This window comes from Ahaetulla prasina, chromosome 1 (genome assembly GCF_028640845.1).
Source record: "Ahaetulla prasina isolate Xishuangbanna chromosome 1, ASM2864084v1, whole genome shotgun sequence".
NCBI classification, from domain to species: Eukaryota; Metazoa; Chordata; class Lepidosauria; order Squamata; family Colubridae; genus Ahaetulla; species Ahaetulla prasina.
This window is the reverse complement of record NC_080539.1, coordinates 119,747,351-120,035,708: the sequence shown is the minus strand read 5'-3', so window position 1 is coordinate 120,035,708 and position 288,358 is coordinate 119,747,351. Positions and strand designations below refer to the sequence as shown.

Genomic DNA, 288,358 nt, shown 5'->3' with positions numbered 1-288,358 from the left:
TTTTCGAGAGGTCCTCTTGGAAGGCTGCCTTGGAAAGGGAAAGTGGGAGGGGCAGAGATTTCTCCTCAAAGGTCCCCTTGGAAGGCTGGGTTGGAAAGGGAAAGTGGGAGGGGCAGAGATTTCTTCCTCTCGGGTCCCCTTGGAAGGCTGGGTTGGAAAGGGAAAGTGGGAGGGGCAGAGATTTCTTCCTCGGGTCCTTCTAGAGTCCTTGAGAAACTGATATCATACAAGGTTAATAAATTATACCTCCTCCTCATTGATGAGTTTTTCATCCTGAAATTGATTGAAACATTGTACCATCATATGCTGCCATAGTATAGTGTTAACAACATCTGTAAAGATGATATATGAGCATGACACTAAGTTTTTCTATATTTCCCTTTATTGAAAAACTTCCATCATGCTTCTTTCTGAAAACAAAGGTCATTATAATATACCTCATTATATATTTGATTTGATGATATTTCAGTTAATAAATACCATTTAAGGTGTTAAGCTTCTTTTCTTTTCAGCAGCAAAGTGAATTACAACTTTAAAGAACTTTATTACTTTATATTCATTTATTTTAAGTATAGATTTTAGATTTTTAAACAAATATGTTTAGAGCTTTTATATCTTTCAAGTTATTCAAATTATCCCCTCAGCAGGTATATAATGGCATCCAATTCCAATATCATGTTGGGGCTTTTGAGCAAGGGAGGAGGAACGCGAGCACCGCCTTTCGCGCTGGCATTCCGGGATTTCCCTTTGTTTAGAGCTGGGAATCCTCCTTCCCCCTTTTGCACTTTTATTGTTTTTCGTTCAAATAAATATTCATGTTATTTTACTTGGCTCTATCTTTATTTTTTACATTGACCAGTAGCTGCCTCATTTCCCACCCTCGGCTTATACTCGAGTCAATAGTTTTTCCCAGTTTTTTGTGGTAAAATTAGGTGCCTCGGCTTATATTCGGGTCGGCTTATACTCGAGTATATTCGGTAATGTTTTTATATTCATGTACATTGCCTTAAGTCATCATGGCAAGTAAGTGGCAATATATATTTTCTTAAACAAACAAACAAACAAACAAACAAATATTATAAATAAGCCAGTATGCTCAAAGTTCATAAACCAGGTAGTTCTGTAATTATGACAAATCCTTCATATGACACCATTAAGAAGTTGTGTGTGCCAGTAAAGGGACAACCTTAGCTGTGCACAGCTGAAATGAATAGAATGAATAGGATTTCACTTGATCAGCAATATTTTTATCAATTGTCATTGCACATCTCTTTTGGCTAAAGGTAACATCCTTCTAATATCAGGTTATGATGAAGAAACAGAACAGGAAGAATACTGATGTTTTTGAACTTTGATGTTGAGGAAAACTATGGGCAGCCAAAAAAATGAACAAATCAATCACGAACAAATCAACTCAGAATCCTCACTCAAGGCACAAATGAGCAGGCTCAAACTATTCTATTTCAGACATTTTATGCAAAGACCTAGCTCTCTGGAGAAGGGCCTCACAGTGAAAAGAAACAAAGAAGACAACCAGCAGCAAAGTGGATGGACATGGTTGCGGTGGTGATCAGTTCACCATTAGAAGCCTGAAGAACCATGTTAGAACTACATTGTCATGAGGGAAATCTACCTATGTGATCACTAAAATAGCCACTGATTTAATGCCACATAATCAACCCATCTTAAAGAGGCAGATATATATAGGAAGAAGAAAAGAAAAACAATAGGACAGGAACGGTAGGCACGTTTGTGCGCTTATGCACGCCCCTTATGGTCCTCTTAGGAATGGGGTGAGGTCAATGGTAGAAAGTTTTTGGATAAAGCTTTTAGGATTATGGGAAGAGACCACAGAGTCAGGTAAAGTATTCCAAGCACTGATGATTCTGTTACAGAAGTCATATTTTCTGCAATCTAGATTAAAGCGGTTGATATTAAGTTTAAATCTATTGGTTGCTCTTTTTGCAATTAAAGCTGAAGTAGTCTTTAACAGGAAGGACATTACAATAGATGATTCTATGAGTTAAACTTAGAAACGTTTGGCCTTCCAGATGTTCCCTTGTCAATATAGGGATGTTGGTTGAGAGTGATGGAAGTTGGGGTCAAATGTATCTGGAAGACCACAAATTCTCCAAACCTATTAACTTTGATGGTCCATTAAATGGACCTTTGTTCAGATCTTCCTGTTCCCTCAGAAGCCCTCCACTTGATGATATGTACTCAATCAATGAATGACTAGTTCCTATAGACTATGATTTACATCCAGCAACCATCAATTTAGATATGGTAACAGCCAGCCTTCATAAATAGAAACTGGCTTTCTAGCCTGAAATAAAGTATGTTGATGAACTGACAGACATGTTGCCAAACATGATTCAGGGTGATGTAATGATCAATCTTATTATTCTTTGATGCAAGGTGTTCCTGCCAATTTTCAAGGACATGACAATTGCAAGAAAAACACTTTCATTCACTCCAGTGAATAAAGCTGCAGTCAGTTGCCAAACCCATTCTGAGGGAAGATAATTAGCATGAGGCAGATTGTTTTCATCCTTAATAATACATTTGTATGCAGGTAAGGAAGGGTGTGGATATTTACAACAGCCGCTGTTGTGCTAGAGTAATCACCTCATGGGTTTCACTATAAGTGCAGGTAATTTCCAGAATGTCTATTATTAGGTTCACAATGACCTAGTCATGAGTCTAATTACACAATCTCAGAAGGCAGGCCGGCTATGACAAAGGTCCTGAGCATGCTGTAAACAAAGAAAGCCTGGGCCCTCTTGTCCCAACAAGAGACAAGGCAGGCACAGTCTTCTGTGAACTTCTTTGTTGATGTTGCTTCTGTCTGGAGCAACTTTCCCTAACCTGCTGTGTTCCAGGTGTGTTGAAGGCATCTTTCAGAATTCTCAGCTAACTTGGCCATTGAAAACTAAAAATTTTGCCTTGAGGAATCATCATAAGAGTAAGGATTATAGCAGATGGAAATGAGGCTAACTTTTCTAAATGAGTCTATGTGATTCATAAATGAAGGCAAATATACTTGTTCCAGGATAATGTTGCAGGATCCAATCAGGGTCGTTCACCGGCACCAGAGGTTTAGTCTCCAGACTAGTGCTGGAGCCCATCCTCAGGAAACTTCTCTCACCAGAATGTGATTCCTATGTGATCCCTATAATTATCTGATCCTTTTCATTGTTAAACTGGAGACAAAAGCTTTCAAAGTAGTTAGAAAGTTTGGAGGGGGGGGAACAGTTTTTCATCAGAAGCCCCAAAGGGGAAAACGTAATCTCCCCAGTAGCTGTAATCCTAATTGGACGATAACTATTTTTCTTTCAAAAAAACAACAACAATGAAACACAATGTTGCACAATGTTTTTAATGTTAGTTGTTGGATCTTGTGCAATTCACAGACCTTTAAAAGTGGACCAGATGGAGAATTTGTCATGTATATATTAAACAAATAGCAATAGCACTTAGACTTATATACCGCTTCGTAGTGCTTTTACAGCCCTCTCTAAGTGGTTTACAGAGTCAGCATATTGCCCCCAACAATCTGGGTCCTCATTTTACCGAACGATGGAAGGCTGAGTCAGCCTTGAGCCTGGTGAGATTCGATCTGCCAAACTGCTGGCAGCTGGTGAGCAGCAGAAGTAGCCTGCAGTACTACACTCTAACCCCTGTGACACCGCGGCTCAAGGTACAAAGAGATATTAAACCAAAGGTATTTATTTGCTTTGCTTTGTTTCAGGTATCATTATCTTTCACCTAGTTACCACATGGAAAATGTTCCAAAACTAATAGACAAGGTCAAAGCTACATCATCCCTTCCATTTTACACCTATACAAATATGCCCATATACACACACACACAATATGGGTTTTATACAATTTCATCAGTACTAAAACCATAACCTCTTGCATAATTGTTTGGTTTAAAATGCAACAACATAATGGCATTTTATTTTATTATTATTTATAAAATGTATTGGCTTTCCATCTTACCGTAGATGGGTGGCTTACAGTGGGCCTCTGTGGCTCAGACTAGTAAGACAGTCTGTTATTAACATAGCTGCCTGCAATTACTGCAGGTTCTAGTCCCACCAGGCCCAAGGTTGACTCAGCCTTCCATCCTTTATAAGGTAGGTAAAATGAGGACCCAGATTGTTGGGGACAATAAGTTGACTTTGTATATAAATATACAAATAGGATGAAGACTATTGCTGACATAGTGTAAGCCGCCCTGAGTCTTCAGAGAAGGGCGGGATATAAATGCAAATAAAATAAAATAAAATAATAATAAAAAAACAGTCATAAAAATATGTCTATACATATACTATTAAAAAATAAATAATTAAAATGAAACATTAAACCCTAAGGACACATGGATGAGCAGGGGCAGAGTCGGGGGGAGGTGGGAACTGTTGTTGCTCAATCAACCACCTCCATTGGGCTGTTCCCACACTGAGGCCCCAAGCCAACTGGCAGAGCCACCTCTTTAGGCCCTTACGAAAGGGTTGGGGCCAACCTTCCAATTCTTTATTGTTAAAAAAATGGAGCTACTTGATTTCTTTCTCTACTTCACATCCCACGCTGTGATGGTCAGGTTGCAGTGACCTTACTGGAAGGGAAAGGACGCAATTTTGACCTACTTTTTCATTTGGGGGAGGGGTAGTTTGTTTAACTAAGGAGATATATGAAATCTAGGCTTAAAACACTATTTTTATATAACTATTTCTCCAGAAATGTAAAAAGTCCTACAACCATAATTTAAAAGTTTGCTCCCAATTTTAACCATAAGGTTTGAGGTGGACGGGGATCTAGGAAGAGCCCAAAGAGGGCTAAGAGCTGTGGAGGTAGAGATCCATTTTTAGCTGCCATAAAGCCAACTGGACGAAACGTGCATTGTGACTTCATAATGCAAGCTTCACCCTTTCATATTTGTGTTCCAAAATTGAACATAAGTGAGGTAGGGGGTTGTGTAGAGATATTGTGATCACATCTTGTCACTCTCCTCTCTCAGAAATCCTACAGTGGCCCATAAGATGGTTGTATTTTTCTGCTGACACTACCGATACATTTTTGGTCTTTCTTTTTCTGCTTGTATTGCTATAGTGAAGAATAAAAAGCTGAGTTTTGCACACTCTGGCCTTGATGAATTCCTGAGGTAAGCAGTTTTTTTCTCTTTTGGCATCTCTCTTTTGTGACCCAAGTCCTACTCCCAGTTGAAGCATATTCTGGGCTTAATAATCTCACTGCTTCTTAGTCAGACCTGAAAATAAGTTGCTGAAGTAGATCAATCCTCCACAAACGTTGTGTAACAGACAGTTCAATCACCAGATGAGGTTTTACTATATGCAAATGTATAACTTACACTAGAATGAGCAAGACTGCTGGCAATCTCCAATGTCGTTCCTTAAATTGTTGTGCTGCCATTTCAACATGGTGGAATGAATGCTATCTGTCAATACTTAAAACCAAATTTTCCTCCATTCTGTTATCAAGGCGTGTCGAGAATTGGTGTATCTCTTGATAAAAAAAAAAAAAGAGGAGGGGGAAGCCTTTTGCAATCTTGTGCAAATGGGATTGGGAAAACTAAAAGTGGAATAACAAAATCCTCAGAGAAAGATTGTAAAGAAATATCCCTCAGCTTCCTTCATTCCTATCCACTGGATTCATGGAACTGAAGAGGAACATTTTGTTGTTATGATGAAGACTGGAACACCGTACATGAAACACATTTTACTAAAAGTTGTTCACATCCGCATTCAACTACTTTGTTCATTGGTTACACTGAAGACTCGGGGAATGACTAATGAAACTGCAAGAGTCAAGAATATCTCTCCTGCACCCTGTACATACTTCCTGCTAAACTAATGATTTAAAAAAACCATATTAGCTTGGCAATTCCCATCTCCCTCAAATTTCCTGTGCTGGGGTATCCAATCAGATACTGCCAAAGTCCAGATGATCGCTAGATAGTAGCAAAGATATAACAACCATCTTAACTCTTTTCAGTCATCTAGCAATTGTCTGGATTTTTATAACCCCACTCACTCATTTCCAATTTGCTGAAATCATATGCAGGATAAATATAAGTTCAAGAATCTCATTAAACATTGAAAAAAAAAATTAGGGAAGAGATGGGTGTGCAGACTCAGTGGATCTTCGAAGCTACAAAAGCAAAAAGAATGCTTCAAAGACTTAATTTCCCTGTTTAAAAACAACAACAGATGAATGGAAACTGGAGCAGCCCATGTGCTCTGCCTGACCAGTCTGTGCCATCCCCTGAATCCCTTCCCAGCAGCTAGTTGACAGGTTTTTCAGACTCTTTGCTGCATGCAATTGAGATATCCGGGCTGCAAACATTCAGAGAACCACTAGAAAGCAGCAGACAGATACAGAAACTTGGAATAGCTTTCTCCAGCCCATATCTGATACCTGTAGTTAAGCTCCTTTCACACTTCCCACTTGTTACAACCCATCCTATATTCAAACAGTTAAGAATTAGATTTGAAAAACAGTTTCCTGTGAGCACCAGTAGCTTTTTTCAAGCCTGCTAACTGAAAAGGGTCATTGTTGTGTAGGGGTATGTATGAAAATGTGTGACAGTGTGGAAGCTTACTTCCTAATGAAATGAAGCAGCCTACAGAGTGGGAATTTCCCCCTAGCCAGGGTTTTAGCTGGTGTTTTTGCATCACAAATCTAATAGCTCTACTTTACCAGAATCCTTCTCAGTCCCGAGCATCACTGCCCAGCTCAAACCCTGCCCTCATTTCTGTTGTTGTTGTTGTTGTTGTTATTATTATTATTATTATTTATTCACATTTTTATACCGCCCCTCTCCGAAGACTCAGGGCGGTGTATTGAGCAGAAAATGGTGTAAGTCAATGTAAGAACCCTGGTGATACAGTGGTTAGAATGCAGTATTGTAGGCTAATTCTGCTGATTGTCAGGGGTTCAATCCTCACTGGCTCAGCCTTCCATCCAGAGGTGGGTTTCAGCAGGTTCTGATCAGTTCTGGAGAACTGGTAGCAGAAATTTTGAGTAGTTCGGAGAACCAGTAGTAAAAATTCTGACTGGCCCCTCCCATATCTATTCTCTACCTCCCAAGTCCCAGCTGATTGGGACGAAAAGGGGATTTTGCAGTAATTTTCTTCTGGAGTGGGGAGGGAATGGAGATTTTACAGTATCCTTCCCCTGCCATGCCCAGCAAGCCACACCCACAGAACTGGTGGTAAAAAAATTTGAAACCCACCACTGCTTCTATCCTTCTGAGGTGGGTAAAATGAGGAACCAGTTTGTTGTGGGCAATATGCTGACTCTGGAAACTGCTTAGAGAGGGCTGTAAAGCTCTATGGAGCAATATATATACAGGTAAATCTAAGTGCTAGTGCTATTGGTGATGAAAGAGCTAATTATGGATAACTCAGAATTTGGAATTTTCTGCTTTCTGAAGTCTGCCCTTTTATTAATGGTTTTCTATTGCCAATTGAATACCTCTTTGTTGAAGGGAACATTTAGCTTACTCTTGGCTTCCCTCTTGCTTTTAGCTTTAGAGTGTGCCTAATTTCTGCAATTCAAACTGATTTTATTCTAGTACTCTCCCAAGAAACTGAAACAGCTTCTCCTGTACGATTCTCCCCTGCTGTCATTTCATCATTGTAGCAATCCTGTAAAGTTAATTAAAAGATGATGCTGTTTCATATATTGAATCAAGCCACCAATAATGTTTTGATAGTGGGTGGAGGGTAAGTCCTACCATCTACTCCAATCTTCATATATGCAGCTGGGACATCTGAAGGAAAACTATGCTTACATTATCCTGCATAATCCTCCATATAATATGGATCACGATTCACACTTTTCACAGCCCAAATAGTATATAGAGAGCTGTACTCACATTTAAACAAAGATAACCCCAGCTCCTTTTCAGACTTCCTGGTTGAATAGCTTGAGGTCAGACAGAATAGGCGCAAGGCTATTAGTATGGCATGTTCTACCCACTTTCAAATCTTTACATGTCAAGTAAACATGGTATGTGTACATAAAATCGTATAAGAACATCTTGATGGCATAATAATATGCTGTCCTGCCTCTCATTCCTGACTGTTAGCAAATAGACCAGAGATGGGTTTCAGCAGGTTCTGACCAGTTCTGGAGAAATTTTGAGTAGTTCGGAGAACCAGTAAATACCACCTCTGACTGGCCTCGCCTTCACCTATTCTCTGCCTCCCAAGTCCCAGCTGATCGGGAGGAAATGGGGATTTTGCAGTAACCTTCCCCTGGAGTGGGGAGGGAATGGAGATTTTACGGTATCCTTTCCCTGCCACGCCCACCAAGCCATGCCCACCAAGCCATCCACGCCCACAGAACCAGTAGTAAAAAAATTTGAAACCTACCACTGAAATGGACGTGGTCCAAATGAGATAAGTAGGGATGAATATTTAAGAGTGCTGATTGGTCATCAAGTATCTATTTGCAGGAACCTTCCATACTCAATATTACCAAAATTTGGTTGGTTTTGCAAATACAACTCCCTGAAATGAACAGGAAAGCAGAATGAAGTTCACACAACATGGCTTCATGGGAAGTTAAGGCGGAACGACAGTAGCGCTTGGATGGAAAAGAGCATAAAATTGGAATTGTCAAGTGTTTGGCTGCTGCTGAAAATCATAAGAAAGGAAATGCTACTCTTTAATACCACTAAGTAGACCAGACAATGAAATCAAATTCACAGGGAGACTAAAACTATTTTTACTTAGATTGTCTGAATAACAGAAACATAGAAATAGGTGTTGATCTCCTCCTTATAGCGCATTATAGGAATTAGAGCTTTGCCTGAACTGCTTCTGAATTTTATCTGAACCTTCTGAGCTACACAAAATGCTTCCTCCCCCTTTGCTTAGGTAATGTTTCCTGCAAATTTCTATCAAGATATTCTTCCTTACTTCCTACGCTCTGAGATTGGAGAGATGCAATAATTTTTCTTGCTTACATATGTTGCCGGATTGGCCCTAGAAAAGAATCCTTACATTTGAAGCAATGGGAGCTTGATTCATTTGGCTTTGTTTGGATTGAAAGTGTTGTGGGAACCCAGTTATCAAGATTTGTAGGTTCTAAATTTTTTTTACTACCGGCTCTGTGAGCGTGGCTTATTTTGTGGGCATGGCTTGATGGTCATGTGTTTAGATAGGAGTGGCCAACTCAATGTCACTCATGTCAAAGGGTGCCTTGCCTGGCCCCTCCCGCTCCCAGCCATTCCTTGTCACACCCAGCCTCAACATATCTATAGTTCTGCAAAAATGTTGTTCACCTTTTTTTGACTTTATAATCTACATACTATAGATGCACTTTCATGGATCACTGATAGGAGGACATGGCTAACATGCTTTGCCCAAGAGTGTGATAGGCAACAGGTTTTTAAGGGGCTGCCAGAAAGAAGGGGGGGCAATGTATTTTTATTTTTTATTTTATTTTCCAAAGCACCAGAAGGCAAAACAAGAAGCAATGGATGGAAACTCAACAAAGAGAGAAGCAACCTAAATCTAAGGAGAAACTTCTTGACAGTATGAACCAATATAGGTTTCCGTCATAATTTCACATATAAAATAGCCATTCGTGTAATACAACCTGCATATTGTTCAAAACAGCCATTAGTATTATGGCTGATGCTTGACAGCTAGCCTAAAATCCCCATTCCCTCCCCACTCCAGGGGAAGGTTACTTCAAAATCCCCATTCCCTCCCCACCCCACTAATCTGCTCTGGGAAGGAATCAAACTCCTCCCTCTTATTTCCCAAGTAAAATATTACTCATAAGAAAAGGCTCCCACATAAGCAAGGAAAAATCAAGCTGCTAACAATGAACCTGCCTGGAATTCCACATTCCTGCAGCTGCATAAAGGAAACTTTGTAAGCAGAAAACAGCTACCGGTGCTTACAGATAATATAAAATGGAAGCCGGAAGTTCGGCTCCATTTACAAGCAGGCAGAAAACTCATTCAAGACAGGATACTTCACAATGGAAATCGCCCAAACCTTTTTAGAAAGACAAAGCCCATGTTGCACAAACCCCAAAACTTCAAAAACATAGAACCATATAAGAATCCCTCTTCTTATTCAGTTTGTTGTTCAGCTGACTCAGAAACGAACTGCTTCTGCAAGTAAAAACCTCCTTCTAGCTGCTGCGTCAATTTAAAGCGACAGCGTCTCCCCCCCCCTTTCTTCTTTGCCAAGTGATCTCCTGGCTGAGAAGCGAGTCCTGATTTTTTTCATTCTAGCTGATCAGTTGGGAGGCTTCTTGGCTTCTCAATTTAAAGTGACTTGTTTTTTTTCTGTTCTTTGTCAAGTGAGTGCTGATTTTTTCCTTCTAGCCGATTGGTTGGGAGGCAGCAATAGATTGGGGGTGGGGCCAGGCAGAGGTGGCATTTATTGGTTCTCCAAACTACTCAAAATGTTTACTACCGATTCACAAGAACCGGGGAGAACCGGTAGCAAACCACCACTGATGTTTACACTTAGCAAGCATGGCTGAGCAGGAAATGTAAATGCAGGTATTATGACTGCTCAGAATTGAAACCAAAAGCTTTCAGGAATTTGGATCAGGAAAAGAATAATTTCGTGGGGCATTTTTTAAGAGGAACCATTTTTTTAAATAAAAAAATAAAAAATCCTTTACATCAAAAGGATCAAAATATTTCATAAATGATGCAAAAGGATCAAAATATTTCATAAATGATGCATGATGCATAAATGACCAGAAAATACTACCTTATCACCACACCTCTGTCTTGCCGAAGGAGGCTTTGGCAAGCCTCAGAAAAATCATTTAACCTGAACAAAAAAGTATCTGCAAAAGTGAAACCAACAGACAATCACCCTGTTTACTCATGCTGGATCTTTCCCCTTGACTAATTTCTCTGATAGTGGGAGTAATTAGGTTTATTAGTAATAGTGAGTGGATTGTTATTACCTTTGGGCAAATACTACAGGAGGAGCCACTTACTGTCAGCTGTTGTGCACAGTTACTTTTTGTTCTACTGTTAAAAGTCTAACAAAATATTGTCTGGTTCTTCTTTTCATTTTATTGCCACCGTGATTGTTGCTGTATAACATTGTCCTCTGTGTTTGACCACACGAACCTGGTCCACTTTTTGATCTTCACAATTCTGTATGCAATTGCTAGGACAAGGCTGCATGGAAGAAGGGATTTTAATGGGGTTGGCTGCCAATACATTTAAATAAATAAATAAAAGCGAGGCAACTTGATGATATTCTGTGGTGTGTGTGTACATGTATTAGAGCAATGTTTCTTAAACTTGGCAGCTTTAGGGCATGTGGAGTTTTAATGAAGTTGGCCACCAATACATTTAAATAAATAAATAATAGTGAGCCAATTGGATGATATTCTGTGGGATATGAGTCAGTAGTGGGTTTCAAATCCCAGTGCTACCGGTTCGCTATTGGGAGCGTGTGGTGTTTCTGTGCATGCGCAGAAGATTCTGCGCATGCACAGAGCATTTTTGATGATGTCTGGGTGGGTGGGCAGAGCCCCCCGCCACTGCTGCTATCGGTTCATGTGAACTGGGGAGAACCAATTGCAACCCACCACAGGTGTGTATGTGTGTGTGTGCCTACATGTATTAGAGCAATGTTTCTTAAACTTGTGTTATGTCCTCCTCGCCTCCGTCCAAACGATGGCTTAATTAGCCGGCTCTTATCAGCTCTGGCAGCAAAAGAGCCAGCGTCTCCCAAGAGCCCCCGTTAGCTGCCAAGACGCTGGTGAGTCACAACCTTCAGCTCTAGTCAATCCATGGATTTGCCTGATACAAAGAGACACACCAGCTCTTGCTGCCTTTTATATCCTGTGGGGTGTGGCATCATGACTCAGCACTTCTTAGGCCTGCCCCTCCCCTGCTTCTGTTGTTCCCTTCTCTCCTGCCTACGAAACCTAGGATTCAGTCAAGCCTGATTGCTGTCAGCTGGGTCTGCAGGCGTGGCCTGGGGGGGGGGAAGGAGTCAGGGGAAGGAGGCCTCGTTATCTCTTTCACCTGGCCTGCTTCTGGCTCCTGGAGCTGAACCAGGGAGGCCGGTGCTTCCGTGGTAAGTCCTGACAGCCCTTCCCACTCACTGTCCAAGGTTCTTTCTGGCAGCAGGCCCGGCTCCAAGGCACTTTCGGGCATGGGGCCAGGTTCGGGGGCGGGAGCCACAACAACTTGGCAGCTCTAAGGCATGTGGACTTCAACTCCCAGAACTGAAACATGCTGGCTGGAGAATCCTGGGATTTGAAGATCACAGGTCTTAAAGTTGCCAAGTTAGAGAAACACAATATTAGAGCTAGGTATTATAATTGGCAACAAAAATCCAGACAACTGCTAGATGGCAGCAAAAAATAGAGAAAACTGACCCCTATAGCTGCCTTTTGATTTCAAGGTATCCAAGAGAAGTGATTAAGGCTAAACCTGTTGCTGCAATCAGGCTAGTGAGTGGAACTTAAATGATGTACAAATCAGAATGCACAATAGAAGATGAAACCTGAATCGGTGAAACTTTGGGTGTTGCTAGTTTTCTCCAGAATTCCTCTTGCATTAACTTTAGAGTGCATTTGCACAACATGTGACCTGATAACCAAATTAACCCATTTTCTGGTTTTATCAAATGCACTAAACCACAAACTACTGGTAACCAATATGTTAGGGGAGACATGCCAACCTTCTAGTTTAAAAATAATCCAAAGAATTCACAAGTTCTTGAACTGAACTGGTTAAGTGTTAATGTGAAGAGGGCAGGACTGTGTCACATCATTATAATTAGGATTTTCATGAAAGCAGGGATTTGAGAAATGGTGAAAATTGTGATACTGGTTCGAAGAGCTCATTTTGTATTTATATAAAATTACCATCTTTGGTTCATTAATTTTGAAGCATAGAAGTACTTGGAAGCAGAATTGAAATTCAGCAGGTTCTGGAGAACCGGTAGCGGAAATTTTGAGTAGTTCAGAGAACCGGCAAATACCACCTCTGGCTGGCCCCAGAGTGGGGTGGGAATGGAGCTTTTGCAATATCCTTCCCCCAGGAATGGGGTGGGAATGGAGATTTTGCAGGATTTTTCCCCTGCCACACCCACCAAGCCACGCCTACCAAGCCACACCACACCTACCAAGCCATGCCCGCCAAGCCACAACCGCCAAGCCACACCACGACCACAGAACCGGTAGTAAAAAATTTGAATTTCACCACTGCTTGGAAGGTATTGTTTAAAGATCTGGCTTACAATTATTTGGTAGGGAGAAGAGAGAGGAGACAATTATAACATTGGTCTAGTAAATGCCTTTTAGGGGTTTGGAGTGTTTGCAAGACATTCAACCTTCCTTAGGGTTTTTGAATGTTTACAACTCCTTTCTCTCTTTTATTGCATCCTGCTGCTTCAAGATCAGGATCAGGACTGCTTACAGTATGGTTTTGCTTCCTGTATTGGAAGATGGGAAGTTTTAGCAGAACATAATTACTGATTTTATTTTCACAATAATTAACAACAGCCATATATTGGCATTTAAATAAATAAGCAGCTCTCTTCCTGAACAAAGGAAGGTGAAACTGAGAATCAGCAGATCTATTTGAGATTCAATCCCTAGGCATTGGGGCCAGTATAGGGAAGGAGAATAATGTCCATATGATACCGTGATGGAAACAGAGTGGTTCATTGCTGCAGAGTTGTTGAAGTTTTGGGGTTCCACCTGCCTTTCCTCAAAGGTCTACAGGCAGTGGTGGGATTCAAATTTTTTTTAATACCAGTTCTGTGGGTGTGGCTTGGTGGGTATGGCAGGGGAAAGATACTGTAAAATCTCCATTCCTCCCCACTCCAAAGGAAGGTTACTGCAAAATCCCCATTTCCTCCCAACCAGCTGGGACTCGGGAGTCAGAGAACAGATGGGGATGGGGCCAGTCACAGGTGGCATTTACCAGTTCTCTGAACTACTCAAAATGTCTGCTACCGGTTCTCCGGAACTGGTCAGAACCTGCTGAATACCATCTTCGTCTACAAGCTGTCCTATTTAAGGTCCCCTTTGAAATATTGGCTTGGTAGTTATTCTCTTCCAGAGCATGCCTTTACCTGGAAATGAACCAAGGCATGTGAAAAGTATACCACCTGTGTACTTTCCTGGTGATGGAAAAAAGATAAAAATGAAATAATGACTATCTATTTATAGCCCACTTTTATCATTTAAAAAAAAAAACTCAAGGCAGCGAACGTATCCAACACAACTTCTTCTTCCTATTTTCCCCACAACAACCACCCTATGAGATGGGTTAGGCCGAGAGAGTGTGTGACCGGCTCAAAGTCACCCAGCAGGTTTTCATGACTAAGGTTGGACTTGAACTCAGTCCAATATTAAGAATCACTAAATCTCACTAAAAAAATCTTCCAGTTCACACATGGAAGTCACAGAAGTGTGACATGAGAGATCTGATTGGCTACATGAATTAGTTGTTGGAACCTTTGCACTAGATCAGGGGTCTCAAACTTGAATATAAGGGGCCAGCTTATTTAAAATGCACCAATTGGTGGGATGCATTCGTGTTAGCATGTGACAGACTCAGGCAAATGATAACATCACTTGGAGGCAAGGTCCCCCTCAGCTGCATACCTGAATAGATGTGTAATAACCATCCCATACCAGCACAGCAGCTGTCACACCTGTGCGCGAGATTCAGCCTCCTGGCAAAGCTCCACAAACATGAACAGACAACAGGAGAAGAGACGAGTCAATTAAGGAAGAGACTAGGTAAAAATGAAGGTGGGGACTTTTCACATTTTCACATGTATAGAAGACAACATCACTGGGATTCTTCTTGATTAGTAAATCCCATCAAAGAAGAATTACCTAGCTAACATGATTTCCTTACCATGTACTATAAAATCAATCGCCATCTCTTTATGTTACAAAGCCAACAGAATGTGATAATGTTCCCATTCTCATTTTGAAATAGTAACCATTTTTTGTTTTCCTTGGGCTATTTTCTAAAAATTGTTGTCATGTGACCAGGGTTACCCTGCGGGCATCCAATAAATTTTATAAATAAACATTACCTGTTTTGGGAAGGTCCTTCGCTCTATAGTACATATAATTTACTCAGACAATCCAAGAAAGCTATGACTTTGTAAATTCTATCAGAGGTAAATCGCCAGGATTTGAGCTATTCTTTTTTCTTATGTTCATTAGGTTCTTTTTCTCTGCTTTCATTTCAAACTCAAAACATTAACCTGGTTTTTGTTATGTCAAGAGGTGATGATGTTTTGTCAAGATTACATTCCCCCATTACTATGGCACAGAATCCAGGAGCTGGATCTTTTCAGGGTGATGAAATATGCTTCAGGAATAAGGCCACATACCTATTTGCGATTTCCAGTTACAGCTAGTCCATGCAGTTATTTCCTTTAAATTTTATCAGGAAGACAAATTCAAATTCAAAATTATCAAATTTAATTTAATAATTTAAATGAGGCTTATAGGAAGAACCTGGATATGAAGCAAAACTGAAAAAAAAAGCCTTGGTGAAGGTAGTGAAATAAGGGAAAGCAACAAGGAAGGTTACTGCAAAATCCCCATTTCCTCCCAACCAGCTGGGACTCGGGAGTCAGAGAACAGATGGGGATGGGGCCAGTCACAGGTGGCATTTACCAGCTCTCTGAACTACTCAAAATGTCTGCTACCAGTTCTCCAGAACTGGTCAGAACCTGCTGAATACCATCTTCGTCTACAAGCTGTCCTATTTAAGGTCCCCTTTGAAATATTGGCTTGGTAGTTATTCTCTTCCAGAGCATGCCTTTACCTGGAAATGAACCAAGGCATGTGAAAAGTATACCACCTGTGTACTTTCCTGGTAATGGAAAAAAGGTAAAAATGAAATAATGACTATCTATTTATAGCCCACTTTTATCATTTTTTTAAAAAAACTCAAGGCAGCGAACGTATCCAACACAACTTCTTCTTCCTATTTTCCCCACAACAACCACCCTATGAGATGGGTTAGGCCGAGAGAGTGTGTGACCAGCTCAAAGTCACCCAGCAGGTTTTCATGACTAAGGTTGGACTTGAACTCAGTCCAATATTAAGAATCACTAAATCTCACTAAAAAAATCTTCCAGTTCACACATGGAAGTCACAGAAGTGTGACATGAGAGATCTGATTGGCTACATGAATTAGTTGTTGGAACCTTTGCACTAGATCAGGGGTCTCAAACTTGAATATAAGGGGCCAGCTTATTTAAAATGCACCAATTGGTGGGATGCATTCGTGTTAGCATGTGACAGACTCAGGCAAATGATAACATCACTTGGAGGCAAGGTCCCCCTCAGCTGCATACCTGAATAGATGTGTAATAACCATCCCATACCAGCACAGCAGCTGTCACACCTGTGCGCGAGATTCAGCCTCCTGGCAAAGCTCCACAAACATGAACAGACAACAGGAGAAGAGACGAGTCAATTAAGGAAGAGACTAGGTAAAAATGAAGGTGGGGACTTTTCACATTTTCACATGTATAGAAGACAACATCACTGGGATTCTTCTTGATTAGTAAATCCCATCAAAGAAGAATTACCTAGCTAACATGATTTCCTTACCATGTACTATAAAATCAATCGCCATCTCTTTATGTTACAAAGCCAACAGAATGTGATAATGTTCCCATTCTCATTTTGAAATAGTAACCATTTTTTGTTTTCCTTGGGCTATTTTCTAAAAATTGTTGTCATGTGACCAGGGTTACCCTGCGGGCATCCAATAAATTTTATAAATAAACATTACCTGTTTTGGGAAGGTCCTTTGCTCTATAGTACATATAATTTACTCAGACAATCCAAGAAAGCTATGACTTTGTAAATTCTATCAGAGGTAAATCGCCAGGATTTGAGCTATTCTTTTTTCTTATGTTCATTAGGTTCTTTTTCTCTGCTTTCATTTCAAACTCAAAACATTAACCTGGTTTTTGTTATGTCAAGAGGTGATGATGTTTTGTCAAGATTACATTCCCCCATTACTATGGCACAGAATCCAGGAGCTGGATCTTTTCAGGGTGATGAAATATGCTTCAGGAATAAGGCCACATACCTATTTGCGATTTCCAGTTACAGCCTAGTCCATGCAGTTATTTCCTTTAAATTTTATCAGGAAGACAAATTCAAATTCAAAATTATCAAATTTAATTTAATAATTTAAATGAGGCTTATAGGAAGAACCTGGATATGAAGTAAAACTGAAAAAAAAAGCCTTGGTGAAGGTAGTGAAATAAGGGAAAGCAACAAGGGAAGGGGATGGTACAGCATTTGCTACTGTGCATCATCCAAGAGTCATTGCACAGTTCCATTGTATGCTTTATTTGTCTCAACAAGACTCACCTAAAGCTAGCAGTGAAGAAAACAACAAAGAAAACAACATCCCTGTTTAAACAGGCTGGTTTCCAAAGGCAACAACTGAGTAGAGCAATGCTACCTTCACTTTACCCAAACCCAGCTACACCATGATCCTAGATATGGGACAGGTATATTTTACAGGGTAGCCCAGAGTGATGTCTTGTTCAAGTGAACCTCAGCAAATCCAAAGGGACAATTCTTTTTAAAATGTCCTGCACAATTCCTATAATTTGAACAATGCCATGAATTTTAATGGGATATATATATATACAAACACCCACGAAAACCTCAGAACACACACACACACACACACACACACACATATATATGTAGGTCTTTGGTTGTTCGGGTTTTCTCTCGTGTAAAATTGGAAGTGTCTTGGCGACGTTTCAACGAAGTCTCATTCGTCATCTTCAGGCTTCAGCTTCGTGCTTCTGGGAGCAATGTGTGATCGCAGCTGTTTCTTCCTTTTAACTGCTAGTGGGGGTTTGAACTGATTGGGTGGGAGCTTGGCTGTGCTCTGATTGGATGGGGGTGTGTCCTGTTTGGGTGGGGGCTTGGTTGTGCTCAGATTAGTCTGAGTTGCAGGGGGATTTGAGCTGGTGAGCTGCAATATATATATATTCATAGAAAGCTTCTGATAATAAGGTAGAATAACAGAAGCCTCTTTCCCAAGGAGACAATTTTTGAGATGTTGCAAGGAATATTGGCACAGCATTGGGTAAGGAGAGAATCTACGCAGTATGGAACATATTCATTGAGCTTAAGAGTCTCTAGTTTAGATACCACCCATGAAGTTATTGCATAAATAACTGGCTGTCACAGGGCAGGATTGAACAGTGGATTTCCCCTGTAAAAAAATAAGACCTTCTCTCCCTCCCTCTCTCTCCTTCCCTCCCTCCCTCCCTCCCTTCTCCCCCTGCCTCCCTCCCCCCCTCAACTTTAAGGAGTATATACACCTCCAATCCTGTGATCAAAGGAAGACTGCAACTTGAACACATGAATTTAACTACCAACTCTATTTTTTTCTCAATCATAAGAAAGGATTCCTATCTGTATTAGCTAATCTCCTGGCACACCACTTCTACAAATACACAATCTGCTTTCTCAAACCCCTGTGATTCAGATGTGATTACAAGCAGTTCTTGTGTTTGTAAGAAGTAGACCTAGGGTATAATCCTTTTGAAACCACTAACATATTTATTACCTATTTTGTTGTCCAAAAAAAGAGACTTGCATCCTGGAACCTTAGGGTTCTCTTCTGTAGTTCCAAAAGTTGCTCTTACCACTGTTGATATCATTCCAAGTAATTTTTTGTATTTATAGAATATACCAGAAATCTTTACCAGTAGTAAACACAGTTTATCTAGATGTGCAAAGGAAATCTCACCTTTGGTTTTCAGACTAAAATAGGAATTCTGTTTGGTTTAAAACACTTGATCATTAATATATTGCTAGCCCATCTGTACAACTCTGGTTTCTTTTTTCTGGCTCCTGTTTCTCTCTTCTCACATAAATCGACCTAGTCATTTCATGAGCAGGAGGAACCTTATTCCTACTTGTTTATCCAATCTGTCTATGTAATAGGACCTTTGGTAGAATAAGATGAATTAAAAGGGATAGCATGAAGCAAATATATACAGGTAGTCCTCGACTTACAACCACAATTGAGCCCACAATTTATTTTACTAAGTGAGAAATTTGTTAAATGAGTTTTGCCCCATTGTACGACTTTTCTTGCCACATTCTTAAGTGAATCACTGCAGTTGTTAAATTAGTAACACGGTAGTTAATTGAATCTGGCTTCCCTGCTGATTTTGCTCATCAAAAGTTCGCAAAAGATGATCACATGACACCAGGACACTGCAACCGTCATAAATACGAACTAATTGTCAAGCATCTGAATGTAAATCACGTGATCATGAGGATACTGCAATGGTCGTAAGTATGAAAAATGGTCATAAGTCACTTTTTTCACTGCTGTTGTAACTTTGAATGGTCACTAAATGAACTGTTGTAGGTCCAGGACTACCTGTACATAAAAAATAATGTTTCTCCAAAAACATTCCAAAAAAGTGCACATTTATTTACATTTTCAAGATAATAAAATAACTGTTTCAGTGTAGCTGGAAATCATATTGCAATTCATGGAATCATGTCATGGAACAGGGAGACTTAACTCAAGAGTTAACAGTTGCAAGACTTGTTGGCTTGATGATGATCTGAGAACAATACGACCTTTGAAGGCATACCTGTTGTTCTAAAATGGTCTCTTCTTTTGCCTGCACTAATGGCATCAGTGTGGCAGAGGGAGAAAAGTCAGATGAAAGCTACAGTGGGATGCCAGATCTGATATACTAATGCCTTGAAGAATCAGCCAGAGAATGTTGGGGTATTGCCCCTTCTGGACACACCCACAAAGCTGGGGTTAATTAATGTATGAACATCTGAAGCAATGTACTTTCTGCTCTGGATCAAGATATAGTTTGCTTGACAATCAAAACACTAATCTGCTTAATGAGCTTGTTTATCTTTCAAAAGCACTCTTCATATACATTTTCAGTACAAGCCTCCATAATTTGTGACATTCATGGTAATCCATTTGGAATTCATGAAAGATATTTTGGCTTCCCCTGCCTTTCTAGTAGATTGCATTAAGGAAGTGAAATCATTGTAGTCTATATCTTTATATGCATTCCAGCTTCCTACACTTTTAAGATAAACTCTGCTGCAGGCATGTGGAGTCACATGGAAACCTGCAAAAACCAGTTCAGTTACCATTCCTCATTCATCTGACAAGGCACTTGGGGTGGCAAAAACATGGTTTGCTTTTCCTCTGGCAGAATCCGTGCCTTGTGGAATGACTTCAGCTTTGGTGCCTCACCAGTTTTAGAATGAGCTATTCCGCCATTAACTTGTCACCTAAGAGATGTTTAATATAAGAGTTTTCCTTAAGGATTCGCCAGATTCCATCTTGGCAGAAAAAAACACCTCTCATGGTATCACCTCTACTATAACTCTACTGGGGCCTTCTGGTTTTCTTTTTGGTTTGCCATTTGTCTTAATTTTTCTTTCGTTATAGTTTGTGTTTTATTCTGCGTGCCGTCTTAGGAAAATGCTGCTGGTAAAAGATATCTAAAGAAACGATGGATAGGTTCTTGCTTAATTAAAAATAAAAATTCAATTTTCTAAAACTGAATTCAGAGAAACAAATTGGAGAGCTGTCACTTCACCTTCTCTTTTTCTGCATAGGTGCTATCTAAATGAGGCAACGACCAGTTTCTGATAGCAACAACCAGTTCCACCCGAAATGCTCCTCCTCCTGTTTGGCCATCCTGTATCTCACCCAGAAGGGAACCAGACTAGCCTCATTCTTGAAATGCAACAGGGTGCACACCTACCACTGGAGGCCATGGCTGCAGAGTGGGCAGCCAGTGTAGGAGATTGGCAGTGGGCGATTGGCAGTGGGTGTGGACAGGAACAAGCATCAAGCATACAGGAGTGAATAGGGAGAATGTGGCAAGAAGGATGGAATTGGTCCTGGGGGTGTAAAGTCTACCCTTAATCTGAGCCTGTTGGGCTATTGCAGGAAGATGGAGAATTTAATACTCAGTTTGTAAGCACAGGACTCAGCCAATTAGGTAGCAATCTACTTTCTCTTGCTTTTTCTTACTATCTCTCACTTTCTCAAATTTACACTAGGAATTCTTTGTTCTTTTCTCTGGCTTTTTATTTTCATACTATAACATTGACATCAGAGGTGGCCAATGTAATGGATCTTGGATACCCGGATACCTGCAACACTGATAAATGGGTCTCTGCAACCTCAAAGTATATTGAGATATCTGACATCTTTCAAAATCACCAAATTTCATGAGAGTATAGTATTCTTGTGAACCGCTGAGAGCTCATAATACTTTTTGCTGATCTTCAAATATTTGGGCCCTTTTATTTATTTATTTATTTATTTTATTTTATTAATTTAATTTATATACCGCCCTTCTCCCGAAGGACTCAGGGTGGTTTACAGCCAAATAAAACAGATTACACAAAAAATTAAAAGCATTTTAAAAATCTAATTCAATTAAGCTGAAACAAAAATTTAAAACTATAATAAAACCATAATAAAACCCATGTTAAAATTACATTAAGCCAGCCTTGCACGATAAAGCAAAAAGGTCTTTAGTTCGCGTCGGAAGGTCCGGAGGTCAGGGAGTTGACATAACCCCGGAGGCAGCTCATTCCAGAGGGCAGGCGCCCCGACAGAGAAGGCCCTCCCCCTGGGGGTCACCAGTCGACATTGTTTGACTGACGGCACCCTGAGGAGACCCTCCCTATGGGAGCACACAGGTCGATGGGAGGCAATTGGTGGAAACAGGCGGTCCCATAAATAACCCGGTCCCTTTTTAAAGTTCATCTGTTCTAGATGAAGTGGCAACACCTAACTCACCTTGGTTGACCTTAGAATGCTAAGCAGTTTTGGACTTGATAGTACTTGAAATGGAGACTACCAGGAAACCCTAGGATTGTAATAAGAATGGGACATTCACCCCATCCCAACCTCCCCCAAAAAGCATTCCAGATAAAAACATTGCCTGGGCAAACCATCTCTGTATTATTGCCAAGGAAATTACCTGGATATACCTTGTTGCTACAAACCTGACTTGAGTTGATTTTACTTTTTATTACCATATACAAAAGCACACACCCATCTTAATGTGCAGGTGTATATGAAACTGCATGTATATGACATTCATTAATTTATGGAATCCCTTAAAAAGATAGAAACATATATAGTAAGGCAAACCCTTCACTTAAAAACTACTTTCAACCTGAGTGTTTTCCTAAAGTTTGATTGCAGATCTTTCTTCTAATTCATTTTTTTCTATAGTCACTGTATTTCCTTAAATGCAAAATTTAAAAACAAATCAGTAAAACGTTGATTGATGTTCCTCATGAGCCTAATAAGAGAACAGTGGCATTGTGCAAGTTCAGAAATATGATTCCCCCAATCTAGTTTTGCTGTACAGCAGACTTAGAGGGAGAAGGAAATTATGGAGATAAAAATCATATTGCCTCATTATTCTTAAACTGCTCAACTTAAATAACCCCACACTCCTTGTGCTAATAAATTCTGAAATGTTGCTTTGCAGCCTATATAATAGTAAATCCTCCTTCCTATTTAGTTCTCCTTGTATAACCTTGATTTTAGAAACTGCCTAGGAATCTGTAGCAACACAAGGGGAAAAAAAACAGGCTTCAGTTTTTTTGTACAAATTGTGCAAGTTTCTTTTGAAGAACAAGTCTTCTTTCTTAGAACTGAAGGGATGTTCATTTAAAAAACAATAATTTCAAAAGTTGGCTCCATGGTGGCTCAGTGGTTAGAATGCAATATTGCAGGCTGTTTCTGTCCACTGCCAGGAGTTTGACCCTGATGGGCTCAGGGTTGACTTAGCCTTCCATTCTCCTGAAGTCAGTAAAATGAAGATCCAGATTGTTGCGGGTAGTCAGGACTCCAATGTTGGGGGCAATACCTTGTTGATGGCAAATGCACAAATAACGGCAACTGAGAAAAGTAATAAATCTATTGTAATACAAACCTTGTGGCTATCTTAAATAATTTTGTGGCTTTCTTAAATAAGACTTCTGTGGTATAGCACAGTGATGGCTAACCTTTTTGCCGTCACATGCCAAAAGAGGGGGAAGTGCAGGGGAGTCACGCACGTGCATGTCCACACCCATGGGTAGGGCAAAAATGGCCTTCCCCACCCCCCGGAAGCCCCCCGGAGGCCAGAAACAACCCATTTCCCGACTTCCGGTGGGCCTGGAAGGCCTGAAAATCAGCTGGAGCTGAGCTAGAGCAACACTCGCATGCCCACTGTGGCACACGTTGTATAGGTTCACCATCACGGGTATAGTATATGCCTTTGCGAACTAGAATATACTTCATCAAATTAAGGTGGTTCTCAGATTCTCAGATGGTTGGAGGTAGGTTGTAAACAGTGGAGTCATGGGAAACTGAAAGAATAATTATTAAGAAAACTCATAGTTATTTGTGTAACTGTAGAATGATCCCGCTAGTCTAGTAGTTTAGAATCTCTTTCTTTATAGCTTGTGTTCTGATTTCTCAAATTCCCAAACTAGTATTGAGGTAGTCAGTGGTTTCACCAGAATAGGCTTACAATCCATGTAGCTAATCTATAATGGAGTAACTGCCACTGGTCTCCTCCACTATCAACATATCTCTTTTTGCCTTACTGCATGATATCATGGAAAGGCAGAAAATAACTGTGGTGCTCAGAATACACAGCACTTCCTCAGCTGAGCAAAGGAGAGAGTCAAATGGGAAACTCTCTGGAATTCAACATCTTAACATCACAAAGTATGATGTTTTGAGATGCTGGCAACTGGAGCCAGCAGAAAGTTAGCTCCATCACCCAAGTAGGGCAGCGTGATGCAAACATGATTATGCTAGTCAGGGAGCAGCACCTATATCCAGATAGAAGGTCTCCTGACAGACTTGGACATTAGAAATTCTGCATATCATGTGGTGGAAAGAGAACTGGAAAAAGCAGAACGCTTTAAAGAACTTTGAGTTCCAATTCCTCCACAAGTTTTTTTAAAAAAATAGGTAGATTCCTCAGAGACAACGCCACTGTTTTTCTGGCCTAGATTTTTAAAAATAAGTCATTATTAATTATTTCTCAGTATTTTCCTAGTAAAATATATACACTTCCTAGTTAACAAGATTTGAGCAATCAGTCCGTACATGAAAAATCACTTTGAAATTTAGGACTCGGCAATATGTTTTGTTCCTTTCCCTGTTAGATACACTATAAAAAAATTTCTAGAACAGATTGCATCTGAATGTATGTGCAGGTTTAAGCTCTCACAACTTATATTTGGCAAGACTTTCTTTGAATTTTATTTCTTTTTCTTTGACTTTATTTCTTCCTCTGTCTCATGTTTGATCAGCCTGCACCTCTGAGTTTGTTAATGCCTTTCTTCCAAAACAGATCCCAATAGGTTATATTACTGCAGTTCTTGAATTTCAAACTGACATGTACCCATATTGTTATTAAGCTGAAATTACCTTCCTTGTGATAAGGCTTAAAAGTTCCTTTTGTTTCCCTTTACTCAGTGTTTCTTTTTTCAGCCCATGCAATATTTTAGGACAGTGGCAATCTGTAGACATCACCCAGTTGGTCTTTACAGAAGCCACATTAAAGCAAATAGACAATCGCTTGGGGAATTGTCAAATGTTATAAGATTTTGATCCTTTTATCCAAAATCTTGTGAGAGTAGGAAAGTAACACCAAAATCTTATGATAAATTTTGGGCAGTCTATTTTAAAAAAAAAAAATTAATTGAGCTCCTCTGGAAATCCTACGGTGAAATCACAAATACTTTGGTGTCTGAAGGTGCTCCATTGATGATCACAAAAGATTTAGAGGGCAACATGGTTAGATATTGTCATTGCTATTACAGTCATCACAAGAATTCCAAGATATAGTTTTCCAGCAAATGGTCCAATGGGATTGTTATTCATTAGGTCGTGAAAGAAAAATCAGGAAGTATTACTTGAGTATAATAGATATACATTGCCCTCCCTTAGTCATTGTACCAAACATTGTACCAAGCCTATCATATCACAAATAGTTGGGAACAGGTCTCTCTTTTGAGTGGCCCTGGCCAGTTTACTCTTCTAGTACATCATTTTAATCTGTGGATTTGAGACATAGATGACAGAGAATCAGTTTCACAATATAAAGATCACCTTCCCCAAAGAAAACAATGGGTGGGAGCACACGTGAATACACATTCCGCTTGTAAGGAAAATTCCCATCTTTTGGAGGGATTAAAAACTGAATTTTCAATTCCTTACATTGATCTGCCACTAAATTTCCTATTTAGGGCTGCGGGGGAGAGGAGACTACTTAAACTGCTTCCAAGTTCAGATGGCTAGTTTTTTCTAGGAATTATCATATTCCCATAACAAAGCTTATACAACCAAGAGAAAGCTATCAGAAAAAACATTTTATGTTAATAACCCAATACATTTTTAATGTACCTACCTCTCTGATCGGACGCAGACGGTGTTGACAGGGGGGCAGAGATCGACTCCAAGGTGCCTCATGTGTGGGGTGCCGCAGGGGTCGACTCTCTCACCCCTCCTGTTCAACATCTATATGAAGCCGCTGGGTGAGATCATCAGTGGCTTTGGGGTGAGATACCAACTGTACGCTGATGAGACTATTGCCCTATACATTGTAAGCCGCCCTGAGTCTTCGGAGAAGGGCGGGGTATAAATGTAAACAAAAAAAAATAAATGATACCCAGCTGTACTTTTCCACCCCGGGCCACCCCAGTGAAGCTGTCGAAGTGCTGTCCCGGTGTCTGGAGGCCGTACGGGTCTGGATGGGGAGGAACAGGCTCAAACTTAATCCCTCCAAGACGGAGTGGCTGTGGATGCCGGCACCTCGGTACAGTCAGGTGCAGATGCGGCTGTCTGTCGGGGGTGAATCATTGGCCCTGATGGAGAAGGTACGCAACTTGGGCGTGCTCCTGGATGGTCGGTTGTCCTTTGAAGACCATTTGGCGACCGTCTCCAGGAGAGCATTTTACCAGGTTCGCCTGATCCGCCAGTTGCGTCCCTTCCTGGACCGGGATGCCTTATGCACAGTCACTCATGCTCGTTACCTCTCGCCTGGACTACTGCAATGCTCTACATGGGGCTCCTTGAAGAGCACCCGGAGACTTCAGCTAGTTCAGAACGCGGCTGCGCAGGTTATTGAGGGAGCGTCTCAGAGCTCCCATATAACACCTATCCTGCGCAGACTGCACTGGCTACCTGTTGTTTTCCGGATGCGCTTCAAGGTATTGGTTACCACCTTTAAAGCGCTCCATGGCTTAGGACCGGGCTATCTACGGGACCGCCTACTGCCGGCTTCTATCTCCCATCGTCCGCACGCTCCCACAGAGAGGGACTCCTCAGGGTGCCGTCAGCCAAACAGTGTCGACTGGCGGCCCCAGGGGAGGGCCTTCTGTGGGGCTCCGACCCTGTGGAACGAACTTCCCCTCGGACTTCGACAATTACCTGACCTTAGGACCTTTCGCCGCGAACTTAAAACTTATTTATTCCGTATGGCTGGACTAGCCTGATTCTTATTTTTATTGGATGGGTTTTTAAAATTCTGTGATTTTACGGGGAAGTACGTTTTTTAATATTTTGGGCATTTAAATTAGTTTTTTAAGGGATGTTTTTTAATTATTGTGTGTATGTATATTTTATCTGCCTGTTCACCGCCCTGAGTCCTTCGGGAGAAGGGCGGTATACAAATTAAAATATTATTATTATTATTATTATTAATGTATAAAATGAATATAGAAAATATCCACTCGGCAAGATAATTGTTCTATGAAATTCTTCATTAAGAAGGCCATGGAAGGACTTCAAATTGAGCAAAAGATACTGGTCCCAACTGGACCTCCTCCTCAAAAGCATCCTAACCAGATGTTCACTAGTTGTGATAGGAGGCGGCAAATTTTGGCAAACTGCCACCCAGCTTGCCATATGAGGCAGATCTGAATGTTTGATGGTGTTACAGATATCATCGCAGGATGAAAGCAGTTCCAAGTAAAACCTCCTTCTGCAATTGACTGATGACAAATTTGTCAATGCCGATGGAGTTCAATTGGTGCTCCAGTTGTTTTAGGACTGCACCCAAGGCACCTATTACTATTGGTACTACCCTTACTTGCTTTTGCCATAGTCGTTCTATTTCTATTCGTAGGTAGTTGTATTTTGTTACCTTATCCAGTTCTTTCTCTTCTCTTCTTCTGTCTCCAGGCTCTGCCACATCTTCTATAGAGACTTTTTTGTCTTTCTTATTGACAACTGTTAAGTCCGACAACAATAATAATTATTATTAAACTCATTTTAGATACCACTGATTTTCACAATTATGATCAGAAGATAGAGAAACGAAAATTGGGAGTGTAAGTAAAGTTGAGTTGTCACCTCTGATACTATGCCTCTATTGACTCTGCAAGGATGGAGACTAGACCGTGCCAGATGGATTCCTACATTGACTGTATGTTACGTTTCAAGTAGTTTAATTGTAAGAAAGACGCCCAATAAGGCATCATTACAGGCATATATCTACATATGACAGGAACCAGAAATACCTCAGAAGAGCAGCTAAAGGCAGCTCCTTAAGAGGCAGGGAATGTATCTCAGACTAATCCTGCCAAGACTGCAGACATAACCACTGTAACATCTTCCCTTTTTCATTAATATAACTATCACATATTAAAACATTATAAAACCTTCTTAACCTTATAAGCATTATATATAAGCATTAAAATGATATAAAACATTGTATTATTAAAACATTAATAATAATAATAATAACAACAACAACAACAACAACAGAGTTGGAAGGGACCTTGGAGGTCTTGTAGTCCAGCCCCCTGCCCAGGCAGGAAACCCTACACCATTTCAGACAAATGGTTATTCAACATTTTCTTAAAAATTTCCAGTGTTGGAGCATTTACAACTTCTGCAGGCAAGTTGTTCCACTGATTAATTGTTCTAACTGTCAGGAAATTTCTCCTTAGTTTTAAGTTGCATCTCTCCTTGATTAGTTTCCACCCATTGCTTCTTGTTCTACCCTCAGGTGCTTTGGAGAATAGTTTGACTCCCTCTTCTTCGTGGCAACCCCTGAGATATTGGAACACTGCTATCATGTTTCCCCTAGTCCTTCTTTTCATTAAACTAGGCATACCAAGTTCTTGCAACCGTTCTTAATATGTTTTAGCCTCCAGTCCCCTAATCATCTTTGTTGCTCTTCTCTGCACTCTTTCTAGAGTCTCAACATCTTTTTTACATCGTGGCGACCAAAACTGAATGCAATATTACAAGTGTGGCCTTACCAAGTGGCACTAACATTTCACGTGATCTTGATTCTATCCCTCTGTTTATGCAGTCCAGAACTGTGTTGGCTTTTTTGGAAGCTGCTGCACACTGCTGACTCATATCTAAATGGTTGTCCACTAGGACTCCAAGATCCCTCTCACAGTTACTACTATTGTAGTAACACAGTTACTTTTTTATTGTAGTAACACAGTTACTACTATAAGGGGCGTGCATAAGCGCACAAACGTGCCTACCGTTCCTGTCCTATTGTTTTTCTTTTCTTCTTCCTATATATATATATATGCTCATACCTCCTAATATTTACTCATATATATGTTTATATGCTATATAATCTTTTTGTATGATGTTGTGACAAAATAAAAATAAATAAAAAATAAATAAAAAGGTACCACATATCCGGTACCTATGCATTTTGTTTTTTTGGCCTAAGTGTAGAACCTTACTTTTTTCACTGTTGAATTTCATTTTGTTAGATAGCGCCCAATGGTCAAGTCTGTCAAGATCTTTCTGTAACTTGAGCCTATCTTCTGGAGTGTTGGCTATTCCTGCCAGCTTGGTGTCATTTGCAAATTTGATGAGTTCCCCATCTATCCCCTTGTTCAAGTCATTGATGAAGATGTTGAAGAGTACTGGGCCTAAAACAGAGCCTTGGGGTACTCCACTGCATACTTCCCTCCATGTGGATGTAATTCCATTGAGGACTACACGTTGAGTGCGGTTGGTCAGCCAGTTACGAATCCATCTGGTGGTGGTGCTGTCTAACCCACATTTTTCTACTTTATCTAGTAGTAGGTTATGGTCTACTTTTTACTATTATAAAACTACTATTATAAAACATTGTGAAACATGCCAAGTTCTGATGCAAGCAACTGTATCATGTTACACTAAAACCTAGCAGTGCTTGCATATGCAGCCCATGCAAATATAAATCTCCTATCAATGGGAGCCTAAAAAGCATAGGAACCCCAATGGTTGAACAACGCCAGCTTTTTATAAGACCTAGTGAAATCAATAATTTTCCCAGCCCTATTTTAAATACTTTGCCCCCAAAAGGTGCAAGCACCTCTAAGCAATCACAATTCCAAGCTGCAATTTAAGACTGAAAATGAAGATCGGTTAGTAAGAAAAACTGAAAGACAATATGAATGGAATTTGATTTTCTGTTTGCCTTCTGTTTTCCAGGCAAAAAAAAATCCTGAAAACTGAGTTTTGAGCAAAAGATACACTTTACACATCCTGGCAACTTTATACTATGTCTGTTTATTTGTTTGTCTGCTGCCTGCCTGCCTGCCTATCTATTTTTATCCCACCTTTATTACTTTTATAAATATTCATTCCTCCTCCTATTTTCCCAATAACAACAACCCTATGAGAGTTGAGTTGGGCTAAGAGAGAGAGTGACTGACCCAAAGTCACTCAGCCAGTTTTCATGCCTAAGGCGGGAGTAGAACTCACAATCTCCTGGTTTCTAGGCCAGCATCTTAACTACTGCACCAAACTGACTCTCCTATATTACCCAAGAATTTGTGCCGATAGTGGCCATACAGAAAACACAAGTTATTAAAACTGAAACCACATTTCTTAAATTTCTGGAACATCACTCACCAAGGTTGATTAGCAGGAACCAGAAAGAGGAAATTTTCAGAGCTGGCACAGCAAATACAAGGGCTGTTGAGTTATGTGCAGGGCTGGGTATTGTTATGAAGTCATGGCCATAAGTGTATTCTAATTGGCACCCACTGTGCAATGTTTTCAGGATTCTACATGTGTGGCATCAGTATTTTTAGGTGAGCAATGATTTCTGCATGTCTTGTAATGAAGCTGATTCTGATTCTGAATGTAAGACTGCATTAACTCTGTAACAATAGCCGCTTAGCCTATTGGGACCATGGAGTTGCCCTGCCCATGAATTTACTAGTCTTTGTAAACTCCTATCCTATCCTGTTTGGTTCAGTTCTTTCTAGGAGAATTATGTAAACCATAAATGTTTGTATGTGATAAATGTTTGTATGTTTGTACAGCACCTAGCACAGCCATCTTCTATTCAATGATAACCTAGTAATCTTACATATTTATATGAACCACTGGTATAGTAATTATAGGGTGTCATAAGTTTCACTTTAATTAATGTTTGGGATCATTTGGGGACAAAACATAACAACAGAAAGTCCTAGAGACCAAAATGCAAGGAAAAATGTGCTAGAAGAGGGAGGAATTGCTGATATACCATATATGCAACCCTCTTCTTGTTCTTCTACAGATTCGTGAGAAGTGTAGGCAGAGGTGATTCTGATTTCTCCTAGGGAAGGAAATGCTCACTCATTGGACAAGGTTTCTGCAACAGGGGCAGAGATGGGGCCAGGGCCATCTGGGAGCAATGTGCGGACTCTGGACCCTCCAGAGGCGGACAGCAGAGAGGCAGAGGAACAAGAGGAAGCTGTTCCTAGTGCATGCATGAGAAGAGCTGCCAGAAGGCAAGAGCAGCTGAAGCAAAAAGGATGACTCAAGAGTGGCCAGAAGATGATTGGCCACTCCCATAAGGCTTAAAAGAGCAGCAACGACCTGTTGGGTTCTTTGTAGAAAAGCAACGTTGATTCCAGTGCTTCTTGTCAGCGTCTCTTGAACTTTGTGGGGCTTTTGCCAAGAAAAGCCTTTGGCAGGTTGCCAAAGACAACAAAGTTTGGTGATAAGGCTGAAGGACTGTTTAATGAAGAATTTGTTTTGGACTAAGCTGAGAATTAATTCATTCTCAGCTGTTTTAATAAAATAAGTTTGTTCAGGACTAATTGTGTTTGATAATCACTACTTGTGCCTTGGTCACAACATGGTATTTCATAAGCTGTTGAACTTCAATTCCCATCAGCCCTACAAAGGTTGGTCCATTCCAGATAGAGACCCCCATTTCACTGGCTTGAGTCTCTATATTGGGTGAAAAAGCTCCAAAATGGCTAATAAAGTTCAGTATAAGCAAACTCCACAGATACATGCATATGATCTGAGCTGTCAATGATTGATCAGAAAAGAATCTGAATTGCTCAATAAAATTATCAAATTATCTGCTGTAAAAAGAAAATGGCAAATTTCATGTTTGACCCAAATAAAAGACAGAGCAATGGCTTTGCATAAGTGTCTGATGGGGCCCCATTTGGAGTACACTGTACAATTCTGATTATCATATCTGGAAAAGAAAATGATAAGGAGTTGGAAAATGTACCAAAAAATGGAAAGAACCAAATGATTAGGAGTTAGAGCAGATCCCTACGGAAGAAAGTTTGATGGTAAAAGGAAATATGAAAAAAGGTGTATAAAATATTGGCCTTAGGGGTGGGAGAAGGCAGAGGATGCATAAGGAAAGACAAGAAACAAAAATGGGCTGAAGCAAACCTCCCTGTATATACTTGCATATCTTTCCCGCAGTGTCAAAATTTGAAGTTTTCTGTTAAAGCTACACACAGGGAAATTCAGGATAAATAAAATGCAATGCATAGCTAGACTGTGGCATTTACTGCTATCACATGAAGGAATGGCATAGCTTAGGTTTTAAGATCAACCTGCACAAATTCATGAAGGGTGATCCTATGGCTACCACTGTTGATGGTTGTCCAATGCCTCCAGAATCCCAGGCAGCTGGCTATCACATTCTCATCTCTGGTTATGCAATTCCTTGTATATTTTTGGGCCACAAAATATGAGACTAGATAGGCCTGGCAGAGAAGTCATCTGTTGTTCTTCTGTTAAAAAAATATGGTTGGCTCTTATTTCAAAAATGTTTATTCAAGGTTATACAGCTTGGAGATATCTTTTTCTTTTTTTATTTCTTTTCCTGTTGTTTTTCTTGATTGTGCTTTCAAACAACCATTAAACTAAAACTTTTTTAAAAAAGAGATGTGGTTGGTTGTTTTTTGATTCATGCAAATGCTTATGGTTCAAAAACTCAGCAATTTTAATAAGATCCTTCCTGGAGGCAAAGCATACAACATGGTGGTTTCACAAGCTATTGAACTTCAATTCTCATCAGCCCTAGAGAACTTGGCCCATAGTCAAGCAGATATTTCCAGCACTGCATGTCAGGGATGGTTGCATAGGTGTTCGATTTATATTCCTGCAAATGTAATGTTTTGTCTAGGAGGCACTCAATAGCAAAGCACCAAACAGGAAGTTGGATCAACCAATCAGCATGGAGGATGAGCAACCTAAATTAGTTACAGAGTTGTTCAGTAAATCTGGCTTCCCCATTGACTTTGCTTGTCAGAAGGTCACAAAAGGTGAGCACACGACCTCGGGACATGCAACTGTCATAAATATAAGTCAGTTGCCAAATGTTTGAATTTTGATCATGTGACTGTAGGGATGCTGCAACGGTCATAAGTGTGAAGTCATAACTCACTTTTTTAGTGCTGTTGTAACTTTGAACGGTCACTAAATGAACTGTTGGTAGTCAAGGACTATCTGTGCTTCTCTAGCAATTGTCAGAAAGCTGACATAATCTAGCACTTTTGCCATGCCCTTATCCTTAAGAGATACTTCAGGGATAGAAAGATTAAAGCTCTTCTTTTTTGCATCCTATAATCCTGATAATTATCCCCATGATTGCTGTGTCTCTTATCAAACATGCAAGTTAAATTCTATTATTTATTTAACAGCACATCTGATTGGTCTTATTCCTTTGAATTAGACACATTTACATATAAAAGTTGTTATAGTTTTTTCATTCTATCATCCTTTTGCTAGGCATCTTTAGTGAAATGGAGAAGGAGAAAGAAAGAAAAAAGTGTCCATGCCCTAATATGATATGGCCTGCTTATGAAATGGAGTATACAAAGATAAATCCTTTTACATCAAGGATGGTCTCAGCAGATGACAATACTTGATTGATATCTATGCTTGGAAGCTATGCAGGGTGAAGCCTGATTAATATTTGGATGGATATTATAAGGAAACCTGAGAACTATTGGTTAGACTGAGAAATCAAAGAAAAGAGATGTCAGGGGAGAAAACTATAATAATGAGACTCTGTAATCACTAAGAGTTGATCTGGACTTAATGGAAATATTTAACTTTTACTCAAAACACTGCATCCAATAGTATTCAATTGTAATATACTCTGAAACACTTAACAATTTGGTCACACTTTTTTGCATTTAAGGAGGGAAGCAGTAATGAGCTGGTAAAAACCATATTACATTTTGGATTCAAGTATTGCTCTTTCTGTCAATTCATAGTCAAAAATTACACTGACGTGTTTTGGAAAAATGGTCATTATATAATACTTTCAACCAACTTACAATGGATCATTATATAATACTTTCAACAAACTTACATAAGATATTGAAACAATTTTTACCAAGTGTTCGCTGAGTCCTCTAAAATGATAACTTGTTTTATTTTAAAACTTTTTATTTCTAACTTTGTGCTGGACAGGTAAGATATACTTAGGTTTCATCTACCTTGACTGCAGACTGTTCTGCTACATTGCTTTCACATGGTGTACTATGGCTACAAAAATAGAAAATATTTTTCTTACACAGATTGCTTTCACAATCTTGCTCATGTTTCAACAGCATTACACACTTACGTAATTGCAGGTTTTAATCTAAGAAAAAATATGATGGTGTGCAGTACAGTCCTGCACAAGAGGTTCACCAAGGAAATTTTTTTCTAGGATTCACCAAGCTTGCCGGAATATAAAAATACATCAGGTCTAGAATGATTATCGCTGTCAGGAAATGATGATGGAGATGGAGGAGAAAACTATAATAATGAGACTCTGTAATCACTAAGAGTTGATCTGGACTTAATGGAAATATTTAACTTTACTCAAAACACTGCATCCAATAGTATTCAATTGTAATATACTCTGAAACACTTAACAATTTGGTCACACTTTTTGCATTTAAGGAGGAAGCAGTAATGAGCTGGTAAAAACCATATTACATTTTGGATTCAAGTATTGCTCTTTCTGTCAATTCATAGTCAAAATTACACTGACGTGTTTTGGAAAATGGTCATTATATAATACTTTCAACCAACTTACAATGGATCATTATATAATACTTTCAACAAACTTACATAAGATATTGAAACAATTTTTACCAAGTGTTCGCTGAGTCCTCTAAAATGATAACTTGTTTTATTTTAAAACTTTTATTTCTTTTCCTGTTGTTTTTCTTGATTGTGCTTTCAAACAACCATTAAACTAAAACTTTTTTTAAAAAGAGATGTGGTTGGTTGTTTTTTGATTCATGCAAATGCTTATGGTTCAAAAACTCAGCAATTTTAATAAGATCCTTCCTGGAGGCAAAGCATACAACATGGTGGTTTCACAAGCTGTTGAACTTCAATTCTCATCAGCCCTAGAGAACTTGGCCCATAGTCAAGCAGATATTTCCAGCACTGCATGTCAGGGATGGTTGCATAGGTGTTCGATTTATATTCCTGCAAATGTAATGTTTTGTCTAGGAGGCACTCAATAGCAAAGCACCAAACAGGAAGTTGGATCAACCAATCAGCATGGAGGATGAGCATCCTAAGATTACAGAGTTGTTCAGTAAATCTGGCTTTCCCATTGACTTTGCTTGTCAGAAGGTCACAAAAGGTGAGCACACGACCTCGGGACATGCAACTGTCATAAATATAAGTCAGTTGCCAAATGTTTGAATTTTGATCATGTGACTGTAGGGATGCTGCAACGGTCATAAGTGTGAAGTCATAACTCACTTTTTTAGTGCTGTTGTAACTTTGAACGGTCACTAAATGAACTGTTGGTAGTCAAGGACTATCTGTGCTTCTCTAGCAATTGTCAGAAAGCTGACATAATCTAGCACTTTTGCCATGCCCTTATCCTTAAGAGATACTTCAGGGATAGAAAGATTAAAGCTCTTCTTTTTTGCATCCTATAATCCTGATAATTATCCCCATGATTGCTGTGTCTCTTATCAAATATGCAAGTTAAATTCTATTATTTATTTAACAGCACATCTGATTGGTCTTATTCCTTTGAATTAGACACATTTACATATAAAAGTTGTTATAGTTTTTTCATTCTATCATCCTTTTGCTAGGCATCTTTAGTGAAATGGAGAAGGAGAAAGAAAGAAAAAAGTGTCCATGCCCTAATATGATATGGCCTGCTTATGAAATGGAGTATACAAAGATAAATCCTTTTACATCAAGGATGGTCTCAGCAGATGACAATACTTGATTGATATCTATGCTTGGAAGCTATGCAGGGTGAAGCCTGATTAATATTTGGATGGATATTATAAGGAAACCTGAGAACTATTGGTTAGACTGAGAAATCAAAGAAAAGAGATGTCAGGGGAGAAAACTATAATAATGAGACTCTGTAATCACTAAGAGTTGATCTGGACTTAATGGAAATATTTAACTTTTACTCAAAACACTGCATCCAATAGTATTCAATTGTAATATACTCTGAAACACTTAACAATTTGGTTACACTTTTTTGCATTTAAGGAGGGAAGCAGTAATGAGCTGGTAAAAACCATATTATGGGCAGAAGTTACATTTTGGATTCAAGTATTGCTCTGTCTGTCAATTCATAGTCAAAAATTACACTGACGTGTTTTGGAAAAATGGTCATTATATAATACTTTCAACCAACTTACAATGGATCATTATATAATACTTTCAACAAACTTACATAAGATATTGAAACAATTTTTACCAAGTGTTCGCTGAGTCCTCTAAAATGATAACTTGTTTTATTTTAAAACTTTTTATTTCTAACTTTGTGCTGGACAGGTAAGATATACTTAGGTTTCATCTACCTTGACTGCAGACTGTTCTGCTACATTGCTTTCACATGGTGTACTATGGTTACAGAAATAGAAAATATTTTTCTTACACAGATTGCTTTCACAATCTTGCTCATGTTTCAACAGCATTACACACTTACGTAATTGCAGGTTTTAATCTAAGAAAAAATATGATGGTGTGCAGTACAGTCCTGCACAAGAGGTTCACCAAGGAAATTTTTTTCTAGGATTCACCAAGCTTGCCGGAATATAAAAATACATCAGGTCTAGAATGATTATCGCTGTCAGGAAATGATGATGGAGATGGAGGAGAAACTATGAAACAGGTAGGTAAAGATGTCCTTGCGGTTTTTCTGCAGCTAGTTGCAGCCAGCTTTAGGGGGCGTTGCTCATTTCTGTTTCAGGTGGTGAAACAGTAGAATAAAAAGTTTTATCAGACCTTAGAAAGGAGTCCATTTATAATGACATAGCTCTAATCAACTCCTTCAAATGAAAGGTTTAGTTCAAAGATAGGCACTATTTAAAAATACTCCAAAATTCTTTGTGGTTTTTGCCAAAACAGACTGGCAAAGTTACTCTTTGTGATGCATACCATTTTCCAGTGACTAGACTAGAGAGACATATCAATTAATAAATTACACCCAAGATCCACTCAGGTTTTCACTGACACCACTCCCTGTTTGCCAGATTCTCCTTCCTGTCCCACAAGCAGGTCTATTTTACACCTCCCATTCAGTAAGCAGTGTTGAAGTTAAGGCATCAAAGGAAAGCCTTGACAGTTTAAAAAAAAAATCAGGCCACAGAACTGACCTAATTCTTCAGATGATGCTTATTTATTTGTGGGTGAAAAGAAACCATTTACAAGGACATTAGAATAACATATATTCTTCTAACCATATTTTGATTTTCATCCAATAATTTCTCACTTCTGAGCATGTCCACCACATATGATAATATGATCCTGATATCTGATGACATTTCCAACATTTTGCAGATACAACAACATATAGATTTAAAACCTGAACTGTTCCAATTGGGTATCTTACCAGAGAAATTTAATAAGGAAAATATATATTTGATTGTACATGTTATAACCGTAGCGAGGATAGTATTTGCTCAAAGATGAAAAGTAGACAAAATCCCTGTGGAGGGAGAAATAATTAAGAAAATATGAGACTGTGCAGAAATAAATAGATTGACTTTGACAGTTAAAGAAAGAGAGGAATCGGAATATTTTAAAATATGGGGGCAATTTTATTATTGGTTGGAGAAGATATATATATATATAGGGTAATGTTATAATGAAGAAAGAGGAGAAAGAACATAGATAAATGTATTAATAGAAAAGCAAGAAATGTAGGAGAAATATCATAATAAATGAAATGACATTAAGAAAAAATAAATATTGGAGGAACAAGAAGAAGACACAAAAGATGTACTCAGATGACACACTGAATGATTGATTATGTATATTTGTTTGTCTATAAAATAAAAAAACTTTTGACAAAAAATAGAACAGCATGCTTGATTAAAATAAGGTTTACCTAGCATATCAGTTCACCAATGTACTCATATTTAATGCACTGTGCAATAGTTTATTGAACTCTAAGCACACAAGCCACAAACTGGGCAAATTTTAGTCTAGTTTTTTATAGGCAGTCAACCTATATCTAATCCTGGAATCTGTTCAAAGGCATGCCACGCGGGTATCTGTCCTTTCAGCACATTAATGTGAAATCAAAATCATGCCTCTGACCCACCACGATGCCACTAATGTAATATTTATTTATAATAATTTAAATTTATATTATTTTTGAGGGATGTGGTGGCATGGTGGCTCAGTGGCTAAGGGGCTGAGCTTGTTGATCGAAAGCTCGGCAGTCCAGCGGTTTGAATCCCTAGTGCCGCATGATGGAGTGAGCTCCCGTTACTTGTCCCACCTTCTGTCAACCTAGCAGTTTAAAAGTGCATAAAAATGCAAATAGAAAAATAGGGATCATTTTTGGTGGGAAGGTAACAATGTTCCATGCATCTTTGGCATTTAGTCATGCCGGTCACATGACCACGGAGACATCTTCAGACAGCGCTGGCTCTTCGGCTTTGAAACGGAGATGAGCACTGCCCCCTAGAGTCGGGAACAATAGCACGTATATGAGAGGGGAATCTTTACCTTTACCTTATATTATTTTTATTATTACTTTACGAAGTATGTATGCTGCCTGGTTTCCAGCAACTGATGTTGAGGAAGTTGTCAGGAGCTGAGCTGCTTAGATTATTTTCTGGTTTACCTGCTTTTCCAGAGGAAATGCATGAAAATAATTTTTCAGGGTGTTCTTGAAGCTACAAGGAATTACTGCCTGCTCCTTCTGACGCTCAAGATTTCCTTCTTCATTCTTGAAGCCATAAAACCTCCATTCTTTGGAAAAGTGGTTTTTCCATTTCCTTGATTAAGCTTTTTTTTCGTTCTTCCAGGGGTTGGAAGTGCACAGAAAGAAGTGGGGGGATGAATCTGCTCTCTTTCCTCTATAAGATAACAGAATAAGAGTTGGAAGGATCCTTGGAGGTCTCCTAGTCAAACCCCCTGCTTGAACAGGATACCCTAAACCATTTCAGACAGGCGGCTGTCCAGTTTCTTCTTGAAAGCCTTCAGTGATGGAGAACCCACAACTTCTGATGGCAAGATATTCAGGATGAATGCAGTAAACAGATAATTTGTAATGTTCAGCTACCAATGCACACTGTGAACGTAAGAATTTAGCTCTTCCCCATTCTCCTTAACTCTACTATAGGGTGGGGACTTACTTATAGTAGCTCTCCCCCTCCCCCACTCAGATCATTTTATTGTATTCATTTTGATACAGTAGGTTTCAGTGTCCTGTGTTGCTTTAACTTTTAGGCCATGCATGCTAGACCTGCAAAATTTTTAATTTCCTGCACAGCTATTCAAGGTGCAAAAGTTCTCCTGATCCTCTTCGTCCTCCTTCATCATCATGAGGTGGGTTAAAAGTTGTTTGTAGCTTTTCATTAAAACTGTCTTCTTTTGACCTGCACTACTGATGAAGAAAACATAATTCTTGATCATTTACAAATGTTTTGTTCTATAGGAGAAATGATCCAGAGAAAATTATGAAAAAAAGAAGCGAGTTCTGAGCCACTATATAAAAAAAAGGCAAATAGATGTGAAAACTTTTTCTAAAGCCACGAATGATCAAGTTTTAATTCTTTCTACTTTCTACTAGAGCTAGAAAAATCCGATAATGTACCATATGACATGAATCCTTGTTATATGTTCCTTACAAATCAGCTCTAAAATGTTTTTATAAATTTCAATTAGCAATGAAGGCAGAATATAAATTAGTTTTAGTTTGAAGGCAATATGAGGAAAGCCCAAACATATTCAAACTATTGTGTTTTCTGCTTCCATTTGAAACATATTTTAGAATAAACATGAATTGAAGTCATAAATACCCAAGGTGTTGTCCCTAGAGGACTTTGGTAATTATGTTGTTGTATTTAACCTGTACAGGTTTTCAGTTAAGTATAAAAAGGTTAACCCTCTTAAGGGAAGTGAAGTAATAAACATCAGACTCAATTATGCAGGATGAGGACTATCTGTGATCAAGGACTCCTATGTTTTGTTTAATAATGTAATAATTATTTCAGCATATTATGATGAAGAAGGATTTAATTCTATCTCTCCATGCTGCTTTCTTAATTAAAATCAGGAAACACCCTGATTCTTATTTGCCTTTGATCAGGGATTTCCTCAACTGGTCAAAAAAGACAAAATGGCAGCCACAATAACTATTTTCTTTTTTTTAACTCCACTTCCGCCAACAATGTCAAACACCCCCACCCCCACCCCCACCACCTGGCTTTGATGAAAAATGAAGGAGGGGAAATGGAATTAATCCTTTTTTTTTAAAGATATACATAATTGTTGGGAGATATAAAAAGAAAAGAATTTTACTAGCCAATGAAGGAGAAGATATCCTGGGTCTAGAAAACTTGGAACTTCATCGCCTTCAACAGGACCTGGGTTTAGCTCATAGAATCATCCGTTATAATGTCCTTCCTGCCAATGACTATTTCAGTTTCAACTACAATAACACAAGAGCTACCAACAGATTTAAACTTAATGTCAACCACTCCAGTTTAGATTGCAGAAAACACGATTTCTGTAACAGAATTGTCTGTGCTTGGAATGCATTACCTGACTTTGTGGTCTCTTCTCATAACCCCAAAAGCTTTATTCAAAATCTATCCACTGTTGACCTCACCACATTCCTAAGAGGACTCTAAGGGGCATGCATAAGGACACAAATGTGCCTACCCTTCCTGTCCTATTGTTTCTTCCCCTATATATATATATATATATATATATATATATATATATATATATATATATATATATATATATATATATATATATATATATATATATATATATATATATATATATAATTTGTTTTCTGAGGTTTATATATATATATATGCTTCTACTACCTTGTTTCTCCTCATATATATGTTTATATATTATATAATCTTTTGTGTTATGCTTGTGTATATTGTTATGACAAAATTAAATAAATAAAAGAAATAAAAAAAAGAAAGAACTAATATCAGGTAGATAATCTGGGAATTTATGCAACTTAACCCTTTATATACATATACATGTACATGTACATGTACATGTACACACACACGTGTGTGTGTGTTGCATCTATTTCTCCAATCCAGCAGGAAGTATTTCAGCAATGAAACAAGCATGTACATGTACAAGCAAGTACATGTGAACACCCATAAATATCCAGCACCTGCACATGAAGACAGAGTCAGAGAGTATGCCCATTGCTTTCCTACGCAGCCTTGTTATTTTCAATGACCTTGAGAGTCAGGTGGCATATAATTTTAATTTTATTATTACTAACTTCAAGAACTGCAACAGGGAAACAGATACTGGAAAGCACTACATAAGTGAAATGTAACCCCAGTCAACTTTCCTGAATACGTGCAACCAAGCCAAGCAAGCATCGCCAGAGGCAATTCCACTGTTCAATGCCAGGGCTTTTTTTTTTTTTTAATTAAACAGCTTCAAGGCTGGATTAGCATGTTAATTACACCATTTGAGTGACAATGCATTTTTAAAAAAAGAAACACAAGTGCCTTCTGTTCTGTTATGTGGCATCCTGTGAAAGGGTGAAATGGCTTCACACGTGAGTGCATAAATTCCCAGATTATCTATCCAAATACCCCTCTCCACTATCCAGGTTTGGAAAAGTTTCTATTGGTGCCCCTGGGAGGCATTTTCAAGCCTAACTAAAATGTGAGCATTTTAGGAGGAATCGCATCAAGCAGGAAAATAGGAGAGGAAAGGGGCTTAAAGGGTGGTAGCACTTCCAGGCTGCCAAAATCCACACCAGTACTAGAGGGCAACAAAGCATTAGAATTGTCTGGATCTCTTTGCTGATGATTTAGTAACTGTCTGGATTTTTGCAGCCGGATAGTAGACCGAGTACCTTCTAGCTGTGATCCAATATAATCAGCCACCATTCTTCAAGTTAGCTTGAAAAGACACAAATGGGGGAAAAAAAGTTTCTTTTCAAACCAAACTATTACCAAAGGACCAAGGTAATTGCATAAACTGGTCAGGGAGCACACACGGGTTGCAACTGAGAACCAGTTTGGTGTAGTGGTTAAGGTGCTGGCCTAGAAACCAGGAGATTATGAGTACTAATCCTGCCTGAGTCATGAAAGCCAGCTGGGTGACCTTGGACCGGCCACTCTCTCAGCCTAACCCACTTCACGGGGTTGTTGTTGTGGGAAAAATAGGAGAGGAGAGGGGCTTAAAGGGTGGTAGCACTTCCAGGCTGCCAAAATCCACACCAGTATTAGAGGGCAACAAAGCATTAGAATTGTCTGGATCTCTTTGCTGATGATTTAGTAACCGTCTGGATTTTTGCGGCCAGATAGTAGACCGAGTACCTTCTAGCTGTGATCCAATACAATCAGCCACCATTCTTCAAGTTAGCTTGAAAAGACACAAATGGGGGGAAAAAAGTTTCTTTTCAAACCAAACTATTACCAAAGGACCAAGGTAATTGCATAAACTGGTCAGGGAGCACACACGGGTTGCAACTGAGAACCAGTTTGGTGTAGTGGTTAAGGTGCTGGCCTAGAAACCAGGAGATTATGAGTACTAATCCTGCCTGAGTCATGAAAGCCAGCTGGGTGACCTTGGGCCGGTCACTCTCTCAGCCTAACCCACTTCACAGGGTTGTTGTTGTGGGAAAAATAGGAGGAGGAAGGTGTATTATTGTATGTTTGCTGCTTTATTTATTTTATTATTACTAACTTCAAGAACTGCAACAGGGAAACAGATACTGGAAAGCACTACATAAGTGAAATGTAACCCCAGTCAACTTTCCTGAATACGTGCAACCAAGCCAAGCAAGCATCGCCAGAGGCAATTCCACTGTTCAATGCCAGGGCTTTTTTTTTTTTTAATTAAACAGCTTCAAGGCTGGATTAGCATGTTAATTACACCATTTGAGTGACAATGCATTTTTAAAAAAAGAAACACAAGTGCCTTCTGTTCTGTTATGTGGCATCCTGTGAAAGGGTGAAATGGCTTCACACGTGAGTGCATAAATTCCCAGATTATCTATCCAAATACCCCTCTCCACTATCCAGGCTTGGAAAAGTTTCTATTGGTGCCCCTGGGAGGCATTTTCAAGCCTAACTAAAATGTGAGCATTTTAGGAGGAGTTGCATCAAGCAGGAAAATAGGAGAGGAGAGGGGCTTAAAGGGTGGTAGCACTTCCAGGCTGCCAAAATCCACACCAGTATTAGAGGGCAACAAAGCATTAGAATTGTCTGGATCTCTTTGCTGATGATTTAGTAACCGTCTGGATTTTTGCGGCCAGATAGTAGACCGAGTACCTTCTAGCTGTGATCCAATACAATCAGCCACCATTCTTCAAGTTAGCTTGAAAAGACACAAATGGGGGGAAAAAAGTTTCTTTTCAAACCAAACTATTACCAAAGGACCAAGGTAATTGCATAAACTGGTCAGGGAGCACACACGGGTTGCAACTGAGAACCAGTTTGGTGTAGTGGTTAAGGTGCTGGCCTAGAAACCAGGAGATTATGAGTACTAATCCTGCCTGAGTCATGAAAGCCAGTTGGGTGACCTTGGACCGGCCACTCACTCAGCCTAACCCACTTCACGGGGTTGTTGTTGTGGGAAAAATAGGAGAGGAAAGGGGCTTAAAGGGTGGTAGCACTTCCAGGCTGCCAAAATCCACACCAGTACTAGAGGGCAACAAAGCATTAGAATTGTCTGGATCTCTTTGCTGATGATTTAGTAACTGTCTGGATTTTTGCAGCCGGATAGTAGACCGAGTACCTTCTAGCTGTGATCCAATATAATCAGCCACCATTCTTCAAGTTAGCTTGAAAAGACACAAATGGGGGAAAAAAAGTTTCTTTTCAAACCAAACTATTACCAAAGGACCAAGGTAATTGCATAAACTGGTCAGGGAGCACACACGGGTTGCAACTGAGAACCAGTTTGGTGTAGTGGTTAAGGTGCTGGCCTAGAAACCAGGAGATTATGAGTACTAATCCTGCCTGAGTCATGAAAGCCAGTTGGGTGACCTTGGACCGGTCACTCTCTCAGCCTAACCCACTTCACGGGGTTGTTGTTGTGGGAAAAATAGGAGGAGGAAGGAGTATTATTGTATGTTTGCTGCTTTATTTATTTAAAAACAAGAAATTCCAGGGATGGATCCATAGGTGCAGAGAGGGCATGTCGGATGCCTTCCTCTGCCAGGTACTCTTCAAACTGGGCTGCCGTGAATTGGGGCCCATTGTCGGACACCAGAGTGTCCGCAACCCGTGAGTTGCGAATAGGTGGCGCAGGGTTGCGATTACTGTTTCGGCTGTGGTGGACTTCATAAGTATGATCTCTAACCATTTGGAAAATGCGTCCACCACCACTAGGAATGTTTGGCCGTGGAAGGGGCCAGCAAAGTCAATGTGGATTCTTGACCAAGGCCCTTGGGGCTTTTCCCAGTGGCTGTGCTTGGGGTTCTATGCTGGACGGCTAGGAAAGTCTATTTTTGTTTGCCAGTCACCTGGCTTGAGCCTGGACACGCCTCCTTAGCGCCCGGACGGAACGCCTGCAAGGCCATTCGACGAGGGTGGAAAGGTGCAGAGAGGGCATGTCGGATGCCTTCCTCTGCCACGTTCTCTTCAAACTGGGATGCCCTGTATTGGGGCCCATTCTCCGACACCAGAGTGTCCCGCAACCCGTGAGTTGCGAATAGGTGGCGCAGGGTTGCGATTACTGTTTCGGCTGTGGTGGACTTCATAAGTATGATCTCTAACCATTTGGAAAATGCGTCCACCACCACTAGGAATGTTTGGCCGTGAAAGGGGCCAGCAAAGTCAATGTGGATTCTTGACCAAGGCCCTTGGGGCTTTTCCCATTCTCTGACTGGGGCTGTTGGGGGTAGCGGTCTGGACTCTTGGCAAGCTTGGCATTTCGCTACCCTCTCAGCAATCTTTGCGTCCATGAGTGGCGACCATACATAGCACCTAGCTAACCCTTCATCCTCACGATGCCTGGGTGACCTCGTGGAGGAGGTCCAATACCTTTCCCCTTAACCATGAAGGCGCCATCAAGTCTGCACATCCATCTCTTCCTTTAAGTTTTTGCAACACTTAATGAGGTTGCTGAACTCACAAATGATATGTATCTGTTATGCAAATGGAGGGCCAATTGGTTCAGCGTCAAATTATCTCCATGTGAGCTCTTGAGAGAAAGATTGTAAACACTGAGCATCAACTCACAGGAGGCAGAGTTGTTCAATGTATTTGCCATATACTACCGAGTAGCCTTAGACATGAGAAAATAGCAATAGCACAATAACTGTATATACCGCTTCACAGTGCTTCACAGCCCTCTCTAAGCGGTTTACAGAGTCAGCATGTTGTCCCCAACAATCTGGGTCCTCATTTTACTGACCTCGGAAGGATGGAAGGCTGAGTCAACCTTGAGCCGGTCAGGCTCGAACTCCTGGCAGTGAGCAGTGAGTTAACCTGCAAGACTGCATTCTGACCACCGCACCACCATGGCTCCTCTGTGTCATCAAAACCTTTACCCAGGATCCTCTGAGACACACTTTTGTATCCCACAATTTTCATCCCATCACTGTGGAATTTCTGTGATTACTTAGCTTTGCTAAATGTGCCATATATAATAAGTGTGGGAAGACAAAACTCCTGACATCTTGATGCAAAAACCATGCCTTTCTTCCTATGCCTGTCTTTGGATGGATGCATTGGGAGTTTAGAGGGCATATTATCAATGCTCACCACCAGGCAGAATAATTCTATGTATATCCACAAAGTCGCCCACCGCAGCTTTTTCGGTTTTTGTTTTCCTACACACTTTTAAATGCAGCTTTGCCTAAAGGTGTAGCACTTTCTTAGAAGTAAAAGCCAGGCTGGAGGCCAAGACTTCATTCTGCAGCACTGCAACCTCCTAAATTGACTGAAATGCAGTGACACATCAGGAAGACTGAGAATGGAGCAGGTATCAAGGAACGGTAATTGTGTGGACAATGATTCTGAAAGATACCTTATGGGGCCTTGTATAAAGATTATATGGATAGTCGACTTACACGTATCCAAGTTAATAGGAATTAAAATCCCAAACCTTAGAAGGCACCATCTTGCCTATCCCTTTCTGACTTGTTTCTTTCAACCGGTGAACTGTCATTGTTGCTGAATTACAATGTTTGGTAGTTCACCTCTTGTAGACAAGCTCAGGTCCCTGCAGCTGATTTCACTGAACTGCAAAGCAATGGAGGAAGGTGGAGGCAAAAGAGAGGAGGAAGAAAATGTCATTGGTTTAGCTTTGCTTTTGAGAGTGAGTTCTCTGACTTACCTGCATATCAGCACAGTAGAAATTAAAGGAAGTGGGAATGCCTTAGAAATCTAAATATATCGTTCCTCCCATTATTCTCTTCCTCTAGGTTCATGAAACTGTATTCCCTCAAAGAGGCTGCTTGGCTATTCTCTGAGAAATCCCTGAATAAAGCAGTGCTATAGGTGGAGCACTAATTACAGAAAGTTAATATACCAGCAAGCATGAGTGTGGCCACAACATCGATAAATATCCACTAATTACCTCTAATTTCCTTATTAACAACAGTTAAGCAATGTTGAGTTAAACAGCTGTATGTGCTTTTTTTCTAAGGCTGAAATCATCAAGCATATTTTTCTTAGCAGAATTTATTTCAAGTCTCCTGAGCTATCCTTCTACACTATGTATGTTTTGGGGTTATTATGCATCTAGTATTTCCAGGAAAACACCTTTTTAAATGAGGCATGCCTCAGCTGTTAGAAATTTCCAGCAGATAAAGCAAATATTCTTAACCTGAAGTCCATGAACTACCAGGAGCGGGGCAGGGGAGGCAGTGTTTGTGGGCAGATTTCAAGGAATCCATGAACTTGGATGGGAAAAAAATCTCTCTTTTTGGATAATTTACAAATAATTTCTCTCATTCTAATATTTGCACAGCAGAAAAATTAAGTATTTGGTTCATAGGTATATTGCACATTGCATTGCATTAGCAGGCAACGTGGTGCCATCCAGATTTTTAGGATCACAACATTAACATTCCACAGCCATTGCCTGTTTTGGCTCAAGTTAATAGGAATTAAAATCCCAAACCTTAGAAGGCACCATCTTGCCTATCCCTTTCTGACTTGTTTCTTTCAACCGGTGAACTGTCAGTGTTGCTGAATTACAATGTTTGGTAGTTCACCTCTTGTAGACAAGCTCAGGTCCCTGCAGCTGATTTCACTGAACTGCAAAGCAATGGAGGAAGGTGGAGGCAAAAGAGAGGAGGAAGAAAATGTCATTGGTTTAGCTTTGCTTTTGAGAGTGAGTTCTCTGACTTACCTGCATATCAGCACAGTAGAAATTAAAGGAAGTGGGAATGCCTTAGAAATCTAAATATATCGTTCCTCCCATCATTCTCTTCCTCTAGGTTCATGAAACTGTATTCCCTCAAAGAGGCAGCTTGGCTATTCTCTGAGAAATCCCTGAATAAAGCAGTGCTATAGGTGGAGCACTAATTACAGAAAGTTAATATACCAGCAAGCATGAGTGTGGCCACAACATCGATAAATATCCACTAATTACCTCTAATTTCCTTATTAACAACAGTTAAGCAATGTTGAGTTAAACAGCTGTATGTGCTTTTTTTCTAAGGCTGAAATCGTCAAGCATATTTTTCTTAGCAGAATTTATTTCAAGTCCCCTGAGCTATCCTTCTACACTATGTATGTTTTGGGGTTATTATGCATCTAGTATTTCCAGGAAAACACCTTTTTAAATGAGGCATGCCTAAGCTGTTAGAAATTTCCAGCAGATAAAGCAAATATTCTTAACCTGAAGTCCATGAACTACCAGGAGCGGGGCAGGGGAGGCAGTGTTTGTGGGCAGATTTCAAGGAATCCATGAACTTGGATGGGAAAAAATACAGTTTTCTTTCACTATTTTATTACATCAATTGAAATTATGTAGGTTGACCTGATTCGTAAAGGGATTCATGACAGAAAAAAAGTTAAGAATCCCTGAACTGAAGTGTCCAGGGCCATTTTGTTTTTACAGAGGCAGGAACAGATAAGTAATACTTTCTTCTCCTTCCATTTTCTAATCCATCCAATTGTGCTTCCCCATCATATCTCCAGCCTTCTCCTATTTTTCTTTGGACCTCCTTTGAGCCTTCTCTTCTCTGCTCCTAACCATTTTATTTTCCCAGCCATTGTACATTGTACATTCCCAGGCCATTGCTAGCCTCTATAGTTGAAGATCCCAACATCCCATTTCTGTCTCTTCAGGTTGAGATTTAAGCTCTTCTCCCCTTCCTCCTTGTCCTTCAATTTCTTCCCCTTCCCATTGTCCCACTGTCTGATTAACTCTCCTCTTCTTAGGTAGAGGAAGGCAGCATATGATAAAATATCCTTGATTCCATTATTGCCCACTTCTTGTTTTTCAACTGATAGCTTGAGACAGTAGAAAATGAATTGATAAAGTACTTTGGGCGAGCTTGGAAGCGCCATGGTGGTGCAGTGGTTAGAATGCAGTTCAGTTCTCGCTAGCTCAAGATTGACTCTGCCTTCCATCCTTCTGAGGTTAGTAAAATGAGGACCCAGATTGTTGAGGGTAATATGCTGACTCTGTAAACCGCTTAGAGAGGGCTGTAAAGCACTATGGAGCAGTACATAAGTTTAAGTGCTATTGTTATTCAAACACTAAGCACTCAGTAGCTTGGAGAGTGGAGCATCAACTGGAGAAGAGAAGAATCCACATATGACTTTTGGATCAGATAATTCATAACTGCTCTAGAATTAACAGATATATTGCATCAAGCATGCCTTGGAACGCAATATATTTGTTGCACAAACATGAAATCTGGTGGCTAAATTTCTCATTTTGTGTTTCTTCTGCCCACCCTCATACTTTTTCAACTCTGTTGATTGTATCTCAGCTATAAACAGACACTGAGCCTCCATTTGTTTTGAGAGGCAGATATGTGGAAATAGCCAAAGGCTGTTGTTTTGGCAATAAAACCCCTTCAAGTACCTTCCAAACTGAAGAGTGTTGTGAAAGTTAAGAAACAAAATAAATATAATCGGGAAAGGAAAGTGTGAGCAAGAACAGATTTCACTAGAACAACAAAGAGACAATAGAAGGGTGTGTTCTTCAGGCTTCAAAAATCCTTCAAAGGATGTTAACTCTTCAGATGTTAGTGTCTCCCTTTAACACACTTTAAATAAATCCTGTTTGTCAAGTTAACACCTAAGTCATAATCTGAAAATATTGCCTCAAATATTTGAAATGAACCATTTCAAGAAATCTTTGCATTCATAATCTAGATGATTCCCAAGAGCATTGTATAGATTGAAATGCCTTATATCATCAAGATTATCTTTCAGATTAGCTATAGAAATTAAAATCAAGGAACCCTTTTTATTGCCAAGAATCTTGAACTGAAAAGGCTGCAGCAGCAAAAAAAAAAAAAGAATTACCTCATTTAAAAGAAAGACCACACAACTACAGATACGCAGTCAGACTGCAGTATCAACAATTTCAGATTCCCAATTAAACAAAAGAATTGCTGTAATTTTGGACTGTTAAAAAGACAAAAGTTAAAAATCCCTGACAACCCCATCTTTTAATTCTAGATGCACTTATTTTATGTCAATTTAAAAATATTTTTTAAGATGTTCAGATAAAAACAGACCTCCTATACCATCATGATGGATATACAATATAACCACATTAACTAGGACTGGAATTTCCATTGCTAAGTGATGCAGTCATAAACCATGATATCATGTGACCTTTCACTTAGCAACAGCAATCCCAGCATTCCCCACTGCAATTGCTAAGCAAGGATAGTAGGCCATTAAACAAGAGCTTCCTTGCAACTTCCTGCCAGCTTTCAGCAACCAAGATCATTGGAAGTTGCAAGGCTGGCAGGCAAGTAAAGTACCACTGCTGGATTGAGGGGGGGGGGATTTCCGGTGTTTGCAGTGGTGTGCCAAGAACATTTTCAGGCCCAGGGGTGGCTGTTGCCAAATGGCAGATATTTACTTGAGTGACTTGCAAGTTTCCCTGCCAGGTTCCCCATTGACTTTGCTTGTAGGAAAGCAGCAGGAAGGTCAGGAATAGTAATCATGTGGCAGCAAGTCACTACAATTGACATTAGTTGCCAAACACCCGGCTTGCAGTCATATAACCGAGGAGGCAGTGCAACAGTGACAACTTTGAGGCCGGTCATAAGTGAAAAAATGAGAAATTCGCAGCAAATGCAGTAAGTAGGGTAATATCCAAAAAGGCAGATTCAAAGAAAAAGCAAACCATTTGCTAAAGATAAGCAGCCAAGCCACTTCTTCAAAAGAAGTGTAGTACTCAGGAAGAATTTAACAAAGAAAGTTAAAACGACAATAGCTAACTTGGAAATCTCTAGCATAAAAGGTTTAATAAAGCTAGTGATATGGCTCACAGTAAAAATATTTTTAAAAACATACAGATTTAAAATGACGCTCTTTTCTATTGTGTCAGCTCTTTCATAATGCAGTTCTGAACTGAATTACCATTAAGTCCACTGGATATTTTGGCTAATCTCAGTGGGGATAATGTTTCAAAAAAAATTGACCTAATAAATTATTTATTTACAGATGGAATTTGAGGACAGTGCTGGAGCGTTTCTCACTCTGAATAAGTGTCTGCCTTGCTGCATTGCTAGAAGGCTGTCCAGTGTTATTTAGGTAACATCATTATCACCAGAGGAAATAATGAACTGCATATGTTTGGTCTGGCTGTTAAGGCAGTAGGTAGTAAGCGGGAGACAGTGAGTTCAAGTTGCACTATAGCCATGAAATCCAGATGGGTCACCTTGGACCAATCACTCTCTCTCAGCCCAATCCACCTCACAGAATTATTGTAGGGAAAATGTGTGTTGGATATGTTCACCACCTTGATTTATTTGTAAAAATAATAAAAGCGGTATACAAATAAATAAATAAAATATATAAAATGTCAAATCTTTGTTACACAGGTCAGCAGACTGTAGTCTCTGAGCACAGTGCAACTCATCCGAATTCTTTAAACCTAGCATTTCATTATGGCGCGCTACAAAAATGTACAAAGTTCAAGTCGTCATGAATGCCCTGGACCATGGTATATATCATAAATTATAGATTATAGATCACAGCTTCATCTTCATTTTTATAAAAAGCTTCTTGCCAGATTTAATCATCATGCTCTACTTCCTGAACACTTTATTACAAGTGGAAAGAAGATGGCAGTGGACCAAATTGCAAATGAGCTTTCACAAAAGCAAAGAAAATAGCAATATGCACTGATGATGTTATCTAGCTGGGTAATCAAACGTCTGCAAGAAAACAACCAAGTACCAAGGAATCCACACTCAGAAACATACTACTACCCACACTTACCAATGAAATTGATTTCTGATGCTTCACCATATAGAATCGGCACAGTTTTGTTACAAATTATGAAAGATGGCAGTGAATAGCCAGTAGCTTTCAGATCATACTCACTCATAGCTACAGAGAAAGGTAGAACACTGAACTGGGGAAATCTAATGTTTCAACCAGTGTCTTTCACTGGTTATCACATAGATACAAATGGATTGACTAAAAGGTTTGATTATAATGCCAAGCATCCTTTGCAACAATTTCTGAATAAAACATCCTACTGAATTAAAAGATTGCAAATATTTTATTTGCACATGATAATGCAGTACATGCAACAACAGATCAGACATCAGCAAATATTTTTAGATCCTATCTTATAAGATCAGTATTGTGGCAGGGATGGTTGCAGCATATTGCTATTGGTTGTTTAAACATGCCTGTGATTTTCTATTGTTACTTGAATACCTTAGACTGCCTGTATATATTTAATTCTTGCACATTCAAGGGAATTAGGCTTCTGGAAGTTTCAGTAAACAAACAACTGAAAAACTTACTTAAGACTCCATTGTATTTATTCAATAGGAAGGAAACAACATTCCATGCCCACAGTTTACATGAAATGGCAATGTTAATTATGGGAGTAGAGTTTGACTAATGAAACTAAACAAAGCCTTTTCAGTTTATATAGCTCAGAATGTAAGATCCTGATCCTAAGTTTCAAGTTGTGAAGCATAAATAGAGATTGGAATGATCTTGTATTGGCTTGCTTTAAGTCATTTTTTTTAAAAAAACCTACAGAATAGTATATACTTTCAAAAATTGTTCTATCAGTAACAAGTAATATGCAAAATTCATAGTTCTGAAGCTGAAACAATCTAGAAACAGCTGAATGACCAGTTTTTGTTCCAGAATGTACCAAACAACCCACTTAGAGGTGATCCACTGATTGTCCAGAATAAATCTTCCAGATAGAATAGGAATTCTATCTTTCATAATGAATACACACCTTAAGCAGTAATCATTTTAGATTTCAGGTGGGTTGAGTCCCTAGCTCCATTGTTGTGACTCGTCCTCCCTCCTCTCCTCAGCCAGGCCCCTTCCGTCTCCAACTGGGCCTGTTATCAGACTCTGAGTCTGATAATGAAGATGAACGGCCTGTCATGCCTCCAGCCCCCGGCCCTGGCCCCATGCCCGGAGAGGATTCCAGGAATGAACAAATAAACCCGATAAACCTCACTCATACGGCGTGTGTTCCTTTGGCTCAGCCATCAGAGGAAATCAGCCAGGGATTGGAATTGCTTGGCCCTACTCCTTCTGACCCCTTCCTTTCCCAAAGAGCAGAAGACAATTCAAAGTGGGAGGATCCTCGCTTCCGGAGATCTGAGAGGCGACGCCAGCAGAAGGAAGGGAGGGGCAGGCCTGGATAAATGCTGAGTCATGGAGCCACACCTCACAGCCTATATAAAGGACCTGCTTTTGGCATTCCAGCCTTGAGTCAAGCAAAGTCTCATCTGGTTTGCTGATATCGGACTCTAGCACTGAAGTCACAACTTGGACTTCTGCCTGCCCTGATAAACCTCGAAGGAATTTGGCAATTTGGAAGTCCATTTGATACGGACTTCCTTGACCTGGCCGTCAGAGGGGGAGGGGGACACGACATCCATACTCAGGCATCTGTTATGTTGAATTCTAACATTCTATAGGTAGTCCTTGAATTACAACCACAACTGACCCCAAAATTTCTGTGGTTAAGTGAGACATTTGTTAAATGAATTTTGCCCCATTTTACAACCTTTCTTGCCATAGTTGTTAAATGAATCACTGCAGTTCTTAAATTAGTAATACAGTTGTTAAATGAATCTGGTTTCCCCATTGACTTTGCTTGTCAGAAGATCGCAAAAGATGATCACATGACCCTGGGACTCTGCAAGGGTCATAAATATGAGATCAGACGCCAAGCATCTGACTTTTGTTCATGTGACCATGGAGATGCTACGACATTTGTAAGTGTGAAAAATGGTCATAGGTCACATTTTTCAGTGCTATTGTAACTTTAAGTGGTCACTAAATGAATTGTTCTAAATCGAGGACTACCTGTACTTAGTTTTTTATTTTTGAACTGTATTAGATAACCAACAATAAAGACGTTAAACTTTACCCAGAGACACAACATACTATTTTTGGCAAGGGCACTTGCATTTGGTGAAAAACCGATATTACTCTTTGGTTTCTGCCTAAACCTAAAGAGATAAATATGCAGGAAGAGAAGTTTCCTGTTAAACTTCTATCTGTCTGAGCTACACATATCAAAGGAACTATGGCAGGTAAAATGCTACTTAGAATTGAATTGCTGGGTTGGCTTCCACTGGTCACTTTCTATATATTTCAATTTTCCATTCTAAACTAAAAATAATCTTGTTCATTTTGCAAGGCAGAAAATTTATCACAGCCATAGACTCAACGTACAAAGAGATGGTTCTGTTCAGTAGAAGCTACAAGACTTCTTCTGAAATTCAACATGTTTATGAAAATATCTTTTCCGGCAGAATGTGGTCAGTTTTAATCTTTTCCCTTTACTTAATGACAAAATATGTAAATCTGTTTCGACATACAGCATGCTCTCTTGTCACCGTAAAACTTGGATTAATATAGAGCTTTATGAAACCTCGCAATTTACATAGGCAATCTATTGACCAGATCATCCGACCATAATAGCTTACTCTGTGCAAATAGGTCTGAAATATGTTTGGATCATGATTTCAGATGGATCATAAGATTCCATGAATTCTACTCACATATTTCTCAAATATCATAGCCTTTGTCCAGCAAATTTCACGCTCATTGCTATAATTATCCAATAGCTAACACTAATGAATAAAATTTTGCGAGCAAATCTATAATAATTTACCTGAAGCAATCTAAAATGTTACGGGGTAGGGGAAAGTATAACTATAAAAGCGTAAGCTGATAGTGTTTTGAAGGGCTTTAGACTCTTTCTTCTATTCTGTTTCCCTCTGATTTGTTTATTTTGTCATTGTTGTTCTTTTGTTTTGTGCTCTTTTTATGTGTTTTTCCTATAGGTCAATTCTTTTTAATGCTGTAACGAATTGTAAACTGTCCAGGAGTTGCTGGGAGTTGAGTGACATGTAAATGAGGGGTGGGTTCTACTTATCTTTACTATCAGTCTGCATCATGCCCGTGTGCATGTGCTAACTCCACTCTCTCACACTCTCTTTTGCGCATGCGCAGAAGCTTCTGTGCATGCGCAGATCACTTTTAATGACATTCAGGTCAATGGCTGAAGCCTCCTGCCAGTTTTACTACCGGTTCTATAGAACCGGTCCAAACCGGGGGCAACCCACCACTGATGTAAATGTCATAAAATATTAGTTATTAGTTACTATTATTATGGTTCATCACACAGTCAACCAGATGTTTAGTTTGGATTTGGCATTTTTATCAATCTATCTCAGGGGTGTCAAACTCGCATTGTCATGTGACATATTGCGACTTTCCCCCTTCACTAAATCGGGCATGGGTGTGGCCAGCGCATGACGCATCCGGCCTACGGACTGAGAGTTTGACACCCCTCATCTATATAGTCTGTCCAAAGGGCCTGTGACAGGCAAATGTGGATGTTTGATGACTTAAAGATATTGTCACAGGATGTGAGAGGCTCCAAGTAAAACTGCCTTTTACAATTGGCTGATGGTGATTTTTGTCGGTTTCTGTGGTATTCAAGAGGTGCTTCAGTGGGTTTGGGATTGCACTCAAGACCCCTTTTACTATTTATACTATCTCTGCTTTCTTCTTCCACAGGACTTCTATTTCAATTTGCAGGTCTTTGTATTTTGTGATTTTATCCAGTTTCTTCTCTTTTCTGCTCTCTCCAGGTATTGCCAAAAAAAGCCTTAGAGACAATCAGGAAGAGGAAAAGAGGAGCAAACAGAAAAAGTAAGACATGAAAAGGAAGTGTAACGTTGAAAGGTTGCAAAAGGTTAGCAAAGCCACAAAGGAGGAGAAGTAGAAGAAGAGCTTTAGAGAGAAAGCTATTAGCGGTTTGAAGCCACAGGCAGAAAAACAAGCAGAGGTAAGTAACAAAGGATTTTGAGAAAGGAAGAATTTGCAGAGGGGCAAATAGAGGATTAGCTTGAAACAACAAGTGAAGAAAACAAGCAACAAGTCATTCCTCATTACTAAATTACATTGCAGTCCACCCATCTTAAGTTGGCACAAAACAATGCTGGCATAAAACACCTTGCCTTCATTTCCTCTAATGCCCATACTGAGTCAATGTCAAGGGGTGTTTTTCTGATGTGTAAATGCATCACTCATTGCAGGCAAGGTGATAGGTTTTGTCTTTTGACTTTGCTGCTACTCTCCTCTGGCACCCAGGGAGGAAAACACCCAGAGAGGAAAACACTCATCAGTGAGGCAACAAACAAAGGGGTAGATCTACATTTAGGGTTTTATCATCTTTGAATTGGCAGAAAACTGTAGCAGCATCAAAACTTATCCCCCAACAGTTGGGATGTCAAACTCGATTTCATTGAGGGCCGCATCTGGGTTGTGTTTAACTTTGGGGGGGGGCGGTATGTGTGGTGGGGCATGGCCAGGGTGGACATGGCCAGAGTGGGCATGGCCAGTTCGATATCACTCATGTCAGAGGCCTCCCGAGCTCCATTTTCATACAGTGGGCCGGTCCTATGCTGTTTCCAGGGCGGCTCCGTTGGCCAGATCTAAGCACCCCGTAAGCCAGATCTAGCCCGCGGGCCTTGAGTTTGACACCCCTGCCCTACAGTATTCTGCCACCATGCCTGAGAGTCAAGACACCTCAATCATCTGACTTTCTTCCAAGGTGATGGATGATTAAGTCTAACAGATTTGGAAGGTTTTAAAGTTGTCTTTGGATGATTTTGGAATGGAGGTGGATGATTAAGGATGATTTTCTATCTTCCCAGGACCTCCTTATGTTATGGTTAACTGGAGTTAAGGAAAGTTCCATTATCTACATTTATGTGATACCCATGGTTTGTCGATTGCAATATGGCTGGGCATATTGAGCCATCAACTAATACAGAGGCTGACTTCAGATAACATGCGGGCTAAAATATGCTTAGTCTGTGGTTCAGTGAGCTGGGCAAACAGAGTCATTGGAAATATGAAACAAGACTAACACAATTCAAAGAGAATTTTAAATTTTCATTTAAGATTCATTTGAGCAGCAAACTATGGTGCCCAAACAAGACATTGTTTCTCTCCTCCCATTTTCCTCTTTTAAAAAAACTTCTAAACTATTACAATTGTCAGTTTTTTTAAAGCTAACTACATAAAACTAAGTATAAAAACTAAGTAGCAATATAATAAAATATTGCTTTTGTTTAATAAAATGCATAGTTGGTAATGCATATTTAATCTACTACAGCTAATAGCAGAAACAAAAGCATACTTTGCAAGGCCCATATATACATAGCAGAAATTTCAGAGCAGGATATCAGATTGATAATCTTTGCAATTATGCTGGGTGATGATTTACTCTGCATTTATTGTGATAAGGAGAGGGTACCTTCCTTCCCTCTCCCTCATTCCCCCCCTTTCTCTCTCTGTCTCTCTCGTCTCTTCATACATGGGAGTCTAAAAGCAAGAATAATCAAGTTTGTATAGATATTGTAGTTTCATTCTACCCATAATTTCTCGAATGTTCCATGTTGATTACACAGAGTCTTTTCAGGTCACACTGGAGAATGTAATGGCTGATTCATGTTTTCATTTATCTTCAGGACAGCAGGAAGAAGGAAGTGCAATTCTGAGGAAAGAGAAGGAACAAATGAAATGTTCTTGCTGAGTGATCATGGCCTTACTTGCTCATGTGTTTTCATAACGAACAGCAGCACATTTGAAACAGGACTGAGTGACTGGGTAACCATCAACTGTAGAGGCATAGAAAATGGCCTTGAGGGATAGGAAGAAGAGCTGCTATAAAGGCAAGGGTCAGGTAAATGGGATTAGAAACTCCAAGCTAAGAAACTAATTTCAGAAAACATCTCAGACAAGCCCCTCCCTAGTTCACATGAAGATAGAGAGAGCTAAAGGGGAAGCATATTGAGACATGCAAGATTCTTGACCTAGAGTTGTTACAATAAAGATAGTCTAACCTCAATGGCATTGGTTTCTTAGTCTAGTCTACTGTGTAGGATGTACATTATGCAAGATCCCTGTGGTTGGAACAGGGTCTGTAAGACAGGCCTTTTGAAAAGGGGAAGGAAGCAATAGATGGCCCCTTTATTTATTTATAATACATACACATATAACACACACATTCAAACATAAATAAATTAAAAGCCAAGGATATGTGGGGAAGGCAAGGGCAGAATGGGGGAGGAGGATCAACCACCTCCATTGTGCTGTTCTCTCATTGAGGTCCCAGGCCAATGGGCAGAGCCAGTCTTTAGGCACTCGATTTCATTGAGGCTGCATCAGGGTTGTGTTTGACCTTGGGGGGGGTGTTACATGTGGCCAGGATGGATAGGAGGGTTGGGGGCAACCTCACATAAAGGGGCAAGATGTTCTAAAGGGGCAGGAGCAATAGCAGAAAAGGCCCTTCCTCTGGACCCTGTCAGTCACAATAATCAGGCTGACAGAACCCACAGCATGTGTCCTTTGCCGAGATGAGTGGGTGGATCAATCCCAGTTGGATGAGATAGTCCCCCAGTGGGGTGAGACAGTTCCCCACTTTCTATTGTAGGAGGCTGAAAAGTCATTTTCTCCTCATATTTTTCTTGCCCAGATTTGTTAGCAACCAAGGAAACTAGATTTACCAACAGGGTTCTTAGTCACTGAGCCTTCTTTTAGAATATAAAAAGACCTTTTTAATAGACTGCTAAGGAAGAGCAATCTATATAACTACTAAAGAAATTACAATTGAAAACATTTTACACTTAGTTTGCCACTGTTTTAGTCACTGGATTCCTTAAAATTAATGCGGCATCTGTAACTCTTCTCAAATTTTTAAAATTGATTTGGACCTTACCTACATATTTTTAAGTTGACAAAAGGATGGTTTAAACATTATGTCTTGTCTACACAAACAACCCCAATTATAGATCAGTGTAAATAGCATGGACTGTACTTCTTGTGTTACGTCAGAGTAATTTTTCAGAGATCTGTTTTGCACACAGTTCCTCCCCAGGCCTCGGTGTCCCCAGCAATGTCCCTCACTTGCTGTGCCTGCTGTCTGTTGGTTGTAACAAACAAACAAAAAAAGTACAGAGTTTTAATCTGCCTCATTTGATGAGAGCTCCATTGACTCTGCCATGACAGAAAATCTTGTGTCTCATCTCCAGGGTAACCCCATCCTTCCTTTCCAGGAATACCCATATTAAAGACATATTGTTCAGAACAGACTTTCTTATGCAAGCAACTTAATCAGGGCATTACCTGAGAAAAAGCAAGTTGCAAAATTGCAAAGAAATTTAGGTGTGGCAGAATCAGGAAGTGCTGAAAAGTACTGTGCCCCCATGAATCTCCTGGTAAATTGCTCAAGATCTTCTTATCGTGTATTGTTTTCCTTCAGCGATCTCTCTCTCTCTCTCTGACACAGCTCTAAGCATGGTAAATTTAAAATTTTCCATAACTAATCTTGTTTTCCAGTCCTTCACAAAAGAGGAAGAAGTAATTGGAAGATGAAACAGGTATTCTACATTGCATGATTGAAGAAGTATAGGTAGCCCTCAACTTACCATCACAATTGAGACCAAACTTTCTGTTGCTAAGTGAGACATTTGTTAAGTGAGCTTTGCCCCATTTTAGAATCTTTCTTGCCACAGCTCTTAATTACTACAGCTATTAAGTTAGTAACATGGCTGTTAATTGAATCTGGCTTCCCCACTGACTGATTATCAGAAGGACACAAAAGGGAGTCACATGACTCCGGGACATGCAACCGCCATAAATATGAGTCAGTTGCCAAGCATCTGAATTTTGATTTTAGGACCATTGGGATGCTGCAATGGTCATAAGTACGAAAAATGGTCACAAGTCACTTTTTTCCGTGCTGTTGTAACTTTGAACAGTCACTAAATGGAACTGTTGTAAGTTGAGGACTACCTGTACTTTACAAATCTGAAGATGACCTGGCTCTGGCTGGCATATTCTAAAAGACCAAACAGAATTCAAAAATACCTTGCAGATACATGATCTAAAAATAACCAAATAAAATATAATAGAAATAAATGGAAGAGCTTTCCTTATGGAAAAAAACAACAACGACCTTGAATGTACAGGTAATGGAAGACATGAAAATACTGAAATTATCGTTGATTGTATCTGAGCTATGTAATGTAACGACTACTTCAGCTTCAACTGCAATAATACACAGGCAAACAATAGATACAAACTCAAGGTAAACTGCTCCAAACTTGATTGCAGAAAATACGACTTCAGCAATAGAGTGGTCAACGCCTGGAATGCTCTGCCTGACTCCATTGTTACAGCCTCAAACCCCCATAGCTTCAACCTTAAACTGTCTACCGTGGACCTCACACCATTCCTAAGAGGTCTGTAAGGGGATGTGGATAAGCGCACCAGTGTGCCTACCGTCTCTGTCCTACCGTCCCCATTTAACATATAACAACAACAGAGTTGGAAGGGACCTTGGAGGCCTTCTAGTCCAACCCCCTGCCCAGGCAGGAAACCCTACACCATCTCAGACAGATGGTTATCTAACATTTTCTTAAAAATTTCCAGTGTTGGAGCATTCACAACTTCTGCACATTTATTTGTACTCATTTCCTGTGTTCATGTCTATGTTTATACTTATACCTGTTATTTCGTACATATTTGACAAATCAAATAAATAAATAAATTTCACATGCCCAGGTGCAGGACAAACAAAATTTTAGACTGCATTAAAAAAAGCAAAATCAGATGTATTTTTAAAATTAATTTAAAAATTCACATGTGATTGGATCTGATTTACATGCACTTCTCTATTTTTCATCCATTGCATGCATGCATATAGTAAAATGTCAAATGTGAAATCTGTGAAAAAATTACAAAGGCTTGTGGCTTCTCCAGGGGAATATACAGTATTGTATAAATATTGGATATACCATATTTCTGTATTTCTGTAATTCTTTCTGTGTAGATGGCAACCTACAATCATTTGGCCGTAAAATATAAAATAAAAGGGGTGTTTTTTCCAACTATTTTGAAATGGTATATTTAAGTGTAGAGAAAAAATCATATTCCACAAAGTGGATATTATTTCCTCTGGTGGCTCAACAGACTAATGCAGTCTGTTATTAACAGCAGCTGCTTGCAATTACTGCAGGTTCAAGTCCCACCAGGCCCAAGGTTGACACAGCCTTCCATCCTTTATAAGGTAGGTAAAATGAGGACCCAGATTGTTGGGGACAATAAGTTGACGTTGTATATAATATACAAATGGATGAAGACTATTGCTTGACATAGTGTAAGCCGCCCTGAGTCTTCAGAGAAGGGCAGGATATAAATGCAAATAAAATAAAAATAAAATAAATAAAATAAATAAAATCAGTTCAAAGAACAAACATCTCACCAGTTCACACAATAGCTAGGAGTAACGGGTGGAGAGAGTTCTCATCTTAGAAACCTGTAAGATAAAATTCAGTGTTTTGAGATTTTTGTAAAGTTAGCTTACTTTCAACAAATGTTTGTAAGATACTTTTGGAGGAATCTTACTTTCTGTGAAGGGATGGCAGTCAAAAGTTTAAACTTGTGCAACAGTCAACAGATTCAAGCATTTAGTTTTTTGGGCACAATGCTTTTCATATAGGATAAATTAATTTAGAGCATGTTCATACACAGAAATTTTAAAATAACACCTGCCTGTCATTCTGTAGAAGAAACAAATAAACAGAAATATAGCAATGTGACACTAACAATTATCACTTAAATAGCTTGTCATGTTTAAATAATCATATTACATTTTAACTTTTACTATAATGATTGTTGCTTCTGCCTTTTATATTTGCTATTGGAAATATTTCAAGGAGAATAAGGCTCACAAACATGTGAATGTAATTGTAATAATGATGTTTAAGTATCATTTGAAAAAGCAATATTTTACTGCCACTTACCCATAAAAACCTGCCACAGAATTTTCCTAAATGTATGCAATAGCATAGCAGTAACACTTATATATAGGGGACGCGGTGGCTCAGGGGCTAGGACATTGAGCTTGTCGATCGAAAGGTTGGCAGCTCAGCGGTTCGAATCCTTAGTGCTGCCGTGTAATGGGGTGAGCTCCCGTTACTTTTCCCAGCTTCTGCCAACCTAGCAGTTTCGAAAGCACGTAAAAATGCAAGTAGAAAAAATAGGGACCACCTTTGGTGGGAAGGTAACAGCGTTCCGTGCGCCTTTGGCGTTGAGTCAAGCCAGCCACATGACCATGGAGACGTCTTCGGACAGTGCTGGCTCTTCGGCTTTGAAACGGAGATGAGCACCGCCCCCCAGAGTCGGCAACGACTAGCATGTATGTGCGAGGGGAACCTTTATCTTTACCTAGCACTTATATACCCCTTCATAGTGCTTTTACAGCTCTCTCTAATTGATTTACAGGGTCAACATATTGCCCCCAACAATCTGGGTCCTCATTTTGTCCACCTGGCTGAGTCAACCTTGAGCCAGCGAGATTTGAACTGCCGAACTGCAGCTAGCAGTCAGCTGAAGTAGCCTGCAGTACTGCACTCTAATCACTGTGCCACCTCGGCTCTTGCAATGTAGGTTTGTGCTTCTCTGACAATTGCACAGTATATTTGCTCATTTTCAGTCACTTCCAGTTTTTCCCAAAAAGATTGATGTTTCACATATCAGAAACAGAATACATCATTTTGCTGTTTTTCATTTTAACAGGCATATGTGACTTCTAGTTTTGGAAACGCAAAACAGAATGAAAGCTGACAATTGAATGAATGAATATGGCCTATGTCTTTGAACTTGCTTTGATTAATTTGCAGATCATTTGCAGAGATCCATTCTCCACCCTCTACTCCTTACCACCAACCCCTGGTGATCAGAGTTCCAGCAAATGAACATTTTTGTCCAACTTTTTTGTACGGTGATGTAGCATCACTTTCTCAACATTACGTCTTCCTGATCATTTTAATTATAATATTATAATCCACAACTAGTACTGGGAGTAACCGTTGCAGATCCATATGTCTGGAAAGCATCGCGTTGGAAGAGACTGGTATAGTGCTTAAAATGTCTCATCAAGATTGAGAAAAAGGCTTTCGTTTTTATCCATGAAGTTTTCTGAGTCATCTTCATGGCTGAATATTCTAATCGTTCTTTCTCGGTCTAATTTAGGCTAACAGACTGTTGTGAAGCGAAAAGTGTTTGCAACATTCTGAGCTTCTTGGACAAAAGATGGGATACTGTAATTGCAACAGTAAAAATGGGTGACTCTGTAAGGAAACATATTCTGATAGATAAGTATTAGGCATTCCAAGCATAAGCCAATATTAAGCATTATTTAGTCTTGTTGTGTCTGGTAGATATTTAATTTTTATCCTTAAAGTAAAGGGTTTTGGAGTTGTTTAGGTAAAGGTTCCCCTTGCACATATTAGAACACAAATTAGAACTGCAGAAAAAATAATTGCTACCAACCTGCCTTCCATTAAGGACCTGTATACTGCACGAATCAAGAAGTGGGCCGTGAAAATATTTACAGACCCCTCGCATCCTGGACATAAACTGTTTCAACTCCTACCCTCAAAACGACGCTATAGAGCACTGCACACCAGAACAACTAGACACAAGAACAGTTTTTTCCCGAAGGCCATTACTCTGCTAAACAAATAATTCCCTCAACACTGTCAAACTATTTACTAAATCTGCACTACTATTAATCTTCTCATAGTTCCCATCACCAATCTCTTTCCACTTATGACTGTATGACTGTAACTTTGTTGCTGGCAATCCTTATGATTTATATTGATATATTGACCATCAATTGTGTTGTAAATGTTGTACCTTGATGAATGTATCTTTTCTTTTTTTTTTTTTTTTTTTTAATTCAAAAAGTTTTACAAAAATTTTTTTCCCCTTTCCCCTCCTTCCCCTCCTTCGCAACCCCTCCCCGACTTCCCGGAACGAGCACAAGGTATAGTTAAAAGTAAAACAAACATATGCTAAAAGTTTTCGTCCCAACTTAATTATACCCCTACAATCATCAATTCCTAACTTCCCCAAAAGCAATCAAAATAATACATCATAATCATTCAAAACAGTCTGATAACTCTTAGTCTGATATCTCGTTGAATATAGTCAATCCATTTTTCCATTCCTTTAAGTATCTTTCTTGCGTATTGTCTTTCAAAAGGCTGATATCTTCGCCATCTCAGCCAAATTGGCAACTTTCAATATCCATTCTTGTATTGTTGGTACTTCTTTTTCTTCCAATATTGTCCTATTAGTAATCTTGCTGCAGTTATTAGATTTAAAATCAATTTAGTCTCAATTACTGTACAATCCGTAATAATTCCCAACAAGAAAAATTGCAGGAACTTTATCTTCTTTTCAGAACATTTTGTAAAATCCACCAAATTTTTATCCAAAAGGCCTTTATGTCCTTACAAGTCCACCAAATGTGAAAATATGTAGCGTCATCACAATTACATCTCCAACATTTTGCTTGCATTTCTGGATACATACGATAATTTTTAGGATCTAGATGCCATCTATAAAACATTTTATAAAAATTTTCCTCAGATTCTGTGCCTGCGTGAATTTAACATTTCTAACCCAAATTTTTCCCACGTTTCCAATAATATTGGCTCCTGAAAATTTTGTGCCCACTTTATCATACAGTCCTTTACCAAGTCCCTTTCAGAATCTATTTCAAGTAACACATTATACAATCTCTTTATATGCTCCTGAGACTGATTTCTAATTTGCTTTACCAAATTTCCCTCGTTCTGCTCTATACCAATTTTTTGATCTCCCTTCCATCTAGCATGTAATTGCTCATATTGAAACCAAGTATAATTTTTCCCTTCCTCTCTTAATACTTGCAGAGATTTTAACTGCAAATTACCTCTTTCAGTATACAAAAGATCTTTATATGTAATCATTTCCTGCTTCTGTTCTATGTTTATATTTTCTACTGTATGTCTAGGACATGCCCATATAGGAACCTTATAATTTAGTTTATAAGAGTATTTTTCCAAACACGCAGAAGGGCATTTCTTAGCACATGATTTTTAAAGGCCTTATCCACTTTTTTGTCATAAATTAAATATGCATGCCATCCATATAACAAATCATAACCTTCTATATTCAAAATTCTGTCCTCTGTTAAATTAAACCAATCACTTATTGCAGAGAGAGCAGCTGCTTCATAATATAATTTAAAATTAGGCATTTTAAACCTCCCTTTCCGAGAATCTTGAATTATTTTCATTTTAACCCTAGCTTTTTTACCTTCCCATATAAATTTGTTAATTCCCTTCTGCCATTCCTCAAGATTCTTATCTTTCTTAATTATTGGTATCATCTGAAAGAGGAATAAAAATCTAGGTAAAACATTCATTTTAATAGCAGCAATTCTCCCCAGCAAAGATAATTGCAATTTTTTCCAAACAATCAACTCCTTCTGAACTTTTTGCCATAAAACCTCATAGTTATTCTTATACAATTTCACATTTGATGACGTAATATAAACCCCTAAATACTTAACCTTCTTTACAATTTCAAATCCTGTTACTTCCTCTAGTTTTTCTTTCTGTTGTCTGGCCATATTTTTTATTATCACTTTTGTCTTTTCTGATTTACCTTAAACCTTGAGACATTCCCATATTGATCAATTATTTCCAACAAAGATTTACTAGAATTTATAGGGTTTGTTAAAGTAATCACCAAATCATCTGCAAAAGCTCTTAACTTATATTCATACTGTCTAACTCTAATTCCTCTATCTCCTTTACTTCTCGTATTTTATCCAATAATGGTTCTAGAGTTAAAATAAACAATAATGGTGATAAAGGACATCCCTGTCTTGTTCCTTTCGCAATCTTAAAAGGTTCTGTTAAGCTACCATTGATTATAATCTGTGCTGTTTGCTCTCCATAAATTGCCCTAATTATTCTTAAAAAACCATCTCCAAATTGCATCTTTTCTATTAATTTAAATAAAAAATCCCAATGCAATCGATCAAAAGCTTTCTCTGCATCGAGAAAAATAAATGCTGCTGGAATAAAATTTTTCTTTTCTAAGTACTCCAGTAAATTAACAATCTGCCTAACATTATTCCTCATCTGTCTCCCTTTTATAAATCCAGATTGATCATTATGAATTCTTCGCTGCAGAATCAACATTAATCTATTAGCTATTATTTTAACAAAAATCTTATAATCATTATTTAAAAGTGAGATTGGCCTATAATTCCCAGGTTTAGAACAATCCTGTTCCTCTTTCGGTATCAATGAAATAAAAGAGGTTCTCCATGAGGGGGGAATTCCCCCTCCTAGTTGTATCTGATTAAATAATTCCTTAAGTGGACCTAACATCTCATCCTGTAAATTCCTATAATAACTAACTGTAAGCCCATCCGTACCAGGAGTTTTCCCCATTTTTAATTGTTTAATTACCAAAATAATTTCTTCCGAGGTTATAGGCCGATTCAATTCATCCGTTTGTTCTAAAGTTAAATTTTTAACCTTATATTCCTTCAAATACTTATCAATATCCCTATTCGATATATTATCTTTAAGATATAAATTTGTATAATATTCTAAAAAAGCTTTTTTAATTTTATCCTGTTGATATCTCTTTACCTTTGTATTCTATTTTTTCTATAGTACGTTGTTTTTGTCTTTTCCTTAAAGTGTATGCTAACCACCTACCAGGTCTATTTGCGTTACAAAAAGTATTATGTTTGGCATATTGTATATTTGTTGCCACCTGATCAGCCATTATCATATTAAATTGATTCTGTAGTAACTTTATTGCATCTTTAAGTTTTTGATCATGTGGGTTATGTATTAATAATTGTTGTTTCTTATAAATTTCCTCTTCTAAATACCTACGCTGTCTTTGTTGCTTATTTCTCTGTCTATTATTAAGATATATTAATACACCTCTCATAAAAGCTTTACTGCAGTCCCAAACCATTTCTATCGATGTTTCATTATTCAAATTATAATCAAAAAATTCTTTCATCTGCTTTTTACATTGATTTACATTATCCTGATATCTAAACAAATTTTCATTTAATCTCCAAGTTCTTCTACCCTCTTTTCCATATTGCAATTCCATCCAAACAGGACTATGATCAGACAAACATCTTGGAAATATCTTAGTTTTCTTCACCCTAAAAAGCAAATCATTAGAAATTAAAATAAAATCAATACGTGAGAAGGATTGATGCCTATCAGAGAAAAAAGTATAGTCTCTTTCCTCCAAATTCCGCAGTCTCCATACATCTCTTAACTCAAAATCTTCTATCATATCAAAAAAGGATTTAGGCAGCTTTGCATGTGCAGGTATCTTCTTGGAAGAAGTTCTCTTGTCCTTTCGTGTATCTATTACTCCATTCCAATCTCCCAATATAATACACGATTTATAATCCCATAGAGTCAACTTATCATATAACATTCTATAAAATTTTTCTTGTTGCTGGTTGGGTGCATATATACCAAGCAAGAGAGTCCTTTTTGTTTCTATTGTAAGTTCAATAGCAATATATCTTCCATAAATATCTGCCTCTATTAACTTGGCTGGTATATCTTTTCTCAAATAAACCACTATGCCATGTTTTTTCTCCAAAGCTGAAGCAACAAAATGTTTACCTAACTTTGAGTTTATTAGGTACTTTTGATCTGATAATTTAATATGCGTTTCTTGTAAGCAAATAACATCATTTTTAAATTGTTTCAAATAATGAAATATTTTTCTTCTCTTCTGAGCTGAGTTCAAACCATTGACATTCCAAGTCAAGATTTTATTTGCCATTACTGGGCTGCTGAAGCCTTTGGGCAATCAACTGAAGATCGTCCTCCCGTATCTTCGGCCGTGCTCCTCCACCGCTTCTGTAGCAGAATCCTGAACTTTACTTTGAGTTTGTTGCTCCTTTTCTTTACGCTTAAGGGCTCCCCTCGTCAGTCTTTGTTCTTGTGGTTGTTCCTCTGATGGTAACATCACTGGAATCACCTCAGCTTCCACACCCATTTGAGTCTCTTGAATTCTTTTTTCTATTATTTCTATTTCAAATTTCAGCACTGTAGAAAGAAAATCTTTGGCCTTAAGCACTGTGTCAATACGATATCTTCTTCCCTGATAATACACTGTCAAGCCAACTGGAACCTCCCATCTAAATTGAATCTGGTATTTCTTAAGTTCTTGTGTAAAAAATGTAAAGTCTTTTCTATCCCTTAACATCTTGGGAGGGATCTCTTTCAAAACCTTCAACTCCTGTTCCCCTATTTTCAAGTTTTTCTGAAAAGCAACTTGCAAAATTTGATTCCTCACTGTTCTTTTCAAAAAATAAACCACAATGTCTCTAGGAAGTTTCTTTTGCCTAGCAATCCAAGAATTAACTCTATAAATTTTGTCAATTTGATAAGCAACCTCTTGTGGATCAAGTTCAATAAATTCAGCCAGAGCTTCTGATAAAATTTTTTTTAAATCTTCCCCTTTGTCTTCATTCAAACCTCTAATTCTCAGAGCTCCTTCCATCATTCTATACTGCATCACCACCACTTGATCTTCATTTTTATCCAATTTGATTTGCATTCCCCCCATTCTATTTTCTATTTGTTGATTTGACTGAACAATTTCTTGCACCTCCTCCTCCACCACCTCCAGTCTTTTTGCCAAACCTTGAAAAGCCATTAAGATATCTTCTCTTATTTTTTATTATTCTCTTTATTTCTTCTCTTATTTTCTCATTATTATCCATAATCTCCTTAAACCTTTCTTCAGACACTTTCCTTGCTCTTTAATCAGATCTTCTAAAGCTGGTTCAGAACCCTTCTGCCCCCAGTCTTAGGTGGTTTAGTAGCCATTTCAGTTTTAAAATTCACAAAATATAAGTCTAGAAACTTCTCTTCTCCCTTTAAGTATAGGAGAGCTCAGTTCACTTCATTAAAATCCACACATAACATTTCTTATCTTCTTAGTTGCACAGACTGTTTAAAATTCCATTCGTCATTTTCACTCCCGTTCAGGCGCCATCTTAGAGTCAATTAGAACAAAGAAAAAAAAATTCTCTTTTTAGAAAGTAGAAGTCAGGAAATCAAAAATACTTGCAATCCAATAATCGTCCGCTTGCACTCATTCCGTCTGCTTAAAGAGATCCATAAAGATAAGACAATTAGCAGAGATGGACACCTTCTTCTTTTCCTGCTTTTGCAGACACGCACTGAAGTCGGAGATGGCAGAAATATTTATGGGACCCATCGACCCTTCGAAGCTCTGCTTAATTAAAACAAAGCCTCTGGGGAGGTCTACCAACATTCCTGCGCTCTTATCTTTCCTCTTTCATCCAGAGAAAAAGATTAAAGCCGGCTTTTCCTGGCTTTTACGATGTTCAGTGCGGAGCCCCTTTAATTAGGGCTCAGCGAAGAGGTGGAGCCACCCGGAAGCCCCGAATGTATCTTTTCTTTTACGTACACTGAGAGCATATGCACCAAGACAAATTCCTTGTGTGTCCAATCACACTTGGCCAATAAAAATTCTATTCTATTCTATTCTATTCTATATGTGCTAGTCATTCCCAACTTTGGGGGATGGTGCTCATCTCCATTTCAAAGCCAAAGAGCCAGCACTGTCCGAAGACACCACCATGGTCATGTGGCTGGCATGACTAAATGCCAAAGGTGCACGGAACACTGTTACCTTCCCACCAAATGTGGTCCCTATTTTTCTACTTGCATTTTTTATGTGCTTTCGAACTGCTAGGATGGCAGAAGCTGGGACAAGAAACGGGAGCTCACCCCATTAGGCGGCACTAGGGATTCGAACCGCTGAACTGCCGACCTTTTGATCGATAAGCTCAGCGTCTTACCCACTGAGCCACTGCGTCCCTTTGTTTGGAGTTGTTTAAATAATAGTAAATATTATTATTTTCCTTGTACAGAATAGAAATTATACCTCAACTTTCTTTATTTGTAACTTCTCGTATTCAGCTTTGCTTTTACTTTTTTAATCCTGCCAATGTCTGTTACTTCTTTCCTCTTTTTTTATATGCATAACAACAAGAAAACAAATCAAAACCACTGGTGAAGAAAATAAAAACAAAAACACTGGTAAAATCAAGTTTGTGTTAAAAATTATACTAAGTGCTCACTTCAATCATGTGTCTGGTTTAATCAGGTATATTTTGAAAAAAAAACTACACTAGATAAAGATAATAAATAATAAAATTATTCTTAAACTGAACTAGGCACAGCTAAAATCAACAGTGATTTATTTAATGGCAGAAACTACATACAAAGTAAAGTAGCTCTTAAAAGAGATTGTAAAGCACAAGATAAAATTAATGAAGGCAAATGATTTACTCCTAACATACTAATTTCCTAATCAAAAGGGACAGAGTGATCTTGAGACTGAGTATGCAATAAAAAAAACATATAAGGGAAAATGTTATTGTAAATGGGAATTTTATTGCTGACAACATGCAATATTTCTAGAGACTTCAATTATTGTGTCTTGGAATGGTTGATTGTGGTATATACAGAGAGAAAGATATTCTAGACATACCTTAATCCAGTGGTGAAATCCAAATTTTTTTAGTACCTGTTCTTTGGGCATGGCTTGGTGGGCGTGATGTGGCTTGGTGGGCATGGCAGGGGAAGGATATTGCAAAATTTCCATTCTCACCCCACTCCAGGGGAAGGATATTGCAAAATCCCCACTCCCTCCCCACTCCTGGGGGAAAGATATTGCAAAATCTCCATTCCCACCCCACTCTGAGGCCAGCCAGAGGTGGTATTTGTCAGTTCTCCAAACTGCTCAAAATTTCCACTACCAGTTCTCCAGAACATGTCAGAACCCGCTGGATTTCACCCCGCCTTAATCCTAAATCATGTTTGGAATCTAGCACAAATTATCACTGTTTTCAGTTAGCAAGTGGCTAGTATTGTTGAACCAACAACAAACAGTGTGATTTACATAGCCAGCAATTTTAATTTATATATGTTAAAAATTTCCAAGAAAGTCTGACACAATCACGTTTGCCTTCAAAAGAGGAAATCTGGGACGGAAAAATAATAATAATTATTATAACCAGAATGGAAAAGAGGAAGTTGAAAGGGGCAGTTAAGAGTGTCCAGAATCTCTGAATTGCATGTGGCCTTTTCAAAACCACAATGATATAAGCTTACAGAAAGAATAACTGACATTCACAAAAGGCACCAAATACAAGGAAGACAAGAAGATAACTAGGGATTTAAAAATATATTTTAATAATATTAGATGCAACAACATAAAAATCTCAGAAAGAAAAAAACAGGCTAAGGAGGTAATTAAACTACTGAATGTGAAAAGTGAAAAAAGACCTGATATATAACAAGGCAACTGTGGGCCATAATTCATTGCATCTTTCTTCACTGGTGATATCAGAAATTAAGCTATCTGATGAATGGAGGCAAGCTATAATGAGAAGTGATGAAGAACTAGATTCCATTGACATGAAAACATGCAAAATGACAGATCTAGGTGGTATCCATCTGAGGGTTCTTGAAGAACTCAAAAAATGTGAAATTGCTTTTGTGAAATGTGATATACTGAGGGACCAGGAAAGGGATCTTTGGAATGTGGTAGATGTATATTTGTTGGTGTACAATGTATAGTCTGTCCAAAAATTTTATCCACTTACATGATATAAATACAACCATTAAAGTAAAAAAAAACAATAACAACCTCAGATCAGTTAAAAGTAAATTTAAGAAATTAATATGAAGAGCATAAAACCAAAATAATTGAAATGAAAATTACCAGCAGCCTAGCAAAAACACTGAAAACAGACAGATTCTGTTTATAGAAGATGGCCCTGTGGCTTACCAAGACCCAAACCACAAAAGGGCATTAGCCAATTCAGGGCCCACATCACAGAAGACTATTCAAGAAGATGAGGATGTGATTGTCTACTGTCACCAGAGGTTCCTACTCTAAATAAATCCACTAATCTATGCTGAATAAAGGCTGCCCTGGACAGAGCTTGATCAAGCTGAAGTCATGAGATCACAAAGAACCGTCAATTCACAGACCTTGAGAGACCTCATCCATAGTACATAGGAAGTAGTGCCAAGGCCAATAGTTTCTAGATATATATAATTTTAGGATTTCACCTAAGTTGTTTCATCTTAGTTGTGACCCGTACAGGGAGGGACTCCTCAGGGTGCCGTCCGCCAGGCAGTGCCGACTGGCGACACCCAGGGGAAGGGCCTTCTCTGTGGGGGCTCCCACCCTCTGGAACGAGCTCCCCCCAGGATTACGTCAACTTCCCGACCTCCGAACCTTCTGCCGCGAGCTTAAGACACATCTATTTATCCGTGCAGGGCTGGCCTAGGGTTTGATTTTTTTTATAAATTTAATTTTAATGGGGTTTTGTATTAAGTTTTAAATTTGGCCTAATGGAATAAGTTTTTTAAATGTTGTTTTAACATGTATTTATATTATATTTTATGTTTTATAAGGCTGTAAACCGCCCTGAGTCCTTCGGGAGATAGGGCGGTATAAAAGTTTGAATAATAATAATAATAAATAATAATCTTATCCAGTACCATAGAGCAAACAATATCTGACATTTCCAAACACCTTTTCCCGGTGGTGTTATATGGCTGTTGAACTGATGGCGGGGGGAAGAGCAGAGACTGGTATCATTCTGGAGCGGTCAAGGGCTTAACTGTTCATCCTCCACCAATATTATCTGGAATTGTCCAATTAGAAAGGAAGGAAAACACTCTAAAACTGTTCCAGCCACTCCCAACACTTATAGTCAGGGAGGTAAGATTCCATGGTTGATGGTATTGGAAACCTCCGAAAGGCCCCAAACAACCAGAAAAGCAACTTATTTATTTATCTCTTTCAAAAGGCAACATATTTATTTATCAATCCATTGTGCCCAATTCTTACATTCTAGAGAGAATAGGAATCAGGGCCGTGGTGGCTCAGGCTGTAAGATAGCCTGTTATTAAAACACAGCAGCCTGCAATTACTGCAGGCTCGAATCCCACCAGGCCCAAGGTTGACTCAGCCTTCCATCCTTTATAAGGTAGGTAAAATGAGGACCCAGATTGTTGGGGGGGCAATAAGTTGACTTTGTAAATATACAAATAGAATGAGACTATTGCCTTACACACTGTAAGCCGCCCTGAGTCTTCGGAGAAGGGCGGGATATAAATGTAAATAAAAAAAAAATCAGAGAGATTATTTGATTTGTGTTACTTTTTAAAAAAAATGTTTTTTGTACTTTTGAATTCACTACTGAAGGAAAAAAGAGAAGGAGAGAATAACTTGGGATAATTCCTCTGTTGATTTGTTGGTAGGGGAAGATCTCTATCTATATATCTGTATATTTCCAAGCCTGTGGTTGAATAGCAATTCGGAGAGAAAACTCACAAATACCGAGAAGGATGCACTTCTATCCACTAGTAGCAGGTTCCAATCCAGATTGCAATTTCCTAAAATTATGAGGGTGGGCACAGGGGGAGGGGGGGGGAGAAAATCAAGGGTAGGTTATCTCATGCAGCTGGTTGCTTGCTATTCACTCTTTTATTTATTTGATTTGCTATAGCTCTGACTTTCCAATAGTACAGTTTACTAGTTGTTTAAGAGTTGCTTTGGAAAAAAGAACTTGATGCCTTTCTGAATTCACAAGGGCCTCTGTGGAAGGAATCTTATAATTTGTGAGACTCTCATTATATGATATTACAGCCAGATGGACTTGTGGTGACATAATGTGACTGGGAGAACTTGCTCCTCTTACAATGGGCCATGTCACTTCTCTGTCCATGTGATTTGAAAATCTCAACCTGGGCCTTGAAGTGACATGATTACCCTAGCAAATATCAAGCTTGGGTCAAGCTGGTATCATTGTGCTTTTGAGGGGAAACTCTGATTGCCATCTTCCATATTGTACACCTTAAGCAGAAACAAGATATACTTGCTTAAATTGCACACTATGTTCATTACTGGAAAGATTAAGATACTTAGATTCAATCCTATTAACAATCCAAAATGCACTGAAGGGGTCTCCTTGAATGGGGATGAAACATTTGTAACCAAATCGCCAAACTCGGAGCTCAAACCAACAACAAAGAGAAGGAGGGAGGGAGGGAGAGGGACATAACAGCACGATCAATTGTAAGTTATCTTCTAATTAGAATAGAATAGAATTTTATTGGCCAAGTGTGATTGGACACACAAGGAATTTGTCTTGGTGCATATGCTCTCAGTGTACATAAAAGAAAGAAAAGGCCTTCTTTGCTGAGGCACATTACAAATATCATTGGTTATGAAAGTTTACTTGTCAAAATTCCTCTTGGGCGTCATCTATGAGGGTGAGAACATTTTAGTCCTCAGGCTTTATAATGTTAATTCTTGTCTCCATAGTTTTATATTTAATTGTTGCAGTCTGTTCTTGGCTTCTTTGTATGAAATTTGTGGCTTTTACCACGTTTACTATGTTTTAATATATCACTTGGATGAAGGGGTCAAGTGTCTCTCTGAGTTTATTTTATAAAGAAATAGAGCTTATTTTCATCAAAGAATCTTAGATCTGGAAGTGGGTCATTTTGCTCATCAAGTCCAATTTCCATGTCCAGTGCAGGAACCAAAATTAAAGCATCTTTGACAGATGTCTATCTAGTTTTCACTTGAACCCATTCAGTGAAAGAAGTCTCCTATTTCTTTGAAAAATTTCTCTGATGAATTACTCTTAGCGTTAGGAAGTTTTGCATAACATTAAAGAGAATCTACCTTCCTGTAAAAAACATTTTATTTTGCATCCTCTACTATGGAATGGTCTTCTATTGCATGGCATCAAATACTTGAAAAATCTATTGGACCTCCTTTGGGTTGTCTGTTCTCAGAGCGAAACGTTTTCTTTCCAAAGAATTGTGTTTCCAGTTTCTTCCAAGTTGTCCTGCTCCATGCCTGTTCCTTTCTAAATGATGCAAAGTTGGAACCTTCTGCCTTCCACGAGCAAAAGGATTCCCTTGGTCCTTTAGACACAAAGGAAGAAGGCCATTGCCCTTCACACCAGAAGGATGGGTCTCCTGAATGAAATTCCTCTGCAGAAAAACAGAGTCAGTCCACTCTATTACTACTTTTTTTCATCACACAAATGTGAATGTAAAGTTTCCTTCTATATTGCAGTGTTCCATATGTGGCCTATCCTCAGCCACATACTCGGTACTGAGTATGGAAATTACCAATTTGGTCTTTGGTGTTCTTGAATGTGCTGCTTGCTATTCATGGATTCAGGATGATTAACTTGTTTGTGTAACTTGCATTTGGCTGTCTGCACATCACATGAGCCACAGGAGAGGAAAGAAAGCATCTGCTTCTATTTTAGAGGCAAATGAGACAAAATCACAAGGCACTGGGGAATGGGGAGTGGGTGAAAAATAGTCAGCCTTCCTTCAAGAATGTAAAACAAACCACAATTACCTTGGTGCTTTCATTGGAAAGCAGCAGGTGAACACAAAATGATATTAACACCTGCCATCTCTTTCCAACCACATGGACATTGTCTGGATGAAATAGACTGGGTTTCTCAGAGATGCCTATGACTAAGGTGGTACAATGACATTTTTAGTTTCTTTCATGCCCTCACGCTAAGACATTTCATAACTAAGCAACTCTATTGTTTTAAATGGTCTTCAAAATACAGACACCCACAACTTTGCAGAAGGCTATACTGTACCTACTGAACTGTCCAAATCTTGTGAATTATCAGCACAAATTAACATACATTTTTGTTTTGTGTTTCCTTGACATATTTCATTTCCTATACCAGTGCTATATGCTCTTGCAAGAATGTTGGATGAAAGTGTTGGAGAGACAAATCTGGTTAGCTTTTCAAAAGTATAACTTGGCCTAGGCAGTCCATATATGATGAACACAATTCTGCATTTTCACCAGAGTTTCCATAATTGGCTTCAGTTGGGAAATGCAAGGCCAGACCTCCTTGTCACCAATGTTTAAAATTTTGAAGGCAAAGCCTTTTGAAAAGCAGACAGAGGTTGCTCATGACAAAGAAACAAAGATGTCTAATTATCCTCAAAAACTGTGCCAAGGACCAACTGATTGTGGAAATAATAGCGGCAACATTTCCAAACCATGATGTGAATTACTAAATGCATTGGCTATTGCTGAGGACAAACTGCAACCAGCATTCCTTTGCTTGCTGGGAAATTGGGAAACTGGGAAATTACAATCTAACACATCTGGATTTGCTAGACTGAGGAACTTTAGTCTAAGAAGATTGTTTTTGTAGTAACCGTGCTCTAGTTGCTTTGAACAGAGTTGCAGAAAATTGCCAGGTGATATTTTTACTGGTGTTTGCACAAGTCAAGAAAGACAATGTTGTAGGAGATTGAAAATGAACATTCAGCCTGGCAGCAGAATAAAAGCATTAGCCGGCCCCTTCTTAAAATAATCAAAACATTTCCATCATCATAAGTCACCAGACTTATTTGCCAATGGAAAGAATGTGTTCCTACACAAATGAGAAAGAAATAGAGGAAGCTAAATGTAGGAAGAGACAGGGATTTCTGTCAAAAAAGTAATAAATCCAGGCTGCATCTGCATCTAACAATTGCCTGAAAATAAAAGAACTTCCAAGTCACTCTACTGGCCTCTGCCAAAAGAAATGGCATGACATCCAGATGTGAACCTTTCAAATTATGTCTTCACTTTTCTGCTTTTCATTGCTTCCAGAACTGCAATATATTGTCCACACAATTTGTTCTTTGAAAGTGCACATTGAAAAGAAACCTGATATTTCCAGTCCATACCAGAAGGTATATATCTGGTAATATATTTCGACTTCTATAAATTTATTTTGACCACAGCAGTTGCCCTATTCTACCTTTGCCTCTTCCTTCCTCCTGAGGTAGTCATTTTTAACCACTTACAATAAACCAGATGCTGGAATTTCAAAATACTGCAAATACTGATTATTACCAAAAACTTGCTGAGACCGCCTAATATCTGAAGTTTGTTAACAAAGAAATGCTATTTAATGCACAAGAATTTTAATAATGACATGAGCTAATACAGATAAAGGAACTGTCCTTAGAGATTATACTTTGAGTTGTTACCTACTAGAAAATTGGTAATTGCTTTATGCGTCTTTTTTTCTCCTCAGAATTGTTGTCTGGGCAGTGTTCTTCATTTCAGTGTGGCAGGCAAAATCGTGTCCCTTCCTTCTCTGATGACAACTTCTTAGTGTCAGAAGTAAGGCTCATACTACCTAACTGTTTCATAACATTAGCAATTTCCAGATGTTTGAGCTTCAACTTGCAGAATTCTCAGCAGTCACCTCTTCACTGGGGAATTCTGGGAACTGAAGTCCACACATCTAAAGCATGACATGTTTATGGTCTAATCAATGCTACTAATGTGCTAGGAATAGGACAAAAAAATAAAAATAAAATTCACTCAGACATGGGCAACATGAGGTCCAAGCTAGCTGTCCAACTGCTTTTTTAGGGGGGAAGCCTCAAGAGCCCAGTCCAAATTTAATTACTATTAACAGGCCTTTTGAAGTAGGATACATACAAAATAGGTTTAACATAGCTTCCTAAAAATATCTTTATCCTAGCCCCACTGCACTCATCCACATAAGTGATGGTTCCATCTATCATAACATAGTTTAGCCCCAATTTAGCTAAAAGTTGAGTATCAATCATTTGTGCGCTTTATTCTCCTGTGATTTTTTTTATTAAAGGAAAGGATATGTACCACTCATTCATTCACAACTATACAGGCAGTTCTTTTAATTCCCAATGGAGAAGTATAGGATGGGATTAGTAAAGGAAAGCTGTGGAATAAGTGGCAAATGAGCAGATCTCAAAATACTTGAAATGTCAGTCATTTGAAAATCTGTTAAAAGGAGAGGTGTGTGCTTAGTGTACTTAGTTTGTACCCATGCTATAAAAATATGGTGTGTTACATGCATAGAAATGGCAAATCATTACAGTATCAGGATGCATCACTGTGTATTCAGATCAAGAAGCAAGGAATGGAAACTAATCAAGGAGAGAAGCAACCTGGAACTAAGGAGAAATTTCCTGACAGTGAGAACAATTAATCAGTGGAATGACTTGCCTCCAGACATTGTGAATGTTTCAACACTGGAGGATTTTAAGAAGAGATTGGGCAACAATTTGTCTGAAATGGTATAGAGCCTTGATAGTGAACCTATGGCATCAGTGGGCATGCGAGCTCAGCTCTGGCGGCATGCGTGCACTGGCCAGCTGATTTTCGGGCCTTCTGGGCCCACCAGTAGAGAAACAGGCTGTTTCCTGCCTCCGGAGGGCCTGGGCTGGGTAGGGAAGAGCCGTTTTTCTCTCTTAACTGTCTCCAGGGCCTCTCTAGGAGTCTCTGGAGGCTGGGGACAGCAAAAAATGTCACTTCCTGTCCAACCGGAAATTAGCAAATGGGCTGTTTCTGGCCTCCAGAGGGCCTGGGGAGGAAGGCTGTTTTCGCCCTCCCTAGACTCATAGAGAGGGTCTGGAGCCAGGTGAGAGAGAGAAAAACGGGCCTACTGGGCCATTGTGTGCCAGGAGCGAGAGGGGAGGGGGGGTCACGCATGCATGCTTGGGGGTGGGGTGCATAGAATTATGGGTGTGGGCACGTGTACATGCGTACACATGTACACGCGTACACACGACCCCCCTGAACCGCTGCCTCCTGGCACACGATGGCAAAAAGGTTAGCCATCATTGGTATAGAGTCTCCTGCTTGGGCTGGGGGTTAGATTAGAAGTTCTCCAAGGTCCCTTCCAACTTTGTTATTCTGTTATTCCATTTGAGATGCTACCTCCTTCATCTCAACAGTACAGGCAAGTGTGTATATACATTCCCTTACTGCAGAATTCCCCAAAGTGATCAGTATTAATCCCTACAGGTTGATATAGAGATTGATTATTACTGCTGTTGTTTCTGTTATTTATAATATTGTTAACTTAGCATTTATTACATTATTTTCATATAGTAAATGTTGTGTCAATCAACAATCTGAAATATCATGAAGGGGTCAATAAACTGAAGAATTGGGGGACCCTGCCCCATTGGGAATAATAACACAGGTTCTTGTTCACAAACCAGCAAAATACAAGGAAAATTTGCTTATTTTTTATTTGCTTGACGTTTCATGTCACACCAGAACAACTAGACACAAGAACAGTTTTTTCCCGAAGGCCATCACTCTGCTAAACAAATAATTCCATCAACACTGTCAGACTATTTACTGAATCTGCACTACTATTAATCTTCTTATAGTTCCCATCACCAATCTCTTTCCACTTATGACTGTATGACTATAACTTGTTGCTGGCAATCCTTATGATTTATATTGATATATTGACCATCAATTGTGTTGTAAATGTTGTACCTTGATGAACGTATCTTTTCTTTTATGTACACTGAGAGCATATGCACCAAGACAAATTCCTTGTGTGTCCAATCACACTTGCCCAATAAAATTCTATTCTATTCTATTCTATTCTAAATCAGAAAGTAATAATTTCCAGTAGATGGAGAAATTATTTGATGAGGTTGTCTATCAAGGGATTTTTTTTTCCTGAAACCAATATTTCTTGGATCTCTTTAAATAGCTTTTGGTTGCTATCTTGTATTGAGCTTGAAACTGTGAGAAACAATTTGAATGATCTTCACAGACATAATTAATAAGGAACTTAATGAGTCAGTGTCTCAAACTGCTTACTTGCATGCAAGCTTTTGTTTTTTTGAACTTCCTTTTTTTTTTCCAAAATACACTTTTCTTAGAGTCCTTTCTCATGATCAAAGCAGTGCTGCCCACCAGTCTCTGAGCCAGAAAAAAATTGGCTGTCTGTGTCCTGCCCCAAACACAAGGCCAACAAACGGTGCTGTTTCTGGTGTAAGGGGCACATTAAGAATATGGGTTGATGTCTTTTGACTTCATCTCCTTTCTCTCCCATCATTAGTTAGTAGGAAAACATCTACTGATCTTGTCAATTGAGGATGGGGCTGGAAGAAAAGGAAAATCTGATAGATAATTAGATTAGCACACATAGGCATCTACATAGATGGCTTAGGAAATGGCCTTGAAGGATAGGAGGTAGAATGTATTGATTGTATGAAAAAGCAACCCACTCTTCGCCCATAGTGAAGGATAAGATTGTCTTTCTTGCAACAGTTCTAAAAAATAATTTATCTGAAAATCCATCCTTCCCTAGGACTCCATGTATAACTCTGCAATTTTATAACTAAAACTGACAACTGAATGAGCCACTATTATATTGTAGCTTTTCATTTTTTTCTTTTATTTTCATAGTTTACTAAAATATATTCTGAAAGAGATGAATAAGTGATTGAAATATTTCTACCTACTTTTGAAAAAATGACTTAGAAGGTTTCAAACAGATAGCAATATTACTTTCAAGCCTATAACATTTTAGACTAAAACACACAGTTCTGCTATGTTCATGATATCCAGAACAATTACCATAAAATGCAGGGTACCTTTCCTAGTCTCAATTATTCTATCTGAGATAACTGTTAGAAAGAGAGTACATGGGATGCTATGTGATCATAAGCAATTTTAAGCATCTATGTTACAAATCAAAGAAATAAATAAGAATGTTACAAAACTCTGCACTACCAAGATATTTCATAGAAAAAGGAAACTATTAATCTGGGTTCAGACAATACCGTAAACTTAAATCTGGTTGGCTTGATACATTATATAAGCCCATCCAAAATAATTTATTATATTCTAAATAGCCAAGTAATATGGTTAATTTGGTAAGCTGTGAATTCGCCAAGGCAGCCTTAATGTGTTGTCTAGTATATATGCATATAAATAAAATATATAACCTCCCTTAAACCTGAAGATTTCTGGGTGTCATATAACACATTAAAAAATTAAATGGAGTATTAGAACAGAACAACATCTCAAACAAAATACGAGGAGTGTCTGCAATTAAATCAACTGGGACCACAAGCAAAAAACAGTTTTAGCTATTTAGGAAATTTGAAGAGGGAACAGGTTATATTATAATCCCATCAAGGAGATAGTGTTCCATAAAGCAGCAGCTATATGCTATCTTAACTGCTCCCAATGTACTCTTTGAGGAGAAGGAAATTCTCAGCAGATTCTCCCTAGATACCAGGTAACTTCAAATCTGACAAGACATTGTTCTATCCCTCAAAGAAGTATGGATTATCTCCTGAATCTAACTGTTCATGCCCGACCAGGAATGACATGTATCAAGCCTATGAAGGATAGTGTTCAAACCAGAGAAAACCTCATCCACTTTCTTGGGTTCCATCAGCTCAAATTAATCTGAGATGACCATACAAGATACCACCTTACTCATGGGCCCTAATGGAACTATAATAATTGTCAATGGTATAATTCCTGGGCCAGAATCTTTGTAAATGCTCTTGAAAGCAGCAATGTCTGACTTGCTCTTAGTAACTTATAGTTTTCTATTAGAAAGACTTTAATAATAAGATGGCTTTGTCTCCTATAATTCAGTAGGATGATTGATTTAGCCCACAGAGTGGCTCTAGAACTATGTTGCTTCTAAATACTTGCCTGGATAAAAACTACCGTAATTTTGCATCACCCAGCTTCCCTCTTCAATCTTGCATATCTGTTTTGTTTTTATCTCTGCTTCTGCCCAGTAAACTTCCATTCTTTATAAAATCATCCCTCTCTCAGCCCAGCTTGCCAGATGGAACCAAGGTTCTTTTTTTCAGGCATGCAGGGAACAATAAGGTACTCGTCAACCCATTCCTATCCATGTAAAAATCCTTTATCCTGCTGAAGCTGAGGTAAAATCTGCAAGACACTTAGACCAAGTGGAAGTGCCGGAGTCAATTGAAAGGAAAATTGGAGACTCATATCTCTTTAGCCCCAGATTAAACATGGGAATTTCCTGTAAACCAATAAGCAAGTACAGGGTAAACTGAATCAACATGGAATTTCTGAGGATTGTTACTTGGCTACACAAAAATAAGTGTCTAGTGTTTTACGTGTTTAAGTCTGCTTTATTTACAGCCTCTATGTACGTTCAGCCTATTTCATTAATCTGGGACCTCAGTATAAAAGAGTTCTTGGCTTCTTATAGCTTCATACCATCTTGGGATCTACCCAGGATCTTATATTATCTGGAGTGGTATGGTATTAGGTGTATAGTATTTAAAGTTAAACCACTTGACCCTACTACAATTTCAGATCACACTTCTGTTGAGTTTCTAGTCTCACTTGACTATAATTTAAAAACATATTTGAAATGGACCCTCTTGAACAATAAAGATTTCATTGAGCAGATGGAACAGGAGATGATAGAATTCTTTTGTATGAAAACGGTTAGTTACATCACCATCTGTGGTATGGGATGTTGTAAAAGCCTCATTTCAAGGTTGCATTCTTGCACATGCTTCTTATAAAAAAAGCAACACTTACTTAAAGTTAAATCCCAGGGGTAGAATGTTGAAGAATTGTTAACTTTTTATGCATTCCATCCATCTTTGGAATGAGCTGCTAAATATAAACTCAACAAGCTTTACACTTCCAAAACAGAATTTCTGTACCAGGCAATGATAATGTAACAGGAAGTGGGGTAAATCTCGTGAGATACTGGCTTTTAGGCAAGCAGAAGCAAACATTGGACTCTCCAATGGAGTCAAGGATGTACTGAATGTTATTCTCCCCAAGTCTCTTACGCATTCAGAGCAGGGTTTGAAAACAAAAACTCAGCAGTCCAAACAAGGATTCAAAATAAAATGCCTAATCAGGGAGCCAACAGCCTCAGCTGTGGATATGTAAGTGACTTCTTACTTCTATGGGCTCTGGATTCCATTCTTCTCTCTGAGGAAGACTTTTCCATCTTGAGGTAGCAGCATTCCTGTCTGCCTAGGCAATGAGTCAAAACATAAAAGAATGGAGGAGCTTATTTGTACAGGTTTGATTTGTGTGCTTTCTTTATAGGTTTCTAATTGTTATCTTATGGCATCTACTGATCCTTCATACCTGCTCCATCCCTCATGCCAGCTTCTTCATCAGAGCAGCTGATACAAATTGGAAGAAACCACATTGTTGTGGCTTATTCACAAAGAAGCTTTTCCTTTTACATGAATACTGTTTTATGACTAAGATTTTCGTTGGGTAATGTACAATTCTCTTGGGGAAATTTAATGGAATTCTTAACAATTTTCAGGCTAACTGACTCTATTGAAATCCAGATAAGTATAGTGAGGCTTGTATGTTTGGGAAAAATTTCAGATTGGCAATCAGTTTCACTTTGATACATTCCAACTGGAAGGACCAGACTATTGCCCCCGTATTGTCAGCTGGTGTAAAAGTGTATCATAATCAAGCTGCTGAGAGATCCAGTGGAGTCCAACAAACTTCTGACATGGTTTCAACTAAGGTGCCCCAAAGCAGTCTCAATAACCTATTCTAGTTGAAATCCTGATGAAAAAAATCCAGTATATTTGCTCTTGCAATATTGTGCAATAACAGACATTACTATACTATTATAATAATACTGTAATAATATTCTTTAAGTATTTTGTAATAATTTTTTAAAAAAACACCTATAAAAACTTTTTCAAAATTTAAAACTGAGTTTGATTTATCTAAATTATTATTTATTATTTTATTTAGCACATGGCATATCATACATGGTCTAGCAATATATATTAACATTTCACCTAGATGAGTAAAACACAATAAATATAGATGTTAGAAAAATCTCTATTCAAAAACCAGTGTCTAGACCATCTAACCATTGAAGCGCAGCATCATTTGTATTTTAAAAAAAATCAGATACTGAATTGGTATCTTCCTTCAGCAATCACAATGTGATCTACAGTTTGACAAGAGATCCTGCAGTCACGTTAATGGGAGGATATGATGCCCCATTTATAAATAGAGTCCCAGCACATGTTGTGTGAGGTGCGAATCCTATTCACGATTGTTCATGGCTGATGTGGTAGTTCAAAGCCTGGCACCTTTTTTGTGGGGTCATTTAAATGTTTTCCTATAATTGGGTATTCAGCCACCCATTTGGCTTTCCATTGGGAATTGATGTTAAAGTTGTTGGGCAGACATCTGCCCAACGGCTGTCTTTAAAAGACCATTTGACGGCCGTCGCCAGGGGAGCTTTTTATCAGGTCCGCCTGATTCGCCAATTGCGCCCTTTCCTGGACCGGGACTCATTATGCACGGTCACTCATGCCCTCGTCACTTCCCATCTGGATTACTGCAATGCTCTCTACATGGGGCTCCCCTTGAGGAGCACCCAGAGGCTCCAACTGGTACAGAATGAGGCCGCGCGGGGGATTGAGGGAGCTCCCCATAGCTCCCATGTAACACCTCTCCTGCGCAGGCTGCACTGGTTGCCGGTGGTCTTCTGGGTGCGCTTCAAGGTGTTGGTTATCACCTTCAAAGTGCTCCATGGCATTGGACCGGGATATTTAGGGGACCGCCTGCTGCCGCCAGTTACCCCCCATTGTCTGGTACGTCCAGTGCGCTCTCACAGGGAGGGCCTTCTTAGGGTGCCATCGGCTAGCCAATGTCGGCTGGTGGCCCCCAGGGGAAGAGCATTCTCTGTGGGGGCCCCAGCTCTATGGAACAAGCTGCCGGTGGGACTCCGTCTCCTCCCTGATCTCCGGACCTTTAAACGCGAGCTCAAGACTTTCTTTTTTCACCAAGCGGGGCTGGCCTGATTGATTTTAATATGGGGGGTTTTAGCGGGTTTTTAACAGGGTTTTAGCTTTTGAAAAATTTTAGCTAATATTTTAAGTATACAGCAGTCGAATTAGATTTTTAAACTTGTTATAGTATTTTAATTTGTTTTGGATTTTTGTTGTTTTATTTGCTGTACACTGCCCTGAGTCTTCGGAGAAGGGCGGTATAAAAATATGAATAAATAAATAAATAAATAAGTGCCAGTGGGGGGCTTTCTAGATTTGAGTCTTCCGACTGGTAAATGAGGATAGTTGGCATGCACTGGTAGGAGTGAGTTGTTCATAATTTTTCTGTATTCTCTCATTAGTATATTTTGCCTTTATGAAACTGGTGGTGCTATGTGGCTCAGAACAGGAAGCCAGGAAGTCAGAATGGTTTTATTACATCCACTTATAATCCTCATGGTGTCATTGATTCTGGCATCTAACTTAGTACTATGGCAGCTGTTAAGCCTTGCAGGGGCACAGTATTTTGCTGCAGAGTAGACCAACTGTAGCGCTGCTGACCTGAGGGTGGTAGCTGAAGCTCCCCACTTAGTTCCACATAATTTCTGGAGTATGTTGCTCATATACTGTAGTATTGATTTTTGCAGCTGTGTTCTCTAGGTGTATCTTATAGGAGAGTTAGATTTATTTAAAAGTCCTTTTTGATACTTCATGCAGCTTAGGCTTTTATTAAGTGGAATATTGGGTGCCTGTGCCATTGCTGTTACTAAAGCATTTACATTTGCTAGAAAGTTTGAAGGGTCCCTAAAATCTTTTAGAAGAAGCTGGAAGTAGCTGATGAATCTGAAATTAGTTATTTAGGCAATTTTTGGAACCATGTGCTTGAATGTCCCATTCTTGTAAACCACTGGAAGATACTTTAAAGAAGTGAAAATGGTTTGTTTTCACTTTATGACGCAGAATTTATTATTTCAAGGATATAAGACATTTCAAAAATGTTTGATAAGCATTGTTTGGAAATACCATATGACTGGAGATGCAATTCAGAAGCTGAAATATCAACTCGCAATTGGGTCGTCCTACTACTTCTATGAGTCTTAGTTTTAATTAATTTACTTTGGTTTTAGTATAGTTCTGAGTTAAAAATTACAGCCCAATTAACATTATTCTAGAGCAATCACTATAGCATATCTATATATATAAAAGTGAAAACCACTCACGCATTAATCATGAAATTTCCAGAACCATAAAGTCTACAAATTTGAAATTTGCCACCTATGTTCCTCTTGGCTTCTAGGTGCTAAGAAAGGATTTTTCGAAATGACCATCAGAGCATTAGTATTTCCTATATTATTATTAACACACATTGATGCTAAGAAGTTCTACTCTCCCTCCCCACCTGAAAAGAAATCTGTTCCAAATGTAAAACACAAGCAGAGGAGAGGAGTTTCACTTTCAGTTTTATTTTCACAGCAGGAAGCAGCTTTAATACAGAACACTTGAGCTAAGCCACGGCCAGGCTCCTTCCTGTCTCCTTCCTGCTCACACAGCAAATACTATTTCACTTTCCAAACAGCCCTCTAATGCTAAGGAGTTCTACTCCCCCTCCCCACCTGAAAAGAAATCTGTTCTACACTCTGATGCTAAGGAATTCTACTCCCCCTCCCCACCTCAAAAGAAATCTGTTCCAAATGCAAAACCCAAGCAGAGGACAGAAGTTTCACTTTCAGTTTTACTTTCACAGCAGCAAGCAGCTTTACTACAGAACAGTTGAGCTAAGCCATGCCCCGCCTCCTTCCTGTCTCCTTGCTCACAAAGCAAATACTGTTTAAGTTTCCAAATACCCCTCAACTCTCTCACATATTGACAGGATGCTAGCCAGATGAATACCGATGGATGCTGCAGGCTGGGACATTCTGCTCCCACTCCCCCTCTGTTCCAACTGCCAGTTGCATTCTATTAACACACTCTGATGCTATGGAGTTACACATTCTATATTAAGTTTCAGGCTGTAAGTGTCAATTTATCAAGCCTGAGCACATAGTTTCATAGGGAAGCATGGGCGTCCAGTTAGTATGCATATAATCTGCTTGACTATATATCAGAACTGATAAAATACCAAGAATGGGATCAGAGAAATTAGTACATGGCACTGAAAAGGGAATCTGTACCTGATTTCCAGCAATTAATATGTTTCATATAATAATTTTATTTAAAGTAACCAGGAGATAAAACCCCAAGGTAGAAACCCAGGACCCTAAGAAGCCAGGAAAAATCCTTATAAATTGTCTCCTACAAAACTGTAAGTTTAGAAGTTTTTTTTCTCTCTCTCTCTCATCTTTTTCATACCCTTCTTTGATACTTTTTCTTGTGGGTTTCTTAGAAGAAAACATGCCCATGCATGATCACCCACATGCAGACTCTTAAGTGGCCTGTGGTTAGATAGGCCTTAAATCCACACATGAATTTGATGAGACCACTTGCCAAGAAAAGAGAAGGTTTGGTTTCCTATCTTCTGAAAGCAGTGTCCTCTGGTATTTTAAGGAACAATAATATTTGCCTTTGGCTAGAAGGGATGGAACAATTTTCTCAGGCAAATTCTGGCACTTCTTCAAATGTTTACGACATCCCAACCATAATCATAATAGCAAGAAAGAAATATGCCATTTTCTGTTCTGGCTGATATTTTCTTGCAACTGAATGGAGAAAAATGATTACTGTATGACAATCCTGGGGCACAATCCAATTGGCTGAAGGTTGCAATTAGTCAGTGTAAATAGAGAGGGATGGAAAGGACCTTGGAGGCCTTCAGGTCCAAACCCCTGAACTGGCAGGAAGCTTTACACCAGAGGTCTTCAAACTTGGCAGCTTTAAGACTTATTGACTTGAACTCCCAGGCTGGCTGGAGAATTCTGGGAGTTGAAGTCCACAAGTCCTAAAGCTGCCAAGTTTGGGGACCTCTGCTTTATATTCTCCCAGGAAAATGACTGTCCATCTTTCTTGGAGAATTTTCATTGATGGAGCGTTCAAACTTTCAAAAGACAGGCTGTTCCACTGCTTAATAGCTCTCACAGTTGTGGGGGGGGTGTGTAGGGGGAATTCTTCTTCCCTATGACACCATTCAAGTATTGAAGAGAATTGTCCCTCTTTTTTTAGAGTAAATGTATCCATTTCCTTTCACTATGTGTCATAGGATTGAGTCTCCAAGTATTTTTGGCACTCTTCTCTTCACTGTTTCCAGTTCCTCAATGAATGTTATGTATTAAACCAGAAATAGACACAGTAGTCTAGGTGTGGTTGAACAAGAGCACCAGAGAGTGAAAATATCATTTCCCATGATCTCAGCATTAGACCTTTGTTGATGCCCAAGGCCATTTTAGAGCATTGTTTTTTTGGCAGCTGTAGCACGCTGCTGGTTCATGTTAATCAGTGATCTATCAGGATACCTAGATCCTTCTCACAAATACTACAGCTGAGCTAGGAACCACCTTTCTTCTGTTTAGGTGTCTTCCCCCCCTCCCCCAAGTGCAGAAACCAACATTTCTGCATTTTCAATGTTCAAATTTATCAAGATCCTACCCTACAATGCTGCCAGTTACTCCCGCACACAAGGAGCTTCTGAAAATGAACTTGAGATATTTATTGCAATTGTAACTCTTTCACCAAAGTAATACAAAGCATGCTGCAAACTCAAAAGTTTTTATATAGCAACAAGATTTTGCTTTTGCCAAAGATTGTGGAGAGACAAACCTCAAGTTCCAAAAGATCCAAGAACAGTCCCTTTCCAATCCAAGGATCCCATTAATCCAACATCAGCATACAGATAGAATCACAGGTAGGAAATTAGAATTTGATTTACTACAAAGATTCATTGGTGACTAGGAACAGAGACAATAGAGGCAAGATAAGAATCTGCTATGCAGACAACAAACCTCACAGAGGTAGTTTTCTGCTAACACAAGGATGTATGGACAATAGGGAGAAAAGGTGCTTAATTTACTAGGAATTTAACCCTTTCTCCTGCAATTCCCATACATAAAATGATGCCGAAATGTAAGCGTTTAAAGCGTTTAAAATTAAAAACTTTTAAGAGAAATCTTGGTTCATCTTAAACTTTTTATTAGAAAGCTTCTTGATTGTTGGTACTTGAAGACTCAATGGTAACATTTTGCATTAATTGGAATGTGGGTATAAACTTCCCTAATGCAGATAGGGATTGTGTGAAATACTGGGACCCTATGCCTATTCTTTAGCAATGATTTTTTATTCCCATGGACCTTTTAAAATATATTTTTATTAAACATGTAAACAAGAACATAAAAACTAATTCAGACTAGTATAAAGTAAAGAAGAAAAAAGAAAGCAAAGAAAAAAGTACAAAGAAAAGGTTAAAGAAAAGAAAGCAAAAGATATAAAGAAGTGGTTTCTGATATTCTTCACAGTGGTTATAAATCAACTATATTTCAATCTCTTTAAAATTACATCATATTATTCTTCTTTCTGTCATATTCTTTGGGAATGGCTTACTGATTCTTTCAGTCTGAATTCTTTAATGTTTCCAATCTTTTGAAGGCAGTATCATAGAATAATTAATAGTGTGGAATACAATCACCAAAGCATGGAATTTACCTAAAGCTGTGTAGTAACTTTCATTAGTGCACTGGATTTTATGCTATCTTCAGAAATGCAGTTATGAATCATTGATATGAAAAGCTAACCATCTCAAACTCAATATTAATCTTCAGCCAGTTTAAAATCCTCCATAGGATTTAGTCTCTTTCCATTTTGATTAAGTGTTTTGATTTTTGCCGCCAAGTTTCATCGACCTAATCTACAAGCCTTTAGGCTCATTTCCAGCACCACCACCACCCCACCCCCCAAAGATACTCCAATTCAGTATAATCCAAAGTAGACAATTTGGTAATAGTGGTAGTGATAGAGCTATTTTTTTATCATCTGTCCTCCCTATAGCCAGGCGTGGTGATCATGCTGGCCTCCAAATGTTCAACTCTGAGGAGTTTTAAAATCAACTTGGCTAATAATTAGAGATGTTGGAAAGAGAATGTTCTTATCCTTATTTATGGCATCAGCAAGCCACATTTGAATACTGATGAAGATGCTTGGCAAACAGAACAGATGGTATCAGCAGCTTCACAACTTTCCCCTCCCTTACACAGGAACTAACATAGCCTAAGTTCCTTCTATGAAAACCTGTGAAGGCTAAATAGCTCTCACTCATCACTTATCTTTCTCTGTATTTGCAGATGCCTAATCTGTGCACTTTAGCCTCTTTCTGAAATTCCACCAAGGACTTAAGTGGTACAATTAAAATGCAAAGGGCCAGAGTCTACCTCAACTTCAAATGTTAAAGTTTAAAGGAGCACTGCCAGATAGTATGAGTCTTAGGTTTTATTTATTCTATTTAAGAAAAAAACATAACTTCACCTTCTGACATTGTATAAAAAGGCAATATTTTTCATGGTCTACATCCCATGTGCACCTTGTTGAGAAAGATATTTAAATATGTTTGTATTGTTTTCTGTGGACTGGCAGATTTGTTTAACCAATTAGCCAAGATTAGGCAATGGGTAACTTCCATTATCACTTACTCAGATGCTCAATAAGATTCTCCAGACATGAGAAATTCTGTATAGCTTTCATGGAAGGGAACAGAAATACAAAATTGGCTGAATTGAGATAAAAAAAGAACTTTGTAAAGTTCTTTTAGTTCTTTAGAGCAACATTATTTGCGTTTTGAGTTGGAAAAGTAAGTATATTTTCCAGTAAGGTAGACTATGGTGTTTGATTCTAAACCAAAGAATGTCTAAAAGTGTTCATAGGCAATATTGTTACAACCAACAGTGACCACAGGCACTGAATGATGTGGAGGTTATCACAGAGGTGAAAGCAGCATTGTGGCATCATGAGATAACCTCTGGCTCTTTTCTATGGCCATTGTGAAGTTACATGCAGATGCAAGAGGGGTATTGCTTTGGTGCAACACCACAGCATTATTTTCACGATTCTGATTAAGGCAGCAAGACCCTGTAGCAAGACTTTTGGATGGTGAGGGCCCATCAAGACCCTTTTGGATCTCCCACTTTGATTCCCAATCGATGTCAAAATAGTTGAAATCCCCCATTATCATGTGGCATGTTTCCTGGATACCTCAGCCATGTGGTTCGTGAATATTTCATCTATATTTTCTGCTTAGTTGGGTGGCCTGTATCACACACCTACAACAATGTCATTTTTGTTTCTTCTTCTCTGAATGTAACATTACATCTTCCCATCCCACCAGATCTACTGCAGAGAGTGTACTGCGGATTCCATCATTTAGGGAGCTACATTTGGTGGGCCTTATTTATTTATTTTTATTTATTTTATTTGATTTTTATACCGCCCTTCTCCCGAAGGACTCAGGGCGGTGTACAGGCAAGATAAAACCAGCAATACAAATATACAGGTTAAAATACCATTTAAAAAACTTATTTAAAATTAGCCTGAAATTAAAATTACCGTAAACTAAAACCCGTTTAAAATTAATAAAATTTCATTAAAATCCAATTTAAGCCAGCCCCGCGAATAAAGAGATGTGTCTTCAGTTCATGACGGAATGTCCGAAGGTCAGGTATTTGACGAGACCCGGGGAAGCTCGTTCCAGAGTGTGGAGCCCCACAGAGAAGGCCCTTCCTGGGGCCGCCAGCCGACATTGTTTGGCAGACGGCACCCTGAGAAGTCCCTCTCTATGGGAGCGTACGGGTCGGTGGGAGGCATGTGGTAACAGCAGGCGGTCCCGTAAGTACCCAGGTCCTAAGCCATGGAGCGCTTCAAAGGTCGTAACCAACACCTTAAAGTGCACTCGGAAGGCCACAGGCAGCCAGTGCAGTCTGCGCAGGAGCGGTGTTACATGGGAGCTACACGTAGCTCCCTCTATCACCCGCGCAGCTGCATTCTGGACTAACTGAAGCCTTCTGCACTTCAAGGGGAGCCCCATGTAGAGAGCATTACAGTAATCCAAGCGAGAGGTAATGAGCGCATGAGTGACTGTGCATAAGGCATCCCGATCAAGGAAGGGGCGCAACTGCCGAACCAGGCGAACCTGGTGGAAGGCCCTCCTGGAGACCGCCGTCAGATGATCTTCAAACGACAGCCGATCATCCAGGAGGACACCTAAGTTGCGCACCCTATCCTTTGGGGCCAATAACTCGCCTCCAACAGCCAGCTGCGGCTGCAGCTGACTCAATCCGGATGCCGGCATCCACACCCACTCCCTCTTCGACCGACTAAGCTTGACCCTGTTTCTCTGCATCGAGACCCGTCGGCTTCCAAACACCGGGACAGCACTTCAACAACTTCATTGGGGTGGCCGGGGTGGAAAAATACAGCTGGGTGTCATCAGCGTACTGCTGGTATCTCACCCGAAACCACTGATGATCTCCCCCAGCGGCTTCATGTAGATGTTGAACAGCACGGGCGAGAGAATCGACCCCTTAGGGACCCCACGAGTGAGGCCCCTCGTGGTCGACCTCTGCCCCCCTGTCAACACCGTCTGCGACCGGTCGGAGAGATAGGAGGAGAAGCACCGATATACGGTGCCTCCACTCCCAATCCCCCAACCGGTGCAGCAAGATACCATGGTCGATGGTATCGAACGCCGCTGAGAGGTCTAATAGGACCAGGGCAGAGGAATAACCCCTGTCCCTAGCCCTCCAGAGATCATCCACCAATGCGACCAAAGCTGTCTCCGTGCTGTATCCGGGTCGGAAGCCGGACTGGAACGGGTCTAGATAGACGTCTTCATCCAGGTATTGGGGTAGCTGTCGCGCCACGGCACTCTCTACAACCTTCGCAACAAAGCGAAGGTTCGAGACTGGACGATAATTACCCAAAATAGCTGGGTCCAGGGAGGGCTTCTTAAGGAGGGGTCTCACCACCGCCTCTTTCAAGGCGGCAGGGAAAACCCCTTCCAACAAAGAAGCGTTGATAATCCTCTGGAGCCAGCCTCGTGTCACCGCCTGAGTGGCCAGTACCAGCCAGGAAGGGCACGGGTCCAGTAAACATGTCATGCCGTGCAGCCCCCCCAACAACCTGTCGACGTCCTCATGAGCCACAGGGTCAAACTCATCCCAAATGGGCTCAACAAGACGTGCCTCCTCTCCCTCGCTTGGATCATCCCAAATTCGGTCCAGACCGTCCCTCAGCTGAGCGATTTTTTTTTTTATATTTATATTTATATACCGCCCTATCTCCCTAAGGACTCAGGGCGGTTCACAGGCAGTTAAAACACATATAAATACAGATTAAAAACAACAATTAAAAAACTTATTCTATAGCCAAATTTTTTAAAACAATATAAATAATAAAAACCCCTTAAAACCAATTTCTTTAAAATCTAATCCAGTCCCGCGCAGATGAATAGGTGTGTTTTAAGCTCGCGACGAAAGGTTCGGAGGTCCGGAAGTTGACGAAGTCCTGGAGGGAGTTCGTTCCAGAGGGTGGGAGCCCCCACAGAGAAGGCCCTTCCCCTGGGTGTCGCCAGACGGCACTGCCTAGCTGACGGCACCCTGAGGAGTCCCTCCCTGTGAGAGCGCACGGGTCGGTGAGAGGTATTTGGTAGCAGTAGGCGGTCCCGTAAATAGCCCGGCCCTATGCCATGGAGCGCTTTAAAGATTGTCACCTTGAAGCGCACCCGGAAGGCCATTTTATCGTGTAGATAACCACTAAACTCCTCGGCTCGTCCCTGCAAAGGGTCATCCCGCACCTCCTGATGTAGGAGAGAGCGGGTCACCCGAAACAGGGCGGCCGGGCGGTTATCTGCCGACGCAATGAGGGTGGAGGCGTAAGAACGCCTCGCTTCCCTCATTGCCACTAGGTAGGTCCTAGAATAGGACCTAACTAGTGTCCGATCAGCTTCGGAGCGACTGGACCTCCAGGTGCTCTCCAGGCGTCTTCTCCGGCGTTTCATCTCCCTCAGCCCCTCGGAGAACCAAGGGGCCGGACGAGACCTCCGCCGGGTCAGAGGCCGCAAAGGCGCGACACGGTCCAAGGCCCCGGCCGCGGCCTGTTCCCAGGCCACGACCAGTTCCTCAGCCGTGCCGTGGGCCAGTTCCTCAGGGAATGGCCCAAGCTCCGTCAGGAACCTCTCGGGGTCCATCAGGCGCCTGGGACGGAACCACCGTATAGGTTCCGTCTCCCTGCGGTGGTGAATGGCGGTTCGGAAGTCTAGGCGAAGGAGAAAATGATCCGACCATGACATTGGTTCTGTTACTAAATCATCTAACACCAGATCATTTAACCACTGCCCAGAGATATAAATCAGATCCAGCGTGCCTCCCCCCGTGTGCGTAGGGCCATCATTTACTCGAATCAGGTCCAAGGCCGTCATGGAAGCCAGGAACTCCCGAGCTGCCGTCGATGACAAGCCGACTGATGGCAGGTTAAAATCCCCCATGACTATGAGTCTGGGGGTCTCAACCGCCACAGCAGCGAGTACCTCCAACAGCTCAGGCAGGGCTGTGGTCACGCAGCAAGGAGCCAGGTACGCGATCACCAAGCCCAACTGATTCCTATAGCCCCACCGCACATAGAGGGATTCACAGCCGGCAATCTGAGGAACAGTGGTCTCCCTCGGCTCTAGATCCTCCTTAATAACAACCGCCACCCCCCCACCCCTACCTTGGGCCCTCGGCTGATGAAATGCTCGGAAACCTGGAGGGCACATCTCAACAAGGGGGACCCCCCCCTCTGGGCCCAACCAGGTTTCCGTAATGCCCATAAGGTCCGCGGACTCCCCCTGAATAAGATCGCAGATCAGGGGAGCCTTATTAACCACGGACCGAGCATTACATAACATCAGCCGAAGATCCAAGCTCTGAGGATCATGGCCACCCGAGGAACGGGTAGGGACTGAGGGGCCGGAGCACGCGATCGCTCTCAAACATCGAACGCGTGCTCCCTCAACTCGGTACGGCCCCTCCCCCCGCCATATCTGCCTCTCCCACTTACCGTACAGATCGAACAACCCTCTAAACCTGGAACGTCCTCCCCCCCTGCCTTCAGACAAGATGGAATAGTGTCGCGAACTAGCACAGGGGCTGGATCCCTCCCCGACGGGTTCTCGCCCCCACCCGTCAAATCCCACCCCCCCCTTAAAAAACCCTTATTTAAAAAACTATTTAAAAAACCCCACAACTTCTTCTTGGCCGCATACCACCTCTCTGGGTCCCAAGACCCTTCGTTAAGGTAAGCCCTCGATAATTTGGAGGGCCATTCCTGCGAGGCGGGGGAACCTCGCAGTCGTAGTAGTTCGGCAAACGAGTATCTCATGGGAAATAGTCAATATACAGCGAAAGGATGTCCATCCCTGACCGGCGGAGATGTTCCGGTCGTACCGATAGTTCGTCAGACCCGATATTAGTCATATTACTGGCCACTCGGGAGGTGATATTAGTCATAGTCCGTAGAAAATCCAAAGGGTCCAGAAACAACCAAGGGGCCGAAAATCCGGTCCCGATCTAATGACCTCCCCCTCGGAGGTTGGCATAATAGCCTTCCCTTGGTTGTTTCCTCGGCTACGGAGATGGAAAAAGTCAATAGCCAGGATAAAAAGTCTCCCTCGGGTTCCCGGCAACGTACCATCACGGGACAAAAACCCGTGTGGTACGATAATCGGGACGACATTATGCCGCCAGTGCCGTCAGTGCCGTCAGTGCTGTCCATACCGCCGTCCATACCACCGCCAACCAGCCGCCAGATTTTACCGCTGGGCCCAATATGGCTCCAGCGCGCCGCTGTGCCGCTGTTGTGAGTGTCCAGGCCAAGCCACCTCTCAGTCTCCGATGGAAAAACAACCCAGAAAGATGTAAGCCGTTGGTGAAATTACGGCATTTTTGGCAGGCCTTGGCAAAAAGTCAGCAGTGGGGGGGAAGAACGATGTTCCGGGCCATGAAGGGAGGAAGGAAGGAAGGGGGAGGGGCAATAATCATGCCCGTGCAGGCCCCACTCCAGCCACCGATGTTACCTGCGGTCCAACACGCAGAACCCAGCATACCGCCGTCAATGTCGATGTCCTCCATCCTTCATCGATGTTTGGCACGCTCCCCAGCCGTTGATGACATCCGCGGCCGAAACCGGCCTCCAAACAGCTGAGTCAGGCCGGGCGTCTCCTCGCGCCCCCCCCCCAACATGGCCGCCGCCATCTGCTGCTGTTTAAGGACTTCGGCTCCGTACTCAGCAGCCGAGAGCTCAATGAGGTCCAAAGACCTCGCTCTCGGCTGCCGGGAGGATCACATAACCGGAGCCGGGGACCAAGCAGCCAGGCGGCCGGCAGAACGGCATTGCGGCCTGAAGGACTCTCAGCCGCCGTCTCCACGAAGCTCAGAACGCCGCCATAACGCGCATGCGCAGAAGAAGCCTTCTTGGCTATGGGACCCCCACTGTGGAATATCTGAAGTTATGCTGGCACCATCACTCCTAACTTTCTGAAAGTCATTCAAGACCTGGTTGTACCATCAGACCTGGGAATTTTCAGACTAGTTAAATCTCTTTGTTATTATTAATATCCCTTCACCCATTATTTATTTTTTGCTGAATTTTATATTTTAAATCTTTAACCACCATCATAATAATCGTTGTTTGTGAACTATTGCCATTTAACGTCTTTGTATGCCTTCCAGAGTCACTTGTTTTGTGAGATGGGCAACTATATAAATTTGAAAAATAAATAACTATTCACCCACACACTTTTAGCAAGCTTTTCATTTCTTGGGTCATGGATTCATTTGTAGTCATTCTTCACATAGAATTCAGTTCCAGCTCCCTTTTGTTGCATCTGTTTGTTTTGAATAATTTTCAGTATCATATTCTCATAGGATTTAGGCCAAAGGTTTAATGTGCCAAACTTTATATTAAATTTAGAAATCTAATGTATGAATTATTAGGAACAAAAGGAACCAAAACTGGTAGGAAGAAGAAAAATCCATGAGCTTCTTTAATGTAACACTTATTGTCAAGTAACCATCAAACCTGATAATGATTTTGATTATATTTTATGACAAGCCTAGGCGTGTTTTTTTAATCTAATTTAATAAACCCAGAGAAAAGAAAAACAAACTTTTAAGAATAATCCACATTACATTTATTCCTGAAAAATATCTGATGGTTACACCTGTCTTGTAAAGCCAATTATGGAACTAGGCAAAAATGTCATGGGAATGGAAGTTTGGCTGGAACTATATTACAAAATCTTTTAGACTTCCCGAAAGCATTCTGCTCTACCTAATTCATAACAGATTTTAAGATTTACAGGAAACATACTTCTAAAACACATCAGATTGCAATATTTTCCATGTCAACGATTCAGCGTATTCTCAAAGGAACATTTTCTTTGCCCAGTGCCTCTTCTTTCAACCTTCTTCTCCCACTTGCTCATGGGATTCCATTATAATTGGAGCTAGTCTGTCTTTTCCTTCAAACCATTTTGCCTCTAGCACTGTAGAAGCCTCATATGAAAGGTTTCTGTGAGCTGACCAAATGGAATCTGATCTGCTATGATATGCCTGAATTTTCCTAATTCTAGTAAAGTAAGTGAGTCCGTCATTACAAACCTGTAGTCAATTCAAAGAGATTTTCTCAGATCTACTTTACATGTTGAGACTTCCTGAAAAAGCACAGGGCAAGTTCATGTACAGTACAGGCCACCATATCCCTAAAAGTCTTATTCCTTTCATAATTTCAGAATAGAATTAAAAACAGTTGGCTAAACAGGCAGCTGTTGACAATTAGAGAAAGCATGATATTCAGTCTCTTAGCTGCCCAATCTGACAAATATACAACATGTAGAATCAAGCATTATTTCTCATAGTATGTTCTATATTCTTAAAAGTACAGGTAGTCCTCAACTTAGGACCACTATTGAGCCCAAAATTTCTTTTGCTAAGGGAGAAATTTGTTAAATGAGTGAGCGAGTGAATAAAATTGGCCCCATTTTATGACTTTTCTTGTCACACTTGTTAAATGAATCACTGCATTTGTTAAATTAGTAATATGGTTGTTAAGTGAATCTGGTTTCCCCATTGACTTTGCTTGTCAGAAGGTTGCAAAAGCTGATCATATGACCCTGGGACACTGCAACTGTCATAAATGTGAGTCAGTTGTTAAGCAACCAAATGTAAATCACATGACCATGGGGATGCGCCAATGGTCATAAGTGTGAAAAATGGTCATAAGTCACTTTTTTCAGTGCTGTTGTAACTTCAAACAGTCACTAAGTCAGCTGTTGTAAATCGAGGACTACCTGTATAGATTACACAACCTTCCAATTTTCAGAGGAATTGCTGCATTACTGGGGTAATTCTATTATTACATCAACAAGAATAGCCAACCATAATGTCTTCTCTTCATGGTAGAAAATCAGCCTTGTATTTTCTCTATTAATCTTGCAAATGTTGCGTAATTAGTCTTCATGCTAGAATAACACTGTTTAAGAGCTTATCTTTAGGCTTGGTAGCTTTAAGTTGGGAGAAACATAAACTAGAAGGCAGTGAATGTGGTGGAATCTGACTGATCTGAAAATAATAACCACAGAGACCAAGGACTGCATTCTGCAGAGTGAAAGAAAAGGGGGATGAAAAATCCTTATTGTTACGGGTGTCCAACTAGTCTAATGTTTAATATGTTACAACAGGGTAAATGCTAGCCAACATTACTTGAACTTACAAAATTAAGCAGAGTTGGAGCTGGTCAATAACTGAATGAAAGATTACTGGAAAATACCAGATATGTGATATTTGAGAAGTAACAAAGCATTTTGGATATTATTATTCATCAGGGGCATCTGTGGTGGTTGATGAGGTGGCTCAATAAAGTTGAAGTGGCAAATGTGACTCAAAGCGGAGTCCTTTTTAGTATGCATTGTATATCTTGTATCCATGTAAAAAGGGGCAAAGATCTGATCACCTGGCCATACCCAACATGTTGATGCACAATGATTGTGAGAAGGCTGTTGCTCATATAGGTTTGCTTTGCAAGTTAGAGTGATCACTAGGACTTAAGCTCTTAAGATTTTATATCTACTGTTTTCCACTTTCATATTCATAAGTGATAAGTGTCAAACTGCAGAGGAAGGTTACTCCAGGGGTGAAATACTCCAGGGGTGAAATGCTCCCGGTTCGGACTGGCTCGCGCGATCCAGTAGCGATGGCGGCTGTTGGTTCGGAGGACCAGTAGCAAAAATCTCTGGCCCCGCCCCTTGCCTCTGCTGAGCCGCACCATCAGCAGAGGGGTTTTTTTTTACTTTTAAAAGCAGGTTTTTCTTCAGACGAAACATGCCTTTAAAAGTAAAAAAAAGCCTTTGAGGATCCCGCCCCTCAGCTGAGATCGGCAGAGCCTTTAAACTTAATTTTTTTTTTAAAGGCTCCTCTGGCGATCTCACCTGAGTTCCTCATCAGCAGAACCTTAAAAAACATGTTTTCTGTAGAAAACATGTAGAAAACCTCCTTTTAAGAGATTCTAAGGCACTTACCTGATTACTGATCGAACGCATGGCTTTTTTCCCAGCCCGAAAGCCCCAGTTTCACTTTCAGCACCAGACAGAATCAGTTGCTTAGCTAATCTATTTCATCACTGAGCAACTAATGCTGGCTGGCTTTGCTGGCTGAGGAACTCTGGGAATTGAAGTCCACAAACCTTAAAGTTACTAAGGTTGGAGAGCCCTGATCTAAAAAATATAAATAAATTAAAATAAAATAATAAAATAAAATATTTGTGCTGTTTTCTGAGATTTGGTGTGTTTCTGTAGTGTTTCACTCTAACTACACAAACACACAAAATCTCAGAAAGCTGTATGTGGTATTTTGTGTATGTGTGTGTATGTCAGTTGTGTTGTGTTGTGTGTGTGTAAAGTGTGAAAGTTGGTTTTTGGTATCTCTTATTGTTTTTTATACTTTGTTTATTATTTTTATTATTTATCGTTATTGGTCACGCCCACCCAGTCATCTGACCACCAAGCCACACCCACCAATTAAGCTACGGCCACAGAACTGGTAGGGAAAATTTTTAGATTTCACCCCTGGGTTACTCCCTGCATGTGGTAACCTAATGTCCCTCAGAAAGCTGTACTTAGTTCCCATAATCCTTCAGACAGTAGGGATTCTGGGAACAGAATTTCAAATAGCAGGAAGATACCAAATTGTATAAGAAATAAATGCTATGTCACTAATTCATACATTCAGATGAAAACAATTCATTTGTGCAGCCCCAAATACCATATTATTGACCTTAGGGGAGAATCCTAAGCAGTGGTGATTCTTAGAAATACGTAGAAATTTATAAGTTCATGAATCATTTAGACCACATAGGAATCCTGTTATCAAGTAACTAGTTTATGAATTGGTAGCTATGGTTTTCATAAAGTCTATGTAGTAGCTAGCTTCTGTGAAATAAGGAGGCATTCCTTCATTTCAAAATTTAAGTATGAGAGTAACAAATCATGGTTTAGAGCTAATTCTACTGTAAAAGAATGATAATAGATTTGGACTTCTACTGAATAATTTAACTCCTGGGACATGGTGTTAAAGGAATAATGCAGTGGTGAAATCCAATTTTTTTACTATCAGTTCTGTGGGCATGGCTTGGTAGGTGTGGTGTGGCTTGGTGGGCATAGCTTGGTGGGCACGGCAGGGGAAAGATAATGCAAAATCTCCATTCCCACCCCACTCTGGGGCCATCCAGAGGTGGTATCTGCCGGTTCTGCAAACTGCTCAAAATTTCAGCTACCGGTTCTCCAGAACCTGTCACAACCTGCTGGATTTCACCCCTGGATCAATGGCATAGCATCATATTTGAAGAGAAAGGGTTAATTTTCTGAAATGGTATATAGAGTTTCCTGCCTGAGCCGGGAGTTGATTAGAACAGGGGTCTTCAACCTTGGTCCCTTTAAGATTTGTGGACTTCAACTCCCAGAGTCTGGAAGTTGAAGTCCACAAGTCTTAAAGGGACCAAGGTTGGAGACCCCTGGATTAGAAGACCTCTGAGTCCAAGGTCCCTTCCAAATCTCTTATTCTGTTACTCTGTTAAGGGTTAATTAAACTTCAGTAGCTTTTAGATATATGAGATTATCCAGAATATTATATACTACCTAGCAACCAGCTGGAGAGCAGAACTGACTCAACATGTTGCATATTCAACAAACCAATGGTGTTTCTCTCCTCTAATCAGCTTTAGCAGAGAAACCTCTTTTTAAAAACTGCTCCCAATTGCTTTATTTCAGAAATATTTTTTTTTTAAAAATGTGTGGCTTCTTTGTTGTTATTTATTATAGTATTTGATTGCCATCTTATATTTCTGTTCATTTGGGTACTCAAAGTGGCTTAAGAAAAATTAGAAGGCAAAATGTATACTACCGTACTAAAGAAATTATGATTTAAAAGCCTGATGCAAGATACATCTTGCCGTTCTGAAAACAGAAAGATTGAGGACACAGCCACATAGTTTTAAAGAGGCCATTTCATAGGCTGAGCCTGCAAAGGAGAAGGCTCTGTCTCAGTGCCAGAACCTAGACAAATCCTTGGTCAAATAAGTATCTGACTGTGGAGATAGAGCCAGGAGGGCCCTCTTTTGCAGATCTTAATGGCCAGACAGTTTCATACAAGGGACGTTTGTACTTCTTCAGTTCAGTCTGCTAAGCAAAACTTTACTTGCTTACACAAAACACACCAGGCAACAGTTGGAACTGCAAATTTATTGTCCTCGTGTCATATTAGTCACTACACAGTCATTACTCTACCTATAGAAGTTCTGGAACTTGCCTGGATTACAGCCCTTTGCTCAGGTGCTGAGGTGCATAACCAAAGTTGTCCCTCCTGCATCTGCTTATCTTTGCCTAACCTTATTTACTGGGATATTTTAATTTCAAATGTCTTATTCATTTTGGCACTCCATGAGCTTTCAAAAATATTAAATGTACCTACTATAATGTTATTTATTTATGTATTTATTTAGGCTTCTATGTCACACCAATTTTTAAAAAACCCAATGGCTTACAATACCCGCAAACAACCATGGTGTTAAAATATAAATCAATAAAATCAAATGCGCGCATAGCCTTTCTAAAAAGATATCTGTCTGGCAAAACAAACCTCATCACAGAATATTGTCAATGCTCAAGTTGTCTTTTTCATCTTCAATACTACAAAATGTTTCCTAGGCAAAGCCCTTTTCAGTTAATATCGCTTTCACCTTCCACTGTTGTTGGTTTTTTTAAGAAAGTGCTGATTGCCTAAGTTTCATTTCACACAGTGAAAAACCACTTTCCTTTAAGGGTGGAGTGGAGTATGAAGAAAAATTCAAAGGGATTTGTCAGACACCAGTAAAAATCTGGGCTTGTTGCAGCCTTGGTACACTTAAGCTGTACACTTCCCTAATTCAAACAAAACCACAAGATGCTATCAGCAAAGTCATATTGCAAGCAACTGCTCAACTGTTCAAAACTCATCATTGAGTCAAAAGTGCAAACTGCAATGCCACTCCTAAGGTTTGTCTTCTCTTTTCTTTGTTCTAAACTTTGCATGCTCACGTACAGAATTATGATGTATACTGTGTTCATTATGGGATACATTTTGTTGGGCATAGTTGTCAGGGGCATGAATTGTTGATGTTGGCAGACATCAGAATTGTTGATGTTGGAAGAACTGTAAACACCATAAAATGCCAGTTTTGTCTATGACGTTTTGGGGCAAATTGCATGAGATGAATTCAGTGATCTCTAGAATTAAAAGTTATCACTGGAAATGCAGCCTTCTAGAAATTAATCTCCAGCCCAGGAGACTCATGTGCTCTTCTTGAGTTCACCCACAGTCTTGCCACCTGGCACATATTATTTGTTGCATTTATCACTCTATTGTGATATTGATCACACTATTGATTATTGGGCCTCAATTCAATCCCATGGGGATTGAGTTTATTAGAAAGAGCAGCAGCTGTCGCAGCCATCACTGTAATGGAGGTCATTGGGTAGAATAACTGATCTAGGTTATTCTGGGTCCACCAAGACATAAAGGCTTCGGGCCTAGGATGGGCTAGCTCAGGGGTTGGCAATCTTAAACACTCAAAGAGCCATTTGGACCCATTTCCCATAGAAAATAAAACACTGGGAACCACAAAATCCTTTTGACATCTAGAATGAAGCTAACACTGCATATATTGTTTTTTACCTTTATGCTATGTATAAAAAAAACTATAGTGTGTTGCATTTATGAAATCAATGACCTGCTACAGAGAAAACTGATTTTGAACTCCAAAAAAATAATAATGATGGGTTGAAAAGCTCAATAAATCACGTGCCGGTGGGTGTCGCACATTGGCAGTTTTGAGTGACAGGGAGCTGCAGCAGAGGGATGAAAGAGCCACATGCGGCTCCAGAGCCGTGGGTTGCAGACTCCTGGACTAGCTAAAGGAGTAGAAGAAGAGAAAGAAGTAGAGGTATTTCTTCAATTAATGCACATGAGCAGGGCATGCCATGCCTATCCCAGTCTGTTGGCTAGTGCTTTCTCTCTTTTAGATGTTTTCCCACTATATTGCATGAACATTTGGTTGGTTTGTTTTTAACAAAAACTAGGAGTGCACAAAACATTTCTTGCATTAATCATTCCATGCATAGAGCTGGAAGTTAGTTAGAGCTGGAATGTGTACAAATCAAAAATATGCAGTTTGGTACAGACTCAAACTAAAACTCTGATGTTCCAGACAGAGATATTTACAGGAAGGCAAGAGCAGTAAAGCCAATAATAGCACCAATGGATATATCCCCTACCCCAGCACAATTTACCAAGCACCTTCCTTACCCAGCTTCTTCATAGCTGCAGTTCCAGGGTCCTTAGCTTCAGGAGTGGTATATCCAACTGGCCATGTCCTACCCACCCCCATGAATGTACCTTAAAGGAAGAGGATCATTGGGTCAGGAGGCATGTACAGTCAGTGACAGGCCATGTTTGAAGCCAAAAACATTGACAACGAAAGGTTGGCAATGCTCATGTGTTATAGGAAAAATAGAAGTATGAAGCATAACAACTTTGCTCTACTATCCTGATGAGATCTCTTTGGATTTTGTCATGACTAGAACCTGGAACAATTAATGTTCTGAGTTCTAACTCTGGCACAACAGCAGTGCACACTAGTAGCTTGGCAGAATTTCGGAGTAAATGTGCTTGTGTGTATGTGTCGTGTCCCACTCCTCCGCTGACGGCCAGGTCAGGGAAATCCGAATCAGGCATGCCTCGGCAGCTCTGCCAAAGTCCTAGCAAAGTTCTCAAGGCAGGCAGGAGACCAGAAAGTGACTTCAGCAAGATAAGGTAGACTTTGCCTGACTCAGAGAATGCCAGAAAGCAGATCCTTTATATAGGCCATGGGGTGTGGCTCCATGACTCAGCACTTATCCAGGCCTGCCCTCCCTTCCTTCTGTTGCCGCCGCCTATCAATTCTCCTGAAGCGAGGGTCACTCCAGTCTGCAGCTGTTGGTAATTGACCTTCCTCAGGCTCACATGCTGTGGGGGAGGGGGAAGGGTCTAGTTGCTCCATTTGCCTGGGCATGGAGCCAGAGCTGGGGGCTGGAGGCACTTCTTCCTCCTCGGCCTGTCTGGGCCTGGAGCCAGGGCTGGGGCCGGAAGGCATGCTTGGACATTCCTCAGCGTTCGGAAGCAAATAAGATGGGCCCGGCTGCGGGGAAAGGAGACGAGGCACAACACTATGAAACAAAACATGTTTCCTGTTTCATGCATAATTTTAAAAAAAACTACACACACACACACACACACACACACACACACACACACACACACACACACACACACACACACACATATAGTTTGTTCTGTTAATTGAATACTTTGAATATATGCATTGACTGCAATGTTACTAAGTTTCTTGTCAGGGAAAAAAAATACCCTTTATTTCTTAGTCACGCAACTTTTTTTCTGTATTTGTATAGGTTCTTACTAAAAAGATCAAAACAAGTCAATATTATATTTATCAGGTTAGATTCTGTTTCGCCATGATAAACAAAAGTATGTTTATCAGGATACTTTTTTCTGCCCCTTGTGTCAGTAAAATTACTACTTCGAGTCACCCAATTGGGAGCATGTGACACAGAGAGATTTATAGCCTTTTCAAGAAAAGAGAAGCACAAATAGCTTATTCAAAAGTTAGTCTAACTAACTGTGGTGTTAGACCAATCCCTAAAAAAAACCATCTGGAAAATATCCTAATTCCCTTACCTGTTCTTTGTATCCATCTATCTTTTACATTTCTGCCATACCCATTAACTAGCTCTCCTGCTTTTTAACAGTTTAACCCACACTAGGCCACACAATCTCAGAAGGATTTACTCTCAAGCATACATTATAGTTTACAACCCTTATCTCTTAAGGCACAAAACCTAGACTTTATATGACAAATCCAGGAATGAATTCCAGCAGGTTCTGACAGGTTCAAGAGAACCGGTAGAGGAAATTTTGAGCAGTTTGGAGAACCAGTAGTGAAAATTTTGACTAGTTCAGAAAACCGGCAAATATCGCCTCTGGCTGGCCCCAGAGTGGGGTGGGAATAGAAATTTTGCAGTATTCTTCCCCTGCCATGCCCACCAAGCCACACCATGCCCATCAAGCTACACCCACAGAACTGGTAGTAAAAAAAATTGGATTTCACCACTGGACAAATCTATAACCATCTCTTCACCAGCAAGTTACAACATAATATTTCCAGATCATTGCTGGGATTATAAAAGGCCTGCGTTATTGACATACCATTTTAACTATCAGAGTGGTGTCTATGAGATGCAATGGGATTAAAATGGGCAAGATGGCAATGCAGCATCATGGATCAAGCTGTGCCAGTTTTGTGTGTACACTGATGTCACATGAACATGCAAGAGAGTGGAATTTAGAGTGTGATGCAGTGATAACCATCTTGCCCGCTTCGATAACTTTGCCACCACTTTTCTACAAATGCTTTTCAATGGGGCCATAACAGCCTATGCCAGTGATGGCTAAGCTTTTTGTCATCGTGTGCAAAAAGCACATGCGCCCACACCCATAATGCAATGCACGCGTGACTCCCCACCCACTGCCCCAACTGCGCAGTGCGCGTGTGTCCCCGTGTCCCAAGCATGCGCACATGACCACCCCATGCTCCCCCACCCCCGCGCATGCATGTGTGACCCCTGTGCTACCCTGACTCCCTTGCACATGCACACATGACCCCTCTGCATTTCCCACACATGCACATGTGACCCCCTGCATTCCCGCACCCCCATGCATGACCTGCACACGTGCCCCACTCTCATGCATGCACGGCAGAGACCCGAAAATCAGCTGGCCGTCGGGAGATGAGCACGCTTGCGCGGTGGAGCTGAGCTGGGGTGATGGCTCATATGCCATCAGAGAGTGTGCCACCTCTGGTACGCTTGCCATAAGTTCACCATCATGGCCCTATACTCTTTTCTTTGCAATATTTCTCTTTACCTTTCTATTCTTATAAATCACCCTTAGTCCTAAAATATTCACAGACCACCTATACTTTTTGACTTTCTCATCTCTCTCTCTCTCTTTGAGAATTTAATCAACTCAATCCAACCGCATTTTTTTTTAAAATCCTTTCAACCCATTTCCTCTTCCTTCACAAAGCTGCTGTGTAACTGGTTACACATCCTTTTTTGGGGGGGAGGGGTACAGTTTATGCACTTTTGCATTCAATTCAAATTCATGAAACAGCTAAAACATAATGAAACCAGTGTTGCATCTTATGATTCTTGATGAATATATTTTTATGTACCATTTGTCTTATGCACCAAAAACAAATTACTTGTGTGTCCTATCACACTTTTTTTTATTTATTTATTCACATTTATATCCCGCCCTTTTCCGAAAACTCAGGGCGGCTTACAGTGTGTGTAAGGCAATAGTCTCATTCTATTTGTATATTTACAAAGTCAACTTATTGCCCCCCCAACAATCTGGGTCCTCATTTTACCTACCTTATAAAGGATGGAAGGCTGAGTCAACCTTGGGCCTGGTGGGATTCGAGCCTGCAGTAATTGCAGGCTGCTGTTTTAATAACAGGCTATCTTACAGCCTGAGCCACCACAGCCCACTTGGCCAATAAAGAATTCTATTCTATTCTATTCTATTCTTACCATTTTGGACATACATTGTGAAAGCTTTGGATAGATAGAACATAGATAGATAGATAGATAGATAGATAGATAGATAGATAGATAGATAGATAGATAGATAGATAGATAGATAATAGTTTATTTATTTATTTATCTAGTTATCTGTAGATTTATTTAAATATTTCTAGATTTATAAGGCCACCCAACTCAAACAATGTGTGACTGGGCAGTGTATTACAACAACAAAAATAAACCCAAACACCACATTAAGACATATACAATATATAAATATAACATACAAAATATTAAATGGTGACCAAACACCATAACAAAACTATCAATAATGGCTCCTAATACCTTAGTTTGGGGCAAACTAAGTCTTGGCAGCTTTTCTAAAGAAGAGAAGAGAAGAGAAGAGTTGCTGATGCTTAAAAAAATGAAAGGCAATAGGAAAAGAGGCCAATAGAAAACCAATCTTGTGGATAATCTGTTATCCACAAGATAATTGTTGACAGTTTTAAGGGCCTATTTACTCTCTTTCTTTGTAAAAATGTACTTTATCTTTAAATAGACTTAAACTTGACAATCTTTAAACAGAAAATATCAGTAATGGTAAAATAAAAATTGCTGGAGAAGATGAATATGAAAATGCTGTTATTCTTATCTTATCTCCATCTGGGACAGCATATTCCAAATATTCATATGGCTCCCATCATAATAATGCTTAACAAGACCTTGAAAACTTGGCTGTTTCCAATGCTTTGGCTGATGTGCATTTCAAGCCCTTACAAATAGCTGTTATTCAAAGGTCCAACACCATTATCTTCCCCAATTTTTAAAAAATATATATAATTGTTGGTATTACTGAAAGAGTGAGTACAGTTGTCTTTTTCCAGGATTTGACACTGGGATACGGTTGGTTAATGGAAAAATTTAAGATATTAGAAGATATTTTATAACTGGGGACAGAAAATAAAGCATTTTCTGAAAGCTCATTATACACTGGATTCTCTGGTACATGACAAAATGAATAGTATTTTACTACAGTTTTTATTTGGTATCATTAGAGAAAATCTTATTTTTTTGTAAGAAAATATCAATGCAGTCCTGATCAAGAACTTGGTTTGATCCTCAAGCAAGTCATTTCATTCACTTTCACAAATAAGACACTCTTTTTGAACCAGAATAGCTAGTGAGTCTTATAACCATCCTCCCATGGAAAGTCAGCAAAAACAAATGAGATCCTTGTTATATTAGAGGAGAGGCCTATAATAAGTATACACACTGTGACAGAAAAAAAGAAACTAACAACCATCTGCTTTTTCTTTCTCACTCCTAAAAATGCTTTTTTGGGGCCTAATGAAAGTTATTTAGGAATGTACATAAATCAAATTCTTAGTCCCTGCCAAATCTCTTGAAGTTCACTTTTCCCAGCAAAATATGACTCATTGTTTGCTTTTCATTTGACAATAAGTGTTCAGTATACAACTGGGTTTCTCTTCAGGAATGTGTTCCAACAAAATGTTACATGTTTGGTCAAGAATTTTGAAGAGCAAATGTACTATCTAAAATGTGTAGAAAAGTTAAAAAACAAATGAGTCAAGAAAACATTTAGCTTTGACAATAAGCTCATCTATTATACTAAGCCATGAAGCTCTCAGCTATGAAAGTGCCCATGATCAACTATAGCTTAAAAGCAATCTCTAGACTGGTACAATGAGCTGAATTTGGTGGAAATCTGAATTAAACCACCTCAAGGACATCAGAAAATAAAACTCTGGGTTGCTTTCAGGTTGTTGATGGATTGACCTTTGTTTCTTTATAACAAAATGATGGATAATTTGTTAGTTGCACTTGTTTATGCACAGACCTAGATAGTGCACCTGGACATATTTACTGCTGTAGGAAGTTAGCACCTACCCCCCTCCTAGAAGAATGAAATATTTTAGAAAATATTTAAAAGGCAGAATATATTTCCCTGGATGAGAAATGGAGAAACATGTTTTAAAGACAAAGCAGCTTCCTGACTCCCCCCCACCTTTGTCAATGGACCATCATTTGCAACACAATAGGACTCATCTAGCAACAGAAACTCACCACATGGCAAGGCTCAAGCAAGCTTGAGAGACAACCTACAATGTTAGCTAAGACCCCTAGACCACCTGGGAGTTTGACAACCAATCAGGATACTCTTCCTGTGCCCCAGAAAGTTCAAAGCTCAGAAAAAGCATAAAGCCAGGGAGCGCACAGGATCTCATCCCCTTTTCTGTTCAGGAACTCAAGCCATGTGATCCTGACCACCATTAAACCATCTTTCCAAGCAGTCTCCATGTTTCCAGTGTCTTTGTCCCCACTTGGAACTGAACCCAGTTGGATATTTCTTCCAACACTGCTAAACCATCTGGCAGCTTAATACAAAATATGAACTGAGACCATGTGATTGGGTCACTGTAACTCTTGCTACATGGCCCTGCCCTTGAAGCTAGTCAAAATGCAGAGGCTCAAGTAGTTACAGCGATCCCTTAATTTAACTGAGTACCACCATTACTGCAAGAGCTGAGTACCACCATTACTGCCACTTGACCTACTGATGCCAATCAAGGTGCTAGCTATAATCTTTAAAACCCTACATCACTCAAGACCTTACGTTGTGATGTAGGATATACCAACCCCATCTTCTTAACTGTTGACATTTTTTTTCATACAGAACTGTAGAGGAGGGACCATCTGCTATCTTATTTTCCATCTCTATTTGGCTATTGTTATGTACTTAAAAGTGTTAAAGCTGGAATAACCAAAGACCACCCACTCTGGGCCTATCCAAGCTAATTACCCTCAACATTGTTTCCTGTGGCTCTGGAAAGTTCTGTGCCTCTTCAGTAACAGATGAAGATAGATTTTTTCCCCATGTTTTGCTGAGCATCAAGCCATAGTTTAATTAACTGACCCTGTGCATCTGATCTGGATACAGGGATTGAGTAGCAATGTGCTAAGTGCAAATTCAGCTAAGAGTTACCCACAGTATTTTCCAGCACGCAAGACTATCTTCTCTAATGGGATCTCCCCATCCAGCAAGATACAGTACAGTATGGAATGCAATATTTAAGTCCCATTTTTGAGAGATTGCCATCATCAGACATCTAAAGAGTGTAGTTTTTCTTCAGGTACCTCTCTCCTTGGAATAATGCTGTAGCTTGTTATTCTTCTTTGTACCATATTTTATATGTTGTATGCTGCCCAAAGTCACTACAGTAAAATGGATGCCCATAATCCATCAACCAATCAATTTGGTCTAGTGGTTAAGGCACCAGGTTAGAAAGTGGAAGACCTTGAGTTCTAGTCCCACTGGAGGCATGAAAGCCAGTTGATGACCTGGTCCAGTCACTCTTTCTCTCTTAGCCCAACTCACAGGGTTGTTGTTGTTGTGGGAAAAATGGGAGGAAGAAAGTGTGTTGGATATATTCGCTGCCTGACTTATTTATAAAAATAATACAAGGTGATAAATAAATAAATAAATATCATTAAATAAGTAAGGTCATAAGCCATATTTCTTTTTCAGATAGAATGACAAATACAATAGTGGGTATCCTATAGCTACATTACAGGACAGATTTGCTATTTTGTTGAGATTTTAGGGTGCGGGATTTACTAGAGACTTGATGGATTCTTCACCCTTGGAAGCAGAAGGAAAACCAATATGCTTAATTTGATTACAGTATTCAGCAGGATCCAACTCTGAAATGCATGTAATAAACTTCCAGCTTCATTCCATTTGTAAAGTTAGAGTTTGTGAAAAAATTATAGTTTCGGTATAAAACAGGATGATGAACTTGTCCTTCTCCATCAAGGTTTTCTTCCCTTCTCTGTAAAATTTGGTTTTCACTGAGTTTGGGAGGGGGTTGGTTATTTCTGTTCTTTTAATTGTCTTTCTTTTAATTTTGCATTATTGTAAGGCACTTTTTAAAATGTATTTAAAAATAGTTTTTAAATCCCAAAGTATAATTCAGAATTAAAATTAAATTTGCCTGAGAATTAATGGAAGCATTTATGTCTGGCTTGGCCCAGCCATTTTTAATTTTTTTTTCCTGTTTCCTATTTGCATATTTGTCCTTTATGAAATACCTTGTTCAAATTATGTTATATGTTGTCATGCATTTATTCTTATATGTGGGATATGAGATGTGGGATCAGCTAAAACCATGGGGTAAACCATGTAAAATAAATCCATTGATGGTCTGAATTATATTAGATTATGCTAGTTTAATCAAGAATCTGTATTCAATAGGTCTTTCCCACCCAAGAAAACATTAATCAATGCAAACTCTGTGAATGATTTTACCATATATCTCTTTAATTCTATTTTAATGGCTCAGTGACCACTGAGCACTTATTTAGATGTTTTAATAGAATCACCCATTTAAGTATTACTATTTTAAAATATAGAGAAGTCCTAATATCATAATCTTGCTGATGAAGGAGCTATCTCACCCAAGATACCTTTTCTGGACATCCAGTAATTTTCTCAAAACATTTTAAAGCCAGTATTCTTGAGGCCCATCGCAAATGGTCAAATGCTATGATGACATATCAATAACATTTGAAGTACTATTATTTTGACAGATACAATGTCAAAATTTGTTTTCTAATGTATTCTGAAATAATATACACAATAATTGAAATCTAGTTGGTTAGGGACTGGCTATTAACCAGAACTATTTCTGATGCCTTAATAAAGGCCTTACTCCACTGCTTCTTCCATAAACTAGGGAACAAATTCTGAACAGCTTTAATGGCACCAGAAAGTTTGCTGATACAGGTAGTAAAAATCATGTATTGTTTACGCAACTTGACATCAATGTTTAAAAACTGAATTTGTAAAAAAAGAACTTAGACATGTCAAGAGTTTAACATGTCAAATTGCAAGTGACCTGGGAACCTGCTTATTAATTTGTCACCTTGGAAAACAAAGCCAAGCACTTTGGGGTGAAAAGGCCTGATCAATGTTTGCCTTAAGGGAGACCCTTCTTTGCAGCAAGATCACTTCCAGGGCCTTCTGGGGAAGCTATCTTTATCTCTTGACAGTGCAAAACACTTTACCTGCAAATTGACTCCTGTACAAAAGGAACCCATCATTCATGCTAATGGACCCCCATCCGCTTTGCTTTCACTATACCCTGATACCACACAACAGAAACCTGACACCTTTTAAGCCCAGGGCTTAATACAAGGTTTTAACATCTCTAAAATGCTTACCTTCCTTTGTATAAAGCAGATTTTTCCAAGCTCCTATGGAATTCACTCACTGCCTTATCCATTGGCTTGTGCAAACTACTTTTAAAATACATTTTACCAACCGCAACTATGAACCAATTTAAAAAAAAGAAAATTCTAGCTTGTTTTTTGTTTTTTTCCAAAAATTAAAAGGTGTTTTCAGTGTCCATTGTTCTTCTGGATTAAAGAAGTAAGTAATTTCAATGCCCTCCCCTTCTAAATCTCCCATTCATCCTATTGCTTCCAAAAGAAACAAAGAAACTACACAAACATAACCCTGGTCTTATACTTATTTTTGAATAATTCTGCAAGAAATACATATTTTTCATTTTTTTTCTTATGAAATCATATTCATAAATGCTAAGTTATATTTGCACATCTGTCCTGCTGGATGCCAAAATGAGTTATTTTCTGTTATGTATCTTTAAATATTTAGGCGGGAAACAAGCACGTTGCTGATTGGTTGAAGCCGCCGGTTAAACAGTATATAAAGGGTTGTTTTTCCCCAGCCAGGTTGCTGGGTTCACCATATATTAAAGAGCTGTTGTCACTACCCTGGTCTCCAGCCTCGTTACTTCCGAACTTAACACTGGCGGCGAGGTGGGATCTCGAGGCTAAGGAGCACCAGAACCGAGCTGAAGCACGAAGAACCGAACCCAGCAAACACAGGGCAGAAAAGCGGAGATGGCCAGTTACACTCCGCCCGCACCGTTTGACCCGGCTAAGAGAAATGGGAACGATATGACCCGCTTCAAAGCTTTCTAGAAGCCAACGAACTGCAAGGAGTTCCAGACAACCGCAAAAGGGCATACTTCTTGAGCCACTGCGGTCCCGAGGTCATCGACATCGCGAAGCCCTGGCAGAGCCAACGCCGATACAATCGGTATCGTGGCAAACTCTGCAAACCCTGCTAAAACCATTTCGCGCCAACGCCGTCCAAATCGTGCGGCGTTTGAATTTGGAGAGCGCCGACAGAGAGGCGAATCCATCGGCGACTACATGGCCGCCCTGCGGAAAGCCTCCAAAGACTGTGGGTACCGAGACCTGACGAGGTGCTGCTGGAGCAACTCATCAGGGGTCGAGACATGCGTTTGCGGCGGCTGCTATCGAAAAGCAATCTGACGCTGGCAAACGCCTGGACGAAGCCAGAGCGCATGAAATGTCCACCCAAGCGGCGGAGACACTGCAAAGCCTCTCACACCAAAGGCGAGCACAAAGTCAACCCCGTGCACCAAGAAGAGATCCAGACCGAATCCGGCGGTGAGGATGAGGAAGGGTCTGCCGAACCGAGAAACGCGCAAAGAGGACCGGGACGAATGCGGAAGCTGGGGAGGTCAACACCAGCGCCAACGCTGCAAGTTTAAGGACGCAACATGTCGGCGGTGCGAGAAGAAAGGGCACCTAGCTCAAGTCTGTCGAGCTCCCCAACCTTCCCGCCGAAAATTCAAATCGGCCAATCAGAGCGCGGGATCGGCAAGGCGCCCCGCGATTGGCTCAAACAAAAAGGCGGATTCAACCAAACGACTGTGGTCATAGGCGCGCCTCAACCCAGTGGAGAAGAAGATCTTCACCAAACCCAAAATAGAAGGAGTACGGTGCCGACTCGAAGTGGACACCGGGTCAGCGATCACCATCATGTCCTGGGACACTTTGGCGAAGTCACTGCCATCAGTCGCGAAGCGCCACCTGCAAACACAACGGCTACGAGTCCACGACTACCAAGGGAATCGCATCCCTGTTCGAGGGACCACCTCTGTCCGAGTCGAGTACGGACCACACAAGAAGACCCTGCCCATCACGATCGTCGAGGGGACCCTGCCTAGTTTGTTGGGACTAGACTGGTTTCGTGCACTGGGCATGGGAGTGACTGGCATCTACAGAAGTGACTGTAACCTGAAAGACATACTCATGAACGAGTTCGAAGATGTCTTCAAGGACTGCCTGGGCAAGTACAAGGGGACCCCTATTTCCTTCAACTTAGACCCCCAGGTAGCTCCCATTAGGTTAAAGGCAAGGAGAGTCCCTTTTGCCCTTAAACCTAAAATTGACAAGGAGCTAGATAAGCTCATAAATCAGGGGATTTTGGTGCCAGTCGACCACGCAAAGTGGGAGACGCCAATCGTCACCCCAGTAAAACCAGATGGGTCAATTAGAATCTGCGCTGACTACAAGGCGACGCTAAACAAAGCCTTACAGAAAAGCGCTTACCCAGTTCCCGTGGTGCAACACTTGCTGCACTCTTTGGGGCAAGGGCAAGTCTTTGCAAAGTTAGACTTGGCTCAAGCCTACCAACAACTGCCCGTGAGCGCCAACACAGCCAAGCCCAAACGATTGTAACTCACAGGGGGCCTTCAAGTGTACCCGATTACAATTTGGGGTGAGTGTGGCACCAGGGCTGTTCCAAAATTTGATGGAACGACTTCTGCAAGGGCTCCCAGGGGTAGTTCCCTACTTCGATGATGTATTGATATCAGCGAAAACGTAGAGGAATTGGGGAGCGTTGAGAAAAGTTCTGGGCATTTTCCGTCAGCCGGACTAAAGGTTAAAGTGAACAAATGCCAGATAGGGGTAGAATCTGTCGAATTCTTGGGCTACCGAATAGACAAGAAAAGGAATTCACCCCACTGAGAGCAAGGTCAAGGCAATCAGAAAGGCTCCAGCGCCCAAAAACAAAACAGAGCTACAGGCATTCCTGGGGCTAGTGAATTTTCGGTCTTTTTAAAAACAAAGCGACCGTTGCTGAACCGCTGCATAAGCTTCTAGGAAAAATACTGTTTGGTCTTGGGGAAGTCGGAAAGTAGGGCTTTGAGCAGTAAAAAACCTGCTCTCGAGCGACAGCCTGCTCATCCAGTACCATAGCTCATTGCCACTAGTGCTGGTTTGCGATGCCTCCCCTTACGGGGTGGGAGCTGTACTCAGCCACAGACTGCCAAACGGCACAGAAGCCCCTATAGCCTTCTACTCCAGAACGATGTCCTCCCCAGAGAGGAACTACAGCCAATTAGATAAGGAAGCGCTAGCAATTGTGTCAGGGATGAAAAAATTTCACGAATATGTTTTCGGGCGGGATTTTGAAATTGTGACTGACCACAGACCGCTGTTAGGAATACTGGCTGGCGACCGCCCAACGCCTGTGGCACTTTCGCCACGATTGACTCGATGGACTATTTTCTTAGCCGCTTATTCTTACAAGCTGCAGCATCGACCAGGAAAAGAAGTGGGGCATGCGGACGCGTTAAGCAGATGCCCACTACCAGGGCGATCAAGACCCCACTCGGGGCGCCCATCCTGCTTATTGACTCTTTGGACTCTGGCCCAGTCACATCTAAGGAAGTGGCTCGGGCATCATACCGACATTATGTTAAGGACTGTACCGGTTGGGTACAGAGGGTGGCCCGCTGCGAGGCGACGGTTTAAGGAATTTGTGAAAAAACGTGATGAGCTCTCGGCTCAAGGGGGGTGCCTGTTATGGGGTGATTGTGTGGTAATCCCGGATAAATTAAGGGGAAAGGTATTGGACCTCCTCCACGAGGGTCACCCAGGGATCGTAAGGATGAAGGGGCTAGCAAGAAGCTATGTGTGGTGGCCACTCATGGACTCAGAGATTGCTGAGAGGGTAGGAAATGCCAGGCTTGCCAAGAGTCCAGACCTCTACCCCAACGGCCCCAGTCAGGAATGGGAAAACCCCAAGGGCCCTGGTCAAGAATCCACATTGATTTTGCTGGCCCTTTCCACGGCCAAACCTTCCTAGTGGTTGTCGGCATTCTCTAAATGGTTGGAGATCATACTCATGAAATCCACTACGGCCGAGGCAGTAATCGCAGCGCTGCGCCACCTATTCGCAACCCACGGGTTGCCTGACACTCTGGTGTCCGACAACGCCCGCAATTCACGGCAGCCCAGTTTGAGGAATACTTGGCAGAGGAGGGCATCCGACATGCCCTCTCTGCGCCTTTCCACCCTGCAATAATTCTTGGTATATGGTTCTGGATTATTACAACAAACCAAGGTTCCTAGTGAAGTCTTACTGGCATTGAGTCCCTGATGGAGGTTTCAATAGTGTCTCCCAATTGCAGGAAGAATCAAACAAGCTTGGTTGTGCAAGGTGCGCACACTTAACTTGCTCTCAATTAAGTCAGGACACATTACAGTTCTGATTTACATCTCTGTGTGAACCATATCGAGGTGAAATAATTTTAAAAATTTTGAATTATCATTATAGCCTTTATGATTCTGAAATAATGAAGGTGAAATATTTGTTCATTGGAAAACTGAAGCTTATTTGCTGGACATTATTAATAGTCCAACAAACAAATATTTTTATGAATCTGATAAATGAATTCTAATTTGTATTTCTTTTATTTTTGCCTAATTCCATAGACATGATCTGCAATTAGAGGATAAGATTTATAATATTTCCAATTTGTTGTTTCACATAACTGTTGAGAGGTGAAAAAATGATACATGAGTCATAGTCAGTACCAAACACTTGAGAAAGCAAGGAAAAATTGTGTACACAATGGATAATTGCCTCCTTAGCCACACCCATCTGGCAGAAGCAAATAGATATGGAAACTTTAGACCTGACCTTTGAAAATCAGACTACAAAGTTCAGTATTTAAATAAATATGATGATCTCTTTTAAGGAAATCATCACAGATACTTCTCTTGAAGCCCAAATTATTTCTTTAGCTTTGGTGTGTATGTATTTCTCTTTCAGACATGAGCTTAGTCTTTTTAAATGACATTCATAAACATGAAATGTATTATAGAATTGTCCCTTTGGTGCAGGGGGTGTCAAGCTCGCGGCCCACGGGCTGGATGCGTCACACGCTGGCCATGCCTACGCCCAGTTTAGCGAAGGGAAAAAAGTTCTGATAGGTCTCATGATGCCTCAAGTTTGACACCCCTGCTTTTCAGTTTTTAGAAAAATAAATGAGAATGTTTCAGATAAGTAAAAAGGACATTTGTAAGTATGTTGGAAGAAATATCCATCTGGGTTCAGTTCCAAGTGGGGACAAAGACACTGGAAACATGGAGGCTGCTTGGAAAGATGGTTTAATGGTGGTCAGGATCACATGGCTTGAGTTCCTGAACAGAAAAGGGCCCGAGATCCTGTGTGCTCCCTGGTTTTATGCTTTTTCTGAGCTCTGACCTTTCTGGGGCACAGGAAGAGTATCCTGATTGGTTGTCAGACTCCCAGGGGGTGGGAGTCTTAGCTAGCCTTGCTGGCTGTCTCTCAAGCTTGCTTGAGCCTTGCCATGTGGTGAGTTTCAGTTGTATTGTGTTGCAAATCATGGGGGGATTGAGTGAGCTTGGTTGAAGCCTTAATTGCCCATTGACAAAGGTGGGGAGAATGAGTGAGCTTAGCTGAGGCTTTTAATGGCCCATTGACAAAGGTGGGGGAGTCAGGAAGTTGCAGGAGCTCCTTTGTCTTTAAAATATGTTTCTTCATTTGTCATCCAGGAAGTTATAATATTCTTCTTTTTAAAATTTTTTCTAGAATATTTCATTCTTCTAGGAGGGGGGTGGGTGCTAAATTCCTACAATCCCTACTTTTTTTTTTTTTTCAAAACGTGAGTTTTGAAACATGCTCTTGGCAAAAATTAAAATTGATCAAATCAGTGGGTGCTTTTAATTTTTCCTGATGCAAAGGAAGCCATTGATAGAGAGAACAGAAAAAGATTCCTTCAGTGGCTCCCAAAAGCTTTCAACCATGAAGGTCTAGCAGCCAGGGGAAAAGTTCTGGTAAGAATTTTACAGTATCCAATTTTCTATGCCAATTAATTTCAGCTGTTAGATATCACTTTCTGAGAGCTTCCAGTCAGGTCAAGCAAGCACACATCCCAAAATTTTCACAGCCATGGTTTTCCTTTAAATTACAGGCTGCCCATTTCCAAGGGTTGGTTACTGAACCTGCCCTAGCTCTTACTTTAGTCTATCCAAGATTTTTTTCAGTCCAAATTGAGATTAATCGGTGTGCAATCCAGGCTTTTTCCTTTCTTTTTTTTTTTTAAATGAGCCCTGGGACTTCTACTCATGAGGCCACCAGTGTAACATACCTTGCTTTACTGGGCAACTGGGCAGCATCATTTGTGAGTCATAGTCAGGGCTTGGGTTTTGGATATCACTTTCTGCTATCTCTTCAAGAGAGGAATTGCCTGAGGGGATGCCTCCCCATGGAATTAGCAGGAGATCTGACTCCTTGGGCTTTTAGTGCCACAGAGCAAAATCAACCTAAAAGTCTTGTGTGGAGGTAAGTGAAGGGAATAGTTTCAGTCTAATTCTGAATGGTGTGTCTCTCTGTGTGTGCCTGTGTATGCAGCTACCTTTACAATTCAGGCAATACAAACAATACAAACATGCTGGACAAATTTCCCTACCATTAGACAGAAATCTAAGGTGTTCAGAACTTGCTGTGGTAGCCACTCAAATACAATCCTTACATGGGTACTTTAGACTGATTACAATGTAAATGAGACAAGACAGAAAACCTTACAATGGATTTCCACCTCCCCATAGTCTTTCCAGCTGTCTTCTGGGGATTGAAAAGAGTCTTTTGGTCTTTACTTGTACATCTCAGGGTCCTTTCTTTCATATCTTTTGGGTGGCATGCTTGTTGGTCAGTCAGGTTTGGAAAGGTCTGCTCCACTCTGGTTGCTGTGATGACTTTCAGTGGGGGCTGGATTCAAACTCAATTCCTGGCTCCAACAAATGGAAGGTCTCCCCTGGAGGCAGCATCTGGAACCATGTGCTCTGCTTCCACAGTTGCAGAGTCATCTTTTCAGGGCTGAAAGACATTAGAACAGGATCTCCTCCCCACTTTTGTGGGTAATCTTCTCAGGATTATCATTGTAACAGGATTAGTGATGGGGGGGGGGGTAGATATCTTGCAGGCAGAGTTTGAAAAGAAACAACACATCAATATTGCAGTTACTAAAAGGTAATGCAGTTTCAACAAAATGGAGACACAACTGTTGAGAAAGAAAAAACTTCACATACTTCAGGAAGAGGATGAACAGGTAAAATCATTTAAACACACAGTAAATGCAAGACTGAATTTTTTTTCTCTTGTAAGTGAACTTAAAACGTTTCCTCATAAACTTATCTTGTAAGTGAACTTAATATGTTTCCTTATAAACTTGAGTTGTTACTTTAAGATAGAGAGGAGAAAAAAAACTTCACATACTTCAGGAAGAGGATGAACAGGTAAAATCATTTAAACACACAGTAAATGCAAGACTGAATTTTTTTTTTCTTGTAAGTGAACTTAAAACGTTTCCTCATAAACTTATCTTGTAAGTGAACTTAAAATGTTTCCTTATAAACTTGAGTTGTTACTTTAAGATAGAGAGGAGAAAAAAAAACAGAAATAGGATGAAAAGTCCTTTTTACTATTTTGTTGGCCGGACAAAGACAGGAAAAAGGCTCTTTCCTTTTTTTCTCTCTCTCTCTTCCCCATTTTCATTGTTTCAACCTTTTGTTTTTCTTTTTCCCTAACAATTTAAAATTCTTGTCTCTAGAGATCAGATACATTTTACAGTTACAATTACCTCAAGGGCCCACAAAGACAGACATACACACATAAAAAACAAGGAGGACAAAGAGAGGAAAACAAAACTCTGAGATTTACACACACACTGATCATTCCCGCCATAAATCTCAGTTAAATTAGGGAAGGCACAAATCTTAACAGACAGACCACGTGGTTCAATAGAAGACAGAGAAAGAGACAGACAAACAAACAAAACAAACAAAAACCCAAACATTCCTATTTATATATTTCCCTTTTCTTTTAAGTACCTTTATCTAGCCAAATTTGTCTTCCTGGTGTTATCTCTTAGCAAAGCCCATTTTTTTACATAATTTCTTCAATTTATATTCTCGCATGCCAGTCAACACTGGCACCTGCCTGGCGTCCCAGGCCCCAAGCATGTCTCTCAGGGGATTTCCCTCTACCCTCGAGCTTACGCTTCCCATGATCCTCGGAATGTGAGGCTCACTTTGTCATAGCCGGGCACTCCCGCAGTTTCGGAAAAAAGGTATCCATGAAGGACTCCGACTCCCTTCTGTCAAGTATGGGCCCTTCCTTAAGGGAACTCTTATTTGAAGATCACCAATAAAAAAAATAGTGATCCCGGAGGACCTTGCTGCCCCTACAGCAGGTACGAGCACCTCCTCTCACTCTACATGCACCACTTTAGGCTTTGCTTTCTTTTTTAGATACACCAATAGTTCCTATATATTTCTTTTTCCCCCTTCACACTTCTTTTCCTTTCACTCAGCTTCCATTCCTTGAAAACACAAAGTTCCACATTTGGCTTCCCCCCCTTGCTTTCTCTAGCCTACCGGTCACGGCTTGGTGGAGCTAGCAGTAGGCAGAGGTGCGGCTAGAGGTTGCTCAAAGAGGTGGAATCAGATTGTTTCCTCAGGTGGAATCCCACACACACACTTCCTCCTTCCCTAACAGAAGGTCTTGTGCTCTGGCAAAACCCCCATGCTCTCCAGACTTTTGGTCTTTCTGCGGTTAGGAAATGCACAGAGGAAGCAAGATCCAGCTATGATTGGGAGAAGGGCTCTCTCATTCACACACATGCAGGCATACACATATTTCCCATACTTTTCCATGCTTTAAAATTAAAATTTAGAGGTACTCACCTTCTTTCCAAGCAGTCTTTGAGCTCAACACTCAAAACCCCTTTAAAACCTAGTTCCAAATGGCCAAGGTCCAGGAAAACTTACCCACAGACTCAATGGGTCTGCTGCTAGCAAGGGAGGCTTACCTGGGCCAGGTCCATTGGTTAGGTTAGCTTGGAGTCCCATCTGGGGTGCCAATTGTTGGAAGAAATATCCATCTGGGTTCAGTTCCAAGTGGGGACAAAGACACTGGAAACATGGAGGCTGCTTGGAAAGATGGTTTAATGGTGGTCAGGATCACATGGCTTGAGTTCCTGAACAGAAAAGGGGCTGAGATCCTGTGTGCTCCTGGTTTTATGCTTTTTCTGAGCTCTGACCTTTCTGGGGCACAGGAAGAGTATCCTGATTGGTTGTCAGACTCCCAGGGGGTGGGAGTCTTAGCTAGCCTTGCTGGCTGTCTCTCAAGCTTGCTTGAGCCTTGCCATGTGGTGAGTTTCAGTTGTATTGTGTTGCAAATCATGGGGGGATTGAGTGAGCTTGGTTGAAGCCTTAATTGCCCATTGACAAAGGTGGGGAGAATGAGTGAGCTTAGCTGAGGCTTTTAATGGCCCATTGACAAAGGTGGGGGGGAGTCAGGAAGTTGCAGGGAGCTCCTTTGTCTTTAAAATATGTTTCTCCATTTCTCATCCAGGAAGGTATAATATTCTGCTTTTTAAAATATTTCCTAGAATATTTCATTCTTCTAGGAGGGGGGTGGGTGCTAAATTCCTACAAGTAGTAATAATTTTATTTCCACTGTGTTTCCAAGATGCCTTTCATTCTTTATATCACTAAGAAATGTATTTATATTTTCTGGAATTTGTACTCAAAATTTATGAGAGTTACTAGAATCTTTAGAAACCAATTTTTATTTTTAGTTTGAAATGTTTTGCAAGAGAGAGAGATTTGCAATTCAGCAAGTTGAACTGTATCCAAAACTAAAATGCGATTGTTTTGTGGAAGAGTTTATACTGATAATTCTTTCCCCAAAAATATCAATGGATGCAATCCAACATAGAGCTTTTCCTCTCTTCCATCTAACAGGGATGCAAATATGGCTAGCTTTTTTTTTTTCTTATTGTAACCTGACAACACTTCTTTCATCTCAGCATATGAATGAGGCATCCTTAAGTCATTCTTATATTTATCAATAGTAATGGCATTCTCTCCTTTATTCTAACACTGCCTGAAATTTGCCTCAACCACTATAACCTCTTTGGATTTGTCACCCATTACATTAAGTCAGATGGGTGGCAAGGAGTAGAAACAGAGGCAGGATAGGGAACAGAACAGGAAGCATAAAATATCATGCTAGTAGAATTTTCTATCAACTTAATGCTGAGCAGTGGGAGGAAATTGATATTGATATTGATATTGATATATTGACCATCAATTGTGTTGTAAATGTTGTACCTTGATGAACGTATCTTTTCTTTTATGTACACTGAGAGCATATGCACCAAGACAAATTCCTTGTGTGTCCAATCACACTTGGCCAATAAATTCTATTTAAAAAAAAGAAAAGAAAGAAAGCTGAGCCATGGGAATGGGTTATACACTTGTTTAATTCCATGGATCCCAGTTGATTTAAATGTGTCTTGAAACTTTTTTTAAAAATTTATTTATATACCCCAGTTATTTTTATAAATAAGAAGCCAAACATACCTAATACTATTTTCTCCACAACAAGAATCCTTTGAGATGGATTGGGCTGAGAAAAAGAGTGACTGGCCCAAAGTCACCCAGCTGCCTTTCATCCTTAAGACAGGACTAGAACTCACATCATCTGCTTCTTAGCCTGGTGCCTTAATCACTAGACCGAACCTGCTTTCATTTTTGTATGTATTACAAACTACATTGTTTCAAAAGGGGAAAAAATCCAGTGCAAACTAAGTTCATATGGAATTTATTTTTTCATTAACAAATCTAGATTAAACCAGGAGGGGTTCTAATTCTATATAAAAATGGGGTTATGTGTACTGCATATCACAAATGTGCTTCATTTTTGTATGTATTACAAACTACATTGTTTCAAAAGGGGAAAAAATCCAGTGCAAACTAAGTTCATATGGAATTTATTTTTTCATTAACAAATCTAGATTAAACCAGGAGGGGTTCTAATTCTATATAAAAATGGGGTTATGTGTACTGCATATCACAAATGTGCTTCATTTTTGTATGTATTACAAACTACATTGTTTCAAAAGGGGAAAAAATCCAGTGCAAACTAAGTTCATATGGAATTTATTTTTTCATTAACAAATCTAGATTAAACCAGGAGGGGTTCTAATTCTATATAAAAATGGGGTTATGTGTACTGCATATCACAAATGTGCTTCATTTTTTGTGGGGCACCAAGTGAGTCCAAAGTTCATTATCCTCCCACACAGTTTTAAGATTTGCTTCTTAAAACCCGGGCTTCTATTTGTTGCTAGAGCCAATTTCTGTAAAGAGACCAGGTCTGGCTGATCAGTAAATAAACTATCTTGCATTTTGAGCTACATAGGAAACACAGAAGAAGCTACACGAGCTGTTTGCTTAATTAGTTTTATTATAGAGTGCGCAAAAGGCTGTGAGGTGAATATTAGGCTGTTTCCATGTTTCAAATGGACAGATGTTAATAAGATTAAATCAAATGCTCTTTACTCCCATAAAGACTGTTAGATGCTCAAAGAAGCTCAACATTTCATTTTCTCTAAACGTTCCCCGGTTTCTAAACATCCCTATAAATCTTTCTTACTCAAAGTTGAATTGTGACAGTCATCTCCTTGACTTCAAGGCCTCATTGGTCTTAGTCCAACAAACAGGCTTTCCTCTCTTCCACCTAACAGGGATGCAAATATGGCTAGCTTTTTTTTTCTTATTGTAACCTGACAACACTTCTTTCATCTCAGCATATGAATGAGGCATCCTTAAGTCATTCTTATATTTATCAATAGTAATGGCATTCTCTCCTTTATTCTAACACTGCCTGAAATTTGCCTCAACCACTATAACCTCTTTGGATTTGTCACCCATTACATTAAGTCAGATGGGTGGCAAGGAGTAGAAACGGAGGCAGGATAGGGAACAGAACAGGAAGCATAAAATATCATGCTAGTAGAATTTTCTATCAACTTAATGCTGAGCAATGGGAGGAAATTGATATTGATATATTGACCATCAATTGTGTTGTAAATGTTGTACCTTGATGAACGTATCTTTTCTTTTATGTACACTGAGAGCATATGCACCAAGACAAATTCCTTGTGTGTCCAATCACACTTGGCCAATAAATTCTATTTTAAAAAAAGAAAAGAAAGAAAGCTGAGCCATGGGAATGGGTTATACACTTGTTTAATTCCATGGGTCCCAGTTGATTTAAATGTGTCTTGAAACTTTTTTAAAAAATTTATTTATATACCCCAGTTATTTTTATAAATAAGAAGCCAAACATACCTAATACTATTTTCTCCACAACAAGAATCCTTTGAGATGGATTGGGCTGAGAAAAAGAGTGACTGGCCCAAAGTCACCCAGCTGCCTTTCATCCTTAAGACAGGACTAGAACTCACATCATCTGCTTCTTAGCCTGGTGCCTTAATCACTAGACCGAACCTGCTTTCATTTTTGTGGGGCACCAAGTGAGTCCAAAGTTCATTATCCTCCCACACAGTTTTAAGATTTGCTTCTTAAAACCCGGGCTTCTATTTGTTGCTAGAGCCAATTTCTGTAAAGAGACCAGGTCTGGCTGATCAGTAAATAAACTATCTTGCATTTTGAGCTACATAGGAAACACAGAAGAAGCTACACGAGCTGTTTGCTTAATTAGTTTTATTATAGAGTGCGCAAAAGGCTGTGAGGTGAATATTAGGCTGTTTCCATGTTTCAAATGGACAGATGTTAATAAGATTAAATCAAATGCTCTTTACTCCCATAAAGACTGTTAGATGCTCAAAGAAGCTCAACATTTCATTTTCTCTAAACGTTCCCCGGTTTCTAAACATCCCTATAAATCTTTCTTACTCAAAGTTGAATTGTGACAGTCATCTCCTTGACTTCAAGGCCTCATTGGTCTTAGTCCAACAAACAGGCTTTCCTCTCCCTTCTCTTGCTCTGAAATGTTTGTTTACCTAGTTTCCTGCTGAACACCCACCTGATTTTAATCCTAGCTGGAACAAACAATACAATCACATATCTGATGATTGCTAAAGTAAACATAAACCATATGAATTTCAAAAGTTGTTCTTTGCCTCCCTCCCTCCCTCCCCCTACAGCAAGATAAAATTAAGCAGACCAAACATTCATTAATTGTAAATGTATTGTACATTGCCACTGTAACATATTTAAATAAAATAGCATCCTTTCTTCCCCAAACTGGTGATCTGCAGGTGTATTCATTTCCATAATCTCCACTCAGCATCTATAAGTAGAAGACAGAAGTCCTGAAAGTATGAGCTGAAAGGGATGAATATAACTTAGTTGTTAGATTAAATAATGCAAACAATTTAATTCCTGATCATTTAAACCAGCGGTTCCCTACTTTTCCAGTTTGGCGGTCCCAGACTGGGGGGGGGAGGGAATGGTTCTGTATTAGTTACAGGCATGTGCGTGAGCACACGCAGCTTCATTTGTGTGAGTGGCTGTGTGCATATATCCATTGGGGTTGTGCATATGAGCACAAGCGTCCCCTGCTCACGTAAGTGGAGCTGGCTAGATATATTCTCACACGGAAGTAATGTCTGCAGTTTCAACTTGCCTTGCCATGAATGCCAGCCATCCACTGTTTCTGGAAACCAAGACGATATTGTCCTCACCTCATCCCTATCCCACCATGAATGTCACCTCCACATGGGTGTTTATGATCTAGGCTTAAAATAATATTTTCTAGCTTCTAATGACTTCAGCATTGCTGCCTAGTTCAGCTTTCTTTTAGGCTTTTGATTGGCTACGTGGACAGGTTGCTGGGGAGGTTGCATGCAACTACGTGTTTACTGGACCCGTGCCCTTCCTGGTTAGTACTGGCTGCTCAGGAAGTGACACGAGGCTGGCTCCAGGGGATTATAAATGCTTCTTTGGTTGAAGGGGCTTTCCCCACCGCCTTGAAGGAGGCGGTGGTGAGACCCCTCCTGAAGAAGCCTTCCCTGGACCCAGCTATTTTGGGTAATTATCGTCCAGTCTCCAACCTTAGCTTTTTAGCGAAGGTTGTAGAGAGTGTGGTTGCATGGCAGCTTCCCCGGCACCTGGAGGAAGCTGTCTATCTAGACCCGTTCCAGTCCGGCTTCTGACCCGGTTACAGCACGGAGACGGCTTTGGTCGCGTTGGTGGATGACCTCTGGAGGGCCAGGGACAGGGGTTGTTCCTCTGCCTTGGTCCTATTAGATCTCTCAGGGCTTTTGATACCATCGACCATGGTATCCTGCTGCGCCGGTTGGAGGGGTTGGGAGTGGGAGGCACCGTTTATCGGTGGTTCTCCTCCTATCTCTCCGACCGGTCGCAGACGGTGTTGACAGGGGGGCAGAGGTCGTCCTCGAGGTGCCTCTCTTGTGGGGTACCTCAGGGGTCGATTCTCTCGCCTACCCTGTTCAACATCTACATGAAGCCGCTGGGTGAGGTCATCAGTGGTTTCGGGGTGAGTTATCATCTTTACGCTGATGATACTCAGCTGTACTTTTCCACCCCGGACCACCCCAACGAAGCGGTCGAAGTGCTGTCCCGGTGCCTGGAAGCCATACGGGTCTGGATGGGGAGAAACAGACTCAAGCTCAATCCCTCCAAGACGGAGTGGCTGTGGATGCCGGCACCCCGGTACAGTCAGCTGCATCCGCAGCTGACTGTTGGGGGTGAGTTAGTGGCCCCAAAGGAGGTGGTTCGCAACTTGGGTGTCCTCCTGGATGGTCGGCTGTCCTTTGATGAACATCTGGCGGCCGTCACCAGGAGGGCCTTTTACCAAGTTCGCTTGGTTCGCCAGTTGCGTCCCTTCCTTGACCGGGATGCCTTATGCACAGTCACCACGCCTGGTTACGCCTCGCTGGATTATTGCAATGCTCTCTACATGGGGCTGCCTTGAGGTGCACCCGAGGCTGCAGTTAGTCCAGAATGCAGCTGCGCGAGTGGTAACGGGAGCTGCTCGTGGCTCCCACGTAACACCACTGCTCCGTAGTCTGCACTGGCTTCCTGTAGTCTTTCGGGTGCGCTCCAAGATCCTGGTTACCACCTTTAAAGCGCTCCATGGCTTAGGACCCGGGTACTTATGAGACCGCCTGCTGTTACCTTATGCCTCCCATCGACCCGTACGCTCTCACAGAGAGGGCCTTCTCAGGGTGCCGTCTGCCAAACAATGTCGGCTGGCGGCCCCCAGGAGTACGGCCTTCTCTGTGGGAGCACCAACACTCTGGAACGAACTCCCCCCTGGCTTACGTCAACTGCCTGATCTTTGGACCTTCCTTCGTGAACTTAAAACATATTTATTCATTCAAGCAGGACTGGCATAAATAGTTGATTTTAAATTGGGGTTTTAATAATATTTTAAATTTTTAATTGTTTTAATTATCGGCCATATAGTAATAGTTCATTTTAAATTCTTTTAATTGTATATATTCTGTGTTTTTATTCTGGCTGTACACCACCCTGAGTCCTTCGGGAGAAGGGCGGTATAGAAGTTTAATAAAAAAACAAAAAAAAACACAAAAAAAAACAAAAAAAATACTGAGTGCTGTGGCAGGAATGCCTTCCCAACATGATCAATGGTTCATAATGTATATGCATTTGATACGGTGGCTTTATATACATATCCTTAATTTAACTTGATTTACACATTGACAATTGCTTTTCTGGCACATAACACTTCAAGGATATCTCAATAAGAAAACTATCCATTGGGGGCCACAGTAGTCATCCATCAAGACTGAACAAGTTGCTTCTCAAGCTTTCCAAGCCAAACAATTTTTTGAAGCAAAATCTAGCCGGCATCTGTGCAAGGCAGGAGCAGCTTAAGGCTGCAGTACAGAAATCAGTATGTCCTAAGAAGTGAAGCCAATGAAATATAGTGAGAACTAGTAAAACATGCAAAGAATTGTTTTTGTTTTTTAAATGCAATGCCACATTCACTTAGGAAGATCTAAGAAATATGGAACTTACCTCTGAACAAATTTGGGTAGAATTATATAGCATAAGACTTACTAAATAAATATGTTCCTACTACATATATTGTGGGAAGAAACTTGGAGATTGGCTGCCTTTGCTGATTTTACTGGCTGGGCAGAAAACATTGGAGAAGGTGGTAGCATGGATATCAAGGTCATAAGCCATGTAGGGCTTTAAAGGTGATAGCCAGCATCTAGAATTGTACCTGACAGCAAAGTAGTAACTGGAACAGGTCTCACAGTAGCAATGTAAAATGAAATGAAAGATTATTAATAATTGTGATAAATTAATGACATATCTCAACGCACTGTAGGTATGTCTCATTAGAATTAGGAGAGTGACAGATAAAGAGCCATAGTTAGGTGTAGTTGAATAAGAAGTTTAATCTTATCTTATACAGATCCAAGTGTTATTGTTACTGCTCTCAGTTGCAACATAAAGAAGATGCTTAACAGGAGGTATTTTTCCACAGATCCTTTTTATAGTTGTTTTCAGTACAAGCAGTCCTCAACTTACAACTAAAATGAAGCCTGCCTATTATGTTGTCATAAAGTGGGTCACCCATGTGACTAATTTTACAACCCTTTTTTATAGCAGTTGTTAAGCAAACACTACAGTTGTTAAACAAAGCCATTGTTTGTTATAGGACACTTTTGCCAAAACCAGTAGTAGTTTTCAGCAAAAACATCATAAATTATGGCCATATGGCACAGGTACTGCAAATGGCCATAAATGAGAGCCAGTGGCCAAGCACCTGAAATGCAGTCATGTAACCACAGCCTACCTGGAACTTTTGAACTTTTGGGGAAATCTGTCATAACTTTGAACAGTCATTAACTGACCAGACATAAAACAAGGACTTCTTGTATTCAGATTTTCTCCACCCTTATTCCCTGTCCATCACCAATAGAAAACCAATAATCTACAACTGGAGTATTCTAAAACGAGAAGTTCCAGGAAGTTCATAGGGAAGCTCTTCCTCCAGATACTTATCCAAACAATTAGAATAATATGGTCTAGTAGTTTCATCTTTTTCTCTTGAGATTAAACTGCCTCCCAATTATATGTTATATCTTCCTAACTCATTTGCATAACCCACCACATGTACATAGTGACAGTTTTATATACAAAGCTACGGTGGACTGAACAGCAATATGCAAGTTTATGCTCATAGAGAACATTTTTACCTGAAAGCAACAAATACAATGCCTGTCATGCAGGGAATAAGTAGAGATTACCGTTTTACAGGGGATTATGTTAAAGAAGGATCAAAGAAGACACTATACATGACAGCTGTTGGCAAGAGATACCATATTGTAAATCTACTTTCTTCCAATGTAGCATTTAGAGTAGAATTTTCATGTTTTGCTTTATCACACACGGATCCTACAGCAATGCTCTCTGTTGTTGCAGAAACTGTAGTAGCTCAAGACAGGAAAATTAAGATGGTCACAGATTATTTTGAAAATGCTTTGGAGGGATTAATATGAGGAGATGATTTGAGGAATAAATAATACGGAATATCTACTCCATCTTCCCATCTATCATAATGTTAGAGAATACCTATGTGAAGGATAGAAAAACATTTACTTCATTTCTGAAAATTAGGTAAGAAGCAGCTGATGAACATAGTCTTTGAAAATTGTGCTATAATAGATATGTTAGTTTTAAGATGAACTAAGAATTATTTCTATCTTTTCTAACTGCAAGTGTGGTATTCTGCATAGCAAGAGTCCTGTTATGTAAATTATGAGCTACTTGCCATTACAACATGAATATTTGCATTTTATCTTCTAGAAAATCTAAAATAGTTGCTGAATGATTTGAGTTTCTTTAAATGATTAAACAGTATTTTTTAAAAACCTTTTAGCGCACGTTAAAAGTGGAGATAAATATTCTATTCCCATTAGCATAGTTTTTAGCAGTTGATTTTTTTGCTTTAGTGACTTGCTGTATTTCAATTTCAAGTATACATCATTGAACTCTGCTTGACAGTGTAATTAGAAATAACTTATTGAAACTTATTCTTGGGAAAGCTTTTATATAATTTAGCTCAAATAAAAAACTATTTATTAGAGAAGGAATGAAGATCGGGATCATCCTAGGCGGAAAGAAATCTAGCAGGAAGACAGACAAGCTATTCTTGGAACATTTGGGAGAAGCTACCACTTCCAACCGCCATGCTTATTTCAGGAGCCAGTGGTCCTGGATTCTGGTTGCTGCTTTTTAATGTTGGTGGTAAGTCTATCATGAACAATCTCACTGGGGCAGAGCCGAGAAAAGTGGCGTGACACTTGTCCTGCAGGAACCTCTGCAGATAATGCACGAATCAAGAAGAGGGCCGTGAAAATATTTGCAGATCCCTCTCATCCTGGACATAAACTGTTTCAACTCCTACCCTCAAAACGACGCTATAGAGCACTGCACACCAGAACAACTAGACACAAGAACTGTTTTTTCCCGAAGGCCATCACTCTGCTAAACAAATAATTCCATCAACACTGTCAGACTATTTACTGAATCTGCACTACTATTAATCGTTTCATAGTTCCCATCACCAATCTCTTTCCACTTATGACTGTATGACTATAACTTGTTGCTGGCAATCCTTATGATTTATATTGATATATTGACCATCAATTGTGTTGTAAATGTTGTACCTTGATGAACGTATCTTTTCTTTTATGTACACTGAGAGCATATGCACCAAGACAAATTCCTTGTGTGTCCAATCATACTTGGCCAATAAAAAATTCTATTCTATTCTATAATCAGAGATTTGCTCCAAAGATAACTGGATGTGAAATCTTATTCTTGAAGCTGATGGGGCCACGCTGGATTGCTTATTGTGCCATTCTGTCCTATTGCACCGCAGCCTCACTTATCTTGGAATTGGTGGTGGAATTGTAGGATTTCAAATCCTTTTCCTTGGGGCAAGTATTAGAGGCAGTTAAAGAGTTTGTAGCCACTATGACAACAATGGCCTTGCGCCTTGTTGAGTCATGTAGAAGGCCATGCAGAAAAGATGCCTAGCGGGGCTGCTGACCAAAAATTAAACAAAAAACAAAAAATAAAATCAGTATATGACAAGTCATTTTCAGACCTCATCATGATAATAAGAGCAATAAAATGACAATATTTTTTCACCCTTATCACATCTTCACAGTCAGAATGGCTAGTTCTATTTAAAGTTGCCTAGATCAGGGTCTGCAAATTTGGCTCTTTTAAGACTTGTGGACTTCAACGCTCAGAGTTCCTCAGCCAGCTTTGTCCACAAGTCTTAAAAGAGCCATGTTTGCAGACCCCTGGCCTAGATTATATTAAGGAACAATGAATTGAAAGAATATTTATGAAGAGTTTGTGTGTGTGAAACTGTGAAGAGTTTGCAGATAATTGGGGGAATAAAATCAGATTGCCTCAGACTTTGATTCTAGCTGGATAGGATCCTATCCTAGCTGGATAGGAACTGGTAGGTTACATCTATGAAGATTATCTGGGATGAGTTGGCACGTATTGGTCCTGCAGAGGTGGATATAGATTTCTGGAATAGCTTGATAGTTGGGTTTCCTTCCCTTCTTGGTTAATTAAAGCCTTCAGAAAGATGACAGAAGGTTGGCTATAAGTGCAGTTGAACATTCTTGAGGAATGAAGTGATATCAATTGTCTGAAGAAGGTAGTGGTGTGTCCCCTCAAAATATCATTGCTCTACTTTGCAGTTTTAGATAGTTATGATGCAATCTTCTGCTTTTTCTTTTGGTGGGGCTTTATGAAAAGTTCTTCGGGAAACATATTGTCCAACTCAGGTTTCAGCAGGTTCTGACCAGTTCTAGAGAACCGGTAGCGGAAATTTTGAGTAGTTCAGAGAACCAGTAGTAAAAACTCTGACTGGCCCCACCCCCGTCTATTCTCTGCCTCCCAAGTCCCAGCTGATTGGGAGGAAATGGAGATTTTGCAGTAACCTTTCTCTGGATTGGGGAGGGAATGGAGATTATACAGTATCCTTCCCCTGGAGGGGTGGGAATGGAGATTATACAGTATCCTTCCCCTGCCATGCCCACCAAGACACACCCACCAAGCCATGCCACGCCCACCAAGACACACCCACAGAACCGGTAGTAAAAAAAGTGCAGAGTCACCACTGGGACTCTGACTCCTACGGCAGAACCAAGATAAGGGAAGGGAAACCCTTCTGGAGCTGCTTAAGCTCTCTGTGACCTTAACATGCATCATATATTTAAATCTATTTGATGAGGATTGTGTTTGTGGGCCAGTGTGTTGCAGGACTCTCCTTCTTTAGTGGGTGGTTCCTTCAGATGGCCCTTTCATTATGGGGATCTTTTGCATATCTACATCTTATGTGTCATGCTTTGGTTACCGCCTATCTGGCTGTTTCCTTTTTATAAAAAATAGTTTTATTAAACGAGTTAATAGAACATTCAGAGAAAACGCTTAGTAAATGTGAAAGAGGAAAAAAAAGAAAAGAAAGGTTAAAAGAGCAAAGAGAAAAAGAAAGAAAGAAAAAAGGAAGGAAGGAAGAAAGAGAGAGAGGGGGAAAGAGAGAGAAGAACAGGAAACATGAAAAAAATAGAAAAACCTGACTTTTTAATTTTGAATTTATTGTTTTATCATAGTGTAAGAAGTTAGCACCCATCCCCCTCCTAGAAGAATGAAATATTTTAGAAAATATTAAAAAGGCAGAATATATTTCCCTGGATGAGAAATGGAGAAACATGTTTTAAGGACAAAGCAGCTCCCTGCAGCTTCCTGCCTCCCCGCCACCTTTGTCAATGGGCCAGAGACAGAAATTCATTCTCCCCACCTTTGTCAATGGGACCATCATCTGCAACACAATAGGACCCATCTAGCAACAGAAACTCACCACATGACACCATGGAAGATTACATCAGCCAGCAAGGCTAGCTAAGATCCCCCACCCCCTGGGAGTATGACAACCAATCAGGATACTCTTCCTGTACCCCAGGAAGTTCAAATCTCAGAAAAAGCATAAAGCCAGGGCACATTCAGGAACTCAAGCCATATGATTGTCCACCATTAAACCATCTTTCCAAGCAGTCTCTGTGTTTCCAGTGTCTTTCTCCCCACTTGGAACAGAACCCAGATGGACATTTCTTCCAACAATAGAAAATAGAATACAAAGCGGTAGAACAAACAAACAAAATTTTGTTTAGAAAAAACTGACTGATCTTTTTCTTGGCAATTCTACCTACAATTCTAATGAAATCTCTCTAACCTATTCTTTCTATAGCCCATTCTTTCTAATCATTAAAACCATAAATCACAAATTCATTTTCTTTTTTATGCAAAAAGTCCAGACAGGGTTTCCAATCATTGTTGAATGCCCAAAATTTGCTTTCTCTAATCAAAGACGTCAGTTTGGCTATTTCAACAAGTTCAGTCAATTTCATCAACCATATCCCCATGGTGAGTGTTTCCAAATACTTTCCATCTTTGTGAACATAGTCTCACCATAGTAATCATATACTGAAATAATCTTTCATGACAGTTTTCTAATTGTGCATCCACCAGTCCTAAAAGGAAAATATCTGCTTTAATCAAATATTAATCTATAAAATTCTCTGTATCAATGTGTGTATTTGAATCCAATATTCTTTCAGACAATACCTGTTTTAGACAATATCCATTTTGGCAATTTATTTATTTATTTATTTATTATTCATATTTGTATACCGCCCTATCTCCCGAAGGACTCAGACAATGGCAAAATAGTTATAATTCTATGAGCAATTCAGAATTAGGGCAGAGTAATCATTTATTTATTCCCTTATTAGCCCATTATTGATCCCTATTTATTGGTTAAAATAACCAGTAATTAACTAGCAACCACTATTAAAGACAAAAAGCAAGGAGAAATACTAATACATCAAACAATCACTTTCACTTAGGCACGAAATTAAATGAGTTGGGATTCTTTTGTACTGTTTAATGTTTGCATACAAATACATATATATATACCTACATGATCTGTCATTCTGAATCCTATAATGAGATTCACTACAAAGAGTTTTCAAAAAAAATTATGTCCAAGCTCATTTCAAATAAGCCATAATGTCTTTGGAATGAGTAGTTAAGCTGCTGTCTAGCAGAATGTATAGTATGGTGACCATCAGGTTTTGTTAAATGATTAATGCTATTAACTGATTAAATCATTTGAAGTTCTCATTCCGGCTGAGTATAAACAGAAGGTAAAACACTTTTAAATCAATTACCTGATGATGGTCAAATAATCTTCTTATATTAATAAAAGTAATTATTATACGTCAAGGCTACTCATTTTAATGGTTTCAAGATCAGGCCATATAATTCATTGAACCAATACTTGCATATTTCACATTATGACTAAAAAGGATAAACTGTATACCAAGAATTGTAAACATTTATCAAACATTGCACCTACCTATTAGAGTAATTCGCCAGAATCCCCAAAACTGCAAAATTAGTGACAAAAGAGGATTTTAACATATGGCCATGCGAGCAGCCCCCACCCACAAGCCCTTAGAAAGATCAATTCCGAAACTTGAAGGGATTTTCATGGCCTTTTGAACATGACACATGGTGCACTAACTGGTGCACTAAAAAGGCTGCAGTGCAAATCTAGGCAGTCCTGTTTCTACCACTTATGAACAGCTAACACTAAAATGTAGACCATCCTCAACAAATCTAACTCAACTACAAGAGAAGGATGGGAGGATCAAAAATAATAAGCAGCTCTGGCCATAGATAAATATTACATCATTTTTTTTTTATCTTTCAACTCTCAGGTTGACTGAGCAGAATCAGTTAATGTCGTTAATGCAATTTATTCTTAAGAAAAGGAGAGGAAAAAAACACCACCACCACCACCCCACCACCACCACCACCCCGGTAATAACTTGTTGATTAGGTTACTTGTAGGTGGGAGTCACAGGCCAAATTAACCCACTGCTGGTACTGTTTTTCAGAACTAGACATAATGACTCAATGCGCAAGTTTAAAAAAAATAGCATAAAATCCTGATCGTATTGGAAAGGTTTTTATTCTTACAATAAGTTATTGGTTGATGAGCTTTCCTGTGCTTTCTGTTCTTTCTTTCTGCTTGAAATATTTGATTAAAAAATAAAAATTAGTCTAGAATATATTCCCCAAAAAGATGCGAAGGAACATGGAAATGGGTATATACTCCTAAGTCCTTCAGTTTCTCCTGTTTTTGTTCTTTTTTTGCTCGGCTCTAGCATTAAAATCTCAGATCCAAAAAGTTTTGGCCTGCTGCAGACATAAACAATTGGTGTGTACCTTTTTTGGGGTTATAGTATGGGTATATAAAATTGTAGAGGTAACTGTCAACCATCAATCAATAACCCAAAACCTTATTCCTTTGGCAAGAAAAAACGTGCAAGACTATTGAAATAAGTGGAATAATAGATTGGTGCATGACAGTCATCGGCACGCAAAAACGTTTTTGACAAAGAAAAGAACAGAGCCTCTTCCCCTTCATCTTCTCTCATGGATTGATCCAGCCAACAAATCATAACATTACTCACTTTCCTTAATGGGTTGAATGATAAAGGCCACAGATTTGTTATCTCTGCTTTGTGTCATTGTAATAAAAAGGATTAGCTTTTTTGGCAACAAAAAGTGAGTTCAAATGCCTTAGTATGAGGTTAAGCTACCAGATACTTTTGGCCACACCAAAACATAGAGTTTTTCCTAACCTTTTTTTACCATCAAGATAGCATCAATACTAGATTCAGAAAGACCACCCCAAAGTACAGTCTAAGTCAGAGTCCCCTGGGGAGAGGGGATGGTTCTGTGTGAGCGGTAGGCAAGCGCTCCCACATCTCCATTTACAGAAGTGGTGGGCATACATCTGCCATTTGCACAAAAGAAGCATACATGTACATACGCTTGCCCACTGCTTGTGCAAGTGGGAGGTGCTCACGTGTGCTCACTTGCCACTTCAGGTGACCCAGTTCTGAACAGTTCAGTAATAGGCCTCATCCCGGGGTTTGGAGACTAGGTTCTCAAAGTCCAGAACCTGCATCAACAACAACTCTATTCAGATCATTTCCTTATAATGACTTCAACTCTGAAGATATCCAATCATGATCCTGCAAGAAAGATGAACTTCAGACCATCATCAGTCAGGTGTTGGTAGCAATTTGGTAGCAATTAGCATAATAATTATCAGTGGCTTTCATATAAATGGTAAATGATATGAAAAAACATATTAAAAACTTGCAGAATTCTCCTGGATAATTTGCAGGGAACCAAAAGAGGTTTCCAAGTGCCATATTCTGATGAGGCCCAGAAGCCATCAGGTTTGTTCAATGCTGAGCCTTCTTCTCGCTCAATCCAATTGGAACTGAGCCAGCTGTTTTGCCAACTCTTTCTCATGGTGGCTGCTTAGCTCCAGCAACTGCTTCCCGTTGGGGCCCTAAGGAGCCCAGGTGGGCAGGCGGGCAGGCAAGTAGAGGCTGGCAAGGTGCCCCTCGACATGAGTGACATTGAGTTGGCCATGCCCACCCAGTCACATGACCACCTTGCCATGCCCACCCAGCCTGTCATTAGGCAGATCATATTAGTGGTCCACAGGATTTAAAATTATGAATTTAGTGGTCCCTGAGGTCCAAAGGTTGGTGACCCTTGTTCTAAACCATTTAATGTAAAGCAAGGCATCTTCAGTAAGCTTCAGTCAGATTGCACAGTTGCTGCTCAAGACCCTTCAAAATATGTCTGTATAAGCTTCCTTTTTCATCTTTATTAACATAAGCATTTCCAAGTAATTTGCAAGGAAATTCCCACCTTAGCACAAAGCATTAAAAAAGGCATGCAGGTTCTTCAAACACAATGTTTTTAGCTATTCTACATTGTAATTGTCTCAAGTATTATTGAGATTTGGGTCAGTGTGACTTATCTATCACATGCAATGGAATTTGGTCAAGAGAGCTATATTCTGCCTGCCTGCCTGGATTTTACACACTTTTTTTTATATGTTAGTTTATTATTAGGATTAAGGATGCTTGTTTTTGCCTTACCTTTATTATGAATGGATGTATTATGGAACAGGTATAAATAAATATACAAATTATGTAAATACCGGTAAATGGGGGTTTAAAATAAGTAGTTTAAAAGAAATATGCAAAGTCCCTGTAGACCTTTTTTTAAAAAAAATCTAGTCTCATAATGACTCCTTCTTTGAAAATGTGACTATTCATATGATTCCAGATTTTCAGCACTTCTGCTGCTTAATGAAATGAGGTGATTCCCAATCAGAAAACCCTCCGACCTGGTGTCTCTCTTATTAGTATCACTTAGAATAGCTGTAAGCATTTACAACATTCGCTAGGATCTTTTACCACTAGCAATTATTTACAGCCCAGCACCTGAAAAGAGAAGTAGGGAGCAAGAGGCCCAGTAACCTTTCACCTGTAATACTCTCTAGTCTGTCCTCCTGCCCTGAACTATTAGCCTTCCACAAAACAAAGGGAGCAAGACAGCATTCTTCTGGATAGATTAATCATAAGCAAGAAGGCTTCTCCTCTGAATAAGGGGCAATCTATACTTCTTTTTTTCTTTTACTTACTCTAGCCATTGGAACCTTTGAAACAGGGAGCAGATTATAGAGCAATAAAGAGGAGGTGTGAGAATTTCTGTTTGACTGTTTCGGAAAGCAGCTTTTCCCATTTTCAGTCTTCTGCCCAGGTTCAGCATTTCAAGATTTCGGTTTAAACTGCCAGCAGCTTCTCAGTTGTTCCCTCTTAAAAAATAACTCTTTTCTTCCTGGTTTGCAAAAAATTATTCTGGAGTGCGCTTATTCTCTAATGGTCACATTTGGATTTTTAATTTTTGATTCTTCTGATCGAACAGTATGACTTGCTAGATAAGTATATTCCCTGGTGAAATGCTGAACCTGACAGTCTTTAAGACCTTAAGTCTGTAATCTCCTGGGCCCTTGGGCAGGTGTGGCATTTTAGGAACGTGACATGAGCACTCACAAAAGAAGAAATATGAATGTATGGCTGGTTACAAAACAATTCTGCTCAGAAAATAAGAGTTTGCTTCCCATTATAGTCTTTAGCGTTCCAGAAGAATGGTCTGTATCAGGGGTCTCCAATCTTAGTAACTTTAAGGCTTGTGGACTTCAACTCCCAGAGTTCCTCAGCCAGCTCAAACCTTAAAGTTACAAAGGTTGGAGACCCTTGGTCTGTATCATCTCAGCTTACCTTTGAATTTTTACTTGGGAGTGTGGTAGGATTAGGGGAACCAGATGTACATCCTCTTAAACAAGGTACTGGATTGCATCCATGCACCATTTTTGTTTTCTAAAAATGCCTTCAGGATCTATGTGCAGTTCAGAGGCATCCTTAGACATGGAGATGATGACTGAAGCTAGCATATTGCATTGTAATATGTTTGTTTATCACATGGTGGGGAACCATGGCTTTTTTTATAACTTCTGGACTTCAACTCCCAGAATTCCTGAACCAGCCATGATAAGCAAAGGTGCTATTCAGCAGGTTCTGACAGGTTCTGGAGAACCGGTAGCGGAAATTTTGAGTAATTCAAAGAACCGGCAAATATCACCTCTGGCTGGCCCCAGAGTGGGGTGGGAATTGAGATTTTGCAATATCATTCCCCTGCCATGCCCACCAAGCCACACTACACCCACCAAGCCACGCCCACAGAACCAGTAGGGAAAAAAATTGAATTCCACCACTGATGACAAGTCAGGGGTGGGAAGCCATGGCTCTTTTTATAACTTCTGGACTTGGGCACTTAAAAAAAGATTCTATGGATACTGTATAACCTTGCAGATAACAGATTTTATTATCATGACCCCAGTTGATGTATGCTTCAGTATGTTAACTACTTGGAAGGGATTGGTTGGTTGGTTGGTTGTTTATTATTTATTTATTGTCATGAAAATTCAAATATACTCTTATTTCAGTATTTTGCATTTCCCTACATTCCCACCCCCCACCCCATTTAATCAGGCCAAATACCTACATCTATATATATGCCATAAGAATGAAGAGTGTCGTTATAGCAAATGAGTGTTCTGAAAATGAAACTGTCAGTTGAAAATCTGTTCTCAGACCTAAAATGGCTGTGGGTGGATCCTTTTAAAAACAAGTGGAAGGTTTACTGTTAGGCATTGGAAATGTGTAGTACGGTCTGCTCTGCTTTTTCTTTTGCCCACCCATCAATTAAAATGTTCTTTATATTTTATCAGTGTTCTTTTACCTCACTAGGTACCACCAGGCACCATCTCAATGTATTCCTCAAAATCTGGCCAATATACACCCAGCATTCAATCAGACCACTGATTTTTTTTTTAAAGTTTAATGCTAGGTGGCAAAAATTACAAGTGAAACACCATGCTTTAACTTTATCTGGAAATTCTTTGACAACATTACATATTACAGAAAGGGTATATTGGGTTTTCTTTTAAAAATGTCATTCACTTAATAATGAATAAGGTGTAAGACAATTTTTCTGAGAAGGAAATGTCACAATTTGCCCTGATTCTATAATTTTCACGCATAGAAATATATATCACATCCTTGAAATGTGATTGTAGCAAAACAGTTTACTATGAAAATTGTGGAGATGAACCATTTTATTATTAAAATCAAAGATATGGATGAGAAGTGTGTGGTTTCTGAGGTTCGTGAATTTTTACTTAATTTTTTTTCTTACTTTCTTTTTCTTCAGAATGAACATTAAATATAATCAGTGATGTGCTGAGGTGTAACATACCATGATATGCTTTTTAATCACAAAGGAATCAATAATCTGTCTTTAGTAAAAATAAAGGCTTGAGATATAGTCAAGGTTCCATTTCTGGTCTGTGTAAAGTAGACATTTTTTTTCTTGCCAAAATAATCTTACTCTGCACTTGACTAAACTCCAAAGAAAGTGGAAAGGGAATAAGGAAACATTCTGCCCCTTCTTGGTAGAGCAGTTGTGGTCATTATTAAGCAGTGTGTGTGGAGTGTATCAGCGTGATATATATAATTTTGCAATCCGGCAAACAAACTTTGTTTTATTTATATATGAATTGATATCCTGTCTTCTAAGGTACATGCATTGCTTAGTACAACACAGAATGAAAACTACATCATAATAAAAGAATACACCCATTGCGCAATACCACAAGGCTCTCATCCAGCAGGCCAATACACAATATTCTGTTCGTTAATGGCTCTCCTGGATTTATCTTGCAAGGTTTCCTATATATATATATTATTTATACATACATACATACATACATACATACATACATACATACATACATACATACATACATACACTATTTTTGAAAGTTGTAGTCTGAGTAGGCTGTCTAGTTGTGAAATAAGTGAGTGCAAGCAATTCCTTGTCTTAGAAACTGCACTCATGCTACAAATATATACTAGCCCAGCCTACAGATTGTTGTGGATCTAAAAAAAAAAAAGGATAACGACTGTCAATAAGTTTGTATCCCTTCCTAGACAAAATTTCAGTGACACCTGCCTGCTCAAAGCCAAAGAAAGGCGACGAAATCCTCTCTTCCTTCTTCTTGCTACAATTGATGAAGCCCTCATCGACCTTTTGATGTCACATTAATTTGGCATTTAGCCCAGCCAGTGCTAGGATTACTCGGGCGACTAATAGGCTCTCTCCTTTTCCATATCTGGTTTCTCACATCGCTTGCTCCTTTACGGAATACTAAACAGGGTAACGTGTGTGGATCACGCAGGAGCCAAGTGTTCCTGGGAGAGTGTTTTTTGTTTTTTTTTTAAATCAGCTCAGAATTTCTGCAAACAAGCAAAAAAAGAAAAGTTGTATTCGAACCGACTCCGCTCCACCTGTTTAAAGTTGCTTCGGGGTCTTTCTTTCAGTGTTAGGAGCTTTAGATCAAACGCCTCCTTAGAAGTTCCCTTGCCAACAGTGCGGAAGTGGTTCGCCAATCTAGGCACTCTCATTTGGAGTTGATGTGGTCTCACCGATGGGCTACCTAAGACCTAGCCTCCTCTTTCCAGCTCGGAGATGGGAGGGGGCGGTCAGTTCAGTTGTATTCTTGATCACTTGATTTTCCGGGAGGACTGGATCCCTTCCCTTCTGATGAAGCGTCCTTCTTTCCTAGTTCTGGGAATGACCTTTGGGGGAGTTTTGTCACTTGCGGAGAAAATCCCATCAAAGGTTGGATCCCGCAGGAAGAAGGAGAAATATAATTGAAAACGGAAAGCACGAATCATTTCCAGTCCAATCAATACGAGTTCAACTAAAGTTATTTCAGGATTTTTTTAAAAAATTATTCGTGTGTTTTTTCAAAATTACTTTAAGCTAACCTATAAGGACTGATAAAACAGTTTAAGGCACGATAATCGTTTTTGGAAGCTTTTTAAAAAAACCATGTTTAATTGCGCTTGCTTTGCTCCCAAAGGTTAGAAAGAATTTGCCTAAATACATAGCCTTGCGTGTTGCCAGACACCTCCACAGGCTTAAGTGGTTTCTTGGGCGGCCACCGGGATCGGTCGTGTGAAATGATATAATTCCTCTCTTGTCATTCGATTCTCGTACTTTTCAAGAGCCGAAAGCGGGAAAGGAAAGGGCATCTTCGCCCGGCAGGCATGCAGACATATAGCCCAAAGTACATAAGCCGGAGGATAATACGGGACGAAATCTGCCAGGGGACACCAGGCAATTTCGTTTGAACATGTGGACGGGGGAGGGGGGGATGCAACAGAGGGAGGAGGGCCATTCGCCTGGGGGTGCCCGTTTTAGCTGCGCCTTCCTAAACCCCCCACCCCGGGCTCCCATACAGCCTGTTCCAGTTCTCAGTTGGCACGCCATCCCGGCAGAAGGAGTTTTCTTCCCCCGCTACTGGCCACCACCCCCTGATCCCGAGGGAGGCGGACGAAAGAAGGGGGGGCACAGTCGGGATGTTTCAAAGTTTACCTTCAGCTATTGACTGATTTGACGGCCCCTGGTGGCATCTTTTGGGCCCTTTTCGTTGCCATTCCATTAGGCGCCACGGAATTGGTCCCGAGGGGTGGTCGCAGGCTGCGGTCAAAGAGCCAAGATTGTGGACGCGAGGGAAGATCTGTCTGCGACGTATATGTATTAAAAAAAAAAACCATCATACTTTGGACCGCAGTCTGCGGCAATCCTGGAGATAAACCTTGGTTTGTGTTATGCTCTCTCCCCCGCCCCCGTAAGAAAGAGTAAGGGCCATCGATCATGAAGGAACGACCCATTTCCCCAAGTTAAGCAAGCTCCAGTCACGTCGACTTTTTAGTTGGATCCTAAACAGGTGCTCGCTCTCCTGGGGCCGGACAAGGCCCCGTGCTGAAGTCCCTGGAAATGTTTGACGTTCAATTATTGCAGACTCTTTTGGAATGTCACTGACTGCTGGGGGTATATTTTATTCTCCTTTAGCCAGCTTGAAAGAGAAATGGGGGGTGGGAGAGACGTGGCACCCCCGTCTGTTCAAGTGGGCTTTGGTTTGTTCAGTTTTAGCCACAATAAATCTGTGCTGCGGGACAATCTCGCGGCACTAGAAGGGACTTCAGTTCCGAACACTTTGGCCGGATCATGACCATATTGCGATAATTAGCCTTATCACTTCCCTTTCCATATTGTTTTATTGTATTTCTTTAAATACATCGCATTCTTAAGCTCTGATCGCTCTCTGAGGGAGATGGAAGTTTCTTAAATATGAACCAAAATAAATATTCAAGTGGTAACAAGCAATCCAAAGAAATCTTGCCCTTTTGCTTACTTCTCGTTTTGCCCTTTGCGCCAGGCGGTTGAAGTTTTAGAGCATTCCCCCCCCGCCCCCCCATTTGACAGCGATTGACTCGTCTCCAATCGTTTTGGTCACAAAGCAATCCGAAGAATGGATGTTTGGAATTGCTTATTAAGCAAAGCATTTTATCCCGGGACATAATCGTTCCTGTTGAGGAAATGTTATCGTATTCACAACTCATATTTGAAATGACATATTTGCAGTCATAAGCTATTTTATTTGGAAAACTTTTGCTCTCCTCTGGAACTTTTCGACGTGTTTTTCTTCTACATCGTCAGTTATGCAATCAGGATGACTCAATTTCCGCCGCCGCTCCCCCCCCCCCATCGCTTGAACCTCTCAGGCTCCGTCATAGATAGACGAACTTCGATAATATACAATGCAAGCTGGTTGCAAATACTCCATAAAATGACATCTATATTATCCTTATTAGTAGAAGCCGGCTGTCTTTCCAAATTTGTTCCAGTTAAATATCTCTGTACTTGGTATCTAGAGCGCAACATTAAATCTTTATGGGAGGGAAGCAGATTTATTAAAATAAGATAGATGTAATATTTATACAATACTAGATTGCATTAATATGGTTTGCCGTTTGTATGTTCTTCTTTTTCTATAGTTTTACTCTTCTGTAAAATGCTGAGAAGATGGACCTAACAGGTGGAGATCTGCGGATTCTAGATCCTTAAAAAATGTACTTACCAGTTTCCTGAAATTAAGCCTATTTAAATCCGTGTACTTAAATTTCTGAATAAATGTGGGTCAAAGTTCTTTATAAGGTGATAAATGAATGCAGACACGTTGCTTTCTTCAATATCTCTATCTCTAATTCCTTCAGTGGTAAATTACTTTGTCACTGCTAAAGAATTTTACGTTTAATCCCAAAACACAAAGGTGTTTTTTTTTCTGTTGTTGTTCTGCAGCGTTAACTGGTTGCCTGGCTGAATCTGCCAGAAATTAACGTCTAAGGCTGTGCCAAGAATCTGTTTTGGACTATAGCTGCCCTGGGATGCTATTGCAAATGCAGACTAATATTCGTTTCCACGAGTCAGTCACCTAGTCTCTCTCTCTCTCTCTCTCTCCCCGAGTGCAATGAAGAACAGAACTGAGAGAGAAAATCAGGTGTGTGGGAATATTGTGAAAGGAAGAGGCAGCGCGCATGCGCACGCAATATAAAGTGCGGGTGGGAAAGAACTCGGGCTTATATTTCTATGGAGTTTCTCTGTCAGCCAGATAATGCTTGTCCCAAAGGTGCTTTTTCAAGAGACAAATGGATTTTCTGGTTTTCCTTTGAAGACTTGAAGAAGCTTCTTGGATGAAAAGCGAAACGTCTTCCAAAAAAACAACACCCAGAAAGTCCAATTGCCTCTTGAAAAAGCACCTTTGGGTCAGGCTTATATAGAATAGAATAGAATAGAATAGAATACAATATAATTTTATTGGCCAAGGAATTTGTCTTGGTGCATATGCTCTCAGTGCACATAAAAGAAAAGATACCTTCATCAAGGTACAGCACTTACAACACTTAATGAAAGTCGTAGGGTACAAATTTAACACTTAATGATACAACACTTCATCATAGTCATAGGGTACAAATAAGCAATCAGGAAACAATATCAATATATATATATTGGCAGATAATCATTTGAATTGGGTAGGATGTGCATTTCTTAAAATCGGATTGCAGCAGCTCCCTTTACTTGGAAAGCGACCCTTTCTATTTTTTTCAGGGAGCAAAAGGAAGCGCACTTTGTTGCGGTTTAAAATCAAAGGTTAACCCGCGGAATGGGTTGTGGTGTGCGCCTCTTTTCTGGGTACAGGATCGGCGAGTTAGCTTCTAGGTCGGCGAGTTAGCTTCGGACAAGCCTCAGTTTCTCTTCTGCGAAGCGAGCAGGACGGCGTGCGCGGCTTAAACGGCGCTGCGCGAACAGTGGCGGGCAAGTGTCGAAACGCAAGGCCCTCCCAGTCCCTACGAAATTTAGCACGACTACAACATTTGTATAAGTGCATATACCCACGCCTCCAAATAAGAAGTCAGAAAAATAGGCACTCCGCCCGGAGTCCCCACTTCCGAGTTGAAGAGACCGCAGAAATCCTTCAAATATATATATTTTTTAAAAGCACACGTCTGAGTACATAGGCGATCACACGCCAAACCCCACCCCTCGAAATCTTGGCATCCCCTCCCCCCACATACATACACATACACCACACACACTTCTAGAACCTACGGTATTTGCGCTGTTCCAGGCCGCGGGCTTCCAGTCCCACTGAATAAAACAAGCCGACCCGACAGTAAATGGGCGGCCCATCTTGGAATAGACCGCGAGGTAACGATGTGTTTAGCCTTGCCTCGCTAATGGTCTGAATCGGATTCCGTGGCATCAGCCACAACACGACCGTAGCTGTAACATTTATTCCAAATGTTACAAAAGGTGTGCAAAGACTTAGAACTATGGCGTCTACAGCGAGCTCCGTGGCAACAAAAACTATTTCAGTGCAGACACCCTTCTTGTAATGAAAGAGACTAGTACAACAAATTAACTTTTAAGGGCCAGCCCTGCTTCTTTAGAGAATGCCAAAAGCTCATATAAATGGAAAAGTAGGCCCTATTTAATTAAAATGTGCAAAGCTATACCAGCATCATGTCGATTCCTCAAAGGTGCCTCAGAGAACCTGCAAATGCAATTTAGGAATCTGGCAACTGGATGAGCAGTGCCACAATCATGAATTCATTTGGTTGCCGAACTCCCTGCATCTTGCTGCCAGGTGGTTCAATTAAGCATGTTCATTTGGTACAATTCACATTCTTTTGTGTGAAGCACATTCATTGTCATTTAGAAATCTGAAAAGAGAGACTACTGGCACTGTTGTACTGTAGCAGAGGAGCAGAGTTTTTCCTTATCGTTCCTGATTATCTATTTGTTCTTTCCATTAAATCCTAAAGGAAATTTTAAAAGAGTAAGTGTGATTCCTTAGACCTTCTGAGCAGATAAAAGGTAAACAAAAACTAGCAGGGGCAGAGGAACAATCGCTTAGAGTTGCAAAAATTGGCCAGATACACTATTTTGGTGTGTGTGTGTGTGTGTGTGTGTGTAAAATTTATATAGCAGCTTAGCTCACCAAAAGTGCCTCTGGGTGGTACGCAACTATCAGATAAAATAGCAAATGTAAAAACAACAGAAGAATATCAAAACCGTATTAATAAACATCATAAAAACCAGATACAAATCATAGGTGAAGGGTGGTTAAAAATAACCCCATCCCCAATGAACCATCTAAGCAAGTCTATATACAATGTATAATGTGTTATGTGCATGCAATGTTCACCGAATTTCCTTAAGAGAGCTTGCTAAAACACCCTTTTTTTCAGAAGACAACTGAAATGTCTGTGTATATGTGTGTGTGTGTGTGCAAATAGTGCGAATTATTGGACATTTAATTCCCACTGTCAAGAGAAATGGGGAATGTCAAATATGCTTCTTTTAAAACACAAATACTGGCTGTGTAATTCAAGCGTCTGCAATATATTTATGAAGAAATATTTGTCTTTGTACTTATTTTTGTACCTATGAAGAAATACTTGTCTTCTATATGTTTAGTAGAACTGCAGTGAAAACAGTTGGAATCTTTAGATCTGATAGGGTTCAAATTATACAGAGTGATGCCAAAGGCAAACTCAAACTATTTTCTGGGTATTCTTTAATATCGGTTCAGACAAACCAGAACAGTCCAGAAGTGGGCAACTACGAAAACTGGGCACTGGATATGTAGCTTTTCAGGGAAAGATTGAGGAAATATATGGTTAATCCTAAGCGATGAGTAAAGGGTGAGGATGTGACCGTAACTTTAATTAACTGAAGGGATGTTACACAGAAAGAGGCCATGACCTGTTCCCAGAATCCAGGACACAAAATAGTGCATTTAAATTACAGGAACTTAGATCTTTATTCAATTTTATGGGGAAAAAATCTTCCAACAGTAAAAGTAGTGCAACAGTCAAGCCAGTTATATGAGAAAATGGCTGGGCTCCCTTTTGTTTGGGTGTGTTTAAGCTGAGACTGATTAGTGATTTAGCTCAGATATCCCAAATAGTTCAAAAGGCCTTATTCAAAGACCAGTACCATACATGGTACAGTCTGCATGCGTTGAAAGTTATTCAGATAACCCTAACCCTAAGCAGAGCATACAAAACATTTGCCAGACCTATTCTTGAATAAAGCTCATCTGTCTGGAACCCATACCACATCTCTGACATTAATGCAATCGAACGCGTCCATAAATATTTTACTAGAAGAGTTCTTCGCTCCTTTGAAAACAACAAAATACCTTATACCACCAGACTTGAAATCCTGGGATTAGAAAATTTAGAACTCCGCCGGCTCCGATATGACTTGTGTTTAACACACAGAATCATCTATTGCAATATCCTTCCTGTAAAAGACTACTTCAGCTTCAATCACAATAATACAAGAGCAAAAATAGATTCAAACTTAATGTCAACCGCTTCAAACTTGATTGCAGAAAATATGACTTCTGTAACAGAGTTGTTAACGCTTGGAACTCACTACCTGACTCTATAGTCTCTACTCAAAATCCCAAAAACTGTCTACTATTGACCTCACCTCATTCCTAAAAGGACTATAAAGGGCGTGTGCCTACCGTTCCTGTCCTATTGTTCCCTTTCATTATATCAAATTAACATAGTTATTGCATACTTTTGCTTATATATATGTTTTTCTTTTATGATATGTTGTTGTTTTATGTCGATGTTTATGTATACTGTTGTGACAAAATGAAATTTTAAAAAAAGTGATTCAGGTCCTGTACAAGTTCGTTACCTATCTGCTATTAAAGATAAAGCAGACTTTCTTTTTCTAAACTACTGCATCAACTTGAAAAAAAGGGGTGAGAGGGCTCTACACGAAAAGTTAATGCAACTTTTAAAGTAGCCACTTTCCCACATACACCCATACACCCATCTACCCTGGGTAGCATAGAGATAACATGCTTGTACAAAATCCTAACCATTTCTTCCAAACATCTGACAAAACATTCACAACCCCAGTAAATGGTTTCTCCTAATTCAATGAATCAATTTCCATATGTGTATGTGTCTGATGTATTTGTAGATGGAACTTCAAATCAATTGAGATTGCAAAACAACATGGTGCTATGGAAATGATATCTGCCAAACTCAGCCAATCTGAGGTTCATTGCATTAGTTCAAGAGCCAGTTTGGTGTGATGGGTTCAAACCTCCTCAAACCAGGAGACCAGGGTTTTCTTGTGCCACCTTAGGCACAAAGAACAGTTGGAGCCAGTCACTTTCACTCAGCCCAAAAAAGGAGGCAATGGAAAATCACTCCTGAAAAACCTTGCAGGCACTTTTCCAGGCAGTCCCAGAGAATTGGATATGGATGACTGGAAGGAAAAAAAAAGGTTTCTGAGAGTGAGATTTGAAGTATTCATAAGTGAGTTTAGTGGGTTATGCTTCATTTAAAACAGTTAAATATATATGCCTTGTTGTTAATGATGAATTACATTGGGTGGTGTAATACATTTTAAGAATCTAGCCCCAAAGAAAGGACTTCTTAAAACCACAATGAATGGAGTTTTTGGAGTTTTTTATTTTTAATCCATATAGGCCTTGGATTATTATACATAGGATTTTCTTTTAAAGCCTCAGTGGGAGTTCTGCATATGGGAAGAGTTAGTTTTTCTTTTCACAAATTGTAATGATGAGTGACTTTAAGAAGAACTGACACTTGATTAAAACAAAAGAAGACTTGCATTATTTCACAATATTATGTATGAAGATTATTTTAGCACAATCAGCAACAAAACAGAACATTATACACTCTTCTGAAAAGTTGAATCAAAAAGCTAACAGAATTTAACTTTTGTTGATAAGTAATCTTACAGACTAATTTATTTATTAATCACATTTATAGGCCATTTACATTTAATTGTAAATGGCCTATAAAGCCTATAATTACTCTAGTTAGGAAAACAGCACCAAATAGAGTCAAACTAAATTGAAATATAGATCTTTCAGATTGCCTGATACAATCCTGCCTTACAGCCTAGCCAACAAAACTTACATATGAACCAAAATGTCCCATCGAGTTCCACAAAAATGCTGCCACGCAAATGTTTACAAAATTATAGTGTTTCTAGTAGATATATGCTTTGTGTATGAATATTTTTTGAATTAACAATTATGCATTGGATATGTTGCACAATGAATAGAAGATTTAAGGGAATGTGAGTGAAAATGTATGGAATTTATTGTCTAATGATGTTTACTTAACTGCCTACATTTTTCAATTGGGGTTTCCTTCCAGAAACCCCAAAACGAATGATAATCAAATGTCTTAAGTAAAATTTATGTAAAATAGCATATGCATTAGGCTCATTTCTAGAAATATAGGTTTATCTCATTTTTTATTTAGTCACTGAAGAAGAGTGTTTGAATTTATCTCTACCTCTGAGATAAAATCATTTTATAAAACTCTCTGGAATCAGATTTTTAAAAATAAAATTCTCTGGAACAAAGGAAATAACATATTCAATTATCAGCATCCAGCAGCAAGGACTCCAGCAATCATTACATGTGGAGTCCACAAGGATTAGACCTACTACCCAAAGTTAAACCTTCTTGCTACTACTGAGAGTCCTTCTATTTCAAAGTAATTCCTACTTCTCTATTCCCCTCAAAAGTTAGAGTTAGCATTCTACTTTTTATAACATGCATTAGACTTAATGTACAACAAGCAGCCCTACTGGAAAAATGTAAGATTAGTAAATTGTTAAATCTTCATTTAATAATGTCTTATTAGTTTCAAAGAGATTCCTTATGAGTACAACATACCACAATAGAGTTCAGACAGTGTCACTGGTTTCCAGACTGCTTTGTAATGGTGAAAGCAGGTTTTATCTTTATAGCCCTATCCTGTTTGGATCAGGATCCTATTTCTGAAAGTGCCACTAATGTGAGAGATAATGTGGTTGAACAGGGAGAAAGTCTGTCAGACTCTCTTCCTATCTTAAGAATGACTTCCCTAGGAAGCCTTGGCTGGCATGTAATAAACTCTTTTAGAAATATTGTAAATGTTTTCTCCTTGTGGTTATGATTTTGTTTTTTATGATTTATATTATCCAGGAAACATGAAGGACAAGTTTCTCAATTATCACTTTGCTTGCATGGAATTGGATAGGAAGAAGCTCTGTATCCGAGTTGGAATAGAGTAGATAAACTGTCATGTGGAACTTTCTGTTGCTGGAGAATTAGTTTTGTTTTGTTTTAAGTATCCCTGCTTGATGAAGATATTTTTAGAAAAATTCAAGGTTCTTTTTACTAAGTAACATCTTCTAAGCTACTTCTGATGCTTTGAGTACTTCATACTTTTGCTTGTTTGGAATTTGAAGAGATTTAACAATAATTAGAAATATGAATTGTCCTATAATACAGGAACAATCTATTGATAAGCATTGTTTCTTAAACTTTTTGCTCACTTTTAAAAATTGTGGAGGACCCTAAAAGAGTTTTTGTTTGTACAGGTTACATTTATTGATATTTACCATATTAAAAATTAAAATGGATGCATTTTATATTTTGTATTTATAAAAGATAAATATTACATTTATTAATGTTTATTTTTAAAAATCCCCTTTTATGACCCTTTAATCCCTTAATATGGGGTAGATTTGGGGTGATGGAATCACGTAAAATAACAGCATTAAACAATTAGATAGAAACACAAATATTTTTCTCAAAAAAACATTTTTAAGAAATAAAAATAATAATGAGAAGGGTGACATTGTTTTATCTTTTTTGTAAATATCTTCAATATCTGACAATAATTTTGATTTCTTGATCCCTGAGCATATCTTGGGAGACTCCTGACATTCCTTGGACCACACTTTAAGAAATGCTACTATAAGCCATTTAGCAATTGCAATAGCACTTAGACTTATATACAGCTTCACAGTGCTTCACGGCCTTCTCTAAGCGGTTTTCAGAGCCAGCATATTGTCCCCAACAATCTGTTTCCTCATTTTACTGACTTCGGAAAGATGGAAGGCTGAGTAAACCTTCAGCCGGTAAGAATCAAACTGCTGGCAGTCCGCAGAATTACCCTGCAATATTGCATTCTAATCACTGCGCCACCATGGCTCTTAGGACTGTCTTTATAGTATGGAAGATATATTTGACAACATATGTTCAATTTGTCCCCAAACCAAACACTTTGGGTGAATTTTTCTTTTTATATTTAGATATGAGAAAATGAAAAAAAAGATATAATTAGCACACTGATCACCTCAGAACAGGACTGCTAGGTGCTTATATATATAAAGAATGCTAGAATTAATGGACAAATGGACAGGTTAAAGGAAATTCTTGTTAGTGCAAGAAACAATTATTGTGCCGTGCTCCATTAATCTATAATCAAAAAGCAGTGTAGCATTTAAAAAAATCAAACATTTTAGTAGTTTCAATACAGCATTTCAGTAACTTGAGGACATAACTGAAGGGTATCGAACTTAAGTGTCCTAGCTTTAAGCTGGTAAGAATAATGATTCCAAAATAAGACATTATGAAATATAATGCCGGACTGGATTTTTATTTATACCAGAAGCACTAATACTGGCAGTTATCCTAGAATGAAGGACCTTAACATTTAATTTTTCATGTAGTGGAACTTACATGAGTGTGTAATTCCCTAGTAAATTTCCCTAGAATTTATTTTGAAAGAAGTGAGAAAGACATGGGCCCAGTTTCTAATGTATCACAGATTTCTTTTGCAATGAACATATGCCATGTTTGGAAAGAAATGACACCGATTATGCTGAGTGTTTTATGAGTAAGATTCCCAGGGAATGTATATAACTACACATGATCATACTATATTAACGAACACAAAAGTGAGCATGCTGTATTAAGACATTTGAACAGTTTAGCTGAAAGATTGAGCTGAAAATTAGAAAGCCATTCAACTCACTCTTAGCCAGGACATTAGAAAGTGGCCTTAAGTAAGATTAAGATTTCTTTCCTGCAATATGGGAGCAATAGTAATGATTTTATCTTGGCCAGATGCTTTTTTAAATGAAACATTTCAATTAGTTAGAAAATCACATCATGAAAATGTTTAGTTACTTTCTATGCATTTATATTCTTTCTGAGTACAGTATATGAAATGTAACTAATTACCACTTAATGTTTTATTAAGTCTAAATTATTTTAGTAAGATTTTTAAAGAAATCAGAATAGAGACTTATTTTATTTTCTTCCCAAGAATCTATAGGGGGTAAGTAATATCACACTCTTCTTCATTCAGCTCTTACTTGTCTAGGAAGGCTGGTTTGGAATATCAAAATAAAACTCATTGTAGAACTATGGGAATATTTGAAACATTAATTTTCTTTTTCCATTCAGTAGACTATGTCCTATTTTGTAGGGTTGCAATATGGAGAAAGCTATTAATGCATTGGCACTTTTTTCTTTTTTAAAAAAATATTGTTGAGAGTGTCTTCTTATTCCCTGCACTTGGCTATTTTTTCCCCTTTTATTCAGGGTGAAATACAGCAGGTTCTGGAGAACCGGTAGCGGAAATTTTGAGCAATTCAGAGAACCGGCAAATACCACCTCGGGCTGGCCCCAGGAGTGGGGTGGGAATGGAAATTTTGCAGTATCCTTCCCTCAGGAGTGGGGAGGGAATGGGGATTTTGCAGTATGCTTTCCCTGCCATGCCCACCAAGCCACACCATGTCCACTAAGCCACGCCCACAGAACCAGTAGTAAAAAAATCTGGATTTCACCACTGCTTTTATTGGTATCCTAGAGTTTTGGAAAAATGATGTATATAGTGGAGATATAATTATATAAAACTGATCAATTATTTAGTTCACATGGATATCCACAACATTAAAAATGACAGCACAAGCATTATCTCACAATTATGGAATCCAGGCCACACAGACAGTGTTTGGTATATTTCTCTTAAATGCACATGCTGGAAACATTTGTGTGCAATCCTGAAAATAGTGTTAGGCCAGATGGAACCTTGGGTTACATAATTTACTAGTAAGTATTTAGCAGAGTGTGCTGAAACCTCTGTAGTAACTCTCTGCAAGGATGTAAGTTTCCAAGAAAATAGGACAAATCATTGCGTGTCCTCAATGGAGACAGCTGTAAATGCAATCTAATAAATTATTTCAGCTCCAAATAATTTCTATCACATAAAGCCCAAGGGTACAGAGATAAGCAATAGAGAAAGGAAACCTTCCAGAAACTCTCCATTAATTTACTTTTTGAAGAACTAAACTTTCCTCAACTCATCCCCACTCCATCTCCATCTTCTCAAACCTGAATTTGTGTGCAATCCTGAAAATCCTATTTACAGTTCTGTAAATAGCTGTTACTTCAGTCTGGTTCTGGAGGATTATTTTTCTATGTCTGGAGAAAAGAAAGAATCATGATAGACTTGAAGGCACACTTTAAAAAAAAACTGCTTAGCCAGCAAATGTTCCTATATCAATAAAATGAATATACAGTCCTAAAAAATAGCTTGAAGGAAGATTTTAGAAAAGTGATGCATGGGAATGCAAGTCTTCTTGAAAACATTAACCCATAAGGAGCAAGGTGTGGATATTACATGATAGTAATAATCAGTGGTGGGATTCAGCCAGTTCGCACCACTTCGAGAGAACCAGTTGCTAACTTTCTGAGCAGTTTGGCAAACTGGTTGTTGGAATTAGGGCCATTAGGGCAGAGAACCGGTTGTTAAATTACTTGAATCCCATCACTGGTAATAACTAACACTTCTTAAAATGAGGCATAGAAATCATGACAGTTTAAAAATGAACTGAAATTTGTCCTGACAATAATTTGTGTACTAATCAATATCCAAATAAATTGCATAGGCTATTTTGCACAAGGCAGACTATAAAGTTGGCTTATTGCAGATATAACACGTAAGAAGTTCACAAAGCAATATGGTAGCAGCAAGAGCTGAGGAACCTTTGGAGAAAAATGCCATGAAGTTAAGCAACATCAATAGTTATATTGGCTTTAATACTCTACACCAGCATTGCTTAATCTTAGCACCTAGTGGACTTCAATTCTCAGAATGCCAGCACATACCTTACATATCTTATGAGAAATTAGAAATGCTGATCTATGCTGTACAAATACTGCAAATAACTAATAAATATACACACCTTCGGGAATTACAGGATACTGAGTTACTCCTCAGTGCAGTATCACCATAATTTTCAACATGGCGGCACCTCTGGAATAGCATTCATCCTATTCACATGACATGGTTAAAGTAGCAGCTTTTTTTGTTCAATCGTTGAATCCTTTTATTTGGTTTTGTTTTAAACCTACCCTGAATTTAGCCAGGCGTAATTCCAGTTTTGAAGTGTATCCGATTTTAACTCCAATTCCAGGTTGTTGTTGTTTTTAAAGGGCGAGTTCTCCTGTTATTTTAAAAATATCCCTGCTTCCAGTGGTAAATATATATTTTTTAGGAAAGATCTCTCAAGACCAATATACAAGATTTTATTTTATTTTTTAAATGTAGCAATAATTGCACTAGTTTATTTTACAGCTATAATATATGAAGGCTTGTTTATGTAGAGGATGACCATGACCACACCCACCTCTTTCCCAAGGAAGCTTCAGCATCATTTCTCCAGCCAAAACACAAAAATAAATAAATAAAAAAATAAAAAAGCTCTTCCCTCACCACCTCCCTGGGCTGTAACCTTCTCCTTCCCCCCTCCCCCCCCCCCATCGTCCCCTCAGGATGGAGCCTTCAGGAGCCGAAGTGAAAGTGAATGATTCACGACGCGGTTTTTTTATTTAAAAAAAACAGGAAGGGGGGAATTAAAGGGGGCACGTGACAGACGGGAAACTGCCCAATCGAAGGGGGCCGTGGGGAAAAAGAACGCGTAGGGGGTTGCGTGCGTCCGTAGAGGGGAGAGTTTGATTTCTTTTGATTACTCTCTCTTCTTTTTTTCCCCCCTTTCCCAAATGGACTGACAGTGCTGGCGAAGGGAAAGGGGGGTGGCGAGCGTGGCGTTGGGCGAGCTCGTCAGCGGAGGATTTTGGAGCGCTCCCCGTCCTTTCCCTGCCCCCCCCCCAAAAAGGGGAAAAAACCCCAAACCATTCCCCTCGCGCGCGCACTAAAAAGGCAAAGTGGAGGAGTGAAGCGCGCGCGTCGGTGTCTCCGGTCTTGACTCCCTTCCCTCAGGGAGTCACTCGCCACCCACGAGGCTTGGCGCTCGCAGGGGTCCCTGCCCGAAGAAACCGGGAGTCTTGAGAGGGAAACTTCCTCGTTAAGAGAAAAAGGCATGGGAGAAAATCGCTGGCGGGGCAGTTTCTGAGACCCGGCTCCTCAGTTGTTGTTGGTTTCTTTTACGCACGCCGCTTGCCTGGGGACTGAGCCCTTCGCCCTCCCGAGTTTGAGGTGGCGACTGAGCGCGTTGGAATACGCGGCGGCATTGGCTTTCTTAAGGCATCCGCGGCCGCTTCGGGATTGGCTCCCCGCTTTCTGCCCCCCCCCCCCCCCGTTTCAGGGCGACCTTGCACACCTTCGTCTTCCTCTCCTCCTTGCCGCCTGCGGGTTGTTGGTGTTTTGGGGGTTTTTGTTTTTATTTTTTTTGCTCCGTTTTGCGAATAGCGTTTGTGTGTCCTCGTTTTCCACGTGCCGGGCGACGTCGCTCAGGAAGATGAAACAGAAGCCTTGCTCCTCCTGCGATTTAGCCAAGTAATAATAATAATTAAAAAAAGGTAAGTTGCTCCGGTGGGTTAGTACAGGGATGCATGGGGAGGTGGGGTGGGGGGGAGGTTGAAGAGGGCGGAGAGGAAGTATCGGTGCTTATCCTGAAAGTAACCTCGGGGAGGAAATCTGTGTATTAAGATGAGCATTAGGCTTGGGTCGTCTTGTTTAGGCTGATGTACTATAGGATATATATACTTGGGGCAGGATTTCACTTTTTAAAAGCCGTGCTTTGCTTGCAGGTCTTCTTAAATGCTACGATTGTGAAGTTACGTGTTTATTTTTATGTTCAGCGTTTCTCTTAACTTAACTGATCGCGAGTCTTACAGAAACTGGGTTCATTGATTTGGGGGGGGGGTGTTACTTCGACGTTGTGTCATTTTTTTAAAAAAAAATATCAAGTCTATTCATAGCCCATTTAATTTTGTCTTCACCAAAAATCCACCCCCAAAAACAGCATTTAAGGAACTTTTTTTTTCCTTTCATCATCTGGGTTCTGATTTTTTCGTTTCTAAGGTTTCTCCAACCTATTTTTTCCAACCTGACTGAAGGTATGTTTGTGTAACCAGATGCAGAGACTTGCTGTCTGATAGAGAATTACCTTAGCCTTTGAATTCAGGAGATGTGTTTGTTTTTCAGGGTTCAAGCTGCATTCTGAAGGAGAAGAAGGTAACAGAAGCCACCTGAAAAAAGGAGCAACCGAGAAGATTTTTTAAAAAACAGGAAGGGGGAATTAAAGGGGCACGTGACAGACGGGAAACTGCCCAATCGAAGGGGGCCGTGGGGAAAAAGAACGCGTAGGGGGTTGCGTGCGTCCGTAGAGGGGAGAGTTTGATTTCTTTTGATTACTCTCTTCTTCTTTTTTTCCCCCCTTTCCCAAATGGACTGACAGTGCTGGCGAAGGGAAAGGGGGGTGGCGAGCGTGGCGTTGGGCGAGCTCGTCAGCGGAGGATTTTGGAGCGCTCCCCGTCCTTTCCCTGCCCCCCCCCCCAAAAAAAAGGGGAAAAAACCCCAAACCATTCCCCTCGCGCGCGCACTAAAAAGGCAAAGTGGAGGAGTGAAGCGCGCGCGTCGGTGTCTCCGGTCTTGACTCCCTTCCCTCAGGGAGTCACTCGCCACCCACGAGGCTTGGCGCTCGCAGGGGTCCCTGCCCGAAGAAACCGGGAGTCTTGAGAGGGAAACTTCCTCGTTAAGAGAAAAAGGCATGGGAGAAAATCGCTGGCGGGGCAGTTTCTGAGACCCGGCTCCTCAGTTGTTGTTGGTTTCTTTTACGCACGCCGCTTGCCTGGGGACTGAGCCCTTCGCCCTTCGCCCTCCCGAGTTTGAGGTGGCGACTGAGCGCGTTGGAATACGCGGCGGCATTGGCTTTCTTAAGGCATCCGCGGCCGCTTCGGGATTGGCTCCCCGCTTTCTGCCCCCCCCCCCCGTTTCAGGGCGACCTTGCACACCTTCGTCTTCCTCTCCTCCTTGCCGCCTGCGGGTTGTTGGTGTTTTGGGGGGTTTTGTTTTTATTTTTTTTGCTCCGTTTTGCGAATAGCGTTTGTGTGTCCTCGTTTTCCACGTGTCGGGCGACGTCGCTCAGGAAGATGAAACAGAAGCCTTGCTCCTCCTGCGATTTAGCCAAGTAATAATAATAATAATAAAAAGGTAAGTTGCTCCGGTGGGTTAGTACAGGGATGCATGGGGAGGTGGGGTGGGGGGGAGGTTGAAGAGGGCGGAGGGGAAGTATCGGTGCTTATCCTGAAAGTAACCTCGGGGAGGAAATCTGTGTATTAAGATGAGCATTAGGCTTGGGTCGTCTTGTTTAGGCTGATGTACTATAGGATATATATACTTGGGGCAGGATTTCACTTTTTAAAAGCCGTGCTTTGCTTGCAGGTCTTCTTAAATGCTACGATTGTGAAGTTACGTGTTTATTTTTATGTTCAGCGTTTCTCTTAACTGATCGCGAGTCTTACAGAAACTGGGTTCATTGATTTGGGGGGGTGTTACTTCGACGTTGTGTCATTTAAAAAAAAAAAATCAAGTCTATTCATAGCCCATTTAATTTTGTCTTCACCAAAAATCCACCCCCAAAAACAGCATTTAAGGAACTTTTTTTTTCCTTTCATCATCTGGGTTCTGATTTTTTCGTTTCTAAGGTTTCTCCAACCTATTTTTTCCAACCTGACTGAAGGTATGTTTGTGTAACCAGATGCAGAGACTTGCTGTCTGATAGAGAATTACCTTAGCCTTTGAATTCAGGAGATGTGTTTGTTTTTCAGGGTTCAAGCTGCATTCTGAAGGAGAAGAAGGTAACAGAAGCCACCTGAAAAAAGGAGCAACCGAGAAGATTTTTTTTTAAAAAAAACCCTTGCCTGAAATCCTACTAGATTTTGAAGCAGGTGGGACATGCAGAATTGGAAATGGGGTATCAGGAATAAGCAGGAATTGTGGAGGATTGTTTTGGCATAACAGGGTTTATTCTAATCTTCAGAAAACGCAGTGCATAATCTTAAATCAATTATTCTTAATACCTGTCATCAAAGTTTGTTAGATCTGAAAGTTTTTGAGAGTAGGGTTTTTTCCCCCAAGATTAATTTCTCAAATGTGGCAAAGCTTAAGTAACTGTTGTTGCTCAATCTGTAAAAAAAAATAGAAATGGTGGTAGTTTTATCTAGCTACGCAAAGAGCAAACAAAAGCATTTAATATCTTTAAGGGAATTCCCATTCTTGGCGGTAGGCTGGACCACATGGTAGAGATAAGCAGTTTAAGTATTAAATTTGGTTATGAATTCATACAATAGTTTAAAGCTTTTAACAATGGTTATTTTGTTTGCTTTTTGCAGGATTTTGAAAAGTTAAGTTGTTGCTTCCTTTGAGAAAAGGACTATATATTGAAGATATTCCTGTCTATATAGTTCAAATTAGAGAATCTTAATTATTGGGGGAAGGAAAGAATAGGAAAGATTTTTGGATCCAAATTGAACTCTATTCCATTAGGAATCTGTTTCCTTTCCCTTTAGATTATTCTTGAAAGCTTTAAAAGAAGATTTGGGAAAGGTAAGTCATTGATTAAAATTAAAAATCAAGGTTATTTACTGTGGCTACTTAGATGTTACTTCTTTAAACATTCTTACACTTAAGGTTATCTTGAAGTTCATATATTAGGAAGGCAAAAACATTAGTTTTATTCTGCTATGGTTTTTTCAACAAACAAGCAGGTTTATTCATTTCATAGTTACTTAAAATTTAAATATTTAAAATATCTAATGTTAAAGTTTGTAGCATTATGCACAATGAATCTATACTCTCTATATATAAAATTGTAGCAAAATTAAGATAAATAAAATACTGTAGCAGCTTCATTGTGTGGCAAAAGTGACACTTTTTATTGTTTGTATGTGCTGCAAAAGTTATCTGTTACATTTTGTTCAGCTACAGTTAAGTCGCCTTCATTTATTACTTCTTCACATGGCTGGTTATGTCTGCCAGCAACAAATGAACTCGCAGATTGAGGTAAAGAATGTAGGCATAATGCCATATTAAATGCTATGAATAATATTAGCTATCTAGTCTTCAGCATGCAGTAGTTGTGATGAAGCTGCAACTCTGTCTTACTTTCTTGAAAGTTAGCCTGTCATCTTCATACTTTGTATATCTATATACAGACTGTGTATGATAAATCTCATTGACAAATCAAGTTCAACCTGCTTGCACAAAAGATTAATGTTAATGCTGCAATTGGAGAATACCATCATGATTAAATAGTTTTACAGTGACATTTTCCATATATGCTTATATGGAATTTGTTGATTTATTCTCACTTTCAATTTTAATACAATATTTTATGTTTATTTAACATTTGGAAAAATGTTGGGTTTTTTCCCCCCTGGAACAATATTAATAGAAAACAGGCAAATATGTTGCTAAATAAAATAGTCTAATATGTAGTTGAATTACTGTGCCTTTTACTCTTAGTCACTTGAGAGTGACCCCACTGAACTCTATAAAGTTTGTTTATGTGATAACATCCATAGATTTTTTTTTGTTCAATTCTAATAACATAAGCGGGGTTTTTTTGTATAAAACATTATACAAAAAATATACAATAGTTTCTCAACTGGCTGAAATTACGTATATACAGTAATAAATTGGTTTAGTTTCAACATACCTGATTTAATCTCATAGTACCTACTTCTGCTCTGCAGATAAATTTAAGATGCTGCCTTTAACAATATTGACTGCTAGTCTCAGTGGTTATCTTATTTAATAGAATTGCATTTAAGTATTTAATTGATCGCATTCCACCATTATAAAAGACCAGACACCTGTAATTTATCTATAAAGTTTCTATTAAAACAATTCCTATCATCTTGACATTGACAACGAAGTTACGAAATGAATCAAGACAATACCAAAAGGCATAGGAATTAAAAATACTAGGAGACTGAAAAGTTTAACATTTTTAAGTGACAGTTAAGGAACTTATAATCACTTGGGCAGACAGTAATAATCTGCAAAGAAAAACTGCACAGTCTTATATAGTGAAAGTATTTCAGTTTCTGAGTGAGAGTCTACCTGATTTCAACAGGAGCTTCTGTATAAAGCACGTTGGAATAAATGAAATAAGTGATAGGTTGTCTAAACAGTTGTCTGATATGGCTATAAATATCTTTATACATTATTTAACTTGAGTGAAAGCACTTCATTTCATTCAGTCAACTTCATTTTTTTCCTATTTAGCATAAAACTGCAATAATTATTTTCTGTTCACTACTTAAATAAATGTAGCATAACTAAAAACTGAGCAATACTTTCTATTCTGTATGGATCACAGTTTTTGGCTATTACCTCAGTTTCTTTGCACATGCTTTTTCCCCCCCTTAGAAAGTTAAATGTTTGCTTTTCAGATGAGTCAATGCTCGAATTGCCTTTTCAATCCTCAAGGCATATGTTAAACATGAAAAAAGATAGATATTGCAATAATAAGATTTTTAACTATTCTTGTGCCACAAATCTGATTCCCTTTACATGGAAGTTACTCAGAACAATTTGTCCCCAACCAGGCATGTGATTGCTATTATAGTTGTTGTTCATTATTATTATACTTTAAAAACAATTCTAACAAAAGATTTTAATATATGCTGTGTTTGATTGGTTGCAATGTAAGGAAGTTAAGTACTGTATACTAAATGTGTTTGGTTGGTTGGTTTGGGGGAAGTGGGGTCCTCTACAATCTGTTCACAACCTGCTTGTGAAAATACCTGGACTATGTTGCCAGCAAAACTCAGATGCTCCACTAAGCAGACAACTAACAACTAATTTTGGAGCATCAAAAGATAAATGTGTTACCTGTTTTGATTCATGTTCCTGACTTTTCTGACTGCATCATTTACCTGCCAACAATTTGTGGCTTACAGAAAGGAGCCATGATAGGATGTATTAATTAAATGAGAGGCATAGATTTGCTTAAACCAAGGGATCTGTTTAATAAATTGGTATTATCATTTTGCAGTTTATAGCAAATGTTTACACTGAAAGTTGCAATGGAGCACATACGAAAATGAAAAGAGTAAACTCAGTACCTAATATTTGTTTCTTAGAAGTTAGGAAAAGATCCCTCCTTACTTTTGATCTATTATTATATTGACTGGGTTCTTTATAAAATTATATAGGCTTTATAGAAACCATGCATTTTATGCTATATTAATGTTATATACCTACTTTTATTTCAAGCAATGGATGTATAAAGACTAATGTCAGAGCAGGTTGGTCTTCTACTTGTGGATTAAAGAGTTTTACAGTATTTTAACATATTTGCCAATACATTAAAGTTTTGCTGTGATCTTTTAATTCACATTCCAGAAATATAGATGAATAAAGGGTGGATCTTCTAGCTTCCCACGCTCACCTCAGCTATGCAGTCTTTGGTTGGAATTTATTTCAGACCAAGACATGCATTTCATTAATCATATCTTTAATAATCCCACTAAAAGCTATTCAAAGTTTTTGTCCTCCTTAAAGTCAGACGTTGGTTAATTACACCTAAATAGTAATTTCCATTTATTTAGACACACTTCACCTCGGTCTCTCTTACCAGATGTAATAAATTGGTTTCATGCTGGTGCTGTATTTGTGATTAAAGATTTCTAAACACTCTTTTTCACAACCCCTAATCTGTTTTTTTATGTAAAAGAGTTTAAAGATTGCCATGCATATAAGCAGATTTGTCTGCTTAATTAAGAAAATATGTCATTTTTAAAAAAAATTATCACAGTCACCATGCATTGAAATAATTTACATCTTTCAGTTCATAGCTATTATGTAAGAAGAGCTGAAGTCACCATGAAAGTGAGTAGCATTAATTTTTTATGATAATTTTTTAGCTTTTGCAAAGGTCAAGTGGGTTTAGCAATTTAGGAATCACTTGCTTAGTTAATTCATACTTCATAATCTGAGGGATCAATTTTATTAAAAGTGCTGCTATGAAGTCCAAAGCATATCAAATTTCAGGTTCAGGGAAGTTTCCTCCAGATAATTATGTATAACCATGCAGTCTTGAATAAGAAAGTAAAATATAACATCAGAATGAATATAGTTTAAATAATAATTGTCTCAGAGGAGCAATATATTGCATATATTTTAAAATCCAGAAGCAAGTATTTCTTTTTCAATCTCCTAATAATAAAGAGGAAAAGTTCATTTTCCAAGACTGATATTTCCTGCTGCTCTTGTTCTATAGCCTCTTCTACTATTTCCATAGGTATTTGATGTCCAGTTTAGATGTGCCTTATCAAGACTTGATAAATTTAAAAGTCCTGAATTTGAGAGAAAGGTTTAGTGAGTAGGATTTAATCATTTGTTGAAAAGAGATCCTCAGAAAACAGCTTGAGTACGTTTATTTTAAATGTTTATTTTAAAAAAATGCTTCCTAGGTAACATCAATGGTTGTATAACTAAAGCATGACATTTACTTTTCTGCATAAATGAACTGTTTCAGAAATAGTTGACTGAAATAATTATGAGATTTCACAAAAGTTACAATCAGTATAATCTGAAATAATATTATCCAAAACAATCATTTATGTACTTCTTGCTGTAATATAATGTTAAATCCAACAGGACTTAATCAAACATTCCTTCTTAATATTTTTTCTATTTGCTTCTTGTATATCATTTACATTCTTCTGCTCTTGCAATATTAAAAGTATGTCTCTTCAGTGCCGAGAAATATCCTTTCTTAATTTATAACTACTGACATGATATTTCAAAAGGGTATGTATTAGTAATAAATTAATGTGAGAAAACTATAGGAATAAGCAGCTGAAAAGTGAGTGTTAAATTGAGTTTAGATTTCTGGCTCTAATTTGTGGCAAATGGTGCTTTATAAACACTTTGTTTTCCCCTACCTATTTATTTAAATTCTGCAAATTGTGGCAGTTAAGTAGATGCAAACTTTAAACTGCAGTATTTTTATCCTAAAAGATCCCTGATGCAAACTCAATATTTTATGATGGTTTCTTAAATGATATTATAATCATTAAATCCATGACTTTCTCAAAATCTGTATGATAACTTCAATATCCATTCTTATTTAGATTTAAAAATTATATTTTATTGAGTTCTGATTTACTACTTTTATTAGATTTGAAACATAGCATTCAAAAATGGAATTAATGTTATATTTATCATGGTAGAATTCTAAATTCTTACTTAGAGGTAGCATTGTTTTTTGTAATAATGATTCCCTCCCCCCATACAATATTTTGTTTTGAGTATTGAAAAATCTGGAATTTCATAAGTAGCTTTGATGTAAGTTTATTCAGACAGAACTTAGTATAGATATATCAGTAGCCTGCCATTGCTAACAAATGAAAAACTTTGTCCAAAAAATAACATCCAAATATGTATTAACATAGATTACAAATAGATATTTAAGAAACATTTTTCTCCCTGGTTCCAATAGAGGATAGGTGGATATAACTTGATTTTCACGAAACAGGAATATACATTTTTTTTTCTGTTGAAATAACAATATGCACAGAATTCTCATATAATTTTTTGTGGAATGAGTGCATTCCAGTAGAAGTTTTTATTAAGGTGGCTATAATGTTCATTCAGTAAATGTAGTAAATATAAAAATGACAAAGTGTGTAAGAAATACTTATTGTTCAGAATCTAAAAAAGTTTGCTTGGTTTTTTTCTTTTTAACAGTAGCTTTCTTTTCGATCTATAAGTATTTGTTGAGAGAATATCATTCAATTTTAATTAAGACATATTTTTAGATTACATGTTTTTCTCAAAAACTTAGACTGAGATTAAGTCCAAATTACAAAATTAGATTCAAATTATTTTTCTTTTTTCTTAGATAACAATATGAAGTGTGCTTCAATATGTGCACTGAATTCTTTTTCTCCCATAATAAATATATACTTGAACAAAGTAGGAAGTGTGTTTTTCATATAGAAGATTGCTATTAGGTGCAGTAATATTATTTACAAAGTAAAGAATTCATGTTTTATATCCGCATATTTATTGTTTAAATAAATATTTATTTAATATATTAATATATCATTATAGTGGCATTCTATTTTTTGCTATTCCCTGCTTCTAAATTGAAGCCTCTTTTGCTCGCACTTTAAAAAGAAGAATAAGAACAATATCCAGTTGTTAAGGCATATAAAAAACCTTTGTGATAGGGAAAAAAATGTATACTTTTTTAGTCTCTTATTTTTATTTCAAAAATCTATTGCCCAAAAGAGCAGTTTTGTTGCATGAATCTTGGGAAATGTGTTCAATATTTTTTAAATTCCCTTTTTTAAATAATCCAAAGAATATGGAATTTAGCTACACAGATTTCCTAAGAAAGTGGAAATATATTTCCAGTTAAAGAAAATGGAAACTACTTATATTACTATTTTGTGACAACTTGCATTAAGTTGATTTCTCAAAAAAAAATTCCATTCATCCATATGGCACACATAAGCCAATTGCTCAGAGGTTACTACACTATCAAAAATATGTGGATGTTCCGTTTAGTATTGCCTAGTCCTAAACACCACATAAACTCACACTGCACATTTCCTGAGTAACAAAAATTACCAATGAGCAAGATGTAGTCATGCAATGTTTTTAAAAATTGAACTAGGAGTGTGAGGCACATGAGTTTAAATGTACATGAAGTCATGAAATATATAGGATGATTTTGATTATTCTATTTCAGTGTAACTTAACCCATAGTTAAAATGGCAAGAAATGTATAGTTCTTGGAGGAAAAGTAGAATGTAATCTAATAAATAACAGGAAACATTGGTAAGCAGGCCTAAAAGATAACATGTTTTTTGGATGAAGGATAAATAAATTGGGGAAGATTAATTCCTCGAAGATTACCATAGTATGTTCCCAACCGTGTTGGCTGTCATAAAGCTTTAAAAACTTGGCTGTGTACCCAAGCCTGGGCCTGTCAATGTGTTAAGGACCCTGTTTCTTATTAGTTGGTTAAAACAATTGCTGTTTTAATTGTTTTTAATTGTCTTAACTGTTCTATAGTTTTAGAATTGCAAGTCCCAGAGTAACCTGGCTGAGTTGGACAGCTATAGAAAATGAACGAACGAATGAACAAACAAATGAATGAATGAATGAATGAATGAATGAATGAATGAATGAATGAATGAATGAATGACACAAGCCTTAAAGCAATCCTGCAAGAATATATGATACTTGGTATTATTATTCACTGTTTTGTAGATGGCAGGAATTGAGGCAGCATGATTATTTTTTACAGCAATTACAGATCTTGGTGCAATATGACCATTTTAGGAATGAACATTGCGATCCTTAAAGAGAATTAGCTGTTTGCATATTTTACATTGGCCAATACAGTCCCAGCAGCATTGGGAAAAGAGCAAGGAAAAGTATCTTACTCATCTGACCTTGCAACCTTAGCAAGTTTTCACTAAAAGGTAGCCATAGCCAGAAACTGCTTGTACAGTTCTTCTGAGTTTTCTTTATTCTCAAGAGTCTGTTATCTAGTGTATATCAGGATGTAACTGACTAAAGTACAAAGAAGGAAACTGGAAATTAGCATGTTATAATAAACTTTTGGAACTTCCTACCTTTACAGCATTTATAACAATATATAAAATAATACTGAAAAGGGCAGAAGTTAATAAAATTATTAGTTTTAAAAAATAGTTAATAAAAATGTAATTGCCACAAAAAATTGATCATCCTACCAAAATAACAAAAGAAGTAGAAATAGATTATTTCTTTCTACTTTTCTTAAAATTAGCAAAACAGGATATTGTCAACACTGTTAGATTTTTTTTTAAATCAAGATTTAAATCAAATTTAGATTTGTTAAATAAAGAGTTGTTTAATATGAAATAGGATAGAAAGAGTGAAACAGAAGTTTCAACAGAAATGGAATTCTGGAGTATTTGAATTATGCAGTCTTTTAATTTTACCTTTTCACAGAAATACAGGTCTGCTATGCATAGCATTTAAAAAATACATTTAGAGTGCCTTAGAAATTAGAATTGTAGGGCATGTAAATTGATGTAGAACTACAAAAGTTATTGAGAGTGAATTATCCCCCAAAGGCAGCACTAACTTTCTCTTCCTTATTATAAGGACATTGTTCATCAAGATTTCTTTTTCACAAGTAATTTCCTGAATGCATTACCTTGAGGGTTATTTAGACATATGAACCTTCACTAACCTTTTGGGTGGCTTTTCCTATTTTTATTGTATTGTTGCTGATGTTACAGCTTAAATAAATAATAAAAAAAGTATGCAGAACTTCAAAACTTTTTAATGTTTTAGCATAAGTTGCTAAATGTTTTAGAATAAGTTGAAGACCTGCATAATATTGGTACATTTTATCATTAAAGTCTAAGAAAAATTAAACATATAACGTTGCAAGATGACATTGGCCTATCAAGAATTCATTGTTGCCTTGATATGCAACATCAAAAAAGAGTAATAGAATGTATTTTTTTTCCTGAACAACATTTTCTTTTAATCTGGCTAGAGTAGTTTCAATTCAGTCTGGACTGCTTTTCTTTTTAAAAGTTTTTACATTCTTTCCAGACCCATGGAAATTTTGTATGAGAGTTTCTTGATTACATGCACTTCTGTCTAAAAGACTGAACACTTTTAACCTTTTCAGTTCAAACCAGGGGTGAAATGCTCCCGGTTCAGACCGGCTTGCCCGATCCGGTAGCGATGGCGGCTGCTGGTTCGGAGAACTGGTGGCAAAAATCCTGGCCCCGCCCCCCTGTCTCTGCTGAGCCGCACCATTTGGGGACCGCGCTTTTCAGCTGAGATCAGCAGAGCCTTTAAACTCTAAAAAAAAAGTTTTAAAAGCTCCTCTGGCGATCTCACCTGAGTTCCTCATCAGCAGTACCTTAAAAAACATGTTTTTTAAGAAAAAAAAGAAAACCTTTTAAGAGATTCTAAGGCACTTACCTAATTATTGATCTAACGCATGGCTTTCCCAGCCCGAAAGGAGCAGTTTCAGCAGGGAGACAGAATCAGTTGCTAGCTAATCTATTTCCTCAGTGAGCAACTAATCTGCCTGCTTTGCTGGCTGAGAAACTCTGGGAATTGAAGTCCACAAACCTTAAAGTTACTAAGGTTCGAGACCCCTGATCTAAAAAATATAAATAAAATAAAATAATAAAATAAAATATTTGTGCAGCTTTCTGATATCTGGTGTGTTTCTGTAGTGTTTCACTCTAACTACACAAACACACAAAATCTCACAAAGCTGTATCTGGCATTTTGTGTGTGTGTGTGTGAGTCAGTTGTGTTGTGTGTGTGTAAAGTGTGAAAGTTGGTTTTTGAGCTTTTTGTGGCTGTGTGAGGTTCCTGCTTGTTGCAAGGGCCATTTTGGGTGAAGTGCAGCTGCTTTTACATTGTGTGTGACAGTTGTGTTGTGTTGTGTGTGTGTGTAAAGTGTGAAAGATGGTTTTTGGTACCACTTATTGTTTTGTATACTTTGTTTATTATTTTTATTATTTATTGTTATTGGCCACGCCCACCCAGTCATCTGATCACCAAGCCATGCCCACCAATTAAGCCACGCCCACAGAACCGGTAGGGAAAAATTTTAGATTTCACCCCTGGTTCAAACCAACATTCAATTTTACAAAATAGTGCCTTTGTTCCCTTATAACAAATTTTATATTCTTTAAAATTAAGCTTTGATATTTACTTTGGGGGTGGGGGTGGGGGTGGGGGTGAGGGTATATTTCTGTTATGAAAATAATGTAAGCGATAAGAAATATAAATTATTCCATTTTCTGCTTTGCTCCAACCAACATTAAGTGTGAATCAGTTAATGATTTTTTTTATTTAATGTTGTCACAACAGTATACATAAACATCGTCATAGTAAAAAAAAGAAAAACATATCATGAATATATATATATATATATATATATATATATACATATATATATATATATATAAATATATATATATAGGATATGCATAGCTATATTAATTAGATATAATAAAGAGAACAATAGGACAGGAACGGTAGGCACTTTTGTGCTCTTATGCACGCCCCTTATAGTCCTCTTAGGAATGGGGTGAGGTCAATAGTAGACAGTTTTTGATTGAAGATTTTGGGATTTTTTGTAGAGACTATGGAGTCAGGTAATGAGTTCCAAGCATTAACAACTCTGTTGCAGAAGTCATATTTTCTGCAATCAAGTTTGAAGTGGTTGACATTAAGCTTGAATCTATTTTTTGCTCTTGTAATATTGTGATTGAAGCTGAAGTAGTCATTTACAGGAAGGATATTGCAATAGATGATTTTGTGTGTTAATCACAGGTCATGTCGAAGTCGACGTAATTGTAAGTTTTCTAATCCCAGGATTTCAAGCCTGGTGGCATAAGGTATTTTGTTGCTTTCGGAGGAGTGAAGAACTCTTCTAGTGAAATATTTCTGAACTCGTTCTATTGTATTTATGTCAGAGATGAGGTATGGGTTCCAGACGGATGAGCTGTATTCAAGAATAGGTCTGGCAAATGTTTTGTATCCTCTGGTTAGTAGTGTAGAGTTTTTGGAAAAGAAGCTGCGTAAAATTAGGTTAACTACTTTTAGAGCCTTTTTTGCTATGTAGTTGCAGTGGGCTTTGGCATTTAGGTCATTTGATATGAGAACTCCAAGATCTTTGACAGGGTGAGGGTCATCAGTAAGGTAATGACCATCAAGTTTGTACTTGTTGATAGGATTCTTTTTTCCAATATGTAAGACTGAACATTTGCTGGTAGAGATTTGGAGTTGCCAAGTTTTAGACCAATCGGAAACTAAGTCGAGGTCTTTTTGAAGGGTAGAAGTATTGTTAGTGGTATTAAATAGTTTGACATCGTCAGCAAAGAGAACACAATAACTTGAGATGAGGTCACAGAGATCATTTATGTATAGTATGAAGAGTGTTGGACCAAGAACACTACCTTGGGGAACGCCACTTTTGACAAGAACAGGATTTGATATAGCGTTACCAATTCTGACCACTTGTTGTCTATTTGACAGGAAGGCATTTATCCAATTGTGAAGAGGTCCCGAAATGCCGTAGGATTTTAGTTTGAGCAGTAGTTTATCATGTACTACTGAATCAAAAGCTCTGCAGAAGTCTATGTAGATTGCATCTATTGCTTTACCTTGATCAAGGTTGGTAGTCCATATGTTTTTGCAATGAAGAAGTTGTAAGTTACAAGACAATTTTTTTCTGAAACCAAATTGTTTATTAGAGAGAAGGTTGTTTGTTTCAAGGTGGAGTGTAATGGATTGGTTTATGATAGATTCCATTACTTTGCATGAGACACAGCATAGAGAGAGAGGTCTGTAATTTTCAACTAGGCTTGGATCTCCTTTTTTGAAGATAGGGATGACTGTGGCTAGAGACCAGAGTTTTGGAAGGGAACTAGTTTTGAAGGCTTTATTAAAGATTATGCTTAAGGGTTCAGCTATATTAATTGAAAGTTTTTTTAAAAAGTATGCACATAGTCCATCTGGTCCAATAGATAAAGATGGTTTCAGGTTGCGAAGGGCTTTTTCAACATTATCTTCAGTGAAGTCTATATGTGTTAGGTCGTTGTTTTCTTCTGTGCAGTTTATATGAGTTAAGTCGTTGTTAATATTATTGGTATGATTGGGGAATGTTGGATATGAGCCATCACTGTTTACAAAGACTGAGCCGAAGAATGTGTTGAAGAGGTTTGCTTTAACTGTTTTGTCAGTACATTCTTTGCCGTTAGGTTCTTTTAGTGGTGGGATGGATCTTGTTTCTTTAAGTTTATTGTTTACAAAATTATAGAAAGCACGATTGGAATTAGTGCGTAGAAGGTTTTCTTCTTGTTTGGTGTGGTAAGTGTTACATTCTTTTTTTATTTGGTTGCAAATATTCTTGTAGCGGTTTTTGAAGTTTGCTACATAACCCTTTTTGTTTTTTTTCCAGAGGGATTTTTTTTTTTGGATTGCAGTTTTTTTATTGATATGGGTAATTTGCTTTTCTTTTTGATTTTGGTGGTGATTTGTGGTACGTATAGTTTGATGATTTTATTGATTTCAAGTAGGAATACTTTATAGTGGTCTTCTACAGTGATACAGGTTGAGAATAGATTTTGCCAGTCAAGAAATGAGAGATCATTGTTTATAAGGTCATAGTTGGCTTTTTTAAAATTGTAGTTTGGAGTACTATTGTTGTGATGATTTATGCGAGGGCGTATGTTTAGATAAAAGTCTATCATGCAGTGGTCACTGTTGGAAAAGGGTTCTTTTACTTGTAGTCCATAAATTGAGTTTGCATTATTACAAAAGATGAGGTCAAGGCAGTTCATGAGTCTAGTATTGTTAGTTACTAGTTGTTCAAGACCTAGGTTTGTAACTGCGTTGTATAGTGTAGTAAGGATTGGTTCAGTTGTACATTCATTTGTTATCCAGTTTATAGAAGGTAAATTTAGGTCTCCCAGAAAGATGAGAGGATATGGGCAAGAGGTAGCCCATGTTAGTAGTGAGGTTAACATATTTGCATGAGTGATGTCGTAGTCAATTACTGAACTAATCTAACTTGGTGAGAAAGTAACTTGGTGAGAAAGAACACTATATATTTTCAAATATAGAATGAAAGTAGTTGTGTAAATTCATGTGTCTGAGTCCAAAGAAAACTCACAATGTTATTGCGTATGGTCATTGTATGGATGGTTCAGAAATCAGTAATTTAGCTCAGGAACAGCTTGTGGAATTCACATTTTGTCCGTCACCTTCATTCATTCATTTTTCAGTATATTCTTCATATAACTCTGTCAGCCTTTTCTCAGGCTTCTGCAAATTATTTCCTCTCTTTGCCTTTTTATAATTATGTGTGACTTTTCTTCTACAGTGTAAGTGTAGTAATCTTTTTAGGAAACAACAAGGAGTCTGTAATTTGCTGCGAGTCAAAATGCCCTTTCACAAAGTTATTAAAGATCAAGGGTTATCTCATCCTTTTATCTTTGCAAATGAGATGATATCTTCTATTAGAACAACTGGTTTTTAAAATACTGGAAGTGAGCACTGTCTATCTTCTCTTTTAAGTATCTTTTTGCAAGTAAAATTTTCATTTAAGCTCTATTTATGTATAGTGGGCTTTTTAGTTGTTTTCCACGATATTACTTAACTTTTTAGATTAACTAGATATACCCTATAATCCTAAAAATCTTAAATATGCCCTTTACTGTTCATGATTAAAAGGTATCTGGAAACCATTATTTGAAAAATAAAAATTATTGACCTTTTCCCCTCTCACTTACTGCTAATATGTTAATTTAAATGTCAAGTGTTTTTACCAGGAGATAGATAGAAAGAGAGAGAGAAAGAGAGAGAGAGATCTTTAAAAATATTTTAAGAAATAGGCAACTTGAAAGCTAAGCAGGTGGTGAAGTTCCCAAAGGAAAATTAGTATTTAGTTCCAGAAATAGTTTATTTGTAATTAGATCTACTTGATTAAAGTTGATTTTTTTTTCTTAAATTGTTACCAAATTCCAATATTATTGATAATAATTTTAAAACATCTCTATGTACCTAAATATAAACAAATGATTTATTTTTAGCATATCTCCTTATCAAAACTCAGTTTCTATGAAAGATGCAACTTTACAGTTGAAAATAGAGTTCAATTATTTTGTGTTCATGTGTTAATGAAGCAGAAAGTTACTTGAGGGAGTCTCTTTTCACTGCAAATACCTGTTTGGTTATGCACAAGCTGCTTTCTTAAGTTTTCTCTTGTATCTCTTGTCTACATTCAAATGATGGCTTTAATAGCTGCAACCAGTGGCAAATCTTCCTTCTTGGAAACCAGTCTTTTCACCTTCTTCAGCTCAGCAGGAATAAGTAATGGCTTATAATTAGTGGAGCCATCCATCTTAGCATTTGTCTTAAAACCTGATGTCTTCCCTTTCTATATTCCTCTTCTCCAGTTAACTAGCCTATCAGTATAATCATGGCCCAACATCTGAAAAACCAATGTATTACAAACTATGTAAAAATAAAAAATATATTTCTAATATTTCACACATTATGACACAATAATAAAGGAATGTTATTTGGGGTTTGTGGATAATTGTCCAAACACAAAATGCTCCAAGTTTAAGCCAACTAGGAGATCATTTTACAAAAGATAGCAAAAATTAGTTTAATTGCTAACATGAATCTTTACATACACACACACACACAAAATTAATAGTTCACAAGTTTGAAATGCTTTTTCAAAAACGTTATGGAATAACTATGTATCCCTATCTGGCCCCAGAAGAAAAAGCATATGTGAATAAATTCACAGCTTTTACCCTGAAGGGAGGAAGTGCATAGTGGCTCCATATTAAGATAAAATGAGTAACGTTGACCAGAATTAGCTAATGGTATCAAAGCAGAATGATTAAATATAAAACAGTAGCAAAGATCTCCAGGAGGGCATCAAAATAAAACATATTCTTTGTGTGAAACAGAAAATTTATTGGGAAAACCGCCACCACCCCGCCCCAAATTCATATGTTTTTTGATGAAGTTTAAACTAATTGTGTTTGGGAAGGAATGGAATTACAGAGTTGTAGAGGCTAAATCAGTAAAAATATTGATTTAATGCTTCATTATACAGTCTAATCCCTGCAAAATGAGATGTACAATAAAGCAATTTTTAACTTAAATGAAAATATAATTTTTCATGTGGCTTGTCAAATGTTATTTAAACTTAAATGAAAAGCAAGGGGAGGCAACAGAAATAATAATACAAATGTTGGTATGCATGTTATGAGAAAAGGAGAAGGCCTAAAGTCTTTAAGGAAGTTGAATAATGAAAAACCTTATAAACAATAAGAGGAAGATTTTCCTTTCAAAGAGGAAGAGCTTTGCTTGGCTGAGGTATTTCTGGAGTTGAAGTCCACAAGTCTTAAGGTTGCCAAGTTTGGAGACCCCTGCTTATGAGGTATCAACCCGCCCAATTATAAATGGAATATTGTTTTCTCTTTTGTCACCCTGCCAAAGATTTTCTACAAATCACAAAGTTTCTTTATATTCTTAAAAGCCATTCTAATATGCAGGGAATACAAATGCATTTGATGAAAAAATTTGGAGAAAAAAAATTAAAGTAATATGATGATTCAGAATTCAACTACACATTATTCAGAGGGAAAAATCACTCACCAAAAGTATGGAAGGAGAGGTAATAAAATTATAATTTTAGATTCATTTCTGTCATGGTAATAGTGACAATTTTTTCCCATTCACAATTCCTGAAAGTTGAATTGAAAAATTGAAATATGAAAATGTGCTGTTTCAGCTCAGTTCTGGTCTCCAAACAACCCTTCTGAGTTCTTCAGCTGTTGAAACAATTCTTGACATTTTTTTGTATATTCTAACATAGTAGTCCCCAAACTTGGCAACTTTAAGACTTGTAGATTTTAACTCTCAGAATTCCTCAGCCAGCCATGCCAGCTGGGGAATTCTGTGAGTTGAAGCCCACAAATCTTAAAGTTGCCAAGTTTGGAGACTCCTGTTCTAACAGTAGATGCATTGCTGTTTTGTGGCTTGAGATTGGATTGTTCTTTTATTGCTTTTCACCAAATATTTTATAACAACCACTGTTATTCATTCTAGATGCATTGTTGAGAGAAAACAAGCAGATATTTTGGGTAGAAGAAGTCTGCCCTAGTAGCACATTTGCTGCTTTTAGAAAAGCGAGTAAGGGCTTGGTTTCCCAATAGTGATTTATTGTGTTTAATGTGAGTATGTATGAAAATGTTTCTATGAATATGACTGAAGTCCAAGTATATTATGTCCACAGCATTTACTGATCCGCTAATTTAGTCACTTTGTCAAAGAATTCAACAGGGTTTGTGTGGCATGATCTGTTTTTGACAAACCCATGTTGGTTTCTAGTATTTAGCTTGTTTCTAAGTGTTTACAGATCTGTTGTTTGATTATCTTTTCCAAGATCTTCCAAGGTATTAATGTCAGACTAATTCCTAGGTCTGTAGTTTCCTGGGTCTGTTTTTTTCCTTTTTTTCCTTTTTTTAAGATTGGAACCATATCAGCCTTTTTCCAGTCCTCTGGTAGTTCCCCAGTGCTCCAGGATTTTTGAAAGATATGGTTCAGTGCTTCCCAGATCATATCTGCAGCTTCTTCAGAACCCGGAGATGTAATCCATCCAGTTCTGGATATTTAAACTCTTTTAGAGTGATTGGTGTTTTCTTACCATTTTCTTGCCTATTTTGACTTGTATTCCTAATCTGTTTTTTATGGTACTATTTTTGTTAGGTTAGATCAGAGGTGTCAAACTCAAGGCCCAAAGGCTGGATTTGGCCCATGGGGTGCTTAGATCTGGCCCACAGGGCTGCCCTGGAAATAGTGAAGGATGGCCCATGGTGTTCCTGAGCTCTGTTTTTGCTGGCAGAGTGCTGAAGGAGGCCATCGCAGCCGAAAACAGAGCCGGGGAGGGGTGCCTCTTACACAAGTGATGTCAAGCTGGCCACGCCTATCCCAGCTATGCCAAACCGACCCCCGAGGTCAAACACAACCCTGATTATTAAACAGTATTAAATGTATTAAACAATTCCACCTGCTGCCAGTTTCCTCCTTGCCATTAGTGGATTTATCATTTCCTTATAATTTTTCTTGTTTTTTTATATGTTGAAAGAAACTTTTTTGTTGTTATTTTTGACATTTGTTGCAAATCTTAGTTTGTTCTGAGACTTAGCTTTCCTGACTTCATCTTTGCAGATTTGGTCTATTAGCTGGTATTCTGCCTTAATTATGTATTCTCTTTCCATTTTTTATACTTGTCCATTTTGTCTTTATCAGAGAGTTCCTTAATGCAGCTAAGCTGATTTCGTCTGGGGTCTCTTTTTTCTCTCTCTCAGTGCTATTGTGCTGTTATTTGTAAGGATAACAAATATCTGCAATATTTTCTTAACCCCCTCCCCCTTATGTGTGTGAAAGGGGACTTTTCATGTGTCCTGTTGGAAAATTATTCTTGGTAATTTCCATTTCAGTTTGCACCTAGCACACTCCCAGTTAATCCCTAAATCCAGATCTGAACATACACACCTGCTTCTCAATTCAGCTAGCAAAAATACACTTTAATATCTGTTTAATAAAGATCAGTACACTATAAAACTGTTAACTGGCAAAGCAGGACAAAAGCAGGCAGATAAACCAGAAGAACAGGCATGAATTTATATCTTTATGTATCAAAAGGCACAGAATTTTCAAGAACCTCTAGAAACAATCTTGGGGATAATTAGTGTAGACAGTGCCAAAGAGACTAGCTGTGGTTATTCCAACTTTCATCCTTTTATTTGCATATTAAGCAGCAGAATAGAGGTAGAAAGTAGAACATCAGGTGAGCCTTTATCTCTCCAGCACTGTGCAAAAAATAATTTGGGGATCAGGGATGATGTATCCAATACATGCAAGCAGCATATAGTTGCTTTTGTTTGGCCTGCATGGAGCAGACATGTTTCCAAAAAAAGAAATACACACAGAAAACCACACAAGAAGATTTTAAAACCCTTATTATGGAGATGTACTAATTGAAAGGAATGTTTAAAAGACTTTAGCTACTCTGCCTATAATCTCTTGGCTGAGTGATGCAGGAGGTTTATTTAGATGAATAGGAAAATGTAGTATCTGTTTTTTGGAGGGGGGGGACATTTTTGATAAAGTTCATTTAAACAGGTTTTTTCCAGAGTAGTGTTTATTTATTCAATTTATGTGCTGCCCATCTCGTGGTTTGAGGTTATTCTGTTTGTCTGGGTTGTTTTCCTCCCCATAGGCTTCATTTTAATACTTTCATTTTAAAAATAATATTCTTGGCTAAATTATCTGCAAATTAGGTGATGAGTAGCATTCAGTACCACTTTAGCTGCAGTATCACCTAACCTACACTTGTGACCAGGAACGAATAACAAGGCAGCCATTCAGCAGCGAGTGATCTCAAATTCACATTGATAGAAGGCCTGAAGCTGTAACGTCAGGAACCAGCGTTGCTCAGATCTGTTATATAAACATAAATGAGATACGTTCCACTCTCAAGTCTGGGGAAAGAATAGCCAAACCTCTGTTGATCAAAAGGTCAAGGGAAAGAGGCTTTAATATTTAACTCTATGTCTGACCTACATATAGAATTTGATTTCTGTTTTTGGGAAGTCCTTAAAATTTCAGCTTCATTTATTTTGATGATGATGATGATGATGATGATGATGATGATGATGATGATGATGATGATAATAATAATAATAATAATATTTTATATGTATTTATTAAATTTATATGTCACCCATCTCCCTGATGAGGGAACTTTGGATGAGTTCTAAAATGTGACATTGAGTTTCTAGAACAATAGAGATTTATAGCTAAGTCTGATGTCCAAAAATGGTTTTGTTCCTGTGTAACACAGAGCAATGAAATAACTTTTTTCTTCAGATGAATCATAGCCAACTCATCATGTTTTGAGTGGAACTATTTTGTTACAACTTTAAAACAAATATATTTTCTATCTGCGTACACATGGGTATTAAACAACATACTTATTCATAGCAAAGTGCAGGTAATACATTCCAGATATTAAAAACACGGATCTTTGTTTGAAAGGGAAGATATTTACAGGTAGTGAATTAAAACAGGAGAAAATAAGGCATAACCAATAGATAAATTTTCTATAACCAACAGAAGGTTTATCAGTATGCAACATCCATAGTATAAACATTGTAATAGTAAACTAAAGATTGGAATTGTTGCAACTGCCTTTTTAAAAATAATATGACATTATGAAACGCTAAGATTTGGAGGGTTTTAAGACATCAAATATAATCCTGGGGTCCAAATTGAAATCCAAATTGAAGCATAAATGACAAATAATTTTCTAACTTTTAGAATGAATGGGAGCCTTCTTAGTAATTGGTTTCACTGTTAATTATATTTATTTTTAAGCCTGGTTTTTCTTAGTATTTAACTGGTATCTTCCTTCCTGTAATTTAAACCCATTATTACATACTCATTCTTTGGGATGTCAGAGATTGTGACTTTACTTTCTGTATGACATCCTTGCAAATATTAAAGAGTGCTATCATATCATTGTTCAGTTTTCACTTTTCAGGGCTAAATATATCCAGTTCACTTGGGCTTTTCTTATAATTTAGTCTTACTTCCCTAATCATCCTCTTCTCCCTCCTCTGATACTGTTCCCCTTTGTCTAAATCTAATCTGAAGGCTACAGTTTTCAACAACTATTTTAAGAAGTAGAAATACATTTGCTCAAGAATGGGCCTAGAAGATACGTTTGGAATTTTGAGAATACCTTGTTAAGTTATCTTACAAAATGGCTGGGAATCTTGCTGGGTCACGAAATGCAGAATGCATTAATTTACCAGAACATTATCTTCTCCCTTGTCCCTCCTCCCACATGACATTCCATATTACTTCTGCTTACCTTTGTCCTGTTTCTGGCAGGCAGGTACACTTGCAAACAAAACTCTGGACTGCAATCTCCTATCAGTTTTAGTTTCTAAGAATATATGTATGGGACCAGAATACTCTTGGAAATAAAGAGGATAATTCAGGGAGCTCTCTCCAGAGCTGAAGAAGCTTCTTGAATGAGAAGTGAAACATCTCCAAAGTAAAACAAAAAAATCCAGTTGCCTCTTGAAAAAAGCACCTCAGGGAGATGCCACATTTTGCATTGTGCTAACTTTCTATCTGAATTTATGTCACAATTTGTAGAACAAGGTAAAGCCATCTAACCAAGACACTCTGTATTTGATGGCTTTATACTTAACTGAGCTGGAACAAACAAATTCCTACTTCTTACTTGTTATTATTTGTATAGAATTCGTTCTACAGATTAGAATTTCTGATTTGGCATACTTTCAGGAACAGCAATGGTGGGTTGAGGATGTCTCCACTATTGCAGAGCTGATGACCACAGTGAAAAGGGTAGCCATTGAATGGATTGCCTCCTGAGAAGTCCTCTCTGGATCAAGAAGAAAACAAGACTCACCCACAAGTTTTCTCCATACAAAATCTTTCTGTGAGATCATAAAATAAATGATCTCTAGTGGTTTAAGAGCTCTTGGGAGCTGCGAAGGGGGGGAAATCATATTGCCTAAACCCCAGTTTGGTGCCTTCAAAGGGGCACTGGGTTTGCCTACTTCCTCTCTTTAACTATAGTACTTTAAGAAACTGCTTGTTTTTTACTTTCTAGATGTTAAGAACCTTCTGAAGGGCAGGTTTTGTTATGTCACAAGTCTCTTTCTATTCTAAATGAAAGAAGCTCTATGCAAATTTAATTTTTTCTTAAAACAGAAAAAACTAATTTTTGGAAAACAGCAAAAAGGGAACTAGAATGTTGATTTTGGAAATTTAAGAGGCTAGATAGACTTGAAATAATATTTTATAAAAGAATATATTAAGATTTTTAAATTAATTATAATAAAACTTCCCATGGGAAAGTCTTGTTGATTGGAAAATGAACAGATAAGAGGGACCTGGAAGTTGACTAGAGGGAACCAGAGAGTACAAAAGATTACAGGAGAAGAGATCCATTAATATAGTGAACCAGTACTGTTTAACTGTAGAATAAAATAAGGATGTTTGGGAACAATGTATTCAGAAACTACCTACATGATTATCTGATACTCTAACAGAGGATATAAAAGAACAACAGAGTTTATTGGATTAAACAGAGCCTGAGTCTGATTGAATGTGGATTTGGCTTCTCAGAAAATACCAATTTGAAAAACTGATATAGAAAAAGATACTGTGAATGGATTGTAAAATGCCAGAGTATAAGAGCCATATGGAAAAAGATGCCACAATGGATTTATAAATGAAACCAGCTGATGTCTTAATAATTAAAGGGGACATTCAAGTAATAAATCAGAAGAATGACTTGGAAAGCCTTCTTATCTTGGATTTACAAAAGGGATGTGTTAAACTAATGAAGCTTCGTCTGTTACCTTCAGTCAAAACTGACATGAAGATGGAGAGGTCTGTGGTTTCCCCCACCTTCTTGTCCCCTTTAAAGGACATTTGAAAAGTATTTTGGCTCCTTTGCTTCTGAAGCAGCTCTGATTTTATTTGTTTAGAATTTGCTTCAAATGAAGAAGTCAATTTTTTCCTCTTTCTGAACTTTTTTTTTCTTGGTCAGTAGAAGTACTTGTTCCTTAGCTACTTCAAAGACAAAATATTTGAAGTGAAGTGTAAGATTTATTGAAACCAAAGCTATTAAAAAACGCCCCCTGCCCTTTTTATGTGTGCATTTTCATTGGCTCTTTCTGGAATTCTGTAACAATTGTGACTTCACTGACCTCACTTTCTATCCATCCAACCCACCCTCAAGCAAAATGAATCATTTTAAGAATTTAGCACAAAGCCTATATTTAGCACAAAGACTACAAGACATTCATAGCAAGCGTTTGCCATTTGCAAATGCCTTCACACAGTATAATTATGAATACTGCAACAGGTCCATTTTAACCACTTTTGAACTTTGAAGGTCATTTGCAGTACCCTCTGTTCAAAATCAGACCCGGAAGGAATATTAATATTGTGACCAAGGAATTATCCTGCTAATTAACATAGATAACATTGTAGTCAAAGGTATCCTAAGAGAAAAGTTGCTAAATTGACATATAGAAGAGTAGTGATGAAAGTTTATAAACTCTCTTAATTCTTTCCATTAAGGATGCTGATAAAGCTTGATAGATATTTAAAGAGTTATTGTATATTATGGCTGGAGCTTTAAGAGTTTAGAACAGGTGAGTTTAAATGTGTTTAAGAGTTTAGATGAATGGATTTCAACAACCATATGCTGACTGGGGAATTCTGGTAGTTAAAGTCCACATGACCTTGAAAAACACTAGAGTGACAATCTCAAACTTTGGGCAGGGATACACGCACGCGCGCACACACACTATTTGCTCCTCCTTGTTTCAGCTTGAAAGTGGAAAGCAGGACTCTGAGTAGACTCTAAGCTTGCATTGAACTCTGAAGTCACTGTATGGAAAAATGCATTACTCTAGCCATGGCAAGGAGAAGCATTGTGAACTGATCCCAGCTTTCAGTATTACAATATATTGATGTGGGGTTGGGAGTACTGTCCTCCTTTGATTTGGTCTGGCTCTAACGGCCTTGTTTCCTCATTCTCCCAAGGCAGAAAAATCTTGTATAGGAGGCATGGAAAAATCAAGAAGGTGCAAGGTGCAATGTATGTTTGGCTCTGGTAGGAGTGGGTGGTTGTGTCTGCATTATAATAAGGTTTCCAGCATTGTTTCTACAGATCTTTTTTACTTTCTACATAGGTGATACTTGGTGATACTTTCTACATAGGTGATACTTGGTTCAGTTCAAACAACAATCGCAACCCCCTTACTGTACAACCATCACTACAGCCTACAGAGTAGTTTTATTTCACACTGAATATGATTATGGTGATGATTTAATACACATTTTTTGACCAAAAATAGAGCCAGCTTACTCGATTCAATTCAGTTTTGCAAGTTCCTTTTGTTCATCTTCAAAGAAGCCAAATGTTTTCTCTGAAGGTGAAGTTATGGCTTTTTAATGGCACTGTACTCAATGTGATAAAGCAAGCCAAGTTCTATAAATATTTTACTTATTTTCTGGGCTATTCTGTTTTTACACCAGGATATTGCTTTCAAATAATAACTGAATTTCAGCTGCAAGGCTTCCACATCTATGCTGGAGCTTCTTCCTCTTTTTTGTCTTACCATATTTTCCAAATCTGCACAGGAATTGTTGCAAAATTAGTAGCCAAAATATTTATTCTAATATTTCTCTAGTCTGGAGAAGACAACTTAGATTCTCCAGATATAATTGTTCCTTTTCCATCTCAGCTAGGAAGGATAATTGGTGGTTTGTGTGCTTTGAATTATTCAAACCAGGACTACAGATTGCTTATTCTAGCAATAAGTGTAGCCCATCTGAATGCACTGTGGACTTTACAATTATCTAAGTAGATTGTTTTTAGATATGATTGATGATGATCAAGTGCCATCAAATCATTTCTGACTTCCAGATAGAATATCTAGATATTCTAGATAGATGACCTTCTTTAGATCTTCCAATGATAAACTCATCACAGTAATTGAGTCCATCCATCCATCCTCTTTTCTCTTTTATTCCAACTTCCCAGAATTAGAGCCTTTTCCAGAGAACTAAATCCTCACATAATATTTCTGAAGTAGGGTAATTTAAGCTTGATCATTTGGGGCTCCGGTGAGAACTCTGGGTTGATTTGTTCAGTGATCCATTAGTTTCCAATGGCAAAGCTCAACGGTGTCAATATTATTCCTATCCTGTTTCTTTGAAGTCCAATTTTCACTTCCATAAGAGTGTCACAGTTTGATATCCTGGCATGCACTAGGCTGATCTTTGTAGATGCATCATGGCATTGTAATGTATTTTCCAAGGCCTTAATGGCTACTCTTCCAAGTCTTTTGGAGAGTGTATAACTGCCTTAATGATTATTCTACGGCTAGTAGCATTTTAGATTTTTAAATTTTATTTCCAGCCTTTGAGTTGGTGTCGACTCCTGACAACTGCCTGGATGAGTCCCTGCAGTTTTCTTGGCAAGATTTTAAAAGTGGTTTGCCATTGCCTTCATCCTAGGGCTGAGAGAGCGAGATTGTCCCAAGGTCACTCAGTCGGTTTTGTACTTAAGTCAGGATTAGAACTCACAGTCTCTTGATCAATTCTTATTACTATGCTGTTTGGTAATAAAATATCTATGTATATCTATATCTCTTCTGAAACCCAATTACCACAGTACTGTCTTATATCTAAGGAGATCTACCCATGTAGTAGAGCTGTATTACTATTATCCACATCTTTTCTACTACCAATTCTTTGTGTGTCCAATCATACTTGGCCAATAAAAATCTGTTCTATTCTATTCTATTCTATTCTATTCTATTCTATTCTATTCTATTCTATTCTATTCTGTATCAACTGTATAGTCTTAGAATATACTAAATATTGCATAATGTTTTACCTCCTGTCAAAATATTCCTCTTCCTGAAGCCTTACAAATAAGATAGATGATGGAACCTTTTTCCTGTTTTTAATAGTATTTCAGCATTCAGTGTGATTTTGTTGGAGAGGCTGCTTTCAAACAGAAAGGATTTTCCATCATCTGCTAGTAAAGCACCTGAAATCCAGTTGAGCACATGTCAAAACCACTCACTTTCTTCTTCACCCAACCAGCTGTCAATGGCAAATGAGGCCCATTGACTGAATTAAATCATGAAAGACCATTGTCTCATTTTTATTTAATCAATTTATATGGATACCCATTTTACATTCATGATGCTTTTGCAAATGACCAGCTCATACTGGCATTGCTGGTTTTACTTCTAAAATTATATGTGAGGCAAAATTATGTGTACATAAGTGTTTACATTTTATTTTATCTGCAGATACAAGGAACTTTTCAAAATGCTTTTAAATTTGTAGATTTTAATGACATTTTTATTACGAGAGGCTTCGCTTCTACAATTTTCCTTTGTAGATCTAAAAGCAGTTAGTTCATTCACAACATTCCTTGAAAGTACAGGATTATTATGTATTTATATTTTACTTTCGGTTTCTCTTTTCTGTACATTGCATTTGTTCCCAGATATGTCATTGTTTGGGTTTAATAAAGGCCCCCCCCCAATATTTCATTTCCGTTGGCATTTTTAGACAAAGAATAAGAGCTGGTTTCTTTGCATGCATTTATAACTTTTGCAACTGAAGAGGTCTTTTAAATCCAACATACTATTACCTGTATTAATAATATTTGAAGTTAGGATTACTAGCCATTTGATCTAGTGGTTAAGTTACCAGACTAGAAAGTGACAGACTGCAAGTTCAAGTCCCACCTTAGCCATGAAAGCCAGCTAAGTGACTTTGGGCCAGTCACTCTCTCTCAGTCCAACCTACCTCACAGGGTTGTTATTATGAGGAAAATAACAGGAGGAGGAAGGTTGAATATGTTCGCTGTCTTCAGTTACTTGCAAAAATAATAAAGGTGGGATACAAATAAATAAAATAAATGCTAATAGTTTTTAATAGTTACAATTACAGTGGTTTAAAAGGGTTTTAAACATGTTTAAAATTAATAATAATTTTAATATATAAAATATATAAAATATAAAACTCGATTTTTGTCACATGTCCATAATATGTATGTTTAAAAGAAATATAGACAGCCCTCCTTATCCACAGTGACATCATCCATGCTTTCATATGTTCACAGTTGGTAAATATAAACCAGACCCTCTTATCCAAAGTACAGGATTTTGTTATTTGTGGCTTTTGTCATGTGGTTCTGTTTAGAGGATCTTTTGTGTGTTTCACACATGCACAAAATGGTGAATGGGATTTTGCACATCTATAACATACCCGTATTTTTCGGAGTAAAAAGTTGCACCGGAGTATAAGACGCAGCTTAGTTTTTGGAAAGGAAAATAGGGGGAAAAAATCTGCCTGCCAGGTATTCATCTGGCTAGCATCCTTAGTCTGATCAGCTTCAGCACATTAGTTTGCTGGTTTTTATCCCCTGCTTGGGGATAAAAAACAGCTTCTAAAGCCCAACTGATCTTTGGAGAGAGAAGCAATGAGAAAAGCAGGCAAACCACGGAGGTAGCTTCGCTAGTACCTAGTTAGGGCTGATAAAAAGCTTCACAGCTGAGAGTTGGAGAGAGTTAGGGCTGAAAAAAAGCTTCGAAAAAGCTACATTTGGAGTATAAGATGCACCCAAATTTTCAGCCTCTTTTAGGACAGAAAAAAGTGTGTTTTATACTCTGAAAAATACGGGTATGCTTTTTTTCAAGATGTTGTTATCCATGGCCTCTTTACCTGAGAGTATTAATTGGAATGAAACATTGGTGAATAATAGGGGCTGTGTGTATGTTCATTTGAGTGAACTGGGCTATGTGTGCATCTGATTAGATTCTTCCTTTGGTAAATAATAAGTCAGAATTGCAGTCAGATAAAACAAATAAGTATAAATATAAAAGTGCAGGAATTTCTAGATTTGTGTTGCATAGTGTTTTTTAAATACTGTTTGTTCAAAATAATTAAAATTAATGACAGCTGATGTAGTAAAATAATGATAACCTGAAAATTAGTAAAATGTTCCTCCATGATTTAAAACTAGATTATAATTATGATTATAGTTCTGTTGGTTAGATAAATTGATTTGGTTTAACAGATTAACAGAGTTGGAAGGGACCTTATAAGTCATCTAGTCCAACCCCCCGCTCAAGCAGGAGACCCTACACCATTTCTGACAAATGGCAGTCCAATCTTTTTTTGAAAATCTCAGGTGATGAAGCTCCCACAACTTCCGAAGGCAAGCTGTTCCATTGGTTGATTGTTCTCACTGTCAGAAAATTCCTCCTCATTTCTAGGCTGAATCTCTTCTTGATCAGTTACCATCCATTATTCCTTGTCTGGCCCTCAGATACTTTGGAAAATAGCTTGACCCCCTTTTCTCTCTGTCTTCTTTAAAAACTCTGTTTCATTTTATGTGTATCTTTTAGTGTGATGAATTTTAGAGGTGATGGATTAGTTATAGAGTGCAGATTTTATCTGCTTAAGTATGACTTCTAAACTGACTACTGATACAGTGTTATAGAAGTTTATAGAAGTTATTTATAGAATTACTTGAAGATAAATGGGGAGAGAATTGCCATCTAATTAATTTTATGTGTAATCATTTTTACTATCTAAACTTTTAAAGTAGCAATGGGCATATATGAAAGGACACTCAGTGCTGAGATGATATTACTAGAAAAAGAAAGGCTCAAAATTTTTCAGCCTGTTTTTGTGGCATTTTAAAATTGCAATGGAAGCAGGAGGCATCTGGCAGTAGGCGATTCTCATTGCAAGCCTTTTAAAGAAATTTAAAGCCTTTCTGTAAGTCCTGTGAAGTAATTATAAAGCATCAGTATAATGTGGACCATTTTAAGGGTAGATTTGGGGATGTTCTTCTTCTACAAGCTGCCTGATGCCATTTTATCCTTTATGTAAAAAGATGCCAAAAATTGAACTACTGAAAAAGGGCCATTTCATAGCGAAATTGATATGGTACAATCTTGGGTTTTTTAAAGATTATTTTCAAGTCACTGGTTGTCTATCCTTGACCTGAAAGTTACATTGCTGATATTTAAATAAAACCACTACAGCTTCCTAAGTATTGTTTGTATCAGCGTTTCTTAATGAGTTTCCTCCAAAACTAGAGGACCACTGTTCTCATAACTCCAGTATATTTGGGGGAGACCCCATGTGAGAGAGACTAGTCTAGATTGACTGGCAGGATGTAGTTAAAGTCTGAGAGAAATGACTATTTATTTAAATGGAAATAACCAGTATTTTAAATGTTTTCTGTTAATAAAAAGCCACTTATTAAAATATCACCACAGTCCTCATTAAAGAAATAGTCTATTTAGTATCAAGATGCAGATTATAGAATAAAATAGGATTTGAGTCATATTATACATTCTAACTTTTATAAGCCTTGGAAACCAGATTATTGAATTCTGAAAACTGTTTTATGAACAGTGGCCACATTTAAAATAAAATATGCTTTTATAATCAGTTTCCTTGGAATACAGAATTTATGTTGCTAAGAGGGAAATTTGTTAAGTAAGTTTTGTTCCATTTTATGACTTTTCTTGCCACATTTGTTAAATGAATCACTGCAGTTATCAAATTAGTAACACGGTTGTTAAGTGAATCCCATTGACTTTGCTTGTCAGAACACGGCAAAAGATGATCACGAAAATCTGGGATACTGAAAGTGACATAAATGTGGTCAGTTTTCAAGCAACCAAATATAAATCACATGATCATGTGGATGCTGCAGTGGTCATAAGTGTGAAAAATGGTCATAAATCACTTTTTTCAGTCCTGATTTAACTTTGAATTACATCGGGGCTTGAATGTTACAATGTAACATTAAGTGAACTGTTGTAAGCCGAGGCCTACCCATAGTGATTTAATTTAAAAGCATGTAGATAATTTCTGATGGAACCAGTAATGAAAACTACTGTTATCACTTCATGAATATGAATAGAAGTTTGTTTTGAATTCCAGTTTGAAAAAAGAAAAACCCATTTCCTTCAATAGATGTTCATTTACTGAAATAGAAATACATACCATTCTGAGTCACCTGTAAAGAAGGCAAAATAAGGAATAACTAGAACAGCTAACTGAATGAAGTAAAAGGTCAGTAATGACTGAATAAACATGCCATTTGCTACATCTACAAGAAAATCCAGGAATGTGAAACCATAACTCTCACAGACTAATTAATCCAAACATTCCTTCAGTAAAAGGAATAACACAATGCTCATTACAGATCTCTATCTCAGCTGAAAAGCAAATTATTCGGAATCACTTCCATCATTTCCCAAGACTTATTTCAAACCTGAGCCTGTGATGCCCACCTCATGGAAGCTTCTTACAGTTGTTTCCATTCTCATTAAACTGATTTACTGGACTCCTTGTCTCTGTTCAGCTTCAGTTTATTCCTACTTTGTTTAAAATTCGGGAAGTGCTGGGAGGAGGGGACAGGACGTTAATGGCTGCACTTGTGCAAATGGAGTGACAGCTGATTTATTACAAAGGTTATAAAGGAAAAGTATTAAGTGTGTTCCATTCGACTTGGCAAAAGGCATCCTGCACAATGTCCAACAAAACTCAAGAGAGTCCTATTTGTTAAAGGGGAAAAAAAGAGGGGAAGAGACAAAGGGAGGGGGAGCTTAACCAAAGATGTGCTCTTCTTCTTTTGAGTAATAATGAAGATAGTAAATCACAGCAACATGAAACAACTGTATCCGACAGAACTGGACAGTTCTGGGACTTTTGCTGTGCTTTTCCAATCATTCTGAATACCTACACTGAAGCACTAATGGGAGGGCAAACTTCAAAGGGAAATTTTGGCATGGTAGAAAGGCCTGTGAGACCATTACATGGATAAAGCTGTAAAATAGACTCCTCCATGCAAATTGGGCAGGGAGGAGGATGGAAAGTTTGAAGGGTTTATGGTGACCTAGAGATTTTTCTCTCTTTAAAGCACGTAGCAAGTTTAGTATTAATTTTTTTATGGTAATATAATCTGGAGCTACGTTTATTAGATGTTTGGGTAAAAAAGAAAGGCAGAAACAACTGTTTTAGTCACTTTTAAAAACAAGTTATTCATTGAAGTCACTTGATAAACATTTTATGTTTTATACAATCCAGATTACTTTGTAATAGTGGTTCCATAATTGGTTTGGGGGGGAAAAAAACCTGGCCTGTTTGAACAAGCTAAAGTGGCTTATCTGTAATTAATTCAGAGGTAACTTGTTTTCCAGCTTGTAATGTTTTGAACATTAAAACTAATCTTCCTTACTAATTCACTATTGCTTTAATTACTTCAAACACTTAAAATGCACACCAAATGTATTTTCGGACCTAAGTCGTAATATTGAATGTTGAGGTTAATTTTATTTCAAGTGGAACATGCAGTATAGCAAAAATATTCTATCCTTTGTTTCATTGTTTCAGTGTAGGGAATCTTAAAAGAGTAGGGGAAGAGAGAGAAGATTATGAAAACAAATAACTCTTTAAAAATCTGGAATGATTTATGGTTACAGTATGGAATTTCTGTGTTGTTCACCATATGAACACACATATGCACAAAAGCATCCTGTGACAGCAGAACTGTGTCTCCCACTGAGCTGTGTTTTGTAGTTGCAAGAAGCAATGGTCAACCACTCCTTTCTTCTTTACCAAAAAAGCTACATAGAAAGACAATGCTTGAGAAACCAGGATAGAAACAGATCACCCTGGAGAAAGTCTGTCTGTATGTTAGCTGGGAATTGATACCAACCATAAAATCCTTTATAAATCTCAAAGCAATATTTTTGGTATCTCTGACAGGGTGCAGTATTATGCTTAGGGTGCCTGTATTAAAGAAAAAAATTGTTTTAAGACTGAGTTGAGGAAAATTCCTTAGTTCTTGAAATGATTAAGTATGTCAAGGCTCAGATGCTGTAAAGTACAGCAATTTTGAAATTCCTATATGTTGATTCTCAGTCAGCATTGTGCTTATTAGTATTTTTTAAAATAATTTTTATTAAACAGATTTTTTTTTTAAAAAAAAGACAAAAACAAAGACAAAAAAGAAATATTGACACTTTCTTCTTTCCAACAGTTTCGCATCGGTGGTCAATACTTATACATTTTCTCTCTCTTATCCTAATGTATCTTTTATACATATATTTCTAATATATCATATAACTATAATATATTATATTATTCTAATTATTTTATTTACATATATACTTAGATATATACGTGTACCCAATTTCCTTTCCACAATTTCTGTTTCTTCCTATTCTTCTATTTCTACTCCTAGTTTATCCGTTATTTAATCTTTAATTTTATTTTCCCCCCTTTTCCTCCAACCATTTATACCATCTCTCACATACCAGATAATATTCTGTTTCCTCTTTTTCTTGTATCTCCTTCGTAAACTTATTCATTTCTGCACATTCCATGATTTTTCTAATTACATTGTATTCAGATGGTATATTGGTATTTTTCCATTTCTGTGCGTAGACTATTCGTGCTGCTGTAACTATGTGGATCATTAAATACCGTATTTCTTTTTCATATGACCCTGGAATTATTCCCAGTAAAAATGTTTCTGGCCTCATTTCTATATATTGATTTATAATTTCTTCTATTTGTAATTTAATTTTTTGCCAATATTGTTTCTCTTTATGACAGGACTACCACATATGATAATACATTCCCTTTTGTTGTTTACATTTCCAACATAGTGGTGAAGTATTAGGGAACATTTTTGCCAATCTAGCTGGTGGCAGGTGCCACCTATAAAACATTTTATAAATGTTTTCTTTATAGCGTACAGACATTGTTAGTTTATAATTTGCATTCCATAATTTCTCCCACTTATCTAATTCAATATTATAGCCATTTTTTTTGCCCAAATTATCATGTTTTCTTTGACTTCCTTTTCTTCCAATTTGTATCTTAATAAATAATTGTAATTTTTTAAAATTAATTTGTCTTCTGTACTTTGAAGAATTTTGTCTAATTCATATGTTTCCTTTTGGAATCCAAATTGTATCAAATCTGTCTTGTATTTGGATTTTATTTGTATATAAGACCACCAATCAATGTCTGTACCCTGTTCTTTTAATTCCTGTCCCCTTGATTATTTAACAAATCTTTATATCTTTTCATTGTACCAAAATCGAATGCGTTTGTGTAAATTTGTGCCTCCCTTGTGGATAACCATTCCGGAATTTTATCATCATGGTTCTTTTGTACCCCTTGCCATGTCTGTAACAGTGCTTCTCTAATTAAATATCTTTGAAAATATTCATGTTATCTACTTTTTCCCTCCCACAGAAATGCATGTCACCCTCTTTGTAGATTGTACCCCTGTAATGCTAGAATTCTTTTATTTTTTAATTCTATTCAATCCTTGATCCATATCAATGATGTTGCTTTACAATAGGTTTCCCAATCTGGGAGTCCGAATCCTCCTATTTCCCTGCTATCTTGTAAAGATTTTATTTTAGTCCTTGGTTTCTTCCCCTGTCAAATGTAATTCGTATAAGTTTATTGAAGTTTTTTTAAAAAATTCCCTGATGGTTATTAATATTTTATATATTATTTGGATTCTTGCTTTTTGATTAAATGGATGTTTGTAATTGTTTCTTATTTTAATTTTAAAATGAACCTTAAAACAAATATAAGCTACCTTTGTTGTTGTTGTTGCTGCTGCTGTTAGTTGCGAAATCATGTCCGACCCATCGCAACCCCATGGACAACGTTTCTCCAGGCCTTCCTATCCTCTACCATCCTCTGGAATCCATTTAAGCTCACGCCTACTGCTTCAGTGACTTCATCCAGCCACCTTATTCTCTGTCGTCCCTTTCTTCTTTTGCCCTCAATCTTTCCCAGCATTAGGCTCTTCTTCAGTGAGTCCTTCCTTTTCATTAGGTGGCCAAAGTATTTGAGTTTCATCTTCAGGATCTGGCCTTCTAAAGAGCAGTCAGGGTTGATCTCCTCTAGGACTGACTTGTTTGTTCGCCTTGCAGTCCAAGGGACTCACAGGAGTCTTCTCCAGCACCAGAGTTCTGCGATGATCTTGGAGCCCAGGAAAATATCTCAAATATACAAATCTGTTACCTATCAATCAAATTGACCCAATACATGTCCACTGTAAAAAAAAACCTGTTAACCATTAAACCTCCTAAAAATATTAAACTAAAAAGCCCTCTGTTATTATATTTAACTTGTATAGAAACTCCACAAATGGCTTCCAGTATCTTATAAACTTATCCAAACCATTGTCTCTAATCAATGCAGCTAAGTTTACCATCTCTGCCAATTCTGTCAGTTTCAAAATCCATTCTTCCACTGTTGGAATTCCTTTTTCGTTTCAATGTTTGGCATACACAATCCTTGCAACTGCCACCATATACAGAATACAGAATAATAGAGTTGGACTAGGTCAGGGATCGGCAATCTTAAACAAAGAGCCATTTGGACCCGTTTCCCAAACAAAAGAAAACACCAGGAGCCACAAACCCCTTCCTGTGCCTGACTATTTCCTGAGTGGCCACAAAACTAGCATATGTAGTTGAATTAAACATTCTGTTTTCTTCTGAAACTTTTCTTTTCTTGGATTTATCCATGATTGGCCTACTGGGAGTCAAAGCTCAAAAAATCACGTGCTGGGGATGTCACATATTTTATGACGCATATTTTGAGTGACGGAGCCGCATCAGGGGGAATGAAAGAGCCACATGCAGCTCCAGAGCCACAGGTTGCTCACCCCTGGACTAGGTCTTCTAGTCTAACCCTCTGCTCAAGCAGGAGAACTTATACCATTTCAGATAAGTGGCTTTCCAGTCTCTTCTTAAAAGTCTCCCGGTTCCAAAGAGTTTTTCTGTTGATTTATCCATAATACCTAGGAAAAGGGAATTTTTATCTGGATTTAATGTTGCTCTTAATCCAGTCAAGGGTCTAAGAGTGAAAAATAATTATCAGAATTACCTTCTGCACATGATCATCTGATGGACTAATGCCCTTGACCTATTCTGGCCATTCCAGAAGGATGCCATTCTTCATGGTACTCAAAACTGCTAAGAGATCTGGGGAAACTGGCAGAACTACATTCTTTTTTACCTAATTTGTGTCATAGGTCATCCATCAAGGTGATCAAAACAGTCTCAGTTTATAAACTAGCTAAGTGATGAAATGACTCCAGATACTATCGTACGTACAGTATGCATCTGGAGTTACACAGCCACCACCTTTTCCAGGAAATTAAATGTTTGAAACTGGCCTGTAATTATACTGTTCTCCAGACATGTCATTAGTTTTACTTATATAATAATAAGACCGTACTTTTGTTGCACTTTTACCTGTTTTCCCTTAATAATAATATGAACATTCAGGCAAGGAATGTTATTCCCTAAGTACTAAGTAGTATAATGCTGGTGCTAAATAAATATGTAGATTGGGTAGCATTATGAGTAATAATAGAAGTATGTTGGTGGATTGATGGAAAGTTGACCTTTACACAGGATGGGTTCATTTTATGCTGAGTAAAAATGTGATTTCCTTGTTTGTGACTTGGTATGTGAACCCATCCAATGCTATTTGAAAACCATGGTTTATATTTTAGTATACTGCATGCACTTAGCCAATTTCTTTCAATAACTGCAGTTACATTAATTACATGTTAGAAGGATATATAGGTGGGATCATGTGACTCTGTATCTTTTTTCCTTCTACTTAAAGCATGCGCGCGCACACACAACTCCCCCCGAAAACTGCTCATTTGAGCCCCCAACATATCTCCCATAAGAGCTAAGAGACCCAGTACAAGCAGAGCAGCTGCATTCTACTGTTTCAGTTTTGCTAAAAGTCATCCATATCAGCAATAAAAGTGGCCTCAGTAACCATGTCTAGATCCAAAATGTGATTGGAAGGGTTACAGATAATGCATTTCCTCCAGAGCACTTCATGGTTATAGACCAACCACCTTTTCAACTGCCTTTCCTAAAAAGGGAAGATTGGGAGACTGAACAATGATTATTCAAAATTGTTGGGTCAAGTGATGACTTCTTGAGATGGAGAACATTACTATCCTTTTCAAAGCAGGGGGCTCATTCTCCTATCATGGATTGATTAGCCACCACTGACCTAACCTCCTGTTACGTCTCAAAAAATGTTTACCAGCTAGGAAAATAGGAATCAAAAGTAAGGAGTAACATTCCAAAGGAACCTGTCTAGGTCATCAGGGTCGATAGGATCAGACTCCTCTCAGCTAAGGTTGCAAGATGCAGCTTTAGTTATCTTAATAGCACCTGCCCGTTGACAGTCAACCCTCAAGTGGAACTGCACAATTTTTATTCTCCAGACTTCTTGAAAACTACTCATAGCAGCCCAGTAGATGCTGTTTCAGCTGCTTAGAAAGCCAGCTAAGACAGGGAATATGCTTATGTCAATCTAAGCAGGAGTTGGTTTAAAACTTAGAAAAAGCAATAACTTCCTGTATAAACATAATGATGAGTGAAGTAGGAACATTTGCTAAAAGATAAAGTAGAAGAAATCAGACATTTTAGACCAGGGGTGTCAAACTTGCGGCCCGCAGGCTGGATGCATCATGCGCTGGCCATTCCCACCCCCATTTTAGAGAAGGGAAAAGTCGTGATATATCACGTGACAACAATGTAATGCCATGAGTTTGACACCTGTGTTCTAGACACTATAGCATGATATCATGGGTTTTCATTGTTGTTTCTTAAAATCTATTTTCAAGAAACAAGCTTTTATTTAACATTTTTAAATGGCATTTAAGACTCTTTAATTTCCCTGAAAGAAGATTTGCAAGGAGATCCATTTGCTGTACAAAACAGCTTTTAGCCTGTTCCTTGTCCCCTATCTGTGGTTTTCCCTATTTCATTGTCTTAACCTAAGGCATCTCAAGTATTCTCTGTATGTTTAGGCAGCAGTACAGAATGAAGAACAAATGATTAAGTAACTGAATGTTTGAAATTCAACTAAATGCACCAATTATCATCTGTTTAGGACTTTCTTATCTTGCTCTATGTGATACTTAATGGCAGATCCATTGTCTTAGCTCAAACACATTAATGAAGAAATTAACCCAGCTTGTCTGATGTCATAGATGACAGAAAGGTGAACCCTTGGATTAATTGATTTTACTTCACCGTTTTCCAAATCTTTTACAGCTAATCCAGAAGAGAATCTTTAATATATAATTAAAAGTTTATGTGTTACTGATAACTGTTAAAAGAATGGAAGAAACTTACAAATAATCTGCAAAAAAAATTTATTATAAAAGTGGTCTCTATTTATTCACACTTGTATTAGCTGCAGATATGAAATCTGACCTATATACAAAGTAACGCTTATGATTTTTTTCCTGCTTGTAGAATGTTTAAGTTTTATTGCTATGCATCTGATGAGAATAGGTGCCACTGACGGAGATGAAAAGAAAGTACACATAACCAGAAAATGCATGTCTTTTTAAAAAAAATTAAATTTAAATACAACTTAGTTTATACGTTGTCACATCTGTAAACTAAAAGATAATTTTTATTATTATTTCTATTATTGATTATACACAAAATATTTTGCATTTCAGAGTAAATCTTAAATAGCCGAGTTGGGGTCCAAAAAAATTCAGTAGCCAAGCATGCCTACATTGAAAAATTGCATGGGTTTATAACTGAGGCCAAGATAACAAGGTGAATAAAAAAAAAACATCCTCATAACATAGTAGTATTTTTTGTATTTTATTCTTCAGAATTCTAACATTTTGAGATATTCAATTCTCACATAGATTGACCTGTATCTGTAAATATTATTTCCAGTTTTTAATTGTTTTATGTATGGCTTAAACATTAAGTGAATTAAATAATAACCATATTATTAATAATAAATTATAAATCATGTTATTTATAGTTTTATTTATTTAAATGAATAAATGGTGTCCACCTGTCTTGATTGGAATCTATGCCTCAGGGAGGGAATTGGAAAAAGTAAATTGACTGGAGTATCTGCAGAAGGTAGAGAAAAACAAAACAGAACGGCAGTCGTGGACATGCAATAAAATCCCCAACTCTTTTGTACATGAGGTGGCATTGCCAGCAAGTATAAAGGAGTGGGGGTTTCCTTGCAGAGTCATTACTGCCATCCTTTTTATTATTATTATTCCCTGCAGATCTAGCTCAATTTAATTAAAAAGAAAGGATATTCTAGGAAATCCTTAGTAATGTTACAGCAACAGATTTCCAGGTCTGCTCAAAAATTGCTAATGTAACATTTTTTAAAAAAAACAAGGAAATACAAGAAATTATAGGCCAATGATGTGTCTTATCTACATTCGACATAAATTAATGCTTAAATTAAAAAGAAATTGAATCAGTAAGTTACTAGCCAGGAAGTCAATGAATGGCTTCATAAAGTTCTAGATGTGGGGCAGTAACTTCCAGAAATCCAGGGGTCTCAGAAGTTTATCAAAAGCACATGAACTCACAACAAGGACCAGCTATGAGTAACTGAATATTAATCTACAACTGTTGAGAATACTGAGAGCCTGTCAGATACAGGTTTAAAAATTACTGGAGGGAGCATCACGTCTGAACCCAAGTGTGGCAAATTATTTAAGGCATTTCAGGAACTGTAATTCAGCAAAAAGGGACACGGTGGCTCAGTGGCTAAGACGCTGAGTTTGTCAATCGAAAGGTCGGCAGTTCAGCGGTTCGAATCCCTAGTGCCGTGTAACGGGGTGAGCTCCTGTTACTTGTCCCAGCTTCTGCCAACCTAGCAGTTCGAAAGCACATAAAAATGCAAGTAGAAATTTAGGGACCACCTTTGGTGGGAAGATAACAGCGTTCTGTGCGCCTTTGGCATTTAGTCATGCAGGCCATATGACCATGGAAACTCCTCGGCTTTGATCATGGAGGCTCTTCAGCTTGGAAACGGAGATGAGCACCGCCCCCTAGAGTCAGGAATGACTAGCACATATGTGTGAGGGAAACCTTTACCTTAATTCAGCAAAACCTCCATCTTAAAGATTTACTACTCTTTAGTCTTCTGTACAGGGACGTGTTGGCTCAGGGGCTAAGATGCTGAGCTTGTCGATTGAAAGGTCAGCAGTTCAGCGGTTTGAATTCCTAGCATCGCATAACAGGGTGAGCTCCCATTACTTGTCCCAGCTTCTGCCAACCTAGCAGTTCGAAAGCATGTAAAAAATACAAGTAGAAAAAATAGGGACCACTTTTGGTGGGAAGCGTTCCGTGCGCCATTGGCATTTAGTCATGCTGGCCACATGATCATGGAGACATCTTCGGACAGTGCTGGCTCTTCGGCTTTGAAATGGAGATGAGCACTGCCCCCTAGAGTCGGGAATGACTAGCACATATGTGCGAGGGGAACCTTTACCTTTACCTTTACTTTTGTCTTCTGTATTTACAAGGACTAATATTCCTTCAGACCTGGAAGAGAAAGCAATTAGCATCTGGCAGATTTTCCAGATTAATTCCAACATCTCAAGGAATATTGCTTGTCCCATCTTTTGATATAGCTGTGCTTCAGCTATTCCTGTTGGTTTCTGTCTAATGGTGGCTTTCATCCGGTTCATCTGAGAATCTATCAGACTTACATATGAGATGAGAACCAATCAGCTAAACACTTGTAGAAAAAGTAATCACATTCTTTAAAAAAGTTGAACATAGCAAAACAATTGTTGCTAAAGGAAAAATCAGCATGGATTTTGCAAAAGTAAATCTGCCTTTTCTTCAGGGTTTTTGCTTGTTTGTTCTGAAAATATTAATTGGCACATGGATGGGGATGATTCTATAGACAGCTGTGGACCTAGGGGGAAATATTCGTCATCAAAGATTTTGAATAAACTTAGTATTATGGATAAGAACATCCATTTTCCATGGATTACTGTAAAGCAGAGAAAAGGAGTAATTATTCAATGGAGAGAAATAAATGGATTTCTTCAAACTACTTTATTAGGACTGATTTTTTTATGCTGTTCATAAATTATATCTTGATTCAAAGATCAGTAATGAACTTGCAGCCTCTTAGTTAGAATTAGTGTTCCTTTCATATGGAATTTAAAGTACATGATGACAATATATATTTCTGTAATAGTGTAAACTGCTTCAAATTAGAAGCATTTGTGATTTTTTTTAAAAAAAAAAGTTCAGAAGTAATTTGGAATTTAGACAGATAACAACACTGAAGCATGACAGTACAAAAAGAATGAAATTAATGGCATTGAAAACTATGGGACATTTTTAGCATCCGAAGTGTATATGCCTTAACTCATGTTGGCAAATCTATTTTCTTTACTAAGAAGTTGATTCTGGGGAAGACTTAACAAAAGCTGTTAACATTTGTTTGTTTCCCACTTGGAATGAAAGGAAGATAGCACTAATCAAATCATGTGATAATTTGAAGGGAAAAGTGCTTCGGTGCCTCAACCCTCACAACGTCTTCATTTGTCCCAGTGTTGACTGTGAGTTAAATAAAAGTGTTGACACTTGAGATTACTTTGAGTCTGGAAAATTTAATCAGCTAAGACCTTGGTAGCTATAAATTGCAGCAGAAGCCTCTAAATCATCTTATAATTCTGTGACAGGGGTTAAATTGCCAGTATTTGGCCAATCACCTTAGCAGTTATTTAATTATAAGAAGGAATATGAAGGTCAAATATGCCAGAATCTTTTTTAGGAACCTCTTTTTTTTTTTTTTTTGACTTACAGCTTCCATCAAATCATCCACTAGCCATGAATGGGAACATCATAGGTGCCACTAATTTTGTACATACACACCTCATAGGTCTTCCCTGTGTTGCATTGCATCAGTCTCTGATTGCTGATCAGTTATGATCAATGAATAATCAAAAAAATATCTCCACATATATAAATACTTAATAGAAGTACTTTCCAATATGAAACAGATTCCTGAAACATACTTGATGCTTGTTTCACTGTGTGTGTGTGTGTGTGTGTGTGTGTGTGTGTGCGTGTGTGTGTGATTTATCCACATCCTTACAAGCTAATCAGTTCATTGTCTAAATTCAAAATTGGGATTGGAGTAAAATGATTTATGCAGGAATATTTCTTCCCATTAACAGGAAAATGGATACTCTTATTCATGACACTAAGTTAATTCAAAAATCTTTGATAACATTTCCCCCCCATAGTTGCTCTGTTCGCTGTCATTAATGCAGTGCTACAATGGTTTCATATGTTATAAGGAAGTCATGACGATTTTGGAACAGAATCAGTATTATGTTGTTGATAATCCATTATCAGTGATCGGTCTCATTCGAGACAATGGTGAGTTCACATACAGACAGGAGGTTGAACAACTAACCTTGTGGTACAGCCGGAACAATCTGGAACTGAACACACTCAAAACAGTAGAAATGGTGGTAGACTTTAGGAGAAACCCTCCCATACTACCACCTCTTACAATACTAGACAACACAGTATCAACAATAGAGATCTTCAAATTTCTAGGTTCTACCATATCTCAAGACCTAAAATGGACACCTAACATCAAAAACGTCATCAAAAAAGCACAAAAAAGAATGTTCTTTCTGCACCAACTCAGAAAGCTCAAATTGCCCAAGGAGCTGCTGATTCAGTTCTACAGAGGAATTATTGAGTCTGTCATCTGCACCTCTACAACTGTCTGGTTTGGTTCTGCAACCCAACAAGACAGACACAGACTTCAGAAGATAATTAGAAGTGCCGAAAAAACAATTAATACCAACTTGCCTTCCATTGAAGACCTGTATACTGCACGAGTCAGAAAGAGGGCTGTGAAAATATTTACAGACCCCTTGCATTCTGGACATAAACTGTTTTAACTCCTACTCTCAAAATGACGCTATAGAGCACTGCACACCAGAACAACTAGACACAAGAACAGTTTTTTCCTGAATGCCATTACTCTGCTAAACAAATAATTCCCTCAAAACTGTCAAACTAGTTATTAAGTTTGCATTACTATTAATCTTCTCATCATTCCTATCACCCATCTCCTCCCACTTACGTCTGTATGTCTGTAACCTTGTTGCTGGTATCCTTAACGATTTATATTGACTGTTTACTAATACAATTTGATTGCTTATTTGTTCCCTATGACTATCATTAAGTGTTGTACTTATGATTCTTGACAAATGTGTTTTTTCTTTTATGTACACTGAGAGTGTATGCACCAAGAAAAATTCTGTGTGTCCAATCACACTTGGCCAATAAAGAATTCTATTCTATTCTATTCTATTCTATTCTATTCTATTCTATTCTATTCTATTCTATTCTATTCTATTCTATTCTATTATTATTTTCCTTACTTGCTCTTGAGTGAATAGGACAGCATCAGCAATCTGATGTAAGATGATTCAAAGTATGTGTAAATGAAATATTTTTTCTTGATAATATTGTAAAAACATTCATTTGTTATTGTTAGAGTTAGAAATCTGATGACTAGAAACTGGGAGACCATGAGTTCTAGTACTGTCTTAGATACAAAGTCAGATGGACGACCTAGGGCAGTTGCTCTTGCTTAGCCCTAGGAAGGAGACAAGGGCAAAACATTTCAAGAAAATGGCAAGGAATAGTCCAGGCAGTTGTGAGGAATAAAAAACTATCTTGAAGACACACATAATGCCAAAGAGATTAGGTTTAGAAATACACTCCTCACGAGAACCTATTTTCCCCCCGAAAAGCGTTCCTATGGAAGTAGAATGGACCTGGCTCATTGCAATCCTAGATAATATATGTTCAGGTGTTGTGTACAGTAGGTTGTTCTGTTAACTTTGCTAAGTTAAAAATGTAGTTGATTGAGTTAAATTTATCTCCCAGTAGCATTGACTCATCCATTAGAACATAAAATAGTCCTTCTATACAAGGCCCATCTATCTGGTGGTAACATTGACTGTCAAAACTAGCAGCACTAGATAAACCAGCATTCTTTAAATTTGTCCTGTCCCCTGCTAAAGTCATTCACCATGTACCACGTACTGTGATAATGAATACTACAGATTATGTACTGTGTGAAGAAGCAAGTATGCATTTTATGTGAAGAGGAGTATTCTGGTTATCATTCCATTCAGTTTTGTGGAATAATTCTTGGTCCTAATACTTTGAGAAAACCCATGATTTTTCAGATCTTCTTGATTAATTGTTGGCAATTCAATTTCCATTTTACAGAAAACTCAAGACTTCATTACCGCATATGTCAAATTCTTGATATTTTCCCAACATGCTTAATTTTACACTTCCTTAAATTAACCACACTTGCCATTAGACAATTCATCAATATAGTTTTCTTGGTAGTACTGCTTTCTCAGATATGGTTTCAACTAGTGTAGCCTACAGCTGATCAGTCATCCGAATATGATCCAGGGCTGACCCTGCTAAATTATTAAATCCTTAACAGATATGCTAAGCAGTTGCTCTGACTTTTAGGAGATCATTCAAGAACAAACATGCATTCACAGAAGGATAGATAGGCAAATAGATATAATGGGTTCTTTTTGATTGAGCTTTGAGATTGTCCTGTCCTACTGAATCATCCGTTCAAACAGCTGTGCTGTTAAAGAGAGGGAGGGTGTGCTGGATAAACTTTCTCAGAGCATAGATAGCTGGGATAGAGATCAACATTTTTCATCAGTTTGCAACTTCCCTGCCTTAATCATTGGCCATGACCACTGACACACTGTCAAGAGAGAGAGAGACACAGAGACTGAGACAGAGAGAAGGATAAAGGGATAAAGGGCCATGTCATGTGACCCTTTCTTATATTGCTATTGACACAGGAGACTTCAGGACCCATATTTTAGAGTGACTGGAGGGAGAGTGGCCCCTGTGCTGTGAAGAGAGAAAACCTTTCTCAGCTGTGCAGTTCTCAATGAACTGGAGCTCAAATATTGTTTTGAAGCAATTTGTAGGGAGAAAAAGTAAGTATATGTGTATTTATTTAAAACTTATCCATCAGGGGGAAAGGAAGGAAGGAGAAAGAAATGTGATTTTCCTGTAAGCTTTTGATAAAGCTTGTGAAAGACTCTTCTTATTGTCCAGGGTTTATCCAATACAGCATTTGAATATTTTATTCTCCCACATTGCAACGTTTGGCATCCCAACATGATAATAAAGACCATCGAATACAGTGGGATATAAAAGGAATGAAATTGTGCTGTCAGACTATTTTTGAAAGACAGCAAGTAACATTAAATCAGTAAATACATTCTCAAAAGATAATGTGTGGGTTTCTGCAGTAAATTGAAAAAATGTGTTTTATTTCAATTTTATTTGAATAATTTAATATTAAAATATTTTAATTTCCTTTAATACTTAGAATCATTTCAAGGAAATCATTTATTTAAAATATCATTTTCTTGCTGTTGATGCCAAAAAAATCAGTAATAAAATTGGTATTTGCTACAGAAAGTCACAAAGAATATGCTAAAAGTTTGAGTAGTTTTAAGTTCCTTTTCATTTTAATTTTGAGCAGTGCACATGTCACTTGAAGTTGGATTTTTAATAGGAAATTACTGTTTTGTGAATATATTTAAAATATAAAACTGAGCCAGCCAAGTCACAAATGTTCGGAACATAGCCATGGTATTTATTGTAAAGCTTTTTTGTTTTTGTTTTATATTTACAAATAACTCCTAGATACAAATGTACCTATTACACTATTTTGGGAGGAGAGGGGGGTAAGCAACTTTATTGCAACTAAGATATTGAAATATATTGTCAGTACAGATATTTTCATTTCAAACAATAAATCTATTTTTCCTGTGGAACGGTTTGAATAAATTACCCAGATTGACTGATACCTGGTATTTCAATGCACATCATAGCCTTACATAATAGCCTTGCCAACTTAAGTTACTAGCCTGCAAAAAAATTCACTAATAACTCCAACAGAAGATAACCGATAACTTGCATTTCTGTGCTTGTTTATCAAAACCACACCACCTGTGTTTTATGTGCAAATACCAGATTTTATCATCTTGACAGACTATTGAAAATTAAAAAAAGTTCCGCACAGAAAATCATTTAATTGCAATGCATAAAATTGCTGGTTGCCTATGAGAACCAAGTAACTGGTTAAATATATAAATGCATCACAGGGTGTGTGTGAGTGTTTGCAGTGGATAGATTTTGATACTTTATATGATACATTTCATATAAAGCAGAGGCTATTAAGGTTGTGAGATTTAATCAACTACTTAAATTGATTTAACACGCTTTTGATAACTTAAACAAAAACTGTCAATAAAAGCTTCAAACTCTTGTCAGGCAATAAGTTTTTGAGGGAAAGTGTTTTAAAAACTGGATAGACTCTGCAACTTAGAAGAAATTATTCTTTTGTATGTGAGGTAATGTTTTCAGCATTATGATAAAAGAAAAAGAAGACACTTCCTCATTTGTGTTATTGTATTTAATCTTCCAAATCTTCAAGAGTGTTGGATTAGAATTCTCAGGAAATTTAGCTCCGGGAAAAGTTGCTTTATTCATATGCGATCTGTTTGAGTTAAATTAATCAGTCTGTCCAGATATCTGTACCTGTACTGGAACAATCTTGAGGGGTGGTGGGTTTTGGGAGATTTTTTTCACTATCACTTAGATTTTCAACATGCTTTTGAAAAATTACATTTTCATTGACACTAAAGACAAGAAAACTGTCTTTAATATGAGGATTGATACTAGGCTATAATATTTCCACCCAAGTGAACCAAGTTTTCTTTCATTATGTGATAGCCAAATAATTGGCTTATTTCATGTAAAATAGCTGCAAATAATAGATTAATTTACAATACTGTAAGGAAACTCTATCTCTCTATCTAATTTTATAGAGCCAGTTTGATGTAGTGTTTCTGGCAATTGGTTAGAAACCAAGAGACCAGGAGTTCTAGTCGCCCAGGAGGCACGAAGCCAGCTGAGTGACATTGATTCAATCACTCTCTCTCAGCCTTAGGAAACAGGCAAAGGCAAGCCATGTCTGAAAAATTTGCCAAGAAAATTGCAGGAATCAAGACTGACTCAAAGGAAATTTTAAAAAATGTGTGTTAAAAATGTGTGTTAATATGGAATTTTAGGTGCTACAGAAATGTTTTACACAAAATGCTTATATTTAAATATACCAGGGTTTTACAAATACCCTGATTTCAGTCATTGAAAGTATAGTTGCAATTATTATATGAATAATTGCAGTATTACTTTCAATTGAAGTGGCCTTTAAAAGCAAGAAATGAATAATGCATTAAATAAAGTTCATATCTGCTCTTCTATGGTAAATCTAATATACTAATCCTAAATGACTTCTTTTGAAAGAAACTATATTATATTTTCCAAAGGACATAAACCTGTATATTAATTTTGCAAATTTTGTAATGCTATGTGTTTTCTAATAGTAAGCATAGAATGTAAAAGCATTTGATACATGAAAATAACGAACATGTGAGTAACAAATTACGTTTCCGTTGCATGAATGGATCGTTTCCTTGATCTCAATATCCAATTGTAAGGTACTGTTGGCAAAAGAAGAATATTTCTATATTTCATACTCAGGGTTCCTATCTTCATTTTAGTTTACCAATTTTATGGTGCTTTCAGCTAAACTGACAGAAACATCCTTGAAGAAGACAAGGTGTGTTTTCTTATTGGAACAGTTAACCCAGCTGTAAGGAGGTGTGTTTGGTCAGCAGGGAATTTTATCAGTAGAGAAACATGTTTTATTGAATACATAAAGGCTTAGAAGGGTCTGCAAAAAAAAAAACCCTTAAAACTAATAATGACTTTGTTTAAGAGAGATTCTGAGGCAATAGCTATAATAAATCTATTATATAAAGATTTATTTTGAATACTTGGGAATTTTTCTCTCTTCAGTAATTTGATTTCTGCATACGAACAATCATATGAACAACTAAGTTTGAAACAATCAATTTTTCATTTATTAGGCACTATTGTGCCCTTTGTCACATCTAAAGCTATTGGAATGGTGTGAATCATTTATGGGGCGCTTAAGTGTTCATCTCAATTTGATGCACCACTGTCTTGAAAGCTAGATATGACCACTTCAAAGACCATTGTCTTGAGTTTATTTGTGAATGCACAAAAGGTGCTTTCACTTTTTTTGGGGATAAAATCTTGCTGAAGTATATATACACACACCCAGATCTTCTTGACTGTTCCAAACACGCTTAGTGCAATCCATAAGAAGCCCTTGAAAAGGGAAAAACTCTGGAAATCTGTGAAATGTCATATTCCCCATGTATTTAATCCTTGTTAATTACATTAAAGAAGGGACGTGGTAGCCCCATGGCTAAGACGCTGAGCTTGTCGATCGAAAGGTCGGCAGTTCAGCGGTTCGAATCCCTAGTGCTGCGTAACAGGGTGAGCTCCTGTTACTTGTCCCAGCTTTTGCCAAATTAGCAGTTTGAAAGCACATAAAAATGCAAATAGAAAAATAGGGACCACCTTTGGTGGGAAGGTAACAGCGTTCCATGTGGCTTTGGCATTTAATCATGCCGGCCACATGACCACGGAGACGTCTTTGGACAGTGCTGGCTCTTCAGCTTTGAAGCGGAGATAAGCACCGCCCCCTAGAGTCGGGAACGACTAGCATATATGTGCGAGGGGAACTTTACCTTTACCTTAATTACATTAAAATTAGGCCCACTTTAACTTTACAGACAAAGTAATGCTCACAAGAGTAAGTTTAACTATTAAACAAATATCAATTTTTTTGTTGCTGGCATTAACAGTATATAATTCCTTCTTACTAATTTTGTTCCTTTGGCATACACTGAAATAGGATCACTTATCAGTATACCAAAGGTACCTAATGAAGTTAAGGAAAGGATGAATAATTGGGATCCCATTTTTGGCTTTGGTACAGAACTTCTAAGGCAATATTTCAAGCTCTTTCCCTCTTTTTTTTTCTCCAGAGGCAAAGCCAGATAACGAACTGGTTTGTAGGCTAACTGATAAAGCAGCATTCATCAAATTCTATCTATAGCATAAACTTACTAACAGATATGTATGATAATGATTTTGATTTTGCCCATTGAGGTAGTCCTCATTTAGCAACTACCACAGGCAGGAACCATTTGAAGTTATGATGGTGATGAAAAAGTAACAGCAACCAGTCTTCTCATATTTGACTTTCATAGATCTATAAAGCAAAGAAAAGCTAAAGTAAAATCTTAAGCATAACCACAGTTTTACTTACTGACTGCTTCACTTAATGATCAAGTTGGCAGTTGCAATTGTGGTTCTGCCTCAGCCATGAAAGCCAGCTGGGTGACATTGGACCAGTCACACAAACTCTCTCAGCCCAACTTGACTCACAGGGTTGTTGTGATGAGAAAAAAAGGAGGGAGGTGTGTTGGATATGTTCGCCGCCTTGAGTTATTTGTAAAAATAATAAAGGTGGGATAGGTAGGTATGAAGGGAGAGGGAGAGGGAGCGAGAGCGCAATACTATTTATATTATACAACTGATTAAAGAATCAAATGCCATTTTCAGCACTGTTGGCCCAGGTAATGTGGTATGAAATTACTGATTCTTGACAGATATCCTGAGCCTAATAGAGTATAATGTATATGTGTGTGTTTTCAGATCATTCTTGACTCCTACTCCAGACCATACAGTTTTTTCAGCAACCTTTGGTTTGCTATTGGCTTCTTCCTTAAACTAAGACAGAGGGTTTGGCCCAAGGTTGCCCTGATGGCTTTGTGCCTAAGAAAGAACTAGAACTCACAGGCTCTTGTTTTTCAGGATTGTTTTTTGGTTGCTTAATCACCATACAAAAGTGGCTCTCATTTCATGTAATTATCCAGGTTTAAATGTTCATAGTTGCAATAAATAAGAAATCTGAAAGGTGAAGACCAGCACATCTAACAGCAGTTCATTGGGGAAGATATATCTTTCATATTATTTGCCCACATTTCACAATTTAAATGCTTTTATAAAAGAACATGCCTTTTACACAACCTTAGTAAAGCTGAAAGCAGTGTACAATCCTTTTTTGGCTCAGGCAATTTTCTCTTTGTTTCATTTTACTGTTGTCTGTAAAATTATTTTTCCCAATATACGTGTGTCTTGCACAATATTAAAAAATCTGAAATGACAAAACAGATGTTTTATTTTATTTGCCTTCTCACTGAGAAGAAAAGTTACCATTTCACCACTCATTAGCTTAACTGATCCATTAATGTACAGGAAAATGTATTTTACTTTCCCTGATCTCTTTCATTTGTTTAAGCTTTGTAAAATACTGTATAAAAAATGACAAGACTTTAGCTAAACTGGTGACAGATTTCTTGTTGATAGAACTGTTTATGGAAATTATAGCCTGCACATTAATATATTGACAGTATTGTATGAATATAATTTAATCTGAAGTAGTATATGCTAAACAGCTCAATTTAATTTTCATTTTATCTTATTTCATGCATTCTGTCTACAGGCTAAAAAAGTAACAAAAGTGAAATTGTACAGTGAATCTGCACAGAGCTTAAAAACATGATGACATATAACATAAGAGAATTTTGACCACCCTGAGTTTGAGTTAACAATAATCTCTTTCTTTGAACCTGCATTCCTAAAGCAAATGTAGCTATTTGAAGTGAATCTTACTGCCCCTTGCAGACAATGCAAAGTGAACGGACAGGCTGTCATATTTTAAGAAAGAAAGGGAAACGACAGCAATGATTCAGGGAGTCTTTCACTGTCTCTTCAAACACATTACAGGAGGCATCAGGTTACTAAGACTTGCTATTTTCAAGTAACGAAAAAGAGACAGTGTGGTGGGGTCCCCTGTGCATAAGTCTTAAAGTTCATAAGGGGAGCCGACCTGACTTATCCAGCTGTTGTTTTGCTTGTTTAATTGAGTGCTGCCCGAGCAGGTGCTGATGCAGAATGAGGCTGTTTGAGATAACTTACATACTTTTTTTTCACAGTTCAAGGAGCAAAAAAGGGGGAAATGTTAGGTACATATTTTCTGTAGTCAGTCACTGTAGATGTCAGGAATGAAGGGAGAGCAGGGTGTTGGAATGCCACACTTGTTATAAAAATTTGACAACTTTGCACATTTCCGGAACATGATTAAAAGCCACTACTACATTGTCATTGTGAAAAATGCTGTTTATCTGGCATATTTGCTGTTAATATTTCTAAATGAAGATGAATTGAAGAAGCTTCTTGGATGAGAAGCACAATGTTTTCAAAGAAAAAAGAAATCCAAGTCCAGTTGCCTTTTGGAAAAGCAACTGGACAACCATGACCTGGATGATTGAGAATCTCCATAGACCAGCGGTCACCAACTGGTAGTCCGTGGCCCACTGGTGGTCCACAAGAAAATTTTGGTGGTCCGCAGAAAAATTATTTGCATTTTTTTATATTGCACTAAATCAGAGGTACTGAAAATACGGCCCCTGGGCCGGATACATGCAATGAACATTTGTGTTGCTGCAGAGAGTCTCCCCCTTCAGGGTCTTTTTGTGTGGGTCAGACGGGGGCAGAAATTCCGACTTGGGGTCTGCTTCAGCCTCCTGGTGCAGGGCTTTGGGCGCCGCTGGTGGCAAGAAACTGAAGGACCTTGTTCCAGTGGGACTGCATCATGGCCTGGAACTGACCATCTCAGCCCACTGAGCCTCCAGGCACTGGTACCTGGCCTTGCACACCTGCAGGTCTTACCTTTGCTTGGAAAGCCTATGCTTCTAGTCCTCAGTGATGTGTTTCTGCTGAGCCTCCTTCTTGGTCAGATCCAATTTGAACTGAGCCAGCTGTTTTGCCAGCTCTTTTTCATGGTTGCTGCTTAGCTCCCTGTTTCCTGTTGGGGCCCTAATGAGCCCCGGGGAGATGAGGAGTGGCTAGCAGGAGAAGGGTGAGTAGAGACCAGCGAGGCACCCCTTGATGTGAGTGACATTGAGATGGCCATTGAGTTGGCCATGCCCACCTAGTCACATGCCCACCTAGCCACGCCCACCCAGCTAGTCATTTGGCAGATCATATCAGTGGTCCATGGGATTTAAACTTATGAATTTATTGGTCCCTGAGGTCCAAAAGGTTGGGGACCTCTGCCATAGACTAATATTTCTAAATGTACACACTAAGATGATAACAAAGAATGCCCATTTAAAATTATTACATTATATACATTGCCTGGTACATAATTGAACATCACAAGGATGGCTAATAAAGTAGGGAGATATAATAGGAATGTTAAAAATTAAATCAGTAATGGAAGATATACAAACTAACCAATATTAAAAAAAATAAGATATTAGAAATATTAAAATTATCAGTGCTTCAAACCAGTACACAGAAGTAGTTTTGGTGGAGACTAAATAACAATAGCATTAAAGTTGCCATATAGCATTCTTAGAGGAAGAAAGAAAATAGCATAAAAAGACTCAGTCCACTTCCTTTCCTTTCCTCTTTCCCAAAACAACTCTTCAAACAAATATTGAGTCTTTCTAGAAACAAAGCTCATTTCATTCATGTTCACTTTTTAATATAAAGGGTGTTCTGACATTATATAGCTTCACTAAAGGGTTGGATGAAAGTAAACAAGATGAGCTTCTGTTTGGTCACCATGAAGTCTACCTTCTCTGGGCTAAAATTATTGGCTCTATTTAAAAAAAAAGATGTTTTTGTTGTTACAGCAGGTGCTGTTTTTGGGTTGTTTCTATGGGGGGCGGGGGGGGGGGGCTTTTATAGTTTGTCTTTGCCTGCAAGGGTTGAGAGAGTTTGAATGAGAGTGTCACAGAGCTGGTTATTTGTCTAAGGTGGAACTGGAACTCACAATCTCCTGGTTTCTAACCTGGTGCCTTAACCATTATACCAAACTGACTGTTTTGAGAAATACTTGCGGTCAGTAAATCTGGTTTGTAGTACTGTAAAGCTCCTTGGTTCTAATCAGTTCAGGTGATAGTCCGAGTAAGTAGTACGTTTACATAAATGTATTTTGTATGTCAGTAGAATGTTTTCTGAATCTAACAGGTTTGGTAATGTTTATAGCTTTGTCACATCACACTTAGACTACTGCTGTGTACTATTTGCTATGCGTACACTTATTCCATCAACTGTCAGAATCTTCATCTGATAAGTCACTTTACCCCTACATTGACAGATTTACACTGGTCGATAATTGTTCATTTTAAGAAAATGTCGGAATCTTATTATGAATCAACCCAAGGCTTCGTATGTGCAGGAAATACACTTCTGAAAATGTCATGAATAGCCCTGTTTCTTAGGTACAGAAAAAGAACATTTTTCTTTGATGCTGTTCTCTAGCTGGAAAATAACCCCATCAGAATCTTTGTCTGCATTTAGAAAATGTGTTGACAACTTTTGTTATTATTATTGTTATATCCTTATTGCTCTTTGCAGTGTTTTAGGATGCTTCTTTGGATGGGGTGGGGAATTTATGTACATTGTACTTGTACATTTCTTTGGCATATGTGTGGGTTTGGTTTGGTTTGGTTTGGTTTACAGAAAGACTGTCGTGTCCCACTCCTCCGCTGACGGCCGGGTCAGGGAAATCCGAATCAGGCTTGCCTCTGCAGCTCTGCCCAAAGTCCTAGCAAAGTCCTCAGAGCAGGCAGGTGACCAGAAAGTGACTTCAGCAAGATAAGTTCGACTTTGCCTGACTCAGAGACTGCCAGAAAGCAGATCCTTTATATAGGCCATGGGGTGTGGCTCCATGACTCAGCACTCATTAAGGCCTGCCCCTCCCTTCCTTCTGTTGCCTCCGCCTATCCAGTCTTCTGATGCGAGGGTCACTCCAATCAGCAGCTGTTGGAAATAAACTTTCCTCAGGCTCACATGCTGTGGAGGAGGGGGAGGGGTCTAGCTGCTCCGTTTGCCTGGGCATGGAGCCAGGGCTGGGGCCGGGGGGTGCTCCCTTCTCTGCAGCCTGCTTGGGCATGGAGCCAGGGCTGGGACCAGGAGGTGCCCCCCTCTTCTTCAGCTTGTCTGGGCATGGAGCCAGGACTGGGGCCGGGAGGCATACATTCCTCCGTGTTCGGGAGCAGATAAGAAGGCCTCGGCTGCTGTGAGAGCGGGCAAGACACAACAAAGACAATATAAAATATTTATAACGAATTCAATCAACCTAATCTTAAAATTAAATTATTTTATTAAATATAATAAAATAATGATTTCTTTGTAATTCATAGGATTTGTGTTTTGATCCCAAATATTCAGTCTGCAAAAAGAAGCAGAGCTCCTTTAATGTCAAAGATTTTATTGGATACTAAAAGGGCTCTTTTAACACAATCTCTCCTACCTTTAGTAGAAACTATTTCTGTTGAGAGAAAATGTAGGAGCAAAGTTTTTGTAGTAGGTGTTCGTCCCTCTAGTTTATAAGAATTCCCCATTCTTCTCCTGGAATAGATAAAATTAAGCAGCATTTCAGCTTTGTACTCTAATGGCTAGTAAGAGAAAAATAGAGACAATATCTTTATTTAGAAGAACAAGTACCAGTTCTGTGTTTTATAAAGAGTTTGATATATTCCTCCCATTTGGTGCTTTTTAAAAAATACTCTGAATCTTTGGAGTTGTGAACATCACAGCTCCAATTATCCAGATAATATTTTTCTTGAAAAAAGCTGTGCACTGATAGAATGATTGGATTACTCTAGAAAACTTAAATTCCACTGACTCCTTGCCATTTCTTCTCTAGTATAGTCACCAATCATTACAAGATGAACTAGATTAATGATATGAAATTGGATGACTTTGGCCATTCTCACTCTATTTCTAGCACAAATTATAGTACTGCTCTTTTAAGGGAAATGGTTTTTAAAAAAACATTCTGAAAATGAAATGATTTCATTTTCCATGTTGCCTGAAATCTATGACTTGAAATATGCCAATTGTGTTTCTGAGTTCAGTTTAAAGACTGCAACAAACAATTGAATAGTTCGAAAATCAGTTTGTTCCTTATATACCAAGCATGTCCAACCCATGCTAACTAACTGCTCTGGACAGTTAGTAATGCAGCTTTACAAGATTGTAAGTTTTTAACATTATTATGTGATTTATGTACATTAACTATATTTTATATACTACCCAAACATTTCCTCTTCACTCAGTGTGGCCCAGGCAAGTCAAAAGGCTGGACATCCATGTCATATACTAACTTAAGGTATATAGGTACCTTAAGATATTTGCTTCAGAGGGCTTTTTTCAATACTCAGGTATAGTGAGTAGTACAAAAATCAAGAATTTAAAGTGGAATGAAACTTAACATGGAATTTGGGGTGCATCTTTTAGTACTGAAGCTCACAACTTTGGAGGGGATGACATATTTATAATTTTGAGGACATGGTCAGCAGTATGCTTACAAAATGGTTAGCTCTTGATCTCTTCTTCAAAAGTTTCTGCTCACCTAGTTATGTTTCAGAAGAGTGGGTATACGATAAGTTTCTCTATAAAACATTGCCATCTAATAGGACCAAGGAAGTGAGTCTTCTTACTTGCAGATCCCACTGTCTGGAACAGCGACTCCCTACCCCCAAAAGAAACATGGATGGTGCCCACTCTCCTTGAGTTCCAGAAAGCCCTTAAGATCTAGGCATTTATTTTGTTTTGTGCTTTTAACTGTTTTTATTGTTTCCTTGAAATTTGTAATCTGCCCAGAATCTACCAGAATAGGCAGCCATAATAAATTTGTTTGATCATGATGATGATGATGTGGATCAGAAGATTGCTCATTTCTGGAGTGACTTCCAGTGTGGGCATTGTGAGTCACCACTATCACTATCTATTTATCATAAAGCAAGCCAGTGCAAATTCTTCTGGTCACCCTAGCTCCCAGAGGTGCTATGGCATTCTTCTTTTCTCAAGCATTTTTAATAACATATTTTTATGTCGTGTGCACATTACTGAAGTTTGTGTTGATGTTTTCAATATTTATATTTTATGGTATTTTTCATGCTGCCCACTGAAAAGTTTTCCTCTTTTTATATTTTATCATATTTAATTTTTATTTGCTTTATATTTTAATTCACCCAACATATTTATTTGGTGTATTAAAATTACAATAAATAAAATGTATTAAGTTTATCCCAGTCTAATATTGCTGTAGGTTTCAAATTAAGGAAGATAGTTAATTAGGCTTTTTTATTTAATTGTTGATTTGTTTCTTCTGTGTCTTGTACATTCCTTCAGACATGAAACATTTACAGAAAAGAAGAGTATAAAATAAGGAGAACCAAAAAGACATGGCCCAAATTCAGTAAGTGAATGAGTTGGATCTAGAGACAGACTAATGAAAAACTCTTCCAATGAGAGGGTAGCCCCACCATTCCTCTGTCAGATTCTGTATTCCCAGGATTGTAAGTAAACCAACTCAGAGAAAGGCAGCTGAAGTGTCTTTCCTCTTGGGCAAGACATCTCTGGATCCAAGGCACTCCAGTGCATTGGTCAGTACATATATCACTATCCAAAGATCTCCTTTAAGGCCATTGGAATTTCAAAATACTACCTTTCTGCTTTCAATACCGCCTTGTGTAAGAATCATCTTTTGATTGCAAAGAGCAAAGTTTAGAATGACTTTGAAAACTGTTTCAGGTGAAAAGAAGTTTCTTTACTGACACTTTTATGAGAACTTTATCAGTTTCAGTGTATATCCAAATATTTACAATGGTTTGCCTGGGTGGAAAGTACACTTGAAATCTCAAACTTGTATAGCCATAGAATTAATGCTAAAGACTGTCTGGAGTACAAAGGTTATGAACTATGTATTTAAAAGTCTGCAAAATAGAAGGCCAGATGGGTTTAATACAAAATTGTCAGATTCACTGTAGCGTAAAACTATTATACAATATTGATAATTTATATATAGATGATATGTTGTATGTATATTATAACTTATATAGAAGAGGATGTTTAAGAGACATATTAGTTCCCAATATAACTGGTTGTGCTGGGAGAGATTACATGTGATTTTTTTCCTTGCCAAAAAATGAATTTTTTAAAAAATAATCTATTATGAAGATATTTGCTAGTCTAATTTTATATGCTGCATTATTATATATGTATCCCACTTTCTCACAACTGGCTACAGAATGACGGGTTTCTGTGGCAAAAGTATTTGTGAGATAGCCCACATGAAAAGTTACTTTAAAACGGAAAACCCATGTGGGTTGGGTTTTTTTTCCCCAGAAAATAATCATTCTGTTTTGAGAATGATATTCTCGTGCACTTTTGCTTTTAGTTTTGGTTAAAAGTTCATTTTTTTCCACTTTCAAGTCCTAAGGAAACTATTGGCCAGCCAACCAATTCGTAAAGGGCCGCTTCATGTCAGCCAGAGACTGCTGCCGATATTTGTTTGCCAAGTGAGGCAATAGTTTATTGATTAAACAGTTCACTCCAGGGTTTGGAGAAAAACTGTGGACATTTAACCAATTGAACAATTTATTGCTGTGATTGAAGGGCTTAGTTGGTGTTTATTAACTATCATTTTAGCTGTGTTTATTAACCTGTCATAAGAATAACCCTTGGGCCCTGACTTTTAGTTTTTACATGTCCTATGGATGGTAGTGATACTTCAGTTATTAGTAGCCAAGGTCATGACTTTATTTAATCCTGTTTTTCAAATTCAGTATAACTGATGACCTCTTTTTTCCATTCAAGACAAATATACAAATATAATAACATACAGGTACAATTCAAGAAAGACACCTTCCTCTTGACCAAGAGCCCTTTGACAAGTAGTATAAACTCTCTCAGCACAATTGATATCAGGATAATGGCATTTTGTTCTCTGCACAACATGAGTCCAGTGAAATGTCTCAGACATGCATTACTTCTAACACAAATCTATTCATTCACACAATGACTGCTGGTAATAACACTGTTATTTTCCCCCTTCCAAATGAAAGTTGTTTAACTAGAACTAATTGGCTATTTTTAAAGTACATTTATCAGGAAAATTGGCAGACGTGAAAACTGTTTATTTCTAGTCCATTCAATAGGTACCAAATCTGAACAATAAGGGAGCAATCCATGGCATTTATTGTTTTAAACTCACATGTGATTCAAAGCTGTACAGCCAATACTGGTCTGGATTGTTTATTCATAAGATTATTATAGTAAAAGGCTTATTTGAATTTGATGACACATCCTTAGGATTTCCTGGTGCCCCCGTATAAAAAAAAAAGTGTGATGAGGAACTTTTTTTATTACCAATTTTGAAAAAAACTTAAGCCAGGCTAATTCTAGGCTAAACTGAAAACTATGAAAAAGGTATTGAGAATAGTGCCAGGTGTTACCAAAAAAATGAATGAATGTGCCCTTTAGTCATTACCATAATACACTGAAAAGCAATTGAGATCATTGCTGCATTGTCTTTTGTACTGGCATTGTGTTTTTTATTGAAACTATGCTGAGGAAGTAACATATCCACCCAGAAAGTAAAGGTAATAAAAATGGTATTTTTGTTCTTACTTAATTCAACTTCTATTTTGTGGAGGAAAATATACCTTGTACGTATCTGTATGTTTGTATCTGTATATTTGCATATATCCTACCACCTTCCAATAAAGTATTTATCCCCCTTTGCAAGTTAAGTAAAGAACCAAAAAACTTTCAATGTAGTCTTTTGCTACATATTGCTAGGGAAATAAATTAGGACATTTTGGTGTTTGGACCTTCCAGTGCTGGGAACTGGTCTTGAAGGAGTGGCACTGCCTCAGACAGACCAGGGGCATAATCTGAAGATCCTTCTGTACTCATGGGTCCTGCTTGAAGGACAGATGGCAGCCACAGTTAGGAGGGCCACTGTGTATTTTTGGGTTCTACCACTGGTGCTAAATGATGGTGGTTACTCTGTGCATGTAACACCACTACACTCCATGAGCTACATTGGTTTCCAGTATGCTTTCAGATGCAACTCAAAGGTGCCGGTTGTCATCTTCAAAGATCTTTGTGATTTAGGACTAAGTTACTGACCATTTCTGTCCAGTCTGTCAGGCAGGATAGGCATAGTTTTGGTCCCATCAGCTAATGAATACTGTTGGGGAGGAGTGGGGGCTAGAAGATATATTTTTTCTGCCATACAGTCCAGTCTACCTCCAGAGATCAGAATGGTCCTGACACCACTGGTCTTTTGTAAGGCCCTAAAGATGTGGTTCTGTGCCCAGGCAGGGGACCCCAAATTTGTGCAGGGACGCATTTCTTGGTTGCATTAATGATTTGGGTGCTTGCCCTTCTTGGCTGTTTATATTTTAATTTTTATAATGTTTGTCATTGTTTTTATTCTATTTTAATTCTGCTTGCCACCCAGAGCCACTCACTTAGATGGGTGGCCTTAGAAATTAAATTTATTTATTTAATAAACTAAAAATTTTAACTGAGATGAGTGTTTGAACAATCCAATTGCAATTCTAGATTTTCATAGTTTTAAAAAACAAATAAATAGCCCATAAAACTTGAAGTTCTAAACTGGAATAGCCAACTTGTCAAATGTGAAATTTTGAGACAAGGCCATGGAAATATTTCCAAAATGGGTGTCATGAGACTTCTAGGAACTACAAATTTCCATTTACCCAAAGACAGTCTAGTAGACACTATTGTTTCCCATCATTTCTTACCCCTGACCTTTGTCCAATAATTTTACCAGAAAAATTAACTTCATGTCCACATTCAGGCCCTGGATTGAAGCTCTTCTAAATATGAAAATAAAATTCACTACAGAGCCTAATTTCAAAGTCTTTTTTATTTGATTCAGGGGTTTGCAGAGGGCATTCTCTGAACATCAAGTTCGGATTAGGGACAACAAATTTTGTAAGCGTGAAAGAGATCGAACTGTGATACAGGATTAGTAATTCTAATAAACTGCATTCAGTTAAGTAGAGTTAATATTATTTGCCTTATATGTGCTTTATCTCTTATTTCACATTAAAAATTATAATTTACTGGCTTCCACTTTAGCTCCTTTTGATGTTAGAAGTACACAGAGATAGTTTGTTTCTTACTAGCTTTACTATCAAAATTGTATCATTATTTTTCAAGTTAATAAAATCATAAATCAACTCACAATTTCAAAAGGAAAAATATTTCTTATTATGTTTATATTTCCTAAATCATCTGCATACTTGTCAACTGTTAGCTCTGATGTTTTTAGTGTACTTGTATTCGATTTTTTAATTACAAGCATTTAGACATAAGAAATTGCTTTAGAAATTTCATGCTGTCCTCTATCCATGCCTCTGGATTCTCACCTATACCATACTCTGTTCCCTTGCCTTGCCTTTGCATATTTTTACACTATGTATTACCAGATCAAAACACATTAACATTAGTGATAGAGAGTTTTCTCACAAGGTAACATCTGTACAGCAGTTATTTAATTGCAGTCTCCCACATAGCAGATTTTTTTTTTCATTTACAACTCAGTTGACATGTTAATGTTGTATTGTTTTTAGCTCTCTTAACTAGATCATGGTAACTCTTTGAAACACTGCTTTAACATACCACAGAATTTTAAGACTGATCATAACCTCTGCATTAAAAGATCCTTATTTTCCAACATTTTTTTTCATTTCTTCAATCATCTCTGATTTTTGGAGACTGCCTGCAGTTTTCTTGGTAAGTTTTTCCAGAACTGTTTTTTTTTTAAGCCTTCCTAGGGCTGCAGAAAAAGTGACTAGCCCAAGGTCAGCCAGCTGCCTTTGTGCCTAAGGCAGACTAAAACTCACAGTCTCATGACTTGTAGCCTGATGCATTAACTACTACACCAAACTAGATCTTTTTTTCCACCATGGTTCAATACAAAGTCAATATCAACGCTTGACATTCTTGAGAAATTGCCGAGGTCTGATTCCTTGGCAAGTCCCATCATTGACCAATGGGCTGCTCCATTGCCAAATAAAAATGTTGTTATGAATTTTTTGTTAACTCTCCCTGTTTTATATATAATATATTTTGATTGTCTTCTTTCTCTCCTGATTTTCCTGCCTTTTTTCCTTCTTGGGTTCTCTCAGTAATATGAGCATTAGCATTCAGAATTAGGCATACTTTTCAGTTTATGTGAAGTGCTTAGTTTATTTTCGGTGCTTACACAATATAAACACTGAATGTATAATACCCACATATCATCACTTTTGGTGGGGGGGGGAACCAATATGAACACAGACCCAATAATACAGCTGGGATCAGACAACATGTCTGACTCAGTGGTGAAATCCTCCCTGGTTTGCCACTGATTTGCTGCCCACACATGTGTGCAGCATGCCAAACACACACTACACGCACGCATGAACAGTGCATGCCAAACACACGCTGTGCACACATGCACAGTGCGTGCCAAATGCATGCTGCATTTGTATGTGATGTATGTGCAGTATGCACCAAACGCGTGCTTTGTGCAGAAAAAGGAGGCCTGGGAAAGTAAGTAGAACAGCAAGGGAGGAACAGCTGTGCTGCGCGATTTAGATTTACTAGAAAGTAGGATTTCCTGCTTTCTAGCGATTTTAAATCACGAGGCACAGCTGATTGTCAAAAATATCGGTTTGGATGAGCTAGTAGCTTTTTTTTACTACCAGTTCGCACGAACCCATGCAAACCAATAGCATCTGACTTCAATTAAACTAGTTATATTGTGAAAGAATGGCAATCAAATAGCTCAGGACATTATAATATGATTACTTATGTATGTCTGTTTTTATTCATTTGTTCAGAATACCTAACTATTCAATAGAAGCTAAATTATATAGATAGGTGAGAAAGGCTACAAGTCTCAAAGGACAGGAATCAAGTCAGTGAACTCAATAATTGGAAGTAAACAGGCAACTAGTTTTTTCAAAAAGCCAAACTGAATTGGACATTATTACATTAATGAATAGATGGAATTTGGCAGGAAATAGCAGATTTATAAACTGGACCAGTGAACCAAAAAACAACAAACAACATTTGTATTTTTCCAAAGTCAAGTTTAAGTTACAATACAAGGTATTAAGAAAAGGATAGAAATTTAAACCTAACCCTTTCTAAGAACATGGTTAATAAATTAGCTAATAATAATAATTTCCTAGCATATTTAACTGAAATAGAATTATATCTCAATAATTACAACCATTCTTGTATGGAGCCATTAATAAAAAGCAATGCTCAGGCCCATTTTTAAGGCATTAAGGCATTTTTTACCCAGTCAACTCACTCATTCTTCAGGTGTTTTCTTATTTGCAAATCCTAAATCCTAAAATGCTTCTGGGTCAAGTTATTTCTATGAATTAATTAAATTTGTATTCCATTCTTTCTCCAAGAAGAGCAGGAATACATGGTTCTCTGTGTACTTAATCCTATGAAGCGGGTTAGAATAAGTATTAAAAACAGCTTTATAATACACATAGCAGTTGCCAAGGAAACCAATAATGAATAATAATACTGCAGACAAACATACACATTTTTAAGCTTCTATCCCTGGTCTGGACTTATATGATGCTATTTGAATTGGCAAGATTTACCCATGTTGGCTGGCTACTTATTCATTGGTTGCATCTTAAACTCTGAGATTTCTGTATCAGAAAAGGATAAACATGATGGTTTATAAATCTCTATCCCTATGATTCTATTACTACAAATTTCTGAATTTTATAATATAAAATACAGTATAGAAGAACTTATAATAATAAAAAAACACATTTGTACTGCTAAAGGAAAGCTTGTAAATGTTCTAAAATGAAGGAAAGTGGAGAAGAAATAATAACATCCTTCTGTCCTGGAATTGGAAAGTTAGAGGAAATGACAGCAAATGAAGATGGATGGAACCCTAAAAGGGTGAATGGGGTTCTCTTGAATAGAGACAGGATGGAATTTTGACTCCTGGGTCACGTTAGATGCTGCTGTCTTTCAAAGAACATTTTCAGAGGACACCACTTCCTGATGGAGATTGAGGCAGAGTTGAAGACCTTTAAAACTTAGCTTGTAGGTTATTTAGAGGTCAATGTAAATTGAACTCACCATTTTTGATTTGCAGTGGGAGGCAGAAAGCATTTGGGAATGTGTTTATTATGAATCATGCTGTTTTGTAAAATTAGTCAGGATAGAATTGAAAAGCCTTTAATGGGTAGATAATTATCTCCAAGGGTTTGACTCCAAGGATTAAAGGAAACAGTACCACTTAGATCAATTAAAAGAAGCATGGCTACAGTCTTATTTTCTGCAATTGTGGTAGAATACAGTATTTATGATTATTAATTACACTATACGCAGTAAGAAGATGGAATTATGGGGAAAATTATTGATAGAGGGGAGATCAAAACTCTAGGATTTCCTTTTCCATCTTTTGTAACTCTCAGAAACTTAGGGCAGTATGGTCTTGAGTCATGTTCACTAGGACTTTGACAAATGGTTCTCCCAATGCATCTAGGAGTCTCTGTTACTTGAAATCTTCCTAAATAGAAACATCTGTTTCGTGTTAACACTTCTATTGTAAACATATTTACTGAGAAGTAAATTACACTTTTCACTAAGATCTACATTCATTTCAAATAATGAACGTATATCAAGATTCTGATTTAGATGTATAAAATTACTATGGCTTTCCCAGTGTTTCTTTTTGTTTTAAACAAGCTTGGTAATTGCTCATCTGTACATTATAAATATGGATTTGTATCATTATATGCAAAATGGGACATTTTGATGCATCAGAACGGCCCTTTGACAGTTCCATTATAATGAATGTAATGAATTACCTTTAGCAATATTTGTTACAATGTGTCTTTTATCTGAACCAAAAGCTTTAGCAAGGAATATGGAACAGATTTTGTGTGCCTTGTCTCATTTACTCTTCGTTATCTCTCCCTTCCTCCATATGATATCGGAGGCATGAAATTAAAAATTGTACTCTAAATATGCATGATAAATGTTCAGTGTGTTGGGTTGAATAGAATGTCACAAAGGACTTTAAAAACAGCATTTAACTTCTGGCCGGGGACTTGTCCAAAAAGAAAAAGTGTGTGATTGTTTTCCCTCCGGAAGCCATGCCCAGGTGGTGAAAGTTAAGTATTGTTGTTCAGATAAGGTCTGAAAGCATTTTCCTGAATGTCGTCTTTGCCCTTCTGTTAAATGATCTGTATGAATGCAGACCTGCAGACAGACATAGTGCAGGCCTATTGACAGCGTTAGAGATGGAATTATAGGACTTGAGTCCGTGTTTTAAATACAAGTCATTTCACCTCTCTCAGCAGAAGCTGTAACTCACGATACAGTGGCCAGAAATGGCATGAATAAGGAATTGCAACAGCACAATTGCGCTGAGCGTATGTGAAAGGATGTGGTACCCTTGAATTTCTTTCAGTCTAACCTCTGTATGAGCTATGAATAATATGTAGTGGAAAAATGTCACATAGCCTTGGCTTTTAGTACAAATCATCACATATCTTGCTGTTTATTTTTTTGTATTCATTTTGATTCAGCACTACCATACCAAAATGCCTTTTCCACCATTACTATTTTCTTTTAGTGACTTTCACATGAAGAATTGTTTTGCTAAAATAAATGTTTCCTAACACCATTTTCCTTATATCCTAAATAATGATACAAATTTGGTTATTTTGAAATTGAAAAGAATACAAGAATATATTCATCTGCAACCATAGAGAATTTTTGTACAGCTATACCAGTTCTAGGCCCAGCAAAAAATTAGCTTCTTTATAACCCTTTATAATTCTTTTAAGAGCTTAATTTCAGTTTAAATGCTGCCCAAGATAATTTTCTTTCCACCTAGATCTTGATAGATACAGCTTTCCATACTACTCAGAGGCAGACTGAGTGACATATACACACACCTCTGTGACAGAATAAAGAAGGGTTAATATCTCAGGAAAACACTAGAAAGAACTGAATTCCCATTCTCTGTTAGCTTCTAATATCAACCACAGGAGCTAGATATCTGCCTAATGGTAGAAATAGCTTTAATAAAGAGTTCCAGTTTTAGTGACTTGCTATCCATTTGCACATTTGATAACCGTGTAAAATCTGTATTGAAAGTTACCTCAGATTCTCTTTCATCTGTGAAAGTTTTTATAAGTATACTTCAATGGTTCCATTGTTATATAAATTATCTCTTATTTTTGCTTTCTATATGCATCTCTGTTTATAAATACCAGATTAGCTAAAACATTAAAACAGGCAAAAACGATACTCTCAATTGTTTAAAATAATTGCTTTTTTTAAAATATTCTGGGCTATTACTCAATATTATCAACTGGAAATATATTGATGATGATGATGATGTACCAGCAAGCTGTTTTTGACTCCTAACAACCAAATAGATTCTCTACATTGGTGAAGATTATTATGAATGATTATAATATCATGTATGTTATATTTGTTATAATAAAATGAGTTATTAAACCTTAATGCAAGAAGCTGAAAAAAGAGTCTCTTGATTTGGCATTTTTGAGCCTGTGTCTTCAACAATCAAATGCTTGTCTGATGATCCTAATAAGATTTGATTTCCAAAATTCCTTACATTTGTAATTTGTAAGTTCTGTTTTTCACTGGAGCTTGGCTGGATTCCTGCAAACCTTTCAGGTTTATAAACTACAATATCCCGAGTCTCACAGTAAACTTCCAATAGGTGGCTTAATACAACATTATAGGAAGGAAGTTGTTTACTTAAGAAAGTTCAGTGTATCAAATGCCAAAGGGACAAGAATGGAGAAGAGACCTTTCAATTAATAGGCTGTGTGGCCTGATTGAAAAACTGCCCTGTGGCTAACAAAGCTTTGTCTGTAGTATCAGCTTGCTCCTCATCCAGTAGAGCAAATAGAGGGATTCTCTAGTTGGTCATTAATGGCTTCGTCATCGGGTGGGGGGTTGTTCTTAAATGGGGGCTTTGTCTTATCCCTGCTGTTTAAGCCCCCTCCAAGCACTCCTCACCTGTCATATCTGTCATACATTTAATTCATCACGCTCGCTGGTCAAAAGCTACACTGATAGTATCAAAGGGAAAGGAGGGGGTTCTTATAACTTTTAGCGATCAAAGGAGATTACCAAGCAAATAAGATTTTAATGAAGAAGCAGGTTTATAGAAAGACAATTTACAGCATTGTGATTCAGTAATGTCCATATTTTTAAACTCTCCACTTGCATCCCTAATGTTGTAAAATAAAGCTTTTTTTGGTTGAACTTTTATATGTGAAGTGTTTGTTCCTTTTATACCTGACAGTTGCTTAAGAGAGTTATGTGGGTTTTGTTTACTGTTAAAAACACATTTCAAATCCTGGTTTGGAATAAATTAAGCTTGCACTACATAACTACTGAACATGAATTTAATAAGCTAGTGAATATTTAGCTGTTTCTGATGCAAAGTTGACATGTCTTCATGTTTAAATTTTGTTATTATAGATTCAAATTGATATCTGAAACATACTGCAGTGCAGGCCCACAATTGAATGCCAATCTTTAGCAAGTTAATTACTTAACTCGAGCTACCATATCAATTTAATCTTCAACTGCATTTAAAAAAAACTATTGCATCTCTGATGCATACACTAATATTATTTTCTTTCTTTCTTCATTTAACAGCTTAAACATGGACTATTAGCAACAGATGCTGGGGATGTAGATCTGAGTGTTTTAAGCCAGTCCTTAAAAACTTAACAAAAGTCCACTAAAGTTGCGTAGCTATACAAATTTGAGTAAATAAAAAAAAAAACCTCAATTAACTGTAAATGTATTAAACAAAAAAACATAATCTGAGATTCAACAATTATTAATATTACTATTTTCTGTTGCTTATGGATTTTTCAGCAGAAGTACTGTATAGTTTTTTATCTAAGAAATATGATTTTGATAAGAACAATGAGTGATTCAATTACTTGATTGTTGAAAAGAAAGCAAATTGAAGTTAGCACTTATTTTGCATTAAAAGAGAATATTTTTTTATTTAATTATATTTTTGCATCCTGCCTTATTATTTTTACAAATAACTCAAGGCCGTAAATATATCCAGCACATCTTCCTTCTCCTATTTTCTCCATAACCACAATCCTGTGAGGTGAGCAGGGCTAAGAGTGAGTGAAAATTAAGCAGAATTAATACGAAATAACAATTTTAGATTCTGATACACTACAGTCATAATTTAAAATCACCTAAAGCTATGAATCAGGTTTTTCTAAATACCACTACTGTTGACTTATAACTGTGTCGAATGTTTTAAATAGCCTTATTCTAAAGGATTTTTTTAAAATGCAGAATCATGTATATCAGTGTTATTAGAAGTATAGAAAACCTGCTCATCCTCATTAGTTATTTTTTCTTACCATAAATCACATACAAATCACTATTGCATACAGTGCTGCTGAAATATTTCAAACACTAAGTCCATTCTGAAATCCCTAGCAAGACTTCTATAAGCACTTCCCTGATTACTGATATTTTTCTTGTAATGTAGACATAAAATAGGTTTAGAATAATGACATATAATGGCAATGGCAATAGCACTTAGACTTAAATACAGCTTCGTGGTGCTTTACAGCACTCTCTAAGCGGTTTACAGAGTCAGCATATTGCCCACAATTGCAATACTGTATTCTAACCACTGCACCACCACGGCTCATATAATATAATATGATGTAACATATATTAATGCAATAATATTCATTTCAAAAATTAAATCTGGTAGATTGCTGTGACATCCTTATTATACAGCATAAGAATTGTTGATTGATACATTACCATCCTGTATTTTGCACACTATGTTGAGTCAATGCACAACTGTTGGCTGTGATTTTATAATAGGTACTTAAATCAAATTGGCATAATAGTGTTAACAGTTTTGGACCATGTGCAGACAAATGTCCAGCAGCAGCGTTGGCACATCTATAGGTGATAATTTAAATAACGTTTACTAGTAATAAAAGCTATTTTAACCATTCTAACATCCCTTTTTTTCTGCCCAGTATTCCAAGAGTTACAATGGGATAGGCACACCCTCTAACATTCTGAGAACACTAGAACTCTGGCATAATTTACCAACTTGTCAGATATGTTAGATTTTAACTACCACAGTAGTGTTTGTGGCTGATGAAAATTGAAATACAACATATCTGGAGGAAATGAGTTAGTGAAGAATATGGCAAGCTTCCATGTTAAGGCCGTTTTGTAAGCAAAACGAGTTATACCTTAGAACAAAGTAGAAGTTATTGAGAAACCTCCGTTAAGCATTTTGATTTGTCTTCTTGGATAGTTTAATAATACTACAAATCATTCTGGTCATCCTAATGTAATTGCTGTTGCTACCTAGATTATCTTGAGTTTTAGAATTAGTTATCCAAACACTTTAGGACTGCATTACAGGTCTCTCTTTCTCTCATTGCTATCACCAACCTTAAATGTGCTTTCTGAACTGGATCTTACCATTTAGTGACAAATGTAACCAGTTCTATAAATATCTTACTTGTTATAATGGTTATGCTTTAGCTAAAGCGTATCTTATTTCTTTTAGGGACTCCTAGAAGTCAGAATAAACATAAAAAGGATCCATGCACTGAACTGAATTAAATGTCGCTGGTTAAGAGCTCCCCTTTTTAATGCTGTTGAAGCTTTCCTTTATCTTTGTAGATTTCTATTGTAACACCATCTGTTGAACCAAACATCACCCTAGCTTCTCAAATTAAGCTGTCATTGACAGTCCAGAGTGCTGCAAAACCTAATAGTATTTCTTAAGCTATTTTCTTTTTGTAACTTGGCAATAGAAATAGTCAAGAAATTGGAAATGGCATAAGAAGAAGCAGAACACACACTTAAGTCAACAGACGGGGGGGGGAAATCACTAATTGTATAGAGTTAAGTTTATGATACAGCTATTTGGTGACAGTGTTCTTAAGTCTGGGTCAAGAGATTTTACAGATGTTAAAAAATATCTTTAAAATATGTCCCCATAAAATAAAGTGCAGTTAAGCTATCCTGTGTTTTGCTAGTTGTAAAGATTTTTACAGCTTTTTTTTTCAAAAGAAATTAAAACATTGCCTGGAGTGCTTTTTAAATTAAAAAGCATCATGAACATATTTTAAATAGATTATTTAAATTTTCCTTATATGGAATAGTATCGCCATGCCAAAATAGAGAATTCCCAGCTCTTCTTATGAGTTCTATGTTTTTTCTGACAAAACTGTTATTTGATAAAGAAGGGAGGGAGGAGGGATAGGGAGAGAGAAAGAAAGAGAAAAGGAAAGCAAAGCAAAGCAAAAAAAATAAAATCAACCAGACTTTTCTGTGACGCGTGCCAAACACGTGGAAGGCAAATCCTCTAATACGTTCTATTCTTCCAGAATTCCTTGGCTGGTAGCCAAGCTAAATATTTCTGCAGGATAAAAATGTACTGATGTACACAGCCCTCTGAGAGGAGCACTGGCTAGCGCAGAGGGGTTTTCCCAAGAAGAACAGGAGCCAAAGTATGTGTTGTCTTATCTATTTATTTATATTATTGAAAAGGAGCTTTGCAGGATATGATTAGATTAACAGTGAGTCCAGGAGAAAGAGAAAAAACCAACCGAGAAACACGTTTAGCATCACCATTCCTCCTTGTTTCATCTTCTTTTGGGATTTCCTGGCTGGATGCCACCTTGAGTCTATTGAATGTTCTTTAGGTAAATCAATTAAAAGGGTTTTAATATTTGGGCGACTGGAGCACAACATATGGGCCATGATGCTGGTATCGTGTAACGTTCATAGTTAATTAAAATGATTAATAGAGGTGTTATTACTAATTGACAAAACTATAATTGAAAGCAGAGTCGGCTTTTATTTTAGCATAGTGTAATCCTTCTTGATCTCTGAATATTTAAGTAACCATTTCCTAAAACTAATGCATGACAGGAGCCTTGAAAATTAACGTAGAATAATCAATCTTGTTTACCTAAAATACCCAAAATAGGTTTTTAAATAACTGAAAGTAGTGAGTAACATTGTATAGATAGGATATTTTAATGAACTTCATAAACATGTCTGTGGTCTATTTATATCACAGCACTTAATACAGGTAATCCTCGAATTATGACCACAATTGAGCCCAAAATTCCCATTGCTGAGACATTTGTTAAGTGAGTTTTGCCCCATTTACAACATTTGTTAAGTGAATCACTGAAGTTGTTATAAGTTAGTAACATGGTTGCTAAGTGAACCTGGCTTCCCCATTGACTTTGCTTGTTAGAAAATCATAAAAGGTGGATCACATAATCCTGGAACACTGCAACCGTCATAAATATGAGTCAATTTCCAAGTGTTGGGATTTTGATCATGTGACCATGGGGATGCTGCAACGGTCAGTCAATTGTAACTTCTGATGGTCACTAAGTGAACTATTGTAACTCCAGGACAACCTGCATTCACAATACTGAGATTTCTATACCAACTGGTACTAAGCTTGAAACTTGGTAACCACCACTGTTGCATTACTTTCTAACAGCTGAATGGGTGGTTTGGTATCTTGTCTTTTTGAGAAATTTACTAGACTTCTTTCAAACCTTCAGGGAACCAAGATACTACTTAGTTCTCTTGGTGTTCTCCAACCCAGATCTACTAATATAGCCAGTGAGGCTATTACTTCAAGTAGCAAGTGCTGGGGACCAGTCATGGCAGGGGGTCGATTGCTCTCTGGCTATTAGAGGAAAAAGTTGTATAAATCATTCACCTTCTCCTGTTCCCTCCAATCCCTTCCTATAGCCTGTGGTTTCTACTATGGTAGTAAATACTTTTACCTGTGTTGAAGTAAAATTCTATCACCAGTTTTCTTCTATACATGAAAAGGAATAAGAGTACTAGAAGCAGCCATAAATGCTTAGCTAACCTCAGTGTAGAATATCAGCTGATCTAAGCAAGTGCTGTTTGAACATATGCCTATTGACTCTGCCAATTGACTTGGGGCCTCGATGGGTGTGCTTCATGCTGGGGGTGGCTAGTGAATTAAGTGGAAGATCCCACTCTCATCGGCTTGTGTACTGGTTCTTAGTTTTACCCAACTTCTGTTAATTTTAATGTTTCGATTGTTTTTTCTTTTTTTATGGTATTGTAAGCCTTCCAGAGTCACTCGATAGTGAGATGGGTGGTATATAAATTTAATAATTAATTACTTCATGGTTCACAAGCACAAAATCCAGAGAACTATATAGGCATGATTACTTGACCAGCTGAACATTTGACCAATTGTTTTTGACAAATAACCTTCTTTAAACTTCTCAGTATGAACTGGATTCTGGACTATGCAAATCTAAGTATACTCAAGTTTCAAAAACTGCTCAAGGACTCAACTTAGTCATAATAATATTCATTCTATTTTTTCTCTCTGCAACAACCACCCTATGAATTCTGGAAAAAAAAATTTATATTCCATCCTTAATATCAAAGTTTCTAATCTAGAATTGTGAAAATTTGTAGGAAACTGAACTATCATGTTTTGTGCACAGCTATTATATGTATGTTCTGTAGAGGTGACATCCATCAACAAGGCAGATGTTCTTGAATCTGTTCCTGATAAATCAGTTGTTCTTGAATATTATAATAATATAATAATGTTTGCACACAAAAAACGGAGATGATACAGATACACCCTAAGATAGGTATCTCTGGCTTGCCTTCCTCCTCCATACAATACTCTATTTCAATCTTGTAAGCATTTTGTATGATCCAGTCATAGATATCTTAGAAGCTGTATTATGGACTTGTAAACATCTTACATTATGCGCAGAAGCTTAAATCAAACCAATGCCACTTATTTACAGTCCATATTTTCATCTGTACAAACGTAACATTTTTTCAATTTTTTTTTGCAGTAACAAGGCTATCAATGTGGATTTGCAGAACACCAATTGCTATGCATAATGCTAATGTTGTAGCCCTATCAGGATAGCAAATGCTACTGATTTTATGCCATAAATAGATCTCTTTTTATTGAGGCATGTACTGTAACACATAAATTGTTGCCTTTAAAAGGCAACATTGGTAATTTGCTTTGAGTTATGTTGGCATTATTCTTTGGTTCTTTTTTTTAAAAAAAGTTCAGTTGCCTATTTATTTATTTATACAATTTATTGCCCTCCCACCTTATCACAAGGCAACTCTGGGAGGCTTATATAGGTTTGCTTGCACTAGTATTTTTAACATTATTACTCCATGTGAAAAAGAATTCATCCCCTTTTTGTTGGATGACAGTTGCTTACTACTGTACTGGTTCAATATTAGAAAATTTGAAATTGTGCATTTCTTATCAGTGCTAAAATACATTGAGCTTCTTAATGGTATTTTCTCATATGGCATTAATTGCAAACTACCAGATAGTTAATAATTACTCTGTTTGTGTTTGTGTGTGTGTGTAATACTAGTTATGCTTAAATAGAAAGCTAATTCACCTGTTCTTTTCTATTGTAAAATGACAAGATAAAAAAAAAAGAACATGATTAGTCAATTTACACCATTCATATACATAAATATTTGAAAGAATACCTGCAGAATTTTCTTGCAGTAGGATGTAATCGTGCTTTTTCTGTACATGCACAAAAACAATATATATAATATATATGAAAAACATGTCTTTAAAATGGAATGTGATTATTTTCAGGTCAAAAGCTACAAAAAAGTTTACAGGGACCAAGGTAGTCCATTCCATTCTGTTTACTCAGCAACATACAGTAGTTGGCATTTAGGAAGGATTGAAACTTTGTACAGAGTGTCTCAGAAAAACATCCATAATCTTGGAAGGGGAAAGCTAAATGGACTTTGTTCTACTGCGTTAGGGATGGAGGGGATAGGGTGTGTCTTACCTTTGAAATAGTTGTAGCTTAATGGATGCATTTGTCTAGGGTCCTACGATCTCTAGCTTCATATTCATGGTGGACACCAAAATTTGCTAGACTGATTCTCCTTGCATATACTGGATTTTACCTTTCCTAATACCCCAAGCCAATGGCCATTCTTTCTAGGCATTATGGAAGTTGTTACTCAACATCATCACATAAGGAAAGGCAAAGATATAAAATATCTCCACCTAGGAAAGATCAAATACTGGTTTAATAAGTCCAACTGGTAGAGTCAATGTCTCTCAAGAAGAGTGTGCTTTTGGGCGTCACAAAATCAACCCAGAGCAAACCATTGTTATGAAATTAAGTCATGCATCATGTGTTGGCTATGGGGCAAGAAAATACTGTTTCCATTACAGCTAGCAGGTAAACAACAGGATACTCATTATTAAATTGGCTATTTTTATAAAGACTTTTATCAATAGAAATTGGTGGAAGATGATTTAACCCTTCAGAGTACTCTTTGGGGGTCTGGTGCTTCTATAAATAAAAGCTGGTTGTATGGCCTATCTTTTAGATTATAAAATTCAATTTAAAAATAATGCAATTTATTTGGTGGGGGTCAGCAAACAGTCCTGGAATTTTAAAAGTATTCTGTGTGTGCATCACACAAGTATGGTTGTCTTTGTATGGGAGCAGCTAATCCATTCATAAAATAACTGCAGTAATGACTGTGACCATTGTCCAGAACACAAATTAGGGAGGAAGTTTCCTATTATTTTCTCTTTAGGATTTCTTTTCTGCTTTCCAGCTTACCTTTGCTTTTTATTCAAGCTTGTTTTTCCCAAGAACATGAACACCCTTGACTACAATGTATTCTGTTTTATTTTGTTAAAAAACGTGTGTACACTTCAAAATAATTATGCTTATAGTATGAGATATTTCCACTCTATTCTTGAGCTCGGTGTGCTTAATAAAGCAGAAGCAGGATGGATGTCCTTTCTATGACCACCTGTTGGACATTCAGGATGGAAGAAGGCTTGTTTTATTTGCTTAGTTTCCCTTTCTCCCAACAAATTATTTTCAGGAAAGACCGAAAAAAGTGCTGACTGTCTTTTGAGAGGGTTTGTCTAAAGCCCATGAAGAAAAAACACTTATTTTTATTAGCATAAATGAAAATAAATTTTGCCTATAAAACTAAACAAAAAGGAACTATTTATTGTATTGTGCAAATACAAGCAAATGTGTTCCATGTTGGTTTCTTTGAATCCAAATATATTTGCTCTGATCAGTTTGATACTTATGCAACAACAGAGACATCAAGTTTCTGCTGTTGTAATAAATTCTCGGGAAAGGGCATTTGGCTGAAATACATTATCATCATTATTATTTATTTAAATTTATTATAACTGTCCACTCCTACAGACTCTGGACAGCTTACAAATAGAAATGCAACATGATAAAAAGAACAGTTTAAAACATACAAACCTACAGGCACTAAAACAAACAATAACAAATCAAACCTAACACATCAACCACAGCTCCATTACCAATCAAGGTCAGGTCTTAAGTGCTTTCCAAAACCCAAGAAGGGCAGTTGCCATCCATATTTCTGGAGGGATGCCGTTCCAGAGGGTAGGGGCCACTACAGAGAAGGCATGCTTTCTTAGTCACACAACATTACAATATTTAATAGAAAGAACCTGGAGCATACCCATTCTGCCAGGCAGAAACAATTGGAGATGGGCAGTCCGTCAGCTATCCAGGCCCTATGCCATAAAGGAATTTACATGTAATGACCAGTACCTTTAAATGTACCTGGAGTCCTACTAACTAATAAAATTTGTATAACAGTGCTGATACATGGCATTCCATGAGGTGCCCTTTACTGCTAGCCCTGTTGCATTTTGTATCACCTAGAGTTTCTGGGTTGTCTTCGAAGCAAGCCCGCTATAGAATGCATTGTAATAATCCAGTTGTGAGGTGACCAAGGCTCGAGAATCTGTCTGAAGGGTTTCCTGCTTGAGAAAGAGGTGCAACTAGTGTCTAGATGATTGTGTGCAAAAGGCTCTCCAGGCCACAGCTGCCACCCACAGATTAGAAGACAGATCAAATCAAGAAAGACCCTCAAACTGCAAAATCAGTCTAGAATGATGAAGTGCTGTCACAACTCCAGCTATGGAACTGTCTCTGAGAGAGTAGTTCCAACATATTTAGGTATATAAATTAGTCCAAAAGTAATATTTTTGTATGAACCAGTATGAACCAGTGTGAATATTTTCTTAGGTCTTTTTAAATTAAATGTACTTGTCATTACATTTTTAAATGCAATTGCCATTTAATATCACAACTGAATCCATTGAGTAGCAAAACTGTAGTCCAAATTTGATTCTATCAATTTATTTCTCTTTCTTTTTCCATTAGACGTATTTTAGAATACTATTGATTTAAGAAATGGTGTTTAACTTTTTAAAATATATTTTTATATTAACTAAAAATCAGACATCTTTTTAATGCTGAAAGATTAAAAAAAAAAACACCCCTGTGTTTGAATGTTACCTTGTTTAGATAATACAAGATTAAATCAGATGGTGGTGGTGGGTAATGTCTTTAATTTTCCTTTTTTTTTTTTTTTGCTTATTTTTCAAAGGTCAGTCAGAATTATCACCCACCAGCAACCTAAGCAGAGTTGATTTTGTTAATTGCTCCTGTTAAGCCTAATTACAGAATGGGGAGGCGTGGAAGGAAAGGAGAGGGAGGAGGGAACTCTTCCAGGGAGAAATTCTAAAATCCAAGTCACATTGTAGGCTGAGTTAGATGAGAGTTGGAGTGAGAAGTAGAAAGCATGTGTGTTGTGTGCTCTTGTATGCCCAAGTGTGTGTTGGGGGCAGGCTCATGGTGCACGGAGACTTATGGAAGATACACCTATGGACTAAAAACTAGTGATCTGTGAATGAAGACTGGAAGCCTATGCTCTATGGCTAATCTAAGGTACTGCTAAACATCTCAAACATTACTTTTACATTTTATGCATCAAATAATTGTCTTCACATATGCACCTTAAACATGATTCTGACATTTCGCTGTCACTTAGTTTAAGGAGTTAAAATACTTTGCTTATGTCTTTCAATTATTTTGACAGCCCTTATTTGCCATGTATTTTGTGGCACTGTTTATTGTAGATAGTTTAGGTAACTTACTAAAATGGAAATGTTTGCAAACATAAAAACGTTTTTTTTAAAAAAAACACTTATTTTCTATTTGATTTTACACTGATAAATTCATAGTCCATCATTATACAAGACCAGGTAGCTTTGCATTATTTAAGATAGTATTAAAATATTTTCCTGTGATGAGATTATCAGGTTAAAATTGCGCAACAGAGGTGGAAACTTGTAGGCGTTCCATTGTATGTTTATGTTTGGAAGATTTTGTTATCTGGAGATAAAAATGAAAAGCATTTTTTATCTTTGCTTAATTGTTTTTTTTCTGTGTCGTGTTTAGCTCACAGTGCTTTAAAGGGATATGCAGTGGAGAAAATACTACTGTGCTGAAAATACTACAGTGCTGTGACAAATGAATGTATGGGTGGCACAACTGAGACAGTTTCATGAATGGTTTTTCCTGGGGTAGTTCAAGATATTGCTGAGTAAATGTGTTTACTCCACCCTCCCCATTGTCAGTATTTATATTAGTTAATGTCTTGCACCAGATAATTCTGCTTCCTGAGTCCATCTTTTAGCTAACTCCTTTCCTTCCCTTTGACAAATGGTTTGAGTTTTGTCACAGTTTTATCAGCTGGGCCCCTGCTGGGTGCTGTTTGTTTTGGCTTTTATCATGGAAAGTAAATTATTTGCAATATTCCAACTTGCAGTTGGCAGGTCCAATTTAGTATAAATTGTCTTGTAGTCTTTTCTTTGCAAAGCCCAATTGTTATCCTAAATGAAAACAACAGATTGGGGGCATTCTTTATAGCAAGCTGTTCTCTCTGCTCATTGAAAAGCACGTGGCAGCTCAATATGCTGAAATACAAGATGAGTTATCATTTACAGAATCTTTATTGGCAGTCTCCTTTTTTTAAAAAAATACTTTGTATGTGTTGCATCATAGTGCCTAGTTGGGAAGGGATTTGAAAGGCTATACTATACAAGAAAAATTGGAACTGTAAAAATTTGGATCTCAAATGCGATTCTAGTAAGCTGTTTTTAAAAGCAGCACTTGAAACAAATGGGAAATCAGTAGAACATTAGAAGTGTTGGTTCCTATCAGACAGGCAGTCTGACTCGCGAAACAAGCAAACAAAGCTAGGGAAAAATTAACTGGAGATCAAATAAATCATTTAGTCTGCTCAATTTAGTGACTATGTTCTAAAGAAGTCCATGATTCTTGCATCCGTGATTTTAAAAAAAAATGAAAATATCACAAATATGTGGAATGAAATTACACATGTCTGAAAATAAAGGATTATCTTGCTGGTTTCTCATACTGTCATAAGAGTATAAAAGCCATATTGCAATTCTAATAAGTAGGAAAATGACCCTGGTGTGAAATTTACAGTAGTAATATGCTTACACACATAATTTGATAGTTTTTTCCTAGCAGAAAGCATTGCTACCATTCTTTTCTGTTTTCCTCTGCTGCCAACCCAAATATTCTGAAATTATTCATCAAGAATTAAAAAATCTGTTCTGCATCTAGAATACACAGATAGGTTATTCTCCTCCCTCCGTATATTAACCGATGTAAATAGTTACTACTGTTGTGAAAGCTATATGTAAGTAGTTGCACAGGTTTTGATTTGCTGACTTGCACATAACACAACTCAAGAACTACTCCAATTGAATTATTTTTAAAAGAAAAGTATGATGTAAAATAATTAACATGAATGTGTTTGGTATTCCAGTGTATATAGCTTATCAGGAGGAAAAATCATGTACTCAGAACTTATGTAGCTTTCTTTGAAATGCAGTGAGACTGTGAAGAATAATGAGATTGCTCAAATGAATGTGTCTGTCTATGTCAAGTGATGCATACCATGCCATTTTAGCATCTTCTTTTCATATAATAATTCGACTTCTCACAGAGTATCACATGGCTTTTTGAATATTGAGTAATTTAACAATTAAAAAAGGATAATTGAATTTGATAACCTGCAGCTTGCTGATCATTGTTTATTGTTTGGAGCTCAAGAAATATTGATCAACAAAAAATGCATTTTGATGCTTTCTCTTTTTCCTTTATTCTAATTTTCCATAATGGTTCAGAGAAAGAGAAGGGGAAAACATAGATCCAGATGGGAATAAAACAGGTCCTGAAAAGACCACAAGAGGAACTAGGTCAGGTACTTTGGAGATTAAAGAAGCATGGCTCATCCCTGTGTACAGGAGGCAGGGACAAGGAGCACATAATTACATGGAATTAGAACAGCAACAAGTAGTTCAGTTTTATCAGCTTTAATTGTCTATTGTCAGGACAGAGCTTCTCTTGTCGATCAGGCTGCTGCCAATGCTTTAATACCTTTAATGGACTCTCCATTGTGGGATTATCACTTTCATGAAGCTTGGTCTTTCTTCAAAAGTTATTGATTCTGGAAATAAAAAAGAACAAACCAGTTTTAGCTTCAGGTGTTTCCAAAACGGTCCATGCTGCTCTTTGATTTATTGTCTTCCTAAGGAAGCAGTTTTTTTAAAAAACCTCTAGGGTACTTTCTATCAGCAGCTGGTATCCCTTGAATGGAACCGAGAAAAAACTATTTGAACATTAACCACCTTCTTCCATAAACCCTGTTGGGAAACAATAGCTTGTTGATACAGCCTGTTGATAAAGTCAGGGTGTATAGTTATAAGAATGGGGAGGAAGAATCTCTTGGCTCACATTCTTTTGTAAAGGTTTCATGGAACTAACATTTTATAGGGTTCAGGAAAGAGGAGAAGGTGTGAGCTATTTAAGGAGACTAGAGGACTCTTTAGACTTGTAATTTCTGTAATTGGAAAAGGATATGGCCATCACTGATAGGTTTGCAAGTGAGGATACCTCCAAAATGGCAGATTATTTACCTATAATGTAAATGTAAAGTGAAGGATTTTCTGTGTAGCCTAGATAAGTTTCATTTGGTTTCAAGTTAATAATCACATTTTAGACTAAGCAATATGTACAAGTAGAATTCAGTTTGGATTCTGTTTGGAATTCAGTTTGGAAACTGTTTTGATAATTTTCAAGAGGCATGCCTGCACTTTGAAAACAAGAAAAGGGACTGCAATAAACCTTCCTGTCAAGGTCACCTTTTATTTTTCTCTCAAGATTACCTCCTATTCTCAAAATAGAATGCAGCCACTCCTCTTCAATCACCAGTTTATTTCTAGGTCTGAAAAGTTTTAACTTCTGTTTCACACATTCTAAATTTAATGCAAAACCCAGAAAATATATGAAAATCAATGAATTAGACGTGTAACTGAGTTATGCTTCAGTTAGAAAGTTGCTTGCCTTGTGCTGTGGACTATTAGAAGCAGAATTTGTCATTAATGATGTTAATGAAGAACGAATAGAATAGAATAGAATAGAATAGAATAGAATAGAATAGAATAGAATAGAATAGAATAGAATAGAATAGAAATTTTTATTGGCCAAGTGTGTTTGGACACACAAGGAATTTGTCTTGGTGCATACACTCTCAGTGTAGAACATTTTAGCTTGCTTTGGAGAAATGCAGTTCCTCAAATCATCCTGGAAAAGATTTTAGTTTCATATATTTTATTTGTTTGTTTGTTTTTTCCCATTTCTGGACCACCAATCTCCCTTAAAGAGAGACTTATATATAATTTAGACCAGAGAAGACAGCTAGTAGTACATCTTCAGATCCATTAAAAAGGTCTGAATTTTCATGTATAGCTGATAGTTTAAAAGAGCAAATTTGAATGCCAACTGTTACCACTACACCAAAGAGAGTTAAATTTTGGTGTAATAAAAAAATGCTCATATGCCTCATTCTGTTAGGTAACATAATTGCTTTAAGAGCAAGTGATCACCAACCAGAGCCACCTAAAATAATGAATTGTCTTTTTGGTTAGACTGGAATGTTACACCCATTGGTATATCAGGAAATATTGAACTCAGCAAAATTTCTGAATAGATGTGTGCATGCTGGCATTCCTAACTAATGTTTCTCTAACATCTTTAACATCAGATGTTTTAAAAAACCCATAAGAGTATGGATGGAAGACAATTTACACATATAGAATTGATGTTCAAACTTCAGTACATAGCAATGGCATAATTAAATATGGCATAAAGACCTTATTGGATTTATTAATTAATTACGTTTAAAAACAGCAAGCATGGCATCAATACCATGAGATCTAGAAGTGTTGCCGATACATTTGCAGTTATTGTTCCAATTTTAAAGGTAGGCAATCTAATAATCTAGTATGCTCTATAAGTAAAGATAGAAGCACCTAGAAAATCTTGGCCAGTTAAAAAAGGCATAGAAGGCTCAGATCTAGTTAATACTTGGAGGGGAGATTGTTAAGAAATCTAGAACTCCATATTAAACTGTAAAGTTGAAAAAATATCCTGGAAGAATTTAATAGCAAAACAAATTGCTGCCAAGAAAATTGTGTAGATTGATCCATGTAAACATGTGAGTCCAGCTACACAGAACAGCATCTAATTTTAATAAACGTTTAGAAAATTAATTGAGAAGCCTTCTAGCTAGGAAGCTTACCAAAGTTTTAGAGCTTTTAAAACATGAATTTGGAACTTGTTTTTAATTTTTAATTTTATTTTTATTCTAGAGATAATTTAACACATTTTGGAGTATTTATGTTATCAAGATTATTGATAACACAAGATTTACTTTGGAATCCACAGGGTAATTTTTCCAAAATTTGTAGAATTTTTCAGAGACAGTATTGCATAAGAAAAATTCAAATAATTGCATCTTCTCTTATATACTCCTTTTCTCTGCTGATTTTATATTGATAAAAAGTCTTATATTTATTTTTTTATTTTTATTTATTTAATTTTGTCATAACAATATACACAAGCATCACACAAAAAGATTATATAATATATAATATATATATGAGGAGAAACAAGGAAGTATAAGCATATATATATATATGAAAAGAAACAATAGGACAGGAACGGTAGGCACGTTTGTGCTCTTATGCACGCCCCTTAATGTTCTCTTAGGAATGGGGTGAGGTCAATAGTAGATAGTTTTTGGTTAAAGCTTTTGGGGTTATGAGAAGAGACCACAGTCAGGTAATGCATTCCAAGCACAGATAACTCTGTTACAAAAGTCGTATTTTCTGCAATCCAAATTGGAGCAATTGACATTAAGTTTAAATCTATTGGTAGCTCTTGTATTATTGCAGTTCAAGCTGAAGTAGTCTTTAACAGGAAGGACATTACGACATTATACTGATAAAAAGCCTTCTCAGACTTTTAGTAATTAATAAAACATTTTCCCTTCATAAGATTTGTTTCTTTAACTATAAAAGATGACTTCATAACTTAGAATGGTTCTCTGAACGTACAGCATAGAGCCGGAACCAGGTCTAAAGAGAAGAATGGGAAAACAAAAGGTTTTCTTCTTTCTATTGATGTGGTCAATTTGTTCCTAGCCTTGTTTGTATAAAGAACAGAGAATATGAAAAAAAACCTGCTTTAGTTTCTGATCTATATTAATGCTCCTTCAGCATCTTCAAGATCATCTGTTGAAGTCATTGTGCTGTTCTGCCTGATCACTCTTGGGGGGGGGGGGCGGAATAGCCTTCAAGCAGTGGCATGCAGGAGAGGAAAGGCAGTTTCAGTGACTTTTGAAGCTGGAGTAACATTCGTTTACTGCTGAGCTTCAGTAGCATGAGCTGACAGCATCAAAGGAAGTGAAGTGGTGAGGGTGAAGACAGAGTTTATGACATCAGCACAGTTTTGAGCCATTCATGATTTGCTGTTGGGCTAGAAGCTACTGCAAAGAGAAAGAGAGAAGGTATTGTCTGAGAAATGCTGACTAATTGCGGTTTTCTCTGAACAGAAAAGGAACAATAAAAGTATGATTAAAAAGTGTGTTTTCTGAAATGAACACCAATGAGTTTGCAAATTCCAGATGGTATGAGTAAAAACAACAAACTGCCAGTCAAATAATATATTTCTAAATATTAATATGGGGGGGAAGCAAGAATGACAAATTATGTGGAACACCCAAGAAGTCAAAAGATACCTTAATATATAAACAATATAAATGAGTCTTATTTCTTTTCATAATTCAATATACATATTATGGGTCTGTACATATGTAATACACTGTAATATACTCTACATTATATGCCATGCTGAATAAGACTTTATGAAGCAGTAACATATTTTGGATAAATATTATTAGAACCAGGCCCAGATCAACATAATTTGCTGTCAAAAACAAATAGCAGTTTACTACCTATAGAAGTCAAAATGTGTAGTAGGCACTCAAATCATGTTGGGACTTAAGGCATTAAATTCCTCATACAAAATAGAATAATTAAGGACTATTTAGGGCTAGGTTCAACTCTAGCAACACTGAATGGCTCTGTATTTAAATATTTCTGCTTTCTTGGATTTACCATCTTTAATTTGGGTAGGACTGCACTCCCCCAAATAAAAGTAGCATATAATTTGAAGGTCTTCCTGGATTCTTGGCTCCTGTCCTGTGAGAAGTAGCAATCATAGCCAGGCAGGCCTTTTCCAGATATATTTGTGTGCCATCTATGATGCTTCCTGGATCAGTTAGCCATTTTGCAATTATTCATGCTCTAGACACGTCCTCCCAATTCTGCAGTGTGTTCTACATTGGACTACACTTGGCGGATCAGAACTTATTTTTTTTTTTTTGTTTACATTTATACCCCGCCCTTCTCCGAAGACTCAGGGCGGCTTACAATGTATAGGGCAATAGTCTCATTCTATTTGTATATATTTACAAAGTCAACTTATTGCCCCCCCAACAATCTGGTCTAAAATGCAGTAGTGTAAGTCCCAACATTGATACTACTACATTTTGCATATGTAATTCCTCTATTCTGCAAGTTGCACTGGTTACCAGTTATGGATACAGTTCAAAGTACAAATGGTCCTCATTTAATGACCATTTGTTCAGCAACTTCCACCTCTCACAATACTAGACAACACAGTATCAACAGTAGAAACCTTCAAATTTCTAGGTTCTACCATATCGGAAGATCTAAAATGGATAGCTAACATCAAAAACATCATCAAAAAAGGACAACAAAAAATGTTCTTTCTGTGCCAACTCAGAAAGCTCAAACTTCCCAAGGAGCTGCTGATCCAGTTCTACAGAGGAATTATTGAGTCTGTCATCTGCATCTCTATAACTGTCTGGTTTGGTTCTGCAACCCAACAAGACAGACACAGACTTCAGAGGATAATTAGAACTGCAGAAAAAACAATTGCTACCAACCTGCCTTCCATTGAGGACCTGTATACTGCACGAATCAAAAAGAGGTCTGTGAAAATATTTTCAGATTCCTCACATCCTGGACATAAACTTTTTCAACTCCTACCCTCAAAACGAAGCTATAGAGTACTGCACACAGAACAACTAGACACAAGAACAGTTTTTTCCCGAACGCTATCACTCCGCTAAACAAATAGTTCCCTCAACACTGTCAAACTATTTACTAAATCTGCACTACTATTAATCTCATCATTCCCATTACCAATCTCTCTCCACTTATGACAGTATGACTAACTTTGCTGCTTGTATCCTTGCGATTTATACTGATATTGTTTCCTGATTGCTTATTTGTAGCCTATGACTATCATTAAGTGTTGTATCATTAAGTGTTAAATTTGTATCCTATGACTATCATTAAGTGTTGTAAGTGTTGTACTTTGATGAAGGTATCTTTTCTTTTATGTACACTGAAAGCATATGCAGCAAGACAAATTCCTTATGTGTCCAATCATACTTGGCCAATAAAAAATTCTATTCTATTCTATTCTATTCTATTCTATTCTATTCTATTCTATTCTATTCTATTCTATTCTATTCTATCTGTTAAAATTTAGGATAGGCTGAACAGTAGTTACAACTGGATCTTGAATTTATGGCTGTTGTAACATCCCATAGTCCCCTGATCACAATTTGTGACCTTCCTTGCTAGCTTTTCACAAGCAATGTCAATGGGGAAACCAGCAGGAAGTTGTCATGTGAAATCCTTGCTTAACAACCCTGGTGGTCCTTGTTTAATAACATCAACCAGGACTGCCAGAACTATTGTCACTAAGTAGTGTAATCACATGGTTTTTTTGGCTTACCACCATATTGCGCAATGATCTAGTTTCCTGTTAGTGTTGTTAAATGAGGACTATTTTTATTGAGTTACTTCTGGAAACAATTCAATTATTGAAGATATTTAATTGTTCCATATAAATACTTTCATGAATTAGGACCTGGGTACTGATGAAATCAATTCCCCAGCTACTCCTGTCTATTCAGTAAGATCTGGCAAAATTGATTTATTGGAGGTGCCTTCTGTAAAGCAATGTCATTTTGTGGGAATTAGGAAATAAACTTCTCTATTACTACACCTGCTTCACGGGCCAACATTCCCCCCCCGCAGCCCATGTGGTTCTGCCCCGTTATGCTTTTGGCTTTTGCAACAACCTGGCTCTTTAAACAAGCCCTCCAGCAGAGTAGATTGTGATCCATTCCATGGACTGATAAATTTCATTTATTTAGAGGGCTTATGTGTTGCTCCATCAAACTAATGCATTATCTGAAAAAGTAGTCCCAACCATCAAGGCTTGATGGAATAACCAAGTTTTCACTATTTTTTTCAAAACTAGAAGGAAACTTTAGTTTTCTCTCTTCTCCTCTAGAATATTCTCCTATTCTAGAGGAGGAGAGCTGCAGCTGAAAAGATCTGTTTCCATGTCCCATGTAGATGGCAGTCTCTAATTGAGGAGAGGCATTGAGGGCCGGCCTGCCAAAATGTAGCAAATTTATATTATTTGGGGGAAATTTTGAGTTACTAGGTCTTGTTTTATTTTCCCAATATGCAGAGAGTTTACAATTTATTATTGTATTACTGTTTTTTAACCTTACTTGGATTGCTTTCCCAATTAAGGCAGTAGGCAAATGGAATATTTTTTATTTAATTATGCTGTTTTTCATAGTATCCAATATTGCTAAGGGAAACACTAGCCCTGATTAGAATACTTAATTGCCTCTGCAATGTGTCATGCTGTTCTTAAAGCCACCATGTCCTTTTTTTTTCAGCATCTAAATTTTATTTAACGCTAAGATGAGCATTCCAAAGGGCTGGAAGAAAAGGTCTTATAAGATTTGCCCATTTCTCTGTTTTTGTCATGATTTGAAACCTTCCCTACCATTTGGGTTTACCCCGCTGTTTGAGATCACATCCTTCTAACATTCTAAGTATAGTCAGAGACAATTTCTTAATCTTTTTCAAGTTTCATTACAATCCCAACATTTCTCTTATTGTTCTCATTTTTTGGAATCTATCCTGCAAATTCTAAATTAAGCATCGACACAGATTAATGGCAACCATGTATAATAACCCATTCTTATTTTTATTTGCTTATTTACCCTACACCAAGATATACCCAAAGAGAAAGAACCCAGTTCAGCTGAAGGAAGTAGCAAGAGGGAAAGAAAAGCTGAAGTAAAATCATAAGCACAGTTGCAGTTCCATGATTTTCACTAAGCGACTACTTTATTTAACAACCAAATTGCCAGAACCATTTGTGGTTGCTGAATGAAGAATATCTGTATTATTCTTTAATATACTCTGTATAATAAAGTGAGTCAGGTTATTCATGTTAGAAGGAACATGTGTGGGTTGGGAAGCATAGCTATTTCCTACACCAAGGCAGTTTCAGATTATACTGTTTCATTGAGATCTGTAATGCTTCCATGGGAAGTCATATTGGCCACACATGATCCATACCTGTTAGTAGAGCAGTATGCAGAAATAGCCCTCTTGACCATTATATTTATTATGGTAATATGGAAGAGGAATTATCTGTAGCTTCTGTTTGGTTTATCCAGTTTTCACACATCCACATACTTTGGAGTATAGTAGTCCTCAACTTATGACCACAGTTGAGCCCCAAATTTATGTTGCTAAGTGAAAGATTTGTTAAGTGAGTTTTGCCCCATTTTATGACTTGTCTTGTCACATTTGTTAACTGAACCACTGAAGTTGTGAAGTTAGTAACACGGTTGTTAAGTGAATCTGGTTTCACTTAAATCTGGTTGACTTTGTTTGTCAGAAGTTTGCAAAAGGTCATCACATGACCCCATGGCAACTATCATAAATATGAATCAGTTGTCAAGCATCCAAATATAAATCACATGACCATGGGGATGCTGCAATGGTCGAAAGTGTGAAAAATGGTCATAAGTCATTTTTTTCAGTGCTGCTATAACTCCAAATGGTTACTAAATGAACTGTTGAGGTGTTAATATGACCACTACTTGTAGTTACAGGAAGGTAGTAAGGCACAAGTTATCTCATATATAGAAGCTTCAGTTTATATTTCAATGCAAAATACTGAGTTAGTAACAATCTTCTGATTCATCATCAATTATCAAAAGCAAGGTGCCCATATTTTGTTTTGAATGTTTATTTCTATTGCATATTCTATAATTTGCATAACTTCTGTAAATTCTTTTTTTGACTTATCAAGTACTTGTCTGATACTATGTCTTAGTAATACCCAGTGATCTGTGAATATTTGATCAGAATATGTCAGAGGTCTTTACACAAATAAATGCTACTCTCTGTACTATGTCATCTAGACCAGGGGTCTCCAGCCTTGGCAATTTTAAGCCTCTTCTGGGAGTTGAAGTCCGCCAGGATTAAAGTTGCCAAGGTTGGAGACCCCTGATCTAGACAAACTAATAATCCCGTTCATCTTCAGAACTTCAAGGACTTCAAGAAATCTGCAATATGGCCTGTATGTTAGAACAAAATCAGAGATTGGTTCCCTGAATAATAAAAATCCTCACATATACACTCACTTGTATTTTTAAAACAAGTCAAAACAGGTTCCTTCCTACGCAAGAGGAAAGGCAGAGTAAAATAAACATGTCTGAAGATGCAAGGTAAAAAGGAAAAGTAGGAGACTTGTCCTTTGTTGAACCGGCTTGGTATTTTTGATACTATGTGTGACTGTGCATAGAGCTATGCGACCTCACAATTGTTGTGAGCTGAAGGATTCCAGACTGAAGGGCCAGGACCACTAAAGGAAGTTATGCATCTGGTTTGTTTGGTAATGAGAAATAGGAATGCAAGGTTTAATGTACTTCATAATAGACAAACAGGACATTGTATGCCATCATCACAGGATGTCCTTCCTTCAAGGCAGCACATTAATATGGAAAGAAGGAAAAGAAATGGCAAGAACACATGCCTGTGTAATTATTACACACAAATACTTATTTCATTAGTGACACGCTCTTTAAGTGATTGTGTCTATTACAAATTTTAATAATGCAGATTTTCTTTCTGGACTACGTTAGCATTTGAACTACTCTCTACAAAAACACCTGCAGGGCAATGCTGTGTTGTTTCTTCTTTAACTGATGCTATTTTAAAATAGTACAAAGGTAAGGCTGCAGCCCTGTGCTCACTTTCCCTTGAGTAAAAGTTCTATCAATCTTAATAAGGGATGTAAAAGAAGAGGGGGGGGGCTATGTATGTTGTATAGAAAATTTGGGTATTGTTTTTAATTTAAAAGCTTATAACAGATCAAATTGCATAACAGCAATTTTTTTTGCGCTTTTGTACATCTGTTATAAAGTCATCAACATAAATTTAATTGAGTTTTTGATGTTCCTGGAAAGTTTAGTTTAGACACAGAAGTAAGGAATAGAGAAATAATGTTCTCTTTTACATCTAATTCTTCATACTGGGTTCCTACACAGTGTATAACCACCTTATATTATTTTTCACCATCAAATATTTCCCCTTCCCTTGGAAGATAATTCCAGTGCCACCAGCCTATTAATCAGCTTACGTGTTAATTGGAAAATCTGCATTGCTGTGATTTTCAGAAAGGAAAAATTCCTTCTGACTGACTTGGATAATCAGGTGTAGCCCCACCCCCTTCTCTTGACAGCTCTGAGTGTAAATCAGAAATGACTGGCTCATTGGAAACTTGTAGCAGGGAGGAGAAAGGAAGAGTCTGTTTCGCTGGTAGAGACTGAAACAGTCAGCCCTCCAGTCTTTCAAAGAAGTTAAAGCCTAAGAACAGCAGCACCTGTGACGGGGAGAGAAAACTCGTGAGCAAGAGACCAGCCCAAGCAACAAGAGTTAAATCTCGAGGCATGAGTCAGTCTTACTTCCACGGGCCAAGTGGAAGGCAGAGGAAATGTTTACTCTTTAGATATGTGTGAGACTTACCTGAAACGCCAGGCTGCCAGCTGGAAGTATTTGTGGACTGTACCTTGGTAAGCAACTTTTTTTCAGATCGCTTGAGAGGGTTTTTTGAATGATACCTAGCGAGAAGTACAGTGACAATGGCAAGCGTGGTTTTTTTTTCTTGAAAGTGCTCTTTCTAAGGTGCCTTAAAGTTCAAGGGATCTTTGTTTTTATGATGATTAATTCTTTCACTGCTACTAGCAACTGTCAGTTGAGTTTCACTATTACTTCGCTCTCCTAGCGTGTAAAGTGTGAAGCTTTTTTTCATACGGTGCTAGAATCTCTGGAATCGGTCCTATCAGCATTTATCTGAAGAACTATTAAACCTGCCAGAGTTGAATTCTGTGAGAAAATACAGAATGAAGCAGGTTTTGGGGTTTTTTGCCTTTTTCAAAATATTTCTTTGAATTGGGAATATGACCTACTTGATCTCAGTCCAGAGGATTAGTAGTATAATTCTGGAGCTTCTCTATTTTTCTTATGGAAAAGCTATAGTCTAATCCATTGTCTTTTTACTTGGGGGAAACAGAATGGTAAGTTAACTTGCTTTAATATGTAAATTAGTTTGCTATTTCTACTATAGGGATAGTTGTAAAGCTGAATGTTACAATTGTACTGTTATAAATCAGTAATAATATATTCTATAATAATACTAGTTTCCTGTGTTTAAAGTGTGATAATTTTTCTAAAGAAAGACAAACAATACTTTATGCAATAATAATATCCAAACATTGTAAGGTAGTTCTTTAATATTGTACCAGTACCATAGATGTGGAACTGAGATGAAAGACAATATCTTGTCTCTGAATTTTGTGACTGTGTAGCCACTATTTGAAATAGAAGCATTTTGGTCCATCTTGTAAGCCATGAATTATTTTCAGTGTAGTTCAGTTTTGTTTTACACACTTTTTAGAATATGTAAGAATATGCTAATTGAGTAGTATTTCTAGTTACTTTGGATTGTTTCTGGAGTGATAGCGACAGGATGCAGCCTTCTTCTGATTTCTACACCAGAGGATAAGAGGAAGTCAATACAGGGTAGGGAGGGGGGGTGTTGTTTTTAAAAGTTGTTCATATGTTGGAAGTTGTGGGAAAGTTCAGTCTTCCTCATTTGGAAAAAGCAAGCCAGGTTCCGCTCTTCCAGCCTGCACTTTCCATTTTTAGCTCTTTCAGACGCAGACAGCAGTTCCTTCCTTTTCCTTTCCTTGTTTATGACACTTTCTTAGTGCAGTTTTCCAACAAGCTGTATTGTGCACAAGTTTTTGGCTTTCAATCTGAAAGAGATGTGGACGGTTTTTCCTTTCCTCCCACTAGCTTTAGCTATTGAACATGGTATGTCAAGGAAGTCAACCCCAAAATGGAACTTTTAGTTGTCCTGCTCATGTCCTCAGTGTGTTCCCAGACAACTATTTAGATCTATTTGCCAGCAGTACTAAAAAGAGAATGACAAATATGTATATATATATGTTTTTTCCAGGCTGCCGCACAGTGTAGCCCATATATTGTGAATTCCAAGGGACAGAGCAAAGGGACAATATTGATAATGAAAATGGACATGAAGGATGCTGATATGACTCTATGGACAGAAGCTGAATTTGAAGACAAGTGTACCTACATTGTAAATGATCATCCGACAGAACCCAGCTCTGCAGAAGGTTGCACCATAACTCAGGCCGAATCATCTTTGCCAAGGAACTTGATTTTCAAATATGCAGGAAATTGCAAAGAGGTAAGAACAAGTTTACCAGGAATGATTACAACAACCTGAAATGCCCTTTTGATTTCTCTTTATTTTTGAAATAGGCATTACCAATTTTTCTTTTCTTAAAGCACAGAAAAGGCTTGAAGAAATCTCTCCCTTTTAAATATCATTGTAACCATTCCTATTTTACTGCATCAAAAAGAAGGAACACTTCCCGACCTGTATTGCTATATATCCTACATGTGCTGATGTATATATGGAATTTGCGTGTAAGATGTGGTTTAGCAGACTAGCGACAATTCCAAACTTGTATCCCTGACTAGTTTAGAATTAGTTGTTTTGCATAGTCATAAAAAAGATACATCTGTGAAACAGAGGATATTGCTTATAAGTGACCCTTTTGTTCTGAAACAATAAAATTATATCAGATCAGTGAAATCATTTAAATACCCTGTGTCTAAATGACTTGTTTATCTAGGACAGGAACTTTGTTGGTAGCTGGACATACAGGTATATTTTAGTCCATGTCTCTGGAGTGGGTGCATTCTTTGTTGTTGTTTCAGAAGGGCAGAGAAAAAAAATCAGCCTAGATGAGCAATTGGTTGCCTGTTTATTCTTTCATATAGAGTAGCTATTATAGTTAGGCGTGATGTTCAGCTGGCTAATAATGGAAGGGCCAGCCCATCTTTTTTTTTTTGTCCCTCTCCTGTGACTTGTGGTAGAACAGCTATAACCTGTGTTGCTACTGTGGCTAAATAAACTGACCACAGAGCTCAGGGAAGGGTGTACATTCATTCCTTTCTAGTTATTAAAAAGATTCTTCTTAAAACAAACAGCATGGAAACTCTTGTATTCAAAAACAGGATCAAAACTTAAACTGATATAAATTGTAACTTATTAACATTATTCGGAAATTGGGTGGCAGCCTATTATCTCTATAGTTTAATTCTTGGTGCTGCTCTTCTCTTATCTGAACTGAATGATGGGCTGGAACAACTGAAGTTGGCAGTATTCCCTTTATATATTAGGCCCTTGAGTTAGGTAATAAAATTGTAACTCTTTGACGAATATATTCAGAATTTAGCTGATTGGCCTGAAAACCAACTAGCTAATATCCATTGTAAAACCCATTTTGTAGTCTTAATCTTTTTGTTTCATTGCAGACAGTCTAAAAAAAATACTGCCTTGCTATAGGCTGGCAAACGTTCATATATTTGTGAATCATTTTTAAACCATTATATTGAATAATAGTTTAGGAAACTACAAAATTTGTAGTTGTTTTTCATAAAATGTAATTCCACGGGTCTTTACAGATAAGGTTAGTGCTAGACAATATCTTTAACTTTTTTTTCATTCTAGTTTCCTTTGTTATCTGAAAAATAGAGAGAAATTACACTATGACTCAGATGTAGCTGGCTTTATAATTATTATATCAGCTCTTTGGTCAATTTGGCAGAATATCAGGTTAATTGGTATTGGAGTTTATGAATAATTTGGTGGCAGAAGGGAGAGAACCAGAGTGCAGAACCCAAATATCTTTGTGTTCTAGATCTTGAACTATTCACAAACACAAATGCAATGAGAACATATTTATTATCATAGCATATTATGTTCATCAATAAACTTGGTTTTAGGGCATACTGCAAAATATTGTATGAAAAAAAATAATCTAAAGGAACTGCATCTTATATGTAGGCTTGAGCTTGTAGCTTTTGGCAGACAAAGGTCTTGCTATTTTTCAGGGATGGATTACTCAGACATGATCACATACAATGATGCAAGAAATGAGCTGTTTTTATGGAGAAAAATATGCTTATGAAATGTTAATGCTGTCATTAAGGAACTGTATTTAGGGTAATATTCCTAGAGCCTACAGATACTCCTGTGTTTTGTACGTGCACCTGTGTGTGTCTTGTTTTTGTTTATTTCTCATTGCTTTACTAATCCTGGAACTCCACCTTTTATTGAAACGGCAAGACATGTCATATGGTTGACCTTTGTTGGGGATTACTTTATGGAACTGTTTTTCATTGTATGGTTTCAATTAGTAAGCGTATGGGCATCTTAAAGAAACTTTAATTTTTAACATTTAAAAGAGTATCCATTTATCAATGGACATTCATGGTGTAGTGTTTTCTATTTTTTTCAGTGTGGACAAGTAGATATTTTTTTTGGGATGGACACTCCTTTTAAATAAAATTTTTTAAAAATTTTTTAAAAAACCCCATCAGATTATTTTTTTAAAAACCTCAAATATCCACATATAAATTGACACAACTAGATTACACTCTGGCCAGATAGAAAGTTTAGTACCAGGGAGAGGTCTTTTCTAGTGCAGCCAATCACAGCAGAGTAGGCCATGTCAAACGCCTTTGGTAGGGATCTACAGAAGAATCTCCACTGCAGACTTTAATTTCTATATAGGCTGGTGGGAAGGAAAACGTGCTTTTATGATAGCCTCATCTCCGCTTTTTAGAGATTACAGATTAAAAACTTTTGATTTCAGAAAATAATATTTTAAAAAGGGTGGTTGTGATTAGGACTGATTCCAGGAAGTAATCTAGATGTTGTATTTTTGTACTGACTGGTAATTAGACCCACAAAAGATACTACTCTTTATTAGCTGCGCTTGAAGAGAATTATACTTCAATATTTATTGGTTTGCTCTTTTAGAATTAAGCCACCTTTCCAGCCAGTAAGAAGATTATGGTAGTTCACAGAAAAATCAAACTAAACATTTAACCAAATTGTATACTAACCCATTAAATAGATATTTATCACTTGAAAATCTTGCAAATGTTGTTGCTATGTTCATGTAAGAAGGAAGCAACAGGCAAACATTATCTCTCACTCCACCCTTTTAAAAAAGAATAAATTATAGGATGTAAGCCCTCTTCAGTGCACTATTCTCCCAGTGTTGTTGAAAACAAAAGAAATTGGATATTGTTCCAGACAAAAGCTTAAGTGAACAAGACATCAAGGAAGTAAGGAAGTGGAGGTTAAGCTAGCAGGCATTTCTAATAATTATTTCCCATGGACATCAATCCAGGTTCAGTTTGTTTTTTATTTATTATTACTTCAGAAGTTGTGGGTGCTCCATCACTAAAGGCTTTTAAGAAGAGACTGGTCAGTCTCTTGTCTGGAATGGTACAGGTCTCCTGCTTGAGCAGCGGGTTGGACTTGAAGACCTCCAAGGTCCCTTCCAACTCTGTTATTCTATTTTTATTATTTGATTAAGTTATATATATATATATATTTGTTTTCTGAGGTTTTCGCGGGTGTTTGCATGTAGGTCTTTGGTTATTCGGGTTTTCTCCTGTGTAAAATTGGAAGTGTCTTGGCAACGTTTCGACGAAGTCTCATTCGTCATCTTCAGGCTTCAGCTTCAGCACGAAGCTGAAGCCTGAAGATGACGAATGAGACTTCGTCAAACATCGCCAAGACACTTCCAATTTTATATATATATATATATATATATATATATATATATATATATATATATATATATATATATATATATAAATGATATATATTATATATATGATTAAGTTATATATGCCACTAATGAGAAAGAAGGACTCACTGGAGAAGAGCCTAATGCTGGGAAAGATTATATAACGACAGAGAATGAGGTGGCTGGATGGAGTCACTGAAGCAGTAGGCATGAGTTTAAATGGACTCCAGAGGACGGCAGAGGACAGGAAGGCTTGGAAGAACATTGTCCATGTGGTCACGATGGGTCAGACACGACTTCGCAACTAACAACAACAACAACAACAACATATATGTTTCAAAAGAAGAAGGGAACGACAGAGAACAAGGTGGCTGGATGGAGTCACTGAAGCAGTAGGCATGAGTTTAAATGGACTCCAGAGGATGGTAGAGGACAGGAAGGCCTGGAGGAACATTGTCCATGGGGTCACGATGGGTCAGACACGACTTCGCAACTAACAACAACAACAACAACAACATATATGTTAGTGATATTAGTGCCCATTAAAAGAAATAATAGCTTGTATCTTTTATCTACATTCAGCCTGTACCTTATGAAGGGTAAGGGTAATCTGTACCTAATAATAAAGATTAGAAAAAGATATAGAGTACTGGTACTTAAATAAAATCTACATGGGCTGTATCAAGTGACAGACAAATAAAATGTTACAGAAAAGGTGCTGATACCCAGAAAGAATCAAAAGAAGTGGCTTCTATATACAGATAAAACATGAAAGAGGAAATATATTTCAATAAAAAATTTTATATAAGTGATACAGTGGCTCAGTTCCAACAAGCTTTTTTTAAAAAGAGTTCTCTTTTAATTTATTTTTATTTAATTCAGGAAGGCTAAATAGCCTGTTCAGGATATCACTAATGTTCAGGTTAATAGGACTAAATTCCCTCTGTAAAATTCTAATGTGCATTCCTATGAAGGAAAACCAAGTTGCTTCCGTCAGAAGAAACTGTTTGTGAGACAATTAACAGGGTTCAGCCCAAAATCTGAAGTTTAAGGATCACACCAGAGTAGCATAATATAGAAGCAATTCTGTAACTTTATACCTAAAGCACATTGCAATTGTATTTTAATGAATAAGAATGTATTGTAATACTTGTAATCTTGCTTTTTTTTAATAATGTAAAGAGAGAGACTTTCCTGTGTCTGGTTTTCCAACAGTTTGTTTTCAGTAGACCAATTTCAGGATTTTATATGAACAAGAAGTAGAAGGTATTATCCTTCAGTGACATATGACTATATATTCTATAAGTAATATCCATATAGTAATAGCAGAAGTAGTAATTTTGTGAATTAAATGCTTTCTATAATTGTTACAGCTTAAGTGGAGGGGGGGGGAGAAAGTCTGTCTAACAATTGTACTTATAGCACCAGGAGAAACTTTTCTATTCCGTTTTAAAGCACAGGTATTACATTCCTTTCTCATCACAGTTTCTTTGTCAGGGATGTGTTTTTAGTGTTCAGAAGGTCTGCTGCCATTCCCATTAGTGGAGAATTTGTGGTGTTGGGACAGCATTATTCCAAAGCAGATGTGCTTAAGGACACCTAGTGGACAAATCTGAAACATCACTTTGTGTCTCAAAATTCAACAAGGCTTAATTTACATTCCTTTTTGATTTGTAGTTGTATTTTTTAAAGTTATGTATATTTTAATATTATAGTCATTTAAAAAAATGATACATCTTCTTTATGAAAGTATAATGAAACTCAATTTTCTTATTTGTGTCTCAAAGCTGGATTTCTATAGTATTTCTCCATAATATATTATATTACCTGGAGACGTTATAGCTAAATCCTGAAAATATAACTTTTGTGCAACCATTCTACAATAAATAATTATTGGTAACTTAGCGTAGCATCTCATTCACACATTCAGAAAATTAATGTGCTCTTTAGAATAAATTGAAACGTAACACATAACTAATACTAAGAAAATAGCCACTACGATCCTTCCTATGGAGGATATTAATTCAACAAAGACTAGTTATATGTATTAGGAAGCCTAAACAACTGCAATTCCAGTGCATATATTCTCAACCCTGATTCCACTTACCTTTTCCTCCTCAAAGAATGTGATTCTTCCAGCATATCCAATGCTTGATAATAGCTGTAATTCATTCAGGATGATACTTCATGCATCTAATGTGGTGTATATGAAAACTTTGGCATCCATTTATTTTTTAAGGTGCCAGAAGGCTATGTTTTGTTTTTTTGATACAGACTAACATGGCAGTTTTTACGGAAATTTAATGTTCGAACGAAGACTTGAGAATTGTTAATTATGACGAACAATAGCAAGCAGCATATGCCAGTTTTGGTCTCTCATTCTCCCCTTTTTTCTTCTAATAGTAACTTACAAATTGTAAAACTTTCATGTGATGTTTAAAAAATATCTGGGAACTCTGTGCAATTTTTCTTATCCATTAACTGAATATGAAACTTAGCTGAATGAAATCACTAGAATTAACAAATATTACGCTACAGCTTGGTTAAATATTGCAAACATTCCCTTCTGTTGTTTTCGTCCCTTATACGATTAAGCAAACGTATTTCACTCCCTCCCCATATACCCAGCCTATCCATACACACACACATACTTAATGAGGATAACATATCATACTAAATCCTTTCTAAAGACCTTGCTCAAAATATTGTTTGGGCATGCTTTGAATTATTGTACAAAAATCCCCCAACTGTTTTCATTTGACAAATGGCAAATCATAATGATTCTTAGATGCTTTGAAAACTTCAACATATGTTTAAAGTAAAATGTAAGGGAGAGTGCATCTCTTATAACTACGAAAAGCAAAAACAGCTAGACTTCAGTATAATTCAGATACTGGCTATAAACTTCTCTTGAAACTGTAAGAGAATGTAAATTAAGTCAGATGGGGAAAAGCCAGAAGAACATCTGCCTTTTTCACCTCTATGAAAAATGCTTAAGAGTGGTAAAAATAAACACTGCCATTAGGCATGTCCCTATTTGTTTCTACTTGTTTTTAAAAGATACACAACTTTGAATTTGTTAAAGTTTAGGGGGAAATGTCAAGAATTGCTTCAGACTCATCAAAAAAATTCATACCAAGCCAAAAATCCTAGGCATTTGTGCTACTACTTTGTCAGTATTTTTTTCTTCCTCTTGCAGATTTAAACTAGTTTAGCACCCATTCCTTTATGCTACAAATAATATTGGAAATTGTAGTTTGCTATGAAGTTTCAACACTTTAGAAAACTGCAACTCCTAGGAATCTTTGAGAGTAGTCATGGCAAGCTTTATTTGGTATAGTAGGGGGTTTCAAACTTTTTCACGCTGTGGAACCTACAGTTTTTTTTAAAAAAATCCTGCAAACTGGTCGAGAGATAAAACTATAATGATGAGAAAATTGGCTGTGTTCAAGTGAACCTTTTTTCTCTCTTGGTCTCTAGAATCTTATAGTAGAACATTTAATTTTCATTATTTCAGTACTGAGAAACTGCTTTATTCAGGACTGACAAAATCTGATCGATTCAGAAGTGTCCATTGTAGATCCCACTAGCTAGATAAATTTTTTTAAAATCTTCCGGATACTTCATAGATGGAATGCTAATATGTGTTTCTTCTAAAAGATGGACAGCAAAAATCAGATGTTTATAATGATGGGAATAAAAGTTAAATCTCACTCATACCCTAACTTGAATCAATAATCCTTCCCCTCTTAAACGCAAGTAATATTATGCTAGATATTAATGAAGTTCTACAATATAAATAAACTCAAGAAAAGGGAGGAGGTGTTTTGGTTGAATTATTACCCTTATTTTCAAAGTTAATTGCAATGGATCCATAATGAAGTTATATCATTTTATTTTATTATTTTATTACGTATAATGAAACTAGTCAATAGTGTGAGAATAGCATGACTCATTAGCTTGAACATGAATGTTTACTAAGTCTGTGGAACAAACGGCTTCTTTTCATCCCCCACTTTCCATTTAAGTTACAGACATCAGTTTCAAAAAGTCCTTATTCATGGTTCCTGGTTTACAAAGTTACTCTGTTGTTTATATAATATTCAAAGCAAATTAAAATTTAGCGGACTTAGTGGAGGAGGCAAGAGGAAGGGAGGAAATCCCCAGTATGTAACGAGATACTCAAATAGTCCATGATATAATTAGTGGCAAAGATGAACTTGTACAGCCAATATATTTTACACTGTAAAGCTGTGGGTCCTTGGTTACATCCACAAGAAGCATATGAGAGATTTTATAAGTGGTTGTCCCTTAATAAGTACTGTTTCAGATTATAATGTACATCTGTCTCCCTGTGTAGGATAGTAAAATACAATGATTCTAATGTAAGCTAGTAAGGTACAAATAGTCTCAACTTACAAGCATCCATTTAGCAACCATTCGAAGTCACAACAGCACTGAAAAAAAGTGACTTATGCTTAAGACCATCACCACATCCCCACAGTCACATGATCAAAATTTGGATGTTTGGCATGTATTTATGACAGCTGCAGCAACATGGGGTGATGCGAACACCCTTTGCAATCTAGCAAGTAAAGTCAATGGGGGGGGGTTCATTTAATGACTGCATCATTCACTTAACAACTGAATTTTGACCAGATGACTGTGGGGATGCTGCAACGGTTGTAAGTGTGAAAACCGTTCGTAAGTCATTTTTTTCTGTGCTATTGTTACTTTGAACAATCACTAAATGGGTGCTTGTAAGTTGAGGACAACCTGTACAATCCTCACTGTAAATATATTGTTCCCAAAATGTGGATTTCGTGGCATGTCTATTCCTGCCCAACACCTCTGGAAGCCCCTCTCCAAATGCCATGTGCTGTCCACATTTATCTGGCCAATTGCATGAAGGTTTTCTCCCTTCAGTGAAGTCAGGACACAACATTGTAGTTTCAAGCAGTCACTAAATGATGTTCATTAAACAAGAACTAGAACTCACGGTTTCTCGGCCCGTGGTGACACTCAGAGCTCACTCTGCTGGCACATGCACTGTCACCCCAGGTCAAATCTCCATGGTGTTTCTTTAGTCAGCTTGTGTTTCCCTGCAAACAATGAAACAGAAGCTCACAAAAGAAAAAAATCTCATCTCTTGCCACGCTGCCGGTGTTGGGATGTCCCGCCGGCCAGCTGGTCTTCAGGTCTGTGCTGCGCATGTCCGCACATGTGTGTGCATGTCCATGCATGTGCATGTCCATGCACATCCACACATTCGCGTGTGTACATTCATCTTTCAGTTTGGGCATGTGCATGCGCAGTTTGGGCACTCAGTACCTAAAAAGTTCGCCATCACTGTTCTAGGCCATTGGACCAAACTGGCTTTATGGTGCATTTTTCAAGGTGAATTTATTGTAATGTGTTATGAATTACAACTAAATTAAATACTATACAGCTATATATATCTAAATATTTCCACAAAAACAGAGCAAATTAAACTTTATGAATATTATTCATATTTTAAGTACTTGGTTCTACAACAGTAAGTGTCAAGTCATTGCTGAAATACGTTATTCTAAATACAGAAGAAGGGAACATATGTGGTTCATAGTAATACAGTGAATAGGCAAACAATATGTATAATTGCTTTTTGAATCACAGTATTTTATAGCAGTGTATTGTTTTAAACTATGCGTTTTTCAATGCATTTATTCTTAATATAATCCAACTTCTTTTCTTTCAGGTTATTGGAGTTATTAGCAAAGATATTATCCCCAAAGGAACCCGCTTTGGACCATTGGTTGGTGAAATCTATACCAGTGACACCGTTCCTAAGGATGCAAATAGAAAATATTTCTGGAGGGTAAGCAAGGAAAATAACTTTATATAAAAGTATTACAAAATATTAAAGGTGTTATAGGTGAAACAAATATTGTCATTTTTTGAACTGCATAAGCTAAATTGATGAATTAGTATAGTCATATTTAATAATCATGTGACTATAGTCCCATTCATAGGAGAATAGAACATTTGCCTCTCGGTCACTCTGACCCACCAATTTTCAGGAGGAAAGACTAAAATTGGGATATATATTATAGAGTAGTTTCAAAAGAAGTGATCGTTACTGCCAAACTCATGAGGGGCCGGGATAGCTCAGGCAGTAGAGAAGCCTGTTATTAGAACACAGAGCCTGCAATTACTGCAGGTTCGAGCCCGGCCCAAGGTTGACTCAGCCTTCCACCCTTTATAAGGTAGGTAAAATGAGGACCCAGATTGTTGTGGGGGGCAATAAGTTGACTTTGTAAAAAATATACAAATAGAATGAGACTATTGCCTTACACATTGTAAGCCGCCCTGAGTCTTCGGAGAAGGGCGGGGTATAAATGTAAACAACAACAACAAAATAATAATTTCACAAATGTGATGCTATTCCTTTTGCTCACAGGATGGAGAGAATTTAAGATAAATATTTAAATTAGTGCTTATAGTAACTGAGTTACTACAGTGCTAACTAACAAAATGAAGAGAACACATCTTTTTGATTAGTCGTTTTATAAGGCATGTATGTGATTTAAAAAAAAAACCTAGGTTGTTGATATTATGAGAATTTATGCTAGTTGATCATTCTTTGCTGAATCCTGTAGGTCTTATGCATACCTGTAAAACTTAGGCAAGTTGAAAGATGCTAAAACTTAGGCAAGAATGAAATCTCACAGCTTCAATTCTTCGTTTGAGAAGCAAAAGTGATTCTTCCCATATGGTTGCTGTAAGAGAACACACAATTAATATGATAGAGGATTTGGTTTTTTTCTAATGCTATGCTAATTAGAGATCCAGTTTGATCTAGTGGTCAAGGCACCAAGCTAGAAACTAAGAGACCATGCATCCTACTCCCACCTTACCACCATCCAATGATTTAAGCTAAATAAATTTCTTGCATCCTAATCCTAAGTATCAATATTGGATGAGATAAGATGAACTAAATTTGTCATAAAGTATGAGATTTGGAAGGAAGAAGACTTTGTTACTTGGACCTGATACATTGTATAGTTGACTTTTTTTCTTCCCTATCTTCAATTATATCTTAATCCCTTATATAGAAAGGAATACTTTGTTCATTATTTATTTACACCCTGCCTTTATTAACTTTTGATAAATCAAGGCAGGGAACATATCTGATACACCTCCTAGTTTCTAGCCTAGTACCTTGACCATTAGACCAAACTGGATCTCTGATTAGCATAGCACTAGGGGGAAAAATCCTTTATGATATTAATTGTGTGTTCTCTTACAGCAACCATATGGGAAGAATCAATTTTGTTTCTCAAATGAAGAATTGAAGCTGTGAGATTTCATCTTGCCTAAGTTTTATTATGGTACAGGTATGCATAAGATATCTAGCTCAAGATTCAGCAAAAAATTATCAACTGTGGGTGTGCCTCAATGCTAGCTTCATTGCAATACTGCATTACAAAAACAGAATAACAGAAATGAAAGCTTGCAAATTTAAGGCCATGTCGTCTTTGCTTTCCTATGTAAATTATCCACTTGGAAGACAGAGTAGAAACATCTGTTTTGGCCATTTGTTCTCATTCACTTTTAGTTGTTCAATAAGGAAGATGTGTCATCAGTCTAGGTATAACTGATTTTCTTAGTCAAATCTTTATAACTGATTATTTTTCAAATTCTCATCATGGAAGAAAAATAAACGTGTTCCTCTTCAGATTAATTGTTAGGGAAGAGGGCAACCTGGGCCCTCTAGATAGGATGAGACTATTGCCTTACACAATGTAAGCCGCCCTGAGTCTTCGGAGAAGGGCGGGATATAAATTCAAAAAAAAATAAATCAGGTTCCAATTTCTTTGATCCATTTTGGCTGGCAACAATGGAGACTTTAGTCTGACACATTTGCAGGGAAACAGATTAGGAAAGCTTGCAGTTGAGCTTTGCAATTATTCAGCAACTCTTGGAAAAGAATTCTGACTATCTAACAGGATGTGACACAGCTAACATCACACACGTTATACACATTACAGTACTTGCATTTTGAAAAATCTTGATAAGTACTGGGGTTGAATCTTCTGATTCACAGTGCCTGGGATTCTTAGAAAAGGTTCTTTCCTCAGTGCCTGAAAACAGCCCTTGTAGATGCAAAGGAAACTGGAAGATAATTTCCAGCATGTCATATGAAAAGACATGGCAGGAACAGAAATATCTCATTTGGGTTCCATAAAGTTGATACCTTTTAGAAAGAAAAAGAATGAATATGTTGTGCAAGCACCAAGGTGATGTCATTTCTTGTAATTGTGGCAGTATGACTCAGCACATTTTAACCTCGTTTGATTCATGACGATTAGATGAGGCAGCAGAATAAAGTTTTACAGCAGTCTCACTGCACAGCATGTGTGTAGTGATGAACAATAAATTATGTTAGCTTTGGAATATGACTGGAAGACCTTTCTTTTAAATTTGAAAAATGGGGTCTTCCCTGTAACATTGGTGCATACCATTGGAACTCCTGAGTTCCTGGAAGTTTGCAAATCGGAGCTAACAAGCTTTTTTTGAGAGAGAGCATAATTCTTGAGTCTTTGTTCCATCTTTCTCATAACAAAAACACCGCAAAATCTCTCAGGCTTCTTTGATGAGGCCACATGTATTTCCTCAGCCTCAAATGACAGGAAGTAAGAAAGTGATTCTGGTGTTTAGTGTGTGTGTTAAAAGCTGGCTTTGTTGCTACTTTGGGTTTTTTTTTTTAATGACTTACCAGTATATTCTTACATCAAATAGCATTCAAACAAAAATGCCTGTAAAAGAAGCACACAAGGAACTAGAGAGCAGTTTTTACATTTTGACATGAACAAACCCAAACTCAAATCCTTTCTTAGCCATGACATTTCAACTGAGTGTCCTGGAAATCACCTGATTAATTTACTTCAGGTTTAACAGTTGAGGTAAAAATGAAACCAGAAGTATACATTTGCCATTTGCCCAAAGCCCATGGGAACAAGAGAAAAAAGAGTGAAGTATTTCTCAGTGGAAATACATAAAAACCTTTTTTGGTTCCAGTTAACAACCTTTTTCCCCCCAGTTGTAACTTTCAAATAATTACTTCAGAGAGCAACAGTTATTCAGTGTATGGCTTAAGTTTCAACAGGAGCTTTCTTTGTTCATTTTTGTAATCTCAGAGGCACTTTGAAAAGAAGCATGCCTCAAGTCCCATTATTTGTCCTGTCACCTGGTGTAGAATTAAATTTTCCTAAACATTCTTATTTAGAGAAGAAAGCATTTCACTTAACAATTAGATCAGACTTGCCTCCAGATTTCCTTTCAGTTATATACCTACTACCGTACTGTAATTCGCTTCACCCCACCCAGTTTGTGTACAAAAGAGCTGCTTTCTAAATATGATCTGGTGCTATTTTAGGACTTGTTGGGGTGAGGGTGTATCTGAATAAATCTGGTGTTTCTTAAATCTGTGGTGATGGGAAATCACAAAGAGAAAGGCAGAAAAGATAAGAAAAATATGCCTTTGCAACAGTGACTCGTAGCATCTCTATAGAGATATCAACTTTAAGTGAATACTTTTTTGACAAGACTTAGGTAGCTTTTTAAATCAGAAACATTGAATTGTTTAATTGAAAACTCCACAACAAAACTAAGCAATAATTACAAAAGGATAAAAAAGCATTTAATTTGGACCAAATACTGTTCAGGGTATTTTGTTTCCTATGTATGTGATAATCTTATATAAATAGGAAGAGGATTTTTTAAAATAAATAATATATTTAACTGTCATTAGGGCTTTATCATTTCTATATTCCATAAATATATATCCTTCCTTTCCTGTAGATCTATTCTGGTGGTGAATTTCTCCATTTCATTGATGGATTTAATGAAGAAAAAAGCAATTGGATGCGTTATGTGAATCCAGCCCACTCCGTTCAGGAGCAGAACTTGGCTGCATGTCAGAATGGCATGACCATCTATTTCTACACCATCAAGCCTATTCCTCCTGGCCAGGAGTTGCTTGTCTGGTATTGTCAGGACTTTGCAGATAGATTGCATTATCCTTCCACTGGAGACTTGGTGATGTTGAATAGTAAGTAATTTAGATTTACTCCCTTGTAAAGAAATATCTTTTGTCACTGGAATGTTGATCATGGTATAAATCATCATATGAATGATGAACCTTGGGATTCAAATATGATTGCAGGAGAAGACATCTTAAACAGGAAACGTTCTTTTCTTAATTAAAAACAACACAACTCAGCATAACCCCATTTAAGGAGACAAAAATGTAGCTATACTGTTGGCTGAACATCCTGTTATATGAGGCTGTTTCAGAGCTTAATCTGAACATTCATGTGCTGTTGTTGAGATTATGTTTATAATAATAACCCTAGCCTACCAAGTGGGAAGAGGAAAACCCAACTTTATGATAAAGCCACAGGTGAAAAATGAGAAAGAAAAGAATGCCATTCCAAAATCATAATGGTAGGAATTCAAGTTTCTGGGGAGGTTTATATGCATATCATTATGAGACTGGTAGTTTTTCATAATTTTCATGGTTGATTTATTTGTTCAGAAAATTCACCTAATGTTTGAAGGAGCTGATATAATTCTTTTATGAAAAAAAGAGTGCTTTCACTTAACATAACTTTTTGTAATCTTCTGAATTCACATCCGTTTATTTTTATGTTGTTATTGTTTTATATCACAAAATGTTATAAATTGCTGTCTTAACAAAAAAAATCCATTATTTTCATGTATTAACAAAAAAAAAATTTACCGCAATCTGAGGCGAAATGAATTTCACTGAATGTGGTAGGATTTACTGCTGAGTAGACATGTATAGGATTGGTTTGTTAATATTTTCAAACTGTGCAGGTAGGTTTTGGTTTCAGCGCTGGTTCAATGGAAATACTTTTGCTTCTATTATTTAGCAACCATATCACTTAGCAACCAATTTGCCAGTTCCAACTATAGTCTCTAAGTGAGGACTTCCTGTACAAGGAGATACCGGGGCTACAGAATAAACTAGGAAAAATAATCCCAGAAGAGTGCAGTGGAACGCATTTCAAGGAAAAAAGAAATATTTGCTTACGTAGGAAGTTGGCACCAATTAAAAATACATTCTTTTTTTCTTAATATAGTATAGTAAATGAATATGTATAATGTTGTTCCAACAACCAAAGAAATTGCTGATTGAGATTGAAAAAAATTATTCTTGGAAATTTTAAAATATGCATGAAAAATGATTTAGATACAAGTAGACGCTTCCTGAATCATGTTGCTTATCACCTTTGATCCACACATGTTCTGTCTCCAGTGTAGAAGCTGTATAAACTAATGAAGTGAAGAGCTTTTAACTTGTTATATTATAAATGGCCCAATATTATATTTGAGTGGAGATCCATAGAAATGGAATACACACATGCATACATACATACTGTCATATAAAAGAGCATCCTTACTTAAAAGCAGTAAAATAGGCCAGGTATCCAGGTAGAAAATATTTTCAAATAGTGTAATTTTAACTTTAAATAAGGTACATTTGCATCTGGCTCTGAATAAAATTGCTGTCTACCATGATAATGTCAAGTAGTATGAACCTTTTGACCAAACTTAAATTTGGAATCCTGGCTAATTAAAATCCATCCCCAACTTTATGTTTTCATATCTTCATTTTCCCTTCTTATATTATTTCTCCTGTAATTCTCAATTTCTGATCTACTGTGTCCTAGAAATATAAATAGATTCTGATTATTACAAGTATATTCTAAAACTATCTTTTTGTTTTGTAATAATTTGTGTCGAAAAGGGGTTTCCTAAGCATTCAGATGAAAATAGTTCATGTACTATTTATTGTTTGAAGCTATGAAAATGTAAGAATCACATAACTGTCCATGATATTGATTTAAATTATTATAAATTCAATAAAGTATCATAGGAATGTGTAATATAGTAGGGCCTACACATGCAATAAGTCAATTTTAAATGCTAGAGGATGTGAATCATCCTCTAGTATTTGTGATTTGTGAATCAGTCACAATCTGATTTTTGAGTCTGAGATTCAAACTAAAAGGTTGGGTTGACATTTTACTTTGAAAAAAATCAGTTGATAAATGTGCTTGTGTGTGTGTGTGTGTGTGTGTGTGTGTGTGTGTGTGTGTGTATACACACACTCACACATTTATCTAAATTTATCAACTAAATATTTTAACTGATTCAACTTGACATGTTACACAATCCTATTAATTGCGTCCCAAAATAACGGAGAAAGTTCAGATTCATGTTGAAAACCCCAGGTTCTTCAGTTACTTGCAATTAGAAGCCTTGTACTTATAATGCTTTTTATATAAATTTTGGATGTCAAAAACACTGGATTTCTGACTGCTGTAGTAAAAAAAAAAGATGCACGGTTGAGCTTGTCATATATATTCCACAAATGACTAGAGAAAATGATTAGGAGTTTGCTTCATCTTAATTTTGAGAAAAAATTAAAGTGACATGGCATTTAGGAAAATAATCACCTAAGAAAAAAAAATACATATAGGTTTTCTTGGTGATAATACAGATGCAGTTTTCCTTCTTGTCTTCTGGGATATCATTTTTTTTCCTTTTGACTTCTTGTAGCCCTGAGGTTATGAGGTAATTTGTTATCCAAGTTCAAACCAAGGTGTGCTTAGGTTTTGAGGAATCAGCTAAAGTTTGTGCAGAGGAAATATTACAGAGATATATAATAGTAAGCATGTTAACGCACTAAATTCTGTAGCTTAAAATCTTTTTTTATAAACAGAACTGAAGTGTAACTGATGAAATTGATTAGCAGTAGATTCGGAATAAAAAAACACATTTCATTTTATAACATACAATTAATTTATAGAAATCTCTGGCATAAGATGTGGTTGTCATTAATTTAAACTGATTTTAAAAGGATTTAATATATGTATTAATGGAGGACCAACATATTTGTGAATCTGTCACTTTCTGGGAAGGAACAGCAGAAAATCTTTTAGTTCTCATGGCCTAGTAATGATCTTCTCAATAATGTGTGATACATTTAGAAATAAAATTTGAACCCAATGAAATTTTAAATAATAGCTTTCATTCTAATACCTGTTGGGGGGGAAAGTAGAACGCTGAGGTTCTCTTCTGGCAAAACAACCATTTTATTTAGAACGAAAATGTGAATCAGCATTATTAAAATTAATCACTCAAAATGTTGATCAGCATTTACTCTGGAAATGACACTATACACCCACAGCTACTTTTGAGGTCTCAGGGGAAAGAATTAAAATGTCTCAGGCAGCTAATAGCATTACAAATTAGAAGGTTTTTGCAACTAGATTTGAGGAAAACATAATTTACTCTTTATTTGTATTTTTTTTTTCACTGACCAATGCATGGCTACACTGGCATCAATTTTTGTCATACTATTAGTAATTTATATCTATATATATGTAGGTTAGTACAAGAACCAACGTAACCTTGTCTTTGATTTCTGATGGATATATGGATTGAATTTACTTAGTACATTTTTGCCAAGAAAATGCCATTCATGAATATGATGATTTTAATACATTTTCTGGATTTCTAATACCTTGTATTAGAATTTAAGGAGATGCTTGAATGAATTTTAGACATGTCCCCCCACCAAAAATCAGAACTGGCATATGAATCTGATTTCCCAATCTGCTCACCGTCAAAAGGAGATCAAATAAATTGTATGAATCGAAGTTATGTTCAGAGAGATAAAAATCTATATGAGGCCAAATAGAATGTGTAGTCTTTTCTACATGGAATCCGGGAAACAAACTTCTATATTTTAGTTTCTAAAAAGTATGCAGACTAGGCCAGTTTGAGATCAGTAGTATTTTCCTCAGCTTCTGATGATTTATCAAATAGCATTATCTTTTTTTTTGCCATTAGTATTAGATCTACAAAAATAATAAAAGAGTAGAATAAAGTAATCTTTAGTTGTTCTCTACTTTATTTTTTTTTCTCCCATGTATTTGGTCACTTTTAGTTTTTTGTTTTGAGTGAAGAGCCAATCAATTGAAAGAAACTATGAAAAGAAAGGAGCCTCTAGAGAAATGGACTAATGCAGAGAGGGCAGCTTCATGACTTGAAGATATTAGGAATTGCAGTTCCTGCCAGCCTCTACCAATATGGCCAATGGATAGGAGAATTCAAATTCAGAAGAGGTAGAAGTTAGTTTACAACTAACTAAGAAGTTAGCTGCATATGCCAAGAAATACATGCCAGGTAGCCATTCCCAAATTTTTACTGAACTGGAAAATATGGCACATTCCTTTAGAATTCTTGTACATTCAAAAAAAAGTCTAAATTAAACATTCAAGATAAAAAAAGAACCCTAAATTGCTTCTTCAGCAGTTATAGAAAGTTACCATGTATATGTAACTGCCCAGGGAAATTTACACAAGTCCAGCATTAGGGACCATGTAAAGGGCAACAGAAAAGGGATGCCAGTCATTGAGCAGATTTCTTCAGTTTCAGTTCCAACAATCAGCATGGTGAAGTAGTTGAGGTAATAGGCTAGGAATAAAGAGATACACGTTCTTCTCTATCCTCAGCTATGGAAGGTCACTAGAAGACTTTGGGCAAGTCACTTTCTCTTCCAGCCTAACATAGCTTACAACATTGCTGTCTTTGAGGGAAAAAAATAGGAAGAAGGTGCCTCTATATGTTACTTTGAGCTCTTGTATAAAAAGTGAGGAAATAAATAAATAAAAAATACTCCCTTATATATTGTTGCAAGACACAATACACTGGTATAGGTTCTTCCTTAACAAAACACCATACTACTTGCTGTGTTCGGGCACTTTTAAGGACAACAATCTGGAACAAAAACCAGGAAACTTATAAATGAAGCATCCATTTTGGATCCCAAGACATTCAGAGAATTCTTAAAATTGAATTTACTATTGAAGCCAGGGGTGTTTCTCCTGGGTTTGATGGAGAAACAATTTTTTTAATGGAACTTTGTTTTTATATGTGGCCATAGCAACGAGACTTATGTATGCCCAGAAATGGAAGAACTCACATATAGCCAGCCCCAATTATAACTCCATTATAAAATTAATGGAGTTGGCAGAGATAGTGAAATTGACTACTTTGATTAAAGCAAAGACTTTCTACTTGAAAACCATTTTTTGGTGTGTGTTTTTTGAAACTAAAAGAAATGAAATTTTAACCTTGGGATTTGATGATTAGATTTGTCTATGATGGATGATAGAAATACTGTTTGTTATGGTTTATTCTATTCAAAGGGTAATTGATTTTTAGATTTTCATCTGCATCAAAGAAATTAATTTTTTAAATAGTTTTCCCCTTTTGTTTGCAACTCCCAATCTTGCTTTTTTCTTACTCCTTTTCCTTTCTTTTTAACTCTTTTTTTTCCTGACTTTGTACCTTATACCTTTTTAAAATTTTAATAAAGTTTGGGAAAATTTTGTGCTAATTGAAAAGGCTTTTATTTTTAGTTTTAATTACAATACCGCATCCTTGGTGTATCTTTTCTTAAAGCTTAAAACTAGAAACCACTTCACACATCATAGCAAAAGCAAGTGTGTATTAAAAATGGTGAATATGAAGGGGCCTACATGTCTTCTTTTCTCACCACATACACACCACAGAAACACTTAAGGGAGCTGGGACCAGTCATCACATCCCTCAGTGTTTCAGCAATATATGTGTGGTAGGAAAAAATTATGTTGCTACCTGACATGACATGTGTGTACCCATATCTTCTGAAGCCACAGTTAAAATAGAGGGACATTAAAAGTAGGGTTGCTATCTTGCTGTGCAAACCCTAACTGAGAGAAAAAATAGAATTGCTATTTGCTTTTGATGAATTTATTGAAAATTGTATTCCTTTTATAATCAAGTCTCGTAAACTAACTGGGATGCTGAAAAAGCTTCAGGACTCTCTAGGAGAGTAGCACATTGTCAAAAAAATTATAATATCCCCATTCAAAAGAATCATGCAGAAAAAGTATTTATGCAGTTGCTAAAAATCGACGCTGACTTGGTACATAATCAGTTCCAAAAGAAAATGTTTCCTTTGTAGAAAGAATTTTCATGCCATTTCCTGAAAGTTATAATATTGGAACAGAAGAAAATGCTTCCTTCCTACATTTTGACATGCAATTGAACTGTCTGAATGATGATCAAAAATTAGAATGAAGCTATGTAGATGTCAGGAATCGGAGGCTCATGCTGTTGTCAAAAGAATTTTTGAAAATTTGCTTTTAAATGTTATTTGAATCATTTTTAAAGGATACAGGATTTCTTTAATAAAGCATTTAGCCCCATATTAAAGAAAGAGATTATTTGAGTTGAGAGCAAATGTAATAGGAAAGTACTGACAGATTTTCTACAGTTTAATATAAATAGTTAGTGGTTTTATTTCCTTGAGTTGAACCTAGTGCTATTCATTTTCAAAAGCCCAAGACTGATTCTTTTTTTAAGATAGAAGCTAATGCTCAAAGTGTTTTCAAAAAGTGTATGGTTGACAAGGGTTATCTGTCCTCACTTTGATAAGAGTGCAAAATGAATCCATCAAGTGCCTGTAAATGTCTTGAAATACTCATAAAACAAGCAAGTTCAGAGAGTATCAAGCATCCCACACTCATTGCTTATGGTTTTTTTTCTTGTATTTCAGCACAAAGCCACAATAGACCAAAGCAACAAACCTGTGACAAAGATGAACTTTTTCAGAAAAATCTTCCTAGAAGAGAACATAGCGTGAAGGAAATCCTAAAAACTGACTCCAGTCATCCTAGAGGAAGGGATTTGTGCTATAGCCATGTTGCGCCACATACTCAAGAAAAAGACTTAGAAGTCCTAAGGAAAAATTGTAGTCCTGAAAGGAGGCCTTTCTATCCTCGAGCTGTCTATCCCATCCGACCTCACATTCCAGAAGATTACCTGAAGGTTTCCCTAGCTTATGGGATTGATAGACCTAATTACCTTGCTCACTCACCTATCCAGCCATCTACTACCCCGAGTCCTTCAGCAAGAAGTAGCCCAGACCAAAGTTTAAAAAGTTCAAGCCCTCACAGCAGTCCAGGAGTTACAGTTTCACCCTTAGCTTCTGTGACTCAAGAGCACAGGGAGCCTTATCCTTACTTGAATGGACTGTATAACACAGAAGGATTGGGGTCGTATTCTGGATATGCCCCCTCAAGCCATCTTTCACAAACCTTTCCCTACCCCAAATTCCTATTACCATCATATGGCATGAGCATCAACAATTTCAATCTCTTCCCAAGGATGTATCCTTTTTATAGCAGCTTCTTCAGCAGTGGAAACCTTTCTCCTCATATCCTGAACTCGTCTACCCTTCCGAGTTCCTTGCCATCAGATGGGAGCCGTCACTTCTTACAGCCAGATCATCCAAGGGACCTTCTGATTCCTGCACACAACAGTGCCTTCTCCATCACAGGAGCTGCTGCAAGCATGAAAGACAAGCCATGTAGCCCCACGAGTGGGTCACCCACTGCAGGCACTGCAGCCACTTCTGAACACATCATGCAACCAAAACCTACCTCGGCAGTATTGGCTGCCACTAGCAGTGAAGAAGCCATAAATCTCATCAAGAGCAAGCGGAATATGACTGGTTATAAAACCCTTCCCTATCCCTTGAAAAAACAGAATGGCAAAATAAAGTATGAATGCAATGTCTGCTCCAAAACATTTGGCCAGCTCTCCAATCTGAAGGTAAGCTTTTAAAGAAAGACATAATGGCTAAGCAGATTTCTCTGACTACCATTTCCTCAAAAATGACAAGCCACACCCACAGAACCGGTAATAAAAAAAAATGGATTTCACAACTGATATAAAGTATTGAGTGTGGAGAGAGATGATGTTGAGCTATGTAAAAACTAGTGGTACCTAATGAGAAAAATCTAAGAAAGACTAAAAAGGAGAACAAATTGTACTAGGATTCATTGCAGGAGGAAGCTAGAGATTTCATCAAATGCTGGGCTGCCACTCATTTGTCTAGAGCCTAGTTGCACTGAGGTGATATCTGAATTTCTCAACGAACAGATATATAGTACCTGACCTCTGCAGTCCAGTCATTTTTTTTTCCTTTATAGTATTTGAGGCAATACGTTCTTAGCTATTATTGTTCTATATATTCTTTTCTTACCCTTTTCTTATTGAATGTCAATCTGGAAAGGAACAATTCAGCCATGGATCAACCCTGTCAAAATAGTATATAGATAAAAAGAAGATTTTTATTTTCTTGATTTCTTGATTTCTGAAGCTTCTGCTCACATTAGTAATTTCCACAAGTGGTTTTCTCTCTTTAAATATTGCTAAGTACATATTAAAATATTGCTAAGTGGGTGGCAGCAGTATTTAAGTAGCAATGTATAAAACTGTTCTGTTTTCTTCCCTTTTCATAAATAATGCTTATAGAAAATGTAATAGCTAAACAATAACATTAATTCAATAAGAAAATCATTCTGAACATGTTAAGGGTTTCTTGAGACTTCACTAAGCATTCTGTTTCTTGAAAGGTTCATCTTCGAGTACATAGTGGAGAAAGACCATTTAAATGTACTACTTGCAATAAAGGATTCACTCAGTTGGCTCACCTCCAGAAGCACTATCTGGTACACACAGGAGAGAAGCCTCATGAGTGTCAGGTGCGTAGAGTTTGCAAGAAATGACTTTAGCAAAAGGTGCAATCAAAGTAAAGATATCCTTGAATCACATTTGACTGCTGGCTACTTGATGAATATATATGTATGTATGTATGTATATGTATGTATGTATGTATGTATGCATGCATGTATGTACATACATACATACATACTCATCATAAAAGTCCTATATAAAGTCATATATAAAATAGTCAGGATTTCCTTTGCACCAGTTTCAAATCAAGTATATATCCATTCTGGTTGCATGCTTTGGAGGGAGCAGATCCTTGCTAGAAGAATGGAGACATGATTTTGCAAACAGTAATTATACAAGATTCATCTTAGATAGGAAAATGTGGGATATGAGAGGTTGGAGTTTATTTGTTTATGCTTTTATGTTAAAGTAGACTTAACTCCAATTTACTTCTTCCCAATTTTAGGTCTGTCATAAACGATTCAGTAGCACAAGCAACCTGAAGACCCATCTGCGGCTGCATTCAGGAGAAAAACCTTATCAGTGTAAGCTGTGCACTGCTAAATTCACCCAATTTGTGCACCTAAAGCTGCACAAACGACTGCACACCAGAGAGCGCCCACACAAGTGTATCCACTGCCATAAAAGTTACATCCACCTTTGTAGCCTCAAGGTCCACCTGAAGGGAAACTGCCCTGTAATTCATGCTCACAATCTTTCTACAGAGGACCTCAACCGGATCAATGAAGAGATTGAGAAATTTGACATTAGTGACAATGCGGACAGGTTGGATGAAGTTGAGGACAGTGTTGATGTAGCATCGGTGGCAGGGAAAGAAATACTCGCTGTGCTTAGAAGCGAGATAGAAGGAGCCACGCTGAAAGCATCATTACAGAGAAACCTGGGGAACGGACTGGTCTCCTCTGGGTGTAACCTTTACGAAGCCTCAGATATATCGGTTGTGAAGTTGCCTCATGCTCATCCACTACCTCAGGTACCTATCAAGGTCAAGCAAGAGACAGATGAACCAATGGACCCTTAAATGCTGTGGGATGTACATGTGTATTGTGTGTGAGAGTGCATGCGTGTGGTTTAGTATGTGTGGCAAAGGAATGTTTGGATTTTAATTTATGACCTGGCAAGTCAGGGTGCCTGTAGCAATTGCTTGTACAGTATATTTTATCAACGCTGCAAAACAACATCAGCTCAGTTGAAAGAAGGAATTTCCATGTTGCATTCTCAGGGCATGAAAAGAGGCCAAGACTGTTCATTGCCTCTCCTGCTTCTAAAAGACTGTCTAATATCATTTTATAATAATAGTACTTCATAATTTATTATGCAATTTACCTTCAAAAAGCAATAGTTAGAATAATATTTACAATGATAAAAATATTCGTTGTAAATGGAATATGAGTGCTTTTCGTTGTTGTGTGTTTGTTTGTTTTGTGGCTGTTCTCCATAGAGTTGATTCCTGTACATCTGTTTAATAATTGGAAAATAATAGCAAAACACATGATTGTTTAGGCTGCAAGGGTGGAAATGTTTTAACATGCCTATTTCAGACATGATGTTTTGTTTTGCCAAAGGTAAATCCTTAACAGTTAATTGGTTGTAACAGTGCTGTATAACTGAACAAAATAGATAAACATATAGAATTGTTTATAGAAATATATATACAGCAGAAGGGAGAAACTGATATGTCTAGAATGAGTGGAAAAGGTAAAATATTAGGCAGAATGCATCAAACACAGTCCTCCCCACAAAGCCTTTAGTTTTACCTTATGGCTGTGAGCAGTACTCTTAGAAAAGAACATTTTCTTTCTCTTGCATACTGTTTATGTAAGTAGACAATTTAGGATACGCCAAAGATTCTCTCTGCAAAGAGGGGTATTGCAGAGGCATTGTCTGGCTACACCCCAAAGCTCCCATTGAGATTCGGGGAGAAATAGGACAACTTTCCCTAATCCCTTCATTCTCCATCCCCTTTCTTGGATAGAAATTGGGTGGTAAACTCTCTTCTTGGCATACCTAACTAGGTGTTTTTGTTTTTTCCTCCTCCCTGTATCATATGAGTCAAGTTTTCTCTCAGTATTTGTATTAGCACATTTTGTGGTTAATTTAATGAAAAATTAAAAGGGCATTGCAAAGTTGCTGAACAACAGTTACCTCATCGAGTGTGTCCAGTGATGCAGAAAATGCTGTCTGTCTTAATGCTTTGTCTTAATGCTTTGCTAATCTAGAAAACAAACCAAAACATGTAGAGAAGATGGAATGCACATTCTTTTTTTTTCTAAGTCTTTTGTTTTGCTGAACCCAAAGATAACATGTCATGATATAGGGCATAGCACATAATTGTATTTATAATTACTTATACCATTATCCTCTGTGTGCACGTAAGCACATACTTTTGTGAGCCAAACCTTATAATAAAATACTGGTTTAAATAGCTTGTTTCACAATCACAAAGGGTAAATTCTTAACATCAAAGCCATAATACTGTAAACATTCTTATTTATCATGAGGCGTGATTGTGCACATTTTTATTTGCTTCCAGAGATTTATCCACATATTTTTTAAATTCTCCAAAGTATTCTCTGAAGAATAACTGGCTTACTCTTACATCCCCCTCATATTATCGTTGCAAACGTCTGCCTTGGAAGATTGAAAAAATAATAATCTAATCATGCTTGCTAAAGGTCAAACTGGTCCCATTATTACTCATTTTAGAATGCTATATAGATCAAAACATTAAGAAGAAGGATGAGTTGTTTAAAGTGCTCTGGCAGATCTGTCCCTTTTCCTACTTCTTAAAAGGTGGCCTGATGACAGGTAAAAAGGACAGAGTTACTTTTCATTCGGTATGTATATCTTTATATCTCATAATAATCGTAAGGAATTAGGCTGTTACAAGTATGACATTATTCTAATGCCTTCTTATATGAAGCACCAAACATACCCATAAACTACTGGTAGCCCGAGAAAAACTTTATATATGCCTTTTGAAGGAAGAGTTACAGTTCATAACATTTCTGTTCCCATAAATTGTGATGCAAATATAATTCAAATGTAGCAATCTTTCATAAACATAGCCATTAACTATTGGATAAACCAAAGTACCACTACTCCGATCACTGGACACACACATGCTTTTATTAATTGCCTATAGTGCTTTCTTGTATTTGATACGAATTTTACAAAGATTTATATGCATCAGCTTTAAAATTGCTTCTTTGTCTAATTGTCTCTCCTGTTTAAAAACTTTGAATGTAGCAACAATCAGTGTTTCCCCTCCCTCCTAAGAATAGGTTCTGACCAAAGTTAGCAGGCTTTTTACTTTGCTACAACAAAATATCTTATGTTTACGTACTGGTTTACATTGTTATTTATGTGCAAAAATGTCAAAATGTAAATTAAATATAAAATGTTCCTTGCTTTACCACTGGTGGCTTCTTCTATTTTTTTAAAATGTAAGCAGTGTTATTTTAGTTCCAACTTTCATTTACTCTCTGGGCCAAAAACACTTAACATTCACAGTGATCTTTTTTTCTATAAAAATCTCTGGTTCTAAATTGACTTCCTGTAACTTGGCCTTTCTGAGGATGTTCTTGGCTAAATATTTCTGAAAAGTGCCAGGCTAGGAAAGGCTCTTCTTTTTATACCTATTTAGAGGCCAGGTCTAGTTTCATCAGGTGGGACCTGCAAAAAAAGGCAGGTCATTGTGAGTCTACTATATCTCTTCTCCCCATCCCCCAAAAGGAATCATGATTGTTTTAGTGCGCAAATTTTTTTCCTTTTATGTGCAAGGAAAAACAGCAGCATGGAAGAATTATGGGCCTAAAGTCTTATATACCTCTTTACAGTGCTTTACAGCCCTCTCTAAGCGGTTTACAGAGTCAGCATATTGGCTCCAACAATCTGGGTCCTCATTTTACCCATCTTGGAAGGATGGAAGGCTGAGTCAACCTTGAGCCTGGTGAGATTTGAACTGCCAAATTGCAGGCAGCCAGCAGGCAGCAAAAGTAGCTGCAGTACTGCACTCTTAACCACTAGGCCGCTGTGGCTCTTTAGGCAGAGTTAGGAATGCACAACACAAATATTAATTGCTTCAACCGAAATCCAGTTTTCAGAGCGAAAGTTGTTCTGCCATTCTTAAAAAAATAAAGGACCTTCATTGTTGCAATCGCAGCAGACACAACCGATTTGAAGTACATGCACTCATGTTTCACCAGTGCAACTGTTTTGGGAGGAAGGGTTGATGTGTAAAAGGCCTGGATGTTTTGTGGTCTTCTCTGGAGTAAGCTGCCGCTCAAAATGAGCAGCTGCAGTGCAGTCTTTTCCATTTCTACCCAGGAAGAAAAGGAAATCCAGCACCTTCATACCTCTCTTCAGTCTACCGATACAACAGCAGAAATTTGGAAAGAAGCCCTGCCATTCATGAAGAGATGTATAGTGTTCATCCACATTTCCCTGACAGCACTTAGGCAAGTTAAGAGTTCCAGATGAGCTGGAAGTTCACATAAGGAGCCAACAATCTTTGGCATCTAGAAGGACTACAATTAGAAACTGCTTCCAAGAAAATGAGAACACATTTACCTTTGATGGAGAAGCAGTTTGGTGTAGTGGTTAAGGCACCAAGCCAGAAGACTGAGTTCATGTCCTGTCTTGGGCACAAAGCCAGCTGAATTACCTTAAGCCATTCACTCCCTCTCAGGCCTAGGAAGGAGGCAGTGGCAAACCACTTCTGCAAATTGTTGCCAAAAATTGCAAGGACTTGTCCAGGCAGTCACCAGAAGTCAAGAATAATTTGAGACACCTTCTCCCCAAAACCACATCCTTAACACAGCTTTATTATAGGCCCCATGAAGACTATGCTTCATAATTTTCTTTCTACATTTGTTTCTAATGAGCGACTGATGCAAAATAAAAGGAACTGCATAACAATAAAGCTTACACCAATAAAAATGCAATTCTTACTGATTCCATTTCTAAGTATAGGAACCATTGAATTCAACGGAGTACGGTAATCAACATGATACACAGGACAGCCTTATCACAAAATCTATCGGGTCTTTCACACCATTGCCAAGTTACTTTTCAGATTACATTGGAGAAAGTTTGCAAATGTTGCATTGGCTTTGGCCTAATTAGAAGAGTTTTGTTTTCTAAATCATCTGCATATCTGAAACATTTTTTTAAAAAAAAGGGAAAGCTGGAAGGTGAAATGCTAGGTAGGAGATCTGAAAATACTCTTTGAGCAAAGGAGTCATCTGGAGAACTCTTGCATGATCTTAAAAGAACAACTGCAAAGCTGTTATTCTAATCTCTCTCCCTAAATGAATACATGCTGTCTTTGTGGGTGTAAAATATTGTTTATCCTCCTACCAGCAAGTTTCATTTTTATTTACCTTTAACTAGGACAAGCCACCATTGATTTACTACCACAGAGTATTAATGGGATGATTTCATAATGAACCCATCACACAAAATCTATGGAGTCTTTTCATATTAAATAATATTAAATAGCCAAAAGATAAATTGGTTTGCCAGATACTCCTTCCTTTCCTTTCCTTTCCTTTCCTTTCCTTTCCTTTCCTTTCCTTTCCTTTCCTTTCCTTTCTTTTCTTTTTATGGAAGAATAAAGATAGAATGCTTTCTTCTCTAACAACTCAGAAAGTTTTTAGAGAAGCACAACTTTTTAACTATCATTTTCCTGTATCCTTTTTTTTTTTGCTTCTAATTGCAAAATGTCAGTCCACTGTTTCTTTAAAACAAAGAATTGATGCCTTTCTTCCTATAGCCTGTAAAGCTGCTATTTTTGCTCAAGTTCATTCAAAAGTATATATAGGGCTCCACAGGACGGGAGACCAAGGGGAAGCCTCATTGCTTAAGTAGGAATCCATTTGCTAGATGTTGGATGGAGATCCATGTATTTTTGATGCCTCACCCAAGGTGTGTTTCCTTCATTATTACTTCTGATATTGTTTTAGACAATGAGAGGTTTGTAGGCAATAGGACTCATTGGGGTTTGTAGGCCAACTGCTGTTTAGTCCCCCACATCATAATTTCCAGAAAACTGGAAGCCCTAAGCAGAAAGCCATCAATTTCGTTATATAGCGATACAATACTTTAGATGGGAAATCAAACCTAGCTTTTATTTCACGGAAGGCTAGGTATTTGTTTGGGTTGCTTTTATTGTTGGAAATAATGTGACATTATCTTTTACTGACCTATAAAGCATATCCAATATAACTTAAAGATCTGGTTTAGACCAGAATTGATTCTGTATAAAATGGGAAAGATGGAAACTTGGCATTATTTTCTAGTATTTATTGGCCCAGTTTTCAACCCTTGTCTTAAAACACATTCCAGTCTTTCCTTCTCTGAAAGGACAGTTGCTAACCCAAAATTAAAAATAGCTCCAAAGGGAGATACGTTATTTTTCTTTTCTTAAAGAGACAATACCTGCAACCACATTCTCTGCTTTAAAGAAGCAGTGGGGACAAAAATAGAATAAGGTCATGCAAGAAAGGGACACAGATTTCGAACTGGCAGAGAACTTGTGTTAATGGGCACAACAGGTGACGTTGGATAGCTAAAACATTCTGCAGAGATTTTGAAATAAGAGGGCCAGAAGTGGTATCTGCTCCTCTGGAAGGCACTAAGCCAGAGGTCTTCAAACTTGCCAAGTCCACAAGTCTTAAAGCTGCCAAGTTTGAAGACCTCTGCACTAAGCAGTCTAGTGCTGACGGAAATTATTTTTCTTCAAAATTGATTCTTGTTTAGGGCTTCAACAAAGCATTTTTTAATCTAGTGATTTGCTGTGTCTCCTGTAGAATATAATTCAAATTGGCAGTCAAGAGACTAAGAGTCAGACAGCACGAACATACATATCCTGCCAGTAGTTAATGTGTGGTCCCATCAATACAGGATTAGAAGGGCTTCCTCCTTGAATTATGCCTGATCTTCTGCTTCTCCTTCATCCCTGGCTTCTGGTTTGCTCTTTCACACTAATATCTGACTTTCAGTTACTTTGACTCTTTCGTTCTGGAGCAGAAAACTGGTTGCTGAACTACAGCTGTGGATTAAGCTTCAGATCCATGGGTTTTTTTTCCTGGTATGAATTACCATGCTGTGCCATTCCCCATGAAGCAATAATATAATTGATGAAAGTTTAAAACTTGACATCAGACTCTCAAAAAGCATCAGAATGGTAATTTCACCAGCCCCAAATATCCTAGGGCACCCTGGATCTCAAAAGTGTTATTGTAATTACTTCTCTGGTAATATTACATTACTAACCAGAGCATACAAAACATTTGCTAGACCAATTCTAGAATACAGCTCATCTGTCTGGAACCCGCACTGCATATCAGATATTAATACAATTGAACATGTACAGAAATATTTCACAAGATGAGTCCTCCACTCCTCCGCTCACAACAAAATACCTTATGTCACCAGACTTGAAATTTTGGTCTTAGAAAATTTAGAACTATGCCGCCTTCGGTATGACCTAAGCATAGCTCATAAAATCATCTGCTACAATGTCCTACCTGTCAATGACTACTTCAGCTTCAACCACAACAATACACGAGCACACAAAAGATACAAACTTAAGTTAAATTGCACCAAACTCAATTACAGAAAATATGACTTCAGTTTCATCCCCAAACCCCCAAAATTTTAACCTTAGACTGGCTACTGTTGACCTCACCCCATTCCTAAGAGGTCTGTAAAGGGGGTGCATAAGAGCACCAGCATGCCTACTGTCCCTGTCCTACTGTCCCTATTTATTTGTATTCATTTTATGTATTCAATTCATGCTTATATATATTATCTAATACATACTTGACAAATAAATAAATAAATAAATAAATAAATAAATAAATAAATAAATAAATAAATAAATAGATAGATAAATACAGTGTTATTGTATCTGTCCCGGTACAGTCAGCTTACGCCTTTGCTGACTGTTGGGGGTGAAGTATTGGCCCCCAGGGGGAGGGTGCGCAACTTGGGAGTTCTCCTGGACGATCGGCTATCTTTAGAAGAACATTTGACGGCCGTCACCAGGGGAGCATTTTATCAGGTTCACCTGATTCGCCAGTTGCGCCCCTTCCTTGACCGGGACTCCTTACGCATGGTCACTCATGCCCTCGTTACTTCCCGCCTGGACTATTGCAATGCTTTCTACATGGGGCTCCCCTTGAAGAGCACCAGGAGGCTCCAGCTGGTCCAGAATGCGCGGTGATAGAGGGAGCACCGCATTGCTCCCATATAACACCTATCCTGCCTGGCCTGCACTGGCTGCCAGTAGCCTTCCGGGTGCACTTCAAGGTGTTAGTGACCACCTTTAAAGCGCTCCATGGCTTAGGACTGGAATATTTACGAGACCGCCTTCTGCCACCCACAGCCTCCCAACGACCTGTGCGCTCCCACAGAGTGGGCCTTCTCAGGGTGCCGTCGACCAAACAATGTCAGTTGGCGGCCCCCAGGGGGAGAGCCTTCTCTGTGGCGGCACCGGCCCTTTGGAATGAGTTGCCTCCGGGGTTACGCCAACTCCTGACCTCCGGACCTTCAAACAGGAACTGAAGACTTTATTATTTCATTGAGCGGGACTAGCCTAAGTGTATTTTAATTGTAAATTTTAAGAGGTTTTATGTCAGTCTAAGACCGTTTTAGTTGATTTGGCCTACTAAATATTTGTTTTTAAATTCTTTTTAAATTTGTTATTTATTTTCTGTATTTTAATATGGCTGTAAATCGCCCTGAGTCCTTCGGGAGAAGGGCGGTATAGAAATTAAATTATAAATAAATAAATAAATAAAATTGTAATTACAAGGAAATGGAGGGGGTGAGGTGGGTGCCTTGTGGTACTCCATTTCATCAGACCCCCTGCTTAGGCAAAGCATATACTTTTGAATCCAGAAACCCAAAAGATGGAATTGAACAACAATCCAGAGTAGGAAGGAAGAAGCAGAGATAAGAAGCAGAGATAATTCTATCATTCAAAACGACCTTGATCATCTAACCGCTTGGTCTAAAAATTGGCAGCTCCAAATTTCAACCAGCAAATGCTCAGTCTTACATATAGGAAAAAAGAACCCAAAAACTAAGTACATACTAGATGGATATTACCTTACAGACAACCCCCATCCCATTAAAGACCTTGGAGTTTTCATGTCAAATGATCTAAGTGCCAAAGCCCACTGCAACTACATAGCAAAAAAAGCTCTAAGAGTTGTAAACCTAATCTTGCGTAGTTTCTTTTCCAAAAACACAACACTACTAACCAGAGCATATAAAACATTTGCTAGACCAATTCTAGAATACAGCTCGCCTGTTTGGAACCCTCACCACATCTCTGACATCAATACAATTGAACGTGTCCAGAAATATTTTACAAGAAGAGTTCTCCATTCCTCTGAAAACAATAGAATACCCTATCCCACCAGACTTGAAATCCTAGGCTTAGAAAACTTGGAACTCCGTCGCCTTCGACAAGACCTAAGCTTAACTCACAGAATCATCTATTGTAATGTCCTTCCGGTTAAAGACTACTTCAGCTTTAATTGCAATAATACTAGAGCAACTAATAGATTTAAACTTAATGTCAACCGCTTTAATCTAGATTGCAGAAAATATGACTTCTGTAACAGAATCATCAATGCTTGGAATACTTTACCTGACTCTGTGGTCTCTTCCCATAATCCTAAAAACTTTAACCAAAAACTTTCTACTATTGACCTCACCCCATTCCTAAGAAGACCATAAGGGGCGTGCATAAGAGCACAAACGTGCCTACCGTTCCTGTCCTATTGTTTTTCTTTTCTTCTTCCTATATATATATATATATATATATATGCTTTACTTCCTAATATTTACTCATATATATGTTTATATACTACATGATCTTTTTGTATGATACTTACATATATTGTTGTGACAAAATAAATAAATAAATAAATAAATATAAAAGTTAACAAATTATGAAGATGCAAATTGATGTGGTGGGGTGGGCTACTAATAAAAATGGTCTAAGTTGCCTAGAGAGACAGTTTATTGTAGAGTACTATGGTATGGTGGTTAAGTCACCAGATTAGAAAGTGAGAGGCTATATAAGTTCTACTTCAGCTTTAGGCATAAATCCCTCTCTTAGCCTAAGAAGAAAGTAAGGACACACCACTTCTGAAAGTCTTGTCAAGAAAACAGACTAGTCCAGGTAGTCATTGCCAATCAAGAATGAATTGAAGGCAAAGAAGAAAGAAGATGAGGAAAGAATAGGGAGGAGGGGGGGGAGAAGAAGAAAAGAAGGAGAGGGAAGGGAGGGGGAGGAGAAGAAAAGGAGAAGAAGAAAATAAGGAGAAGGGGAAAGAGGGGGGAGGAGGAGGAGGAGGAAGCGGCTTCATCTATATGAAGCCGCTGGGTGAGATCATCAGTGGCTTCGGTGTGAGGTACCAGCTGTACGCTGATGACACCCAGCTGTACTTCTCCACACCGGGCCACCCCAATGAAGCTATCGAAGTGCTGTCCCGGTGTTTGGAAGCCGTACGGGTCTGGATGGGGAGAAACAGGCTCAAGCTCAATCCTTCCAAGACAGAGTGGCTGTGGATGCCGGCATCCCGGTACAGTCAGCTGAGTCCTCGGCTGACTGTTGGGGGCGAGTCACTGGCCCCGATGGAGAGGGTGCGCAATCTGGGCGTTCTCCTGGATGAACGGCTGTCTTTTGAAGATCATTTGACGGCCGTCTCCAGGAGAGCTTTCCACCAGGTTCGCCTGGTGCGCCAGTTGCGCCCCTTTCTAGACCGGGATGCCTTATGCACGGTCACTCACGCCCTCGTGACGTCTCGCCTGGATTATTGCAATGCTCTCTACATGGGGCTCCCTTGAGGGGCATCCGGAGGCTCAGTTAGTCCAGAATGCAGCTGCGCGGGTGATAGAGGAGCCCCTCGTGGCCCCCGTGTTACACCTATCCTGCGCAGACTGCACTGGCTACCTGTGGCCTTCCGGGTGCGCTTCAAGGTGCTGGTGACAATCTTTAAAGCGCTCCATGGCATAGGGCCGGGCTATTTACGGGACCGCCTACTGCTACCAAATACCTCTCACCGACCGTGCGCTCTCACAGAGGGACTCCTCAGGGTGCCGTCAGCTAGGCAGTGCTGTCTGGGGACACCCAGGGGAAGGGCCTTCTCTGTGGGGGCTCCCACCCTCTGGAACGAACTCCCTCCAGGACTTCGTCAACTTCCGGACCTCCGAACCTTTCGTCGCGAGCTTAAAACACACTTATTTATCTGCGCGGGACTGGATTAGATTTTAAAGTTATGGGTTTTAAGGGGTTTTTATTATTTATACTATTTTAAATTTGGGCAATAGAATAAGTTTTTTAATTGTTGTTTTTTAATCTGTATTTATATGTATTTTAACTGCCTGTGAACCACCCTGAGTCCTTAGGGAGATAGGGCGGTATATAAATTTGAAAAATAAATAAATAAATAAATAAAAGAGGGAGATGAATGGGGAAGGGAGGGGGAGGAGAAGGAGGAGAAGAAGAAAAGGAGAAGGAGACGAACATAAGGAGAAGAAGGAAAAAAAGGAGGGAGGAGGAGGAGGAAGCATTAAATTCTGGGAATTGAAGTCCGCAAGTCATAAAGTTGCTATAGTTGGCCATTCTCTGACCTAGACAAAAAACCCGGGGGTAGATTACTCCTCTAAATCCAACCACAGATCAAAATGTGTAGCATCAAATAGATAAGTCTGCACTAAAAACATTAAAGCAAGCAACATGCAATAGGAAGCTTTGCCACATGGTAAATGATGTGGCTGAACTATCTTTGGGTATCCTGTTTTGCTTTAGTTAAAGAGCCCATGGCAAACCCAGAGCACAAAACTGGTTATGTCAGTGGACATTTCCCCACTGATATTAAATGTGGGAGCAAACATGCTCCACAACTGATCCAAAGGAGAGATCAGGCCTCATACCTAATTAGTCTCTTGAACTTGTCCTTTGCGTAGAATAGAGTGGTCCTTCCAGTTCAGCCTGTTTCTTAGCACACCCTTCGGACAAGGTAAGCCATATTAGTTTAATTGACCAGGCTCAGGGAAGGCTGCAAGGTATCATTAACTTCACATTGAAGGTGTATTTGGCCTCGTGTCTTCAGCCACGTTCTGCTACACTGACATTGTGCAACTAATCTTCATTTTTTTCTCTCCCATCAATGATGCCTCTGCTCCACTTTTGCTTCATCCATCTTGGTGACTGCTGTGAACCTTTCTAGTGCTTATGCAGGCCATAATTGTTCTGATTGAATAATGACTAAGTTTTACCAAGGCAGTCCATCAATCAAATATGTGTCACTGTGAAGGACCGTTCTTTTACTCCAGGGATGTCCAATCTCATCATGGATGGCTGGGCAATTCTCAGAATTGAAGTCCACATCTTAAAGTTGCCAAGTTGGACGTCCAACCAAACTCGGTTTATCAGTTCAAGTTGCAATACATGGAAGATAAACAAGCTTCGATATAAGTGTATTTTGAAGGTTCTAAAGTAAGTTTACTATATATTTTTTTCCAGTTTCAAGGTTTCGTTTGTTATTTACTGCTTCTTGTTAGAAGGCCAGCATCTAAATGCTATTGTTAATAGATCTGTCTTCATCAATCAAGCAATATATGTGTTCTCACAGCACGTTAGATCATAGAGCAGTCAAGACTTTGGGTTCTAGTGCAATATATGAATACAAATTCATAATTTGTTAATGGTAAGTTCTGAGGTGCATAAGCAGTACTTGTAACCATGGCTTGCTGGCTTGCTGATGGCACAAGGGGCAAACTATGGCATAGTATTGCCTCCAAATGTAACTTCATAACTTGTTGATTATTCTCTTCTTGAACTGGCCGAGAATGAAAATATGCAGAAAGAAAAAGTATTTATCAAAGTGGCATCTTCAATACTGTTCCGCTCTGGTGCTTTTGCCAATATGAATCCTTCACTGCTGATTTTATTTTAAAAACAAAGAAAGTGGGGGAAAACATCCTTCTGCCGACTAACTACTTTGGAGTTAGTCACTGACATTTTAAAAATGATTGTAAATGCTGCAAATCTTATTCGGGAAATAGAAACTAACAAAACTGGCACAACAATGAAAGATGACCAAAGAAAATCAGACTCAAGTAAGGGTTTTTCTTTGAACCTACACTCTGGTGATAAGGGTAGTGTGGTATACTGATTTCCCCACCCTTATTGCATCATGAGAATGTGCTCAAGCAGCCTTTTTAAAAGTGACTCATTCCCTTTTAATGAATAAGAGGCCAATAAATCTACTTGTGGGGTGTTGCGAGTGGTGGGGGCAGAATTTTGTTGATAAAAATCACTCAGATTCACTTTTTTTCCTGAACTCTGCATGGGTAGAATCAGAAGAGGCGAAAAGGGCAGTCACAGTACCTGGGATTGATTTGGCTTGTTGGTTTTCAGGTGCTTTGTGGGAAGAATTCTGTGATATGTGTGCTTATCCCACACACTACTTGGCTCCTCCAGGGGGGGGGGGAAGGCACAAGGAGGGGGTGTTAGTTTGAGGCTGGGGTGGCTCTGCATACCACATTGAAGGTGGCAATAGTACACCCCTCCTGAAAAATCCCTCTGATAACTTGACAGATTTAAACAATTATCACCCAGTTTCCAGAGAGAACAGTTAGATTACAACTACAAAGACTCAGGGAAGTTTGATTATCTAGATCAGGGCTCTCCAACCTTGGCAACTTTAAGCAAAGCTGGCTGGGGAATTCTGGGAGTTGAAGTCCTCTAGGCTTAAAGTTGCCAAGGTTGGAGAGCCCTGATCTAGATCCCTTTCAATCAGTATTCATACCTGGGGATGAAAAATATACTGATCACCATGGGAGATGATATTTTTCAGGGCACAGATGAAGAAGTCCCCACTCCTGGTCCTTTTGGATGATTTTGTGGTTTTCAGTCTAGCAACCATGGCGTTTATTTGCATGGTTGCCAAATCAGGATTGGAGAAACACTACAGATAGTCCTCGACTTACGACAGTTCATTTAGTATGTTCAAAGTTGCAACGGTATCTAAAAAGTGACTTATGACCGTTTTTCACACTTACAACCGTTGCAGTATCCCCGTAGTCATGTGATCAGAATTTGGATGCTTGGCGACTGAGTCATATTTTTTAAGTCAATGGGGAAGCCGTATTCACTTAACAACCACGTTCCTAACTTAACAACTGCAGTGATTCACTTAACAACAATTGTAAAATGGGGCGAAAATTCACTTAACAAATGTTTTGCATAGCAACAAAAATAATGGGCTCAATTGTGGTCGTAAGTCAAGGACTAGCTGTATATTGCAATAATTGTTGGTGTTATTTTTACCTTTTGCTGTTGAGGTAAAGTAGTGGGAATTTTTGGGTGAATGGGTTCATTTCTCTATGCTTGGGTACAAGAGGTTGTAAGTTATGATCTTTGCGCTTTTATTAGGCTATGTTGCAGCAGGAAGGTTGCACCTCCCAATCCCATCTATCTCTGCATCTATCTTCTCTGCACCACAAACTTGTCTAATAATTTTGGGGAGCTGCTGAGGCAAGATGGAGGGAGATGAAGAAGGCCAATTAATGATCGGATTAAAACTCTCTTCAGATGGTTTAAGTCTTAAGTATCAAACACATTCTGCTCTTTCAGGCACTGCCTCACTGATTGATTGAAGTTTATTCCAACTGATATGAACCCATCTGGCCAGGATGCTTAGGGAGATGGCTTACTCAATGTACTGGATAAGAATCTAGCCTTTTCCCAACACACAGGAACAGACTAAGATGCAGAAATCAATGACTGGGCTGGGAAGATATTGCAGTGATGTCATAGAGTTCTCAGAGTGTAAATGAAAAGTCTCTGGATAATCCATGTAAATATTTGAAGAAAGAGGATATCTCTAACAACACATTACTAAATTCAGAATGCTGGGATTCTGTGGACATGCATTTTACATTACAATTAGTTCAATGAGTAAATGTTGAAGTATGTGAAGTGTCATTATTTTTTTTTAAGTTTCAGTATCTGATGTGTCATTTTTAAAAAAATCTTAAGTATGGTAGGCAACTTTTATATAACTACACACCCATTTTTATATTTTGGAACCCTGCATTCCTAAATTGTGTTTATCCTTCATATGTATCCTGAACTAATTGATCATGTACTAAATTAAGCATATTGTGCAATAAAAATGCAGGGGAACAAGTGACATCACATACTAAAATCGTTGCAGTGTCCTAAAACTTTCTGTTATTGGGCGGAAGAAAACTAGAATAAATAAAATTAATATTTATTTTATTTTTATTTATTTTATTTGTCACAACATTATATATAAGCATAAGCATGAAATAACTATATGATATATAACCATATATATAACCATATAATAACTATATGAAATTGTATACAATCAAAGGGAACATTAGGACAGGAATATAAAACAGTTAGCATCCTATCTTCCACATTGACTCTGTAATTGTTCCTTCTCAGTATATATAACAAAATCTATACAACATTTCAGAAGGAAAACATGAAAAAGAGCTCCATTATTCTAATACAAAATGGAGCTCTTCAGACACCAAGCTTAAAATGATGGGGATCCAGCAAATCCAGTCAACTCCCTGATCTTCGGACCTTTTGACGCGAGCTGAAAACATTTTTGTTTCACCGTGCAGAACTGGCCTAGTGGGGTTTTAATAAGGGGTTTTATTGGTTTTAAGTTCTTCAACCAACTCTAAATTTTCCTTTTAAACTGGTCTTTAAAATTGTACTAACTGTCTTTACTTACTTACTGTAAACCGCCCTGAGTCCTTTGGGAGAAGGGCGGTATAGAAATTGAAACAATAAATAAATAAATGACCCCATCGGGTCTTCAGTAGAAGAATGGAACATTCTATAGAAGAAAAAAATAAGAATATAATGCGTGCATATTCTTCTAAAAGAATATGGATGCATTTATAGGAACATATTTTAAGTATCTTTGTTATCCCTGTGAAATCCTCTTGAGCTGTTAGTATAAAGACAAAGAGTGAACCTGAATTACATCCATAAGGCATTTAAGCTGCAAACATAGAGTTCCAGGGAAGGAGAGGTGCAGATATGGGCTCCCCCTGAAATCTCCAAGTCTGGCTCTTTTTTTGCCATCAAAACTCCAAATGCCAGAGAAAGGAGAAAGAAGAGAAATGGTTGGGCGGGCCAGAAAGGCTGTGGCCGAGCAGCAGCCATTGTTCCCCTGCTCCCTAGAAAAGTCTTACTTCCAGATCAAGCGTGAATCTGCTGTGGGGCAGACAGAGATCAATTCTCTCCAGATCATATCTACTTTCTGAACCTTATTGAGGTTCTTCTCCTTACAGCAGTTGCTGATTAGAGATCAGTTATGGTGAGACAAACTTAGGGGGAAGATCTAGGAAAGTTGTACATTTTTAAGCTATATCCATCAGAGGCCAAGAGTATGTCCTTTGGTTTGGACTTTTTTCTGTTTACCATGACAAAGCCTGACATTTTATCTCTACTTCTACTCATCCCAGCGCAAAGTTGGGGCACTCCCTAGTAGTTCATGTTAGGTGTGATTCATGTGCAGCATGTCTGCCTCCTAATATTTATGACAGTGATAAAGTTACTTATTTGTCTTTCCCTCATCTGCAGTATTGTATAATTTCTCCTAATTTTTCTTTTAAAAAAAAGTGGCTTAAGGCTGCCCAACCAATAAAGGAAACCTCTCCTTTATTCCATGGAAGATGACTCATTAAAAATGAAAGCACCGAAACTTCACTGGCTAAGAAAGGAGAAGAACAAAAAACACTTCCATTATTTTGTTCTTTCTTTAAAACTTGGCAAAATTGGTTCTCTGTTTTAGGTTTAGCGTAATGTGGAATTTAGATTAGAGTTACAAAAAAAAACCCACCCTATTTTCTTGTTAGAGTTTACAACATTTTCAGCATAATAATTAAGAAAGCTACATCCATGCTGGGCAGAGAATAAATCAAAATAAAAGAGAACTGGCTGTATATTTCTTGTTGCTTGAGCCTTAAAGTCCTGTAATATAAGATTCTTTGGTCTTTCCAGAGAAAGATTTTAATTAGTATCTAATTTTTAGATATTACATAAGCGTGTCTCAGCTGCTCTGTTTTTTACTCAAATGACTTTTTTGCTGATTAGGAGAGGGGAGGGATGATTTCCTTGTCTCTTAAGAAGCATTTCTTTTCAACATTGGCCCTGCTGGCTTAACGCCAAATAGTTTACTCATCTGTTAACTAAAAGTCCAAATAAAGATCTTGGCACCAAATATGTCCCATTTAACAGTAACAGTTACCGGTATAAAACTTTTAACCCTTCTGTGGCTCATCTATATTCCATAAACATAGAACTTGATTTTTCTAACAGCCTTGTTTTACATTAGAATGCAAGTCGGCTGAGCTGAAGATGGGCTACAAAGTTTATAGTGGCATCTATTCCGTATGGACCCATATCAACTTCTATCACTGTTAGCTATAAAATCCATCCGACTTTTAAAGAAGTAAATATTTGTAATTTGGTGTCTCTGTCTCTTAGGTAATATGCTTGAGCCATCCCACAACTTCCTTGTCCTAGACCTAGACAGAGTCATGATCCCTGTGTAGAATGAGACAGCTGTGGCAACCTACATACAAACACTCCACCTTGAATATTTTTGTCATTGGGTTCTGAAGTCTATTAGTTAGGAATCCAGTTATAATCCAATTTCTTATTCATTGAAAAGTCTACCTTCTTTCATTCCTTCTTTGTCCACTAATGTAATCAAGTTACTAGTTCTTACTATTCTAGTTTTCTAACAACCGTCAATGTACTAGAAACATGTTTAGAAACATAAACACGCAAAAAAGTGTTGAGTTAAAAATGGGGAAGAATGGAATATAATGGCAAAGATTGTATTGCAAGCAACAAAAAATAAGATTTGCACAAGATTGGCATATACAGAATTAACATCTCAGTCTCAAGATGAACTGCACACATTTTGGCACCCAATAAAATAACAGGCCCTACTAAGAAAACAGAAAACAATTACACTCCATATGATTTTTGTGAATTACAGCTGATATATATACATAAGTATGAAATGTTAGCAATAAAACCAGACAAACAATCACATCACGTTTCTGGGACCATTCAGTAAGGTGCTATTTCCTTTCCACCAGTTCTATCAACATACAAACCTGATAGGTCATTAAAGTTGTAATTAAATAATCCAGATTCTTTTAGTCATGATCATGATTTATTTTTCTTTGTATCATATCCTTTTCAACAAGTGGGCATTCTCACACAGAGAGACATTAATTCTTATTGTGTCAGCCACAAAAAAAAACCCTACAATCCAAGAGAGAAATTTAATAATGGATTCATACATCCAGTATTATATAAGCAGACCATGGCACCCATAAATCTATTCCCTTCAGACAAAATTTAGATGAGTGAAGGTGTATAGAGGGATGACTATTATAGACAGGGGAAGCTTTCAGTCAATGGATGGATAAGCTTTCAAGATGGATGAAGTACACTTTCAGAAGACCTGAAAGACCAGGTTAGGGAAAGATTGTCATGGAGAAAATCTATCTATATGGTCACTAGGAGTCAATGTCAATGATAGCACATAATCAACCAATCAGTCTAAACAAATTGAATTTAATGGGATGTAATCCAAATATAAGATTGCACTGTAAATTTCCCAATTCAATGTAAATTCTGAAATTTTGTTTTCAGTTGAGACATAATTCAACCATTTACATTCTATTCCTTTGGGGAGGGGGTGTATTTTAAAGAATTTCTTATATTCTCTCATTTCAGCCTAGTTAACTAGGATTGAGGACCCAGATTGTTGGAGGCAATATGCTGACTCTGTAAATTGCTTAGAGTGGGCTGCAAAGTGCTGTGAAGAGGTATGTAAGTCTAAGTGCTATTGCTATTGCTATTGCTATTGCTATTGCTATTGCTATTGAAGGTAAAGCAAGACTAAAATCTGATGAGTAATTGAAGTGGAGACCACCAGACCATACTAGGTCTGTAATCAACAGGAATGTGGCCCTGAAATCAAGTCATAATAGGTGATTCTAGCTAGGTAACCTCATCTAAAAAAACCCAGCACGTTTATGTTTCTGTAGGAGCCAAGCTTATTTTTGAAATTTTGCATTTATATTAATTGAGTGTAGCCTCAAATCTAACTAAAGTTTTCATTGCTTTTTTTTTATTATTTGAATTTATATCCCGCCCTTCTCTGAAGACTCAGGGCGGCTTACACTGTGTTAAGCAATAGTCTTCATCCATTTGTATATTATATACAAAGTCAAAGTCCTCATTTTACCTACCTTATAAAGGATGGAAGGCTGAGTCGACCTTGGGCCTGGTGGGACTTGAACTTGCAGTAATTGCAAGCAGCTGTGTTAATAACAGACGACTTAGTCTGCTGAGCCACCAGAGCCCCTAGATATAGATTGTTGAAATCTATAGATGAGTGATCTAGCTAACTGGTATCAGATTTCACTTCTTTTGATGTAGGGTAATAAAGAATAGCGTTAACATTTGGTGATATTGTCTTAGCTATTGTCCTCAAGCCTGACTGACATTCATGATCTCTCAGGTAGGCTGAAACCCTCCTCCTCTCTTGGGCATGGGCTTTTGCATCTAAGCAAAAGGTAGATGTGCCCAATCTCCCAACAGATGGGTTGGAACTCTAAGCATTTTGCAGCAGCTCTCTCGAGACACAAAACTAGAAGGCCCAGTGGCGGAACTCAAATGTACCATCACCTCACAGCTCTGATAAATGGCTGGAATTATCCAAAGCCAGTAGAGGTCCTGGATCAAAGAAGAAAGAAAAGAAATCTCTGCTTCAAGATTCAGTTATGTCTGTTAACCACTCTTATTAGATGCTAACTTTAATTTTTCCTCTACATATTACAAACATTGTCTCTTATTTATACTTCTGTGTTCAAATAGGTCATTCTGTGTACTTTCAGACTGAATTAATGATGTAGTTTTCTTAATAATTTCCTAGAAGTTGACATAACCTGAAAGTCCTCTATCTACTGAGATCACTGTTTATAACAAACCTGTCTTAAGAGACCATTGAGTATATTATTATAAATTGGGTTTATGTATATTTTGTGGGTTTTTTTAAAACAGCACTTGATTTTTATCTTTTGTGAGATTGTTTTCTCTCGGAAAGGGAGAAAGAAGAACTGAAGTCATACATACTTATGCTGTAGGATTAGGAAGTTGCATAACAGAATTATTTCCTTAAAAAACATTTATTTGTCAGGTTGTGGGAGCCCCAGCTCTGTCTCAGACTGGGGTTAAGAGGGGGGATGTTATTTTAGGTGACCCCAGAAGATACAGGAGACGATACAAGCAGGAACTGCCAAGCAACTATACAAGGCAAGGATGTGTGGATAAGGTGTCTAAAACCAAAAGGCTTCTGGAAAGTGGCATTTGTGACTTACAGTGTCTCACTCTAGTCTACAGGTTCATCTGTTTCTACAGAAAGTGAATTACACAATTGAAAGGGCCTTTTAGGCTTTTGAGTCCAACCTCTATACCATTGGACCCAAATTTAAGTCTCTTAACCCTAACCCTAACCTCACTTTAAGTTGACCAAATCCAGCAAAGGAGTGTTGTCCATACTTCTAGGCAAGTATGCCTAGAACTGCTCTTAATGTTTAAACAATCAAAAGCAGCCATATTTAAATCCATTGTTCTATGTCCTCATTCTGGAATGATGGAGAATAAGTCTGGATCTTTTTGTGCGTGAGATCCATTCAGGTATTTGAAGAGTGTTATCAAAGGTTAGTCTGTAAATAGATAAGATAGTTATTGCATAAGCTACATTCCTACCTTCACTTCTTAAGAGACCTCCAACCAGGCAGCACTACATTTCTGCTGTGGCATTTGAAACCCCTCTCTTCAAAAAAAGATGTTGAGACTCTAGAAAGAGTGCAGAGAAGAGCAACAAAGATGATTAGGGGACTGGAGGCTAAAACATATGAAGAACGGTTGCAGAAACTCGGTATGTCTAGTTTAATGAAAAGAAGGACTAGGGGAGACATGATAGCAGTGTTCCAATATCTCAGGGGTTGCCACAAAGAAGAGGGAATCAAACTATTCTCCAAAGCACCTGAAGGTAGAACAAGAAGCAATGGGTGGAAACTGATCAAGGAGAGAAGCAACTTAGAACTAAGGAGAAATTTCCTGACAGTTAGAACAATCAATAAGTGGAACAACTTGCCTGCAGAAGTTGTGAATGCTCCAACACTGGAAATTTTTAAGAAAATGTTGGATAACCATCTGTCTGAGATGGTGTAGGGTTTCCTGCCTGGGCAGGGCGGGTTGGACTAGAAGACCTCCAAGGTCCCTTCCAACTCTGTTATTATGTTAAATATTCAGCTGCACCCCCTTTACAGCAAATTCTTGTTTAAGATAAAAGCCATTCGGGAATGAAGGTATAGAGCAGAAGAATCCCATTGCTTCATTCTTCATTTGATGCCATATGAATCAAATGTTTATCCAATTAGTGCGAATAGAATGACATATTGTTTTATATTGAACTTACGTCAACATTTTAGTCTGCTCAACAAAGGATACAAAAATACTTAGTGGGCTTTTTTTAAAAAATAATTTACTTTTGTAAAATATACACCCAGAGTAATAAAAACCTAAATTAGAAATGTAAGTCAGAAGCTGATAAAAAATAAAGAACCTGCCTAACTACACATATACTTTGGGTGACATAAATGAGCATAAAGAAGTCTAATTCAAACTAG

General features: G+C 38.0%; 1 protein-coding gene and 1 long non-coding RNA gene across 7 annotated transcripts; one reads left to right on the top strand and one right to left on the bottom strand.

Annotated features, from left to right (window-relative positions):
- The first annotated feature begins 156,374 nt into the window (after positions 1-156,374).
- On the top strand, positions 156,375-269,969 carry PRDM1 (PR/SET domain 1). Of its 6 annotated transcripts, XM_058174529.1 has the most exons (10): positions 156,375-156,545; positions 157,163-157,282; positions 157,904-157,940; positions 242,434-242,764; positions 244,213-244,464; positions 253,629-253,748; positions 257,735-257,984; positions 264,573-265,630; positions 266,437-266,565; positions 267,003-269,969. In XM_058174529.1, the coding sequence occupies exons 5-10, from the start codon at positions 244,279-244,281 to the stop codon at positions 267,576-267,578; spliced, it is 2,319 nt and encodes a 772-aa protein (XP_058030512.1). In that variant the 5' UTR covers positions 156,375-156,545; positions 157,163-157,282; positions 157,904-157,940; positions 242,434-242,764; positions 244,213-244,278; the 3' UTR covers positions 267,579-269,969. The 6 variants fall into 6 exon arrangements, with proteins under 6 accessions (XP_058030512.1, XP_058030521.1, XP_058030545.1 ...); XM_058174538.1 differs by lacking the exon at positions 242,434-242,764; XM_058174562.1 differs by lacking the exons at positions 242,434-242,764; positions 244,213-244,464 and having other exon boundaries at positions 156,376-156,545.
- On the bottom strand, positions 265,655-287,764 carry LOC131194028 (uncharacterized). Its single transcript, XR_009154094.1, has 3 exons — positions 287,433-287,764; positions 268,703-268,772; positions 265,655-266,117 (listed from the first exon to the last, which is right to left on the bottom strand). It is a non-coding gene; the product is annotated as an uncharacterized LOC131194028 (long non-coding RNA).
- Positions 287,765-288,358: the final 594 nt, after the last annotated feature.

Bases quoted from the DNA above. Each gene is read 5' to 3' on its own strand.
- PRDM1 (XM_058174521.1), top strand. The intron at 257,985-264,572 runs GTAAGTAATTTA...CTTGTATTTCAG, and splicing joins AGACTTGGTGATGTTGAATA to CACAAAGCCACAATAGACCA. The intron at 265,631-266,436 runs GTAAGCTTTTAA...GTTTCTTGAAAG, and splicing joins GCCAGCTCTCCAATCTGAAG to GTTCATCTTCGAGTACATAG.